A 278799-nucleotide genomic window follows, 5' to 3' on the forward strand; every position below is an offset into this window, starting at 1 on the left:
ACACTAAGTTTCGAGTTTTGTTTTTTGATAGCGGCGACAGCAAGAACGAGGTTGGCTTCTTTAGAATTTGAAGATATTATTTGTGGTTTGAGTAAAGTGGTTTGAAAGATGGAAGTGTGAATATCTGAGTGGAGTGTTCTGCTCACTGGTGGATTACGTTAAGCAAAAGCAAGGCCTGGTAGTTTGTGTGAGATTTGATTACGAAATACGACAGGGTGTAACAACAGTAAGAATAGCCCTTGGTAAGATGGCAAATTAGCTGTGATTAGAGGCTCAAGCCTCTAACAACATGGGATAATAAGGCAAACCCTTGTTATAGTGTCGTACCAAGCTACTGGTGTGTAACACTGATAATTACCAAACCTCCAAGTATCCCTCGGCTTGATGTCATAAAACATCTATGCACAGGGATGGTATTTCTTACCTCAATAATGTTTCCGTTCCATTCCTCAGGCCTTTGCAACTTTTTGCTGGCGAGACCCTTTTGAAAAGCCCAAAACTGGGGGTTGCTGAGCAGGCCATAGTTCGCCTGGCCATAATCACATCACCCTGAGAATAGCTGCAAAACGGCAAGACTGATACTGATAGCACTAAGGTGGGGAACTCAGTTCTCGCTGAGCCACTTGCAACTGTCAACCAACGCCCCCTCTCACTGCCAGTGTACAGAATTCTAGAGAACTATCATTGTAACTGAGACCCCAGCTCTATTCACAGACTCGCCTCTCTAAAGCCCCAGACTCCTCAGTCCTCAATGGCTGAGGAGAGGTGGGCTCTGTACCTGACTCAGTTCTGACCGGAGTCTGCGTTCAAGGAGTATCACACACTGGTCGAGACGCTAGAGTTTCTAGAAGAAACAACGGACCTGTCTGACAATTTGGTAGCCAGTGCCACCCTCGGTGAGATAGTACCACAGACTTGACCACTCTTGAGAGTCCGAGAAGCCTGCCTCTTTACTTCAAACTCCGGGCATCTCTATCTAAGATAGGGATGAAAGGTGTAACCTGGTTTTTAGCTACATTTTTGTATTCCAGGCTGAGCCTTGCTTGAACATAAATTAGCTGAACATCTGTCAAAACGCAACACCTCGCATGACGTCATAAAGCTACCAACTGATTATGCTGATGAGATCAAAACCTCAGTGATACAGCAGCAATGCAAATTTCATCTTAAGAACAGCCATCTTGAAAGCGTGTACGGGAAGACAAAACAGTGAGGGCCAGCAAGAATTCGATGGCAAGCCGATTACGAAGGTCGGCTCACTTCACTACACTGGTGCAAAAACGGCAGTTTAACCGAACAGAGAACTGGTCCTTCTCTTATAGACCCTCCTCCAGATTTGTCCTGCAAATGTGAAATCTTGGGTCGGGGCGCCTTCGAGTTGCTCGATGGCTTGAACATCCTAGACAAGTTTAAACACTCGTGGCACATCTCTTATAGTCAACCCATTTTGGCCTTCGGTGCTTGTATCGACCAGATACATGTAGAGCCGGCTCTCAGACTGTTCCTTTATTCTAGATAACGATCAATGCACCGCTATATCGACTGTCTTGTGGAGGGGAAGAATATGTCATGACATATTATCCAAAGTAACATCATCCGGAAAGGCCACAACAGGCTGGTATCGCGCTTTCACTCACATCAAGAGTCATTACATACAGCGTGGCCTGGGCAACATGGATTGAGAGCCATGCTAGATAGTGCAAGATGTCAACTCTGCATTAAGAGGAGAATTAAGAGAAGAATTACTCCCGATACAACTGCTGCCACTAGACACTGTCAGTCAACACAAGAACTTGAGCATCTGCATCTAGACATGGCTAGTGATTAGAGCTCTCGTCAAGTTGAGAATGCGGAATTGATTAATATATGAAAGTGCCTTGGCAGTAGCCATTGGCTCTAAGGTATCTGTTGTGACCTCGACTTAGTTAAGGGTTAAGTTCTAAGTGTTTTCGCAGCACCAAGTGCTTTGAAGAAATGATGCCACACAACATCGCGTATTCACCCGATGTTATCCCGAGTGGAGCTGGAATCTCCACAACAGTACCCACCTTTTCATCAAGCAGATATCTCTCAGAGACGCATCACATCATGAAAGACACGACACTTACACAGCTGCCAGCTAAATTATTTCTACCCACCTCACCAAGACATTGCTCATGGCATAGTTTGGCGTTAGACAACGTCTCAGCCACACAGCAGGAGTCCTCGAAATCCGGCATGTTGTGGAAAAATTGACTTTAGTCTGATTAACAACAGGTAATTTTCGGTAACCTGAGTCAGGGTTACCAGGATTGTTGTCCTTGATCAAGTTCGGCCATTCATTAGGGTTAGAATCAGACATAGAGGGCCATTTCCAAGGCCATTTGTTCGGTCTATACACTACTGTGAGGAATATATGAATCGGTTGAGATCCGCACTTTAATCAAGAGTTAGATAGAGTAAAAAAATGGCCAGAAACCACAGACCCCTCTTCTTCTTACTCTCAGGACACTCAGTACTTACAAGTTTGTTACGCTTCGTAATTCCTAATATAAAATACTGTCGCAAAGTCACTACATCTAACAGTAGATATTAGGAGGACGTACTGAATGTTCTAGAGGGAGGAATAAGCGATTATTGAAGTTGTTCTGTGTCTATCTGTTGCTTGCCTGAAGGGCAGATCTCAACCGATTTATATATTCCTCACTGTATTGTATAGACCGAACAAATGGCCTTGGAAGAAGGCCTTTTATGTCTGCTGTTAACCCTAATGTATGGGCGAACTAGATCAGGGTCAGCAATCCTGATAACCCTGACAGATTGGTGTGTGGGGCATTACATTTTCCAGGTGCGAATAGGAATTCTCTAGTTTTAAAGCCCACCTCGTTTTTATATCACCTATTTTTTTACTTTCTCGACACGATTAACAACCTACCTATCAAGACCGAAGCGTTGACTCAAGAGGATGTCACAAAGTTGATCAAGGGGATTTTCGAAACTCTCTAATCTAGCAAGTCCACATTCCCAACAGAGAACAGGAACTATGTGCAACCATCAGTACACCCAAGGAACTGTCACCTCAAAACTTTCCTTCATTGAATGGACTCAGCTGGGAAAAATGGGCGAGGTACGCTATTCGGGCTTTGAAAGGCAATAAAACTGCCTACTTGCTTAAAGGGATTAAAGGGAAAGAATTTGTCGACGCAATGGGCATAGTTAAAAGGCAAGAAGAAAGATCCATCGAAGAAGCGCAAGCGTGTGCTAGCATATGAGCCAGCATGGACGCAGAACCACGACAGAGAACAGGGGGGATAGGAACTGTCGCCAAATTCTGGCTTGCACTGAAAGATAAGTTCACCAGCTCTCCAAACTGCAGGCATTTGAACATGATGGACGACACCATAGAATAGATGAAATGGCAAGAGGGAGACGAAGCAGTCAGCAAATGGCATAACATTAGACACAAGCTGGCAGAGCTGCCAGAATACGAGTTCCTAGAAAAGGACCAGGCAACGACAAGTTTCCAAGCTAGAACTATCGTGAAGCTCTGGACTCGGTAGCCGCTATCCTGAATCGCCGACATCTTCGAAAGGTTTGGGCACAAACAGGGCGGCGAATGCAGGCTCAGGGAGGGCTTGGAGCAGAGAAATATTGCCACTAATAAAAGTCCTTAGGTAAGAAAATCACCGGCTACAGGATAAGTCGACAGTGGCACCACACATCACTTGACAGGTAATCTAACGAGAATTTGCAGCTACTAAAGAACAGACCCTGTGCTGGTGTATTGGGGAGGTCTTTGCTTGGTGACCCGGACATTGGGCCTGGCCAAAAACAATGTGAGAGGGTCAGAGGTCATCATAAATGTATATCATGTAGGCGGTTTAAATCGGAATCTGTGATCAGTACGACAACTGTGCCATATAGGACAGGAGGTTCTATCGTAGAAGCATAGGCCCTTCATCAAAAGAAGTGACAAAAGAACTAATCTCACTGAGAAGGATAGGCCCCAGAACTGGGGAAACTGAAATTACAACGGCACACAAGCCATGGTTCTGAAGCATAATTCACAACCCTAGGAACGTCGAGTGAAAGGGCATAGCTGAAAGGCTAATCACAACAATCAACGATTCAGTTCGTACGATACTAGTTGGTTCATCAATGCCCACTACGTTCTGGCCTTATGCTGCTACACACTCGGCATACGTTGCGTACAGAGCAAGCATTAAAGGCGCAAAATCGCCATTCGAATTATTTTCCAACATAGCCTCAGACAACATGCACATCCACAGATGGGGCTGCAAGGTAGTTTTCCACAACGTCTACAACAAGAACTCGAACGTCCGGCAAAGAAACGAACTGGAAACCCGTGGACGGGGGAGAATTCTACTGGCAATTGATGAGAATGCAACGGGGAGATAAACGCGCTGGGATATCACAAAGAACAAAGCTTTCGCCATGGTGTCATTACAATTCTTCCAAGGTATGCCTGGTGGTAATCTGCTAGAGTTGGACCAACCCAACAAAGATTTGTCAACACCCAAAAACCTCGTACAAGAAGAACATGCAAACCAAGACGACGATGAACTAACACTAAGACAAATAACGACTAATTCTGACAAAAAACCCAAGTCGATCACCAGGTATAAATGGTTTAGAGACACAGGACGACAACCTGACACTGGAACAAAACCTGGGGGATGGGCCAGAAAGAAGTCGCACTAATGGGACAATGCATGGCGATAAACGGACAAAACGAGGACAAAGAAACAGAAGAGGACGTGGAAGAAGAATCAGCAACTGGGAATGAGGACACTCTAGAAACAGCCGAACAAAGATAGCTGTGCCAGGCCCTAGCAAGCCCCAGGTCAACTAACTCGCAGAAGGACTCGCGAAAATTACTGACACCAAAGATATGGGGCGATTAAAGGCTTTCATAGGCATGGAAACCAACTATAGCAGAGACAAGGGAAGGATGTAGCTCAGCCAAAAGCAATGCCAGTCAGCACCGCGGTAGCAGTATAGTAAACACTGAAACCAAAACGCGCGGAAGAAAACGGCGTTGACAAGAAAATATACCAGTCGCCTGATGGGAACACTGATGTATCCAATCGTCATGGCCAGGCCGGACATAGCCTTTGCGACAGCAATGCCCTCACAACACAATTCAACCCCAGCTGAAAGACATTTAGATGGTGCTAAACAAGTGGCAAGGTATCTTGGAGATGCTGCCTGACCGGGCATTGAATTTAGCTTGCTGCGTCGTGGGGGAGTAGATGAAGCCTTGATAGGATATCCTGACGCCGACTACGCGAACTGCAAAGACAAGAGGTCGATATCTAGCATGGTATTCACACTAGCTAGTCCTGATACATGGTGACAGTCAAGCTGCGGTAAAGATTGCGAACAACCTAGAAGCCAGCGACTGGACGAAACACAATCGACATTCAGTCTCATGCTGTCAAGGACTAGATACAAGAAGGGAAAGTGAAACTTGGATACGTCGCAACAGAAAACATGCTGGCAGACGGAATCACCAAGCCACTAACCCTTGCCAAAATCAACAAGCCGAGGAGGCCGCGAACGAACATATGCCTACCTAGTGTTGACCCGACTAGAAGAAGATCCTCCATAATCTTGGTACACATATTATGTCAGAGATCCTCCCATACGGGATTGCCGCGCTCTCTTCCTTCACAGCCAAGTGCCTAGGTGAGGCAAATGCTGCTGCTAGTTGGCTAGTCAGTCAAGGGCGGTCAAGATGGCTGGAATTCATTCTTTTTATGAAAAGCAATGACGCTTGAGACCACCAGTAGCATGACACAGAGTTACTTCTCAGGGGGTCATTGCCATACCATACTTGATCTCAGGTTCTGAAAAAAGAAAAAGAGAAAAAGGGGAATCATGCATTCCCTCAAATAGTCATTGCGACCCTCCCCATTCCATCCTCTTCTTCTCTCAGGCCAACTATGGCAGGCATAGCTGTATTATGTGGCACACAGCGCGAATCGTGGTTAAGCTCCGTATTCCTACATGTGCTTAGACCAACCTACCCGATCACTATTCTAGGTTTTCATTGGCACCATGTACAAAGTCAAGGAGAGTCAGTGTAGGTAGATTGGTAGATGATAGTTTTCTGACACCCGACATGTAATTTTGCTTGAGTGAAGGGAGGTTTGAATACGAATGCATTACATAAACGTAAATAGTAAACTGGGCTATCTTGCTAGAACCACCGTAGGCCGAGACTTCTAGAGAGAAAAGAATGGCTTCATCAGTGCTGTTGTTACTCAGTTGTCAAATACGAACGAATTTCAGGTAGTTAATCGTAACGTCAATATATCGCAGTAGTGGAAACAAGTGTTTCTATAGACTTTCAGACTATGCTTTGCCGGGGACTTGCTCTGTATACTGTTATAGTGCTACATCAGCGGGTTTGGAAATGCACGAGAAGTGAGATACTAACTGGCATTTCGAACCATGCTGAGACGTGGAAATGCTTACCTTACTATCAGACCACGCCCCTTAATCCGAGCAGCTGCAAAATATGAAGCTCTGCTGTGCCATGGGATCTCCTACTGCTTAGATAAGTGTCTCGCTATCAAGTCTTCGACTTCACAGCTGAATGGCATAAGCGAGACTAATAGTATAAGGCGTAAAGCCTGAGCCTGCACTTTCTCGCGTTCGCAAAGATAGGGCTACATACGCTGGTCCTTTCTCGAGTGGGTGGATCATTCATGGGAAGGAATAGTTAATAAACTAAAGTTGCTAGAGTCGGGGAATAACTTTTTTTTTTCCCAAAGGGCTGGAGGATGGCCAAGAGTTGATCAAAGGCACTGACTGTCCAGGGTGCACTGATGATGGGAGAAGAGAGGATATTGGGTTTCCTGTATTCCTAGTAGCTTTGACTCTTCCTTGTTTATCAAGGAGGCAGTATGTGGACTTTAGGCTTGTAGGTGAGAACTCTCCCAGCCATAGAGGAAGCGGAGAGTCGGACACACTAGAGTCCTCTTTAACATTTGCTTTATAGCCAGATAGCATCGCAGTGGCCGACTATTGTCACTGCTGCTCATCAGGGCCTCAAACACGCCCTTAAGGATGGCACTTTTTTACTCCCATAGTATCTCTTGTCTTGTTTATTAGCCCCTCACAACTTTGTGTCAGCAACGTTCTTTTCATTTAGCGCGAGTCCCTCCTATTGCCACCCTCGCTTGTTTCGCGCTTCTATTTTCGGGGCTTTGTCTTTATTCAAGTTGCTGCCCCTACCGTGAAGGGTTGAATCCTAGAACATCCCGTCATAGTATCCAAGTGTTCCTACAGTAGACCACATCACCCGGCTTCATGATGACATTGGGCAATCAAGCAACCGAGAGCTTGATGCAACGACTTCTTGCTAAGTCATGTGTCGTGTTCACAAGTAGCATGCGTAGGAAAATAGAGAGGTATCATATTCAGGGGCTCCTCACTTTGGCCATCTTGTTATGGCAGCATCATAGATCAGCACGGCTTATCTTTCCTCCATTAAACCCAGGAGGTAATCCTGTGATGGGTCTTGGCTCATTGAATTGCCCTATATTACCTTTTGTTTTACAGGGTGTTGGTGTAACTAGCGTGGCCTAAGTCTGGCATACTCCACACAATACCCTCCGAAGTGAGTTAATTTAGCTTTTGCTCTCTTAATGGGGCAAATAGTGTTAATTAGTTGGCCTGATTCTTTCCATTCCGCCGGGCGGTCGAAACGGCCGAGGGCCATTCCTCTTGCAATAGCATTACACACAGTAACTCGAACAGACATTCCGTATTATGTAGCACGGTGTACTTGCTAGGTTACGTGCCTCCTAGGCATGCAACTGGTAGTTATCCTTCTACACTCTTGTTTAATGTGCTATGCTGCTCCTCGGCTGTGGCCTGGGAGAGGCCTAGAGTTTCTTTCCCTGGCGACCTCTTTCAGGACCACCTCTTCCAGCCTGTCATACTCTTCTATTCCTCTCCTAGTCTTGCTATCTCCCCCCCTCCCCAAGGTGCCGTCTGTACGTGCAGTACAAATAAAGGATAGCATTAAGCTGCATGTTTCCCTGTGTGATCATACATCTACGCGGATTTCTTTCATTTGCATAACCAAAAGTGGCAAGGAACAGGGCTGGCCCATCCTGATGAAAAAAAGTTTCTTGTTATAACGTAAGACGGAATGGAATAATTAGCCGCTGTATTCCGTTGTGCTCCTTGCAGCTTTTATTCAAGGTCCCCCTTGATTGCTGAAAAGTCGGGTCAACAGAGCTGGACTAACTGAATCCCTCTTGAGCAGCTCATAAACCGCGATATAGAATCATAATAGCCAAGCATTTTCACTGCTTCTGTCCAATCAAATAGCATTCATATGGACGCACTGGTAAATTGTTTAGGCGCTGTAGGAACAGCTTACATGTCCATGCGTATATTCAACTTCTGGAAGCCATGAACTCTAAATCAAGACTGAGTCAATTTCACCTTGACATGGCCATGTGCCTTGACGCTATGGCAGACGTTGCTATTCTCCATGTCAATTAGAGTGCTGTTGTGAGAGACGGAGAAGCTGACTCTCCCTTTGTAGACGACTCCTCGGTCTTTTATGCGGTCGAAACCTAGAGGGAACGCAGATAGTTGAGTTGGCTGAGAAGCGATTTACAACAGTATATAATGACTGCTACTCCCCGCTCAGAATTGGCGTTTGTCCCTTCATCTTCACACTCACATCAGCTTCCTTCATTCTGTATAGCTTGACATTCTGGTCATCCTCTTTCCATCTTTTAGTCACTCTACTCTCACCTCGAACTCGCCATCATTGCCACGAGCCTCCCGCTCCCTCCTTTCAAACTCATTTTTTCTCTTTCAAAACCCGTCGCCAAAGCACTTTAGCCATGCAGTTCTGGACAGCAAGCGTACTTCTCGCTTTCGCAGCGAATGCCGTCATGGCAGCTCCGTCGCCCGCAGTAGACTCGGACGACATGGACATGGGCGAGAATGGCTACTATAACTGCAACTGGTATTATGGCACTGATGTGTGCATGTGTACCAACGTGAGAGGCAATCGTGTCGTGGTTGACAAGGAATATTGCTCCTCTAGGAGCGACTAATCGTCGAAGAACTAGAATTCAAGAACAACCGCGATGCTCCCTGATTGAAGCTATCTGCCAATTGAGATGGCCAGACAGCTGCTATCAGCTCGACATTTGTTGTTTTCGACCAACATCTCGCATCAGGGGAATGCTGCGTTTCAGCTAATTCCCCCTCCAACCTAAACATAGCCCCCATCTACCTGGCAATGCCTTTAGCTTGTTCTAACTTGAATTATCCTGGAAATCCTACCAAAATGAGTACCCTTTAGTTACTTCAAACATAATAAATACAAAAAGAATCATCACATGCATCAAAGGCTCGTCACTAAATGTCAATTCTATTCAGAAAAAACTAGCTAAAGTGCATGATAAGCATGTGTCAGAACATGACTAAGCAGGAGTGCAGGAAATGGCACGTGACTGTAAGCCCAAGTATGTATATTCCATTTGACGAAGGAGAGAGCGAAAAATGAATGCAAGCAACTCTACAAGAGCGTACGTAGTTTACACTTTGTTCTCCTGAGTTTAGCTCTTCATTTCATCCATTGATCCTTCAACCATTAAATATGACATCCCCGAATACTAAGGCGAAAACGCTTCTTGCTTCTTGAGCCCTTCAAATAACCCATAACTAAGCCTTCGAAGCGCTGCAACCCTGGGCTACGTCGCGGCAAAAGGGCATTTAATCGCGTCGCCTATCCCGCCTTGAGGAATAACATCATTATTCGGTTTATTCCCGACCTAGATTCGGAAGGATTTCTCCCCCTGTCTGTGTGGTGCAAAAGAAATGCCTGAATAATTTCTTGGCCTGTGACGCGCCACTAGTTGGCACGTGTTTCGCTTCAAACTTTGTTGGCTAACAACTAGGCCTCAGGACAGGTTTCTTTCGCAAACATGACTACCAGAGAACCAAGTGCGAAGATACAATCATCGGTAGCTGGTTTATGCTTGCGGAGAACACAGTTGCGAAGTATGGCACCTGGTTAGATGACTTCTATAACGTCGGCAAGACTGGCTTTATGATGGGCGTAATTCAGGACAGAATGGCTGTCACGAGCATAGAAAGGCGTGGAAAGCCCATCATTCAAGCGATTAATGGAGATGGCTGAGCGATCCCGCCGTTCGTCATGGGTCAAAGACCTTGAGTAGGCGAACGGGATGCCAAGTCGGCACCGGAGAACTATAAGAACCCGACTGCAGAGAAGAGGGGTAATAACAGCAGAGAATGGAAATCAAATAATTGATTAGAGAGATGTGGATGCGCAGGTAGCGGCCGAGTCATCGAGAAGGGGTGGCCGGGGTAGGCCGGGGTGACCAGGGATTCAGCATTGAGGTGTCTGCGACAAGCCTGGTCGTAGTGCAAGAGCATGTCAGGTAGTAAGTAATTGAGACGATTGGGGAAGAGTGTGCCGAATAACTTAGGTTGGTTTAATAATTTGATGTATTTTGATTGCGATTGTTTCTTGAAGGTATAAAAAAGGTTGACACGTACTCGCCTGCAACGCATGCTTATCCTCTATGTTACCGTGAATTCGTATCACATCACAGGATATCTTATGCCGGCTCTATTACAGAATCAGTATGCTGGCCTACTTGAAATCTATGCCAGGGCCCAACACACCTTGATAGGCCTTTTCCTATCGTCCTCATTCACCCGATACTACTCAGCCCTTTTTCATTGCGTGCTTTAGGCAACACAAACAGGCCTGTGGGTAAGCAACAAAGCCTCCTACCAGATTCGCCTTGACCATTGTTGCCAACACTGGCCTCGTGTGTTTCAGTACTTTCTATCAAGTTACTATGATGGGAATCAAGATGAGCGTTGAACGAGTGATTGTTTTCGTTTCTCTACACCTATAAAGAGCCATATAGCCAGGGGCAACAATCTGGTATTCCTGACTCAGATTACCAATATGAATGCCTACAATGTCCGTTTGAGACGAGAAGCTCACCATCGACTATGTAAGCCTCACTTCGCTGTCATATATACCCATGCACGTTTTGATGTCTTGATGGTCCTGGTGAATTCACGAAAGCTGCAGTGTTGCCGCCTTGGAGCTTCTTTATGAATGTGGTTTCCTAAATAAAGATTGAGTTCCAGGGCTGCCGTGAGCTCAACTGCATGGCTCTGAAAAGAGAATTGCACTTCACCGGTTTGACAGGGCGGAGGAATTTCCAAGAGCAACAATCTACTCCGGGATCTGTCTGTGTGAGATATACTGCTGCATATCGGTCAAGGGGGATGATGAATAGATCACAAAGTTTGATCATGTAGAGTACTTAGCATTGTCTTTTGGGCTTACGAACACTTGAACACTGTTATAGACTTGCATGGACAAGTATTTATCAGCGTTGGCTAGCTTCAGCTACATAACCTATCTGGATAGCATTCCAAGGAATTCAGACCACGTTGGAAAATACAAGACCATTAGGCAGCTAGCCCCTGGGAGCAGCGGGAGGATGGCCAGGCAAGTAAAATAAAGGGCTAAGTTGCAAAGCTGAATGCATCCTGGGTGAATCACGATCTATATTGGCGAGCCATCCCCAAATGTGATGACGGGATCTTCATTCCGGCCGTACTAGCCATCTCTTTTGAGTATCGGGCTCTATTACTACCAAAGCACGTCACTAGGAGAGCACCCATATAGGTCTAGATCACTGCTACAGTTTTGGCGCTTGCAAGCCCCGCTACCATAACAGCAACAATCCCTATTAGTTATATAGACAACTAGTACAAATAATGCGCTTACTTGTGTGCCAAATAGTGTGGTTACACGATTAGAGGTGTTTTTATACTCAACATTACACAATGTAAAGGGAAGGCTATCAAACCCATGGGAGTGGAGAAGGAAGCAATGATCTGGGGATACGGCGATACGGCGATACAGCGATGCGACTATACGAATATCCGAAAGATTTTGTTAGGCCAAAAACATAAAGGATCATTAGAGACAAACAATTGCTCAATAACCACCGGCAGAGTTAGAGCCGAACATACCTTAAATTTGATAGACTCTTTGTTCTCTATTTTTCCTCTCCCAACCTTGGCCAAGACCTGTGTAACATCGGACACCAACCCAACGTCTTTTCCCCCATGGTGCAAGCGTTAACTTGATCAAATCACGGGGGCTGGTTGCTTTTCTCTGCCCTGAAAAACGGTGAATTTTAGAGCCCAAGAATATACTTGTAGAACAGCCTGTCTATACTGTCATCTATTCAAGTGCCATGCACGCATAGCACATAGAGCAGTATTCCACTAACTGGCACCCTGGCGATCCAAGTACGCAAGCAGAGCTAAACTATGTACATGTCATCTTCACGCTAGCAGTCGTAGCTTAATTCTGACCACAACTTTATGAGCGTTGTGGCGCCCCGAAATAACACTCTCTTCAAAACATATCACCACTATGCTTCCCATGCTTCCAAGCAGTTGATGGTAAATGTCACATGGGGGTTTTCTTCCAAGCAACGTTCCACAGGCTACGTATGGTATCCATGCTCGGTGAAGGGGAAGAAGATAAACAGAACAAGGCGGTTTACTATGGCAGTTCTGCACAAAACGCGCTGCAATTAGCTTTGTTTTTCATCAAGCATTCACGTACACGATAAGCATGCGCACCAAAAGAAATCAACACTCAAGACAGAAAGTGGCATAAAAACACAACAAAGCATCTAAACAATTGAAACTAAGTGCTATGTTCTTCTGCAGACATTGTAGAAACTATCTGACATGTTCTTGCATTATGACCAGTTCTGCCACATGTCCTACAGTGCCTTTCATTCACTAGCCCCGACCTTCCTCGACCACCACTTCTCGATAATTCCCCCTCTATCTGTGTGTTAATGTCCTTTTGATCAATCGCCTGCCTACCATCATCTACAGTCATTGTTCCTGTATTCTGTAGCCGCCTTCTTTTTGCTCTGCGCCGCTTGCTAAGGGTCTCGTTTGACTGTCGAAGCGTCTGGTTCTCAGACTTTAATAATGTCATTTGATGCATTATTGCCGTTGTTCCCTTGGAAAAATGACTTGAGCACCTCAATAATAGATGCTGGAAAGCTACCTTGATGCTGCCTGATTCGTCTTTCAAGGTATTCAGATTGAGAAGTGGCCTCAAGTACTGTCTTTGGTGTCTTGGGAACCCATGGGTCGGGAAGGCTGGCCTCCTCCTCGACTGGTGTTGGGGTCTGTAGCCGCACATCAAGCTTGGAAATGACACTTTCAGGATCTAAAGGAACAAGTCCAACTCCTCTAAATCCCCCCTTGATATTTCTTTCTGTCATAGTGGCTTGATGGGCAGCATAAAATGCTGCAAAGAAGTCAGTCTTGGAAACGTGGTTTATCAAACACCTGATCAGATGCTCGAATTCTAGACCATATTCCTTCTTGAGAGGTCCAAAGCATCCAATGTCAAGAGGCTGGAGTATATGAGATGAATGAGATGGCAGACAAAGTGTGATAATGTTGTTTTCCTTGCAGTGTTTCTCAAAGTCAACTGAGTGGTGGCTTTCATGACCGTCGAATATCAGAAGGCGATAGCGACCACTAGATCGCGCCTTTGTATGCTGATCAAAGTGCTTAAGCCACTCAAGGCCTGTCTCATTATCAGTCCAGCCGTTGTGGGTTGTCGCGATAGCCAAATCCCCTGGAAGGTTGCTTTCTTGGTACCAGCTGGCAAGGTGATATCGGCCTGCAACTACAATAAACGGCGCGATCGCCCAGCCTTTGGCATTGATCGCCTGAATGGCAGTAACCCATTCCCGGTTTCCAGGCTGCACTGATTTTGCCTTTCCACGTCTTTCTGCACCCGTGACAGCCATTCCACTCGCAATTAGGCCCATCATAAACCCAGCCTCATCAAAGTTGTAAATATCCACAGGAGTGATGCCATACTTGGCGATTGTGTCCTCCACAAGCCTGAACCAATCGCGAATAATAGTAGGATCTTCGCATTTAGCTTTTTGATAGTCGTATCTACGATTAAATCGCGTCTTGAGGTCTGGTTGTCGCTTGACGAAGTTGGAAGCCCAGCGCTTACCAACAGATGACGCGTCGTGGTCGGCGAGGAGTTTATTAGCCATTTCTTCAACACCACGAAGTCGCAGAGGAAGTCCTCGCGAATCCAGGTCAATAATGAACTGTACAATAGTCTCCTCTTCTAGATCAGATAGTTTTCGTGATTTGGGGATCCAGTCATGCCGAGACTGAATACCATTGTGCCGGCGACGTGACTTATGATAGCCCACTTCGTATATCTTTGCAGCCTGTCGGAGACTTAATTTTCGGTCATTTTGAAGGGCTTGAAGAGCAAGAAGAATATTACCCTCGTTATTTGGTGAGGGCATATTTAATGGTTGAGAATTGATTCATCATATAGAAGAAAGCAAAGTTGTTTGATTTTTGGTGCGCATGCTTATGCTGTAGGTTAACCTTTCTAATGCCCCTATCTCCGGGGAGCTAGGATAGACTTTCGTTCCTATAACAGCTCAAGATGTATGAATATTATCCAAATTTTAAGTGCAATGTGCTGTATATGGAGGCTGTTGACCGACGTGGCACCAAAGCAGAACAATAAGATACGTGCTCTTTGCCTTATCTTCAAGACTACCCAGGTAAAATTAGGCAGCTGGGTATCTTCCAGTGACACAAAGTAATATGAATGACTGTGAAAACGAAGGCAGGGGAAAGAATGAAGATTAAACAAGTTTAAAATTTCCGCTTTCTTCGATTTATCCGGCTCGGTCACTCGGTATGGTACAGGGCGCTTAGATGTACATCACGATGATGCTGTTCATCATCTCCTAATCCTTCATTGTCTTGAGTAACTTTGACCATCCATTGGCTTAGATGAAATGCGTGCCAATATGATTGAGGCTGACTATGGTACAGATCCTTATAATCCGAAGTACTGAAAGGGCCTATAGATGTCTGAAAGATGACGGCCGCTATTCGTGTTTGTCGGTAATCTAAGCCAGTGCTTACCGGACCGTTGACCCTGACTGAGTCCGGCGACATGCTCTCGATGACGGTTGTAACACAAAGTGATTCAGACAGCCACCAGCAGCAAATATGAAAAGAGGTGTCATTTTAATGACCTTTGTTCAGTCCGGGCACTTGGGTGAGGAGTGCCTCAATCGGTCGCAGTCCGCACCTCAATCAATAATCGGAGTGACAAGATGGAAGCAGAAACCGCAGATCACTCTTCTCCAACTTCCCCAAGTGAAGCACAGGTGTGGGGGACTAGAGAATGCGATGCAGGGTCTGAAGACATGGAAATGGTGGATTTGGGTTAGGACAAAAGTCATACACTGCGTATATCGCTACGGAGGGAGTCGAGGAACCAATACAAGTATTTTCGAGACAACTGGATACACCTATCCACACAACTCTCAGCATTCATCGCCATGGCACTCGGGATCAATAGAGAAATTGGCTGCAACTATTAATAAAGCCTCAGCTTTTCTTTGTCGGCAGGAAGCCTAGATTTCAACTACTTATCCAAAATCTAGCCACCATATTTGTGATCTTAGGCTTAATAGAACACCAAAAACGCAGAGACGGTATAGCGTGATCGCAAAAGGGGTTGCGGCGCAGCAGCAGACGTTGACAGCGTATGCCATGAGGATTGCTGGCCTGGAGAAGGAACTAGCTCGTCTGAAAAGGGGGGGGGGAAGAGGAAGGTTATACCTGATCCCAATAAGCTTTACGTGGCCCTAAGCAAATTTCTAGCGTCTGGAGAAGAAAACATACCATTAGATTAGATCTAAGAGGCTAGCAAAAAGAGCTACAATTCAACAGACAGAGCAATAGCAAACTTGAATTAGGCAAACTTCTATTTTTGCCGCATTCTCTGTAAGTGAAATAGCTGAGTTTTGGTGGTGGAATTTCTTTTTGCTTGACGCAAGGGTGGCGTTGTTCACAGTACATATTAGGAGGACGAACTGAATGTCCTGTGAAGAAGAGAAAGAAGGGAGAATGAGTGATTATTGATGTTGTGTTGTTCTATCTAAGTCTAGTCCGAGGAGCGGATCTCGGCCGGTTTATATATCCATCACTACCATGTTCTGGGTCGAGCGCTTGGGCCTTGGATGAAGACCCTTAATGTCTAATGCTAACCCTAACGTAAGGGCGAACTGGATCAGGATCAGGAATCTTGGTAACCGTGACTTAGGTTACTGACAGTTGTCGAAAGAGTGGTTGGTCATGGTAAGGAAAAAAAAAAACAAGGCCTGGTAGTTTGTGAAATTTGATCACCAAATACGACAGTCTAATATCATTAGCCTTTGGTCGGAGAGTAAATTAGGGGTATTTTGACAGTTGTGAACATAAGCTTAACCTTCTAAAAACATGGGAAAATAAAGCACACCCACCCTTGTTAAAGCTACTGGTGTGTGACGCTCATATGTGCACGTACTCCTCGGTTTAATGTCATTCTGACGACGGCTGGTCAATGCGGAGGAGGGGATTAAACATCGACGTACAGGGATGGTATTTCCCACACCAATAGTACTTCTGTTCTCATTCCCCAGTCCTTCACAACTTCATGTTGGCAATACACTTTTCATACTCTTTTCAAGCAACCCAAAACAGAGGGTCGCTGAGCAGGCCAGCGTTCACCTGACTATAATCGCCGTGCCCTGAAAATAGCTGCGAGACGGCTAGACTCGGTTCTCGCTGTAGCTGACTCAATTGTCACTGGAGTCTGCGTTTAAGGAGCACCACACGCTAGTCGAGATGCTAAAATGCCTAGAGGAAACAGCGGACCTGTCTGACAACTCGGCAGCTGGTGAGACCGTATCCACAGACTTAACCCTCTTGAGGATCTGCGAAGCCTGCTTCTTTGCTTCAAATGCCAGATAGGGACGAAAGATGTCTCTGTTTTTTAGCCACATTGCTGTACTCCAAGCTGAGCCCTCCTGGACCATAAGTTAGTTGGCTAAACATGTGTCAACCCATTTTGGCCGTCAGTGCTTGAATCAATCAGATTCATGTGGAGCCGGCTCTCGGATCGTTCCTTTATTCTAGAGGACGACCAACGGCTGTCTTGCGGAGGGGAAGAATATGTGACGACACATCATCCAAGGTAGCAGGGACTCGAGTATCCGTATCTTATCTAGACGTGGCTGGCGATTAGGGCTCTTGCCAAGTTGAAAATGCAGAACTGATTAATACACGAATGCGCAACCAGGGTACCTTAGCAGGAGCCAATGGCCCCAGGCGATCTGTTATAACGTATATTGTGTGGTTCGAGGTGTCTAAGGACTAAGTTCAAACATCTTCACACCATTGTGTGCCACGCATATGCATCACGTATTCACCCGATGTTATTCCGAGGGAAACTGTAATCTCCACAATAGTACCCACCTTTGTCAGTAACCTAAGTCAGGGTTACCAAGATTGCTGACCCTGATCCAGTTCCAGTTCGCCCAATCGTTAGGGTTAGTATCAGACATCAAAGGTCTTCTTCCAAGACACATGTGTTTGATCTAGAACATGGTAGTGATGGATATATAAGCCGGCTGAGATCCGCTCCTCGGACTAGACCTAGATAGATACCGACCAACTTCAACAATCACTTAATTCCTTCTTCCTCTTCTTCACAGGACACCCAGTACGTCCACCTAATATTCACTGTTAACCTTTTGATCAAGCAGATATTTCTCAGAGAGGCATCATAAAAGCCTCCTCACAGCTACTGGCTAGATTATTTCTGCCCACCTCACCACGAAAATGCATAAGGCATAATCCAGTGTCGATCAAGCATGAGAAAGGGGGTGTGCGTTGATAAAACGTCTCAGTCACACAGCAGGACTTCATGTAGCTAGCTTCCACAGCCAGTTCTAGAAATCCCGTGCATACTAAACTGGTGGCTGCTGTGAAGATTCTCCTCAAATCCGGAATAACTACGGCTGAACACCCAGCACACCACAGAGTGTATCGCTGGGACTGGAACTTGGACGTCTAATACTACACGAACCTTTTCACATGGGTTATATCAGAGATCTTCCCAAGCAGGATTACCACGCCCTTTTCCTTGACAAACAAGTGCTACGAATCCAAGGGGCTCTCATGGAGTATCGACGATTCTGCGAGTCTTCAACCACAGCTGCTGGCTGAATTACATGGAGCGAGTGTCTAATGCGCGCCACGCAACACCGCTATTTAGTCATGGTTATCAATACGTGGCAAATGCTACTGTGTTGAATAGTCTGTCAAGGGCGGCCAGGATGGCTAGAATTCATTATCTTGATGAAAAACGGGGATAGTTGATAGCACCAGTACGATCACGCACAGTAACTGAAGGAGCTTAATACAGGCCTCACATGCCATGTAGCGCAGTTTAGCTAGTAGGCACTTTTCAGCACACACGACTAGTCGCCATCTTTCTGTGGCCTTGATACTGCTTGTTTGCTTCGTGTTTAATGCATTGTGTTGCGTCACTACTAGAGCATTACCTCTCAGGGTGTCATTCCCATGAGACAAGCTACTACTTGATTTCAAATTCGAAAAAAAAGGAATAGGAAAAAAGAAAAAACGAGAGAAAGAGAGCAAGAGAAATCACGCGTTCGCTCAGACGGTAATGGCAAGTCTTCTTACTCTATTCTCTTCTTCTTTGAGATCAACTATAGCAGGTATAGCTATCATATGTGGCACGCAGAACGAACCAAGGTTAGGCTGTCTCTATGTGCGCTTGCACCAATCTACCTTACCACCCACTGTTATAGGGTTTTCCTGGCGTTCCATACAGAGTCGGGAAGTTGGGGGTGATGGGACCAGGATATTTCGGTAAATAATAGTTTTCCGACGCTCAGAGTGTAATCTTACTCAAGTGAAGGGCGGTTCAAATATGAATGCATTACATAAACGTAAATTGAAACCTGGGCTATCTTGCTAGAGCTATCAGGAGAAGTGTCTTCATTAGTGCTGTTGTCATTCAAGTGCATACATGTTTGCAAAAATGGGACGGGTCTTTGGCAGTTGATCGTACTATCAATATATCGCAGTGCTTGCGAGCAATCATAGACCCGATGTGGTAAAAACAAGTGTTTCTGTAGGGCTTAAGGCTGCGTAGTCTCACGAACTTGCTTTGTATACTGTTGTATTCCCACACCAGAAGGGTTAGAAATGCACAAGAAGCGAGATATCAGCCGACACGTAGACCTATGCCGAGATCTGAAAACGCTTATTATCAAACCACGACATGTAATCCAAGCAGCTGCACTGAAGCTCTGCTGTGGCATGGGAATTCTTGCTGTGTAGATAAATGTCTCACCGTCCAACTATATGTCTTCGTGGCTAATAGCATAAGGGACACAAACAATATAAGGCGTAGAGCTCACATTTGTCAAGTCGGCGAATCTCGGGCCCTACACACTAGTCCGTTTTTCTAATTTATCATTTACAGAAAGGAATAGTTGATACATACACTCAAGCTACTACCAGAGTTAGGAGGTATCTTGTTTTCCGAAAGGTTGGAGGATGGCCAAGAGTTGATCAAAGGCACTGTTCAGGGTGCACTGATAATGGCACAAGACAGGATATTTGGTTTCTTGTATTTCTAATGGGCCCAATTCTTCCTTTTATATGAAGAAGGCAGTATTTTGATGCCTCTCGCGAGGCCGATCTGCGGGCTTGAGGCGGATAGATAAGAGCTAAACGCGGTGTTGGACAGTTAAAGTCTGCTTACAGCTGCTATACAGCTATACAGAATCACAGTAGCCAACTCTTGTCACAATTTCTCATTAGTCAGATGGATGCAGAGATGCGCTGTCTAGATAGGCTCATATACGAAAACAGGGCATAGTACGGCAAACCCCTGTTGTCGTGAGCATTGTTGCCGGTGCATTACGCTCACAACTTACAAATCCTTCGAGTCACCCTAGGTTTAACGCCTTGATCGTCGTGACTAGCCAATATAGGTGGCTGCCAAACACGCATTTGTAAGGCTGGCTCTTTTTGCTTCTGTATAACCTACGCTCGTATTCTTCAACCCTTGACAGCTTTGCGTCGGCAATGCTCTTTTCACTTGGCCCACGTCCCTCGAGCTACTGCATCTGGCTCATGATGATTTCTTGTCGAGGCTATTACTATTTGGATGTTACCACTACCTGCCTATGGCAGTAAAGGGACCTAGCTCACACATTAATTAGTTAAGGCCTGAATCAGATCATCGCTTCCATTAGATATTGCCTACCATATTCCATGCATTTAACGGAAGATATATAGAAGGTTTTCAAGTCCTGCCGACCGAAGGCCTCAGAAGCCTATAGAAAGGCATCTGGGATGATATGAGGCAATCGCCAGTATCACGCAAAGAACCAAGAGCTTGATGCGACTCCTTGTCGAGTCCTGCGCCTTGTACACAAATAGCATGCTGAGGAAAACGGAGAAGCATCATATTCAGGGGCCCCTCACTTTGGCTCTCTTGTTACGGCAACATTACAAATCACCACGGCTCATGCTTCTTTCATCAAACTTAAACCCAAGAGGTGATCCTGAGCTCACTGGTAGGTCTCGGTTTATTGAACTGACCTCTATTCCCTTTTCCTTCATGGCCAAGCTTTATCGCACTCACGTCTCTTGGTGGTTTCATCCTGGCCATGTTGAGGATCTTCAGCCAGGCACATGGCATTGTTGCAGCTGGTGAGGCATGTGCCTAATGTACTCTACACAACCAACTGGGCCGTGAATTCATCTCGCTATTCCTAATCCAATGGGTCAGATACTGTTATTTGGTTGGCCTGCTCCTTTCATTTGCCAATGGCGGTCCAGATGACTGAGACCCATTCTTCCAGTAATAGCATTACACACAGTAACTTAAACAGACCTTCTGCACCATGTGATGCGGTGTGCCTGCAAGGTTACGTCTTCCAAACACGCGACTAATAGCTGTCTTTCCGCAATCTTACTTAATGTGTTATGCTACCCCTCAACTGTGGCCTAGGACAGGCCTAGAGGTTCTTCACCCCCCGTGACCTCTTTCAGGACCACCTCTGATAGCCCACTACAACCCTTCTAATCCTTTCCCATTCCTGCTATTTCCTACGGTATCGTTTTCCACGTGCAGTACAAATAAAGGGCAAGATTAAGCTGCATGTTGCTCTGTGCGATCATACACCTGTGCTGAGCTTTTTATGTGCATTACATAAAAGTCGCGAGTAAAAGGGCTAGCCCATTCCACCGAGTAATAGTTATCCAGTTATAAATGAAGATGGCTTTCGTTCATTGTGTTCCTCGTGGCTTTTGTTCAAGGTCCCCTTTGATTGGTAAAGCACAGCGTCACGAAGCTAGACAAACTAAAGCTCACGTTACTAGCTCTTAGATAGCTATATGGAATCATAGTGGCCGACCATGTTCCCTAGGATGAAGTTCATATAGATGAAGCAGTGAATTAGCTGAGCGCCGTAGGAAGACCTCCCATGTTTATGTGTCTGTTGAACTTCTGGAAGCCATAAACGCTAAATCAAGATCAAATACATTTCACCTTGGTATGGTAGTGTGCCTTGACATTATGGTAGTCATTGCTATCGTCCGTGGGAATTATAGTGCTGTTTTAACAGGTGGAAACCCTGATTCTCCTTTCACAGATGGCAGCTGATTCTGTTCGTGATTCGAAACCCATGGGAGATGCGGATAGCTCAATTAGCTAAGAAGCTAAGAAGCTACGAGAAATAGTATATAACGACTGCTACTCCCCGCTCAGAATTGGCGTTTGTCTCTTCATCTTCACACTCACATCCACTTCGTTCATTCTGTCTAGCTTGACATTCTAGTCATCTTCTTTCCATCTGCTAGTGACTCTACTTCCGTCTCGCACCCTCATCGTTGTCGTGAGCCGCCCGCTCCGTTCTTTTGAACTCATTTTCGCTCTTTCAATAGTCGCCACCAAAAGACTGCAGCCATGCAGTTCTGGACAGCAAGCGTACTTCTCGCTTTCGCAGCGAATGCCGTCATGACAGCTCCGTCGCCCATAGACTTGGACGAGATGGGCATGGACATGGGCGAGAATCCTGGCTACCATGGCTGCCATTGGATTGAAAGTGTTTGCTGCTGTTTTAACTCAAAAAACAAGCGCTGCGTGGTTGACAAAGACTTTTGCCGCGCTCTGGGCACGTAGTCGAAGAACTAGCATCTAAGAACATTCGCGATGCTTCCTAACTGAAGCTGGCTGTCATTAAAGAGATAGCTGGGCAAATGCCACAACGTCCACTTTTGCTGTTTTAGAACGATATCCCGCATCATGGGAACGCTACGTTTTGGCTCATCCCCCCCCCCCCTCCCCCTGAGCCTCAATACAGTCTCAATATAACAACTATGTTCGCCATAATGCCAAACAACTTTAAATACATGAGGTGACACCGATTCTGGTGCTGATTTCTAGCACAACACACCGCAAATAGCGGCTATGACCGATGTAGCACCATAGAAGAACAATAGAATGTCTGCTCTTCGCCTTACTTCCGAGACTCCCTAGCTTCCCTGACAAAGTGAAAACAGGCGACCAGGTACCTCCTAGCAACATGAAGTAGGATGACTAACTGGGTGAAGGAAATCAGAAGAACAGAAGATTGAACAAGTCAAAAGTTTTCGGACCCTCTCTTATTCCGATTAGCTAGTATGGAACAAGCCTGGATTGAAGTCGTAGCTTTGCTCCCTGACGATTATCTCCCACCTGCAAGTGAATACGAGTTTCGAGAGTCACTTTTGCATTATCGCCAACTCGCAATAGAATCTATTGCTATTTAATAATAAAGCTGTTTTTGCAAGTTAGATGTCTAATTGATCATAGTACTGTACTTGATTATTGTGATGTGTGAGCTGAGCTGTGCCTAAAGTGAAAGATTACGCAAGTCCCACGGGTCCCGTGTGATTTTAAAACCACAGGTACCCGTGGCCCTATTGGGCCCCTTTATTGACAGCTACAATTCTGCTAGCTCTATCTGAAGTATGGGCCAAGCTAATATCAAACATGTCACCTTTTTCAGCGGTCCAGTGATACAACTTACCACCAAGATCTAAGCGCGACCGCCGCCTACAGCCGCCGGCCTTAGTATCAAGCTACAAGGCACTGGAATGCAAGGGTGCAGCGACAATAAATAAGATGCTCGTATTTCTTATTCATCTGCAAATTTAAGCTCGTTCGTGCTACATCATTAGTCTGTCTATTTTTTGCTTCAAAGGTGATGAAAGCTACAGTCACAGGTATACGATACTGGATGAGGCATCATATGTAAGCTATATATATGAGAAATGCTAGATTCCCTTAAGAAGAACAGATCTGTTCATCTTTTTTGCAAACACGGATGTCAACCGATTGATAAACTTCTCACTATAGCGTCAAGACCGAGCGAACCGCCTTGGAAGAGGCCCTTTATATCTGATAATAACGCTAATGTTTGGCCGAACTTGGTTAGGGGCAGTCGAATAGTATGGTTACACAGATAGATGTGTTTTTATATTCAAGATGACAAAATGTAAAAGGACAGCTATCAATCCCACGACATGAGAGGGATAGAGTAGAGAGGGAAGCAATAATGGAGGAACACGACGATACGATGATACGACGGTACGACGGTACGACGATACGAATCTGCGAATATACGAATATACGAAAGGTTTTTAGAAGAGAAAAACATCCGAGGATCATTAAAGACAAACAATCCCTCAACAAGCAATCAGGCGAAGTTAGAATTAAACTTTAAGCTTTACGTAACACACGGATAGACACTCGGGAAAGAATGCGCACGCTGCAGACAGAATTCTATATAAAATTAAAACAAAATCATAAATTAATCGTTATCCTGTTTTCTAGTTATCATAACAGCAACTTTGACACGTTCTTGAGCTGTGGTCACCTGTACTGCATCTTCCCCATTAGCTTTCCCTCGCTGCTGCTGACCTTCCCCGCCCTCATCCTCATCTGCCCTCAGCATCTTCCCTGGTCAATATTATCCTTTCCCTCGCCTACAGTTATATTCCTCCCATTTCAGAGTCGGGTTCTATTGGCTCTGCGCCGCCTGCCCAGGATCTCACTTGCCCGTCGAAGGTCCTGAACCTCAGACTCTATTAAGGTCTTCTAATGCATTACTACTTTAGTTCCCTTGGTTAGTGATGTCAGGGCCTCAAGGATAGATGCAGGCGAGCTGCTTTTATGCCCATCCGCCTTTTGAGAGATTCAAACTAAGAGCTAGTTTCAAACACTATCTTCGGGGCCCTAGGAACACAAGGTTCAGGGAGGCCGGCCTCCTCCTCGATCAGTGTTAGAGTCCGTAGCTGCACATCAAACTTTGATATAACGCTTTCTCCATTCACTGGAGCAAGCTCAGCCCCTTGCGAACCCTCCCTCGATATTAATTTCTGGCATAGCTGCTTGGTGAGCAGCGTAAAAAGCCAGAAAGAAATCAGTCTTGGAAACGTGGGCTATTGAGCACCTGATTCAGCCATTAAACGATGAAGTATTGAATGCCCCCAAAGCTACATATCGCCGAGAACTGGATAATTTCGCTTCCCTGACTGATTCTGCTCCAATCAGATAACATCAAATTCATCAGAGCCTATGCCAAGGCCCGTGAAATGGGAATGACTAGGAAGAAGATACTCTATAGCTGGAGAGTTACTGGGAATGAGCCAATTTATCGAGCCAAAGCTCTATGGCATCCAGAAGTTCAAGAGAAAAGGCCGAATGACGGTCTGAAAAGGACTCCAGAGCAGGCACTAGATTTCGGGTAAGATGATACGCCAAAACCTAGCCGCCACATTCGTGATCTTAGGCTTGATTAAACACCAAAAACGCAGAGATGGTATAGCGTGATAGCCAAAGGGGTTGAGGCATAGCAGTAGACGTTGATGGCGTATGCTATGAGGATTGCTGGCCTGGACAAGGAACTGGCTCGCCTGGAAAAAGGGAAGAAGAGGAAGGCTATAATACCTAATCCCAATGAGCACTTCGTGACTCTAAGCAAAGCTCTAGCTTCTGGGGAAAGTCTTTCCGAAAAAGAAAGTGACAAGAAGCTTGTTGTGGTAAATGATAGCTCTTCGGAGAAGTCGGGTCAGGGTCGGAATCAAAGGCTGCTTCCGTTATTGAATTAGAGAGGAAAGCATACCACCTCGGCGCACCACTAGCGCCAGGAGACTAGCTAAAAGAGCTAAAATTCAAGAAAATGTCAATGGCAAGCTTGAATAAGGCAACGATTTGAAAATAACTTTTATTTTGGTCGAATTCAGTGCAAGTGAAATAGTTGAGTTTTGGTGGTGCAATTTCTTTTTGCTTGACGAAAGGGTTGTTAGTAACCTAAGTCGAGATTACCAGGATTGCTGACCCTGACCAAGTTTGGCCAAACGTTAGGGTTAGTATTAGACATAAAGGTGTACGTCGGCTTCAAGTATCTCCCATGACTTTTTGGGTCCGGCTTGACAGCTAGGGGGCTTTTCCGCCCACCGTTACCCGAAGGCGTCTCTGTTGGTTGTGGTTCCATGATTGGTTGCCTGGTGCTTTGGGTCGTGGTGTCCTGCCTATATAGTAGTCTAGTCTAAGAGGCCAACGGCTGTCTGTATACGGTGGTGTCCCGGCGGAGTACGTCGGTTTTGTCCTCTGTTTGAAGAAGCGGTTGCCACAGTTTTGGAAGTAGTCCGTTGCCGTTAGGAGAAAGTGCTCTCGGGAAATAAACCCTCCGCGCCCCCTCGACATCTCCTTCCGCTCCTGTCCTCGTTTTGTATCTCCTTCTCTCGACCTCCCCCTTCTCGTCCTCTTGACCCCCTCTCCTTCTGCTCTGCTCCCCTTCTCTCCAAAGGCCTGCTCCTCCCTCTTTTCCTTTTGTAACAGTGCTGTCGTGTGCATGTGCTCCCTGCATTTTTCATTTCTGCAGGAGGTATTTGAGGTTCCGGTGTAGGACACCAACTACGTACTTTGTTGCCTTCGTGTTTTTCAGCAGCTTGAATATGAAACTCTGGCTCCACGATCTCGGCAGGGCCTTGCACGCCCAACCAGTGACCTCACTCCTTTGGTTGTTTGCAGTGAATACACCCGCGTGGGCCTCTATGCTTGAAGAAGTCGTGGTACTGGTCGAAATCCCCATGTCCTGTCCTGTTCAGGCCCTTGTAGTTGGACACACGGAGAGGAGGGCCGCAAGGGATATCCGGGTTAGTTCCATGGCACCCCAGCTTTGCTTGCTGCTCTGCCACTTTGTTTCCCTCCAGGCCTACATGGCCTGGAACCCACAGCACTTGCACTCCTCTCCCTGGTCTCTCTTTCTTCCAGAGGCTCAGGATCCGTTTCGTGTTGTCAATGACGTCTTGAGATGTGCTGTTTTGTGTTTGCTGGTTGCGTAGACGGTCTACAACCCCTTGGTTGTCTAGACAGAGCCGGATTCCCTTGGCGTCTGCATGTGTAGTGGCCCGTTTCGCGACCTCATGGGCTCCGTGTGCTTCTGCGTCTGCCACCTCCACCTATTTGCCTAGAGCTATGTGTCCTGTTTCCAGGGTAGCTCCGTTTGAGGCGGTAACCCATCCTGCTCCCGTGTTTCAATTCGCGTCTTTCGAGCCATCAGAGTAGGCTATGAGCGTTCTCACAGGGCTATGTCCACTCCCTCTTTGTGCTTTTCTGCCTGTTTTTCTTTGCTAGGCCACTTCCGAGGGGACATGCTTGGCCCAGTGACTCTTGGCCTCAGTCTCGTATGTGTTTCCATTTTCACAGGAAGCATTTTCCGTAGCCTCACCGCAACTGGGTTGTACTGTGATCCTCGTAGAATGTGTTCTTTGCACAGTGTGTGCCAGCGGATGGCTTCCCTTGTTTTCTCGTCCTCCCACAGGAGTTCGATTGGTGGGGATCCTGCTGGGTGGTGTAAGCATGTGGTTGGTCGAGACACTATAGTGACGGATATATGAATCGGCTAACAGATGAAGATACAAGAGCTTCAAGGATTACATATTCCCTCGTGTTGTCCTTCCAGAACATTCAGTACGTACAGTTAACCACTCATAGTAAAGGTATATCTCCACTAACACCACGCTCTAACATATACTTGAGCTTGGATTGCGGTGTTTCCTTGGGCGTAACCAGACGCGAATATCCTTAACCGTAAGTTTAGTAGACATTTGGAGACTTATTGTCGGTGTTGAGAGCGTTATTTTGCCGTTCCCTTCATTTCTTTTGTTTTGTGCTTTGCGCTGTATTTATTTAGGGTTAATAAGTGTTGCGTGGCGCGGTATATATGTTAAGTGGCGTCTCATACGTGCCCCACTTATTCGAACCTATTGTGGCTGAGCACGTGACAGGGTTATCATGAATTCAGGATCACTATACAAAAGAAATAGTTCAAGGACATAGCATAGACTTTGTTATGGATTGTCTTTTGTTAAACTTGATTGTATTAAGGGAAGAGTTTTCTCTCACGAGCCACATCGTGCTATACATATCTACATAGTGTATTTACCCGATGTTGACCCGGATAGTGGCGGAATATCCACAACATTCCCCCAGATTCGGCACTATTCTGGGGTCTCATTTGTTATACCGTCCGGTACGGATCGGATATTTATGTCCGACCGAAAGGTTTTGAATTTCTGAGCGTTCAGTGGTTTAGTGAATCCGTCGGCAAGCATCTTTTCGGTTGACACATATTCCAGTTTTATCTTTCCTTCGCGAATCCATTCTTTGATTGCGTGGTATTGCACATCAATGTGCTTGGTTTTGGAGCTTGCTCCCAGGTTGTTTGCAATTTTCAGAGCAGCTTGGTTGTCGCCGAATACCAGTGTGCTATCTCGTAGGTTGATGGTTTGGGCTGATTTCTTCAAGATGCTTTCTGATTTCATCATTTCCAAGCACCATTTTACCAATCTGTGTATCCAAATTCCTTCTTTTGCACAGGGAGTGAAACCGACGTATTCTGCTTCCGTGGTGGATGTGGCGACACTCCGTTGCTTTTGGGATTTCCATTGAATCGGTCCACCAGCAAGCGTATATATCATGCCCGATACTGATTTTCTGTCCTTGGAATTTGCGTAGTCAGCGTCGGAGTATCCTACCAGGAGTTCATTCGTTCCCCCACGGCGTGACGAGTCGAATTCTATGCCGAGGGAAGCAGTGTCTCTGAGATATCTGGCTACTCGCTTTGCTGCTTCCAAATGCCTCTCTGCTGGATCCGTGATGTGCTGTGAAAGGGATGACGTGGCGAATGCAATGTCTGGCCTAGTCATCACACTTGGATACATCAGTGTACCTATGAGTGACTGATACAGTCCCTTGTCCGCCCCTTTTTCTTCAGGACGTCTTGGTTCCAATGTTTCCCATGAACTGATCGGGGCGGATATTGGTCGTGCCCTGCAAGCAGCCATGTCAAATTCCTCAGCCATTTTCTGGATATATCCAGTTTGGGTCAACCACAATTTTCTGTTCTTCTTGTCCCGGGAGACTTCCATGCCCAGGAAGGATGTCAGTTCCCCCATGTCTTTGATGTCAATTGTCCTGGAGAGTGCTTCTATGAATTTCCGTATCTTTGATTCATCTGGCCCTGCAATAGCGATGTCGTCAACGTATATCAGCACCATGATTCCCCCATTTGGGTCCGCCATGATACACTCGTCTTCTGTACTCGGTATAAGCCCTAGCTGAGATAAGCGTCTTACTATTTTGTTGCGCCATGTATATGATGCCTGTTTGAGGCCATACAGGGCTTTATTTAATCTCCAGACCATGCCTTTTTCTTGTAGTGGTGGAGGTGGAATGATGTGTACGGTTTCTTCCAGCTTGGCCTGTGCGAACGCGTTCGTGGCATCCACTTTTCGGCATTTCAGGTTAAGTTCGCATACAATGGCGAAGAAAGTTCTTGTTGTTGTCTGTTTTGGTGTTGGCGCGTAGGTCTCATGGTAATCAACCCCCCTTATCTGTTTAAATCCTTGTGCCACCAGTCTGGCTTTGAATTTCTCAGGTTGGTTGTCTCTGCTTGGTTTGATTTTGAACACAAATTTGGTGTTGACGGGCTTCATTCCCTTCTCGAACGGAACTCTTGTCCATGTGTTGAATTCACGTAGTGTTTTCAGTTCTGTATCGATCGCTTGTTTCCATTCCAATGCGTGTGTAGGGTGATTAATCGCCTCCTGGTAATTTCCTGGTTCGCGTTCAGCCATTTTCGTGACCATTGTTCTGATGCGTTTCGTTGTTGGATTTTCGTCATCTTCTTGATCATTTTGGATTTGGGTATAGGGTCGCTTCAATATGCCCTTGAGGTACAGGTCGTTCAGTGTCCTATTTATTCTTTCTTGAACTTTGTCTGGGGTGTCTTCATTTGTGATCTCCAGTTCCTGCTCTGGAATCATTTCGTCCGTTTTGTTGGTGTCGATATCCTCTCTCTGTGTTTCAAGTTGTGTATCTTCAACTGTCACTGTATCAGTTTCCTGGTCATCGATTTCCATGTCCATGTCATGGTCAACATTGTTGGCTTCATGGTTCATTTCCGGTTCGTTGTCATGAATTTGATTCTCAGGGCCCTCCTCTTCTTCATGTATTTCCTCAGCGGTTTCGGGTACGTAATTGTTCATCTCCTTTTCTTGGACGAGAATCTGATTCGTGTCCTGTACCGTGTTAGTGGTGTTTTCTGAGGTTGGCGCTTCCCTGTTTGTTTTGGTTGATCTGAGTATGGTTCCCCCTGCAATGTCTTCAAAGAACTTCAGAGATTCTGTGACACGGGGTTTCCTCTTCTCTATGTCCCAGCATGTGTATCTTCCACTGACGTTTTCATCTATCAGCAATAGAATTCCTTCCTTGCCACGAGCTTCCAGTTTGTTCCTTTGTTCCATTGCTGGATTTTTGTTGTAGGCATTGTGGAAGATTATCTTGCACCCCCATCTGTGGATGTGCATAGCGTTTGGGGCTATTGAGAAGAAGAGTTCGAAAGGGGATTTCGAGTTACTGATACTCGCTCTGTTTGCCATGTAGGCCGAGTGGATTGCAGCATATGGCCAGAATTTTGTGGGCATTTGCGAGTCCTCCAGCATCGTTCGGATGGAATCGTTCACTGTTCTGATGGCTCTCTCGGCTACGCCGTTCTGGCTGGAAGTTCCTGGAATGGTAAATTGCGCATCGGAACCATATTGACTTTGCCATTGAAGCGTCAATTTCTTTAGTTCTGCAGCATTATCAGTTCTGACGGCTTTTATGGTTTTTCCCATTTTTAGCTCTATCTTTTTCTTCCATTCGTTCAGTACGCTCGGTGCGTCTTTCCGGTTCTGTATTGGTATCGCCCATTTGTATTTGGTGGCATCGTCTACCACTATGATGTAATACTGGGCTTTGTTGATCCCTATGGGGTGATTTCCTGATATGTCCATGTGTATCAGGTCCAGAGGTTCTTGGGTCGTCAAGGTATGAGAATGACCATTTGTTTTGGTTATCTTGCCCTTCACACAAGTTTGGCAATGGAAATCGTCTGGTTTTGTGCCTATTGACCACAAGTGTTTGTCCGCTGATTGTTGATGAATCTTTTTCAGTTTGTGCTCACCTGCGTGACCGAACTTCACGTGGGCATCCTCGTATGATATCATCTTTACATTCGGTTCCATCGTTTCAGTGCACGGGATGGTGTATAGTCCGTCCTTGTCTACACAGATCGTTTTTCTGCGTCCCATTCTGATGAATGCATGGTATTCTCGTGCTACAACTTCCAGTCCTTTATGGCATAGCTTCTTTACTGACAAAAGGTTTTGATTTAGCCCTTCTACATGATAAACGTCTATGGTAACCCTGAATCCCCCAACATCAATCTTGGCAAGACCCATGATCCGGGTTTCCAGCCGAATTCCGCCCCAGAATACCGGTATGGGATTTATTTTTCGGTGGCTGTGGATTCTCGTTAGATCTCCTGTGAGGTGATGCGTGCTGCCACTGTCAATGATCCAGTGGTTGGGGGTTTTCTTACTCTGGTTATCCATGAAACTCATGTTGGCATTTATCTTCCTATTGTCCCATGATGCTTTGTTTCTGCAGACGTCTTCAGTGTGGCCGACTTTGTTGCAGAACTGGCATGTAGGCCTGGGCTGGTTCTTGTTCCCGTAGCGCGTTTTGGCGGGTTCCTTATTCGCGCCGGCTTTCCATGATTTGGGCATCATGGCAATGTCATCATCGATGTTCATCATCACCTCGTTCCAGGTTCCGGCGCCTTGTCTAACATTCTTTTCGAAAATCTTGGCAATGTGTGACGGCAGACGTGAAATCCAGAGGTCGATGATGATTCTGATGACAAAGTTGCCCATCGTTGTGTCGTTGGTGAGGGACTCGAGTCCGGGGATGTCTTCCATCTTGTCGCGGAGATTGAACCATTTCTTCGAGGCGGTATCGTCTTCTTGCCATTCCATATCCTGCTTTATATTGGAAAGTATTCCAAAATGTCTGCGGTGCGTGGAACCGTTGTACCTTTCCTTGAGTGATGTCCAACATTTTGTCACATTGTCCGAGTTCTCAACAACACCAAGGTCCCTTTCATGGAGGCCAGCACGAATTATCCCGAAGGCTTCGGCTATATCGGCCATTTTGTCATCCTCTGACTTTTCGAGCTCCATAGCATTGACAAATTCCTCCTCCTTGAGTCCTTTGAACAAGTATGTAACTCTTCTGGCCTTCAGATTTCTGATCGTTCCTCTTGACCATTTCTCCCAGTTAAGGTCGTTGAGTTTTGGAAAATTCAGGAACATGGTTTCCTTCGAACTATTGCTCGGAGTTGCTTGTATTTCCTGCCTTTTGTTGGAGTTCATCGACTCAACTAACGTTTTCAAGATGATACCGAGGTTCTCTTGGTCGATGTTATCCGTTGCGACGTTCTGGTTGGATGCCATCTTGAACGGTCTATGTGTATTTTTTTTTTTTTTGAAGAAACAAAGTAGGCAAGCAAGTGCTGTTGAGATTTGATTAGGGAGATTTCGATTTCGTTCCGTCTTGTTGAACAGTGTCTTGATTGATACTTTGTCGTGTGGCGGATTGTTCTATTATCAAATCTTTTATAGGAGGTGTTCTGCTAGTTGAAAAACACCGGGCTCATAACCTGTTATGGATTGTCTTTTGTTAAACTTGATTGTATTAAGGGAAGAGTTTTCTCTCACGAGCCACATCGTGCTATACATATCTACATAGTGTATTTACCCGATGTTGACCCGGATAGTGGCGGAATATCCACAACAGACTTAAACCCTTTAATAAACCAACTGATTCAACATTTAAGATCTATTCTACAATAAGGGCCTAACTGCGCATTTATTTAAGCTTGCGCTTATTCCTTCCTAGTCCCCTTGTACTTTGCTGGCCAGACGCATTCTTGATTTTCATGCTCTGGTTGACTGGTACTGGTAGCTAGAATGGGTGTCCTATAAAATTGGCATTTTCATGTCATGTAATGTACAACCCACCAGGCTTGCTGTCAGTGTGCTGCCTTGCGAGGCAGATTTCAATATTTGCCTTCTCCTCTTCCTTTTCCTTGAACTCCCTACTGTTTGTAGAAGTCATAAATCTTGGGCTGGTATGAAAACAAAAGTCCATCCTAGCTCGCCGGAGATAGCGGCAATAGAAAGGTTAACCTCGAGGCGAGCCCATGTTAGAAGGAATTCGTAGAATAAATAAGCTGCTGTGTTGGAAATGTAGAATAGATCTTAAATGTTGAATCAGTTGGTTTATTAAAGGGTTCAAGTCTATGCTACGTCCTGGAACTATTCCTTTTGTATTGTGGTGTCAATCATGTCACGTGATCAGCCACAATAGGTTTGGATAAGTGGGGCACGTATGGGACGCCACTTAACATATATACCGCGCCACGCAACAGGAAACTTAGCTACCTTGACTTGGCCAATGCTCAATGAAAGTTAAGGCCAATTGAAGTAACTTGCTGTCATCAGTATAAATGTGAATAAAAACGAATGATTGATTGTTGCAATTTTCCGTTCTATCGTTCTAGTATTTGATTGAAGAGCAGATCTCAACCGATTTATATATCCGTCGCTATAGTGTCTAGACCAAACACATGGGCCTTTGAAAACGGCCCTTCATGTCTGATGCTAACTGTAACTAGATCAGGGTCAGCAATCCTGGTAATCCTGACTTGACTGAGGTTACTGACAGCAGCCTGGCCCATACAACAGTGAGAGAAAAACTGCGTATGGCCAATATTTACACATGATGTATAACCTTAAGATGTGTGTGCTAACTTCCCATTTAACGCTGAGTAGCATTCGTACTAAAGCTGCTATCTGGAAATAAGAAACTATTACCAAAGTTCTTCATTCCTACCAGGATTGTCAGAGTTTTGCGTACCATGGTCCTGGGCACAACAGCGCTGGAAAGCTCCATCCTACATACAACGCCCAACCATGCTTTCATAGTTAGTGCTCAAATGGTGCACCATGATTGGCCATCCAAGGCAAAGAGAACTTGCAATGGCTCTGTTTCGAGACCTGAGTGATCGTGCTGTACGTATATGTGGAATAAATGCACACTAAATATCAGGTACTAACACACGGTTATTTCTGCCGTCTTGGCACAGGCAGAGGCCATCTATCCTTGCACAGTTGCGATAGTCGTGGCCATGCATCCCTGCGACGGCGTGAATTGCAGCAGTGGGGACGTTTCAGACCAGACGCACTTCCTACAGAAGTGTAGACTGAAATATCATCTATGAGATGCCGGCGTGGGGATGAACAAGAGTAGAGAAAAGCCAAATGTGAAGCCTAAAGAAAAGGGATCATATATTTTATGACTAGTCAGTGTACAAAACGAAGTCATTCGGTTTATTTCAAGCTCTGAAAAGGCTAAGAGCATTCGTTACGAACCAGCCAGTCATACCTCAACTATCTCAACATGGTAACCAAGTTATTAGTGGTACACATATGGGAACTATGTTCACTGTAATGCCAAAGCACATTAAATTAGAGACATGAGGTGATGCGGTATCCTATCTGGATTGCCGCGTGTGGGGGCCAAGACCGATGTAGCACCAAAGCAGAACAATAGAACGTGTGCGCTTAGTCTTATTTCCGGGACTTAGCTTCTCTATTAATGCAAATCAAGGCAGCTGGGGACCCTCAGGCGATAGGAAGTAGTATGACTAGAGAAATAAAAGCAGGGGAAAGGCAGAGGATTCAGGCAACTAATGTGGAAGAAATTCCGTCCCTTATCCTGACCAAGGTCTAGACTCTGAAAATGTGTAGGCCCCCTCTGTTCCTCTACCAAATTAGAAGTTTTCACTCACCTCGCTTTCTCCGGCTAGTTAGCCATCGGAGTTTAGGAGCTCACCGATGTTGACTTGACTACAAACCGTCTGAATAGTGCTGCTTTTGCAGACCAAGGACCTGCAAGGGCTCTATAGAGCTAAGCCACTGCAACAACAATGCGTACTTTTAGAGTCAGTCAGCCCTTCCTTGCCTCCACTCAGTCACTCAGTATGATGCAGTGTTTCGATGTTTATTGTAACAGTACTATTCATCATTTCCGGGCCATTTATAATGTCTTTCGTCACCAAGACCTTTCAGTAGCTTATATGGAATGCGTGCCAATATGATGAAGGCCACTGTAGTATGGATCCTTATGATCCAAAAGCACTATAAGGGCTACAGGCGAGTAAGAGATGGCGGCTGCTGTCAGTAATCTAAGCTAGTGCCTACCGCGTTGTTGTCTCCGACAAAGTCCGGCAAAGCGCACTGGGTGACTATTGCGGCGCAAAGTGATTGAGAAGGCTAGCAGTAGGATGACGTTTCTTCAGTCGGGCCATTTAGGTGACATCTGTGGCAGTCAATCGCACTATCAGTACTTCGCAAGGCTTGTGCATCATCATGGACCCTAATGTAGTAGAAAAAAGTGTTTCGCTAGGACTTGATGATGTGTGTTTCCAGGAACTTGCTTTGCTATGAATACTGTGACGTCGCCACATCAGAAGGCTTGAATATTCACAAGAAGCGAGATATCAACCGACATGGAGAGCCAAGCTGGGATGTGAAAATCCTCATTATCAAACTACGACATGTGATCCAAGCAGCTGCACTGAATCTCTGCTGTAGCATAGGGCCTCTTTCTGTGTAGATAAATGTCTCACTGTCAAGTATTTGTCTTCGTTGCCAATAGCATAAGGGAGACAAAAGAATACAAGGTTTAGAGCCCACACCATGTCAGGTCGCCGAAGTCCAGGCTTTACACACTAGTCATTTTTCCGATTTATCATTTACAGGAAGGAAGAGTTAATAGACTAAGGTTGTGGGAGTCAGGAGATATCATGTTATCCAAAAGGGCGGAATATGACCAAGAGTTGATCAAAGTCACTGTTCAGGGTGCACCGATGATGTTAGAAGACTATATATTTGGTTTCTTGTAACTATTCCCATTAGCTTCAACACTTTCTTGTTTATCAAGAAGACAATCTTTTTATGGCTACCACAAGGGCAGTCTACACACTTCAGGCTCATAAATAAGAACTATCCTGATCATGGATAAAGCACGGACTAGGGCAAACTAAAGTCCGCCTTAACAACTGCTACATGGCCACATAGAATGTAGATTGATGCAAAAGCCAGCTGCCTAGATAGCATTATGAATGGAAATAGAGTAAACTGCCAAACCCCTTGTTGTTCTGACCATTGCTTTATGTACTCACAGTTCAAAAGACTTCCAAGTAGTCCTAGGTTAAACACCTGTATAGTGGTTACTACTCAATGTAGGTGGATGTCAAACACGGATTTTAAATGATGGGTGTTTTGACTTCGATAATATCTACGCTGCTATTCTTCAACCCTTCGCAGCTTTCTGTCGGTAAAGCTCTTTTCATTTAGTCCAAGTGCCTCCTCTGACTACACTACCATCGCTTGCTTCGTGGGCGAGCTTCTATTTTTGAGACTTTGCCTTTATTCAAGTTGTAGCCCCTATACTGGAATGCTAGGACATTCAGTCATAATATCCTAGTGTCCCTACTCTATGGAATCATAATAGTCAACCATGTTTGCTAGAATGGCATTCGTATGGATGCAGCAGTGAATTGCCTGGGTGCCATAGGAAGAGCATCCATGGGTCTGGTGAGCTTTTGGAAGCCTTGAACTCTAAATCGAGATCGAATCCACCTCTCCGTAGCATGGCCATGTGCCGTGATACTATGGTGGACTTTGCTCTTCTCCACGAGGATTATAGAGCCGTTTTACGAAACAAACAACCTGATTCTCCTTTCGCGAATGGCAGCTTATTTCTTTCGCCGGCCGAAACCCAGCGAGGGCGCGAACATTTGAGTTGGCCGAGATAGCATTTACAATAGTATAAAACGACTGCTACTCCCTGCTGAAAATTGGCATTTGTCTCTTCATCTTCACAATCACATCAACTCCTCTCATTCTACTATATCTTGCCTGACTTTCTAGTCATCTTCTTTCTACTACCCAGTCATTCTATTCTCATCTCACACTCACTATCATTGCTGTGAGCCGCCCGCTCCCTCTTTACAAACTCATCTTCGCTCTTTCAATAGCCGCCGCCAAAGCACTCTAGCCATGCAGTTCTGGACAGCAACCGTACTTCTCGCTTTCGCAGCGAATGCCGTCATGGCAGCTCCGTCGCCCGTAGACTTGGACGACATGGGCATGGACACGAGCGAAGCTCATGACTACTATGACTGCTATTATATGGGAGAATATTGCACTTGTCTAAACGCAAACAAGAGACGTGTCACAGTCAACAGTGCTTGGTGCAGCTTTGCATAAGTAATCGTGGCATAGCTGGAGTCCAGGAACAACCCCGATGCTTCCTAAATGAAGCAGTCTGTCATTAAAGATAGTTGGGCAAATGCTGCGATGTTCATTTTTATTGTTTTACAGTGAGACATCACATCGCAAGAATGCTATGTTTTAGCTAGTTTCTTTCCAACCCTGAATAAATTCTCATAACACTTCACCAATCTTCAATCTTGCATTCCTGTCCATCTAAAACTACACCTGTTATCTAGGCTAAATGAGTAGTATGGAAATATGCCAGATAGTAGCAACCAAATCACAATACCAAAGAAAGCCAGGTTCCACAACTTCATACAGGATTGAGAAATAATCTGTGTATCGTGTATCATAGAGCCAGTTTCTCGGTCTACTTTATATTTGTGCAAAGACCAAGGGTAACGCTACTCCTTCTTTCCAGCATCCAATAATCCATGTAGACTGTTCTAGGCAAAAGTTGTCTCTCAAAGGTTAAGACTTGCCATAGCTTGCCATACTGTTGAATAGAGATTCACTACAAGCAGTTGCATACCACTCCAGATATTTCAGGCACAAACAATAGAATACTAACTCAGTTCAGATCGATCCAGAAAACAGTTGCAACTATCAATAAATCATCAGCTTTCCTTTGCCAGCAGCAAGCCTTGATTCCAAGTACTTACATAGCCACTGTGAGAGAAGGTGGCAAGGTGAATCAAGCCGAGTTCCCAGTTCCATGCAAGAATTTCAACGAGCAAACTAGTGCTCTGTGTATAGCGCCTGTGATGCACCTGGACCTTGATAGAACAATTGCCATTGTCTTGCAGCAAAGCCTTTCTTACACAATATGCAAATTATCTTTAGTTGTGTCTATGTACGCCTGGGGCGTTTCCAGTTGACTGCAACAACTTCATCCACCAGCTGTCCAGCCAGCCAGCCTCTAAGAAAGCATTTGAAATGCTGAAATACCAACTGTACATCTTCCAACACTCCATTAGGCACCCAGTATATCATGGTATTTAACCTTCGCCATTTCTATATAATCTACGAGCTAAAACATTTGATTGCTTGCACTGGGTGTTCAATTGAGGCAATCATTGCCATGCCCTCTGCTCAGGGACCAAGCAAAAGCATGGCCTTGTCTCATAGTTTGTGAGATTTGAATACGAAATACAACAGGGTGTAACAACAGTATGAATAGCCTGTGGGAAGAGAGTAAATGTAGAATAGATCTTATTATTTGAATCAGTTGATTTTATTAGAGGTTTTCCTTCTACACCACGTCCTTGAACTTAATTCCTTCTGTATTGTACTCATCAGGATTCATGATAGGTGTCAACCTTTTCATGGATCTTCAGCCACAAGAGGTATCAATAAGTGGGGCATGTTTGGGACGCCACTTAACCTGTTTAGTGCGCCACGCAACAGTAAATTAGCTGTGATTTGATTTGATTTGAATATATTTAACGTCTACTAATCACTAAGATCAAACGACGCAACGCCATTAAATTAGCTGTGAATATAAGCTTAAGCATAAAAAAGACGAGGAAATACAGCAAACCCTTGTTGTGTTGTAGTGAGTGCAGACAACCATCAGAGCACAACCAGGCAGACATACAGGTGTTAGGGTCGATTTTGCATGAAGAATCTTCTATTGAGTCTACCTGCAGAATTTCCTAGGGCTAATATGAGTTCTGTCGCCAGAACATTCGTATTCAATCTCGACACGACTGTATCCCAAATGACGAGAACTATCTGATATTATTCTTCAGTGGTCTTATAGTGCAATTATGATGATTCTATTAACTCTTCTTTTTGCTAACTAGCGATCAGTGCTAGCACAAACAGCAATTTACCAAGAAGCTCATTCATGTCAGTCACCTTCTCAGGGTTACCAGGATTGCTGACCCTGATCCAGTTCGCTCAGGTGTTAGGGTTAGTATCAGACATCAAGGGCCTTCTTCCAAGGCCCATGTGCTTGATCTAGAACATGGTAGAGATGGACATATAAACCGGCTGAGATCTGCTACTCGGTCTAGACTTAGATAGAGATAGAACACGTTCAATAGTCACTTATTCCTTCTTCCTTTTCTTCACAGGACATTTCAGTACGTCCTCCTAACATGTACTGTTAATTCTTGTCAGTAACCTAAGTCACGGTTACCAAGATTGTTGACCCTGATCCAGTTCACCCTTACGTTAGGGTTAGCGTCAGACATCAAGGGTCTTCATCCAAGGCTTAAGCGCTCGACCCAGAACTTGAACTTGAATATATTTAACGTCTTCGGGAATCACAGAGATCAAACGACGCCGGACTGGTTACCGGACAGAAATTAACCCTCTGCAAGGTTCACTATAGAGTTTTGGCGAGCGAAGCGCAATTGCTCCCAAGTTACCTTGTTGCTCGTTTCCACTCTCTCCCGACAGATCACCTTCTCCCACACCGTCCTCTCTCACGTCCCAATGCGGAACACCCTCCACTTAGGGTCTAGTTTCCCTGCCAGATATCTGCAGCTCTTGTCTCCTGTGAGGAGCTTTCGTACAAATCTCATGGACAGGTTCTTCTCATTGCCTAGACATTCCCATGGGTGGGTAAAGGTCTTGGCCTGATCGCACCCTGCGACTGGGCAGTGTAATTCTGCGTTCCTGTGGTTGAGCCGCACGTGGTACTCTTTGAAGTCGCCGTGTCCGGAGCGCGCTGCCAGGATCCGGGCAACTGTGCCTCTGTGTAGCCCCTTCATCCAGCCGATGTCGTATGGTCTCGGCCAGTTCAGCGCTCCGCCGAGGTGCTTGATCTTTGGGCAGTTTTCTTTCATCCAGTTTCGGAAGTCTGCTTTAAAGGCTTCATTCCTCCACCTTCTTGCTGCCGTTAGTGACATCGTGGCCTTTGGGACCAGAAGGTCTTCGCTCTTGCAACCCGCTTTGGCCAGCTGGTCGACTGCTTCATTGCCCGGGACTTCGCAGTGTCCTGGGACCCAGTGCACCTTACCCACCGGCTTTTCCAGGGCCAGGCTGTCTGATCCGCCTTGCCATCTTGCGAGGGTGCGGCGGATCTCGTCTATCGCAAGCTGCGAAGTGCCCGGTTTTTGCATCCTCCGGCCAATCCGCTTTACCACTCCCAAATTGTCGACACATAGGTTCAGGCCTTCTGCTTGTGAGGGGGCGACTTCAGCGGCCGCTCTGACTGCCTTTAGGGCAGCAATCGCTTCCGCATCCGCCACTTCTCTGTATCTGCCGCATGAGCCCTTGCCCTGTGCGAGTATTTTGCCCGGAAGTAGACAGCCCAGCCTGCTCCAGTGTCTCCATCACTGTTACGTGAGCCGTCTGAGTAGGCCCACATCATCTCTTGTGACTCCTTGCTGAGCAGGTCCAGGTGAGCCTTGGCTGCCTCTTCTTTGCTCAGTTTCTCTGCCAGCGACTCGGCTGGACCTTCCTGTTCTGGCCGGAGTTTCGTCGAGTTCCCTGATCGGGTGTGGTAACAGGGCCTTTGCCTCATCGATGCTCCCGTCAATCGTCGTCCAGTACAGAGGGTGGTCTGCATTGCATGTTGAAGCCCGTATCCCTCCTGTCCGCAGTATGTCCTGGCAAATGATTGCCATGTTCGGGAAAGCTGCGAATCTGTAGAGGCACTTCTTGCTTGTCGTTTTGAAGACAGGTACCGCGGCTCGCAAGCCTTCTCTGAGAACCTTCTCCAAAATGCCCATGCTGGTCTTGCTGGCTCTGGGGAACCGGGTGGTGGCCGCATACGTCATCTGTGGTAGCATGCATGCTCTCACTGCCTGCATTACTGAATTCGGGGGTGCACCTCTGTGGACTCTACTGATGCAGCGCAGCACGTTTGCTGTCTTGTGTGCCTTGGTCTCCAATTCTTGGCACTGCGTTTTGAAGTTGAGGCTGGTGTCCCAAATGACGCCGAGCCACTTCATTTCCTGCACTGGGCTCAGCGTTGTCCCGTTTGGGAGTCGAAGTCCTGTGTTCATGCTCGGGAGTTTGCGGCCGGTGTACAGATGCATGACTCCTGTCTTACTCCAGTCGATCCTCAGCTCATTTTCCCTACACCACTCCACCGCGTGTGTCATGTAGGTTTGCAGCGTGGTAATGTTGGTCTGGACTGATGGCGCTCGACCCAGAACATGGTAGCAATGGATATATAAACCGGCCGAGATCCGTCCCTGGGACTAGACTTAGATAGACACAGATAACATCAATAATCACTCATTCTCATTCTTTCTCTTCTTCACAGGACATTCAGTACGTCCTCCTAATATTTACTGTTAATTCTACTTCCGAGTCAACTAGACCATAAATATCGAGAGTATGTCTAGCTAGTTGAGGAGTAGGAGATTAGGAAGTGATAAGCGCATTGGTTGAATGAATGCATAGTTAGGTCCTTAGTAACTATAAATAAATACATAGGACAGCACGAAACAAAAGAAGAGAAGGGAGAGTGCAGAATGACCCAATTAGTAACGTCGGCAAGCTTCTAACTGTCTACCAAGATTGCTGATAAGGATGTATGTGTCTTGGTTACGCCCAAGACAAGTTGAAGTAGAAACTATAACGTACGAAGGAGAGAGATGATGGAATACAAGCAATTCTACAACACATTCTCCCTTTCCATTCATTTCGTTTGATTTGTGTAACTCCCTACTCTTTGTAGAAGTCATAAATCTTGGGCTTGGTATGAAAACAAAAGTCCATCCTAGCTCGCCGGGGATAGCGGCAATAGAAAGCTTATCCCCGAGGCGACCCCATGTTAGAAGGAATTCGAGAATAAATAAGCGGCTGTGGAAACTTAGCTACCTTGACTTGGCCAATGCTCAATGATAGTTAAGGCCAATTGCAGTAACTTACTGTCATCAGTATAAATGAGAATAAAAACGAATGATTGATTATTGCGATTTTCTTTTCTATCATTCTAGTATTTGATTGAAGGGCATATCTTTACTTTTTTATTTATCCATCACTATAGTGTCTAGACGAAACAGATGGGCCTTCGAAAAAGGCCCTTCATGTCTGATGCTAACTGTAACTAGATCAGGGTCAGCAATGCTGGTACTCCTGACTTGACTGAGGTTATTCACAGCAGCCTAGCCCATAAAAGAGTGACAGAAAACCGGCGTATGGCCTATATTTACACATGATGTATAACGTTAAGATGTGTGGGCTAACTTCCTATTTAACGCTTAGTACGGTTCATACTAAAGCTGCTATCTGGAAATAAGAAACCATTGCCAAGGTTCTTCACTCCTACCATGATGGTCGGAGTTTTGCATATCATGGCCCTGGGCACAACAGCGCTGGAAAGCTCCATCGTACATACAACGCCCAGTGATGCTTTCATCGTTAGTGCTCAAATACTGTACCATGATTGGCCATCCAAGGCCAAGAGGACTTGCAATGGCTCTGTTTCGATAACCGAGTGGTCTTGGTGTATTTATATGTCGAATAAATGCACACCCAATATCAGGTACTACCACACAATTATTTCTGCTATTTTGGCACAGGCAGAGGCCATCTCTCCTTGCACAGTTGCGATAGTCGTGGCTGGGCATCCCCACGACAGCGTGAACTGCAGTGGTCGGGACGTTTCGGACAAAAGGAACTTTCTACAGAAGTGAAGACTGAAATATCATCTATGAGATGCCAGCGTGGGGATGGAGAAGAGACGAGAAAAGGGATCATATATTTTATGGCAGCTACTACGTGGGCATCAGGTTTTTTCTACACGGGCATCGGGCTTATGTGGGCATCAAATTTACACATTCTGATTGGCTAGAAATGTGTCTGTTAGTGCATTCTATGCTCTGGAATTCTGCCAATGTACCTCTCTCCCCTGGCCAATTCTATGGCTGATACTTATACAAAGAAATGTAAAAAGGACAGGATACTCTTTGTGTTGAAGACTTCACTGATATATGATTTCTTTATCCTATGTTATTACTCTCAAGTACTATGATGTAGCTGCACATACTCAGGAAAACAACCTCATGACAGCCAGTAAAGTAAGGCAGAGAATGGCTGTATAGATGCTGAGGTCCCTGGGAGCTGGGGGATAATCCTCTCAGAATAGGAAGAAGGGGTGTAGCTGACATCTAGAGAAGGATAGATAAAGATACTGAAGAATAACAAGCTTTATATTTAATGGACAGAGAGGGAGATTGAATTGTATTTAGAGAATGAGAATCAAGTGGTTATATTTAGGTATAAAGGCAGCTCAAATAAATAGTATAGAGACAAAGGTTGTGAAATGGCCCTTCTAGAAGAAGAAATTCACAGCAACTGTAGTGTTGCTACTTGTGAAGAATCCTTGAGATTTGGCCCACTGTTAGTGCACATGCTTCACTGCCTTTATGGGCCTTGTACCTGTAAGCTAGAGCTAATCAGAGTGCATAAAGCCTGATGCCCACATAAGCCCGATGCCCGTGTAGAAAAAACCTGATGCCCACGTAGTAACTGCCTATTTTATGACCAGTCAGTGTACAAAACGAAGTCACTTGGTTTATCTCAAGCTCCAAAAAGGCGAAGAGTATTTGTAACAAATCAGGGCACGAGGTACATAAACCCCCCCATTTGGTACTCCGACTCCCCTTTTTGCTTACAAAACCCTTTTTAGCTTATATAAGCAAATCTTTGCCGTGACCCCCCCTTAGCAGCACTAGCAAGCAGACTACAGATACAGCAGATACACCAGTGATAGTAGATAAGGATGGAAGTAGACGCTGTATCAAACACTTCAAATGCTGTAAATGCTGTAAATGCAAACGATGTAGCAGAGGCGCTATAAATCAGTCAATTTCCAGACGATGTCCTTCCACCTGAAGGGACTTATGAGTCTAGCCAAGCTCTCTTTGCTGCTGTGAATGCCTGGGCAAAGCCTCGAGGCTATGTATTTATATCTGGAAGGTCTAACAAGCCCCTGAAAGCTTGTACCCGTTCGTTCACTTCTTCTCTTGGTCTATCATGTGTCCACACTCTTCAGCTACTTCAAGAGACAAACCAGAGTCTTTCCATTCAATATTTTCACTCCCATTGGCATCTCAAACGGAATCAACTTCAGAAAAATCCTATATTAGAGCCATTGAAGACCCCGACTTTCAGACAACCTACCCAGCCGGCCACAAGTACGAGGCGCGAGCCGTCTGCATTTGAGAATGTTGAGCCTATGAAAAGGAAAGATACAAGATGTAGCAAGTGTCATCAGGTTGGCCATATAATGACTTCGAAGGCATGTCCTCTTAGGTATTCTGAGCTACTAAATGTAGAATAGATCTTAAATGTTGAATCAGTTAGTTTATTAAAGGAGTTAAGTCTATGCTACGTCCTGGAACTATTCCTTATGTATTGTGGTGTCAACCATGTCACGTGATCAGCCACAATAGGTTCGGATAAGTGGGGCACGTATGGGACGCCACTTAACATATATACCGCGCCACGCAACACTAAATAAATAATTTCCACTGTATTGTTTGCTTCCATCTGCTGTATCTGTAGTCTACTTGCTAGTGCTGCTAAGGGGGGGTCACGGCAAAGATTTGCTTATATAAGCTAAAAAGGGTTTTGTAAGCAAAAAGGGGAGTCGGAGTACCAAATGGGGGGGTTTATGTACCTCGTGCCCAACAGGATAACTAAGTAAGTAGTGGTACACATATAGCAACTATGTTCACTGTAATGCCAAAGCACATTAAATTAGAGACATGAGGTGATACTATGACTAGAGAAATAAAAGCCGGGGAAAGGCAGAAGATTAAGCCAACTAATATGAAACAAATTCTGTCCGTTATCCTGACTAAGGTCTAGATTCTGAAAATCTGTATCCCCGCCCCTCCGTTCCTCTAACAAATTGGAATTTATTGGTCACCTTGCTTTCTCCGCCTAGTTAGCCATCAAAGCTTAGCGGCTCACTTATGTTGACTTGACTACAAACCGTCTGGATATATCAACTGACATGTAGACCTATGCTAGGATGTGAAACTTCACATTATCAAACCGTGACATGGGATCCCGGCAGATGCACTGAAGCTCCACTGTAGTACAGGGCCTCTTAATGGGTAGGTACATGTCTGACTGTCAAGTTTTTATCTTCATGGCCAATAGCATACGGGAGACAAGCAATATACGGCTAAGAGCCCACACCTCGTCAAGTCGCCCAAGCCCAGGCTTTATACACCAGTCACTTTTCTAATTTATCATTTACTGGAAGGAAGTGTTAATAGACTACTTGCAGGAGTTAGGAGAAATCTTGTTATCCGAAAGGCCGGAATATGACCAAGAGTTGATCACAGTCACTGTTCAGGGTGCACTGATGATGGCAGAAGACTAGATATTTGGTTTCCTCTATTGCCATTAGTTTTAACACTTCCTTGTTTATCAAGACAGTCTTTTTGTACATCTCACAAGTAAAGTCTACATACTTAATGCTAATCAATGGGAACTATCCCGGTCATGGAGAAAACACGGGCTTGGGCAAGCTAAAGTCCGCTTTAATAACTCCTACATGGCCACATTTAATGTAGATGGATGCAAAAGCCAGCCGTCTAGATAGGCTCATAAATGAAAATAGGGTAAAACACCAAACACCTTGTTGTTGTGAGCATTGTTTCTGGTTTATTGCACTTACAATTAACGAGAATTCCAAGTAATTCTAGGTTAAACATCTCTAACGTGGTGACTACTAAATGTAGCAGAGAGGCGTCGAGCACGGACTTTAAATCTTGACTCTTTTTACTTCCATATCTACGCTCTTATTCTTCCACCCTTCACAACTTTATGTCCGTAAAGCTCTTTTCATTCAGCCCAAGTCCCTCCTGTGACTACCCTCGCTTGCTCCGTGGGCTAGCTTTCATTTTTGAGACTTTGCCTTTATTCAAGTTGTAGACCGTATGCTTGAATGCTAGGACATTCAGTCATAATATCCTAGTGTCTCTACTATATGGAATCATAGTAGCCAACCATGTTTGCTAGAATGGAATTCATATGGATGCAGCGGTGAATTGCCTTGGCGCCATAGGAAGGCCATCCATGCGTCTGCTGAGCCTTTGGAAGCGTTGAACTCTAAATCAAGATCAAATCCACCTCACCGTAGCATGGCCATGTGCCTTGATACAATGGTGGGCTTTGCTCTTTCCTACGAGCATTATAGCAGTGTTTTGGGCAACAAACAACCCGAGTCTCTCTTCGCAAATGGCAGCTTATTTCTTTCACCAGTCGAAGCCCAGAGAGGCTGCGAATAGTTGAGTTGGCCGAGATGCCATTTACAATAGTATAAAACGACTGCCACTCCCTGCTACAAACTGGCGTTGGTCTTTTCATCTTCACACTCACGTCACCTTCCTCTATTCTCTATAGCTTGACATTCTAGTCATCCTCTTTCCATCATTTAGTCACACTCGACCCTCATCTCGCACTCACCATCATTGCTGTGAGCCGCCCACTCCCTCCTTACAAACTCATTTTCGCTCTTTCAATAGCCGCCGCCAAAGCACTCTAGCCATGCAGTTCTGGACAGCAACCGTACTTCTCGCCTTCGCAGCGAATGCCGTCATGGCAGCTCCGTCGCCTGTAGACTTGGACGACATGGACACGGACATGAGCGAAGGTTATGACTACCGTCACTGCTTTTATTCGGGAGGATCTTGCACTTGTCTCAACGCAGCCAACAAACGCGTGAAAGTTAACAGTGTTTGGTGCACCTTTGCATAACTAATCGCGGTAGAGCTGGAGTCCAGGAATAACTTCAATCGCTCATAAATGAAGCTGTCCGTCAATAAGGATAGCTAGGCAAATTCTGCAATGTCCATTTTTACTGTTTTAGAGTGAGATATCACATCGCGAGGATGCTATGTTTTAGGTAGTTTCTTTCCAAACCGACATAAATTCTTATAAAACTTCACTGATTTTCAATCTTGCATTGCTCTCCATCTGAAACTACATTTGTCATCTAGGCTAAACGAGTACCCGTCACTGCTAGTATGGAAATATGTCGGATAGTAGAACTTATATCACAATACCAAAGAAAGCCAGGTTACACAGATTCATATAGGATTGAGAAATAATCAGTGTATCGTGTATCATAGAGCCAGTGTCTTAGTGTACTTTATATTTGTGCAAAGACCAAGGGTAATGCTACCGCTTCTTTCCAGCGTCTAATAATTCATGTAGACTGTTCCAGGCAAAAGTTGTCTCTCAAAGTTTAAGACTTGCCACATCTTGCCATACTGTTAAATGGAGATTCACTATAAGTAGTTGCGTGCCACTACAGATATTTCATGTATAAACACTAGAATACTAACTTAGTTCAGATCGATCCAGAAAATAGTTGCAACTATCAATAAATCATCAGCTTTTCTTTGCCAGCAGCAAGCCTTGATTCCAAGTACTTGTGTAGCCACTGTGAAAGAGGGTGGCACGGTGAATCAAGCCGAGTTCCCAGTTCCATGCAAGAATTTCAAAGAGCAAACTAGTGCTCTGTGTATAGCGCCTGCGATGCACCTGGACGTTGATAGAACAATTGCCATTGTCTTGCAGCAGAGGCTCTCTTGCACAATACGCCAATTAACTTTAGTTATGTCTACGTACGCCTAGGGCCCTTCCAGTTGGCTCCACCAGCTGTCCAACTACCAAAAAAGCATTTGTAATGTTCAAAGACCAACTGTACATCTTCCAACACTAAATTAGGCACCCAGTATATCATGGTATCTAACCTTGGCCATTTTATATAATCTACGAGCCAAAACATTTGATTGCTTCGACTGAGTCTTCAATTGAGGCAATCAATACTATATCCTTCGCTCAGTGACCAAGCAACAGCATGGCCTTGTCTCATAGTTTGTGAGATTTGAATACAACATACAACAGGGTGTAACAACAGTATGAATAGCCTGTGGGAAGAGAGTAAATGTAGAATAGATCTTATTGTTTGAATCAGTTGATTTTATTAGAGGTTTTACTTCCACACCACGTCCTTGGACTTCATTCCTTGTGTATTGTACCATATATTCAAGTTCAAGTTCAAACTTGTGTATTGTACTCATGAGCATTCATGAGGATTCATGATAGCTGTCAACCTTATCATGGATGTTCAGCCACAAGAGGTGTGGGTCTTGGTTTTGAAGAAGTGGGGCATGCATGAGACGCCACTTGACATGTATATTGCGCCACGCAACAGCAAATTAGCTGTGAATATAACTAAGCTTAAGCATAAAGAACCGAGAAAATACAGCGCACAGGAGACGAAGAAGGGATGGGATATTGCTATTTGGATAGGCAATGGATGGATAAATCGGTTGTGATCGACTCTTCAGGCAGAAAACTGATAGATATAGAACAACTTCAATAATCACTTATTCCTCCCTTCAGGACATTCAGTACGTCCTCGTAATGTCTACTGTTAAAACCACTCTAAAAAATACAAGACAATTAGGCAGCTAATCCCTGGAAGTAGCAGGAGGATGGCCAGTCAAGTATAAGAAAGGACCAAGTTGCAAAACCAAATGCATCCTGGATCAATCATGATCTATATGAGCAAACCTGCTCAAATATGATGGTGGGGTCTTCATTCCGACGTTACTAGCTGTCTATCTTGTATCTGAGATTCTATTACTATTGAAGTACGTCATCGCGACAGCACTCACGTAGGTCTCGGATACAGCTACACTCTCTACACCACTATTCACACTCACAAGCCCTGTGACTATGACGCCAATAACCTCTACGAGTTATGAAGACAATTAGTAGAAATGATGCACTTACTGGCGTGTTAAATAGTGTGGTTACATAATTAGAGATATTTTTGTATTCAAGATGACAGAATATAAAGAGAGGGCTACCAAACCCATGAGAGTGGATAAGGAAGGAATGATCGAGGGATACAGCCATCTGAAGATACGACGATACGAATATACCAATATACGACAGGTTTTCCAACGCGAAACACATCAAGGATCATTGAAGATAGGCGGAGTTAGAATCAAACAATGGCTCAATAACCAGAAGTGGAGTTGCTAGTACCTGTGTGACATCGGACACCCTGACGTGAGTTCTTTTCCCCGTATGTTTTCTCTGCCCTGAAAAATATACGATCATTCCGCAGTCCACTCTATAGGCAAACGCAATAAACGACATATGATCAAGGTACTGACTTGTGCGTTTTTGTTTTTGCAAAGATATTCAGCTGAGATACAGGCCGGAACCATTGTTCTATGTTGATACCCCTCCTACACAATGTAAGAGTATATGATCAGCATATGCACTAAACAAATATGGCCACAAAAAATCAAACATTGCTTTCTTCTACTAGATCAATCAACTCTGAATCATCAAGTATGCCTCAGCATGGCAATGATGGTAATATACCTCTTACTCTTCAAACCCTTGAAAACGACCCAAAATTAGGTCACCCACAGGCTGCGATGAAATACGAAGTGGGCTAATATGAGTTCCGTCGCCAGAACATTGGTATTCAATCTCCACACGACTGTATCCCAAATGATGAGAACTATCTGATATTATTCTTTAGTGGTTTTATCGTGCGAGTCCGATGATTCTATTAACTCTTCCTTTTGCTAACTAGTGATCAGTGCCATCACAGTACGTATAAACACATTGGATAGAAACAGCAATTTACGAAGAAGCTCAGTGATGTCAGTAACCTACTCAGGGCTACCACGATTGCTGACCCTGATCCAGTTCGCCCAAGCGTTAGGGTCAGTATCAGATATCGAGGGCCTTCTTCTAAGGCGAAAGGACACGTAACTGTAAACCCAAGCAAATATATCTCATAGCCGAAGTACTCAATGGTTGACGAAGAAGAGAGATGATGGCATACAACCAATTCTGCAACACATTCTCCCTCTCCCTCCATTTCTTTTGTTTTGTGCTTTCCTCTGTATTTATTTATGGTCAATAAGGCACTCTTGATTTTCATGCTCTTGTTGACTGGTAGCTAGAATGGGTGTCCTATCAAATTGGCATTTTCATGTCATGTATTGTACAACTCACCGGGCTTGCTATCAGTGTGTTGCCTTGCGAGGCAGATTTCAACATTTGCCTTCTTTCTCTTCCTTTTCCTTTCACTCCCTACTGTTTGTAGAAGTCATAAATCTTGGGCTGGTATGGAACAAAAGTCCATCCTAGCTTGCCGGAGATAGTGGCAATAGAGAGCTTAACCTCGAGGCGACCCCATGTTAGAAGGAAGTCGTAGAATAAATAAGCTGCGGCATTGGAAACTTAGTTACCATGACTTGGCCAATGCTCGATGAAAGTTAAGGCCAATCGCAGTAACTTGCTGTAACAGTATAAATGTGAATAAAAAGAATGATTAATTGTTACCATTTTCTTTTCTATCGTTCTTGAATTTGATTGAAGAGCGGATCTCAAACGATTTATATATCTGTCACTATAGTGTCTAGACCAAACACATGGACCTTTGAAAACGGCCCTTCATGTCTGATGCTAACGGTAACTAGATCAAGGTCAGCAATGCTGGTAGTCCTGACTTGACTGAAGTTACTGACAGCAGCCTGGCCCATACAACAGTGAGAGAAAAACTGCGTATGGCCTATATTTACACATGATGTATAACCTTAAGATGTGTGTGCTAACTTCCCATTTAACGCTGAGTAGCATTCGTACCAAAGCTGCTATCTGGAAATAAGAAACCATTGCCAAGGTTCTTCACTCCGACCAGGATTGTCAGAGTTTTGCGTACTATGGCCCTGGGCACAACAGCGCTAGAAAGCTCCATCCTACATACAACGCCCAACCATGCTTTCATAGCTAGTGCTCAAATGGTGCACCATGATTGGCCATCCAAGGCAAAGCGAACTTGCAATAGCTCTGTTTCGAGACCTCAGTGATCGTGCTGTACGTATATGTGGAATAAATGCACACTAGATATCAGGTACTAACACACGGTTATTTCTGCCGTCTTGGCACAGGCAGAGGCCATCTATCCTTGCACAGTTGCGATAGTCGTGGCCCGCGACGGCGTGAATTGCAGCAGTGGGGACGTTTCAGACCAGACGCACTTCCTACAGAAGTGAAGACTGAAATATCATCCATAAGATGCCGGCGTTGGGATGGAGAAGAGTAGAGAAGAGCCAAATGTGAAGACTAAGGAAAAGGGATCATATATTTTATGACTAGTCAGTGTACAAAACGAAGTCATTCGGTTTATGTCAAGCTCCGAAAAGGCCAAGACTATTCGTAACAAATCAGCCAACTATATCTCAACTATCTCAACAGGGTAACTAAGTTAGTAGTGGTACAAATATGGGAACGATGTTCACTGAAATGCCAAAGCACATTAAGGTGATGCGGCATCCTATCTGGATTTCTAGAACAACGTGCCGCGTGTGGGGGCTAAGACCGATGTAGCACTAAAGGAGAACAATAGAACGTGTGCGCTTAGTCTTATTTCCGGGACGTAGCTTCTCTAGTAATGCAAAATAAGGTATCAGGGTACCCTCAGGCGATAGGAAGTAGTATGACTAGAGATATGAAAGCAGGGGAAAGGCAGAAGACCATGCCAAGTAATATGAAAGAAATTCTGTCCGTTATCCTAACTACAGTCTACATTCTAAAAGTCTGTACACCCCCCTTCCCCCCACCTCATCTCTATTCCTGTAACAAACTAGAAGCTTTTGCTCACCTCGCTTTCTCCGGCTAGTTAGCCATCGGAGTTTAGGGGCTCACCGATGTTGGCTTGACTACAGACCGTCTGGATAGTGCTTCTTTTGGAGACCAAGGACCTGCAAGGGCTCTATAGAGCTAAGCCACTGCAACAACAATGCGTACTCTTAGAGTCAGTTAGCCTTTCTTTGCCTCCACTTGGTCACTCGGTATGGTGCAGTGTTTTAATGTACATCGCAACGCAACAGTACTATTCATCATTTCCTGACCCTTTAATATCTTTCACAACTATGACCTTTCATTGACTTAGATGGAATGCTGTATCAATATGATCAAGGCCACTATGGTATGGATCCTTGCAATCTAAAAGCACTCCAAGGGGCTACAGGCCACTAAAAGATGGCAGCCGCTGTCAGTAATCTTAGCCAGAGACAAACAATATAAGGCTCTGAGCCCACACCTTGGCAAGTGGCCGAAGTCCGGCCTTTACACACTAGTCACTTTTCTAATTTATCATTTGCAGGAAGGGAGAGTTAATAGACTAGCTGCGGGAGTTAGGAGAAATCTTGTTATCCGAGAGGGCGGAATATGGCCAACAGTTGATCAAAGTCACTGTTCAGGGTGCCCTGATGACGGTAGAAGACTAGATATTTGGTTTCTCGTATTCCTATTAGCTTCAACACTCCCTTGTTTATCAAGAAGGCAGTCCTTTTATGGCTCTCACAAGGGCAGTCTACATACTTCAGGCTAATAAATGAGAACTATCCCGGTCATGGAGAAAACACGGGCTTGCGCAAGCTAAAGTCCGCTTTAATAACTGCTACATGGCCACATAGAATGTAGATGGATGCCAAAGCCAGCCGTCTGGATAGGCTCGTAGATGAAAATAGGGTAAAACACCAAACCCCTTGTTGTTGTGAGCATTGTTTCTGGTTTATTGCACTTACAATTAACGAGAGTTCCAAGTAATTCTAGGTTAAACATCTCTATCGTGGTTTCTACTATATGTAGTAGGTAGGCGTCGAACACGGACTTTAAATCTTGACTCTTTTTACTTCCATATCTACGCTCTTATTCTTCCACCCTTCACAACTTTATGTCCGTAAAGCTCTTTTCATTCAGCCCAAGTCCCTCCTGTGACTACCCTCGCTTGCTTCGTGGGCTAGCTTCTATTTTTGAGACTTTGCCTTCATTCAAGTTGTAGCCCCTTGCTGGAATGCTAGGACATTCAGTCATAATATCCTAGTGTCACTGCTGTGTACTACTTGGTCCAAATTTACCAAGATACATGACACCATATGGAGTAGCACACGCGATGTGCGATCAGTGCCCACAAGTGTCATTTCACAGCAGGGCAAAAGTCGGGATATGAGAGGTGGAGGGGCACAAAGGCAAGGCCAAGGAGACTTTCAGGCCCATGGTTCATGATTCTATTTTGGCGAGGCTATTATTATTTGGATGTCAGCATTACCTGCCTATGGCAGTAAAGGGAGCTAGCTCAGTCATTAATGGGTCAAGACCTTAATCGGACCATCGCTTCTATTGAATATTGATTCCAATATGCCATATATTGAATGGCAGATATATGGAAACGTCAAGTTTTACCGATCGAAGGCCGCGGAAGCCTAAAGAAAGGTATCCGGGATGATATTGGGCAATCACCAGTATCACGCAATCAGCCAAGAGCTTCACGCGACATCTTGCCAAGTCCTATACTTTGTTAGCAAATGGAATACCCAGGACAATCAAGAACAATCATATTTAGGCGCTCTTCACTTTGGCCATTCTGTCATGGCTACATCCCAAATTGACACAGCCCATCTTTCTTCCATCAACCTTACGCCCAGGAGGTGATCCTCAGCTTAGCGACAGGTCCCATTTCATTGAATTGCCTTATATCCCTTTCCCACCATGGCCAAGTTTCATCGCAGTCGCGTCTCTTGGTGCTATCATGGTGACCATGTTGTGGATCTTCAGTCACATGGCGTTGTAGCCAATGAGGCATGTGTCTGGCGTACTCCACACAACAAACTTGGCCGTGAATTGATCTAGCTCTTATTAACCAATAGGGGCAAATACTGTTAGATGGTTGGCCTGATCCTTTCAATTGCCAACAGTGGTCGAAATGACTGAGACCTATTCTTCTCGTAATAGTATTACACACAGTAACTTGAACATACCTCCTGCACTATGTAGCACGGTGTGCCTGCTAGGTTACATGCCTTCCCATAATGCTTCTGATAGCCATGTTAACACAATCTTATTTGATATTATGCTGCCCGTCGACTGTGGCCTCGGACGGGCCTAGTGTTTTCTCCCCTCTTGCGACCTCTTTCAGGACAATCTCTTCCAGCCTATTGTACTCCCTATTCTTCTCCCAGTCTAGCCATTCTGCCCCAGGGTGTCCATTTCATGTGTAGTACAAATAAAGGAAAAGATAAAACTGCATGTTGCTCTATGTGTTCATACACCTACCTATGCTGAGGTTTTATAAGCATTACATAAAAGTGGCAAGGAACAGGGCTAGCCTGCTCTAGTGAATAATGACTTTCTAGTTATAAAACAAGACGAAAGCTTTGGTTCATTGTGTTCCTTGTAGCTTTTCTAGAAGGTCCGCTAAGGTTGCTAAAGAACTAGAGTCGCAGAGTTGGACACACTAAAGCCAGCTTTGGTAGCTCTTGAATTGCTATATGGAATCATAGTAGCCAACCATGTTTGCTAGGATGGAATTCATATGGATGCAGCGGTGAATTGCCTGAGCGCCGTAGGAAGAGTGTCCATGGATTTGCTGAGCTTTTGGAAGCCTTGAACTCTAAATCAAGACCAAATCCACTTCACAGTAGCATGGCCATGTCGCCTTGATACTATGGTGGACTTTGCTCTTCTCGACGAGGATTATAGCGCCGTTTTGGGCAACAAACAACTTGAATCTCCTTTCGCGAATGGCAGCTTATACTTTTCGTCGGTCGAAACCCAGAGGGAACGCGAATAGTTGAGTTAGCCGAGAAGCCATTTACAATAGTATATAACGACTGCTTCCCGCTGAGAATTGGCGTTTGTCTCTTTATTTTCACACTCACATCCACTTCGTTCATCCTATCTGGCTTGACATTCTAGCCACTCTGTTCCCATCTTCCAGCCAATCCTTTCTCGTCTCCCACTCGTCATTATTGTCGTGAGCCGCCTGCTCCCTCCTTTTAAACTCCTTTTCAGTCTTTCAATAGTCATGCAGTTCTGGACAGCAACCGTACTTCTCGCTTTCGCAGCGAATGCCGTCATGGCAGCTCCGTCGCCCATAGACTTGGACGACATGGACATGGACATGGACGAGAATCCTGGCTACTATGACTGCCGCTGGTATTTTGACACTGGTGTGTGCCGTTGTCTCAACAAGAGAGGCAATCGTGTCGTGGTTAGTAGTGAATTATGCTCCGCTAAGAGTTGGTAATCGAAGAACTAGCATCCCACAACCGCAATACTTCCTAATTGAAGCTGTCTGTCAATAAGGATTGTCAATAAAGATAGCTGGGCACATGCTACAATGTCCACCTTTACTGTTTTAAAGCAATATGTCGCATCAGGGGAACGCTGTATGTCAGCTGGTTCCTCTCATAACCTTAATATAGTCCCATCTACTTTGCATGACCTTTAGCTTGTCGTTATCTTGTTCCAAGTGAAATTACTTCTGACATCCCAGCCAAATAGGTATCTACTACTTCAAAAATGAAAAATTCAAACAGTAGCATCAAACACTTGTCATTAAATCTCGGTTCTGCTGGCGGAGAGCTGGCTAGCATGGGGTGGTGCAGCGTCACGGGATAGTTTGCGCGTGCCATCTTGTAGAGTCGGCCTCCCTAGCCGACTTAAAACTTGTGCAAAGGCCTATCACACCGCGATAGGGCTTTTCTCATCGTGCAACCTCTGCTTCCTCAGTCATCCCATGTTGTTCAACATTTGCCATTACGTGCTTTAGACTACCTAAGCATGTTCGTGGATGAGCAATAAAGCATCCTCCTTGTTTCTCCTTGGCCATTTCTGCTAAGATAGCCTTCATATAATGTTTCCATACTGTCTATTAAGCTAATATGATGGGAATCAAGATCGGTGTTGAGATAGTAATCATTTTGTAATTTTCTATGCATACGAAAAGTCGAATAGTGAGGGGCAACATTCCTAGCCCCGACTCAGATTGTTAACACTAATGCTTGTTATGTACGGTTGAGACAAGAAGCTCACCACCATCGTTCTATGCCTCGATCTGCTGCCATATACACACATGCACATGTTGCTATCTCCATTGTAACAGCAAATTCGCGAAAGCTGCTATGCTGTCGCCTTGCAACCTACTAATGCATCTTAACAGTAGATATTAGGAGCACGTACTAAATGTCCTGTAAAGAAGAGGAAGAAGGAATAAGTGATTATTGAAGTTGTTCTATGTCTATCTAAGTCTAGTCCGAGGGACGGATCTCAGCCGGTTTATAGATCCGTCACTACCATGTTTTAGATCAAGCATTTGGGCCTTGGAAGAAGACGCTTGATGTCTGCTACTAACCCTAACGTTTCGGCCAACTAGATCAGGGTCAGCAATCATAGTAACCCTGACTTAGGTTACTGACACATCTAGTTTCTAAAACGAAGATCAAATTCCAGAACTGCCACGCCATAAGAAAGGCATGGTCCCAAAAAATAGAGTCACACTTACGACGATACTAGTACGCGAATATGCGAATATACGAAAGTTTCTTCGACACGAAAAGCTTCAAGGATGATCTACGACACACAAAATATGGTGTCAGCTTAGCTGATATCTAAAACTTTGTCGAGACTGACTTTATGATGAGTGTCATTGCAACTAGAATAGTTGTCACAGGCGTGGAAAGACACAGGAAGGCAAATTTAGTGCAACCTGGAAACCGAGAATGGGTTACAGTCATCCAGGCGACCAATGCTGAAGGCTGGGCAATCGCGCCATTTATCGTGGTTGCAGGCCAACATCATCTCGCCAGCTGGTATCGAGAAAGCAACCTCCCAGACGATTGGGCTATTGCGATGACCCACAATGGCTAGACTGATAATGAGACGGGTCTTGAGTGGCTCAGGGACTTTGACCAACATACCAAGGGCTGACCAACTGGTCACTATCGTCTTCTGACCCTCGATGGGTATAAAAGTCACCACTTAGTTGATTTTGAGAAATATTGTGACGATAACTGCATCGTTACACTGTGTATGCCGGCTCATTCGTCTCACCTGCTCCAGCCTCTTGATGTCTGGTGCTTTGGACCACTCAAAAAGGCATATGGCCGAGAAATCGAGCACTTGATCAGGTACTTGATAGCCCATGTTTCCAAGACTGAGTTCTTCTCAGCCTTTCGTGCCGCCCACGAAGTCGCCATGACAAAGAGTAATATAGATGAATGTCTTCGAGGGGCTGGACTTGTTCCCATGAACGCAGGAAATGTCATATCGAAGCTTGATGTCTAGCTGCGGACTCCAACACTGGCTACAGGGGAGACCAGCCTCCCTGACCCTTGGGTCTCAAAGACCTCAAAGACAGTGCTTGAGGCCAGTTCGCAATCTGGATACGTAGAAAAACGAGTGAGGCGGCATCAGAGTAGCTCTCCCTCATCAATCCCTGAGGCACTCGAGTCGTTTTCCAAGGCAATAACGCAGCAGAATGTCTTATTAAAGTCTGAGAACCAGATGCTTTGACAGTCAAATGAGACTCTTAGTAAGCGGCGTAGAGCAAAAGGACCGGGGTACGGAATGAAGGCAAGGTGACTGTAGGTGGGGGAACGGATCAAATTGATTAGAAAGACGTTAATTTTCAGGTGATAGCCAAACTATCGAGAAGTGGTAGTCAAGAGAAGTCGGGGGTGGCTAGGGAAAGGCGGTGTGAAACATGTGGTAAGACTGGTCATAACTCAAGGACATGTAAGATTGTTGTTAAGATATCTAGAGAAGAGAATAGCAATTAGTTCTAATTGGAAAGGTGCTTTATCGCTTTTTTATAAAAGAATCTATAATGTAGGTAGTAAAAAGTTGGGCGCTCGCTTGTGGTTTGCGTTACTCTTTTTTTTGTCTTTATTTTCTCTCCCAACAATTGCAAATACCTGTGTAACATTAGACATCTTGAACCGACTTCTTTCCCCCATAGTGCAAGGGCGAGCCTTACTTAAATCATGGGCGTTGGTTGTTTTCTCTGTCCTGAAAATGAAGTGAACATTCCGCAGTCTAATTCATACACAGGCGCCCTAGACGACACATGGTCAAGATAGCGGCTTGTGCGTTTTTCTTTGTAGAAAGATTGCGATTTCTAGGAAGAATGTTATGACTTTTGTTTCGCTGGCTATACATGTACGTTGATAGTAACCATGAAAAATCAACCAACTGTATCTCATCTATATCATCACTATGCCCAAGTCAGTCGTGGTTCGTGGTATACGTAGCAGCTGTGTTCATTGTATAGCCAAAGCAAATTAAATACATTAGTACATGGAATCTTAACCTGTTGCGTGGCGCACTAAACAGGTTAAGTGGTGTAGGTTTTAGGGTTCAGGGTCACATGACAATCGGACCCTGACCCCGCTCTGAGATAGACTTACGAAGCGCCAGCTTCGGAAGTCTGTCACAGAGTTTGCTTCCTTCTTCATCAAGCTTTTAGAATCAGAGAATCGACCTACATTTTATGATAGCTATTCATACGAGACTCACGTATTTATATGCATCAACGTGAGTGATTATAGCGCTTGTTTACTGTGGTCAATAGTCGCAGGGTTACAACTGCCGTATCATAGACGCAGGCGTAACACCCACAGTGGCGTCCCATACATGCCCCACTTATTCATACCTTTTGTGGCTGAAGATCCGTGATAGGGTTGACATCCTATCATGAATCCTCATGAGCAATATAAAAGGGGTGAAGTCCAAGGACGTAGTGTAGAAGTAATACCTTTAACTGATTCAACATTTAAGATCTATTCTACATAACCTGGTTTCCAATGCAATGCACCTCATACATAGCATGACTAATGTAGCACTAGAGCCGAAGAATACAATGGATGCTCTTTGACTAACAATGTAAGATTGCGACTGGGTACCTCCTAGCGACACAAAATAAGAAACGGAAACCAAGGGAAAGACGGAAGATTATGCCACATAAAGTTCGAGAAAAACTGGCTATTATCCTATTAAGTCCGACTTGTTTCCTTCGCACACACGCACGCCATAAACCCTCCGATTTTGTAACTTTGCAAGGCCCTCTACCACATGTCCCTGAGTTGATCGATACATCACTATGCATACCAGCAATTTCATATACGATCTAGCTTCTGAAAAAGTGTACCACCCCCCCCCTCCCACCACCGTGCCTACAACGAGTTAATTTTTTTTCGCTCGCCTCGTTTTCTCCTGCTAGTTAGACACCAGAGTGTGGGAGCTTACTAATGTTAACTTCACCACAAACCCTCCGGATAGTGCCATCTTTGGAGGCCAAGCATCTGCAAAGGCTCTATAAAGCTAATGCACTCTACGAACAATCTGTACTTTTAGAGTCAGTTAACCTTTCTTTGCCCCCATTCGGCCGCTCGGTGTGGTACAGAGTGCTTAGATGTACCTCAAAGCAGTGCTGTGCTATCCATCTTCTGATCCTTAATTGTCTTGAGTAACTTGACTATTCATTGGCATAGATGGAATGTATGCCGATATGATCGATGCCAGCTATGATGTGGATCCTTGTGATCCAAAAGTACTAGAAGGACCTATAGGTGTCTGAAAGACGCTGCCACTATTTGTTGAATAGACCTAACGCTGTTATTCTTTATTGACTCTATAAATCGCTAACTATTTTAACCTCAATTTCTAAATTACTTTTCCAGCTTTTCTAGCTTTTATACTTCTGTATATTTTCAGCCACAGTGGATAGGTCTGTGCACAATTGTCTCAGGGGTGCTTGTCAAAGCGCCACACAACAGTCACGTGCCTGAGGCAAGCTTGGAGCGCCACGCAACACTATTAGTATCTGTTGAGAAAACGTCCACGAGTGCTCCGGAGAAAGTTCGGGTAAATAGATAAGACTGGGTTCTTATCTGTGGAAAGGAGACGAAGATAAATGGAGAGAGGGGTAAACGATTTTTTACCTAACTTAATACATAAACTTTAAGGACCAATTTTTACAGTATCTATGTGTACGGATGTTTTATCACTAATCTGAGACGGGGTTAAGTTAGGCCGAGCGTTAGGGTTAGTATTAGACATAAAGCGTCTTGTCCAAGGTTAGAGTGTGAAGTATAAAAAGCGGTTGAGATTCGCTCCAGCTAAGAATCAGACAGACAAGCAATAACTACATATCATATCCCTTCTTCTTCCCAGTGTAAGGATATTTAGTACGTCCTACTAATTACTTAAAAGCCGACGTGTTTAAGGCCCCTGAGGTTAACTGCCTGTATGGTCATGATTCCATCAGGGCTAGGGTTGAGTAGGCGTATGTGAGGAGCACAATCCGAGTGGCTATAGTAATTGTACAAACTCCTTATGCCACATCCTGTTCTCCAAAGTCAGGAATATCGTTTCCACTTACAGAGGGGGCTGCGGACCGACGGACCAATTTCGAGGGGTCGGGTCAATGCTTTTACACCGAGCCAAGACAAGTATATGAGCACCTATGGGCCCTGAGTAGCTATGCAGCCTATGTCAGCCGGCATCGGTAACTAATATCAAGACATGGTCTCCGCTGCGAATCACCTATTCTTATGAAAACTAGATACCAGCCAGCTCTCTCTTCATACTCCCCGCCTTAATTTGTCTTCCGTTCTTATGTAATTTCCGAACCAGACTAAGCGTAGTTCAATGTGGTCTGGTGCGAAGTTTTAACGAACTGCCACCCAAAAAGCATTGCTACTTCGGATGCTTATGAACCCTCCATAGAGTCCCCTTTTCTTCTTCTTCTACTTGTTCCTTGTGAAAAGATTGATACTACCACCTGCACACTCACTCGGTATTTTATCTCGAAAGAATTGTGTCCATTCTATAGCCCGTTTCAACGAAATGACAGCCCCCTGAGCCATACTATTCATAAATGCGGAGTTTCTGCGATATGAGGAAAATAGATTGCATTACAGATTATTCAATTGTGGCATCCAGCGTGTTCCTCAAGCTGGGTTTAGAGCATACACACCGTCTGCTTTGCGACCACCGCTATTAGAGTCATGTAGCCTTGTAGTACAGATGAAAGTTCATGAGATCATGCTTGTTCCATAAATCCAATCAGACTCAAATTGAAATTCACGTGGAGGGCATCAAAAGGGCTTTGATAAGAGGTCTGTGAGTTTGTGGTGGCAGCCACCGACGATATTATGAACCGTCAAACCTTTGGATATCTGAGCTAAATACCAAGGTTATCGACTGCTATGATTCTGCTGGCTCTATCTGAAGAAGGCCAGCATCAAAATCACATATGTCCACTTTTCCAGGCTTCGATTAACCCAATCTACACATAACTATCTAAGCATGACCGCTGCCTTCAACCACCAGACTTCTTGGTACTTGCTAGCAGCTCCACAGCCTATTAAGCTGTAGGGCTTTGTGATATGAAGGTGCAGACAATTGACAAGATATCTCTATTTCTAATTTGTAGGCAAGTTTAAGCTTGTTCGTGCTACATCATGGGTCTGGCTGCCACCCAGCTCTCTGTTTGGCGTCCTCATGGGACTTGACCTTTTTAGCGGCACTCTGCATGTCTGCGGGTTTCGGGATGGCTCTCCCCGCCAACTCCGTAAGAGATGGAGTCTCCTTTCCGCTAGGTGTGGTGACTGTACCCCTGCGGGGGGGCCGGTAGGCACACGGGTCCCTGTGGCTTGAAAAATCACACGGGTACCCGTGGCGATTACGTGAGCTTTTCTCTTTTGGCATCTCTAATATGTGAGAACTTGACTTCCATCACCAGTACTCCTTCGGCTCCATTGTAAGTATTTGGACCACAGGGACAGCACTAACTAGAAACCACCAGCGCTTCATCTTTCTCCTGTGTTTGTGTTTGATTTTCATCTATTTCAATCTCACTCTCTGACAACTTCCATCTGAACATTATCTACCTGTTTGATCCCATCACAGCAAACATACAGTATGGAGAAGGCTGGAGCATTTCCATTCACACTGGCGTTTGAAACGAGATGACACACCCCAATTACTACTGGAGCCTCGTCAACGTTTTGAGCCACTTACTGCCAGATCAACCATACCACAATCTAGCACGAGATGAGAGCCTAGTGGATTCGAGGCAGTGGAGGCAATGGCACGGCAGAAAGCACCACTGAAGTGTAGTAGATGCCACGCCCTTGGTCATATTATGACTTCGAAAGCATGTCCTCAGAGATTTCAGGAGCTTATAGCGTCAGTCACAGCTACTGAACAATCCCAAGCCCCCCTTGAATCACAGGTAGTAGAACTGGTTTCGCAGACAATGGCGGCTACACCAGAGCAGCTTACCATTGGACAGGTTAGAGGAAGCACATATCAAGGCTCAAGCAGCACAGGAGATGGAGGGTAACCCTTTACAGGTGATAAAAGAGGTGTTGGTGAATTATGGGAGAAAATGGAGAAGGATATCGAATAATAGTATCAGATACAGTCCTGTATCGTAGTCAACTTGCAATAGAATTCATCACTATTTAATGATGGAGCTGTTTTTGTAACTTAAGGCGTCCAATTGATCACAGTACTGTACTTCATTATTATGATGTGTGAGCTATGCCAAAAGAGAAAAGCTTACGTAATCGCCACGGGTACCCGTGTGATTTTTCAAGCCACAGGGACCCGTGTGCCTACCAGGCCCCGTACCAAATGGGGGGGTTTATGTACCTCGTGCCATCAGGCTGACGCTCGAAAATAGGGTATAATACAACAAACCCTCCTTGTCGCGAGCATTTTTGCTGGTGTGTCACACTCATGATTAACAACACTTCCAAGTAATCCTGGGTTTAACGTCGCTATCGTGACGGCTGGTCAATCAACACGGGCATCACACAGACATTTTTAAGGATGGCTCTTTTTACCCCCATAATATCTCTGCTCTTGCGGTCCAGCCCTTCACAAATTCATGTCGGAAATTCCCTCTTTATTTAGCCCAAGTCCCTCCTTTTACTACCCTGCCTTGCTTCGTGGGCCAGCTCCTGTTTTTGAGACTTTACCATTATTCAAGTTGCTGCCCCTATGCTGAGCGGTTGTTGAGTCCAGGAGCATTGAGTTCTAATATCCTAGAGCTACTACAGTATACCACTTTAATCCAATTCATGATGATATAAGGCAATCGCTATTATTACGCAGGCAACCAAAAGCATGATGCGACTGGCCAGGTCATGTGTCCTGCTGACAATTAGAATTCAGTGAAAAATCACAAAGATCACGATCGGAGGCATCATGATCGGAGGCTTGTCACTTTGTCTATCTTGTTACGGCAACGTTAAAAGTCAGCACGGCTCATCTTTTCCCATTAAACCTAGGAGGTGATCCTGAGGCCTGCGATGGGTCTCAGTTGATTGAATTGCCCTATATTCCCTTCTCCTTCACAGGATGTTAGTGTAGCCATTCGGGAGTATGTGATTAGTAAACTTCATATAATAGACTGAGTGGTAAATTAGTTTATGCATTGTTAGTTAAATCGGGCAAGTACTGTTAGTTGATTAGCCTGATTCTTGCAATTTCCAAAGGCGGTCAAGATGGCCGAGATCCACTCTTCTTATCTTAGCATTACACACACAGTAACTTGAGCAGGCCTTCTGGACCATGTAGCCCGGAGTACCTAGCAGGTTACGTGCCGCCCAAACATACGACTAATAGTGATCTTTCTGCATTATTTTTTGATGTGCTATGCTGTCCCTTGGCTGTGTGGCCCAGGACATGACATCCCGAGCTAAAGCTTCCTTCCCTCGGCGGTTTCTTGCAGGACCACCTCTTCCAGTCCGTTAAAATCTTCTATTCTTTTCCCAGTCCTGCTATTCCTGTGATCACACACCTATGCTGGACTTTTATGTGCATTACATAGGAGCGGCAAGCATCAAGGCAAGCATCAGTGGATACCCGTTCTGGTCAATGACAGTTTGCCCGTTATAAAGCAAGACGGAATGTCCAGTTTTTTATGTTCCTTGTAGTTGCAATTTAAAGCCCGCCTTTGTTATTGAAGAGCCAGAGTTACGGAAGAAACACGGAATTGCATGAACTAAAGCTCACATTAGTGTCTCTTGAATAGCTATATGGGATCACAGTCGCCAACCATGTTCACTAGGATGCAATTCACATGGATGCAGCTGTGGGCTGTCTGGGCGTTGTAGGAAGAGCTTCTATGCCCATGTGTCTGTTAAACTTCTGCAAGCCTTGAACTCTAAATCAAGATCAAACCCACCTCACCGTAGCATGGCCATGTGCCTTGATACTACGGCGGACTTTGCTCTTCCCTACGAGGATTATAGCGCTGTTTTGGGCAACAAGCAACCCGATTCTCCCTTCGGGAATGGCAGCTTATTCTTTTCGCCGGCGGAAAGCCGGAGAGAGGGCGAATAGTCGAGTTGGCCGAGAAGCCATTTACAATAAGTATAAAACGACTGCTACTCCCGGCGGAAAATTGGCGTTTGTCTCTTCATCTTCACACTCACATCAGCTTTCTGCATCCTGTATAGCTTGACATTCTGGTCATCCTCTTTCCATCTTTTAGTCACTCTACCCTCATCTCGCACTCGCCATCATTGCTGTGAGCCGCCCGCTCCCTCCTTTCAAACTCATTTTCGCTCTTTCAATAGCCGCCGCCAAAGCCCTATAACCATGCAGTTCTGGACAGCAAGCGTACTTCTCGCCTTCGCAGCGAATGCCGTCATGGCAGCTCCGTCGCCCGTAGACTTGGACGACATGGGCATGGACATCAGCGAAGGTCATGACTACCGTGACTGCTATTATTTGGCAGAATATTGCACTTGCCTCAACTCAAACAACCGACGTGTCCAGGTTGACAGTGTTTGGTGCACCTTTGCATAAGTAATCGCGGCAGAGCTGTAGTCTGGGAACAACTGCGATGCTTCCTAAATGAAGCTGTCTGTCAATAAAGATAGCTGGGCAAATGCTGCAATGTCCATTTTTACTGTTTTAGAGTGAGATATCACATCGCGAGAATGCTATGTTTTAGCTAGTTTCTTTCTGAACCTAAATAAACCCTCATAAAACTTCACTGATCTTCAATCTTGCATTGCTCTCCATCTGAAACTACACCTGTCATCTAGGCTGAATAAGCACCCATCACTGCTGGTATGGAAATATGTGAGATAAAGTTAAAGAAACGCAGTCTGCGGTGCTATTCAGCCTGCTTTATTACCTTCGCAGACACACACACACACACACACACACACACACACCATTAACCCATTGACTTGGCAACTGGCCTTAAACTCTTTGCAAAGTCCTCTCCCGCATTTCTCTGAGTCGATATATCCTGCTCCCACGTCACCATGTCCACCAACAATCTCACATCACTAGCTCAGATGGTCGTCACACCTATGGTCTAGCTTCGGAAAACATGTAGCCCCTCCCTTCCGTCTCCGTTCGCGTAACCACTTAAAGGTTCTTGCTCGCTTCCTTCAGGTAGTCAGCTACCGGAGTTTAGGGGTCTGCCAATTTTAAATTCGCTACAAACCCCCGAATGGTGCTATCTTTGGAGACCAAGCAGCTGGAATGGCTCTCTATATAACTAAACCACTGTACGAACAATGCGCACTTGTAGAGTCGGTCAGTCTTTCTTTGTTTCCACTCGGTCACTGGGTATAGTACAGGGCACTTATACGTACATCGTATCGGTGGTATTCATCACTTCCTGATTTTTAATTGTCTTGAGTAACTTTGACTACTTATTGGCTTAGATGGAATGTATGCTACTATGATCGAGGCCAACTTTGATATGGATGGTTATGATCCAAAAGCACTAGAAGAGCCTATAGATGTCTGAAGGATGGTGGTCACTATTCGTATCTATGTATGTGTAGATGTTTATTATTTCAAGGCTCAACTCACCAATCCAGTTTCCTTTGGGTGAAGAATTAAAGCATGTTTGAACGTTCCAAGTACTCTGGTAAGCATAGCAAACTCTCGGTGCAGGATCTATCTACTTTAGAAAACAAACTTTGCCACAAGACCATTGGCCCTAGAGATTGTTTGTTTGTTTTCTAGACTTTATACTTACAGAATCCTGATAAACCATTTAGCTTTTCAGCCCATTTGAAGCCCCTTGGGTTAATTGTTTGTATACGATTCGGATCCCGTCAGGGCTAGGATTGGGAAGTCGTGTGTGAGTTGGGCAATCTGAGTGGCTATGATAATTGTAGGAAAGTTCCTAGGCCATATAGTGTTCTCCAAAATCAGAAATCCCGATCCCAGCTACAATGAAGGTTGTGGACCGGCGGACCAGTTTCGAGGGGGAAGGTCGAGCCGATGCTTTTTCACTTAGCCAAACCCAGTATATGGGCATTGATAGACTCCGAGTAGCCGGCCCTCCTATGCTGGCCTGCATCAATAACTAATACCAAGGCATGGTCTTAGCCCATTATTATCTATTCTCATGGAAACTAGACACCAGCCAACTCTCTGCTCATATTTCACGCCTCACCTCACCTTCAGTTATTATCTCATTTCCGATCTAGGCGACGGGTAATGCAATCAGGTCTAGTCCGAGGTTTTGGCGGACTTCCACTCGAAGAAAATTATTCCGTCTGACGCTTATACACACCCTCGATAGGGCCCCCTGCTTTCCCTTCTTCATTGTGAGATGATTCAATACCATCACTCACACACTTAGAATTTTACCTCAATGAGTGTGTACTATTAGGAACTCTGAATCGGAAATACCAATGTCTAGACAACAGTATTCAGCTTGATATCAGGCTTAGGGCTTTGCCATTTTGTTACATCAGGAATAGGATGAGACTTTGTCAATGGTTTAGTTACATGGGCTCTATTTCGGCAGTTAGTACCTGTGGTTAGCACTGTGCTTGAAGCATCTTTAGCATCCGGGAATAACAGTAACTATTAGGAGGACGTACTGAATGTCTTGTGAAGAAGAAGAAGAAGGAGAATGAGTGATTGTTCATTGTTGTTGTGTGTCTATCTAAGTCTAGTCCGAGGAGCGGATCTCAGCCGGCTTATATATCCATCACCATCATGTTCTAGATCAAGCACATGGGCCTTGGAAGAAGACTCTTGATGTCTGATACTGACCCTAACGTTTGGGCGAACTGGATCAGGGTCAGCAATCTTGGTAACCCTGACTTAGGTTACTGACAAGGAAGCTCAATGGCTAAGGTGCGCCAAGTTGTGACCTTGGTTAGATTTTTACCAAGGTCCAGAACGCATTTTTGATGAGGAACAAGAGGGTATATTGTGCAGGCCAGAGAATGATTGGAGGGGGAGGTGTGGATGAGGGCAAGTCCAGTTTGGTCGACCTGACACTGTATGTGGTACTAGCTACACAGATGAGGGACCCCCTAATGCTGATGTCAGAATTTGCCTGCAGCTTTCTGAGTGCACAACACCACACCGAATCAACCATCAAGAAAACCCACTTGGTGCTATGGATGGTGGCTCTGCCAGGATACCGGCAGTATTTCACAACTCCGAAAGAGCTGTTTCGACTCTATAGATCGTTCCGATGAAATTGCAGGCTCTGAGGTATGTTATGAGTTTATACAGACAAGTCCAATTTCTGCTATGCAACAGTCTAACTATGAGACGAGGGACTATTGTTAAATTATGCACTAAACAGTGATGTCTCAAAGCTTTACACGATATGATAGCTTCTGCCACCTCTAGTAAATCACGGCCTCCATTCATGGGCTTGCTCCAGGCTCTATCAGAGTTTCTGTGGTATGGAGAAAATAGCATTATGGATTGTTCAGAGGCCGCAGTGTGCCCAATGGGCATGAAACGAGTGTCGGTTCTGCATAAGGAATTTTCTCAGCAATTCATACATGAGGAGTCCGGTAGACTTTTCCATTGTCCTTGGCGTACACAATGTAGTTATGTGAGCCCTTATGGCCAATAAAGATCCCCTCTATTGCCCGAGGGGTGATCTTGGACAGGTGGAGGTTCGCTACCTCACTTTCAGGCAGGGTGACAAAGCATCTGATATCTAGCGTTTTCCAATGAGCAATTCCAGGTGAAGACAGAGGGTTTCGTCCTGTAAGCCTCGCCATCTCGGTATCCCATTTCTGGGTAGATGAAGTTTCTTGGTCTTGTGAGACGACAGTGTTGATTTTCTCGACGATTGTGGGTAGTGACAGATCCCAACAGTCCTCTAGGATGCCATCTGCCACTGCGATGCGAAGCTTGGTCAAGATCTCCTTGACTGCAGGCTCGACTATACTGTTTTGAGCTGGCATGTGTGGTGGCAAAGTGACTAGGTTGATTCCGTTTTGGGCTGCCCAGTTTTTGACCTTCTGGATATTTACGTCAGTGCCGTTGTCCAGGATGCGTTTGACTGGTTTGCAACCTGAGTGTTTGTCGGGTCACTCTGCTAGCCCTGAGCCGGCTAGCCTTTTCCTGGTTTTGCTTCTCCATTGTGTCAGTTTCTGCGTTGTCGGAGCAATCTGATGATGGAGATGAGGTTGCAGAAGGCGCCAAAATCGGGGTCTATTTTGAGGTTTGGGTTTGTGAATTGATCCGAGAGGCGGATCTGGTTAGCATGGCCTTCGTTTGTGAAATAGTATTTTGTGCATTTGTGCTGGGAAACGCGGGCTCGTAACCTGTGGGATAGATCTCCTGTTCAAAGTCGTCAATCTTTTACCAGTTTCGCCTATCCTGTATCCCTTCTAATACCCACACTTCATGTGGTTGAAGACCCACGAAAGAGCTGACACCCTGCCACAAAACCTCATAGGTGTTGGTATATAAAAGAAACAAGGCATAGGATGTAAGATAGATGAAACTTCCAGATGATTAACGTACATGTAACCCGAGCGTCGTAGTCAACCGAGCGCCGTAGTCAACCGAGCGCCGCAGTCAACCGAGCGCCGCACTTTTTCCTCCTACACCTAACTTTGCATTTGATCAATTGATTCTCAAAAATCTAAGATGTCAGCTACTACTATTGAAGCTAGAACCCTTCTTGCCCTTCAGGCCCTTCAAAATAACCCAAACCTAACCTAAGTATCCGATGCGCCGCAAGGACCTATAAAATTGATGAGCGTCGGCTACGTCGCCGCCAGCAAGACATCCAGTCTCAAAGCGATACCTTCAATAAATCGCGTCGACTATCTGATCTAGAGGTACAGATCCTTAAGAACTTTATTCTCGACCTAGATGCGCGAGGATTCCCCCCCCCCCCCCCGGCTTCATGGTGTTGAAGAAATGGCTGATCAATTGCTTGCTGACCGTGACGCGCCACCCGTCGGCACGCGCTGAGCTTCAAATTTCGTCAAACGACACCCAGACCTCAAGACGCGTTTTTTTCGGAAATACGACTACCAGAGAGCTAAGTGCGAAGATCCAACCATTATCCGCAATTGGTTTCAGCTTGTGGCGAACACAATCGCAAAGTATGGCATCCGATCAGATGATATCTATAACTTTGGCGAGACTGGTTTCCTTATGGGCATGATTGCAAGTGGAATAGTCGTCACAGGCTCAGAAAGGCGTTCAAAGCCAAAATCAGTGCAGCCTGGAAACCGGGAATGGATTACAGTAATCCAAGCGATTAATGCGGAAGGCTAGTCGATCCCGCCGTTTATCATCGGTGCGGGCCAATATCACCTCGCCAATTGGTACCGAGAAAGCGACCTCCCAGGCGATTGGGCTATTGCAACGACCCAAAATGGCTGGACCGATAACGAGACTGGTCTCGAGTGGCTCAAGCACTTTGACCGGCACACGACCAATCGATCAATTGGTTCCTATCGTCTCTTGATCCTCGATGGCCACGAAAGTCACCACTCCATCGAATTCGAGAGATATTGTGATGACAATAAGATCATCCGGCTTTGCATGCCACCTCATTCATCTCATCTACTTCAGCCCCTTGACGTTGTGTGCTTTAGTGTGCTAAAGAGGGCCTATGGGAAAGAAATAGAGCATTTGATCAGATGCTCTATTACACACGTTTCGAAGACCGAGTTCTTTCCAGCCTTTCACGCTGCATTTCAGGCCACCATGACAGAAGCAAATATCAAGGCACCATTCAAAGGGGCCGGGCTTGTTCTCCTTGACCCAAAAAGTGTGGTATCCAAGCTTGATATGCAGCTACGGACGCCAACGCCGGTCAAGGGGGTATCTGATCAATTGGCCTCTTGGGCTTCAAGGACCCCAAGGACCGTGCTTGAAGCCCAATCTCAGTCTGAATACCTTGAGAGACGGATCAGAAGGCACCAAAGTAGCTCTCCAGAGTCAATTCTTGAAGCCCTAAACTCTCTTGGGAAGGGCACAAAGGCAGCTATGCATCGGGTTGCCCTATTAGCTGCTGAAAACAAACACCTTCGGGACGCAAATGAGATACTTGGCCGGCGCCGGCGGGCAAAAAGAACTAGGCTACAGAATAGAGGGGTTAAGGCAGTAGAGGAAGGAAGGGAAGCGATTGATCAGATGAATATTGATGCGCAGTTAGTGGCTGAATCATCGCGGAGCAGTAGTCAAAGGAGGTCAGCACGACCGGGTATTCAGCGTTATGGTGTCTGCAGCCAACCTGGCCATAATTCAAGGACTTGTCAAGTAGTGATTGAGACATCTGGAGAAGAGTACAGTGAGTAGTTTTAATTGATTAAATGGGTTGCGGTGTTTTTATCGCGATTTTTATAAGAGAGGTTAAGAAAAGTGCGGCGCTCGGGTTACATGTACGTTAGCAATTTTGAACAAGAGATCTATTCCATATTATTTCCGCCTTGTTTCTTTTCGCTCGCCAGCTGGTGCCAGATGACAGCTACGTTAGGATTAGACTAAGGTCTGATATAGATAGCCCAATGGGTGGGCGGGGCTAGATTAGCTACATCTACGTTAATAAACCCAAGGTCACCCTCAACACATCTCAGATGTCTTCCCATACCCTTCGCTGACAAAACGAGCAGTCCATTTCCAAAAAGTCAAATAGTCCATCCCTCACCCATACATCATGTGGTTCCATACATTATATTGCTGGAAACCCAAAATGTTGTGGAGACTCCGACACTATCCGGGTCAACATCGGGTAAACAAACCCCTGATGTCGTTATGACACACACACGGCGCGTAAGTGCGGAGTTGGAAAGCTTAGTCTTGTAATAATTTTAATCAAGTCAAATAATATCACAACACGCAGCGTCCAATGCTCAAGTAAATGATTAAGGTGGAGTGGAGAGCTAACGGCCGGATGGTATAATCTCCTGTTCACAGAATTGGATAAGGTAATGAGTACAATGGACTCTATTTATAGACGCCTGACATCAGCTACTCTTTTCCTCTGAAATCTGCTTCAAACTACGATAAGTTCTCAATCGCACACCAAATCTTATTGCCTCAGGCACCAAGTAATTAAACCAATCACATAATGTTGCGTGGCGCACTATATATGTTAAGTGGCGTCCCATACATGCCCCACTTCTCCATAACCAAGACCCACACCTCTTGTGGCTGAACACCCTATCATGAATCCTCATGAATGAAGTCCAAGGACGGACGTCTCCTCCCCTCCCTCTGCCTCCTGCAGTGTCTCCTGCGGTGCATTTTTTGGTGATATTGGCTGTGTTATTTGCTGTGCTTCTGTCTTTCCTTTGTCTTTAATTGTCTCTATATCCCACTCATCCATCGTCGTGAGCCTATCCTTATACTGAGTTGGCGCTGTACTGAGACAGTTGTATGGCCTGCGTAGCTATATAGTAGCCTCCTTCTCGAGTGTTATACATAACATCATAAATTAACACCCATACCAGTCTCTATCCCAGCGCCTGATAATCCGTATAATCGTCATATACTGTCGTCCACCTCTGCTAACCATTGCATTTTACAGTCCTGTTACACATGCAGATACATAAAGTCAAGGCTCTACGATAATCTAGTTATTCTCGGGATCTTATCGCAATCTCGTGTTGCTTAAACTCAAGTTTTGTGCTACTCAATGGTGCACTCAATCCAAAAAAGCATATGCAGACAGATTCTAGATATCAGGGTTCTTACTGGCAGAGTTGCCAGGAGCTAGGCCAGCTGCACACAACAAGAAGAAATGATCCATCCATCAAATGGATACGCTGAACCAAGGTTCAAAAGAGGTCTCATCTGTAGCTTGCACAAGTGACAGTGGGTGATCTAAGCCCAAGCAGAAGTCTGATATTATCCTTCTACGCCTCCATAAAGATTTCAAGGCGTAGCCCCTTTTTATATGCTTCTAAAAGATAGTATGCTATCTAGACAATGGCGTAGCGCCAAGAGAACCTCCCAGCAGCGTAGACACGCCAACAAAGAACCAGCCGCTAATCGGGTTTTGGAGCGTAGATCGCGGCCGAATTACTGGGAAGTGTCAGTTATTGGGGGACGGCATAACCGAAGAAGGGGTGATACCTTGGGACAAGCTGCCCAGCTCGTTATAGCACAAGGCCATATCACCTAGCAGTTACAGGACTGAATAAGAAAGCCGTCACATGAATTCATAAACCAATCATTTCATGATACCTGGGTATAAAGTCCTATGTTGAAGCTAGAGAAAATCGCAACACAAGATCATCTAGTTTCCAGTGACCGCAAACGTGGCCTATCTGCACGTACACACATTCACGTAGCCAGGCAGAAAGTCGGGTTCATAACTATCGCGCTCCTTGTTATTGCTTTGGGTTCATGCTCTCGTCCTCGCAAAACTCGGCATCGTAGGGGTCTTTGCCTCAGGCGTTACCTGCTTTATTGCACAAACGCTCGAGACCGTCATGGATCAGGCCACCATACAGGATAAATTCGCAAGCGGCAACATGCCTAGAGTTTTAATGCCGAAATCTCTACAAAAATAAACAGTAAAAAAACGACGTCACTTTCATAGCAGACGTCAGTCATCGTCCATTCCCGAGTCCCTGTTCTATTGCAACCAAGATGCCAACATGGATACAGAGGACTTGAAGAAAGCCGTCTTGAGAAAGCCAACTATAGAGTGTGCCTATTTACTCGTCGAGGCTCTGCCATTAACCTACGAGTGATGATCAAGACAGCCAAGAGTACTAACTACCAACCGTGTTGATGGAGGCTTTCTAGAACCACCCCAGTTTGCCGCGCGCGCGCCGTTCCCAGATACGTAATGATTTCACAGTTGTGGCATCAAGTCAAAAGAATCCAGGATAACGTCAGATAAAAGCTCATGGGCTGCTTCGGCGTTTACTCACTATACGTTTCATGCTTGGGCTTTAAATTCTTTATTAACTCCATATTTAGCCCATTGTACCACCTGTGTCACCCCTGGTAATGGGGTTAATTCGATTTCTGCTTGTTTATTTGGCTGCTTATGTCCATGTTGCCTTATGTTTCCCTTACACAGCTGGTTTGTCAGTGTGTACTATCATGTATAGTAACATCACAGTAGCGCATTCTAGGGGAAATAGAATAGTTAACAGATATTTAAACTGGGATAAATAAGCTGACTTGTGTTTTCTATTCAGTCTTTCGTGAATAATGGACTGTCTGTATGGCGTCATGGCTTCTTGGATAGCTTCACTACAGCAGAACAGTGAGGAAGCCATTGAAGAAGCCATATAGGGTGGTCAACTTGATCAATAGGTTAGGTGAGATCCGCACTCCCTGCCACCCTTGACTAAGATACAACTGCCTCTACTTGCAGACAGGGCTGTCCCTACAATCTAGCCCCCACAGGATGGCCAGACAATCATATAGTAGCGGCATAGGCATGCCTAAATGACAGCATGCGGCAATACCAGTCATACGACAACAACAGGCCGGCTGGCTATTGCTGCACTTACCAGGGGACAAGAGCTGTTATTAGCATTAGAAACTAGGCAATTTGCAATAGCTTTTACTTAGCATAGTACCTTCAACTCGGAGAACAATACAGCATGGCATCCAATAGTGTAGTATTATCGTAAGCAAAGCGCCAAGAGTACTACTGTTTATCCAAGCATGCATATATGAAAATTATCAATCATCCCGCTGACTTCAAGGCCTTAACTTTGCGTCCGTGTCCTCGCAAATCTCGGGACTGATAGAAGCCTGTCAATTTCGACATTGCGTCTAGTGAAAATCCACCGCTCCTTCAAGGCTATTCCGGGTACCACGGTCGGGGGTTCCTCACAGCGGTCGGTATTCTCGTATGAGAAGATGTTGCATAGTATCTTCAGTATACTACAGATGTACAGATGGTGTAGTTGGCTGTCGATGCTTTGCTGGACTGTTTCTAGAGTGTCATCATTCACAGTTGCTGGGCCGTGTTCCGCGTCCTCTTGTGTTTCTTTTGCTTCTGTGCCCTCGTCTCGCCCGTTCATGCGTTGCCCCATTTGTGCGAAGTCTTCCCCGTCATCCATTTCCGGGTTTTGTGGTTGTTCGAATAGTACATGAACCTTTCCACATAAGTTATATCGGAGATTTTCCCAAGTGGGATCACCAAGCTCTTTTCCTTCACAACCAAGTGGTATCGTTGCTACAGTTCTGGGGGGCTCTCATGGTGGAGTATCGGCCATTTTGCGAGTCTTCAGCCACGGTCGCTGGCTAGGACCAAGAGTTGATCAAACGCACTGTTCAGGGTGCACTGATGGTGGCAGAAGACATGATACTTGGTTTCTTGTAATCCTGTTAGTTTTAACTCTTTCTTATTTACCAAGGAGGCAATCTTCTGGTGCAGTCTGTGGACTTCGGGCTAATAGATGAGAACTATCCAAGTCATGGAGGAACCACAGAGTCGGACAAGCCAAAGTCCACTTTAACAGCTGCTGTATAGCCACATAGCATTGCAATAGCCATCTATTGTCACTACTGCTTATTAGTTAGATGGAATGTAGATGGATGCAGAAGTAAGTCGTCTAGATAGGCTTATGCTCGAAAATAGGCTATTATACGACAAACCCTTGTTGTCACGAGGACTTTTGCTGGTGTATTGCACTCATAATTAACCAAACTTCCAAATAACCCCGAGTTTAACGTCTCTTTCGTGGCGACTGGTAAATGTAGATAGACCTCAAACACGAATATTTAAGAATGATTGACTCACCCCCCTAATGGTATCTCCTCTCTTGTTCTTCAGCCCTTCACAACTTGATTTCGGCAATGCTCTTTTCATTTAGCCCAAGTCCCTCCTGTTACTACCCTCACTTGCTTCGTGGGCTAGCTTCTATTTTTGAAACTTTGTCTTTATTCGGATTGTTGCCCCTATGGTGAAGGGCTTAATGCTGGAGCATTCAGTCATAATATTCTGGTGTTACCACAGTACACCACTTGACCAGAATTCATGATTCAGTGATGATATCAAGCAATCTCTAGCATCAGAGCTTGATGTGACCCTTGCCAAGTCCTGTCTCCTGTTGACAAATAGCATGCTAAGGAAAATCTAGGAGTACCATATCCAGGGGCTCCTCACTTCTTGGTCGTCTTGTTATGGCAGCATTACAAATCAGCATGGCTCATCTTTCCCCATTAAACCCAGGAGGTAATCCTGTGATGGGTCTCGGTTCATTGAATTGTCTTATATTCCCTTTCTCTTCACGGGGTGTTCATGTAGATAGTGGGGCGTGTGTCTAGTGTGCTTGACAGTAAACTCCGATGTGAATTCATTCAGCCATCATTCTTCAAACGGGACGAACACTGTTAATAGATTAGCCCGATTTTTGCAATTGTCAAAGGCCGTCAAGATGGCCAGGATCTATTCTTCTTCTAATAGCATTACACAGTAACTTGAACAGGCCTTCACCGTGTAGCATGGTGTTACCTGCTAGGTTAGGTGCCTTCCAAACATGTGACTAATAGCTATCTTTCTACGATCTTATTCGATGTGCTATGCTGCCTCTCAACTGTGGCCTAGGACGGGCCTAGAGTTTCCTCCCACCTAGTGACCTCTTGCGGAGCCACTTCTTCAAGCCCATTATACTCTTCTATTCGCTTCCCAGTCTTAGCACTCCTCTCTAAGATGTTGTTTGCATGTATAGTACAAATAAAGGGCAAGATTAAGCCGCATTCTCCTCTGTGTAATCATACACCTATGATGAGCCTTTTACATGCAACACATAAAAGTAGCAAAAGAAACTGCTACCCTATTCTAATGAATATCATTTTACCAGTTATAAAGTAAGACGGAATGTTTGGTTTCTTCTATTACTTGTAGTTGTTACTTAAGATCCCCCTGGATTACCAAGAAAAACTGGAGTTACGGACGAAGCACGGAGCTGGACAAACTAAAGCCTCCTTTAGTAGCTCTTGAATAGCTACAGCCAATCATTTCCACTAGGTCGGAATTCATATGGATGAAGCGGTGAGTCGTCTAGGCGCCGTAAGAAGAGCTTCTATGTCCATGTGTTTGTGGAGCTTCTGGAAGTCTTGAGCTCTAAATCAAGATCAAATCCATTTCACCTGGGCATTGTCATGTGCCTTGACACGATGGTGGACGTTGCTATTGTCCATGAGAGTTATAGTGCCGTTTTGAGGGACGGAAAAACTGATTCTCCTTTCACAGATGGCAGCTTATTCTTTTGTTCTATCGAAACACATGGGGGACGCCAATAGTTGAGTTACCTGAGAAGCTGCTTGCAATAGTATATAAGAACTGCCACTGCCCGCTGAGAATGGTCGTTAATCTCTTCATCTTCACACTCACATCATCTTCCTGCATTCGATTCAGCCTGATTTTCCAGTCATCTTCCTCCCATCGCCCAGTCATTGTACCTTCATCTTATCACTCAACATCATTGCCATTGCCGTGAGCCGCCCGCTCTTTCCTTCCTTTCAAACTCATTTACGCTTTTTCAATAACCGACGCCAAAGCACTATAGCCATGCAGTTCTGGACAGCAAGCATACTTCTCGCTTTCGCAGCGAATGCCGTCATGGCAGCTCCGTCGCCCATAGACTTGGATGACATGGACATGGACATGGACGAGAATGGCTACTATAACTGCCACTGGTATTATAACACTGATGTGTGCTGTTGTTTCAACGGGAGAGGCAATCGTGTCGTGGTTGACAAGAGTTTTTGCACCGCTAAGAGTGGGTAATCTTTGAAGAACTAGAATCTAAGAACAACTGTGATGCTTCCTAACTGAAGCTGTCTGTCAATTGAGATAGCTGGTCAGGTGCTATCAGCTTGACACTTGTTGTTTTAGGTCGATATCTTGCATCAAGGGAACGCCGCGTTCCTTTCAGCTAGTTCCTCTCCCAACCTAAATATATCGTCATCTAATTAGCACGACCTTTGACTCATCTTCATATTGTTCCAAGTGACATCGCCCCTGAGATCTCACCCAAATTAGTATCAATTATTTCAAAGATGGAAAATACAAAAAGTAGCATCAAATACTAGTCAGTAAATCACTAAGGAAGAGCTAGTTAGCATGGCAGAATAACCTATGGGTCCTATATTACAGAATCAGTGTCTTGGCCTACTTAAAACCTATGCCAAGGCCCAACACACCTATTGTCTCCTGGGCTTGCCAACGCTCAACCACTGTTACAGCCAGCTAAAAGCTCCTGAGAGCAGTGATAGGGTGGCCATCCGAGCAAAACAAAGGACTGAGTTGCAAAGCTGACTGCATTCTGCGTGAGCCACGATCTATATTAGCTAGCCCTGCTCAAATGTGACGATGGGACCTTTATTCCATACTAGGCTCCTATCATAAATCTCAGGCCCTATTACTAATAAAGTATATCACTACGAGAGCTGATATCCAAGTACTAATGAGCGTGAATGAGTCAAACCTATTCGCTGCTTGACGTCCATTAATCTTGGTCTTAAGGTCTGACTGGTGATTAATGAATCTGGCTACTTAGTTGTGCCCTAATTCAAGTTCATCACCTTGATGTCTTAGCAGGCCCATGATGCAAGCGCGAATCGAACTTTGGGATGGGACGTACCTCCAGAGACTCCTGACGAAGAATCCAGGAAGCCAGTTTTTCTTCTTTATTCTTGGATAACCGTTGACCAGACTGGATTTGCTCTTCCATGGCCGTCTGACCATTAAGTCTGTCGATTAGAGTCGTTAGAGACACTCCCTGTCGCTGAGAGGCCTGAGTGGGTGAAAAGCCATTACCGGTGACATCCAATATAGCCTCAGCCATGTCGTCTTCTGTATATTCCCAATGAGGCCGAGATGGAGGCATTCTGATGGTACTGTGAGAGACTGTCAATAATAATATTGGAAAAGAGTGGTGAGGAAATTGGGGATTGAAGTGGTAATATTTCCTTACTACTACCCATATATCGGGTCCCCAACTTAGCAGTTTGCGAATAGAATCAGGAATTTGAACCAATTTGATACTTGATAGAAGAAAACACCTTGCAATAATTTTCATTCTCGTCGAGATGTGTGTCAATGAAAGTGTTGAGTTTTAGTGGGCGATTTCTTTTCTTTTGCCTGACGAAAGGGTGGTGGATGGTACTTCCTTGCTACTACCTGCCCAACTCAACAATTTAAGCATAGAATTAGGAATCCTGATCAACTCTATAATTATCAGAGAAAACTACCTTAAATAATCTTCATTCTGACCGGGCTGTGTGTGCTAGGGTTTTGGTGGACGATTTTTTTTATTTTGCCTGACGACAAGGTGGTGTTGTCAAAGGGGTTGTGGTGCGTGGTACACGATATGATAGCTTTTGTCACCCCTAGTACATCGTGGTCTTCGTGCGTAGAGATCCCTCCAGGTTCTATTGGACTTTCTGTGATATGAGCAACATAGGATCATGAATTGTTCAACTGTGGCATCCAACATATTCCTAAAGCTGAACCTAGAGCAAGTACACCATCCGCTTTGCTACTACCAGTCGCGTATCTTTGTAGTGCAGAGGAAAGTTTATGAGAGTCCCACCCAAATCAAAATTTACTTTGATGGAACAAAAGCCCTGAAATATATTCTGTAGCATCCTGTGCTGCCCCCTAGCCTAGGAAACACCTAAGAGACTTGGATGGAAGGTTGATAGCATATTGCGAGGTCCATGACTCTGTGACGTCACAGTTACTAGTCTAGCATTCTAGAACAATGATATTATCATACATAAGTGGGGCAATTATCAAGTTTATTGACCGCTATAATTCTGCCGGCTCTATTCCAAGTAGGCCAGCATCTAAAATCCAACATCTGTCTATTTGTTGAGAAAACTTCCACGAAATCCCCGGATGAGGTTCGGGTAAATTGATAAGACATAATTCTTATCGGAAAAAGGGGGCTAATATATATGAAAAAAGGAGTAGCCATTTTTTCATCAAGATAGAAACATAATAATTAAGGACCAATTTCTACACTATTGACACAGTCTATACATGACGATCTAAGCGTGACCACTGCCTGCAACTGCCAGCCTTGTTGGTACTTACCAGCAGCTTCACAGCTCATAAAACTACAAGGCGCTGGAATGTAGATGTGCAGTGACAATCAATAAGATGTTTGTATTTCTACTTCATTGGCAAATTTAAGCTCCTTTGTGCTGTCTATTTTAGGCCTCAAAGGCGGTGAAAGATAGGTTCTTTCAGTCCTGTTCCTCCCGGTCCATCAGCTGGTGCCAGGTGACAGCTAGTCCAGCATTGGTTTAAGTTCCGATATATAGCCAGCCACCTCTACCCTCTTAATATACCCAATTTCACCCTTAACACATCTCAAGTCTTCCCATGCCCTTCGATGACAAGAAGAAAAGTCATTTTTCAACAAGTGAAATAGCCCACCTCTCACTCATACGCCATGTGCTTTCATGCGTTGTATTACTGGAAACCCAGAATGTCTAATGTTTCAGCAAATGGGTAAGGTGTGGAGGAGACGGTATAATATCATGATCACAGCATTGGATAAGGGAATGAGTCCAACAGACTCTATTTTTATATGCCAGACATTAGCTACTCTTTCTTCTTAAATCCGCTCCAACCTTCAGTGCCTAATTAGTATGAGCCGAAGGTGCTGTCGCGCTGTTCCAAAGAAATGACACGCAGCAGTGAGTTCGAGGTAGAGATAGCCTCAGTACCATGCACCACCACCCTTTCGACAACCCCACCCTTTCGTCAGGCAAAAAAAAAAATCGCCCACCAAAACTCAAGACTTTCATTCACACACATCTCAACAAGAATAAATATTATTTAAAGGTAGTTTCCTCTATCAAGTATTGAATTGATTGGAGTTCCTAATTCTATTCTCAAACTGCCAAGTTGGGGACCCGATATAGGTGGGTAGTAGCAAGGAAATATTACCACTCCAATCCCTAATTTCCTCGCCACTCCTTTCCAATACTATTCCTGATAGCTTCTCACAGAACCATCGGAATGCATTCATCTCGGCCTCGTTGGGAACATACAGAAGATGACATGGCTGAGGCTATATTGGATGTCACCGATAATGGCTTTTCACCCTCCCAGGCGTCTCAGCGACGGGGGGTGCCTCGAACCACCCTAATCGACAGACTTGACGGTCAGGCGGCTGTGAAAGAGCAAATATAGTCTAGTCAACGGTTATCCAAGAATCAGAAAGACAAACTGGTTATCTGGATCCTTAGCCAAGAGTCTCTGGGGTACGCTCCATCACACAATCACATTTTGGCTTGCGTTATGGGCCTGCTAAGACAACAAGGCGACCAACTGGAATTAGAACGCAACTGGGTAGCCAGATTCATTCATCGCTGCTCAGATCTCAAGACCAAGATTGATAGACGTCAGGAAGCCAATAGGTTTGACTCTTTCACGCCTAAAGCGGCTCACTGGTACTTCGATATCAGGCAGGGCTAGTATGGCTGGATTCGGCTTGAGAACACTATTAACGTTGATGAAGGAGGCATCATGATTGGTTATGGCAAGTATCTAACTCTATTTTCATTATAATTTTGAAATTTGACTAACTGGACTCTCTTTGTTAGGACTAGATAGCCTTGTGGTCGGAAGCGTGAACCTGAAGCAGAAGGCTTTTCTCAAGGGACCACAAACTCGAAATTGGACCTCATTCATCGAACCTATCACTGCTGATGGTCATGCCTTGACTCCTGGCATAATATTCAAAGGTCAAGAACTCCAGAGACAGTGGTTTCTTGATGAATTCAGGAAGATTGCTGACCGGTATTTCATAACTTCACCAAATGGGTGGACTGATGACCACATTGGAGTTGAATGGTGTTAAAGAGTCTATTTGCCACAAACCAAGCCCAACGACGAGTATGATTCCAGATTGATCATTCTAGATGGCCATGGGAGTCATGCAACGGTAATGTCTTTGTTTACCTGGCTATAGGCTGCTGCTAACTGATATAAGGATGAATGGATGGCTACATGCTTTTTGAATAATATATTCTGTTGCTACCTTCCAGCACATTGCTCCCATGGACTTCAGCCATTAGATAATGATGTGTTTAATGCCTCCAAAGCTTTATATCGCCAAGGACTGGAAAGGTTTGCTTCCCTGACTGATTCTACTTCAATGGACAAGGTCAATTTCATTAGAGCCTATGCCAAGGCTCGTGAAGTGGGAATGACTAAGAAGAATATACTCTCTGGCTGGAGAGTTACTGGGAATTGGCCAATTTCTCGAGCCAAAGCTCTGCGGCATCCAGAAATACAAGAGGATAGGCCGAATAACAGTTCGAAGACAACTCCAGAGCCAGCGACATATTTCGGGTCAGATGATACACCAAAATCTAGCCGCCACATTCGTGACATTGGGCTTAATAGAACACCAAAGACGCGGAGACAGTATAACGTGATAGCCAAAGGGTTTGAAGCGCAGCAGCAGACGTTGACAGCGTATACCATGAGGATTGCAGGTCTAGAGGAGCAACTGGCCTGTCTGAAAAGAGGGAAGAAGAGGAAGGCATTACCTAATCCCAATAGGCGTTTCATGACTCTAAGTGAAGCTCTAGTGGCTGAAGAAAGCCTTTCCCAAAAAGAAAGCGAAAAGAAGCTTGTTGTGGTGAATGACAGCTCATCAAAGGAGTCTGGGCCAGAATCAGAGGCTGCTTCAGTTGTTGAAGTTAGCGAGAAAAACATACCACCTCAGCGAACCACTCGGTCTGCAAAACGAGCCAAAAGACCTAAGGTTCAATAGATAAATCAATGGCAAACTCGAATGAGGTTAAAATTTACAAACAACTTTTATTTTGGCTTGATTCTGTGTAAATGAAATAGCTGAGTTTTGGTGGTGGAATTTTTTTTTTGCTTGACGAAAGGGTGGGGTTGTCGAAAGGGTGGTGGTGCATGGTAATAGTAACACATGCCGCCTAGGGTCCCTGTACCCTATTCACTATCTTCGCCATGCAAGGTGACTTTAACTCTTGAACCATTTAGTCTCAGCAATAATCTTCCACCCTGCATGTAGTTAGTTATGTCTTTCGATAGCTAGTAGCCCTTTGAAATATAATGCAGCAAGTCCAAGGCTAGCTAGTGTCTTAACAAACTTTCAGCTAGGTTCTTCTAGTAAGTAACTAACTACAATACGACTTTTCAACTATGCTGTTGAATAATGTGTGAGGCCTGGTTTGTATGTGTTAGCTCGAGCGCTAGAGTGCAAGAGCGGCATTATAAAGCATCTACAGATACAAAACTCGCCCAGCTACTTGTTTGAACGTAGCCGCAACCGACCACTTACCCCATACGTACGCGAGTCGGCGAGATTTTAGTTACGTTGCTCCTCCAAAGACATCATATGTAAGCCACGTACATGAGATATGCTAAATTCCCCTGCAGCTGTATAAACCGAGACATCTAGAAACCCCAGTCCAGACGTGATTACATCCTCTAAGCGCCCTGGCTATCCGTGTGATCTGTTTTTCAGCATGCTATCTTTTCTCCAAACTTTTGTAAGCTTTCTTCAGCATTCTCATGATGATCTCGCCCAATTCCAGTGGTTGTCTCAACAAAGAAGTGCTGCGGCAGATTACGCCGGGTAGGTCTTTTTTTCATGTTTTTTCATCCTGTTTCCTACTTTCATGGCAGTCTTACGGTGTAATCTTGTTTGATTTTCACAGCGATCTGTCTGACTTCTCTCTTGAGGGCATTGCAAAACCTTCTCTACGCCATGCACGAGTGAGCTTTCTGCCCCATTTGGCACACGGAAATCGACGATTACAATAGCCCCAACCGCTGCTGTAGCCTAGCCTCCAACCACAAGCCTAGCTGAGCTTCCTGTAATGAAGGTAGAAATTCGAATTTTAATTGGAAACCCTCTGTCTAGCTTACTACTGGCTAGTCTAAAGGCAGCATTGATTTGCGATTTTGGTGTGCGGTGAAGGTGTTAAATCGAGGAAAATTACAAGAACAGCAAGAAAAGATTAGAGCCTAGTCATCTTGGCTATAATGATCCAGCATCTTTGGTGCGATCACTACAGTATCTTTGATCCAATCGCTGTTCATAACATCACAATGGACATGTTCAAGGCCTCTTGGCTATGCCCTGTACCCTCTTACCCCAGCCAGTGTGGCGGGTATTTGACGCGGCACTATTAGCCCCAAGGACATATGGTGATCGTCACATGTACTCACTCAATTACAGTACTCATAGTCACATCTTATCGTCAACAGTTACTGCCTTAAAATCTCGCAATTGTATTCATACCACGTGTTTGATCTTATCAAGGGCCACTATGTTCTTTCCCCACTAACAACGAAAGGTCTAAGGCACAAGGTTTGAGGTGCAAGAGGCCAAGTTCTCAATGCACTTCATTCACGACTAGTTAGCAGGCGGGTCTTCTATTCAATCGGAAATCTCAGCTCACCATTCACTGAAAAGGCCTTAGCCATTTAAAAGTTGACGCCGGTAGAGACGCTGCCGCCAGTAGCATCGCCACCTTTGCCGCCGCCGACATGAGCGCCGGTGCCGCCAGTAACACTACCACCAGTTGCAGCACCAGTGGTGATGTCGCCGACGGTCTTGTTTCCAGAATTGCCCTGGTTGGTGGTTCCAGAGTTGCCCTGGTTCTGGTAGCTGGTACCAGAGTTGCCCTGGTTCTGGTTGGTGTTGGAGCCGGGAGTAGCAGTGTTGGAGTTCATGTTGGGCGGTTGGTTGGATGTTATAAAGTATAAAGAAGAGTGCTTGGTTTTGATTGATGAATGTCTGAGAAGTGCTTGTTGATGGTGTCGAGAGAAGACTAGAAACGACGGATTGAAGGCGGCGACCTGGGGCTTTTATACAGCAGCCAGGTAGAGATTGTCATTCAACAAGTCTGTATGTAGCATGCTGAGCAGCCTCCCTCTCGCCAACAAGTCTAGAACGCCTCTTCGACCCCAAGGCCGACTTTCTTTCTTGCTCTTCGCCCCGGCCCTCTCCACCCCTCTCTCCCTATTTCCTTTGCCCTCTTCTTCCCCCTCCCCTTCCGCATCGGTGGTGTTTGCGTCGACATGCAGGTTGTTTTAGACATGAAGTCGTCAGCAACTCACGCGACGCGCCTAATAGAGGTTGGAAAATGAAAATCACATATCCGTGGCCGATGTTAAGTCCTAATGCAAATATATATTGCCTGCAGGGCTATCAGCCTGCAGGATGCCGGGCGTCGAAAATGATGCCAAAATATGGTGACCTGACTTCGCGTTGTATTTCATCGTCATCTTATATACACATTCAGACACATGTCTCAACCCTGCCAGAATATCCAGCGCACACGTCTCAGACAAAAACTTTCGTGAATGGAGAAACCACTCATATTGGCCCCTCATAGATAGATATCGCAATGGGCCAGTCTAGAACATTTGCCAGTCACGCCACTGTTTTTTCTCGTTGCAGAGTTCTAAGAATCGGTGTGTCTAGACTGCAAAATGATTTACCCTTAATCACTGCATCGCCCGTGTACACTACCTTATCCCAACAGCACGCCGATTGTGATAGGCCAAGCGCGCTTTTTTCTCAATTCTACTCACAGCTATGAGTGCTGCAACGGAAGTTCAAGTGCAGGGGGGAATCAGAACCGGCGATGCCAGAGGGGGCAGTGCAACTGGCGGAGCTGGTGGCAGCGCAACCGGCGGTACTGGTGGCTCTGCTCAGGTGGTTACAAACGTCTTTGTGGAAAGCGGATATGATATTCACGAATTAGTCAATGCCTACAATTTTGCCAAGGTTGGTTTGCGAGGTCAATCGCTGCATAACTTACCGTACCTCCATCTTGCCGTGCTAACAACCAAGCGTAGATACGCGATGTTTCTAGTGATGACTATCTCCACGTCGATCTTGCTCCGTCGTATGGAGGCCTTTCAAAAGAGTCAATTAAGCTTCTCGACTCGAACCTGAAAGTAATGATTGCCGGAACTGTGCGCATGATCAAGAAGATACCGCCTAGCCAGCGAAAATGGAAGACCATCGAACAGGCATTTACGGAAAACAACCTTGTTGAGAGCTCAGGTGAGCCTGTGCATCGCAAGAACATGCTACTGAAGAAAGAGGTGCACGCGTTCAAGATGAGCGGAGCAGCAGACGTCGACATTGTCGAAGAGGCAAGCTACCTATAGGGCCAGTTCCAGGTCGAACCACATACTAACTAGTGCTTCTTGTAGGTCAAACTATGGTTTCACAATCTAGTCAACGACAGCGATGTTCTTGCTGCAACACCAATCTCCATCGAGGAGCTTGCTGAAATTGTCGCATGGTCTGGTGCCACGGTCACTGATATCGGAACTGCAATCTACAAGGCCGAAAAACACGAAAAGAAAATCATGGACATTGGCATCCTACGCTTTCCTGACAGCATACACCCGTATTTCAAGGTAGGCACCGCAGGTTTTAGGTTGGAAAACCTTTCGCAGAATTGTAATCTAATTTCGAGCAGGTGTACCATATTAGCCTTAAGGCATGGTCGTATTCCTCCCGTGTGGTAGCCGTACAGTCTGATAACAACGGCATTGAGGGTGGTATGTATCATGTTTTCCCCCCTAGGCACGTCTAGGTTGCTAACCTTTCCGTACATATAGAGTTCTACTCGCGCATCTTTAAACCACGGAAGGAAATCCTTGCCAAGATGAATCCAGAAGTGATACGGAAAGCAGTGTCCGAGGCCGAATCCATGTTTGATGATTAATTCTGCCTGTTACCGTGTGATGCCAATGGTCTACCATTTAGGCCCAATGTAGTCACCTCCTCTACAGTGTCTCACTAGAGACGCATTAATACATAGCACCACTTTTCACCATACCAATTGATGTGTAATCGATCTTTATGTCATCTCTTCGCTCTGCAGCTGTGTGCTCTTTCCACTCCTATTCTACCACCGGTCCAGCGGCTCGCCATACACATTCAGCCTGGCCGCCACAGGTCAACCAAAACACGCCATCTTCACGCTATCACCTAAAGCCACAAGCGCAGCTGAGAATGGAATAATAAGCCCTGTCTTCTACAGGCCAAGTGGTTTAGCTGCCTTCCCGACACGCCGGCAATAAGCATGTCAAACTCCATCTGCAGTTACCCTCTATCATTCAACTACTTCTGAGCGGTATATTCAGCTAGAGATAATGCCAAGTTCTGCGATAGTGTATCAAGCTGTATAGCAATGTAGGTGAGTGCCTACTGAATGCAGTGTAGTGCAGTATATTCCATGCCATGCCATACCACCACATCAGTATGTCTCTGTGTAACATAAAACGATACTTACAATACGATGTCCCCAGTAATCAAGCTCCTTGTTGAGGAGTTTCGAGTTCGGAGTTTATATTCTTTTATCTCCTAACTTACCCAATGCCGGCTACCTATACTGCCTAGATTATTAACAGCCCTACCCTAGGCCAACTAGTCCCCTGGGCAACCCACTCGCAGATGGTCTGCAAATCATGAGGTATTTGAGGCACTAGTAAGCTCACAAGCTTTTTAGTTGTTCCCAATCAGTCATGGAAATGATGTGGATCTACCACCGCGTTCATGGCCCCACGCCCGAGTCACGTTGCTAGGAGCTCTTCCCACACCGCGGTCAAGCAGTGATCTACTTGCATAAACAGCCAAACAACCAAGATCTATCTACCTGTTCAGCGTGGCCAAAGGTGACGGAGCTCAGCGCAAGTGAGTTAAATAATGTCTTCCAAACTCTTCCAAAGCAAAACATCAACTGAGACAAAACCTTACGTCATACTATCCTAGAAACAAATGGCAAGTCTATCAACTGCCCCTAGATAAAGTCGGCTTTCTAGTCGCAACAGACTTTCCCAACTCCAGGAAACCTGTCAGTAACCTAAGTCAGGGTTACCAAGATTGCTGACCCTGATCCAGTTCGCCCAAACGTTAGAGTTAGAATCAGACATCAAGGGTCTTCTTCCAAGGCCCAAGTGCTCGATCCAGAACATGGTAGTGATTGATGGATATATAAACCGGCCGAGATCCGTCCCTCGGACTAGACTTAGATAGACATAGAACAACTTCAATAATAACTTATTTCCTTCTTCCTCTTCTTCACGGGGCATTCAGTACGTCCTCCTAATATCTACTGTTAAAACCACTTTCTAAACACAGCAGAAACCAAAGCCACTCTTTGTTACTTGCTTCATTCAGCCAACAAGCTATGTGCTGCCACAATCACCAAACTGCCTGTCACAATTCTGCAACAACGTAGTGCTTTTCTAGGAGTAAACTCAAAGATCTTTTCTCCCATTGTCAAGGGGGTATTAGCCTGAGATCTAAGTCTGAATGAAATATGTGCACTTGAGTTTTATGTACTGTAAATGTCGTATATACACACGCACGTTTAGCACAGAACTTTCGGCAAAAGGTCTGCTCAAACCAGCACCCCTACCCCCGCAAAATGAGGCGCTAGGATCGTCGGTAAAGAATCGTGCCAAAGCCAAGCTGATCATAGCCGCCCGAGTTCGGGCCGTAGTCGCCACCACCACCCTCCGCCCCACCCCCTGCTGCAAGGACCTGCTCACGATACCTTTGAGTCCAGGAGGCATTGAGACCCTTAACACCTTCGTAGTGGCCAATAAGGAGCTCTGCAATGGGACGGTTACCACCACGACCATCCGCACCAATGACAGTGGCGCCACGGTACGGAGTGTATGGGACATCCTCGCCAACATTGTATTTTGAAACATACTCGGATCTGATTGACGCATGTTACTTTTAGCTAGAATTCCCAGTAGTGACGCAAAGTCAGGGCCAAATGTGTTTCTTACCCTGCAAGTATCCGGTTGTTCATCAAGCCGAAGAGGTCTTCGCCCTGGTTCCACGCTTGCTGGGCTAGAGTGCCTAACAGCGCGAAATTGAGTATAGAATGGCCTTGGTCACGGCCAGACTCCTGGCCCTGGCCTAACTCTTTGCCCGAGCCCTCTTCCGTGTGTATTTCCCAAATGGCATTGGGGAGGGCCTCCATGCCTGGGCCCTGCTTGAAGGTATCGTAAGCCATCTGGATGGCCGTGTCGTTATCGGTCAGGACACCAATGGCATGCATGCTGCAGAGGTTGGCAAGGCCCCACTAGATTAGACGTCTATTAGCTTTCTTCTTCTTTTCTCTTCCTTTTTCCATCTTTTCTTCCGTGGATAAAATGACAGTACCCAGCACCATCATCAACTTACATTGGCCCAGTAGTGCTCTACGCTCTTGCCGTTGTGGTTTCTGACAAAATCTTCGTTCATTGGAAGAAAAACATCTTGCATCATGGTAATAGTAGCCTCAAGGCCTTTCCATCCACTATAGTCGCGCAAAACCTCGGCTGCGTTAGCCATCTGGTAGCCCTGCAGACCAGCCACAAGGAACTTGTCACTGCTCCCAGTGATGACCTTTAGCTCTGACGCCCAAGCATCGAGTGTCCGAGCAGCCGCATCGCCAAATGCCGCGTCTCCCGTCAATTTCCAGTAGACAGAGTTGACATACGCCGAGTGGGCGTCGCGAAATAACACCGGATAGTTCTGGGGATTGCACCAAGAGGCGCCACGACAGACCGTCTCAGCCGCAGCTGGCTGATAGTCCTTGTTGGCTCGCTTCTCCAGCTTCTTCCAGCCCGAAAGTTGGGGCTCGGCACCACTGCTGATGTAGCCCTTGATGCGCTCAAAATCCTCGTTAGAGTGTAGGAGGCCAGGGTGGGTCACAGCAGAAGCAAAATAGGGAATGAATAGGGTGAATAGCACAGCCGAGGCTGTGTTAATGATGAGCATAATGAGCGGCACGCTGCACGGCAGCTGGTAGCGAAAGCAGATCAAAAGAACGTAGGCAAAAACAAGATAAGACACAACAAGACGGGGAAATCTCCGAGTTAGAGACAAAAGGATTTAAGGGCAACCGTATATCTTTATTCCGCCAGTCTCCTGGAAGCCAGAAAGCCTCCTGGGACAGCATAGCCGTATCAGTTCTACACAGTTGCAGTTGAAACAGGGCAGCGTTTCAAGTTGGTTGTATTCGTGGGTTAATGAACCAGGGCCAAGTGGGCTCCTCTCCAAAGTTCCTCAAACTAGGGTTTAGTTGTCTTCGTTGCACAAGGGCTCTCCTATGTGTTTCTAAATACAGCTCACCTGACATGAACTCAGATCACTTGCTCGGACCCAAACCAGTTTCTTTTGGTCTTCGAAAGTGTTCGAGGCGCCTTTTCCTTATAATGTTTCGAGGGCCTGTGAGTGCTTGGCAAGAGCCTCGCAGACAAGCACATAGAGAAAATTGTAAGCTGGTCTTAGAAACACCACCAAGACTAGCAGTATACGACATTGGGGGACTTTAATACATTACATACGTCCATTCAGGAGCACCGCCAGGAAGAAGACCCCGAAGTGTATCAAGTTTATTGCAGTCGCTTTTTATGCATGGCCTGTTGGCGTGGTTGCAATATTTAATCGCTGGATATTGTCCGAAGGAGGGGAGCCTATGATTTGTATGAGCGGTTAACATAGTAAGTACACAATAGACACATTAGATAGATGCATACGTGCATTTTACCTCCTTATACTGACGCTATACATAGGGCTATTTCCTCACTTATCCCCTATAATCTCTGTTTTCTCGCCCCCCCTTACCGCCCTATGTGTCTGTTCCTTACGCCTCGCTTCATTAGGTCTTTATTCCGTCTAGGGTCCTCTTCTATTTGTCAATGAAATCCACAATATCTCGCCTATATTGACTACTTCTACGAACCCATGTCTCTTGGCACGTCTCTGGTCTGATCCGTGCATAGTTCCGTAGACTTCCTACACTGAATACTAGGGTTACCAGAGGGTTATTAGCTTGTCCCCCTAATCCTAGGTACCAAACTTCCTGATGTTTTAGCGACTAAACACCTGATTATTGTTTTTCTTTTCTTTTTTTTACCTTTCCCACGATGACCGGTAGTTCTAAAATCTGGAGAACTCACTGACTAACACCCTGATTAAGATTTGTGCTCCTAGAGATCGGTCTTACTTTACTTCAACGTCAGATATTGAAAAGAAAATACATGTAGAATATCACAACTTGCACATAGCTTTGTGGTGTTGGACTACCCGTTGCCAAGACCTTTTTTGACGTGCTTTGACCCTTTAATATTACGCCCCCACAGGTCACCCCCAGTCAAACCTGTTAACTATCACACAACCTGAGAAGTCTTGGCAAGACTAGTAGCGAACAAAGTGTCCATCATGGAGGTGGAAGGGAGCAAGGAGCCTTCTAGTATTGACTTCGACCCTAGCTTTGGCCTTTGATAAGGCTTCTGTAACCACCAAGCTCGTACGGAAGAGTCCTGATGTGAAGCCAAGGGCAAACCTGTGGATTAGTCCCAGGCGGGAAGGTGGCTCAAACGCCAAAGCTGCGGCTGAGCAAAACGATTAACCCACCATAAGAAATGTCAAGCAGCAGCCCCGAACAGAAACAGGAGGGAGAAAATAAGCATAGTATGATAAGCCCTACTCATTGATGCACTGGTTCTATGATTTACGTGAAGCAGAAGGCGATCCCTTGGATCGACTGAGAGTTTCTTGGGCAGAGCTAAGTTCTCTTCCCCTGTTTCATGGCGAATCCGTTCTCAAACATTATGGTTTGAACGGATGAACTTTCCCACATATCAGGACGGACTGAGGATGAGATGTGCAAACGGAAATTCGGCCCAACAAGGCTCGACTCGACGGCGATCTAGGCCACTAAGAATAATCACAAACTAAAATCCATAGGCAAGAACAGACGAATACGACTACATGGTGCTCCTCTTACTTTGCTGCCCTAGTCGCTGAGCAGGCCTAAGGAGGGAGGGGAGGGGTCTTTGTTGTCACTAACAAAAGAAAACCTTCTTAGCTTTCCATCTCATCCCATCCCATCAAACAAGTACATACCCCATGGACACAGACAAATGGCGGCTTTAGGGGCCCCCACCAACAACAGGACCACCCCCTCCCCCCTCCCCCCTCCACCCTCACCCCTCCCCCCTCACACCTCGCGCCTCACCCCTCGCCCCTAAGCAAGCTAGTAGAAGTTCGGCCAATTTCGTATGCTATGGCCGTTCGATGTTTGGGAAACTTGAAGCTCACACTGCGCAAGTTTCTCCGTGGCCGGCGTCATGGATCAGAAGAATAGCTGGATATGGGCCTTGGCCCTTGAGGGTAGAAGGGACCATGTTATCCGTCGATTTCTTAGTCTTCCCACCTTGGGACGAATCTTATAAGATGGCTGCCGATTCTCGTCCAAACTTCTTTCTTCCTTCCCTTTCTCTCTCATCATCAACTCATTCTGTTCATTGTCCTTTGATCACTCACTCACTTTTTTCCTTCCCTTCTCTTTCTTTCACCCCTCGAGCTCTGGTAGCCATTCGTTTTTATTACCACTAGTACAATCATTAAACCCGTATTCACCTAGTCTTTCACTATCTACACTTTGTTTATTTCCTTCTTTACACGTTTTTTCCAGGCTTTTTCCCTTCTAACCCACCCCTCTTTATATAACCTTTCTTTTTTTATTTTATATAATCCCACTCTTTCACAATGCACTCCCGCGTTTTCGTCTCTCTTCTGGCTGGTGCCGCTGCCTCCATGGCCGCTAACATCCCTGCCAACTACGGCGCTGTTGCTGCCCGCCAAGTCGCGGACTGCCCTGCTCCTGGCTCCGATGAGCAGCCGACTACTCCTTCTGTCAACCCCATGGGAACATACCCTACTGGTAGCTACCCTGCTGGTGGCATCCCTAGCACTATGCGCACTCGCACTCGCTACGGCGGCTACGCTACTCCTACTCCCACTCCCAGCTCTGGCGGCTCTGTTGAGGCTGAGTCCACTGATGAGAAGGAGACTGACGAGAAGGAGTCTGACGAGAAGGACGATGGTGAGACTGACGACTATGCTGCTAGCAGCACTAGTGAGGCCGCTGCTTATTCTGCCAAGCCTACCAGCACCAAGAAGGCCAAGACCACCAAGGCCAAGAAGGTCAAGACCACTTCTGGTGCTGCTCCCCTAGGCACTGGCACTGGCTCTGACTCCAGCTCTCAGCCTGACTCCAGCTCTCAGCCTGACTCCAGCTCTCAGCCTGACTCCAGCTCTCAGCCTGACTCCAGCTCTCAGCCTGACTCCAGCTCTCAGCCTGACTCCAAGTCCAGCTCTGATTACGGTTCCGGCTACACCTACGGCTCTGACTCAGGCTACTATGCCACCGGTACTAACCCCGACCTTCCTGCCTCCACTGGCTCTGGCGGCTCAGGTGGCTCTGGCGGCTCTGGCTCTGGCGGTTCGACCTACTCTGGCGATGGCACCATTATCGGCTACGGCGCGGGCACCACTGGTGGTGGCTCTGGCGCCGGCACCACTGTCACCAGCTGTGCTGAACTGACTACTGCTGCGGGAGCTGGTGGTGTTGTCCGCGTCAGCGGTAGCCTCAAGGGCTGTGGTATCATCAAGGTGGCCTCTGATACCTCCATCATTGGTGTTGGTGCTGACTCTGGATGCGAGGAGACTGGCTTTGTTGTCAAGGGCGTCAAAAACGTTATCATCCAAAACCTGAACCTGCACAACCCTCCCGAGGCCAAGGACATTATCGCTGTTGACAAGGCTACTCAGGTTTGGATCGATCACATTGCCTTCTCCTCCATGGGCACCAACACCGGTAACAAGGACTTCTACGATGGTCTGCTGGACATTACCCACGCTGCTGACATGGTGACTGTCTCGTACAACAGCTTCAAGAACCACTACAAGGCTTCGCTGGTTGGTCACTCTGACAGCAACACTGGCGAGGACACTGGCTTCCTGCACGTCACCTACCACAACAACTACTGGAACAACATTGGCTCTCGCTGCCCCTCAATCCGCTTCGGTACTGCCCATATCTTCAACAACTGCTACGAGGACATTGTCACCTCCGGTGTCAACTCTCGCATGGGCGCCCAGGTTCTGGTTGAGGGCAACGAGTTCATCAACGTTGAGAAGGCTATCATGACCAACCTGGACTCTTCCGAGGCTGGTTTCGCCATTGACAAGGACAACTCTTTCAACAACGCCCCCATTGACATCACTCAGACCTGCGACTACAAGCCCCCCTACCAGTACACTGCTGCTCCTGGTGCAGGCATTTGTGCTAGCGTCAAGGCGTCTGTTGGTCCTACTGCTTCTCTGTAAATTTGAGAGCACATAGCCGGACATGAAATATGGTGTTGCTGATTAGATATAGAGAGAGAGTGTGCAAGGACAATGAACAACTGGATAGACTGCTTGTCTGTCTATCTTGAGGATCCCTTTGTGTACGGAAAGACGAGCGACATCGGTGCTTTTCGGTTTTAATTAGTACATATTTCTTCTTCTTGGGAAAGAAGCGCTTGCTATGCGAGCCTTTTTCTCAATTCTCTTTTTTTCTTCGATTCTTAATACATGGACAGATTGATTCTTCAAACTTTTTTTTTTGCCTAAATACCAAGTGACGTAGATGAGTATATTGAAAGTGTTTTTACTTATAACCCAACACCAACTTGAATTATAGCTCTGCTTGATTGTTTTATCTTATGCAATATCTTGGCCATCCCATTGTCTGTCTTGACACTCTTCGTTATGGTAATTGCGACCTATAATACCACTTACACGGCTTACGTTACACAACACATCAACCATGGCGGTGTAACCGTGTTTCTCACTACCAATAACCCTAAGGACGTATTGCGTGGCGACAGCTACATGCGCCGTCCCCCGTAGTCTTTTCGGGGCCCAATTAGACATCCAAGTTGCAAAAACAGCTCTTTTATTAAATAGCAATAGGTTCTATTGTGAGTTGGCGATGATGAAAAAGTGACTCTCGAAACTCATATTCACTTGCAGGTGGGAGATAATCGTTAGGGAACAAAGCTACGACTTCAATCCAGGCTTGTTCCATTATTGCGTTACCTACTTCTCCATGGTTAAAGAGCGTTATTGCTGCGATTTTACGCGTCGTGGTGGCGATTAATGGTGCCGAAAGTGGAAGTTTACGCAAGTCCCGCGGGTCCCGTGTGATTTTAAAACCACGGGTACCTGTGGCCCAATTGGGCCCCGAAAAGACTACGGGGGACGGCACATGTAGCTGTCGCCATATTGCATGCCTCTTTGACCAAGAGAAGAGGAAAATGAGAGGAACTATGAGAATATAGGTCCAGCAATTCCATTGAGTTTTCTTCCGGTTCTATCTTTTTCCCTCGCCCCCAAGTTTCATTACCCCTTTTCTTAAATGGTGACCTTTCTGATAGGAACGATGTTCTTATCGGTTTATCCGGACATCAACCAGAGTTCTCTCGAGGGTCTGCTTCCAACCAAATTAGTGGCCAAAGCTCGACAGAAACGAAAGGCCGCCTCTAGCCGGGGAAAATCCAGCCCCTACTCCAGTTATTCGTAGTCTACAGTCCCAGGTCTAGCCTCTTCTTATTCCCAAAGAAGCTTCTTCTACGAAAGGAACCAATATTGCTGGTCTTGGCGTGTCTCATTACGCCCCCTTTGTCCCGTCTCTTTCTAGAAAATAGCGTCTTCATCCCATGTTTCGCCCTTCCCCTTGCCTCTACAGCCGTGACTAAGCCAGATCCACAGTCCAGCCGCTGCTACATTTTGCAGGGCTTTGAATGCGCTAGCACTTTAGGTTAGCGTAACAGGGAATTGTTCCGGGCTGGAAATGGAGGCAAGGGTATTGGGCTTCTCACTATACAAAGGGGCTTTCGCTTATGTCTCATGTCTCAATGCTTGCACAATTATGTAAGTAGAGTGAAAGAAAAGGCCAAAAGCAAAAGTGTGTGTATATTCAATAGAATAAAGGGGAAAAAGCAAGAAAAAGAAAGAACAAAAGACAAAAGAAAGACAAAAGCAAGGCGCTATCGTGTTTCAGAATCAGCAGAGGGCTACTTTTTTCTTTGTTGTTTATTACAAACGAAGATGAAAGCCCAATATTGTCTGTTCTTTCATTTATCCATGTGCTTTCTCGCCTAACGTCGCCATGCTTGCATGCTAGTCCCAAGCTGCCAACTAGCAGCAAAGAAGTTCATGATATCTTCCCTAACCATGGTAGCTTGCCAGATGGCCCAGACATATTAGATAAACAAACACAAGATAGCCAGAATCACCCAGTTAACCCACGACCGTTAAGTCACAGACAGGAGCCAACTTTAATGCCCCACGTAACCGGCACAAGGGATGAACGTTCCTTTTAGGACTGGGCACAATCAAGAACAGGCGGAGGAATACTTGGAAGAGAGACACGCACACAGGAATAATAAAAGAAAGAGCAACAGAGCCAAGGCAAAAGTAAAACACCTTTCGAGCTACTGCTTCAACCCCAACCCTACCGCTCTTTGACGCAGTTAGGCTTCCTACAATTTCTACAGGCTACAAGAGTTGTGTCGGCGAGACGGTGTAACTTCTTGGCGTCACAAGTTGCAGGCAGAGGCGCTAGCGGACTAACGGACTAATTTTCACCACTTGACAGGAGATCACGGCATACAAAGATACGGTGAGGAGCTGCAACAGCATAGGAAAAAAGGGGAAATTCACTTTTTATCAAACCTGCCAAGCCTTCGAAGAAACAGGCCCTCCCCATCCCACAGCCTGTACATCCCTGTTTAGACTCCAAGCGAAGACGCGAAGTGGGGTGTGAATGGAACAAGCATTGGCCTGGGCACATAAGAAGGCAATAAAGCGAGAAGCGATGTGAGGGGGGATCAAGTCTTGAAATGCTTATTGGCTGTAGACAAGGCGTCTCGCTATGCAGACGTGTGTACGTGCGTGTTTAGAGTGTTAGATTGATGGCCGGAAGAGTGGGAGTAGACGAAGGAGGAGATGCAGCCAAGGTCTGAGCTCCAGACACATCCGCTGATCTGTACGGTTGGGATTTAAGTTTGTTCTTTTCTTAGGCGCTGTTGATTGCAGTTTTTAGAAGCACGTCAAACACTAAAGGCCACTGCAGCTGTAGATCTTATGAATTACTTAGAGAGCTATTGTGGAAGAGAGGACAGGCTATTGTAGCAGAGCGATAGTCATAGCTAAAGGTGCCGCTAAAAAAAAACGGATGGTTGACATGGCATAGAATATGGTGCGTTATTATACCTCTCACCCAGCCTTTTGCCAGACAACCCACGAACCCTTCTTTCATCCCGCTAAATATAACGCCAATCTTAACATTATTGGATTCTGCTCCTCCTCTCTCTTTGTATCAGGACTACAGGATAAAGCCTCACTAGCCCTGATTCAGACATGCCATGCCTAACGGGGTATGTGATACCCGATGCTTAGCAAAACTAGCCTTCTTGTATTTTATTTTTTCCCTTTCTTTCCCTTGATATCTGCCTTTAGCGAGACGCCAGTCTGTTGGCCTTAATAAGTCAACAAAACTTGACACAAACGAAGTGGGTCGTACGGGGAAAAGGAGTTGAGAGATATCGGACGAAGGTTATGAAATGAACAAGACCATCGCCAGGGATCAACGGCCAAGGGAGAAGAAGGCAAGGAGAAGTAAGGACAGAAGAGGGGAGCAAGAGGAAGAGACGTAGAGAAGGAAGGGAGGGAGGGACAAGGACACCAGAAGCAAGCACAAGGAGACAAAGAAGGGGAAAGGAGAAAGAAAGGGAAAGGCGGGAACAGGATTGGTACATTGGATGCAAAACAACAAGACGGCGAATGCACCTGAAGCTGCAGGGGGGGGTGGGCTCCGTTAGCTGTATCATATTGGAAGCCTGAACCAGCCAAGGAAGAGCCAAGTTCAACCCAAGTCCCCAGACCAAGTGCACCCGCCGCAAAGGGTTGCCAAGCTTCCCACGGCAGCAGCAGCAAAGAGAGCTAAGGGACCCATTTTGTCGCCTCCTCCTCTTTCTATAAAGGTGGCCGTCCTCCTCACCTTGGATGCTTTCTGGTTTATTCCTTTCTATCTCCATCGGCTCGACGTCGCGTTATCACTTCACTCTCTTTTCATAAGCTCTTTTACCACTTTGGCTGGTCCGTTCTCTATTCTTAGAATTTGATATTCTTACTCACTCTCTCTTACAAACTTGTATCTTTCTTTTTTTTTTGTTGACAAATACCTTTTTTTGTTACATTCCAACTGTGATCGCTTCTTCTTCAAGCCCTCTTTATTTTATTCTTCTATCTTCAAAATGTACTTCACCAAGTCCTCTATATTGTCTGCCATTTCCATGGCCTCGGCTGTCTCAGCTCACACCACCCTTTTCTCTGCCTGGGTTAACGGTGTTGACCAGGGCGATGGCCGCAACGTCTACATCCGTTCTCCCACCAACAACAACCCCGTTAAGGACCTGACTTCTCCTGACCTGGTCTGCAATGTCAACGGTGGCAAGGCTGTTGCTGAGTTCGTCTCTGCTGCCGCTGGTGACAAGATCACCTTTGAGTGGTACCACGACAACCGTGGCGATGACATTCTCGCTGCTTCGCACAAGGGTCCTCTTATTACTTACATTGCCGAGTACACCGAGACTAACGGTGCCTCTGGCATCTGGTCTAAGATTGCTGAGGACGGATATGATGGTAGCCAGTGGGCCACTGATGCTCTGATCGCTGCCAAGGGCAAGTACGACTTCACCATCCCCGCCACCCTGAAGCCCGGCAAGTACATCATCCGCCAGGAAATCATTGGCCTGCACGAGGGTGAGGTTGCCTACAGCTCGAACCCTGCTCGTGGTGCTCAGTTCTACCCCACTTGCGTGCAGTTTGACATCACCGGCACTGGCAGCGCCGTGCCTGACACCAACTTTGACTTCAACACTGGCTACACTTACAGTGATGCCGGTATTGTGTTCAACGTCTACGGCACTGTCACCAGCTACCCCATTCCTGGTCCCGCTCTGTGGTCCGGTGCTGGTGGCTCTTCCACCACCCCCTCCACTCCTACTTCTTCTACCCCCGAGGAGGGAACTACCCCCGCTCCCACTGGCTCTGCTTCTAGCACTCCTACCTACGGCAACCCTGCCCAGACTCCCTCCTCCGCCAGCACCCCCTCTGTCCAGAACCCCTCGGTTCAGACCCCCTCTGTCCAGAACCCCTCGGTTCAGACCCCCTCTGTCCAGAACCCCTCGGTTCAGACCCCCTCTGTCCAGACCCCTTCGGTCCAGACTCCCTCCGTTAACCCTCCTGCTTCCAACACCTCGGCTTCCTCGCCCGCTGGAACTTCCAAGGCTCCGTGCTACCGCCGCCGTTCCCGTGCTGCTCGCCGCGCTGCTCTGGCCCGCGAGAACAGCGTCTAAATGCTAGCCTTGACTGGGACTTGGCGCATTTTATTCCCTTTATTTTTCTTGTCTCTTACTTTATAAATTCTTTTTCCTTCTTCAGTGGTAGGACGTTGTGTCCTGGCAGATAGCTAATACACATGATTGCTAGCGACGGACTTGGGACCTATGATTCTAGGTTCTTCTTCTTTTAATAGCAATGCTTATGGAATACCAAAAATTTAAATTTTCGTGAATTATAATAAGTGATTGTGAAAGAGTGATTTATGTCAAAGTAATTGATGAAACTTCAACTCATGTATGGATTGTAGATGCACGTGGTGCTACTTAATCGTAGATATACTTTACACATTTCATGTAGTGTCACTATTGTACATGGTCACAATTGCGATGTTACATTGCCACATTGCCACGCCATTGTATCATTTTCTGCCGTGGTTCTGATATTCCATTAGTTATGCTTCTTGGTCTCACTTCTTCCCAGTCTCTGTGTTACTGTCATTGCTTCCCCCCACTATCTCAAGCCTGCCGAAGTAGTCACCCTCGTCAACTTCGCCCGCATGTGCTATTGGCCACACATAGTCTAGTCCTACGTATGCTCCCATAGCCACTACGAACCCCAGTGGCCATGACATATAGTACAAGTGTGACCAGCCCCATAGCTCTTTCTCGGGGGCCACTATCTTGCTGACAAACCCTGGTAACAGTGCCCAAGTCCCCATGATCCATGCGGCACTGGCCCGCCAGTTGACACCGCCGGTGTACCAGTAGATACTTCGCGGTGATATTTCATATAGGCTTGATAGCTTGAGCCGCCTGCCCCTAATTATATAGTAGTCTGCCATAATGACGCCTGTCATTGAGCCTAAAAACACGCCGTACGCGCCCATAATGACGAGGAATTTGCTAGCCCCATTGAGCAGTTTCCACGGCTGAATTAGGAACGCGACAGCCGCTGTAAGATATGCCCCCCTGCGGAGATTGAAGTAGCGCGGCAGCAAGCCCGACAGGTCCATACCATTAGACAGGGCGTTGCCAGCGACAGCAATGCCAAGCTGTGCTAGAATAAACGCAGTGCTAGCCGTTGCAACACCTGCACGAGACGCTAGGGAATTCCTGTAATGCATTTGAACAGCATCCAAAAAACGGAAAGGCTCCCAGAGCAGCGTACCGCGATGCTCGGGGAACAGCTCAACAGCGCACGACGTGCACACAATGCCGATAAACGCCACCACGATCGTGTTCAGAGGAACAAAGACGAGTTGACTAACTAGCTGATCACGTGGCCGCCGAGCAAAGCGAGTGTAGTCAGACTGGCTAAAGATGTGCGCTGAGATGCCGCCGATATTGGTGCACACGCCAAAGACAAGCATCCACGCGAGCCGGGAACCCTCGGCTGGGACAATCCCTATGACGCGAACATCGCGCACAAGTGGACCGGCTGAGCCGGTAGTGTATATCGACCAGGATACTAGAGCAAAGACAGTCGGGATGACAGTGATGGCAGCAACGGTAAATGGCGTCTTGTATTTTTCAGGCTTAATCCAGATTAGTGGCAGACACATTGCAGAAAAGGCTACAAAGCCAACTAAATCAGCCACCGTCATTGTCCCTCCCGCCAAAGGGGCATTGAACCCGCCAAAAGTGGGCCAGATCGCCGTGAGCAAGGTTCGCACGCATTGTCCACCCCAGTACACCTGCGTTGAGTACCACACAAAGCTTAGCATCACGCGTTGTATTAGGGGCACCAGGGCACCATGGATGCCCCATGGGGACCGTTGGAGGATAGGAAAACCAATGTTCCACTTGGCGCCGGGAGCGCCTGACAGAACGCAGATGAGGCCGACAATCATGTGGCCGATGATCACAGTCGCCATGGCTTGTTGGACGTTGAGGCCCAGCGAGATCAGCGACGATCCGGTAGTCCAACCACCAATGTTGAAGGATCCTGTGACAATCCACAGGCCAATGAAGTGCCACGGCCCGTACGTGCGGCGCGATGGCGGCAATGGCCGAGTATCTTCATTCATGGCCCACGATGTAAGGAGGCCATTGCCGGGCGGTATTTCTAGGCTTTTGAGGGCATTTCGGGCTAGATTGCGGATGCGACGAGAGCGGGATGGTAAACGGGGTGTTCGGGGCGTCAAAAGCGGGGTGTATTCAGTGTCTTGAGCCGTAGTTATTGAGAGTGACTGGGAAGAGCCTGCAGTTGCTTGCACAGAAGACCTGGATGTGTTGTGATAAGCCGACATTGTTACCAGCAAGTTGTATTTGGTAAGGTTGTGAGGCTGCTTGTACGTGAAGTTGCGGCCTCGATGGGTATTTCTTAAAGGGTTTAGAAAGTGCCATCTGTTTGAAGCTTTTACTGCTAAACAAAACCACCATCTATCATTCCATTTCTTATCTCAAGCATCAACGTACAAAGCTGAGGCTTATCGCACAAGTGCGCCAAAGGATTTTTTGGGATGCAGATGGCACCCGTGCCCTTGTGTGGGGGGGAATGGGGGGAAGTGATACCACTTCCTGCCCTGGCTGCACACATACTGGGCTTTTGTATACATATATATCTACACAGAGATAAGAAATATCTTGACATCGTTTCCCTTTGAGTGGGCGGGAGGACCATGTTGACGTCATCTAACCCTAGCCCTAGGGTTTTTGGATCGAAATTTTTGACTCTGGCCTTGTTCTCAACTCTTCCTCTGTTGCACAATCACGAGACAGTAATAGGAAAGGATAATTAAATGTCGCCTCAGAGGGGAGAAAAGAAAGTCTGCTCGCCGCCGCTACAGCCTCTCCCTATTTCACAACGTAAAACAACAAGACATTAATCTGTTACAAAATTCCAGAATATGGGTCACTGTCGTACAGGCTTGGACTCGATAATACCGACAAATCTTTGTGGCAACTACCTATACAAATCACTTGTGCTTTATCTTGGTATGTAAGTCAAGAAGAAAAGAAGAATAACCAGGACAAGAATTGGAAAGGCAATTCAAAAACAAGACAGCTAACTACGTCTCATCGTTGGCATATTTTACGCTGGCTTCCCAGCCCAGCTGCACTGGTGCACAGCCCACATTGTGAAACTGTAGCGTTGTTCCAGGATTTTCCTTCTTCAGGGATTAGAGTGAATATTTTATTACACACATGCTAATTAAATAAAAACATATTGACACACAAGTCAAAATGCACATCGTTTGATTGGAAGAACAGTAAAATCTTCGCTAGTTGTTTATTATAGCTAGTAGTATATACAAGAATATGCGGTCAATCATCTACACCATTGATTGTAGCACTCTTCCGCCTGATAATGACACATCCTGTGTATCTGTCTATTTCTCATGCTGACGGCTTCTCAAGGAAAAAGCCCTCTTCCATTACCCGTTTGCTTAAACGCGGGCAGCCTGAGCAGCACGGCGAGCACGGCGGCGGCGAGAACAGGTGGAGGGAGCCTTGCTGTTTGTCGAGGGTGAAGAGGACTGTGTGCTGCTGGGCTTGGCGTACTCGTCGGCAGTGGGAGTAGTAGGGGTTGCGTCGTTACCAACAGGGTTTGAGGAGGAGACGGGGCTCTTAGGAGCAGCGGCGCTGGAAGTGGGCTTGGTGGAGGAGCCAGTACCAACGGGAGCGTTTGATGGAGTGGTTCCAGTGGGGTAGGGGGCAGAAGAGCTGGGAGTGCCAGGAGATCCGGAGCCAGAGCTGCCAGAGCCGTCATCACCGTTGCAGTTACCGTCGCTGGTCTGACCGTTCAGGTTGACGGTGTGGTCAATGCAAGCGCCGGGCCAGGTGACGGGGCCAGGAGCCTCATACGAAGTGGGAGCAGGGTAGTAAAGGTTGATCAGAATACCAGGCTCGTTGCCAGTGTAAACACCAGGAATCTTGGTGACGGGAGCAGGAGAGCCGGTTCCAGAGCCAGTAACGGTTAGCTGGGCACAGCCAATGTAGAACTGAGCACCACCAGCACTGCCGGCACCGTGTAGGGCAATGTGCTCGGCACGGAACAGGTAGTCGCCAGCGGGGAGATCGGTGGGCAGGGTGAAGGTGAAGTTCTTAGCACCGCCACCGTTGAAGGTAGCCCATTGCAGACCCTCGGCAGTGATGGAGCTAGTGGTCAACTCGTAGACCTTGAACCAGTCACCGTCGCCCTTGTAGGTGGCAGCAGTGCTACCTTCGGGAGCCTTGGACATCCACAGGGAAAGAGGACCGGGGTGACCCAGCTCACTGTTGACGTTGAAGCCGAGCTCATCGCCGGGAGCAACAGTCTTGGTCTGAGTCTTGGCCATGATAGCAGCGTCGAGACCACCGGCATTGCAAATCATGTCGGGGGAGGTGACATCAGTGATGGGGGAGTTGGCGTTGGTGGTTTGACGGACAAACTCGTAAGGCTGACTAACCTCGCCGTTGACGATCAGGCAGTCGAAGTTGTAGTGGGCCAGGGTCGAGGGCAGAGAAGCCACAACGGCCATAAGAGTAGCAGCAGAGAAATGCATCTTGAGTGATGAGGGAGAGAGAAGAAAGTCAAAAGGGAGGAAAGAGGCGTTAAGAAAAGAAGGGTTCAAAAAAAAAAAAGAAAGAACTGGTAGTAGAAAAGAAAGGTATTGAGTAACGAGAGTTTATCACGGCTAGCGCGATGTACTGAATGAGTGTGGAAGAAGAAGAAAACAAACAAAAAAAAAAAAGGCAGGCCCAGGCTGCAAGAAGAAAGAGAGTGTTTGGTAGGAAGAGAGGTGAGAATGAGAGACGAGACTGGAGAGAAGAGGAGAAAGAAACAATGGATGACGGCAGACGAGCAGCTCTTATAAGTCTGTGGGAGAGGAGTAAAGGCACAGCTGGGCCATGGCCCTGGGTCTGGTGTTTAGCTGGCTCGGAAGCCTTCATCTCAAGTTTGGGCACAAAACCGCAGCAATTGGTGGAATATGCGTCCTGTCCCTGTCCCTGGTCCTGGTCCTGTCCCTGGTCCCATCCTTATTCCTGACATTCTTGTTCCATGTTCATACAGGATCTCATGCGTTACGAGGTACAAGAAACAAGTCAGGTGGATTTAACAAAAGAAGGAAAATAAACGCCGAGTGGATAGCAGCAGCACTAGTAGCGGCAGAATATTAGGATGGTATGGCCAGTAGTCTACAGTCTGTGACGTCTCGCCTGGCCAAATAAGCCTGAAACTCGGGCTAATGTGATGACAAGGGTGAGTGATAATGAGGGAGCGGAAGAAAAACCAACAGGCTGAGTCAAGTTAGTCAGTTTAACATGTCCCAAGAGATTAGACGGAGTTCATAGGAGAAGGGGCTAGAAAGGGGGGGGGGGGGGGGGGGGGAAGAAGCAAAGAAAAATCCCTTAGGGCGGTGGCACAACCGGCACATCACAGCAGCACACAGCATAGAGCATAGAGCAATTCTCTTTCTCTACACTCTTGGATTGTCTTTTGTCTTAACTAATCTAATGTTATGGTTAACTCTAACCAGCAGTTTTCTCTTTGCCCTTCTCTTTCCTCTTCGCCCCCATAATTGACGCAGCCCGAACTCATAGCGCATCCTATTTCTGGACCTTGTCTGAACTTCTGATCGGGGCTTCTCTTATTGAGCCTTGGCATACAGGCCGTCCATGTTCGAAACGCGCACTCAACCCTCGGCCAAGGCCCTCTTAGAAACTTGACAGGTCTCCAGAGTTGATCATCCAGACAACAAAGCTGCTATTTATTGCAGCGGATATACCGGTTGGCTTACTACTCTCTTGGCCTGTGTGAAGTATCCTCTCACATGTTTTTTTTATTCTTTTATTCTCATGAGCAAATCAATGGATGATCAGCCCAGTTTGTCAATTCGGCAGAATCAACACAGCTATTCTATGCTCTGTGCTCTGTGCCCTGAACTTGAACTTGAATATATCCAACGTCTACGGGAATCACAGAGATCAAACGACGCGCTCTGTGCCCTGTGCTGTAGTTCTTAGCTTATAACATCAAATAACATTACAAGGACAAGTTCCCGTTGGGTTTAGCGACCACAACCCTTTGGAACAGGCGCAGGGGCCGTAGGTAGTGCGGGAAAAAGAGGAGGCAGTCCAAAGCCTGGGCCTGGCCAAGGTCCACCTTCGGCCTTGCTACTTGTCCCCCTATCCCAAAGGGACTGCACCTCCTCAGCGACTTTCTGCGAGTCTAAGGCTCTATCTGCGGAGAAAATCTTATGCTGTGCTGTCACTCAGGAAGTTACGGAGATTTACCCGTAAACTAGTGAAGAGGAAAAAAAGTAAATAAAGCCTGCGGCCTAGGGGTCCGTGTCAGGTAGACGCTTCCTTCACTAGGGTGGGGATAACATGGCGGCTTTCTTGCGGCTTTCTCTTCTATCTGAGAACGGGGCGGCTCAACTCCAGCTCTCCAGCACTGAAACCAAGTTGCTGAAACTTTCCAAACACAAGCTGTAGCAAGACGACGCCTGGCTCGCCAAGCTTGGCCGCGGCAGACCCTGTTTGATTTTCTTCTATCCATCCCCCTGCAGCTTATCTCTATCCACGTGATCCTCTAATTAACCATCAATATAATGAGAGTAAATCGGTCAACTTATTGCTGCTGTGTTAGGAACAATCAGTGAGTTTCAAAAGAGGTCCAAGAGCAGAACACAAACAAAATATGAAAGTTCAGACGGGGCTAGGTCTCAAGTCGGAGTCTTAGAGCATAACCCTACGTGATACTAGGCTGTGGATGGTGTAGCTGTCGCATACTATCTACCATGATCCAACATACAATAAATATGCCCCCAACATTGTCCTCAGATCTGCGTTTTTCTCCCATAGTCACAACCCGCCTACGCAACGGAAACACCACTCTGGCAAGCCAGCCGATCATTTACGAATGAGTTCTTAGGCTACCGTATTTATAGAAATCAGGGCAAATCGTGTATTAAAAATATCGTATTAAACTATCATCGTCGAACACCACTACTAGATTAAGACAATGATTTTCTAAAGCCTAGCCACGAGCACCTTACCACAAAGATAGATAAGAGACACATAAAGGAATGTTGACAAATTAGGCACAAGTTACTAGCCCAAATAAAACAATAATCTGGAAAAGAAATAAGGAATGACTGTGGTAAGGTAGAAAAAGAAAAAGAACAAAGAAATAACGCAACGGGGCTTTTGTGTGCAAAGGGTAAGAAGTAGGGGATAGACGAGGTCAAGGAGCACAGCATGCTCTCCCTTTAATTAACAATCCCCTATCTCATGATTGCGCAAGAAGGCTTATCCTTATTACAGGAGAGCGGCAACTAGTAGAGGCAGAGCCATAGCAATGATGCTAGACTTGATTGATACACCGCCGGCCGTAGCAACGATTGAGGGGCCGGTAGTAGCAGCGGCTGTAGTGATAACGGCAGGCGAAGATCCAGCAGGGACCGGAGTATTGGCGGCAGGCACCGAAGGTGTGTTGCCGGCGGGAGGAGGAACAGCGCCAGGGGTGGTGGCCTCAACGGGAGGGACAGCAACGGGAGTGGTCTCAGCAGGAGGGACAGCAACGGGAGTGGTCTCAGCAGGAGGGACAGCAACAGGAGGGACCACAACAGGGGGCACAACGGGGGGCACGGCGCCAGGAGTAGAGACAACCACAGTGCTGAAGGTGCTCTCATGAGGAGGAGAAGGAGGGGAGGGAGGAGAAGGGGGAGAAGGAGGAGAGGGAGGAGAAGGAGGAGAGGGAGGAGAGGGAGGAGAGGGAGGAGAGGGAGGAGAGGGAGGAGAGGGAGGAGAAGGAGGAGAGGGGGGAGAAGGAGGTGCAATGCTGGTAGGCTTGACGGGGGGCTTAACATAGGTAGGAATGGTGCCGTTGTGGGTAGGAACAACGATAGTAACAGAGCCAACGGGGGGAGGAGGGGGGACCTCAGGCGTAGGGACCTCGGGCGTAGGGACCTCAGGAGGGCAGACTGTAGTTTTGATGGGGATGATCTCAGTGGTCACAGTCTTAGAGTGGGCAGGGCAGTCCTTGACCTCAGGAGGGCAGGCAGTCTTGGTGTAGACATGCGTACTGTAGATGGTCGAGGTGATAAGCTTGGTGGTGTTAGCCGGGGGAGCCCAGGTGGTGGGCTTGGGGCCCCAGGTGGTAGGTGTGATGGTCTCAGTGACAGGGCAGACGGTGGTGTAGAGGGGGATGGTGCTAGTCACAACAACAGTGCTCTCAGCAGGGCAGTGCTGGACCTCAGGGCCGCACGAAGTTATAGTGTGGACCTCAGTGTTGCAGACAGTCGACGTGGTGGTGTAGACAGTGATGTAAGGAGGAAGGGAGGTGGGCCAGCCGCCCGAAGGAGACGAAGGGGCGACCGGGACAGAAGGGGTCGTGATGGCCGACAGTGTCGGGGGATGGTAGGGCAGCGAAGTGGTGGGCACAGGCGCGGTGGGGGTTGCGCAATGGCAGGCGGAGCTGACTGCAGCAACATCACAGACGTGAGCCAAAGCCTCAGGGACAACAGGAGTGGAATTGTATGAAGGCTTCAGGAAGTCGCCGCAAGCCAAACCAGCACCGGCAACGGCCTCAGAGCAGGCGTCAGGGGCCTGGAGACAGAAGTTAGTATATTCCTCAGGGTTAGGGTCCAGCTTATACGAGCTGAGGTCAGCAACTTACACAGTGACCAGCCATAACGTTGGCAGCACCAACGGCCAGGCCCAGCATAACATTGCGTAGGATAGTCATTGTATAAAGACAGGGTGGGGTCGTCGCACAGGAACAAAGAAAAAGAATTAAGATAATCCAAGACTCTGGAGGTAAGAACGGAAGAGAAGTAAGTATTAAGCAAACGGGTATCCAAATCCAAGCAAAAAAGCTGAAGCGAATGACTGAGGAAGAGTTGTAAGGGGCTCTGGGATGAAGAACAGAAGAGCAGAGAAGAGTGAGGAGGGGTTGGCGCCGGAGGTGTTATATAGAAAATCCCGGCTGCCTACACTGCTATACGAATGGAACTTTCAAGTCTGGTTACATTTAGTCAAAGTGATCTTTTGCCTCGTCCGGTCTTTCCTGTCTTCTGATCCTTTCTCTATCCGCTGTAGATCTTGACTAGCACGCTGGATGCATGCGCCAGTCTATCCTTGGTCCTGCCTGGCCTTCGGGGCTAAAGTCGGGGGTAGACAAGATGAGGTGTGGGGGTTGGGTGTGAACACATCCGACAAACAGCCCACACTCCGGAAAAGAGTCTCTCGAGGCAGTTGACTTGACCGAGTGGGTATGAGTGGGTGTACTTGAGATTGCCTGACTGACTTACAAGTTTCTTTTTCTTCTGGCCCTTGCCCGTATCGAGTATCGAGAGTCAAAGGCTACTTGAGGAAGCTTCTAGTATGCAGGTACGTATCTCACTTTTTCCGGGAGCCATAGGCTTCCCTTGATAACTGCACACGGGCAGGGCAAGACAGAGAAGGCGAGCAGCTGTCAGCAGAGCTGGGTAGAGACAGAAACAAAAACAGAAGCAGAGACACAAGCAGAGACACAGCAAGGGAGCCTATTTGCTGAGCGGTTTATGGTAAGCCTGTGTTGGCTTTTCTCAATCCCTTTAGCTTAGCTGCTGTGGTGCCCATATCTTTGTGTCCGTATCTACCTGTCTGTATATGCTAGTGGGCTCGGCCTAACTCCTTGAGCGTCAAACTTTTGGCCCTTTTAATCACTGGTGCATCCTTCCGCCGCTATGTCACCCATCACTGCCTCTCCGTCCTCACGTCTTTACGAGCTTGCGGGCCTCTATTCTATTTCTGTCTATAGCCGCGTTCTATACCTTGAATAACCATGTAGTAATGTAGTAGGGTTGATGACATCAGTAGGAAAGACGCCAGCCAGCGGCAGATTCAACATGCGAATTTGCAAGTAGCATGTCAATGTTCATGATTATGTTGCACAATCATGAATTTCTACATGTCATATCTGATAGTGCTTCTGTTTGCGCACATTAGAGTGTTGGGATGTGTAATATGGAAATCTTGATAGCCTCTAAGCCACCCTTGGGCTGTTTAGTCGTAGGCAAATGGCAAAAAAGAGAATGACGGGAAGGAGAAGAAGAAAGAGAAGAAAAAAAAAGAAAAAAAGAAAAAGGTACCGCAACAAAACGACGGACTGCAAACGGCGCCCAAGGCCTCTCTTGGTTCCTGGATCCTCTCATGGCTCATTCATAAACTTAGTCCGGTCTTTCTGCTCACTAAAATGCAGAGTTTTAGTTTGCCCCGTCCAGCAAAAGGTTCGAGTCGTTCATCTGTCCCTATTATTGATGATATTCAGGCAATTGACCGGCCCGTTCCCTAGCCTAGCCATTTGCTATTAGCGTTAGGCTAGCATACCTTCTCTCTGCTGAATTTTGTTTATCCCCCCCCATCTTTACCCATGCTCTTGGCTAGCTCTTTGCGCCTTGAGGACGCCATGGTCACCCAGTGGCAAGGAACTAAAGTTAGCAAACTGGACTTAGGCCAGATGGCGGTTCTTGTTGTGGTTAATCTTCAAGCTTGAAAGTTTATCTATCAACTAGCTAAAGGAGGGGGGGATCTTTGCGAATTATCCGGCCTTCTGGGCTGACCCTGTTCTTTGTTGGGCGTCCCTGTGGATGCAAGAACTACATCGATACCTTGCTTCCTCCCCCTCCTCTCCATTCTGACTGGTGACCTGCCGCTACACTACTGCATTTCTTTTGAGGTCCGTCGCCTACGGAAATCCCACCCTACGGCCTTTAGCATTCCTCTTCCCGCCTAAATCCCAAGAGGATTCTGTTCTCGAATACGGCAGCTGTCGAGCCGAGGCGAGATATTTTGGCCTTCAAGTGGTTTCTTGTTCGCGGCCAAAGCAGGCTCCCTTGACCGAAGCCAGAAGGAAGAGGGGGCAAGGGGCAAGGGGACGGGCCAGCCAAAGGTCAGTAGTGTGTTGGTGGTGTTGTTAGTGGTGTTAGTGGTGTTGGTGGTGTTGGTGTTGTGTTGGTGTAGCATTGGTCCAATATCAACACACTATTGGTGCATGTCGTAGTGACAGTAATGTGCCTGGTATCCGGTCGCCTGACTTGAACAGCAGGAAAATTAGGATGTTCACACCACACAGGCTATACCGTAGCATCCCCAGCTGCCTTGCTTCAACCTCGTATTCCCAATCTCTAGCAATGAAGCACATTATCTCTGTCTCCCTGTGTCCCTATTTTTTGCGGGCCAATCAGCGGACTGGCATGCGGGAATACGGGATCTGACGCATCGGAAGATTCTGACATGGCAAACGAGGAGTAGGAAGAAAAAAAAAGGATTAAAATAATGATAAAAAGTTTGCATTTACTGCGCTATAGGCAGGGCCGCAACGAGAAGCGAACATGTAAGAACTAGAAAGTTTTCGGGCAAGCTCACGTTGCATTAGAAATAGGGTGCAGCTTAGGGTCTAGTTGCATGATGGGAATGAAGACACTGACTGCTAATAACACCACTAGCCACTAGTATACGAGGACGAGGATAAAGTACAGAGAGCAGGCCCGGCGTAGCCCTCGAGATGCTGCGCTTGCTCGCTCTTTTACAAACTTGTCTTACTTCTAAAAATATGTTTTTGCCCTCAGGCAAATACAAGCACAGCTAGCAACTTTACAAGCGCTTATCGCAAATGTAACCTTGAAGAGTTTGCAGACGGCGCAGAGACAGAGCAGAAACGCAATAAACCCTCATAACAAACCCTACACTAGCATCTATGCCCTAACCCTACCACGCTTGTAGTTGGCATCACGTGAACGGATGGCTAGCATAACCCTAGTGACCACCAGCAAGCCCTAGAGGACCCTAACAAACCCTATAGACCATACTCCGCTACCCCAACCCGGTGCTTAGTCATGGGATAGGGGCTTCCTTCAGCCCGAAATTTGTGCTCTTGGAGCTCAGGCGCAAGTCATCTGACCTGACCCCCAGTGACAAATAGACAAGTTGGAGACGCTGGGAATCAGTGCTTGTCTTTCTTTGTTACTGCACAAGGCAGCGCTACTGTGGGCTTCTGTGCTGTACACGCATGCTTGCTTCTGATGGAATCAAAGCTGCCAAATGTTAGCTTTGCATACATACATGCTATGCGCTCACTCACAACGTAGCTCACATGAAACTTCATCCTCATTATGTATGAGAACTCACCCCAATTCTCAGCCCATTTCATACGGCCATGAGTTGAGCGGGGTTTTTTCTTCCCATTCCTTGCATCTCTGCATCGCTTGATTTATTGTTTCATTTTTACCTTCCCCAGCCCTTCTCCTACCTTTTGGCTTCTCTCGCATGGAGTTTTATCTCGTCTCGTCTCACCACTAATACTCAAAGCCAGCCGGCCCTTTGTTGAACTAGAAGCTTTAAGGCTTACCCGACTCATTAGTGAGAGATAAAAAAAAGTTAAGGCTAGATTAGACCAGAGCGCCGGGACGCAACACACACACACACACACACACACACACACACACACACACACACACGCACACATAAAACATACAGCATACGGAACACGGAACACGGAACACGGAACACGGAACGCAAAACACAGAACTCAGAACGCAGAACACAGAATACGGAAGATAGAACATAAGAACAAGTGCAAGAACAAGAACAAGAACAAGAGCTACACCACTCCGCTAGTCAGCAGCCTCGCTCCCTTGTTGTGCATTTCCCTTTTCTTCGCCATACCCTGCAGCCACAATCCACTATTCTGCCTCCCAACCTTCCTCCCCCATCGTCATGGCTGGCTTCCAGTTCATAGTTACAGACAATCGCGGCCAGACGCGCCGCGATGACCGCCGCACTATCCGCAGCCAATGCATGAAGGGCAAGAATAAGAAGCACAAACCCCATGATGCCTCTGATTCTGCTTTGGGAGGAGTCGACCTCGAGGCTGTAGCTGGAGCCCAGATCCAGGCCCCTGAAAACCCTGCTATCGCTCCCCAGCCCAAACCCAAGTCCCGCTGCAAGCCCAAGCTGAGGGCACGGACCGGCCGTCGCCGCGTTGTGTCCCGTAAGATATCTCCAATACCAGCATCTGCTGCACTCTCAACTTCCTCTGTCTCTGCTTCTGCCTCCACCTCCGCCTCCGCCTCTGCCTCCGTCACTCAGCCCTCCCACTCTAGTCCATCGTCCGTCATCTTCTACGCTTCATCCCCCTCACGATCACGTGCCTTTTCTCCGCGTAGCTTCTCCCCACGTCGCTCGCCGTCGCGCTCGTTTCTCTCACGCGGCTCTTTCTCTCGTAATCTGCCTTACCGGTACTCGCCTTTCAACGGCCTGCCGCCCGTCAACGCCACCTCGCCCACAGATACTGACTCTTCGGCTGGCTCCGACACGGCTCTTGCTATCCGCACTCGCACGGCCCTGTCCCCCAGCAGTCCTACTAGCCTGACAGATCGCGAATACACGGCCTATTGGGCCCACTCGCCACAGCTTGAGGCTGCTGTCATTGCAGCTGTCTCAGCACAAGCCCCTAAGGGCGCCCTGGGCCAGGATGTGCAGCTAGCCCAGTTTGCCGACATGTTAGATGCAGCAGGCCACGAGACGATCCACACATGTAAGTCATGGTCTCTCCTTGTCACACGTTGTCACACTACCTATGTGTCTGTATCTTGCCGTGGTCTTACTCCGTGCTAACTCAACTCCCCTAGTCTTCTCTGTTGCTCATCAAATTGTCTACCCTGCCAGCATTTTTGTCGACTTTTCCCCTAGTAATAACGTCTGGTTTAGCTGGCTTTTCGAGGATGCTGCCTACCTCCACGCCTCGCTTGCCCTTATGATTGGCGTCCGCAATGTGCTCAACGGCCGCCCACATGGCCGAAATGTTGTCACACATGTGACCAAGTCTCTACGGGCCCTGCATGCCCGTATCGCTCACGATAGCGCCACTGGAGACAGCCTGTCGACTAGCAACTCTTCGGTGGCCGTGGTGCTGTCTTTGATTGTGGTAGCCGACATGTTGCAGGACGACCAAAGCGCAAAATCACATTTTGACGGGCTTCGGCGCATGGTCAGCCTGCGTGGCGGGCTGGACGACTTCTTGGAAAATGCCAAGATGCATATTAAGATTAGCCGGTGGGTGCTGCCCGCTTGATTGTAAGCTCTACACATTAACCTAAACATACCGGCTAACCCATCCCTCCCCCTCTCTAGATTTGACCTCAACTTTGCTCTCGACCACGGCTCTCGCTCACAGTTTACGTCAAACCCTGTCTCATTCGCCAGCATGACCCCCCGTCCGCTTCTCCCCTCGTCGCCTCTTATATTCAACCCGTCGCCGCTTTTCCCTACTAGTGATCGACCCCCTTCGGCTTCCATCGGCATAACTGATGGCCGCCTGACTACTGTCTTCGAGGACATGTTCCTGTTATCTACGCGCGTTAATCTTGTGCATGACTCACTTGCGCCCAAGCTCACAGATGGCGAGTTCCAGCAGTATCTTAGCTCCGTGCAGTACCGCTTGCTGCAGCTTGACAGCAACACGCTTTGCACGCATGACGAGTGCCTTCGCCTGTGTCTGCTTGCTGTACTGGCCACCACCTACCCGCTACCCAATACGCGGCTGCGCTATCCGTATCTTGCACGCAATCTACGCATTACACTCGACGCTATTTTGCCCGTTTCAGCATCGCCTGAGGCTATGGCCGCAGAACTGCGTGCTGATGTTGACCGCCGTGAGCTCCTACTTTGGGCGCTACTGATTGGTGCGTTGGCAGTATTTGACGTGGATGGTCGCACATGGATGCATGCACTATGGCGCAGCCTCGAACCTCCCCGGGAGTGGGACCGGATGCGTTTTATCCTCGAGCGTTTTGTGTGGTTCCGCCCGCTCCATGATGACGTGGGCCGTAAGTGTTTTGACGGTCTATGGGCGGCTTCTGATGCTCTGGATAGCTTCAGTTATACTTACCAGTACTACGACGACATTCGGCCGAGCATTGAGACAGACGGCTATGAGGTGGTGGGCTGATTGCGTCATCAGGGTCAGCCAGTGTTAGTGTCAGCCAGCGTCATTTTGTATTGCAACCATTTAGTGGGGATACTGGCTGGTGCAGTGGGTACCCGCAACTCAACCCCACTTGAGGGTTAGTCTGTCTTGCCTTCTCTCCTTCTCTTTCTCTTGGCCTCGGTCTCAGTATCAGCCTCAGTTCCGTCCCGCTGTCTCTTCTCCCGAGGTACAGGAGCCGCTCTACAATGTCAAGTCCAGCTGATCTTGCCTCTCTTCCCGGTCTGACGCCGCCACCGGCCGGCCGCACAGAGCTGTTCAAATCTGTGTTGCCAACAATCCTCTCGAGCATCGGTGCTGTAGCTTCTATATTAGCCAATGCGCACCATGTTGCTCTTGCTGGCGGCACTAACACGTTTGGCGATGACCAGCTCAATGTCGATGTTGCAGCAGAGAAGGCAATTCGCTCGGCACTTGCCGCTTGCCGGTCCGTGGTGACGGTGTCGAGCGAAGAAGACCCAGTTGAACGTGCTCAGACGCCCTTTCCGGCGGATGCTCCGGCAGACGAGCAGTACACTATCGCCTTTGACCCACTCGATGGCTCATCCATTATTGCACCCAACTGGACTGTGGGTGCTATCTTTGGCATCTGGGATGGCGCGACTGCTGTGGGTGTCGATCCGTCGACTAGGCAAATTGCTTCCGTCCTCGGCGTGTTTGGCCCCCGCACCACTGCCGTAGTCGCCGTGCGCATTCCTGGACTTGCGCCCATCTGCTTTGACGTAGGCTTGACAGGTATCTCGTCGACTCTCTCATGCCCGCCGGTCATCGAGCTGCTCCGGCCATCTATCACGCTGCTGTCCCCTCCTTTCAAGACGCGCTACTTTTCGCCGGCTAATCTGCGTTGTGCTGCCGAGTCGCCAGCCTATGCAGCCCTCATCAACCACTACATCTCGTCGGCCTACACACTACGCTATGCTGGCGGTCTGGTTCCTGACGTGGTTCATATTCTTGTCAAGGGACACGGCGTGTATATCAACCCTGTGACACCTGGTACAAAGGCGAAGCTGCGGGCTCTGTACGAGCTGTTCCCTATGGCGTTGATACTTGAGTGTGCGGGTGGAAAGGCCGTGGATGCCAAGACTGGCCGTCGCATTCTTGAAACCCCAGCTGTTGGATGTGGCGACAAAGGCTCATTTCTATTTGGGACTGCTGAAGAGGTGGATTTTGCAGTTGCTAAGCTATTAGAGTAGAGACATGGAAAGGGGGAGGGGAGAGGGCTATGCAATGTATGAGGATATGAAGATATGGCGTGTATATATAACGGGGAAATTTACAAAGGCCAATTTATTATATATATATATATGTAGCAACGGCAACACACATCACGCATCACACGTAACCTCGACATTCTTAGTCTGGCGTGGGTTAATAACCCTACAGAATAGTGACGTAAACTAACTAGTGTATCTTGGCCATAGGGGTAGTACATCATGCGTGTGTAGGGATACTAGTGTCTGGCCTTTTGAATAACCTAGCCATCGTGTCCCAATCTGCGACACTTTTTGTCTCGCCTTTTTTTCTTTTCTTTTTATCAACTACCTTACCGCTGCTGCCTTGCTCTTTAGTTGTCTTGCTCTTCTATTCTGTCCATCTGTTGACAATTAATGTCTAGCCATCTAGCAGACAGTCTCCTATGCACAGCACAACTATCCCGCCATTATAATTCGTAGTTATTACAACGTCTAGCCGGCCACCCCGCTACGCCTTGTAGGCTCCCAGATCTCTTCCTAATGGCTTTGATCCCTAGCGATGGCATCTGATGTAGATCCGGTTGATCAGGAGCCCCGAGAGACCCATGATGTGGCTACTAAGCGACTGTTTATACCGAAAGATGGCGACTTAATGCAGCCTAGGTAAGCTCTAACTCTCCCTTGAGACCCACGCAACACCTTCTCTCTAACAAGCCAGCAACCAACATCAGCCGCTGGTGGTTTGCCTCCTCGGCCTTCCCCATGATCGCTGGCACTCTCGGGCCTGTGGCTTCTGCCTTTTCCATTCTCGCCCTCTCTAGGCCGTGGCGCCAGCACCGGCCTCCTGGGACTTCCATTGATGGGGCGCCGTTCATTGGAGATCCTGTGTGGCTGATAGCTATCAATGCTGTCCAGCTGAGCATGGCGCTGACATCTAATGTCTTTCTCTTGCTAAACATGGCACGTCGTGTGCGCTTTGTGGTGGCACAACCGGTGACAATTGTTGGGTGGTTCGCTTCATCATTTTGCCTAGTTGGCCTGAGTGCCACGGCGAGCGGGCCGCTTCTGGATGCAACGGATTATCCTGCCGATGAAATCATGTGGAGCCAAGCCTTCTACTACGGCATCTTCGCTGCGGTGCTTTATTTCTTGGTGGCGGCATTGATGTGCATCACGGTGCATGGGGCGGCTACAAATCACTACCCAAAGGACTTCAATCTCACTGCAAGCCAGCGCACCCTGATGCTACAGTCGATTCTGATCTTATTATACCTTCTTTTAGGCGCCCTAATGTTTAGTCAGTTCGAGGATTGGTCTTACCTTGACGGTGTCTATTGGGCTACCGTAACATTGTTCACTATCGGCTTTGGCGATTTCATCCCGACACGCAGCGTGGCGCGGGGACTGCTGATTCCTTATGCACTTGTCGGTATTATCAGTCTGGGTCTGGTCATCGGCAGTATCCGTAGTCTAGTGCTGGAGCGAGGCCAGAGCCGAATTGATTCCCGAGCGCTTGAGAAGAAGCGCCGCCGCATGCTGCAGACACTTATCAAAAATGGACAGGATGAGATTCTCAAGCCTATTACTGAGTCTGAGCTAGGGCTATATCCCACCGATAGCCCTGCAACGACAAATGCGGAGCCAGTACCAGCAAAACAGACGCCTGCCGCAGGGCATGTGCTGTCTACTGCGCCCATTACCGAGTTGCAGCGCCGCAAAGCTGAGTTTGACCTCATGCGCTCGATTCAAGAACAGGCCTCAGCACAGCACAGGTGGATGGGTATGGCAACCTCGTTCTCACTATGGCTGATCCTATGGCTCGTTGGAGCCAAGATTTTCCAAGAAACCGAGCATGCCTCTCAGAACTGGACATACTTTGACGGCTTCTATTTCACCTTCGTCACGCTAACTACCATCGGCTACGGCGACCGCACGCCCAAGTCCAACGCAGGCAAGGCCTTTTTTGTGTTCTGGTGTCTGATGGCCCTCCCCACGATGACCATCATGATTTCCAACGCCAGCGACACTGTCGTCCGTGTTGTGCGTGATGTGACTATCAGCGTTGGCAATATTACTATTCTTCCCGGAGAGCGTAGCTTTCGTGCTGAGATCAAGTGGTTTGTCAGCCGTGCTACTTTTGGCGCTTTGTGGAGCGATTGCTACGATCAGACATACCTTTACGACCAGGACTGCGACAACAGCCCTATCGGAGGTTACACTGATTGCAAGCTTCCCGTACCACCCCACAGGACTCTAGACGCCGAACACGCCATTCTACAGCAGGCTACAAGTGACTCGGGCGCCCAAACACATGCGCATCTTCGGCCACGAAGTGTAGTTGCTGCTAGTATGCGCAACTCGTTCTCAACTCTGCGACACCCTACCACCCCGCTCCCGCGCGGCAAATACTTGCACTTTATCCTGTCATCGGAGATTGCCAGCGTTGCCCAACACATACAGGCCAAGCGCGAAAAGCACTACACATACGAAGAGTGGACTTGGTACCTGAAGCTACTAGGCGAAGATGAAAGCGACCCACGCACGCACGCCGTCGCTCGCAAAAATGCACCGGTCATCAAAGAAGCTCTAGGTGGCAACCAGGCTGTGAAGAAAGAGCACGATGGCCACGGGCACGGCTCTTCATCCGGCCGGCGACGGCGGCGCAGACACAGAAAGCGCCGCAATGACGACGATATGCCGCCCGAAGACTGGTCAGGCTGGAGCTGGATCGGTATTAATAGCCCACTGCTATCAAACAAGAGTGAGAGTCAGTGGATCCTAGAAAATCTGACTGAGCGGCTGCGGCGGGAGCTCTACCAGGAACTAGTCCAGAGAGAGGAATAAAGCCAATTAATTAGTCGGTTAGCTTCTTGGCTTGGCTAGTCATAGAACTGGCAGTTGTCGTAAGCTTCATGCCGATATCACCATGTAAGATGTGAGGGGGAAGGGCAAAAAGCAATTGCAATTTTGTGTATTTTTTTGGTGATTATGTCGTCCGAGTGTTTGCTTCTCTCTTAGCCTCCCTAGTGAACTGTTTAGCTTGGGGTCTTCTCTACCAATTTTCTGTGCCTACTCTCTTATTCTCTTCATCACTTCTACATGCTCGCCTATTTCTCACCTCAGTTACAGCCAAACTTTCAAGGCAATTCGGTCTGTGCGAGGCCAGTCGTAGTATTACTTGGTACCAGTAAATCTCCGACGTTTCCTAATACGGACGGATGTTCCCCAGTCGCAGGCCCGAAGTAAGCTCGCCTTATCTCTTCCTTTATATTCTCTCATCCTCTCCTAGGCCAATTGCACTTCTTTTTGTTTCGAAATCTTCCGTTTCTGCTACCACTTTGTTTGTACTTTCCTTCATACGCTGTGAACTGCAATCTACCCTCGTCAACAAAGATCTATCTAGTCTCCATTCCTATTCAAGTTATAAACAAAATGCCTACTATCCACGTCTCCCACACCGTCCCCGTCAACCCCCCCGGTGTTTCACCGGTTCTGAGCCACGAACAGATCTGGAAGGCCATGAGCATCAAGGTGACATCCCCCTCGCTCTTTGTCCCCGCCATCACTAAATGCGTCGTGCACTCCTCCGAGCCAGGCCTAGTCCGGCGCACAGTAACGCTCAAGACGGACCACGGCGAAAGCGAAATAGACGAAGATTGTCGCCTTTTTGAGCCGACCAAGATAGTCTTTTCACGCCCAGACGGATCGTCGGTGATAAACCTACTAAGTCCCGGTTCGGACGGACAACTTTACATGGTCTACATTTTCGAGCTGCTCGAGACAGCAACAGAGGGCACTGCAGAGTTTGAAACAAAGCGAGCCATGCATCAAAAAGTAAGTCAATGCCAGGGCAAGGCGAAGAAGCGGAGATGACCCCAGAGTATAACACCAAATAGCAGAGGAAAATTAAAAAGGGGAGAATACGAGGAAGAGATAGAGGAAAACTCAGCAAGTTAAAATCATTCTACTAACGCTTCATTCTACGCTTCTCTTTTCAGCTCGCTCAGCTCGCTGTCGAAAAAAGCGTACAGGGCGCGCGCGACCTTGTCATCAAGGGCAACCTCGACAGTGCTTTCTCTTGAGAAACGCGGAGGCGGCGAAGGCGAAGTCTGAGCAACAAACATGTTTTGCATGAGAAAAAGAACGGATACTATAAGCCGGTGCTAAGATAGGGTGATGTTGCAATGTGGTGGGTAGAAGGAAAAGGAAGAAACATTGTTGCTGCTGTTCCTAGTTGTGGATGTTGCTTGTATTGAGAGACCAGAGGCAGACAAAAATACAGAAAAAGTAAAAAAAATAAAAATAAAAAAAAGGGAAAAAAGGGAAAAAAACTAAGAAGGGGCAAAGAACATTTGCGATCGGCACCCGATGCTTCTATCATGCCATTCTAAATATTGAAACACTTTACACATATAGCACTATTCTTACAAACCTCCTTCACCCATTATGTTACCTCTTTTTTTTCCTCTCACTGAGAACAACAAGCCTAGCATCATCTTGGTCTTGCTCTGTCCTGCCTGGCCTGTCACAGCCCTTGTTCTTGTTGTCCAGATCTAGGATCTATGATGCAGCCCTTGGCAAGACGTGCCTGGGCGACGACGATCTTACCCAACTCGAGGCATTTTCTTGCGTATCTATTCACCACACCATAGCACAGAAAGTTTCTAAAAAAAATAAAAAATAAAACAGAAGAGAAATACGGCAATAGGACTGAATTGGCGATCGGCCCAGCAGTCAAGCAGATCAACTCTACATTCGAACTATCATCTATAACGAAGGGCGGCACACAAACAAACCCCGTTGCCGGTAGACCAGCGGGGGAGAAGACAAGGGCTAGGGAAGAGCTTCATCTTCATGCAGTGGCGCCTTCCATCTTCAACTTGGTGAAACACTTCAACACAGAAGAGAAAAAAAGGTTTACTAGTGCAACCAGCTCACAACACCGCTGCTATCCTCTGGCCGCTAGTAGAAACGACAGTAATAACACAGCACTGACTTCCTCACAACTATGCCGTCGTAGAAAGGCAGTCCGTTTACTTCTATATTATATTAAAATCCTAGATAGGCAGTTGCTCCTACATTGGCAATTTAAAGCGGCAACTACCAAGCCAGTTGCTCCTACATTGGCAATTTAAAGCGGCAACTACCAAGCCAGTTCTTCCACAAACTCGAGACTCGGAGTGTTCTCAAGACTCGAGATCCTTTGGTCGGGATCCTAGCGATTGTTGAGATCCTTTTCTCGACTTAAAAACCACACGTTAGGGTTAGACAACACAGGGTTGAAGCATCCCCCTTCCAAAAAGTTCTTTACCCTTATTTTCTCCGTGTTTTATCCTCTTCTTTTTTTTCCCCGAGCCTGTCTTGTTCCTTGATTTCTGTAACTTAAAGACCCTTGCTATTATATTTTATTGACTCCTTTTCGATATTTGCTGGGTCTTGCTTGCTGCCAGTTGGAAGGGGGAGGGCCTGAGCCAAGGCATGATACTAAAAAAAGATAACCTTTTTGTTCTTTCTGTTGCGGGAGAGCGGACATACAGACGAGTTGAGAAGTTGATTGTCAGAAGAGTGTCTTGGAATACGTATAAGAGAAAAGTGGCTTGACGGGAGGAGAGAGAGACAAGGATGAAGGGGCTCTTTTCCATGTTATTTTACCTGAATTTGCTTGAACTCACGCCTACTTTTGACTTGCCGTTGTCTCCCCACCACCCCCCTAGCACAGAGAATGCTTGCTTCAATATACCTAGTCAGGATGGTCATTCTTATTTAGGCCACTTTTTCCTACAAAGTTCTTTTGTTGACGTTATAAATTCTATGCTTGAATGGACCCTGGTTCAAGTGTTTGAACAACAATAAGAATAGTAACAACAACAGGCTAACTCCATTTTGCTCTCCAGACTTGTTCTCGCTATCCTCCTCCCCCTCCTTCTGCTTCTTCCTTTTCTTTCCCCTTACTCCTAACTCTTTCCCGCCGCTTCTTTCTCGCCTTTCTCACTTTTCGATTCTGTCTGTAATAGAATTACACAATTACTTCCTCCTCACCACTAAGCAGCCTACAATCTCTCACTATGTCAGAAGCAAGAGCTCCTAAGCCTCCGTTGCTCAAGCCTCGTTTCTATCTCCATGTCGATTTCGGCATTGATTGGATCCAAAAAGAGGCGGCCACCACCGCCTCTTCAAGCTCAAGCCATCAATATGAGCCCAGCCAACCGCCGTCCAAATCGAAGGCCCACTCCTTTTTCACATCACGAGCCCGCAAAAATCGCAAGCCCGAGCTCCTTCAACGCCGGACTCGTTCTCTGGACGAAATGTATCCTGACCCGCCAGGCCAGCCGGCATCATTAGACCTGAGCACGAACGCCCAACCAGCCATTTTTCCTTATCCTGTTCTACCACTGACGCCTGGTGACTTGAATGCTCGGGATCCTCTAACGGGCTACTATGCCCCGGATGAGTCTGCCACGTCAGGGGGGCTCGTCGAGCCCATGGGCTCGCAACAGTGGGAGGAAGGGTTGAATGCCCAGTATTACCAGCCGCAGCATCAGCAGCAACAACCCCAGCACCAACAGCGCTCTGCCTCCTCCTCTAGATCTCCTCGCCACTTGCCTGCCACTTCCCGAGACTACTCCCGCATCGACTCCGTTGCCGACCTTTGCTACCCGTCTAATCTTGTGCCAGGGAACCAGCCTCAAAACATTCACCTGACCCCAGACCCTTTTCAAGAGCTCTTTCTTTCCTCAGCCCTGCCTCCTTCCCCACTAGGACTGATGGCTGAAGGCCGCCAGAAGTCACCAAGCCATCTCCTCCCAGCCCAAAGACCGCCACCTCCCATGGACAAGAAACTGCCAGCACTACCGCCAATCAAGAGCCACGGCCACAATGACAGCCGGGGCAACGACCATAGTTGCCATGAACGCTATATCAGCGCCTTAATATCGCCTCTCTCGGAGTACATACCTAGCCCGATATCGCCCTGTGGCTCTGGATGTGCTGGATCCCGCCTGGGCTCGGCCTGCTCGTCGCCTGCAATTTCGCCACTGATGCAGCCGGCCATGCTGGCTCATGGCAACGACAACACGGGGTCTCTTCCGTCTTTGGCGCCTTCTATTCCTCCTATTTCTACTATGCCTACTGCATCTGTGACAGATTATCTCTCCTTCAAACCCGGCGCGCAGCCACATTTGCAAATCCGCCCAGTTCGATCAAATACGTACCCCGAAGACAAAAGCCTTACTGCCATGGCCGCTCTCGATGAGCAGCAAAGCCCGACGATGCCAGTGGCGTCCAATGCAGCTGAGATGATGGCACTGAGCTCGGCCATGATGACGGTTGACAGCGGCTTTGAGGACAAGCGATGGAACTGGAGTGCGGGCCCATGAGAGAGAGGCCGAGGGCTGTTACATGGACCTCGATATGCAGGGCTACTGTGTTATATCGTGGCTCTTGTAGTACTGTGTGCTCTCACTGCGCCTACATCTCTCACGCGGCTCTTGTGATGCGCATGCTGCCGCCCTGATGCTCCCCACCCCTATCCCTATGTCCACTTTATCTGTGCACACTTTCTATTCTGCCGTTTTCATTTTTCACGATACCCTTTCCCGTAATCTATTCCCGACTCCTGCCTGTTCTGCTTCTAGCGTCTTTTTGCTTTTGTTTTCTTTTGTCATCTGCCGTTTCTTCATGTGTCTCTATTTACTTTCTTTTCACAGCTTTTGCAAAGCTGTCTGGCCTCTTGTACATAAAACTTTTCTATTGTCTTCATTAAGACTCGGTACAATACAACGTGCGTAATTCCGTGTGTTTTTTTTTCCCTTGTTGTCTCCTTTGCCTTCTCGTATTGGGGGCCCTTGTTTGCAGGTCTGTGTTGTTTCTTTTCTTAGACATGATGAAATCCAACCCAACTTTAAAGAAATTGGCCATGTAGGTACTTGATAGGGCAACTGATGTGTTGGGATGTTATTATTGGGAACAAGACAGGAACAAGGATGCTATGGATGGGGGATAGGCATGGTAGGGGTTGTGCCTGTGGCCTGCCTTGTGTAAGTCGAGAGGGGTAAAGAGGAACAACGGCTGGGATCTGAGCTTAACCAAACAACTTTGCTGCGCAAAACATAAATACTAACTGACGTTGCAGTAAAACACTCTCCCCATGTTCGTGGGCAAGATTAGTGCTGCTGGGCTTGCTGGGCTAGATTAAGCACCGCCATATTAATAAGCCATGGGGTGCTTGGTGCCTGCCGTGCCCACACTTTGCGCGTTTCCAAAAAGCCGGGGAGCCAAGGCCCAATAGGGACATAGGTCCGTGAGGATTATGTTACTGTTGATAGCTAGTAGAAAACGTCGTGTGTCTCTTGGCCATCTTTGGGTGGGGGCGGCTACTCGCTTTCAGATAGCTATTCCCCTTCTGAGGAATGTGGGAGTAAGCATCATGAAACGCTTCATTTATCATTATTAATACGACTGAGGAACGCTTGACTAGGAACGGGAAGACGGCTAGGAACGGGAAAACTTCCTGTACACACTGTGGCGATAAAATGTATTAAATAGGCCAACTAACCGATGTTTGTGTAGAGACAGGAAAGGGTCTGTGGCTGGCATGGATGGCTGCATTGGTGGCTCAGAGATTTTTCAGAGCGATTCTTGATCAAGAGAGAGTTCTCAAGCTAGGGAGACTATATGGAGGACCACGATTCAGCGGCTTTCCGAGGCAAAGTTCAGGCAAACCATGCGGACTAGAACAAGCTTTCCCTTTCCTGAATAGTACCAAGAAGCTCTACGCGGAACACTCGAGGTTCTTGATGGCCCGGCGTTACTTTTCAACCAAGTACTGGGCTTAACTTGGCCATCATATTGGTCCTTCAAAGGCAACAATACCTTTTTCAGAATAATGATACAAGAAGCGCACCAACAATATAGAGACATCTTTGTATATCCTGTAACTGGACTGGCTTAATAAATGCTACTATCTGTTGTATCGGAGCTTACGCTTTCTATTTCCGCATATTATCTCCGACCTTCTGAAGTGGAAGCCCTCATAATTACTGGTCCACTGACCCCTCCCCCACCACTTTGACACATGTCTGGATTATCCTCGTGCAGGCTTTTCTTGGCAGGTCTGCTATCATCCTCACCTCTATTCTCCTGTAGGGTCCTGTTGAGGTAGTTATTCATATTGCCATTAAATTTGTGGTTGCTTGCATCGCCGCTGCTATCTCCATTTTGGTGCCCCAGGTTGTCATTACTGTTCTCGAGTAGGAGAAGGGTTAAAAATGTCTACTAGATGACGACGAATCAACATAGTTTGTCTAGATTTGGCACCATGGCATATTTCTTTTGCGCACGCCTTTGTGCCAGGTCCGTCCTTAGATATCGCTGTCTCCATAATCCGCATCCTCAACTGGCTTGCTTGTGCCCAACACTACAAGCATTTGAGAAATAGCATGGAGCCCTGTGTTCAGCGGCTGTCCTATAGAGATGCGGCAAAGATATACAAAAGCTATGCTACTTTGAATGTGGCTCAACTGATTGTAAGCCTTTAGCCCTCGGAAAGAAATAAAAGACTGGCGCCTGTTGTCCTCTTGCTAGAAAATGCTCACCTGTAAGAGGGAACTTGGAAGGAATGCTATGGTAGCCACACTTGTTGTGCTGAATCGAGCTGTGAGCTGATTTGATAATTTAGAGGAGTTGGGGAGCCCATAATAGATGTTTGTTATGTATGGAGTTGGAATCTAAGTCTTGGGAGTTTCAATGGAAGGCCGTCCTATAACAAACGAAAACACTCCTCAAAGCCACAGTGGCCACCATATGACCACCTATTCGTCATTGATTGCAGTCCACGAATTGCCACAATGTTGAGAAATGAGAGATCACTGCCAAACTCACTAGATATATTGTTTAACGCTCATTAATGGGGTGAAGGAGATTGGGAAAGTTCTGCTATCGGGAGGGGGGGGGACTTTCCAGGAGACTCACTGTAATAAGCGTAGTCTTTCCTCCACCTGCAAAGGCTTGTTCTATTGCTGGCATTTCTGGTGTGTTCAAAGCGGCATACATGGTGATTTTACATGTACATACATACGTGGAGGGAACTATCGCCATACCTGGCTGGAATTCGCCCAAGAGTGTTGCATTTAGCATTCCGAGCTTGCTGCCTTTTGGTGTCCTTGTTTAATTACAGATTAGACCCTACATTCAAATAGGCAGCACATGCACAGCTCTCCATTCTCGAGAATTTCCATTTTAGCCAGTGGTCTTTCTTTGAATTAAGACCCGAAATTATCTATCTTTGAAGCTAGATTATAGGCAGAAAGTGTGGTAGTTTTGATGAGGAATGAATGATTATGATCTTTGCTCTACCTGTGAAGGATGCCGAAATACATGGCGATGTCCCTGCCGCGTTTCGGGTCCAGGAACGTTCATAGACGTTATGCTTTTGAAGTCAACCAACATCTGGGCTTGCACCTCCCATCTTTGCACGCATCAAGTTTCCAGTTTACCAACAAGAAGCAAATACAACGTGAAGAAGACCGCTCTCAGGGGAATCGAAAGACCCAGCGACCTTGTCACTTGAATATTAAAGAAGCCATCAAGAACTGACGACACTCTAGACTGACGGACTTAGGTAGCAATCACTGTGTATACAAGTAGACGGCAAGGCTTTCTCTCCACTGGCTATTCTTGTTAGCAGCACGCTCGACGTGAGTATAATCAAAAGACCGGCGTCTCCTTTTCATAGACAGCCAAAGAAGCCATATATCTCCCATTTATCCTAAGGAACTCACCAGCACCCATCAGTACTGATGACGCAAATCTTGCTAATAGCACTTACTGAGTCTGCATGGCTAAAAAGAGTCGTACTGTCAAACGCTGTCTAGTATCCAAGATATAGAAGATATCTAAGGCCGGTCGGAAAAGATGCTGTGACGTTTACAACGCACCTCGGTGTGTTTCCCCTAATATTGCCAAACAGAACAACAGAGAATAGTTAATCTGAATTCTACATCTTTAGTGGATAAAATGATGCTATGATTGAGCGATAGATCCAACAAGGTATGAGAGGAACAAATTTTGATGCTGGTCTTGGTCTCGATAGTAATATTGGCTTGAAGATGATGTGGTCTGGTGTAGGGCTATCTGACTTATCCCATCAGCTACCCAGGTATCAGAATGGTCTTTCCCCAATGTGTCCCTCAGAACAAGCTGCCATTTCTTTTTTAATACTCTTTGTTGGTTCCGATTCGGTCATTTAGGACATCCAGCTCCAGGGCCGTTGTTGTCTAGTTGGCTAACGTTGGTTCGGCCCTCATAGAGCTGTAATCAAACTATAAATAGTATATTTTGATAGTGCGAGTTGCTTCCAATAGCGGCCCCACAGCGGACATGATCCCCACTGTATCGGCGGCCGGGCCAACGGAGCCCTCGTCCCTTTCTGTTTGATTATATAATAATTGCGAATGTGGGTCGTGATACATGCCGCCTTAATTCCAAGGCACTGATGTTGGTGTTAAGCCAGGCAATATAATTATCACGCTCTAAAGACATGGTATGATACCGTTTCTGTACAACGGTAAACCCATAATCAAGCCGACATGCACATTACGGTTGGTTCGGCCCAAGAATCTGTTGAAGAGTTTGAATGGGCGATACTTTTGAGCCGTGTACTGATGACCGAATCTGGCTGAATCTCTCCGATTCGGTTTGTGCATCCACAGCCTCTTAGCCGGTCATCTGCCATGCCTTGAGGTCTTGATTTGATTTGAATATATTTAACGTCTACTGGCATTGAGGTCTTGATCATGGACTGCACTTATAAACTGGGCAAGTGTAGAATGAAATTGCCTGATATCTCTGATATTAGGCTGAATTCACCAACAACGTTATCTTTGTACCACAGCAGCATCAATAGTTGAAGCTATTCATGCATTCTGAAGGCGAAATCTACACACACTGGCCAAAAGTTATTCGGAGGCTGGTATCCCCATCACAGAGACCGTATCCAATTAGACTATACCCACCCAACTATACTTCCAGGCGCCCCTTCTGATTTGAATCAGTAATTATTATATACGTAGTGCCGAAAAAGGCCCTCATCAACCACTCCTGAAAATCAACAAGCAATCAGAGCAGCCTCGAGAGAACGCCGTATTGCCACATTGTAATGACACCTCCTGTTAAAATTTCACCACCACTTGATAGAAAGGGCTCTCTAATAAATACCTTCTATACACTGTTATCTACAAGGCTCCCTCCCCTACGCCCCTCTATCTAAATACCTCTTGCGCTTTTGATACAAATGCATGTAATAAGGTTAAGCTCATCGCTGCTAATACTAGACAGGAACAAGGTGCTTTTAGGTCGGCGGCATAGACGCACTAGATGTCGAAATATCAAGAATAATAGAAGATCCAGACCACGGCCTGCATAGACACAAGCCCTATGGGCAGTACAAGTATTAGATAATAATCCTATCCGAGGGGGGGCCCCATAGGTGCACACTACAGGAGACAATACCTAATAGTCGTATTTTGCTTGATGGGTTTTTATATTTATTCATTTATCGAAGGAGACAAGGGCAATTTGGCCAGACCAATAATATTATGTTTTCTAGACCCACCAACTCTAGACTGAGAGGAGAGGTGCTGGCTGTACAGCAAAGCTTCATACACGGTGGTTCAAGTAACTTTCCTTGCTGACTCACCCATAACCGATAAGATAAGAGATAGCACAAGATACACTTAGTGCCACCCTCACGATGAGGGCAGTTGCTATCTATGTGATGACTATGAAAAAAAAAATCAAGGATAAGAATAAGAAAATCTCCTGTAAACTCCGTCCCTCCCTCTTCACCCCATCAGCACTACAAACCTCAAGCCATTAATAGTCAATCGCCACATACACCGTCTTCGTCGCCGCCATCACCGTCGTCATCTCGACTTCTTACTTCGTAAATTCAGCTTACATCATCCCTGCTTCATGCATTGTCTCCACTCTCTTCAGCCATTGACTCCAAGGAGGAGGGGAAATTCCTCACCAATCTTCATGACTCGACTCTAGGGTTGTAATAGGGTTGTAATGGCCTCATCTCCTCTTCAGATCAACTTTTCCACCTTGTGATTCAGAGCCCCTCCAAAAGAATTCCGTCTTTTTACTTGCTGCTCGTTTTTACCGTCTTGTGCTTCCATTTCAGGCCTTTAAACATTTCAATCCGTTCGGGTCCCGCCTATAATCAAGACACAAAACTTCTCCCAGGCCAAGAGCTTCTCATTCCCTTTGCCAAAACCTAACCCAAACCACCCAACGCCTAATCCAAAGCAACGCCTTAAATCGTCTTAGCTTCTTCAATATTGCCTCCTCACTTGTCTGCTGGCTCCGGCTTTGAAACCCCCCCCCCCCTTCTTCTTTCTTCCCTTTTTTGAGGTTTGTCAACTCCAAGTTCGTCTTCGTACAAATCCCGCAAAATTTTGACTTTAATTATCAGCAGCTAGAGGCGTTGCCCTTTATTCTTTTTATTCTCTCTCTGCTCTCCTTTTGGCTTGCTTTTGCATTCTTGGTTAAATCCCCTCTCCCCAAATTTGACATCAAATCTCGGAAGCTTGGACTCCAGACTAATCTGTCTGTTCTTGTCCTGCGCCTCTTTTCCCTTCTCTCAGTTTCCTTTTCGCTTTCTCTTCGCCCCCTTGGCCTTGCGTCTCCGCTCCGTGTCCCCTTCTTAGTGTTCTTTTTTATTTTTATTTTTACTTTTATTTTCCCTTTCGTTGAGCTTGTTGTCATTCACCTATATCAAATAATTGGCCTGCCCAAACGACCCGAAACCCACTCGAACTTCGAAAAAGAAAATACGTCGTATGCTGTCTGTCTTTCTCGCCCGACAATCCATAACTCACACCCAACTCTCACGTGCTCTCCGCAACTGCCGGCACCGCTGATTACTCTTCCCCCGAAACCCTAATAATGCCCGTGGGCAAAACCACAGATCGCACCCCCCGTTCCGGATCGTCGGCCTCTGCCAACGCATCTGCCAAGGGTGAGAAATCCAATTCTTCCTCAGCCTCGTCACCCATGCCAGCTGCTGGGCATCGCAATATCTCAAACTCCAACATGACTGCTAGCAATAGCCGAGGAGGAGGAAATAGCGGAAATGGCCACTCTGTGGCAGAAAGCGGTCAGTCCGGAACTAATAACCGTGGCGACGGGCCGCGCAGTCCTCCCAGTATGTAGCCAGCCAGCCAGATAGCCAGCTAGCTAGTGAGCCGGCTAGTTAGCTGGCTAGCTATCATCCAGAAGAAGCCCAGGAAGAAGATCCTTTCCTCACACAAAGGAAGAACTCCAAGAGTCCTATCAGCTAACAACCTTACGTCATCTCTCTCTTCACTTTTTTGCAGACACCTCTCATGTTCCGTGCAAGTTCTTTCGCCAAGGTGCTTGCCAGGCCGGGAATGCTTGCCCCTTTAGTCACGATATTGGAGCCGCTGCCGAGAATGTTTGCAAGTACTTTGCTAAGGTAAGAAAGAAAAGAATGAAGGAAGAAAGACTGCAAGCTAAGCAAATGGGAAACCATGTTGTCTCACAAAAGGAAGAGGGATCCAATTCTGCACATAAAACACATAAGCAACAAACGTTAAAACATGACATCTGTACACACAAACGGCCAACTAACCCATGTGTCTCTCTTCAATTTATAGGGAAACTGTAAATTCGGCCCCAAGTGCGCAAACATCCACGTACTGCCTGATGGTAGACGAGTCAACTATGGCAAACATGGCCTGACCCTTGGTAATCCTGCTCTGGCTATTGGCCGTCAGCACCACAACCCGACTGCATACAATCAGACAAGCACTGTTAGCGCCTTGACCTTTAGTCTTAATGGCGAGTTTAACAACCCAGATTTCTCCTATGAGGACTCTTCCTCTAACCAGCAGGGAGGAGCTGGAACTCCGGTCCAACAGACCCCGAACGTAAACACCGAAATCCCTGCTATTGATGTTCCCTACCCGACAGATGCTTTTAGCTCCCCACGCGAAGAGCCTGGCTCTGCACGTTTTGGGCTCGGCCTGTCGCCCATTGGAACCGGGTTCAATGTCCTCGATGCTCCTCTCCCCGCCTCCTTTGACTCTACTGGAGTCAGTAATGCTGCCCTCTTTCCTTCGGGTCCCTGGCCTGCTTCTGTGCCGTCAAAGTTTGGAATGGAGTCTCCGCTCCCCAGCTACGCATCTCCAGACCCTCGTGGCTCCGAGGCTCTGAAAATGCTGCATACCAGTGCTTTCGGCGGCGACAAGTACCTCTCGACATCTAATGTGATGATCGGTGGCAGCCCATCGGCTAATCTACTGGCTGTAGGCGAAGAACAGTTTGGAAGACGTACCTTGCACATGCACTCCGGCCGCTTTACTAAGCCTAAGGCACTGAGTTCTAGTGTTCCCAAGGGGCCTGTCACGGTTGATCGCGACTGGGATCCTGAATTCGCCTTCTTAGAGGAGGACTACGTGCCACAAAATCTGCAGGATCTCTTGACACCGGCCGAAAAGGCCCGCCGAGGCTCCTTAAGAGCCACCGATGCCGAAGAGCCAATTGGACTTTCGGGTAGCTACAAATACGGAAGCCCCATCTTGAGCGCCAGCCCTAGCCGTTGGGGGCTTCCTTTCCAGCGGCAGAAGGAGGAGGAGGAGGCTGCTGCTGCGGCTGCTGCGGCCCGTGCCAGCAGGGTGTCTGCATTTGGTGTGGTGGGGTCGCCCCTGCGAAACTCTAGCTTGGCATCTGATATGCGGACATCTGCCTTGAGCGCTGGTTTGGCTTCTAGCATGGGAGGTAAGCCCCTCAGCGGAAGCTTTACGAACAGCTTCAGCGGCGGTGGCGACGGATTCTCGATGCTCTCGCACCAGCTGAGACAGACAAGACTGAATGATGACACATCAAGATTGTCCGGTTCTCCGCTGGGCTCTAGTAGTTTTTCAGGCCTGCCTAGCCTTTCTGTTCCTTCCGCCCCGTCTGGGATTTCGGGTCTCATAGGTTTGACTGGCTCTCCGGGTCCATCCGGCCTGAAGGAACGTCACATCAACATCCCCACTGCCACAACACCGACGACGCGGCTCACGACAACAATTGATGAAGAGGACCCTTCCATGTTGTTTGATATGGAAGAGCATGAACACGATCACCAAAATCCGGCCGCCCATAAGAATGAAGGAAACAACGGCATTAATAACGAACACGCAGCGGCACTAGATGGCAAAAATGAGGAAAAGAATATTGCCGGAGCTGGGGTTCCAAAGCCAGCGACCACGACTGCAGGATTTAGTTACTCGGCAGCTCTCAAGTCAAAGGCAGCACCAGCTGTGCCTGTTGTGGTGAAGAAGTCTGCGGCGCCTAGCTCGTGAAGAAGATGCAAACCTGGATAGGTGGAGCAGAACAGAGCAACCTGTCAGGGCTCCTCTGCATCTATCCGTATCTCCTTTCCCCTTCTGCACATACACACACTCACAAAAGTGCAAACACTAGACCCCCTTCTCTCTCCCACGTATTGTTGCCTATTATCTGGGCTACCAAAAACAGGGCCGCTACCAAATCAATGCCCTCATATACAACCAACCAACCTTGCACCTGCCCAGAGTTCTTTTCCCTTTTCTTTCCCCCCCCCCCCCCCCCCCAAAAAAAAAATTACCAAAAGCTTGACGGAAAAAAAAAGAAGATCATTCAGCATTCAATTGTTATAAATATGTTAGCTGCGGATTTGTTTTTGTGCTGTTCCTTCCTTTCTATACTTGATTTTTACTTGTCCTAGACATTTCTTTCTTTAATTTTATTCATATAGGTGATTTTGAGACGCAACATAAAAAGACAAAGAACGGTGATAGTGTCAAGGATATCAACCATCGACACACACTAATAGAAAGATAAGCCACATAGTGAAAAAAAAAAATTCATGAATGAAAATATCAGAAATATTCTATAAAAAGGGCAAAGGAAATAATAAATAATAAATCACCCAAAAACTTGAACCCAAAGTATAATAAAACGAGAAACACGCAAACAACTCGTTGCTAAAAAGTAATAATAAGAAAAGACTCAGAGGAACTCACGCTTCATGCAAGCAACACTTTCTCTTTCTCCTCCCCTTTTTCTCTCGAGCTGCAACAACAATAATAAGAGCACCAGCGGCAGCCACCTGCCTTTAGAACACCCACGACACGTACTTGGCATAGAACTTGGCCATGCCAGTCGGGGGGTTAGCAGCCTCGTATGCCTCCTGCTGAGCCAGGAACTCCTCCTCTTCCTTGTCAATGATGTCCTTGCCGGTGTAGAAGTCAATCTGGTCGGAAGGAATGAACTTGCTCTTGGTGTACCAGCGGTGGCCGAAGAAACCAATAATGTAGATGGGAATACCAATGTAGCCGGTGATGAAGTTGATCTTATCAAATCCACCAATGAAGGCCGTGAAGTTCTTGGTAATGGCCACGACAATGCACAGGAACAGGGCGATGTACGAACCCCAGAGTCCAAATGGCGCCACATACGGCATTTGGTCGTCCGTGAGACCCTGGGCGACACGGCCCTTGACAAAGTAAATGTGGGTGATCAGGATCGAGATCCAGGTCAGTAGACCAAAGATGGTCACCAGGTTGACCAAGTAGTTAAAGATCTTCTTGGAGTCGTCGCTGACGTTCATGAAGGCCAAGCAAGCAATGAACGCACTGAGACCCAGCGCGTAGATTGGCACACCCGACTTGTCAGTACGCTTGAAGATAGCAGGGGCGTTTCCGTCCGAGGCCAGAGCATACAGCGTACGAGAGGCAATGTACAGATCCGAGTTGGAGGCTGAGAAGACAAACACCAGAATGCAGGCGTTGATGATGTCGGGCAGCACGTCAATGCCAGCCAGCTTGATAGCCACGACAAAAGGCGAGGCAGCAGCCGAGGACGACGACTTGTTGGCGAAGGCCAGCTCGGGCGAGTTGTAGGGGACCAGGCAGCCAATCAGCAGCACAGACAGGATGTAGAACACCACAATACGCCAGAAGGTCAGGCGAATGGCGCGGGGGATAGTGCGGCGGGGGTTTTGCGCCTCACCAACAGTCACACCGACCAGCTCAGTGCCAAGGTAGGCGAACACAGCGTTAATCATGGTAGACCAAAAGGCAACGAAGCGACCAGTGTTGCCGGGGATGTTCTTGTAAGTGGCAAAGGCACCCGGGTCATCCCAGTAGCGGAAGCCCTTGCGGTCGTGGTCAGGTCCACCGCCGAGCATAAGGATGAAGGACATCATGATCAGTGAGAGAATGGTGATAACCTTGAAGGAAGACAGCCAGAACTCGAATTCACCGAAGAAGCGGATACCAAAGTAGTTGATGCAGACAATGACCACGAGGAAGATAGCGATGAAGACACCAGGGTTGACCTTATCACGGTCGACCCAGTACTGGATAACTAAGGACGCAGCAGTCAACTGGTTGGGAGTGACGATGATGTATCTATAAGCAACTTGGTTAGCGAGGATGCTTCTTGGTAGTGCGAGGGCTTTTTTTTTCTTGTCTTGGCTTGGCTTGGCTCTTGTGCTTCTTTCTCTTGGAGGGAAAGGGCTACCCAAGAGAAAAAGCTTATTCGGTTGTCAATGCATAACCTTAATTGAAGGGATGTACCCCCAACAAGAAGACAGAGCACCAAAAAAGGAAAGAAAAAAGGCAACAACCGAATCAAGATGTCCCCTCTTTGGGATGAGAAGACTAAAAAAAAAAAATCAAGACGGGAAACTACCCGGTTTTCTGCATCTCAGGCCCTAAACCCAGGACGGCAAGGAAGCCAGCAGGCAACTGCCGAAAGAGATGACAAAAAAAAAAAAGGAAAAAGAAAAAAGAAAAAAGAATACTCACTTGAACCAGTAGCACCAACCAAGAGCAAAACCAAGAGACGGATGACAGAAACGAGACGCATAACCAGTGAAACCAGCAGACATGGGTAGCCAAGCGGCCATTTCACCCAGGCCGCACATGACAGTGTAGACCAACACACCCATCATCGAGTATGAGATGAAGATAGAACCGGGGCCAGCGGTAGCCAGCGAACGACCGGTTCCGATAATCAGACCCGTTCCAACGGCACCACCGATGGCAATCATAGTAATGTGGCGGGCCTTCAGGCCACGCTCCAGTTTAGTGTCATCGCTAGTCTCGAGACCACGGATGTTGGAGGTCTGCGTCTTTTCGCCGCTGATGGACGGCGCTTGCGCCGCGGAGGTGTGAATTTCACCCATGATAATCTGTAGTTATGTTTTGTCTTGCTTGTTTGGTGAAATAAAGAAGACAAGAAGAAGAAAAACGGGACGTCAGGAGTGTGGATGACCTGAAGAGAGTTTAAGTAAATTCTCTCCCAGCAAATAAAAGAAAAGGAATTAAAGAAGAAAAGAATAAAAAAAGAAGGAAGCCAGACTCCAAGGTTTTTCTACCAGGCCCAAGAAAAGAGAGAGGAAGAGAAGGGATGTTGAAGAACAACCACGAGAAAGGGATGAAGCAATAAAGAATAATCAAGCAAGACACAATAATGCTGAGCCCGGGGAACGGGTGTCTCTTTATAGGCGGGCTTCGTCGCCCTCATCGTCTCTACCTTGTCTAATTGCTTAGCCCTTGTTTTTAGTCTCGTTTGCCCGGATCTGTCTATCTCTGGGCTTGTTGTGGCCTGGTGTAGTGCCAAGACCGTGCAGCTACAGATATGGACTGGGTCTTTGACCAATCTAAGATTGTCTCCCATGCCAGCACAAGGCTCCGCCCGCTGTTCCTCTTGCTCCATGGATGGAGATGGGGTGGGCTCTTTTACTGGCGCTGTTTCCTGCCCTCTCTACCTTCTCTGCTGGCTACAGTTACGGTCTTCTCTTTTTCTGGTGGCTCTTGCCTTTTTTTTCTTGAAATCCCCCTTCGCACATCCTTTATTCAACTCTCCACATGTGCAAGCAAGGCCCGGGGTAAACGTATCATTTTCTTTTCTTGCGCACCCAGCTTTGGGGCTTGTCTGCCTGTGTTGCTTCCTGATATCCTTTTTGGAGACGATGGGATCTTTGCTATTCTCTTTGCCTGCCGAATTTTCTCCATGCAAGTATGCAGTACTCTGTTACATAATGATGGCAAAAAGACATGAAGCAAATAAAGGAATAAAATAAACAAAACGAAAATCATGGCCGAACGGAGGCAATATGGAAGCATACGAACTTCTCTTCACCATTAAGCAGTATGCATATCACACACCACAAGCCAGCTTCGCCCCCAGGCCCCTTCCTCTCGTTCTCTCTCTCTCTCTCTCTCTCTCTCTCTCTCACTCACTCTACGTTTCTTTTCGTTCTCTTCCTTGCCTTCCAGGCCCCTTCTTGATCTTCTTCTCTCAAGTAATACCCCAAAGTAAAAAAATAAGCAGCCTTCTAGATAATGTCAAAGTCTCGCTTCTACGGGACTTAATCCTAGCGCTTGAGTCAAAAAGCTCACAAAGCTCTTACACACCAGCAAATACAGATAGATAGGATAGCCCACAAGAAAAAATAAAATAACAAAATATAATAAAAAGAGCAGGCAACAACAGCCCAGAGATAAGAGACCGCCATTGACGTGGATTTTCTGGCGTGTGCACTGATAGGATAGGCCAACTTTTGCAAAACGAAGAAAGCAAGGACAGGGCTAGCCAAGGATGGAGCAAGTGCTCGTACCCTGGCCATCTTGACTTATCATGTCTGAGGGGCGGCCCTGTGAGAAAAGTGGGAAGGACGAATGAGAAGAGTAAGAATGCCTTGCTAGCGAACCCAAAGGGGCAAGAAGAATCGTCGCAAACATCATGCTTTGTTGTGTGGCCCTCTACGTGGCCAGCATCTTTTTTTTATTTTTTTAGCCATATCGATTATCTTCTTTATCATAGACTATTTTCCTTTATACAATACATAATATGCCTCTGCGAAAGGCAAAACAAGCCGGTCGGTCGCCTTATGAGTGCTATTGCAAAATTAGGGTTTAATATTTTCTTTTTATCTATTTTCTAGAAAGCCGGCATAAAAGCAACAAAGAGGAAGGTTATAGAACACGCTTGTCCATACAACGCTATAGACAAACTAGTGCTAGTGCTCTAGATGGGAAAGGAGAAGCGTTATCGCCGTCGTGTCTATTAGCTCTTTCCCTTCTTGTATGCCAAGTACACTAAAAAAGATCGCCTTTTGAAGTTCTATGAAGCAGTTGCCCTAAGTATGTGTTAGGATTTAGTCTTGGTTTCGAGTCTTGTGGTACTTGCCCTAATCTAATCTAACATCCATCTTAACCATCCCTTTCTCCTCTCTCACATCATTATCGCCTACTCAAATGTCTTTAGCATCCAAGAATGCCTTGGACAAACAAAAAAAAATGGCTGTGACTGAATATACGGTATGCAAAAAGGTACTTTTACTCCTGCAACAACCATGCAATGCAACGAGAAAAGTACATGCTCTATGCTACGCATGCAAGTTCGGGGATGTTTCAAAAACAAAAAAAAAAAAAACAAAAAAAGGGAAGATAAAGGAATATAAAGTTTCCCTCTTCAGGTACGGTACTCGTCCTTGTCCATAAGCCTTGTCCTTGTCCACCACTACCAAGACTTGCTAACAAAGACAAGAGCGGCTTCCTGCCTGTCTCGACAAGGGAGCCTGCCATCCATTTTTATTGATACAGGGCTTTTTTAGCCCGCGCCCGTAACGGCTAATCGCAGAATGCCGGCGGATGAGGGAAAGCCCCCACCCATGCTGATAACGATACGATATACAGCAATACTATAATACCAGTTAGCAGACGAACCAGGAAGCTAGGAAAACCACAGCATAATATCATACCGTACATGTTATTTAAATACTGGGGAATTTCTTCAGGACTCCTCTTGGTTTGCTTCAGCTTTATTGCCGCTGCAAAAAAAAAAAGAAAAAAAAAAAAAAAAAAGAACCAGGACTTGATGAGGAAAGAAGCCCCCATAGTGCTATATTTCATGTGTATGTATGTATATACGTAGTATCTATATGTCTCTTTCTGCAGCCACCGCCGCAGCACACGACTTAACTGCTACTCTGTATCTATACTCCCCTCCCCTTTCTCTCCACCTTCATTTTCTCATCCGCTCTATCTTCTCTCTATTCAACATCGTACTAATATCCAATCACATTCACGCTTTTAGCCTAAATATTTCTAGTCACAGCCAAGAGCGTCCAACACACAAAGTCCGAACACAAGCTTGATGTCGCCATCCTCACATTTCTCTTTGCCCCGCCTTCTAGTAACTCCACACTTTCCTTCCCCCCCCTCCTCATATTCTATCCTGTTCTACACATGCAGCTCTTCCTCTTCCCCCGCCCTCCCCTCCCTTCCCCTCCTTATTATCCTCTTGTTCCAAGTAGCCACCATGATTTGCGTGCTTTTCAGCAAGCCCGACCTATAACACCCCTCATCTCATCCATTGTTGCCAAGCCCCAGCCAGTTGCCCCCATCTTTACAGGCTTTGCCTGTTGTTTGTATGTGCTACTTTTTCTTAATTACTTTTTTTGCAGCTTAAAACTGGGTGACATCACCAGGGTTTTTTTGTTCGTTTTTGCCGTTTATCCGCCAAACATGTCTCTAGTTGCTGCACTCCTATTTGCCTTGTTTCCATTTACATGTCTGGATGGCTGGAGCTGCAGGTTGCAAGACAATATCCAAAACCAAGCAATGTTCAAACCAATGATCTGTAGTACTTTGACCTTTTACCCTATTTAATAACCCTACCACTAGACACCATATCAGGGCCTAATCTGCCTGATAGCCGGCTCCGGATCTGCTAGATAGTTAAATTCCCGTTGCGCTAATCAAGGTTGCACGTATATGTTAGCCTGCAAGCTTATTCTAGTCTAGTCCCCCCTCCCCTGTGAACAGACTGACTTGATCATAGAAACCACAACATGAAAGTCGTCGTCATGTCTTTGTTCTCAGGTAACTAAGGATTTCTATTTTGCCAAGACAATAGGGGTTTATTTTCAATATTGGTCGACTTTATCCCGCTATCTAATCAGGTCATTTTTCTTTTTCCACTCAAGACAGTTTTAGAATGCATAAATGTTAAAGTAAGCTGGTCGTTCTGACGATTCTAGTTTCCCGCGGCATCATGGATTCAACACCTCCAAGTTCATGGGCGCTTCCTTGTTTCTCCTTCTCCTTCTCCTCCACCCTCTATTATTATTTTCTGCCTCGTGCTCTCTCTTCTGTGCTGCGTTTTTCATGTCAACGTCAGTATCGCACAGCACGGCACAGCAGCACAGCTCAGCTTCGCTTGAATTAATAGTACCGTATTTTTTTAAGACGCGGGCCTGTGCAGCCCCTGTTCATAGATAAGATCTGGTGGGCCCTGCAGTGACGTCGTTGGTGGTTGTGTTGCCAGCAAAAATTGGCTTTTTGCGACCCCCATCTCTCGATAATACGTTCATTTTTTCTTCATTTTTTTTTTCGCAAGGCTTGATGGGCTGCCCTCACGGGCCAGCTCAACAACGTGGTGGTTTGTTTGTTTACTGGCCTCGGCTCTGTTGTTCTTTATAATAGCATGTGCATCCAGACTTTGTTATCAGCGCGAAACAAAGCTTTTGACTGTGCTTATATGTCCTTTCTATAGTCGAAAGGACTTCTTATTTACTCGGTGCACGTTATGTGTGTGGTTAATGAGTGCATCGACTAATGTTAAATGAAGCTGTTATCTGTTATCGCCTACCACATGTATGCTTACATACATATGTGGACATAACAACATATATCGCAGATAAGGAACAGTATGAGCTATGCACTTGCTTAGTTGGCCTCCATTTTCATTGCTTGCTGTTCTTGTTCTTGATGATATCGAGTCCTGCTAACAAGTTCTGGGGCAGTTACGCAGAATGAATGCATGCCAAATCCTATTTTTGTCACTGCCTTCCTTCTTTTGCTCGTTATTGCTTTGCTGTACTTTATCCATAATGTACTTGTCACTTTTCGAGTCTCCTAGTTCCTTCCTCTTCCTATAGATCGGGGTCTTTTTTTTTCCGCCTTTTTTGCTTTTTTATTCCCTCTTGTCAAGGTCTCGCTAGCCAAAGGAACGCTCCAGGAACACCCCAAGGATTTATAATGCCCGCTAGTCTGTAATCGAGTCGGAGATTGCGCTTCCACCCCTGGTCAGGCAACGTCGCTCTTGTTTCTCACTCTGCTCTTTATCTTCTCCCTCCGTTGTTCTGTCTCGTGTCTTTCCTGTATTGCTTCCTTTTTGTTGTCTCTATTTGGCCAATGCTTATTAGGACCCCCTTGCCCCACAAAAGATAACCAAAGAAAACAACCGACCTGCCTTGTGGTTTTGGCCCCGTCGCTGTTGTCTTATTTTGTCAAGCCTTTGTCATGGTATGGTGTCACTAGGCGTAGCCCTACACATGTTTGTGTTTCGACTCTCGGGCGAGAAATTTTCATACTCATCTTCTTTGCTGACCATATTCTCATGATGCTCGTTGAATATTGGGATTAGACCCTATCTGCGTGAATAAATATTTTGTACAATGTTCCTTCATTGCCTAGTTTGAGTAGAGCTAATGGATTCCTCCAGATATACTTGTAGTATTATGGTATTTTTTCGTCTCCACGGAACTACCCAGCAACTCCGCAATTCTCGTAGGCTCGTTATTCCAAGCTTGTTCTTTTTTTCCATGCATCCAACTATCTCCTGATACTTCGATTCTGCCGTACTCGTACTCTATGTAGTACCTGTAGCCACATGACGCATGCGATGCAGTGCATACATCAACCCTCTCCATCCAGATACCTACCCCCCAGTTCATGCAATGCACGGCGAAAACATCTCCAAAGGTCTAGTTCCAGTTCCAGCCCAATCTTGAAGTGGCCCTCGCCTCTTCCCCCCCCCACTTCCCCTCCAACTACGATCCTTAACAATGGCAGAATATTGTATTCTATATATTCCCCATATTGAACGATTGGCAAGGCGTGGGAGAACGCTGATTTACTGCCTTATCTTGACCGTCAACGACGTTAAGAGCACTGGCCTTAGACCGGTCAGGCCTGCCAGGTCCGCCTGCACCACCTTGGGCTGTGGGCTGTAGGGGAAAATAGAAGAAATAGAAGAATAGAAGCATGTCGCGCGGGCTTTGTTTCCTGCCGTTGCTTAGTTCGTCTGCTGTTATCCATTGATATTGATTACTTGCTTGATTCCCTTGCTAGTTATTTCTGGTCCAAGCTATACCCACCAATTCCCTTTCTCCCCTTTATGCCTTTAGGCCTTTTTTTTTTTCTTTTGAACGACCAAGTCCCTTCCCACTTCCTGCTCTTATTCTCATTTTTATGGCCGCTTCTATTCTTCTACTGGCGTCTAGCTTGGCCGTAAACTTGCTGATGTTGCTGGCCCTTGCGTCCTTCTGTGCGTGTTCTTTGCCAAATGTTTGCCTGTTCTCAGCTTTCTAAGATCTCCTCGTGCCCCGTCCATCAATGGTCCAAGCCTTCTGTTATTGGCCCAAGCCACTGTTCTTCCCTTTCCATTGCCTCTCCATTCCTGGCTTTCTTGCTCCCCTCGGTGTTTGTTGTCTCCCATCTAAACTTGGGGCCGACCGTCTCTTTTTTCCCCTTCTCTCTCGTATGTCCCCCTCATCCCTTGACTTCCCTCCATTCCTCCTTTCGCCCAGGGTGCAGACAAGCCCGTCCCTATGGGGTACTATAGTATCTATCATACCCGCGGAGAACTAGCCAGTAACAAGAGGTTCCCCAGACTTTAGTTTAGACTCACAGATTGTTGGATGGCAGATCTACACCTGTACTTGTAGATTTACTAAGGCTTTCTTTTTGTCGTTGTCTCTTCCTATTCGGTGGAGTTATCGGAAGTGAGAAGAGAAACCAATAGGTCAAATCTTTAGTCATGGTATTGGCGTCGATGCATTTTTCTCTCCACCTAAAAACTATTGAACTTGGTCCCTCCTCCACCGCTATCGGACTTCAAGTTAAAGGAGAACAAAAAAAAGGAAAAGAGCCTTGTTTTTCCCGACTTAGGGCAAGTCCGGCTGGCCTCGGCATTATTGTTGGATCTAGCTTACTAAATGGGAGGGCCATCGTCAAGCCCGAAAGAGCCGAAAATAAAGGTCAAGAAACAACACTAGTGACGCTAAACTTATAGGGTTAGCTTATGTAGGTTGAAGTTGCTAGGGTTGATATATAACAGGGTTACACGAATAGTCACTTGCTTTTGGGGTTGTACAAAAACAGTTCTGGCGGGGCTTAGTCATATGAGACCTGATTTTTGGACCTCAATCGGTGATTGGATCCAGATACGATGCCATCGACAACGGAGCGAGCAAGCCTCAACAAAAAGAAAAACCAGGGAAAAATAGTGGAAAAAAATCACATCATATTTGCAGACAGTACACAAGCAATGACCTGGATCAAACGATATTGTACAAAGTGGTTGGGGTGAGGGGGGGTGTTGCTAGAGATATGAGAAAGGAAGAGAATTTTGGTGAGGCGATATGATGAAGGGAACAAAAGAGAAGATGAGGACCATGACAAAAACAAATAAAAAAGAAACAAGACCACTGCCGCCACAGGGCGGATCATAGAGAAAAGCATAAGGGGAGGACATTATGACATAGCGTGGTGTTTAGTTAGTCCGATAATCGCTATCGATGTCACTGGATGGGTGAGAGCCTAGCTTATTTATTTGGCATCGGGGTGCTGGACAATGTAGTCGACAGCCTTGTCAACTGAGCCAGGGAAATGAGTAATGCAGTTAGCATATGCCAGGCCAGATTGAGCTGGATTAGAGTCTGAAGCTGTTAAAGACTACTTACCGGAGTGAATGCTGTCGGCCTCCTTGTCGGGGATCTCAATGCTGAACTCCTACAATGGGTTAGTCTAAATCGCTAAGAATGAAGATACGCCTTGATGGCAAAATAGATGATGCTCACCTCCTCGATAGCCATAACAACCTCAACGGTATCTAAGCTGTCCAGGCCCAGGTCGTTGGCGAAATGGGCAGTAGGCTTAATCTACGTGAGGGAGATGGAGGGTTAGCTTTCGTCTCTTGGTCTGAATAGCCACAGCTCAAGACCGAAGCTGGGATAAGGCCAAGGTCAAGAGTGGATCAACACCAAATTTAAACCTAGGACCTGTTGTATAATAGCGGTTTAACATACATGCTCAGGGTTGGAGACCTGAAGATACAAAAAAGTTAGCACTTGTATATCAACCTCGCGAAAAAAAAACGAAAAAACAAAACGCACCTTGTCAAAGCCCTGCAGAAGTGACATAATACGACCCTCGACCTCCTCCTTTCCCAGGCCAGCAGCAGCTGAGTAGCTACGGATAGCAATAGGAGCCACACGAACGGGGGTAGCCAGAAGCGCCCGGGGAGCAACAGCAATGGCGGGGCGCACAGCAACGCGGGAAGCGGCGAAAAGAGCGGAACGGAACATTTTCGTTGTCTTTGGGATTCGCAAGGAAGAGAGCAAGAAGAGTAGGGCCGGACAGTAGCGGAAGAAGGAAGACTCTGAGTTCGGGTCTTGGTCTGGAAGGAGGCCCGGGGCCGAGGTGATGAGTATCAGCAATTATTCTATCAATTGGGATAAGAGCGCGATGGGAGAGAGAAAGGCAACGCCTGTGATGATGCTGAATATGACCCCAAAAAACCACAGCGGTGGATTTAAAGCCAATGCTAGTTGTTGTGTTGGTATATAGTCTAGGCCAACCCCTCTTTATAGCATCACAGACAGAGCTCCAAGCTGGCCTTCCAGTCCCGTCCCAAGCATAACATTGTGAGCAGCAAAATAAGGCTAGACAGACGAAGAGAAAAAAGGCACAGAATCACTCACAACTTGGAAGTTAGGGACGTTCAAATGAAGCAATTCAAAGCGTCACAAGAGCAAAACATACATAAATTCGAGAATTTTGCGGAAGGAATTTTTCCTTCTTTTTTATCCGTTTTGATGAAGTGAAGCGAAGGGCTAAAGAGAGCATCCCCATTGGGTGGCCTTGCGAGATAGATCACGTGACTTTGCGGCTTTGTCAGCAGCGAGAACAACTATATCTAACATCTAAGAGATGTACGATAAGTACCTAGACGAACACACATCTATGTAGTAAAACATACAAGATAAGAAAGCAACTCTAGAACGCAATTCTCACCGCATTTTGCCTCCTTTTGCTTTTCCGCTCTGCTTCTCAGAGCTAGGATAGCTTTATGTCATCTCCCTCTCTCTCACTTCTAAGAACGTCCTAAGCTGAGTAAAATACTATATTTATTTTCAACATACAACGATAATTTCGAGGGCCTACGTCTCAGTGCAATCTTCTAGTGGCTCCGTTTGTAGTGTTTATTTCTCTGTAGTAACTGACCCAAATTAAAATTGGATCTTTGCTGTGGGCATATTGACCAGACAGGGTGAATGACGAAGCATGGATGGACAGAGAAGCACACATATCGCTAATCAACCAGCCAATCGTATTCTCCGTCTTTCTTTCTCCCTCTCCGTCCTGTTAATTTTGCGAGCATACCACTGCTTCTTACGCTCAGCGATACGGGGCATCTGCGCGGATGGCCGCCGCCAGCTCCGGCTCCCACTTGTCGCCATTGGCCAATAGCTTTTCCTTGTTATACAGCAGCTCCTCACGTGTCTCCGTAGCATACTCGGCATTAGGGCCCTCAACAATTGCATCTACCGGGCATGACTCTTGGCAGAAACCACAGTAGATACACTTGGTCATGTCGATATCGTAGCGTGTGGTGCGACGTGAACCGTCAGCCCGCTCCTCAGCCTCGATCGTGATGGCCTGAGCCGGGCATGCTGCCTCGCATAGTTTGCAGGCAATGCAGCGTTCCTCGCCTGTAGGGTAGCGGCGCAGTGCGTGCTCACCGCGGAAGCGGGGAGAGATAGGGCCCTTCTCGAATGGATAATAAATTGTGTACCTATAAACAGAAAGGACAGAGCCGGGTTAGCCTGACTGACGTATCGGAAGATAAAATGTAAAATCTAGTGAGAGGACTTACGGCGGCCGGAAAAACTGCTCCATCAGAATGTACATGCCGCGTGCCATTTCCGTCAACAAAAAGAACTTTCCCATCTTGTCCAGCGTCGACGTCGGGTCCTGATCCCATGTGCGCTTCGGCTTTATGCGGAAACGCGAGATGGGTGTACCTGCTGGTGTAGCATAGGTCCGTAAGCTAGTCATGGCAGCCGTGACGGAGGTTGCAGCAGTGACTGGGACATAGGTGCTGATAGGCAGACCCGAGCGCGCCGATAGGCCACGGGCAGTACCCAGGACAGTTTGTCTAGCAAGCATGTCGGTTATGCAGCTGTTGTACGCAGTTGTCGGGGAGGCAATTGGGCCTTCGGTTTGACGAGGTGGCCTCTATATACGGGCTCTTCTTTTATGACCGGAACAATGCACGTTGCAGCGGAGAAGTCAGAGAGGGGCCCTGAGGAAATTAACTCTCAGGCCTATCTTTTTGTCAAGCAAATGTGCCAAGTCACTCGGGAAATGTCGTGAAATAAAGACAGGAGGCTGCAGAGCAGATAGCACAGTAAGAAATTGGTGTCAATTGATTCGCGTTTGGAATTGAAACGGCTGTGGGCGTCTGACTTTGGCCAGGCTCGGGTTTGATTCCCCAGGTTTTCGTGATGGAAGCTACATCGACTAATTACCCAGCCGAAAGAATAGCGGGACGCTGATTGGTTGGGCAGGCGAGGACAATGTGATCACGTGAAAATACAAAATTTTGTCTCTGTGTATAACCCTACCTAACCCCCACTGTTTTATTCATGATAGCTTGCTTGTCAAGTTGATGTTGTGCGGCATTATCATTATTACACACTGCACGATAAAGTAGAGTTGACCTAAATTGTGGCACGCGCTTCCGATTGCGTGCCTGCTACTTTAATCCCACGTTTGCTCTCGTGCCTTCTGCAACCTGCAGTTTGTACGCATGTACGTCGTAAACTTTACCCTCCATAGACTTTGTAGCATCCATCAGTGTGTGATCTCCCACGATCTCCACCAGATTCCCACGTTGGCCGCTACCACCAAGTCAACCATGTCCTTACCGCCTTCAAAAATAATCAGCTTTCCCATTTTTGCATGGTCGCCATGGCGCCCGCCACCAGCCTTTTCCTTGCCTAGCCAGTTTGGCGTTTCCTTGGCGATGGGAAAATGACTGCGGTTCTCGCCTGGCGGCGTGCCAAATAGACTCATCCCAGGAAGATTGAAGCGGAGTTCGCTAACTGGGATCTCACGAAATCGCTTCTTCTCTTCCTTTTCGGGACTGCCAAAACCAGAGGCCATAGAGTTGCGCGAATGTGAATGTGAGCGGGAACGCGCTCGACTTTGCTGGATAGGCACGGCATGGTAGCATACAAGACTTGTGCCGGCCTTGCCCGTGCGAAAGAAGCACCGGGTATCCCAGGGCGTCATAAAAGTATAACCATCCTTTTTAAGCCCTGGGCCAGCAGTGAGATTAACGCTAGTGTCTTCGTCGCTGCTAGAGTTACGGGAGTATCCGTGACTATGCCCGTTACAGCTGCTTTCACTCTTTTTGCCACGCGAGTGCTGCAGTAAGCGTTTGGCCCAGCTCTTCTCGTAGCTCATATCAACGTCGCGAACAAGCATGGGCAGGTTGGTGCGGTCGGCGCGCTGATGGAACACCTGACTGGGGGTGTCGGCAAAGGGTGTATAGCCTGGGTTATCTAGAATGATGCGCAGTGGCGGGATAGTGGTTGTGGTAGAAGCACCGAGGCTCTTACGACGAATTTCCTTGGTTGTAGGGGCCAAAGGCGCAGATACCAGGTGTGCCACCGGCCACGTCTGTGAGGTTGAGTGATGCCACCGCACGAGGCGTAGCGACATTCCCATGGGCTGTGGAAGCGTCACAGTGCCGTTGATATTAGTGTTGATAGCTGGCAGCATGGAGTTACGTGGTGAGACAGAAGGCGACGGGGTATTTCGTGGGGTGGGATACCCATGCGCAGAAAGGTAGACATTGGATGATGAGGGGCAGCCGCTGGACTTGGGGCGCGCTGAGGAAATATGAAGGCGGGCAGAGGATCGAAGCGGCGGACTTTCAGACTGTAGTAGAGGCGGCGAGCTAGGCATACTGTTGCGGGACGACCCGCCAGTACAAATTTGAGATGGAGTGTTGCTGGCGGCGCCACGTCGACGGGCACCAGCTTCCATGATCTCCCTTAAATACGGGCTCACGGGCGGACGGGCGTCGGTTTCAAGATCAGGTTTCTTGGTGGCAAGAGGGCTATCTAGGGCGGAGAGTGCTGATAGCCGGCGCGTCTCTAGATCAGGCGGGACAGGTTTCCGCCTGATACCTGTGACGATGGGTGGTGGCGGAAGCTGGTTAGGAGACGGAGCCGTAGCTATGACGGAGTTCCAGGATGGTGCTGGTGACTTGGGGACATGGCCGGCAGACTGAGAAGTTTGGCGAAAGATGGGGTGTTCCTGTAGCGGGGGTGGTGGTAGGAAGTCGGATTTCGCAGGTGAGTCTTTGGGGTCTTGGGTGCTGGATGGCCGTGTGCTTGCTGGTGAGTCGACATCTATGGGAGAGGTGGCAGCAAGGAATGGTTCTGTCGGATCTAGTTGCTGTACAAAGTACAGTGAGTTTTCCACATCTGTGCGGGTGACGCTGTTGTGACCGGGCTTGAGGTTGGAAAGGATGATGTCTGTAAGGAGATGTGTTAGTGTTGATGGGTAGCGGTGTTACGAGAGACAGGAGGAAGGAGCCGGACAAGCAAAAACTCACTGTTAGAGCCAGCAACACGGGCGATGTACAAAACTAGCGGATATAGCGACTCGTTTGGTTGTTCAGGCCCCTGCTTGAGGGCGGTCTCTAGTAAAATCGGCGGGTTCTGGGCTGTTTCGTGGAAGGGGAGGATAGAGCGGGTGACGACTGCTCCATTAACGACTTCAGCGCCAGGAAATATCTTCATACGGCGTTCATCGAATGGGTCTGGGGGAGACATTGCGAGGGACAAGGGTGAAGCAAAGGGGAAAGAGGGGTGGAGATGGAGAATATGGGATGAGGCCGAGGGGATGAGATGGGAGTAAGAAGATGGGACGAGAATGAGAATGAAAGCAAGAGATGGAAGGGCTAAAGAGTACGTATGTAAGTCCAAGTCCAGGGAGCTATAAAAGGAGAAGGAGAAGCTGCATGGCACGAGAAGGGGATACCAAAGAGAGACAAAGGCTTTATTCTGTGGTATTCTGATATGGTTGGTTTCCCTTTTTTTTCTTGTCTCTATTTTAGCTATACAGCTGTTGAAGAAGAAAAAGCTGCCGCCTACTAGAGGCTATAGCGGCGAGGGCCCTACCCAAGCAACAGGGAAACCAAGCTTAAAGCTCAAGTGACTGGCGATCAACGTGGCGCAGCTCTGGGGGCTTAATGCTAGATTAGATGCCTAAGTGTAATAGAGGGCTGAGAGGCTGAAAGAGAGACAATTGTGCCTACAACGTGGAGAAGAAGAAGTAGAAGAAAGAAGAACAAGAAGAACAAGGAGAAGAACAAGAGGAGAGAAAGAACAAGAATAAACAAAAAGACGTGCATTTATATGCACGTTGATGGCGTGGCATTGTCTCGTCCTTTTGTTCTTTTTTGTTTCTTGGGTAGTGCTTCTTCTGTCTTCCATCTTTAGGCCTTTAATATTACGGATTTTCCCTTTGTTTAGGCGCCCTACCCTGCTCACCTGTTTCCATCTGCGTCTACATAGCTTTAGAGGTGCATAAGATGTGAAATTTGAAGCCACCAGGGCAAACAAGATGGGAGTGGCAGCTACTAAGGAGTTGAGCTTTGGTGTGGCAAGCGAACGGAACAGATTAGAGACGGGACGGGACGACAACGAAGAATTGTCGATAAAGAGGGATGCCAACGCAAAAGTCAAAACAACACAGACCAACTTTAGGCTACTAGGGCGGAGAGTGTTTTTTATCTTATTTGACTATTTGACTATTTGACTATTTTACTATTTTACTATTTTACTATTTTACTATTCTATTATTCTATTTGTTGTTTTTCTCTTTTCTTCATTCCTTAGCTATTCTCGTCTGTATTACTACGACAACCCGGGTACCTGCATCCTCAGAACAAGGCACAAAACAAACAAATGCTAAGGAATAGGAAAAAATGGAAACCACTTCATTTTGTCTTCTGTGCTTCTCACTTTCGTCTCTTGATTTCTTACCTGTTTTACGCTGACACTACATGACGTTCTCGCAAAGCAACGTTCAAGTACCTAGATATTCGCTGTCTCGTGCATTCTCCACTTTTTATCATATCCTTATCTAACCCTTACCATATCATACTCTCCTCCGTTTTCGGCTTTTGTGGGTCCCTCAGCAACGGGACGTATTGTGTCCCACTTTAAATATGAACGATACTGGCCTTGACGACGTCAAAGCAGCAATAGTGATGACTTGACTGCAATTGGGTGACTATAACTAGGAGTTCGTGTTCCTAGTATATCTAGTCTCTTTTTCTCGGCCACCTCTAGCCTAGCAGCTCTGCGTGTAGCTCTCCTCTCTCACAATGTCTACTAGTGGCGCTGCCCCTACGGCTCCTGTCGCCGACCAAAAGAAACGCCCCAGTGCTCTTCGCTCTGTTCTTGCTGGAGCTACAGCCGGAGCTATTGAAATCTGTGAGTTGAAAATGTTTATATTGCACTGTATCACAGCGCATTTAATTCTAATGCTAACCGCATCTCTTGACGCCGCTCTAGCTATTACGTACCCCGCCGAATGTACGTGACCCTGCTACTTTTCTGCCTTGCTGCTCTGCTCTCTGCTTTTTTTACCCTTACGCTCGCCGGTCACTGACCCTTATTCCGCCGCAAATATGTAGTCGCCAAGACTCGAACCCAGCTCAATAGACGTCTAGCAGATGGACAAAAGCTGCCGTGGCCTCCGTTTGGTGCCCAGTGGTATGCTGGCTGCACGACATTGATCATTGGCAATAGCGCTAAGGCAGGAATTCGTACGTCTCCTATGCTTCCGCCGTATTGGTTAATCGTCGGGGCTTTTAGTTTGTGCTAATGATATATTGCCCACTAGGATTCGTCGCCTTTGACCAGTTCAAGAGCTTATTGGCAGATGAGAATGGCAAGCTGAGTGGACCACGCACTGTGATTGCAGGCTTCGGAGCTGGCGTTACCGAGTCGCTGTTGGCAGTGACACCAACGGAAAGCATCAAGACAACGCTGTAAGTGACCCCGCGATCGAGTGCTCTAACCTTTTCTTTCCGCCCATCTTGTGATCCAGCTGTTACACCTCATCCTTTGTGTATCGGTTGATAACCGTAACACTAGCCCTCTCGCTAACATATAAACTCCTGCCTTTTAGTATTGATGACCGCAAACGTGCACAGCCGCGTATGAGTGGTTTTCTCAGCGCCGTGCCGATCATTGCCCGTGAGCGCGGTATCCGCGGTTTCTTTGCCGGCTTTGTGCCTACAACCGCTCGCCAGGCCGCTAACAGTGCTGTCCGCTTCACAGCCTACACCTCTCTCAAGCAGCTGGCCGAGTCGTACACGGCACCCGGCGAGAAACTCGGCGCTGTCGGCACGTTTGCCATGGGCGGTCTGGCAGGCTTGATTACGGTGTTCGCGACGCAGCCCCTGGACACCATCAAAACAAGGATGCAGAGCATTGAGGCTAAGGCCATGTACGGCAACTCAATACGTTGTGCCACATTAATCTTCAAGCATGAGGGTCTATTAACGTTTTGGAGCGGTGCCATGCCGCGATTGGCACGGCTAGTGATGAGCGGAGGTATTGTTTTTACAATGTACGAGAAGGCAATGGATCTGATGAACAAAATCGATCCTGAGATGAAGTATCTGTAGAGATATGTATAAAAAAAAGGCGAGAAGAAAGGGAGGGTGGGCACTACGAATAAAGACAATAGAAGGGAGAGTGTGTGCGTTTGGCCGCAATTTTTTGTGTCTCTATGTGTGTGTCTGTACTGTACAAATTATGTTACAAATCATGCAAACTGCCAACTAGCTAAGAAATATCCCCTTTGTTAAGCTTTCTTTTCTTGTCTCATCATTTTCTCATCTTTTTGTGTCCGTTTCTCCTACTGCAGTCGGAAAGCACCTGACCATCGCGTCAGAAAACGCGTAAACCAGCTGCGTGTTGGCACTTCTTCAACCTCCCTTAGTAGATCTGCATAGTACGTCGGCTGGCTCCGGGGCTCCAGGATGCGGCCGACCAGAGGGTAGCGGGTGCGATAGCGGTCCTCTAGAAGAGAGTATAGGGCATTAACCTGCTTCATTTCGGCAGCCTCGTCGACTTGGCTGCTAGACTGAAGCCGCTTTTGAATGCCACGCAGCATGACATCTTGGAATTGGCACTCAGGCCGAAGCACGTCTTTAGGCCAAAGACCTAGGGCACGATTGTAGTGACGCACAGCACGCTGGGGGAAGTCAATGTTAGTAAGATGAGTAGTTTTAGGAGGGCAGTCTTGCATTTAGAAAACCATACAGGCTGCACTCACGCTTGTTGGTGCTGCCATAGCGACTTCAACTGAGAAGTGTTGTCTTTAGTTTGAGTAGAGGGTTAATTGCTGTCGTTGATGTCATCAGTGCAGAAAAAAAAAGCGACATATGAATGACTAATCAGCGCAAGCTATAAAATCACGTGACAAAATAGGCTGCCTTTATCTTGTCAAATCTTCCCCTTCAGCTCTAGGATCCCCTGCTTAATACTCCCTCTCCATCCGTCCCCCCCCCCCCAAGTGTTTGCCCCTGTAATTCCTGGTGGCTTTGCATGCCTCTTTGCCTTCTCTGACTTGACTAGTTGCTTCATTCACTTCTTGCTTTGTCATTCTCGAACTTGACACTCGAGATGTTTTGAAAGTTGCCGCTGGGGTACATTGACTATTGTACCTTTTTGAACCTGCAAAAATTAATTTCTTTTTGTTCCTCCTTTTCTCTGTTACTTTTGATTCTTTAGCGTGTGTCTGTCTATTCGCTCTTTTAACCTTATTGCTTTCGGCTTCTACTTTGCTTGAGTTTCTGCCTGCGACTTCATCCTTGATTAAACTGACGGCGCACGCAGTTTGTTTGCCGCCCTTTTTATGTTATGGCGCCCCAACAATACCAGCCAGTGAGTAGCTTGCTGTCTCCCGTCTCACTCTTCTCTTTTCCTCTGCTAACCATCAGCATCTGTCTCCAGGTTCTCGCCCGCGACGACGAAATCACGCACTCTACACCTACGCGCCTTCCCTCGCGCCGCTCTACCACATGTCCCTCACCTCCGCCTTCGTTCCACTCAAGGCCATCATCCCCCGAACGTAGCCATGCTGTTGATCCGGATCTTGCCGATGCATTTGGAGGCGACAGTGACAGTGATTCTGACAGTGCCGACGAAGCCGATGATCGCCAGCGCCTAGTCCGCCGTGCCCCGACGACAACGTCTATTTCAGCTCTAGACGACGATGGAGATGACGGGCCTGTAAATAGCGGGCCACAGACTTCTATACCTGAGACCCTTTCAGCTTCAGCAGCTAGGGCACAACCATCAGTGGCGACGTTGGCTCGGGCTGGCAGGCGGGTGTATGGTGGTGGGATGGCATCAGATGGCGTATTTTCTAATTTAGCAGCAAAACCCGACATGGGCGAGGAAAAGGAAGAAATGCCGCCGGTAGGTCACCTTGCTTCACCCTTTCACCCATGGCAAAGTCACATTAGTTCTTTCTATGGGTAAAGGAGAGCCACAACTATATGCTATGTAGAATGCACTTCCTCCCTCACTCTCCTTTCTAACAAACCCTACTTTACAGACCTACGAACAAGCCGCTGCTGATCAAGCCCCACCCTACTGGGAAACCACTATTATCGCTCCCGGCTATAACGGTGATAACGAAGTCTATATCGATGGCATGCCCGTAGGCAATATCTTTGGCTTCCTCTGGAACGCGATGGTCTCATGGTCGTTCCAGATTGTCGGCTTCCTTCTCACCTACCTGCTTCACTCTACTCATGCCGCCAAAAACGGCTCCCGCGCGGGCCTCGGCGTGACCCTTATACAGTACGGCTTCTCCATGAAAGCTGCCGCAATTCCACCCACCCCCGAGGACGGAAACAGTGGCAATTCCGAATTCCCCACACCACCCGACCCGAATGCACATAACTTCAACCCCAGCGACATCAGTAGTAGCAGCAGTGGCTGGAGCGACCTGACGGGCACCGAGTGGTTCGCTTACATTCTTATGGTGGGTGGCTGGTTCATGCTGGTGCGCAGCGTAGTGGAGTTTCTGCAGGCACGGAGACATGAGAGCCTTGTGCTGCAAAGCCCAGAAAGAGGGCTGTCGGTTCCGGTAGTGGCAACAGGCGAGACGCCAGATCGTGTGGTCTAGGGCGTCCCCCCCTTTCTTTTTTTTTTTCCTTGAGCATGTTTTCCGCGTTCTTTCTTTTCTTGTATGTTGTCTTTCCGGCTCCGTTTCCCTTTGTTCCTTTTCTTCTGCTGCAGACGAGCATTCATGCATAGGCATAGTATTACAGCTCTCTTTTTTTATATCTTGGACCCTGGCCATTCACCCGTCTCTTTTCTTTTTCTCTGTATTATTTCTATGCTTCTCTTTTCTCCATTCATTCCTAGCATACAATAACTCCCGTTTTATTGCCGTTTCTTGTTATTTCTTTCACCCCATCTTTCCAATACTATCTCTATGATTCTTGTTTGCACTATATCTTGAATGAATGGCATGGTACGTACTGTGCATCTTGTTAACTAACCCTAACCCAATTGCCCGTCACCAATGTTGCTCTTGTTGGCTTGTCGTAAAGTGGAGAATCTGACGAAGCTCTCTAGCTTCAGAGGAACCCCTCACACAATGAGCATCTAAGCTTTCCTAAAACAACAACGAAGATTCAATTCAATGGGTTATTTGTTTGTGAAGTCACTTCTTCAATACAATTCTCGCCAGTGTAGTTACTTTTATTGGTACTTAGCGTCGTCGTCAGGTGTCTCTTATCTCATCCCTTCTAGTCAGGACACTCGCAAATACACTACCATGGCATGGCGCAGCTCGGGAAGCTCAAATAAAGAACTCGTTGAAAACATGCAGCGCAACGAGTTAATCACCGATCATCGAATCGTTAACGTGTTGCTACAGGTACAAACACCTATGTAGTCTCAAAAAGCTGGAACTGTTTGTCCTCTGGATCAAGTTTCCACTAACACGCTACCTCGTACCATCATTAGGTCGATCGTGCCCACTACGCGCCTAGAGAACCCTACAGCGATTCGCCACAGACACTCTCGCATGGAGCTACAATCTCTGCGCCACACATGCATGCTATGGCACTTATGCACTTACTCCCATACGCCAGCGCTACGGATATACGCCCGGCCCCGCGTGTGCTAGACATCGGCTCAGGTTCCGGATATCTCACGCATGCGCTAGCGCTATTAGCAGGGGACAAAGGACGTGTAGTTGGCGTAGAGCATGTTGAGGCATTGCGGGCATTGGGGGAGACAAATATGTGCAAGAGCACAGAGGGACAGGAAATGGTGAAAAATGGAAGGGTGGTGTTTGTGAAAGGAGATGGACGTAGGGGATGGAAAGAGGAAGACAGCAGGGATGTGGGCGTAGGCGAAGAAAACAAATGGGACGCGATTCATGTCGGCGCATGTGCGGAGAAGTTACATGAAGAGCTGGTTGAACAACTTCGCGCGCCAGGTCGGTGAGTGCAGACTAGAAGATGGGACAGGCTTTGACGCGCAGTTTTGTGTCTATGCACATGGCTAACACTTCCCCATTAGGCTATTCATCCCAATTGACGACAGCGACGGTAGCGGCTCGCAGAGCGTATGGACCATTACTAAGAACGCCGATGGAAGCATCACCAGCAAACGACTCTTCGGAGTACGCTATGTTAAGCTGGCTGATGCCAAGACACAGATTGGTTAAATAGGACTTGAGGGCCAAAAGAAAAGGGAAAAGCTTGGGGGTATAGAAAGTCTCTGGCCCCCATGCGAGCCAAGTTTTTAGCCAACCAGCGCAGAGAGAATGATGTTAAGTCATGCTTTAGCTGACGGGAAAGGGGAAAAGAGTAACAATTAATACAAGTAGCTGATATTTACATTTATTAATCTATTGTTTGAATAGAACCCCGGAGAAAAATCCAGAAAAAAAGTCTGCCGCTTCAAATTCATGCAACACAGGAAAACAGTAAACAAAACCACCAAAAACCTTACTGGCCGGCGACTAACACGGCCCCTGCGGCTTTGCCGACTGTTGGTAATGGAATGGATACTATTGGCTATGAGAGACACAGACCCGTTTTTATTGCAACTACAAGTTGTTGCGCAGGGAGTAAAGGTTACGCTTTAATGGAGCTTAGGCTGGAGCACAGAGAGACTGGACATGGTTTCAGGGACGGGGCCGGGACAGGTGTGGTACAGCAGATTTCTGGCCAGAGCGTATATAAAAGACTTGATGTCGCAAGAGTGAGCTTGCTTAGAAGTTGTTGTCCTCTTTTGTTGGTGCTTCTGTGCTACTTGCTAGGCGCTTCTCATAAAATATTCTTGTCTTCGTTACACAAACTTCTAGACTTACAAACCAACCAATTTTAACTAGATTTCTTTCATTTATTCTACTCTCAACCATTATTGTTTTCTCACCTACATACTCACTCATACTTTCCCCCATCTTGGTGTTCACGATGCCCTCTGAACATACACCCCTTTTAGGCTCTCCCGCCGTCCCCACCCACGGCGATGTCGAGAGTGGTGCCTATGTTGCCCCCCCGGTGCTGGCGCGGACATCTTCCTCGCTGCTTTCGTCATCAGAAACCAGCACGCTTAATTCAAGCGGCTCATCCTCCTCTTCCTCAGGCAACAACGACGTGCTGCGAGATATCATCATCGGCTTTAGTGATGGACTTACCGTGCCCTTTTCTCTGACAGCTGGCCTTTCATCCCTAGGAAGCACTAAGCTGGTCATAATGGGTGGCCTTGCTGAGCTCTTTAGTGGCATGATTTCCATGGGCCTTGGTGCATATCTGGCTGCCAGCACGGAGCACGACCACTACGTGTCCGAGGAGCGACGCGAGTACTGGGAGGTGCAGCACAAACCGGGGGAGGAGCGTGAGGAGATTTTCGACATTCTAGGCAGCTATGGTGTTAGCCGGGAGGCAGCAACATCAGTAGTAGAGGCCCTATGCAAGGACCATCATGCTTGGGTGCGCTTTATGATGGACTACGAGCTGAAGATGGAGCGACCAAACACCAGCCGAGCATGGATCTCGGGGCTGACAATGGGCCTAAGCTACTTTATCGGCGGACTAATCCCTATGTTGCCGTACTTTTTTATGGCTGTAGCACATCATGCGCTATGGGTGTCTGTCGGAATCACGATGGTAGTGCTGCTAGTGTTTGGCTACGTGAAAAACGTTATGACCCTAGGCTCGGCCCGTGCCGGTGCTTATGGCGCAGTGCAAACGCTAGCAATCGGCATGGCAGCTGCTGGGGCCAGCTATGTAATTGTTAGGTTTTTAGACTATGGCGGCGATGGAAAGACAGGCACCCCGAATATGAGCATGTGGTAGGCTAGACAGGAGCCGGGTGACAGGGAAGGGGGACAAGACTGAGAACTCACGAGGCCGCTGCAGTGCCGAGATGATGATGGCGTATGGCGTTTTCTTTTGTTTTGGTCTTTTTTTTTCAATTTCGTCCTGTTTTTTTTCATGTTGATCGCGACCAAGCTTCAGATACCTTTTTAGCAGTTTTGTCTTTCGTTAGTTTCTTCAATGACGTCCTGATTTTCGCTGTCTCAACCCTAGTACTGTGCTGACCCTAGTATACAACTAAATCACGTGGTACGAAACAATGTCATATGGCCTTGCTTGATGTAGCTATCGAACTAGCAAACACAATAGCTAGTGCGCTAATAATGACTTGCTAGTCCTTGTTTCCATCACTAAACTTCCGTTAGAGTAGAGTCGCTTTTTATTTTTTATTTTTTACTTTTTAGCTTTTTTATTTCATCTTCTTTACACTTTCTTTCGCAGCGGATTCCCTCCCCCAAAGCTTCCAACATAGACCAAAAGTCTCTATCCACCAAACACCAAAGCTCCCCCCCCACGATTTTTTCTATGAGGCTTGCTTCTTACCAAGATACAACGCCAGCCATAGCTCATCTTAGTTAAGCTTTTCTTTTCTTGCTTACTGCGCCGTGAATTGCGCATGTTCCTACGTTTTGTGAGTTTGGATGAATGGCTAGATCTTGCCTTGCGCAATGCGCGTCGTTATTAGGCTGATGTGGTCGATTGTTCACTAGAAAGTGGGAGGCGCTCTCGTCTTGGAGAAACAGCCACCAGGTTTGCGGCTGCTGTAACTAACTCGCACAACTTCTAGGCCGCCCTTCTTGTCCCCTCGTCACTGGCCTTGAGAATCGCGCGTCGCATAATTCTAACTGAAACTACTTTCGAAATCACCCCGACTTAACGGTCAGGCCGCGCCGACACCAGCAGCGACTTCACATTATCTCTTCCACTTGCAACATGACTAAAACAGTTCCTCTGGGTCATCGACTTCGGTATCCCATCACAGTCCGCAAGCTACTCAAGCGGGCCGGCGACGAGATCAAGAAGCGTCAGGTCCTGTTCCAATACACATATACAACAACAAAGGAGTCTGGTGACATTGTGCGCGATGCCGTCATCACAAAGCACACGGCTTATGCCGAATGGGAGAGTCCCGTTGATGGCCGTCTCAAGCATTGGCGCATCCGCGAGGGCGCCGTGTTGAGTCGCGACCAGCCCGCCTTTGAAATTGACGAGCAGTGCGGCCATGAAGTGCAGTTTGGCGGCTTATGTGCCATCTGCGGCAAGGACCTGACGGAAATGGACTTTTCTCAAGAGCGTGCCGACACCGAACGCGCGACAATCTCCATGATTCACGACCAGAATTCGCTCAAAGTCAGCGCTGATCTTGCACAACAGGAGGAGAAGCGCATGCAGGAGCGATTACTACAGCAGCGCAAACTGGTGCTGGTGGTGGATTTGGACCAGACCATTATTCACGCCTGCATCGACCCTACGGTTGGCGAATGGTACAACGACGCGTCCAACCCAAACCATGAAAGTCTGCGTGATATAGGTTGCTTCCAGCTTGACGATGCCACAAGCAGCAAGAACCTGTCTGGTTGTTGGTACTACATCAAAAAAAGACCTGGGCTTGACGGATTCCTGCAGCGCATGTCACAGCTGTTCGAAATGCACGTGTACACCATGGGAACTAGACCATATGCCATCTCGGTGGCAAACGTCGTCGATCCCGACAAGAAACTGTTTAGCAATCGTGTCATCAGTCGAGATGAAGCAGGTAGCGTACAAAAGGAGCTACAGCGACTGTTTCCGCATAGTACTGATATGGTGGTCATCATTGATGATCGATCTGATGTGTGGCCAAACGACCGCGAGAATCTAATTCGCGTAGTGCCGTTTGACTTTTTCAAGGGCATTGGCGACATTAACTCGAGCTTCCTGCCGGCAAGGACGGACATTCTACCAGGGGCCAGTACAGCTGACGCTTCGTCTTCCTTAGCCTCCCCCCCTACTGCAAGCAGCTCCCCTACAACGGCCACCATCCCTACGGCCGCTGCAGAACAGGAAAAGGAGCTCACAAAACAAATCCAAGACCGGCCACTAGCGCACATGCAAGAGGACCTGGAAAAAGAAGAATCGAAGCATGATGCCACGCCGGACGCCACACAACCAAAAATGGACCTCGATACCACGGCCAATTCAACTAACACTACCACGCCCGAAACTAAGGTCGATCTTGGGGCCGCAGCAGCAGCTGCAGTCGCAGCCGTAGCTGCGGCCCCCACCGACTCGGTTGATGCCATGGCTACTCCTCACTCCGAAGCCCGCCAACACGTGCTCCGTGACGACGACACCGAACTTGTCTACATAGAACGCCATTTAACGGCTGTGCACGAGAAATTCTACAAAGCCTACGATGAGCAAGTTTGTAGGAATAGCGCATTTGGCGATAAGTCTAGTTTGGACTCTGTTCCTGACGTCGGCCAGCTGCTCAAAACTGAGAAGAGCCAAGTGCTGCGAGGCACGTCCATTGTCCTTTCGGGCTTGGTTCACATGAATGTTAACGTGCATCAGACTGAGCTTGGCATGCAGCTGCAAAGCTTTGGTGCCTTGGTGCACACCAAAATCTCAGACAAAGTTACCCATCTAGTTATCAACCCTGCACGCACACGGACCCAGAAACTGCGCCAGGCCTGTCGCATACCTCGTATACAGATTGTTAGCCCGGACTGGCTCACCGCGTGCTTCAGTCGCTGGGAACACGTCGATGAATACCCCTACTTAATAGACGTGAACCCGGCTGATAGAACATCGCAGAATGATGTTGATGCCCCTGCAGCAGCCAGCACCGAGGGAGATATCGCTATGGTTGACCCTTCAGCACCTGAAGGCGATGCTGAAGAGGAGAATGATGTTTCGGGAGCCAGCAGTGAGGACGAGGCAGAGGGAGGTGAGGCGGGGTCTGCAGTTGAGGAGGAAGAAAAACAGGCCCTGGACGACCTCAAAGGCTTTGACTGGGGCGCAGCGGATGACGAGTTGGAGGACTTCCTTAACTCGGATGACGATGAAGATGACGAAAATAGGGAAGGCGACGCTCAAGAAGATGGCGAAGACTATGAAAACGATGACACGCGAATGAACGAGAGCAAAAATACTGGCAACGGCAACAGAACGTCCGAATCTATAGCTCCGCCTCTGTCTCCGCTTTCGCTCAAGCGCAAAGTGGCCGAAGAAGATGCCGAGAACGGGTCTTCATCCCATGGTGCCTGGCCTGACGATGCGGCCCCTTCCGACGCATCGCAGCTGCCCTCAACACCGGCGGTTGAACACCCAATGTTCAAGCGCCTACGTCTTGGCGCTCCTCGCAAGAGTAGTACGTTACGAAATGTGACATCGTCTGATGGACGGCATTTAGGTGTGGCGAACGAAGGGGATAGCCCGGCAAGTGGGCGATCGGGCTCAGTTGATCCGGCAGCAAGTATCACAACGCAGGATCTGGAAGATGACCTGGATGCGGCATTGGCAGCGGAACTAGAGGCAGGGCTGGCGGATGAAATGGGTAGATGAAGGGGGAGGAGAGGATTGGGAGGGCAGGGAAATGTAGAAGCGGGGGCTTTGGGAATTATACTTGGGTAGTTGATATGATGGTATGACGGCAAGCATCGGGAGAACAGAAGCAATACGAATGAACATCAATTCGAGCATGAGCATGAGTACGGAAGAGAGAGGGCGATAGCAACAGAGTAGGGGAGGGGAGGAGGCGGTATGGTATTCTTCTTGTACCTGGTCTGCGGCGAAGCATTGGTAGACGAGCCCAAGACTGCATTTACTTTGAACGGAATGAGAGAAAAAAGGAAAAAGATCGAGTGGTAGAGGCCAAGGAAACCAACCGTGCTACAGGGACTTTGCTCTCTGCGACATCAGACGAGTAGTAATGCTGAGATTGGGAGGCTAGAAGAGACTGGACAAATGTCTGAATGACTCGTCTCGCACATTAGTCAAAGGGGAAAGCAATAAGACGCTTGGACCAGAAGCTTATTTGCAAGTGCTGCTGGCGCTTGTGCAACAGCCCAGAGGCCTGGCAGATGAGTTTTGCCACTTTTCGGCTGTAGCTGCTGCTTGCTCTTCTGCCGGGGGATTCTCTGCGTTTGTGACACAGCAACGAACGAGCCCGGGGAGATCGGCGGGTGGGACGCGGGACAGGAAGAGCAGGAAGACAGGCAAGAGAGCAGAAGCTAGGCCCTAGTGGGCTCGCTGGGCGACTATGCAGGATGGGCTAAAGCTAAGGCTGGTAGGATCGAATGGCGTCATTGAGGGGGGGAGCGGATGGATGGTATGATTAGGGAAGTTCGAAGTCCTTGTAGGCGGTGGGCTCTTAGTCCTCTTTTGCTTACTTCGACTTTACTGCTTGCATGCTTGCTCCTTGCCCTCCTCATCCTCTTCCCCTAAAGGACCGCTGAATTGTTCCATTTATGGCTGCTGCTTTGTCTATGGCCGTATTGCGGGAAACAAGAAGGGCGAAGAGGTGGAGGAGGCGGAGGACGCGGAGGAGGAGGAGTGTAGCTGGCCTTGTCCTACCAGTGTGTTTTCTTATTTGTTGTTTTGCTTCCGCCCTTGACTAAGGCAGCTAGCATTAGACAAGCGCAGCCCAAAATGGTGAGATACAGCACGCAAGAGACACCAAATGCGCTAGAATTGCGAGATTGGGCGTGAAGACATGGGGGAATCAACTGGCCATGGGAAGACACTGGCCGACGGGTGATGTCTGCTACTCTGGCGGCTGGCTGCTGCCACGTCCCCCCGCCTATTGATTGCCCCTGAGGCTTTAGGCTTGGCTTCCTTGAACAAAGCCACCGTCTTTACTGCTCCAAATCACATCATTTTTTGTGCATGTTTATGTGGTGGAGCTTGCGATTATTAAGCATGCTAGGACGGGGTGGCATATGGACAAAAAGTGCGCTCGAAACGGCATGCGACCTGTGCCGAAGTAAATCGTAATCGTCCCCACGGATGGTGTGCTTGGGAGTGATGGAGAGGGGGATTACTGGACAGTATGCTACATGCAGCACGGGGGCTTGATTTTAGTGTATGCCATGCTACTTCTAGTACCGGCTCTGGTGTTGGCCTTGCATTGGACGCGCAAGGAGTTTTCCTTTTTTCTTCTTTCTTTTATAATTGTGCTTTATTTGTTTTTATTTTCTATTTTTCTACTCTTTTCCCTTCTCTCCCTATTGGCCTTGCCATTTGCTGCTTCCTTTTCCCCTCTATCTACTTGTTGTCTTACACACATTCTGACCGTCCGTTCTTACAGCTCGGCTCTTCCTTGCCGGGCCCGATGACAACAAACCAAGTAGACAGAACCCAAAAAGGGATCATAGAGAGTATATAAAATAAACTAATTTAACGCTTGTTCCTCCTTCACCCCCTCGCTCTAAAAGACCAAAGTCGTGTCCGAGTTGTAGAGATATAATAACCCCACTGAGTATTGCAGAGAGCTTGGCCTCAACACTGTTCTCGCTCTGCTCTCTCGTTCCTGGCTTGTTTCTCGCCTTGCCCTAGCCCGGCGTCTGACATTCGCTACGCTCCATGCGGGATTTTGAACCTGTGCTCTGACAGCCCTCAAGACTCGCATAGTCTGCCAGACTGCTAGTAGCTGATTCGGTATCCCATCAACTACGCTGTATCTGGCTTCGTCTCTTGCCCGCTGTCTATAGATAGACATATATCTGCTGTCTCTACGTGTCTGATCCATATCGTCATGTGGGATCCCTACGCCTCGACTACCCAGCCCACTCCGTACGACCCGGCCCTCGCTGCCTCCGATCTTTTCTCATCACTCGCCCAACCAGACCCTGGAGCCGTGGCTAGTAGTGGTGGTGGCACTGAAGGCCCTGGAATTCCAGCTCTGGTACAGACACTTGCAAATGCGCACCAGAACCCACACACACACTCCAATTCACATCCGCATTCACATTCGCACACGCACGCCCCATCGCCAATACATGACTACACTGCTGCGCACACACATGCGACGCCCCCGCTTAGTAGCTTCTCGCCTGGAGACTCTACCACCACGGGCTTGGGGGTAGCTTCTACGCCTTCTAGTAGCACAAACACTGGCGGGCCATCGTCGTCCTCTATCGGCGGCGAACGGCTCACAGCGGAGGAAAAGCGGCTGCGCAACAACTCAGCCAGTGCGCGGTTTCGCGTCAAAAAGAAAATGCAGGAAAAGCAACTGGTGCAACACACCATGGAATCGGCGGAAAAGCTCACCCAGTTGCAAGGAAAGGCACAGGAGCTGGAGCGTGAGAACAAGTGGCTGAAGAATTTGGTGTTAGAAAAAAGTAAGAAAACGCGTCCAGAGGGGGGAGGATAGCGAAGACGGGGAGGAGAGAGGGGAAGGACGAGGGAAGGGGGGAGTATAAGGGAAACAAGTGGAGGAAAGGGCGAAGGCGATGTTTGGACACAATGTGGAGGCCCGCTGACGTAGTTCTGCCCTTCATATCGCGATGGGTATTCATACGGAACATCCTCTGTTGTGTCGGGCTATCGGCACTTTTTTGATTTTCTTCTCCGCTTTGGATGCTATACTCTAGGAGCTTGGCGATTAATACACTGTGGTTCTGGTATTGTCTGGATGTTGTAGATTGGGCTCTAACCTTGACACAAGATGTATATTTGCCTCTTTTCACCCATATTCGTACAACGTTTGCATGCATGCTACCGGCTATCGTACACTCATCCGCTAACCCTGTTTTGTCTCGTACGTCACATATCTACGTCTAGTATCGCCGCTGGCCCGCCTCCTGGTCTGCTTCTTCCTGTGCTGCCTTGACAGCGCTCTCAATCAAGCCATACGTTTTCATGAGTGCCTTTCTTGCCTGGACATCGAATGCGGGCATGCCTAGAACCGGCTCGGCGAAATTGTTGGCGGCATCCTTGACGTCCGCTATTTGTGAAGCCACTTCGTCGACCGCCCGTAGTGTACCAGCGCTGTAGGCCAGTCCATCGTCGCGCATGCGTGATAGGAGGTCTATAATATCCGGGATGCTCCCATTTAGCGCCCACGACACGCGCAGGAGTTCGTCATACAGTGGTGTTGATGCGCCAAGCACGTAGGCCGCCAAGCCTAGCTGCTTTAGTCGCGGTAGGATGGCGAGAGCTAGCGGCGATGGGCGTGCAAAATCGTAGGCAAGCCGCTGGGCAGCAGTGAGGATGTGTTGGGGGAAAATGGGCCCATGGACCTCAAGGGCCGCAGTATCGGGTGTTGGCGGGGTTTTGTCCGATAGGTCTGGGGCAATGCCAAGCTTCTGGACGAGCGAAAACACCTCCTTTTCCAGGACTGTCCAGACTTGCTTGTCAGACCTACAGGCTTCAAAGAGCGCCTTGACGCGCTGCACCTCAGCCACGCGCTGGGTGTCAAGGGCAGCTAACCGCTCCTTCTCGGCATCTGTAAGCTCGGCTTCCGGTACATCGTCATCACGTGCGCGATTCTCCTCGAGGAAGCTGCCCTCAACGGCGCGGCGTAGCGACGGTGGGTACATCTGCAGGATTTCCTCGCGGCTCCACGGATTGCGGTGGCGACGCTGGGGGGACTTTTTAAAGAGCGAGGACACCTTGGTTTGTTTGGCCGTAGCAAGCGAATCAAATATTTCACCGAACACGCGTTTCTCTGTCGGTGTGATGGTTGAAACGGCGCGTTCAGGGAGGATGCTATCTAGCGCAGAGAAAGTTTCGGCGGGAGATTCGATGGGGGAGTCGGCAGGAGCTTCGGCGGGGACTTCGGCGAGGACATTTGAAGGGGTGTCAGCAGGAGCAGTGGTAGGAGTAGCGGTGGAGTTGCTGCTGGACTTGGAAAATAAACTCTCCGTCTGGTGCTGTGATAGCTTGTCGATGATATCATCACGGCGGGCTGCTGAGGAAGAGAAAGACCGAGAGAGGGTTGAATAAGGGGTCTGTGCGAAGATACGGCCTCCCAAAGCAGCCCGGAACGGAAGTCTGAGAGCCCGAGACATAGTAGATGGAGAGGAGCAGTGCGTAGATCTGGGGCCCAGTAGAACACGACGACAAGTTGGCCTTCTTCAAGAGGGGTGAGTGACATGACGTTAGTGGTGTAAAAAATAAAATGTGCAAGGGTATGTGCTTATCTTATCGGAAAATATGGGGCTTTTGATGAACGCGATAATATGTGTGCTGTAAGCACTTAACGCGCTTCTCATGATCCAAGGACAGCGAGAACCAGGGCTGTTATGGAAACGCGTGGAGCCTCTTGGGGTTTGTTTTTGTTTGCGATCATTCAAATTTCGTGAAGATTTCTATAGCGTGCAGAGTGCAATCATTAAAACGAAAATCGCAGCATAGTTGCACTACGGGCCACCGAATATCAACCGGGCACATACATATACACACAAACACAAAATATAGTCCCCATCATGGCACCTAAAGATCCGCCAATGAGCGCCTTTGAGCGTCGTCGTCTCGAGAACATGGCTGCCAACACTGCCATACTCAAGGACATTTCAATCACCGCCAAGAAAGTAGCCCCAGCCAAGCCAAAGGCCGGGCCCGCGCCAGCTACCCGCTCCAAATCTACTCGAAAGCGCCCACGGTCCGAAACCACATCGTCTCCGGCCCCGACGTCAGGTTCGGCAAGCGCGCCAGCACTAGCGCCGGCCCGCGTTACGCGGCAGAGCTCCCGGCTGGCTGGAATCAACGCCGACGACATTCCGGGCCAGGCCGTGCTTGCTGCACAGCTGGACGCTTCAGCAGACGCTTCGCGGGCTAAGCGATTGCGTGTAAGCGGCGATCTAAAGTTGGACTCATTGGTTGTGGATGGTAAGAAGTGGAGTAGCAGCAGTGCTGTGGGGCTTCGCGACCTGGTCCGTGGGGCGCGGCCGGGGGTACGGACTTTCACGGCCGAGGATGTTGCGGAAACAACAGACGAGGGCCTGAAGAAGCTGAGAGAGGAACTGGGGCGCATGGAGCTTTATGAGACTTGGGCTCCGGGAGGTAGGTGTTTCTTGTTATACCGTCGCCGCGTCTACCGAGGAATAGCCTTGATGGCAGCCTCAACGACGCTCTTGATATCTATTGTTCATTTTTTATAACCCCTCTCCCCATGTCTTTTGCCTGCTAACAAAAGCCCCCCCCCTCCGCTTTCCCCTGCCCTGTAGACATCAAAATAACGCCTCAGCGTGTCTACGCTCTCGGCTTTCACCCTACTGAAGACAAGCCGCTGGTCTTTGCCGGCGACAAGGAGGGAGCTCTGGGTGTATTTGATGCCTCACAAGAGCCCATCAAGGCCGAGGTCGACGAGGACGACGAAGATGCCGAGGAAACCTACGAAAGCCCATCGATTCTTGCCTTCAAGACACACACACGCACCATTTCGGCCTTCGCGTTTTCGCCGTTTGACAGCAACTCGGTTTTTTCGGCGTCCTACGATAGCAGCATTCGTAAGGTAGATCTCTCACAAGGCCTCTCGGTTGAAGTCTACTCGCCAGCCCAGACCGACATCGACATGCCTATATCCGCCCTGGAAATTATGCCGTCGGATCCTACCGTGCTGCTATTCTCGACGCTATCCGGGTCGGTGTGTCGAGCCGACACGCGCAAGCCAGGAATAGTTGACGAATGGACGCTGAGCGACCAGAAAATCGGCGGATTCTCTGTGCACCCACTGCAGCCACACCTACTCGCAACCGCCTCACTTGACCGGACGATGAAGATCTGGGATCTGAGGAAGATGGCAGCAGTCGAGGAAGAAGACGATAGCAGTCACAGCGGTGAAATCCCTGCCCTACTCGGCTCTCACTCATCGCGGCTCTCGGTGTCCCACGCAGCCTGGAGTGCTGGAGGCCATATTGCTACATCGTCATACGATGACACGATCAAGATTTACGACTTCTCGCAGTCTTGCGGTGCATGGAAGCCGGGAGCAGCGCTCTCCACCGAAGCATTGGAGCCCACACACATCATCCGACACAACAACCAGACGGGACGCTGGGTCACAATCCTTAAGCCGCAGTGGCAGCGGACGCCACGCGATGGCATCCAGAAGATGGTGGTCGGCAACATGAACCGCTTTGTGGACGTCTTTGCCGCAGACGGAAGCCAGTTGGCCCAGCTGGACGGCGAGGGTATCTCGGCGGTGCCAGCAGTGGCCCAATTTCACCCGACTTTGAATTGGGTAGCGGGCGGGACGGCAAGTGGAAAGCTATGTTTGTGGCAAAGCGGGGGCGGGGAAAAGGAGGAGAGAGAAGAAGAGAGAGAGACTGAGACCAAGACTGAAGACGAGTAGGAATAGAGTAGAGAAGGGCGTATTTGGCTGTGGAGGGGATGCTAAACGCCACATCCAAGTTTGTGGCAGAGAGACGTCGCTGCGCTCTCATCTCGAGAAGCAAGAACTGTTGTACTACACATCTTGTGCCTGCCGCTAGTGGCCCCGTTGAAACCTTCCTAGAGATACAAAGCAATTTGTGCACGCTGAGCTTTTTCACGTGCATGTCGCCGTACAGGGCTGACTGGCTGTTCATTTTATTTTGACTTGAGCCTTTGAATGGGTGTATTCTGGCTGTTTTGCGGCTCTTTGCCTCATCTTTTTTTAGTAGCAGCCTCAAGACATGTCTTGTTGTTGTCCAGCCATCCTGTCCCAGAACAACAAGGCCTACCCTGTCCTGTGCTCGGAGCTCCTTTGTCTGGTGTGTGGGTTTGCTCTTTGCTCTGCCCCCGCAGCCGTTATTTGAGATTTGGTTAGAACGCCCTATGGCTCTACAGGCCTGGCAGCTGCCATGCGTCCGGCACCTGTCCGACACTTGCACACAGCTACTTGGCACCTGGTCATTATCTGCGCCACCTTTGCATATCGCTAGATATGACCTCCTCCATACAACTAACTACGTTGTTATCACATGCAGTTCAACCAACCACCAACAAACCAAATCCCATCCGCGGCTTGCCTTTCCCTGTTTCCAGGCTTCTTCCCAGTCATTTCCTTCTTTTATCCCCTTTGCTCTGCCTTCGATCTGCGTCTTTTCTCTACAACCCCTGCTGGAGCCGATCCCGCCCGCAGGCTTTGTGGGCTCTGATTGGGCTATAGTCTACTGGTTCTGGGTGGCTTTGCCTGGGGCTTGTCTCTTGTCTGTTGTCTTGCTGGTCACATCCTTGCCTTGGCTGTGCCTACTATCGATAACTCCCAAGAACAGCTGCCTAGTTAGCGCTGGCTGTTCTCGCTGCTATCGTTAGACAAGCCTGTTCCTTGTACTATACATATACATGCTTCTACTTGTGTTGTATTGTGCTGCAAGCAACGCAAGACTTGCTTGGCCCAGGGCTGGCTTGACTTGACTGTACCGTTGTCTCCGCTATCATTATCACGCTGCTTTTGCTTTGCCTACTTCGTCTCGCCCTACGTACGTTACCGTGAAAAGTGACACTCTTGCACCTACTGGCCTTATTTTCTTCTTTTCTCATCCAAGGCCTTACAAACGCGTGTTATCGAACAGTCAAATTCTCCTGTCCTTTTCCGACGAACCCATCCCGTCACGACGTCACCGCCTATCAGCCACCCGTCTGGAATCCTCCTTCACTATAACGCATTCCCGCCTTTTTAGTGTTTCTATTTCTGTTGCGGTCTTGTGTGTTCCTTTGCTCTGCTCTTTGATTTTTTTTCGGATTTTTATCTTACTGTCTTTTTTATTCGTTTATTTTCAGACCTTGGACTTTCCTGATACTATACATTACTCGTCTCTTCTCCCTCTTCTCTCTCTCCCCCTCTATTTCCGGCATTTACACTAATTCATAATGTCTTCTTCCCTTGTCGCCATACCGCCTTCAGACGACCCGCCTCCCTCTGCTTCTGCCTCGGCCTCAACTCACCCTTCCTCCCGCAAGCCCGCTGCCCTTTCTCGCCAACGTCCCGAAAGCATGGGCCCCTCAACTATCCCCGAACTGCCTGACAGGCTGAAGGAGGCCGACGACTCGGACGAGGAAGATGTCGTCGCCGCCAACAGAGGCATGGTCAACATGAACCAGTCGCTGTTTGGCCTTCTCGCCGCTGCCGGTTCCAATGTCGATTTTAACCAGCGCTTCCAAGACCATAGCAGCGACGATGATGACAACGACGTCAATAGCCCTGAACCTTCCCGCCCTCTGCCCAAGCCAAAGCGGGCCGTCGCTGTCGGTCGCGACTATGACGATGCCGATAACCGCCACCATCGCTCAAAACTTGCGTCCCATCGCCGCCGCATTAGCGAGAGCCGCCTCCTCAAGTCCTTTGCAAACTTGCCGCATTTTAGAAAATCTAGAACTTCTAAATCGTCATCGCTGCAAGCTGGCGACGGCGAGTCTCATAGCCATTCGCGCAGCCATTCCCGCTCCCACTCCCACTCTCACGCCCGGTCGCCTTCCTTATCAGCAGCGCCCCCCCTTTTCGGCCACCGTGACTCAGACTCCTCGCTTGCCGAAGTCGATGTCGATGCTAATGACGCCGCTCTCGCCCCCGTCATGAGCCGGATAATCGACGGCCAGGCCGAAATGGCCGCTCGTCCCAGTTTCGACCTCGACGGCATCATGCGAGACCAGCTGGCTGCGTCAACAACGACCCTCAAGCCTTCAACTGGCGTCATCCGCGAAGGCGCCACCTCAGCCTCGACGTCAACACTGGCGCAAAAGCTCAAGGCCATTTTCGAGTTCGACGAACCTGAAGATGTGATCCGAGGTGAGTGGAGTTCACTGACGTCATAGGCCCCATTAGCTGTTGAACAAGCCACTGTTTTGACTAACTGCAAATTTTGAGAGGGGCTTACCAGAGTACCCATGTTGGTTGTTACAGAGCGTGTTGCTTCAAGGCTTCATGTACATAACATCGCGGCACATTTGTTTCTACGCATATCTGCCTAAGAAGACGGTGGGTTTGGCAGTGTTTCTTTTACTCATATTTTCCACCTTATTCTTTTCACCTTTTCTTTCCTTTTTCCTTTTTCACCCCTTTTCATTTGCCCCTCCGCTAACTCTCTTTTCATCTTCCCAGGACAAAGTCGTCAAGGCTGGCTTCCTCGGAAAAGCCGGCCGCCGCAGCCCCAAGTACAATCGCTACCATTTCCGCCTCAAAGGCGACCAGCTCACCTATCATGAAGCCTCCACGGACCTCTATTTCCAGACCGGCCAGATTGACCTCCGCTACGGCATGTCCGCCATGATAGTCGACAAGGACAAGGAAGGGACACACTTCAACCTAGTCACCCACGAGCGAACCTACCACTTTAGGGCTGACAGCCCTGCTAGTGCCCGTGACTGGGTGCGCGGCTTGCAACGCGTCATCTTCCGCTCGCACAACGACGGCGATAGCGTCAAGATATCGCTCCCCATTGAGAACGTCATTGACGTCGAAGACACGCAGATGCTAGATTTTGCCGAGACTATCAAGATCCGTGTCATTGACAATGACGATACCTTTGCAATCGACGAGTACTTCTTCTCCTTCTTCAGCAACAGCCAGGAAGCTATGGCCTTGCTGAAGCTGTTTTGCGAAAAGGCCCAGGGAAGCAAAAACAAGGAAAGGCTGCTACAAAAGCCCCATTCCGCCTCTGCCTCCGCCTCCGCCTCCGCTTCGGCTTGTCATTCAGCCTCTGTTTCGCTGCCCGTATCAGGCTCACATACGCCAGACCCTGACGGCTCTCAAGCCCGCACCCATGCACAGGCAAACAACCTCTGCGTTCGCACGGCAAAGCTACCCGAGACTGTTAAAGCCACTCTCTCGCCCATGTCGCCTCACGCAACACATACACACAGCCCTAGCCCTCGTGCCAGCATCGACGGCCATCGGCCTAGTTTCGACACATTCCGTCCGTTTGGACGGCGCAGCATGGACCGCCAGAGTATTGCAACTCTTGATGCACCTACAAGAAGAAGCTTCAGCCAATCACGACGCTCAATTAGCGGTCAGAGAGTCTCAGACAAGTCCTTAAGCTCGGGTCTCTCGGGATCTGGGTTTACCGATATGAAGAATTCCATGACGGAGTCATACGCGCAGTCAGGCTCAGTGGATGATTACAGCATGGCAATGATATCGTCAATAGAGGATCACTCAGTCACAGGAAGCCAGATCTTGCATGGCAGCGATGTGTTCAGGACTTCCCAGACGACAAAAACCCCTCCTCTGGATGTTCCGGAGCAGAAAGACGGTCCAGCTGTCGGGACTATAGGACGCAAGGAGCCTAGAAGCGCCAAAAATGGCGATGAAGAGGATCTTGAGTCTCAAGGCCAGACACTACAGGGTATTGCCAAAATGGGCGCCTTGCCGCTGCAGCGCGCTGGAGCCTGGGCCGGTTATCTCAACCGAACTAGCCGCAAGATGAGCTCTCTGCTAGCCACAGAGTCCATGGGCTATGTTGAGAAGGTCTCGGGCATGTGGAAGGGTGGTCGCAAGCACTACCACTCCACAGTCAACACTAAGCGAGACAAGGATGACCCGGCTGACGGAACACAGGAATTAGATGAGGACAAGATTGGCTCGTCTAATGAACGCTTCCGCAGCCATTTTGGCCTACCCGAGTCCGAGTCACTTAAAGCAACGTACTTTTGCTACATTATGCGCGTGCTACCGTTGTATGGAAAGATCTATCTCAGCGACCGCATGTTCTGCTTCCGCAGTTTGTTGCCCGGCACACGAACCAAGTTAATTCTCCCACTCAAGGACATTGAGACGGCTGATAAGGAGAAGGGCTTTCGTTTCGGATATTCCGGACTGGTTTTAGTGATTCGCGGCCACGAGGAGCTATTTTTTGAGTTCGGCCAGGCCGAAGTCCGGGACGATTGCCATAATATGGTCGAGGGGTTCTTGGAGGCATCTAGACTGTTGCGCTCGTCAGGCTTTGCTAGTGAGGGCGAAGATGAAAAGGAGCTCGCGCGCAATGCGCTCGCCGAGCACGACGCCCTACAGGCCGAAAGACTGCTCAAGGAAAAGCTGGCGGAGACAGCTAAGCTAGGCGACTCTATGCCGGTACTCTTTGATGATACTAAGCCATCTATGATCAACTTGAAGCCCACCGCGCCGCTACGCATCACATGCCTGACGATTGGCTCGCGCGGCGATGTGCAGCCGTACATTGCTCTGTGCAAGGGACTCTTGGCCGAAGGCCACAAGCCTAAAATCGTTACGCATGCCGAGTTTGGCGACTGGGTGCAAAGCCACGGCATTGCTTTTGCGCCTATCACGGGCGACCCAGCTGAGCTGATGCGCTTGTGTATTGACAACGGTATGTTTACATGGACGTTCCTACGTGAGGCCACGACTATGTTCCGTGGCTGGCTAGACGACCTGTTTCTCACAGCCTGGAAGGGCTGCCAGGACTCTGATGTTCTGATCGAGTCACCCAGCGCCATGGCCGGCATCCACATCGCCGAAGCCCTGGGCATCCCTTACTTTCGGGCGTTTACCATGCCATGGACCCGCACACGTGCCTATCCCCATGCCTTTGCCGTGCCAGAGCATAAAATGGGCGGTGCCTATAACTACATGACCTATGTGATGTTCGATAATCTTTTTTGGAAAGCAATTGCTCACCAGGTTAATCGCTGGCGCAACACGGTGCTCAAACTGCCTAGCACAACGTTAGAGAAGCTCCAGCCCAACAAGGTGCCGTTCCTATACAATTTCTCGCCCAGCGTGGTGGCGCCCCCACTCGACTACAGTGACTGGATCCGGGTATCGGGCTACTGGTTCCTGAACGAGGGGAGTGGCGAGGACTGGAAACCGCCGGCTGATCTGCAGGCCTTTATCGACAAGGCACGAGCTGACAAAAAAAAGCTGGTCTATGTAGGCTTCGGCAGCATCCTAGTCAACGACCCAGGCAAAATGACCCAAGAGGTCATCGATGCCGTACTTAACTCGGACGTGCGCTGCATTCTCTCCAAAGGCTGGTCAGAGCGCCAGACAAGCAGCCAGACAAGCAGCGGGAAATCAGCGGCCCCTAAGGCTCCTGAACCGACAATCCCCGACGAAATCTTCGTCATCAAGTCAGCGCCGCATGACTGGCTCTTTGCCCAGATTGACGCAGCCGCCCACCATGGCGGATCCGGAACTACGGGTGCCTCACTGCGTGCAGGCATCCCGACAATCATCCGGCCGTTCTTTGGCGACCAATTTTTCTTTGGAACACGCGTGCAGGATATCGGTGTTGGCATCTGCCTCAAGAAATGGGGAGCAAACTCGTTTGGACGCGCCCTTTGGACGGCCACACACAATGAGCGCATGATCCGCAAAGCCCGCAAATTAGGCGAGAGCATTCGTGCAGAGAACGGCGTGGCCACGGCCATCCAGAGCCTCTACCGCGATCTAGAGTATGCACGCAGCCTGATCCAGAGAAAGACGGGAGGAAAGGATGGTGGCGGTGAGACTGAAGAGGCTGAGGCCGAGGAGTGGACGTTTATCGGCGGAGACGAGCCAGATCCCGAGGTGGTGACCCAGCGGCTGTCGGAAATGTAGCCGACACGACATAGGACTAGACCATTCCTTATCATATTTAGGGTTAGGGCTGGGTGGCATTGACCTCGAGCCGGTAGCGTGAGTGGTTTGAGCGTTGTATAAACACACTAGTTGGAAAAGTCACCCACTGACCGACAAGCCGTAGAACATAGGAGCAAATAACTAAAAAAAATTAAAGGAGACCTCGGATTTGAACCCGCTCTCTGACAAAAACAACCCATACCAGTACTCGCACCTGAATTTGGCTGTGTACGACCTTCAGTCTCCTATCTGCTCAGCTCACGTTACTTGGCTCTATTTCTCTTATTGCTGTCATGTCTTCAGACTTTTGGGCAGGTTACATCTCTGGTGCTGTAGGCATTATTATTGGGAATCCGTTGGACATTCTAAAGGTGCAACTGCAGGCGGGGAAAGGGGCAACTAAATCTTTGCTGCCTCCCAGTCCCCCGACTGTCTCTCCTGCGCAGAAAACACCTGCACAAGCTCTCAGGAGTCTGGCTACAGGCACAGCTGCCCCAATTCTGGGCTACGGCGCACTCAATGCTCTACTCTTTGTAGTATACAATCGCAGCGAGAAGGCGTTGACAGATCTCTGCTCGTCATTCGAGCCTGACAGCCGGCCCCCCGGTCCTGAATCACCCAAAAACCTTTATATCACCTGGCTTGCCGGTGCTTTGGGTGGGCTTGCTACTTGGTCCGTCAGCACACCGACTGAGTTAATCAAGTGCCGCGTGCAACTTGCTCCACCCTCGACGCCTGTCTCAAGCCTTGCCATGTGTCGCGCTGTGTTTCGCTCTGCAGGCCTTCGTGGACTTTTTGCGGGCGGCGGAGTCACAGCACTGCGCGACTCTGTCGGCTATGGGTTCTATTTCTGGGCGTATGAGCTAGCCCAGCGATATGCGAGGGGGCATAGTCATGGAACAGCTCAGGCAACAGCCGAGGGGTACAGCGAAGCAGTACGGGCATTGCTCTGTGGGGGTGTCGCGGGAGTTGCGACATGGGCAAGCATTTTCCCGCTAGATGTGATAAAGACACGAGTCCAAGCTCACCCACAGCTATTCACCCCCAAACCTGTGTCTGTATCTGTATCGGCCGAGACCCAGCAGTTGCAACCACAGCGACAACGACAGCCCTACGGACGAAACACTGAGATCAGTGCGCTGCAAGCTGCACGTCAAGCATACGCACATGGTGGCATGCGGGTGTTTTTCCGCGGACTTGGAGTGTGCAGTGTTCGTGCATTTGTGGTAAATGCAGTACAGTGGACCATATACGAATGGGTGCTGCGGGAGATCTAGGCGGCGTGTGGTGTGGGGGTAGCTAGGGCTAGAGGTGTAGAGAACATGTGACCTAGGATATAACAATGGTGACGTTGGTTTTGGAATTTTGTTTATGGAGGCAGTCTGTTTTGTTCTGTTCTCTTTTTATTTTACTTTGCTTTCTGTTTTCTCCTTGTTTCTCGGTGTATTTATTCACGGTATATCACACAACATGTCCTCGCTGCTCGACTCTATCGCTATTGTTCTCGCCTCCCCCGCCCAGCGTCATGCTGCCTGGTCTCTTAATAGTGCTCACTGGCGGGGCCCGCTTACTTCTCAAGCCTTCATTGACCGTGAAGCCCAGCTCAGCCAAAGTGCGCTGGCCTCTGGAGACGGAGGGCTGTATTTCGTAGCCGTGCCCAAGGATTCGGTTGAAGGGAAAGGTGGACATGCAGACGCAAATGTAGAGCCGGTAGTCTATGCTAGCTGCAAGGCTCTACGCAAGCGCGTGCTGGTCCGTCGCCCGGGATGTGCAGTCGAAGAAACTACTGCATACGGAATCGGTAGCGTATACACTCGCCCGGACATGCGGGGTCGTGGGCTAGCACGATATATGCTGCAAGCTGTACAGCGGGAGCTTGACATCCGTGGCGCCGTACTCTCAGTTCTCTACAGCGATATCGGCCGTAAATTTTATGCGGACCTGGGATGGGTCGCAATGCCAGCTCGAACGGCTGTAATGCCTATCTCTAAGCCGCCGGCGGGGGAGCCAGAAGGTGTGACGTGGCTATCGGACGAGGATCTACAGCGTGTCACGGCCCAAGACACAAAACAGCTGCACGACAGTCTTGCCACAGATGCCTCCTCCCCAACGGCGCAGATCGCCTTTCTGCCAGACTTTGCCCAGCTGGACTGGAGTCTGCAACGCTCTCAAATCACGGCCCAGGCTCTCCCTACTTCAGTGTCACAGACGACGGCTGTCCTTCGTCGACGCGGCGCACAGACGTCCAGTGGCACCTCGTGGGTCTGGTGGGATCATCGTCTGCACGACGGCCAGCTAAAGATCCTGCGTCTAGCTGTGGACGGCGCCGACGCCACCGCGCGGGAAACTTTGTTGCGTGCTGCGCATCATGAGGCGGCTGCATGGGGCTTAAGCGAGGTAGTGGTCTGGGACCCGCGCGGCGCGGAGTTCTCAGAAGTTATAGATCGAGACTTGGGTGTTCCATGCTTGCGTTGGCAGAATGGCGAGGAGAAGGACATTGAGTGGGTATGCAATGAGTACTATGCATGGGTGTAATGCTGCAATATATATATCTGGGTATGAAAATGTTGATTTACACACATGTGTGTACAAAAGACTTCGTAGTTACGTACGGTACAACGGAAACCTGTTTGTTTGTTCAAGTAAGTGCTCTTGAATTCCTGTGTATTGTCCCACGTATGGCTACTTTATGTAGTGAGAGAACCTGCCTGCCTGTACCTCTTGCCTTTGAACTCCGTCTACAACGTCAAAATCACATCACTTAATACCTTACGTCATCAGCGCAATGTCCCGCAGCTCCTCCTGCACTAAATGGCCAACCTTCATCGGTCTATACTCTAGCACCTCACGATCCGCTGCTAGGTCTCTTGCGCGCTGCTGACATGTGGACAATGGCGTAAGGTCGATGTCGCTGCCAAGGTGGTAGAAGAAGGTCGATGAGATGCGAATCAGCGGCCTTGTAGGGCTCATTGCCTTGCGTCTTGCCACTGCCGCTAGCGTTGCGCTGTTGACAACCACCTCGTGAAAGCCTGCCTTAATTAGCCCGCCAGTTAAGTGCTCAATTTGCTTGCCGGCTTGCACCAGCAGATGGTTGCCTGGGGGGATGGCCACGGCAATGCGGCGGCCCGTGTTGCGCGCCCAGATGTTCAGGCCCGGATAGCGTGAGCGGCCGTGGATAGTCAGAAAGTTTAGGTCGGTGTGAAACCCAGCAAGGATAGTGTCCTTAGCACCATATTTGACCAGGTCTGAAGCCGTGGGGGCTAGTAGATGTGGGCCATAACGCGCACGTTCCACAAAGGCATCTTTATCTAGGCCAAGCCCGAGGGCTGTCATTTGGGCGACTCCCTCGACGGCCTCCTTCATTGCAGCACCCCACTGCTCCATTGCAGGCTCCCAACGATCTGCTACCGCGGCATGGTCGGGCCGCACATTTTCTAGGTTTAGTACGGGAAAGAGCGACGACACATCAGGTGGCGGGTTTGTGCCCATGCGCCAGAAGAAACGACACTTGGGGTCTGGGTTGTGGGCCGAGATATCCAGTGGCCGCTCGTCGGGGTGTAGATGCGCAATAACCTCGCGGCACGGCGCATGGACAGCACATTTGGGTCTTTCTGTGTTTTCCAGTGTTACGCCGACCTGATAGGCCAGTTCGGGGCGGGCATCGCGTGTGAGTTCTGCGGGCGGCAGGGCAAAATAGTCTTCCATCAAGTCGAGAAAGGAGATATTGTCAGCTTCAGATACACGCGAGTCGTGCACGATGAGAGCGCCATAGGCAATCAGTGCGTCGGCAGCTTTGCGGCATTCAGCCTGCACATGGGGTGAGGTGAGGGGATGGGACCGGAAGAGGTCGAGGTCGATGATGGGGAGGTCCATCGTTAGGGGGGAGGGGGAGACGGCCGTGAGTAGGAGGATTTGCAGAGATGAGGAAAAGGAAAGGACAGCTACCGTGAAACTGGCGTTAGAAGAGGTCAAAAGAAAGTGGTGAATTCTAATAGCCAACTTCAAGGCTCACGAGTTGGCGCTGCAAAAAAAGGAAGGCATTCCCGGTTTATGTACACTTGCCCCCGGCCAATCAGGCAGCTCTCTTTTTGTGCTCTTCCTGCCAGATCCTTTGCCCCACCTTCTTTTTTCATTTTATCTAGCCCCTGACAATAAAGATACAATAAGCCTAGAGGATGAAAGGAGTAAGTAGCAAAAATAATAGAGTGCGTTTTTCCCCGGATTCTGGAAAGCCCGGCAGCCCCACTCCCCGTACCGCCGGGGTCCGCCGGGGGAAAGGAGGTAGCTAGGAAGCAAAACAGACAACATGTACTGCGCTGGCACCGGAATGGCAGAGAAGTTTGATTCAAATATTAACTTGGCTCGCATGCGCTCCCTTCATTTATATGTTTAGATATTCACACCTGCTAGATCCCCTCTCCTCTTGCCTTCATCACGTGATCGGTGCCACTTTGTACCGCACCTTCCCTCCTTGGCGTCCTACATACTCACAGGTGCTCGTTAATGTCAAGATGCCATCGACCTATTCTGCCGCCTTGTCTAAAAAGGTATCCAGCTTAGCCATAGGCAGGCTTAGAAACTTTTGCTTGTTACGCCATTCCTGTTGACTCTCTGCAAAGCCGACAGCATCACGTGGCAGTGGTGGCGCATCGGTGATCTTAGTCACAAGGTAGGCGGCGCTTGCTTCGGCAATGCCGTACATCAGCACCCCGACTAACGGCACGCGCACCAGCACCCAGAAACCCAAGCCAAAGCCAAAAAGTATGCCTTCGCGCGCGCGAAACCACTTGCGCTTCTGGCGCGCATCAAAACGCAGGCGCGCAAAGTATGGCTCGAGTAACTCCCGTACTAGGCTGCGCGACCCATAATACGTTTGCAAAAAGACAACACCCCACGACCGCGGCAATACTAGCCCGATGGCAAACAGAGCGGTGGCTGGGCCAAGCCCCACAGCCTTGCGGAAGGTGTGGAAACTTAGAGCCGGGAGCACGAATCGACCAACCACGGGCAGGAAGGAAGCAGCGTATATGGCGAGGCCGAGAGCAGCTTTTCGCGCGTGACGGACCAGAGTTTGTGTAAAGGAATCAGCAGTGCGCGTGTTGTGGGTGCGCGAGTCGCGCGTTGGGTATTGCTTTAGGTTCGGGTAGTACATGGGGCGCAGGTGTGAAGGGTCGTCATGCTGGTGCATTCTAACGTAAGTAGTGTCCACCCAGCGAAGAGAGTCCATGAATCTAAGAGAGAAGGCAAAATGAATAACTAAGTAGTCAGTGTGTGTAAACATACCCATGAGTGGAGGAAGTGCAGAGAATAGGATGGAACTCACAGGTTATCTAGCGTTGGGGTGATAAAGCGCATCAATGACATAACCAAAAATGGTACCTGTAGGACCGATTTCTGAATGAAGTCCAGGCCATTGGTGATCCAGTCGTCCCAGGAAACAGTATCCAACGATATGAACCAGGAAACGAACCACAGCATGATGCGAATGCCATACGACTAGTGGGAGGGAGTCAGTATAAACGAGTGCATGGGAATAGTTGCAAGCAGGGCCTACCCACCGGAATCAAGACAATAATATGAATAGCCACGCCGACAGCGACAGCGATAGCAGCCTGCTTATAATGCTGATTATTGAAGATTGCGGGGTTCTGCATGGCCCGGTTTGCTAGCAGGGGATTAGCCATTTTGTCTCCTTCCTCAGCTCCCCCATTCATCCCTCCTATTCCATAAAAGTTAGCCAACTTACCACCAACTAGGGCCACCTGTGCGCCGCGAATAAAAGCGTTCAGATCAAAGTTTGATGCATCAAATTTTGCCTTGAGTTTGTCCTTGTCTAAATGTCCTTGGCCGTCTGTGACATCCAGCTGGCGCTTGAGCTTGGCCTTGTCAAGGAAGGGGGTATCAGCCATGGCGGGCAGGGTGATAAAAGGCTGAAGTGTCTCGGGGTATGTACAGATAAGATATAATCATATGAAGCTGTTTGTTTATTTGCACAATCTACAGCTTGTAGAGATCAGGACAGAGAGAAGCAGAGCTCAAGATATGTCAGATAATTATAAGTTCATCTTTCTCAAAGCCACAGACCCGCTTTAAAACAGACGAGCGGCCCGCTTTTATGCTAGTACAGAAGTAGCAAGCAAGCACCTACATAACTATAGCTTGTTAGGAATGACGCAACCAAGGAAGAGAGACGGATACAAGCCAGCGCCACAGCCAAAAACAACAGCCACATTTATGAGACTGCAGCGCCATACAGACACATTAAGCGTGACACAGCATACAGTGGAAGCAACTAAGATTATAAATATAGGGCTAACTATGACTATGAAGATAAACAGGAGCATGCGATCCGCACGAACCTGGCAAAGAGTGGATGGCGCATTAATAAAGGCGTCAAGTGGGGGTATAAAGCACACTGAATTGTGTGATGCAAATAGGCAAAGAGGTATAAAAAAGACAGAGACGAAGCCAAAGTTAGCCGGGGCCAAAAAAGGGAAGGCCGGGAAAATGGAAGGGAAGCAAGTCTATGCAAATAAAGGGAGAAACGAGGAGAGAAAGAAATAGAAAGAAGAATGTACAAGAGAAGGGAAGAAAAGAAAAATAGAGAAGCCAAAAAATACATCAGGAGATCCAAGAAAGGAAAAGAAAAGGCAGCCAAGAATCCCAAGCTGCAGTGATACTACAGGCGGCCCTTTGACAGCTGGCTTAATGTCTAGTCCTGCTGCTTTGCCTGTAGTTACTTATATGGCAAGTCCGTTTTCGGGGCGAGTAGCAGAGCTGTGAGATGACAAACCGCCGGACTGAGAGACGGGTTGAGAGGCAGACGTGGACGCAGATCTGTATGTAGGCGTTGTCCCCTCTGCACCATCAGTAGTCAGCCAGGTCTCCGTCGAGTCCATCTCAGCACTAGGCAGCTGATACCGGCGCCTAAGTTCTTCCACAAGACGCCCTACAGGATACTCGCTATCTGGATTGTTATGAAGGGCACATGGCGACATTTTCACGGGCAAAACCCAGTCTAAAATGCTGTAGCCCATGACCTGCTGCCAATTGCGTTTCCAGCCAAGATCCCAGGGGTTTTCTCTAGGCTCGGCTCTAAGTATGGCAAAGGTACGGGTACCTCTGTTTGGTGCATTTGGCGGTTCCGCAGACTGAATCGCCATGGGGAATAGATCACGGGCAACGTCCAAAGGGTAGGTCTTAGTCCTATATTTAGGGCTCAGTTCAGGGTTGTCGCCGGGGCCAGGAGTTGGAAGCTTGGAGGGGTCTATAAGGACAGCAAGATGGAAGCTCATACCGCGTTTCATCATGTCAATGTTAGTCTGGTTCATGAGGACATAGCGCAGAGACGTGCAGGCCATGAGAAAGCAAAAAATGCCAAAAAAGCCAGAAACAGCAATACAAGCGATAGAGACGGCATCAGAACCCTCATTGCGGTCTAGGCGGAGAGCGACGCCGTAGGCATTACAGGAGAGGACAGAAGCGCAAAAGGCGGCACAGTAAATGTTGAATTGCGTGAAGAATTTGAAGGATGTTTCGGACACAACACCACCAACCCACGGGCAAAAATGGTCCATCTTGTACACGCAGCGGCCGAGATCCGAGGAATGATGGGCACGATCCGGTTTTCTTTGGCGACACTCAGAGCACCAGCGTGGAAGGCCATCGCTTTCGCACACAAAGACTGACTTGGTGTAGAACCATTCTGGTTCGGCAAAACGCTGCTCATTCTCATCTTCACGATGCTCCACTTCAACGGCAGCAGTAGGAGGGTGAAGACGACCATTGCTTCGGCACAACACGCGGGGCTTTTTTTCTGTCTGAACAGCGGAAGGGTCGTTCTCGTCATCACGAGCAGCAAGCAGCGGCACAATGGCAGGGTTTGTTTTGACAATATAAAAAGTGCGTAGATAGCAACAGGCGGCCAAGAAAAGGAACAGGAACAGGAGGACGAGCAAAACAATGGCAGGGGCATTTTTATGGCGTTTGCGAATTATATAATTAACTACGCGCAGATGGAGAAAAAGGCCTGGTGTTAGCATGTCAATGACAACTAGGACGACAATAAATTCACTCACTGCAGTTATGGAAAACAGCGGCATATATCCCAAAGCCTACAAGGCCAGCGATTACCAAAGGCACAAGTCGCGTCATCCATTTTGCCTGACAGCGCGCGCGAGAGAGGCTATTGTCACTTTCAGGCTTCATGGTCAAATAATCGGCATTCTGAAGCAGTTTGTAGTTTTGAGTAACAATCATGAACCAGTGGCGGGGAGAGGCGAAGAAACAGAGGATAAAATGCCAGGGAAATGCGATAGTAGAGGAACGCAAGCGACAAGGCTGAAAAGCCAAGCACAAAGAACACGGCTAAATCGAGGCTGTGGCCAAGGTGAGGCTCAGTTTAGGCCACGAGGCTGGCAAAAAAAACCCAGAAAAGAAAGAAGGTAGAAGCGGCACAGACGGAAGGCGCGCGTGGTGAGAAAGACGGAAGACTTGGGAAAGAGTGACGCAAAAAACAGGAAGGAACGTTATGATGTTATAATGCGTTATCAGTCGATTACATAATACAACAATAATTTTCACAAGGAATAGAAGCAAACTGCCAACAACAAACAGGCCGTAAAACGGAAAGAAGGTGAAAAGAAGGAAAGAATCAACAAGAAAATAAACGAGAACTTGACGAGTGATTGGCAGCAAGGCAGGTGCCATGCGAAGTGGTTTCGAGCAAGAGCAGGGCAGGCAAGGCAAGAGTGAAGAGCACGAAAGGGGCGAAAGAGCGATCGAGAAGGAAAGAGTAGTGGATATCACGTGGACGACGAGATAAAATACAAAGTACAAGCTGCCATATATGGCATAGTACTGACAAGAAGGCGGCAAGGCACAAAGCTAGGAGCAAAAAAGAGTAGCGGGAGCGAAGCAGAATGAGAAATGCAAAAAACGACTAGAGAAACAAAAGCAAGATAAACAGACCAGCGCGTGAAGGAAGAACAAAAAAGGGTCTTGTTAATTTGGATTTGTTTTCTCGTCTCATTTAAGCCCCTGTCAGCCATGGAATTTGCCGGTTCGCTTAACACCTGAATATGTAAGGAAATGGGATAAAAGGATGAGAACCAAACCATGGTAATGCAAACTCAACGTGACATGTCACGTGATATATATATGGGCTACGGCAGACAGACCGAAGTGATACGGGAACGACAGACAGGCATGGCTTGTTACTTTATAATACATTATGTTATGTTTAAGCCACCAACAGGCATCTAGACAAGCTAATTGCCTCCCCAGTGCCTTATGCATGCGTTTGAACACCCCATTTCCAGCAAGCTACATATCTACACGATGTCAGAGTCACTACCACATGCCTACGATTGACCTCTACCAGCTGTTCTAGGCATGCTAGCCTCTATCCCCGCCATGACGTTACCAGGCCAGAATCATCCCGAGAGGGTCTAGCTTCTACGCTTGTATCCCTAGCTATAAACGGCACTAAATCGCGACATCGACTTGATATAATAATAATAATACTCTTTCCTTCCTAACCTACCCCTCCTCATCCACACCTATGACAGTTTGGCCAGACCCAACCCCAACCTAACACGCTATGTAATAATAATAGTAATAGTAATAATAATAATACCCAACCACTTTGCTCTCTTCACCCAAATGTCCCCATTTCATTGTTTCTATACTCATCTCCCAGTGTCACTATTCTCTTGCTGCATCTCTTCCCTCATACCCGCCCCGGCCAATCCCCTAGATCGATCCCAGGGCTTTCCGTGCCTCACATGCCTGCAGCATTAATGCCTCTTGGGACAGCGGCGGTGGCCGTGCACCAACATGCAGCAGGACTGATGGAGGAGCATTCAACGCTGCACGGGCAACACCAGCGGGAGATGCGACTACGGAGCCAGCAGGCGAAGGCGAAGGTGATGCTGCAATTACACCTGACCCTGGTTCCTGTAGGAGGAACGGGGTGCGCGGCTGCTGTCGTGGTCTTTCAGGTACAGTATGGAAGATTGACGCTGGTGCCGGTGCCGACGCCGATATAAGGGGCGATGGCGATGGTGGTGTGGAAACGTCGGATGATAGTAGAGGAGGGGGGCGGTTAAGCATAGCCATTCTAACAGACGAAAAAGTAGCTGACGGGTGTGACGACGGCATAACTCCTGTGGGAGCTACCGGTGATGTCAAGGAGGCAGATACAGCTAGTTTTGCAGAGACACCAGCACCCATCTGCCAATCGTGGCCATTCAAATCTGACGCAGTAGCATGACGGTCATCAATAGAACCATCATCAGCTATTGTCGGCTCCGAAACGCTGAGCCAATCCTGTTTCGCGCTCTGCCAGCGCATACGCGATTTTGCGCTAGGGCCTGTCGGTAGAGACCGCTTTCTCTGTACACGCGAGCTCGCAGCCTCCGCGGCGCGCTTAGAGGCCTCTTCGTTGGCTTTAGCCTCAGCAGCAAGGCTTTTGGGATTACGTGCGACGACCTTCCATTTCTTATTGACGGCAATTTCGCCGTTGGGTAGGCGCTTGATGCGGGACCTCTGAGGAGCGCGTTTGCGGATTGTTGCGGAGGCGGTTAGACCGATATCTTTTTCGCTGCGCGGCTTTTCCTTCACAGGCGCATCAGAAGTAGTCGAAGCTACGACTTCGGCCATGGCCTTAGTTGCCGTCTTCGCTGTGTTTTTAGTGTTTGTAGCACGACTCGGATTTGGCTTGCCCTGGATCGGGGTGTCAGGCACAGTGTAGCTATCATTGATGTCGACCTGATAAGGGTCCACCGTTTCGGCTTTCTCTGTGTCCTTGGGCTTGTCATGAACAACTAAGTACTGGGCTGTAGGCTTTGATTCAGCGATCCTATGAGAAGGTGTTTCATCTGCAAATTGAGCCGCAATTTCCTCAAGGTCAGACAAATCAACATCACTAAGTGAAGAAATGGAATCGCTATCAGATATTTCAACATCGGCCAAAGCAGGTCGAGACTCTTCAGACGATTCCGGGTTTTCAGGCTTTAGCGTCCCGGAACTACTATTGGAGACAACCGACGAAACATCGCTATCGGATTGCACATATTGCAAACGAGACATTATTCGTTTCTTCGAAGGCTGTCGACGAGTCACTTTCCTAGAAATTTTCCCCGGCTGGCCAGAGGCAGAAGCGGAATGACGTCCTGATCGTCGTGTAGTGCTCGATGAAGTCAATGGAGGAGGACGTGTCCTTTTTCGGGCAGGCTTTGGCTCGTCGTCGGTTTCGGCGCTACGTTTTCGTTTGGCGGCTGAAGATGATGCTGTCACTGGTGTCGACTTTACAAAGCCGGAGGCTCTACCGCGACGAGCAGTCGAAGCCATAACTGTAGCTGCGGCTACAGCCGAAGTAGAGCCCCTGTTCTTAGCAGCGACTCCACGCACCAAAGCTGGTTTCTTCGACGCGGCAGTACCAAGAATAATCTTGCGGGACTTTCTAGTCGTCGCAGCAACAGCGCGCTTCGTGTCTTCTGCAGCTGCTGCCTTTTGAGCTGCTGCCTTTTGGTTCTTAGCTTCCTTTTGCTGTGGAGCTTCCTTAGATGTCAACCATCCTCGGCAATTGTCGGCGCCACACAAACACTTTTGCATGTTTTTGCTGGAAAACGGATCAAACTTGTAGTCATAGGTCAACTCATCGCCCGTCATAATCGGATCGTCACCGGCAAAGAGAGCCATGCGGGGCTGGCCATGCACCACCCACTTGACCATGCGGCAGTTGGGCTTGCAGGAATGGTTCACAAAACGCGCAATACTACCGGTAGTAGCATCTAGAATCATGTTTTGGTCAAACGACATAAGATAGAAGCACTCGTTGTCCTTGTACTTTTCTTCCATACGGCGTTGACACTCTTCCTCAGTGATGATTTCGCCCGTGTACTCGACAATGATTTGGTTAGCTTCAAAGCACCGGTTAGCGCGCACTCCATAGCCACGGTTTTCAGTCTTGATGACCTCAACACCCATAGAGTACTTGTTGCCTTGAGCCTTGCGCTCGGCAAGGGTCTGGAAGGCACGATTGGTGCAATGGGCCTTGCCGATATTGCAGTTTTCCTTGTCGCATTCATAAAGCATGATTCTGTTTTGGCATGATTCACCACAGCCATCGTCAGGAGTGCAGACACATTTCGACTGCCATTCTTCGCCGTGTGTGTTTCTCCAGTAGTCTTTGGAGTCGCCAATGAAGCGGTCTAGAGCAGGAATCAAAGGGGCGAGTTAGTCAATAGAAAAAAAATAAAGCGAAAGAAAAGGGGACCAGGGAGCAACTCACTCTTCGCCATTTTGCGCCAGTCTCCGGGCTTCGACTGTCCCGGCGGCAAGGGATTAAATACATCATATGGAAGTTTGAAGTCGCGACCCTTGAGCAATAGTCGCAAGCCATTAAAAATAGGCGACGGCAACAGCTTGTTATCGCGGTCTGAACTCTTAGGCGCCAACTCGTCATGTCGCGCCACCTCTCGCCGCTCCTCAGCGGTCAAAGATCGCAAGATGTCGTTTACCGTGAACCTTTGACCGGCATAAAGGCCATGTTCCATGTAGTGCTTAACCGGTTTCTTCTTGGGAACAGGGGGCAGTTGCTCGACATCTTGGGTTCTCTCTTTCTCGCTGCGGTCGTCAGCGGGCGTAGCGTCTTTTCGTAATCGTGAGGTGAAGGAAGAATGGAAGGAAGATAGCGACGCGGCGTCTGCTGGAGAAGCGGCTTTAGATGAATTTTGGGCGTATGAAAAAACAGCGGAAGATACGCTTGCTGCTGCTGCCTTAGCATTCCGCCCACTAGATCTTGAGGGAAGCGTCATCATCTTTCCATTACTCCAGACGGTATGCAGAACCGGCTTAGAGTCGATATGAGCAAATTCGTCAGTATCACGCAGGCGCTTGAGTTCACGCGTCAAGCCTCTCGTCTTTGGGGCGAGATCGACAAGGTTGGCAGTGGGGTTTCGAGGAAGAGGCTCGGAGATAACGGCGCGTTTATTTTGCAGGGCAGAGACGGGCTCGCTGCGACGCCGTCTAGTCATGATGGCATGGGCCGATGAAGATGAGGGCGTGGAGGCGGCGGCAGTAGTGTGAATAGAAGGGGTAGAGGACGAAGCACGGGTAGATTTTTGTTGAACCGAGACCGACTTTTTGAAGGAGTTGAGCCTGGGGATGGTAGAGGCGGCCCCTTCAGAAGATTCCCGTTGTGATAGCGGTGCCTTTATAGACGCTGGCTTTTGTTGTGCTGGTGTTAGGGTAGTGTCTACTGGTGCTTGTTGCTGGGAATCGACCACATCTTGCACTGACGAAGCGGCAACCGCCGTCTGCTGTGACGCTAGCTTGGCAACAGCACTCTTGCGACGAATACGACCACTAACGATGTCGCCCTTGGCGGCTCTTTTGCCATGGACATCAGTCCCGCTCAGCTTACACAGGTTATAAACAGCAGAAGCACGAGCAGCCCTACGAGGGCGCTCAATACCAGGCTTACTTCTAGCAAGACGATCCTTGCGCAACTTTGAGGATACGGGAGTCGCAACAGCATCAGAAGCAGAAATCCCTAGCGCTGCTGGAGACAAGGGGTTATTTGAAGCGGCAGCTGTAGCAAAAGCAGAGATTCTGGACTTCCTATTGGGTTTAGGCCTGTCAGGCATCTCTGTGTCACATAACGAGTCCTCCACAGTGGCATCAACACCATGCCCGCTGAAATCATCGTCATGGGCTGTGGTCACGAGCAAAGACGAAGGCTCGTCGTCGAGAAGCGCGACGGGTTCACTGGGAGGGGTTATTGTAGCAATAGCGGCGACGGCAGCCACGGATGTAGCTGTCGGAGTAGTGGCAGTCGTAGTAGCAGCGGTTGTGGTTGCCGACGGGGTTGAGACGTGGTTTGCGGCAGCGAAGTCGCGTTTTTTTCTAGGCGAAAAAGAGGAAGAGAGGGAAGTAGGAATGTCGACGGGTGATTCTATCTGCATGTCGATATCGGAATATCGGTTGGAGCGGGAGTGATGGTGATCGAGATAAGGATCAGACAAGCTCGTAGGAGGCGTTGAAGGATGCAGGTCGCGGGTCTTGACAATACCAGACATGTGGTGACGGCTTCGTTGTTGCTGTTCTTGTTCTTGGTGGTGGTGCATATCACCAGCGATGCTGGTGGGTGGAGACTCAATTGAGGCCGGGGCAGGAACAACAACAAGATTATTTTCCGAGGAGGGAAGAGGGCGACGAGCCGACGACGACATTTTGTCGCGAGGGGCCTCAGGTGTAGTAGAGGACGACGATGCGAGGTGAGATATTTGAGGCTTTGGAGTTGTTTTTGGTGTTTGTGGTTGTGTTGGTGCAGGAGAGGAAGAAGAAAGCCGCGCCGTCCTGGTCATCAAGCGACGGACGTGCTCCATAATCACCCGTCACGCGTCTTGGGTCTTTAACTTTGGGTCCTTTTTTGGGGGTGTTGTTTTTCCTCTCCGTGTAGGAGAGCAGCAGGTGGCAGTTATAGGATTTAAACAAGGAAAGAACAAGAAAAGAAAGAGGCAGCAATAAAAAGAATGGAAAGAAAAAGAAAAGAAAAAAATGGGAATTAAATGCTTTGTTTTTGAGTTTCCTTTGTTCTTGTAGATTGTGTGAAGAAAAATAAGAAACCTAGGCTGGCTGTTGTAGTGTTATGACTTGTTTGCCGTATTTTTTTTTCTTCGTCTCTATAAAAGGGGCAAAACAACAGTGAGAGACAATGAAAGAAGCAGAAAAGGAAAAGAGAGACGCAATATAAGTAGAGCAAGCCGGGAAACCCCAGTTAATAGAAGCGAAGGAGAGGAAGAGAGAGAAGAAAAGACAAAAAAAAGTAAAGGAAGAAGGAAGGCTATGGTAACAGGCTCAGGAAGAAACAAACAAATCGAAGAATGAAAATGGAGTTGTTGAGGAAAAGCATCAGGCGGAAGAAGATAGAAAAAGAATAAGAGACAGCTCGATCGCACAAAGCAGGTAGAGCATGAGTAAAAAGCAGGACAGAAATGGGGGAACACAAGGGTTACGGTTAGTAGGACCGGGGTTAGCTCGTGCTTTGAGAACAGTACTAGAAGTTGTTGACGCTGGGCTTGGCTTGCTCATGATGAGATGAATTGGGATGGAGAAGTGCGCAAATAATCAAAAAGAAACAAGCAAGCGCTTTCCATCTGTTGGGTTGTTTTTTGGGCTATCGTCTCGGCTGTTGACGCTCAACGCAGAATGTCGTTGTAACTACGTAACTATAGTAGTTGGACATACATGTATGAGGGAGAACAGCAGAGATTCTTCTAAATCACCGCATGCAAAACACCGACATGTACGCAGCTTAGGCAGGGCCGATATGATTCTGTAGGCCAAAAGGGCAGCAGAGCAGACAGAGAAGGGGAAATATGGCCGACGGGTTTCTGATCTGTTTCTGTCCCTCTCTGGCTATGGCTTGATTTAGGTCTTAGGTTATGTTGAGCCAGAAAGGCGGCGGTTTTTTGTCTTTTCCCATTGACGAAAAAAAAAACTCTGGCCTTTCTGTGTCTATCTCGGCCTCCCCCGTCTTCTTTCTCTCTTACTCCCCTTGGAACTTGAGGCCTCTTCCTCCTCCAAAAAACGCAACGCAGCCCCCTTTCTCTCTTGACCGCCTACCACCTACTTGACTTGATTTTGCCTTCTGTCTCTTTGCCCTCCGCCCTCCTGTTCCTTGGGCCGTCATCTACCCTTCTAACCCTGATTGTCTGATCCCGTGACATTGGATGTTTGTATTTGTGATTTGTACTTGTACTGATGGCTTCTGTGCCTATGTGTACAAGTATAGAAGCCTGCTGAAATGTGCGGTGCTACATAGGTATCGCTCTCCTTTTGTTTACCGAGAAATACGCTCGCATTTTCCTTCTCACAGTTACTGGACTTTCGTGTTGGATATAACTATATTTTTTTTTAGAAAAAATAGCCATTTGCCTTTGCTCATGATTCATCTTCTCTCTCTCCCCTCAAAAAGGGCATCCTTCTTCTACCTAGTAAAACTAAACTCAACGGCGTTGAAGGGTATTAACAGTACTCAAGAAAAAAGGAAAAAAAACAGAAAGACATACGCAGGAAACAAAAGAAGAAGAAACGAGGGGCCAAGAACAACAACAGCAGGAACAGCCATGGCAACTGGACTCATAGCAGGAAGGACCAAAAACAGCTTGGAGGAAAAGAAGGATGGGTAGGAAGATGGATTGACTGACTGGCAAATAGGCAGGCAATAAATAAATATGAACATCATCAATCTAGGCCGAGTGTGTCGCATGACACTAACAAGTTTGATGCTGCTACATGTGTACTTGCTTTTTCTTCCTCCATTCTGAGTCTTTTTACCTAATAGCTTAAGATCAAGACCAATTCACTAGCCAGCCGCCAGCTTACTTAGCCGAGACAGGAGAAAACCGGCAGAAAAGGCTCGCCTACGAGGACTTTTCAGTAACCTGTTTGTCCTCTTGCTTGGGCACAGTGATGGCAGCAGTAGCTTCGGTAGTTGCAGCATCAGTGGTAGTAGCTGCAACATCAGGAGTCTTAGGGGGTGTAGTAGCCACGTTGGTAGTGGCAGCGGCAGTGGCAGCCTCACCAGCGGTAGTCTCGGGTTCGCTTGCAGCAACGGCGACCACAGGCTCAGTCTCGGCTGGAGCAGGAGAAGCAGCGGCCGGGGCTTCAGGCTCTGCGTCGACCTCCGGCGCCTCGGCTAGCTTGACTGTAAATCCAGTAGTAACCGAAGGACCTGAACCACCGTACTCCTCAGGCAGGTTGATGCCCTTGACCTCGGCAGCAAGGCTGGTGCCTGAAGACATGGGGTGGAACTTACGGACGGTGGCAGGTGAAACGATGCGCTTGACAATGGAGAAGACAAAACCCTGAAAAACAGCAAGTACCAGAAAGAAGGTTAGCAGAAGAAACAGAGTCGCAAATAAGACATTAAAACTTCATAACAACTCACCATGATGCTAGGCACATTGACGAAGTACTTGTGGAACAGTAGCTCCGGGTATGCTGTCGACAAAACCTTGATAGTCTCGGCTGTAGCAGCTTTGGTATCAGCGTCCATTCTAAGGAACGAGACGCCCTTGTAGTCATGAACCTGGATCATCTGGTATGGGTCTTCACCACCAGCTGGGATGATTTCAGTGGCCTGGTCAATCTTGAGCTGGCGGACACTGAGCTCCATGAAGGCCGAGCGCCAAGTGATGAACTCGTCAACATTGCCGAAAGTTGCCTTCTTGTCCTTTACAGCACCGTAAATGTTCCATGCAATCACCTGCTCCTTGCCCCCAGGCGCTTCGTGCACAGTCACATAACCTAGATCCTTGAACTTTTCCTCGAAAATCTTGGACTCTAGCTGGTGGATAGGGTTGACCTCATGGCGCCACTTGAGTGCTTCAATCAGTTGCGCCTCTGCCTTTTCGACATTGTCGTCGTTGGCACGCAAGTACTTTTGCAAAACAATGGTAGCAGGAATAGACTCCTTCTTCAGATCGATGCCCCACATCTCGGCATACTGGGCCTGGGCGATGATGGATGGCAGGGCCTTAGCTAGTAGCTCCAGAGGAGTAGCAGGCTTTTCATCAGCCACGGGGGGCTCTGTGGTGGATGTGGGAGGCTCGGCTTCGGACGTAGAAGCCGGGGTCGAAGTAGTAGCCTCGGCGGTCTGTTTGGTAGCAACAGCCGCGGAAGTCTCAGCGGCGGTAGTAGCGGGGGTTTCAGCGGTGGCAGCAACAGCTACCTTGGAGACATCGGTAGCAGTGGTATCGGGAGTGGCATCAGCTTTTTCCGTTGTCGCCGCCTCGGCAGCCTCTGCAGTGCCAGAAATAACGGGCGCCTCTTCCTCTGTCTTCGGCTTCTTGTCGTCGTCGTTGTCGTCGGTCTTGGGACCAGCGGCAGCGGAAGCAGCAGTAGCGTCAGCCTTGTCAGCAACAGCTTCAGTCTCGATCTTAGTCTCAGCCTTGGCTTCAATATCAGCCAACTCAGCCTTATCATCAGCAGTGGTAGTAGCAGTGGTAGCAGCAGTAGGCTGCTGCGCCTCTGTCTCCTTGGTCACAGAAGCACCACCCGCATCAGAGGCAGTCACGAAGGACACTTCCTCCTCAGCGGTAGCGGAAGTAGCAGCTGCAGCGGCAACAGGCTTGGATTCGGTCGAAATAGCAGCCATGGTGGATGAAGGAAGGGAAGAAGAAGAGCCGGAATGTCGTTGTTTTGGTTTCCGTCGAGAAGCTGATAAGAGCTGAAACAAAGAAAAAAAAAGAACTCTTCTCAAGTTTAACTGTAAAAGAAAAAAAAAATAGAGTCTAATAGAGACAACACACACGCAGAAGAACAGGCCTGGCTAAGATGATTTTTTCAGTGGAAGGGGAAAAGAATAAAATGGGAGTACAAAGATCACGAAAAAGAAGAGAAGAAGATTTTTCTCTTTTGCTACAGATGGAAACGGAGAGAAGATAGGAGAAAGAAACTTGGTGAGGCAGTAGAGAAGAAAAGAAGAAAAGGTAAGAACAAACAGAACAGCTTTTTGAGAGCAGGAGCTAGAAATTGGGGGGTTACAAACAGCAAGGAAGGAAGGCGCAGAAACTGCAAAAACGATGTAATAATGTAAACAACTTGTTGATGACACCTTCTATTTTCTCAAAAGGGCAGGAGCCTTCTCTTTCCCTATAAAAAGCTAGTCTCCCCCTTCCAGCCCATCCTTTCGTCGACCTCCTCTATTTCATAATAGCAGTCAACTATTCGGCTACAGGTAGCTTCGCGGATCACTTAAAACCCCAACAAACAACTTATAACCAATGCAATATTCTCACCTAGAAGTCTAGAGTAAAAAAAAAGACAACGGCATCTAGAACGGCAGGATGCAGGTACTTGCCTTGCCTTATCTTCTTGTCTTCCTTTTCCTCCTTCCTTTTTTCTTGAAAAGAAATAATTGCCGTGGCAACCACTAAATCAAATGCAACTGCAACTCTGCTAGGGGACACAATAAAAGAAGGAAAAAAAAGCTATCAGTTTAGAAGTTCAATAAATGGAAGTTACAGCAATTAAACCAGAGCAAAAAAAGGCACTTGCCGCTTCAACACTTCTTTCTAATTATACACAGTAGCAAGGAAAAAAACCGAAGAATATCTAAGCTCAACATACATAGGCTTTGCCGAGCCCAGGCTTACAAGTACAAGCACAAGCGATGCCCAAGCTCCCTAACCCTTGTTTCTATGTCATGAAGAGCTATTAACCCTGGTGCTCGCTAGTTGGGATGTCTAAATTTGTTGTTTCACCTTGACAAGGGCGTTTCCTTAATTGATGACCTTGCCATTGTCGTCTTTGCTTCTTTTGATTTCAATCTAATCTATCGTGGTTCTTTTACTCGTCTTTTTTCTTCACATAAAAAGTCACTACATCAAAAGATTCCCCAAGTGTCTAGTTAGACATCTTCGCCAACAAAGAAAGTTTCCCTACTCCATAGCCTGCCTTTGCCCCTGTTCTACCCTTCTTCATCCTAATGCTTCCAGTAGAATTCCTTTCACTACCCTCATCTCTTCCTGTGCTACACTCTCTAGATCAACATGTTCAAAGTCCGCCGCTGCTTCGCCCAATCTATTCGGAAAATAGCTCCAGAAATGGCCCCAGTAATGGCAGCTGTCTGTCATGTGCTCTGAGCAATATGGCCTGTCAGATCGAGGGTGGACAGAAGAAGAATAGGGCCTAGTACCCCAGGGCGTGTTTTTGCAGCCAAGAGTTTGTTCGCGAACTACTTGGATATACCACTGTGCAACGGTACTGTGGTTAGCGCTAGTTACACAAAAACCGACGGTTTTGCAAGGCGAGATAGCTGCCGACTAGATCGCTGCTTGGTTTATCTCCGTCTTACTCACCTCTACCAGATCGTCTGGAGTTCGTGGCTTGATTAAAAGCCCGTACTGGTGGCGCCACTCATGGGCATTAGGTGGCATATCATACTCGCGTGACTGGCTTGCGCTCAGCCCCACAATCTCCGCAATGTTTGCCTTCATGAACGGGGTGAATCCAGGACATGTCAAAATTGTGTCAATTACGCGCCGAAGCAGAGTCGTCGTTAGTCGCGCGGGATAACAGTGGCTCTGGATGCGGTCTTGAAGCAAGTCAAGCAGCTGAAACGCAAGCTTAAATAGGTTGAACCTCTCGCTAATGCTAATAAGGTGAGTGTGTCGCCATGGGTATTTTCGAAGCGTGCTAATGAGATATTCGAATGCACGTTCAGGACAGTCACGAGAGAAAGGGGACTAAAAACCGTAGGGAGTTAGTAGATGTGCTACTGAAAAAGAACTCAAAAAAAGAGAGGAAGCGAGGTTTCAACCCGCACATACCTTGAGAGGATGTTCCACATGCCTAACTGCCATCGTCATCTCCTCCTCGCTAATAAACCCTCGAAATCCCCTATGCATGAACGCCGCTGACCCTCTTGGCGTTTTTGGTATCGGACAAAGACCCTCCCACTCTATACCACCTGCTGTTGGGAACATCTTGTGCATCAGCTCTTTCTGCGACGACCTCGAGACGATGATAGCACGATCGCCGATCTTTATGGGCCTGTTAGAGCGCTGGCCTTCTTTGTAACGCTCACAAACAGCAGTGAGGTCGTCTTCGTATTCCAGCTCAACGAAAACCTCCATGGTCTTTCCCGTGTTGCGGCACATGGTAATATGGATGGGCTCGTGGTTATCAGAGATGCGGTGATGGTGTCCCAAAAAAATTGCAATTTGATTGCGGGAGACGTTGAAGGGGATCTACAAGAAAAAGGACCAGATGAGCCTGTCGGTTCAGTAGCACCCCTTTTACATGTTTAAAGCAAACCTACATTTGTCAACTTGACTACAGGCAAGTTGGCTGGCTCTGGGGTTGCTGTAGACACTGTAGTGAAGGGGAAGAATCTGGGATGTAGTGCCATTTTACTACTTGGTTTTCCAAACTGCAGTAGTTCTAGCAAGAGCGGTGATGGACGAGGAGTGCTGTGGCTGGGTAGTGCAAGCAAATATGGGACTGAGATCGGAGTTTCCAGTTGGGCACCTAGGACTACTACTGGCTATTGATTTGATTAATACACTATCTGCGGTCCTTATTGGTAGTTGGTACTTACCCCATCAAGGTGACGTTCATTTCTAAGGAGTTGGTTCTTGTTATCTCCAGGCGTAGGGCTTTCCTGCAACAGAACTGACTGGTTGTCTATTTCATTGATTCGCAAGTTTACATCTTCAGTTGGACACATACCGCAGCCAGTTAGATCACCTGAGCTCCTTGACAAAGTTGGCGATACATCTCTGGCGGAACATCTGTTGGACATTGATGATGATGACGCTAGAGAGGGCGAGGAAGAAGATTCTTGGAGAGTTTTCGGTTGGCTGTAGTCTTCCGGAGTGAAAGAACTGACTGACTGGAGATCCCAGGAGAAGTGGTCGACCTCCTGTGTCTCAATATGATGATATAGCTTTGGCAATTGCGGCGGTGACGGTGAAGGCGGCCATGGCCGTGAATGTGGTAAAATGGGAAAATTTCGAGAAATAGGCTGAAAATCGTAGCTTGGTTAGCTGAAGCTGTGAGAATTTCCCTCGCATTACATACAGGTTGAAGTATGACGTCACAGATGGCTGATTCAATCTGGCTTGACAGAGTCGCAGATTGGGCAAAGTCCAGATGCCCAAGAAGCGGATTTTGGGTGGTCCCGCCACTGGGTATCTTAGATGTCATGCTTGCGGTGGTGATAGTCGGTCTCGTCAAGGGTGTATATCCTGTGCGGCATATATTTGAGCATATACATGTTGCTGGAAAAGAAAGCGAACTGGGAGGCTAGTCGACACTGCAGTCAAATACCAACAGCTCCGTTCCATTCCTTCGTCAACGACACACGCTGAGTCAGCATAGCAGCCTCCATGAGACCGAAAGGAAATGATAGCAACGGAGATCCTTCCATCCAAAAAGTTGGCTAGAATATGGGTGTAGTCACTGGGCTTACCGGGAAGCCATGCCGTACACAAACATGCAGTTGTTTTGTGTATGTGAGGGGGCTTGCATGTTGTATGGGTATGTAACAGACAAAGGGCAAACAAGGTATACAAAAGAATGAAATGACTTTTCACCGGCGTTCACAGACACGCTCATGATGAGATGAAAATGTTTTTTGCACTTTTTTGCGCGGTACTTGAGGCATCAAGAAGAAAGATATGAATAAGGATGATGATAAATATAGGGGCACCGTAGCGATAGCAAATAAAGGAAATTACCATTGCTGTTTGTGCTTTTTGTACCTGTGTACCAAGGAAGGGGATGTTCCTGCAGTTTCAGGGACCCTAGATAGGAAAGTTAAGGGAAACACAGTCTTGTTGACTAGCCGTCTTGGCCAACTTACCCGTGGTTACACGGGAGCTTAGTTCCACGCACGTGACCTGTAAGGCAACCCGTTCTATTTTACTTCACTCACTCACTACGCGTCGAATTACGGTCAAAGCTGAATTTTTTTTCGAAAACCCTAGTTGCACATCACCAGGGTTATATGGCCTGTGTTTTGCAGGTCGTTACACAGACGATCTCTTTCAGTTCCATTTTCGAGACCAAGGTCTAGGAAATGGATCTAGCCAAGAATTTCTCCAAGTAGTGGGTGTTAATGGATATTAGTTTTTAAAACCGAAGGGGATATTTAAGCAGCAGATATCGAAAACGAGAAATATACATGTAGTAAAGAATATGCAACAAAAGAAAAAAAAAGGGCGTGGTGTAGGTGTAGCCTACACCAAAAATAAAAATGCATACAAAAGACGGTTAGGCCATGCTAGCCTACATCCTTAGCACTCCTCCCCCATACATCTACTGCTTGGTATCTAGATTTTCCTTCTCAATGTACACCGGCGGGGGGGCTGCATTACGCAGGAGACTGGAAGTCTCCTTGGAAGCAGCGTGAGAAGGGCTGGAGAGCAAGACGGCGTGGTGGTCGGCCTGTGCGTTTTCATTGGAGTCCAGAACTGGAATAGAAGTGTTCTTGCGCCTAGACATGTATGAAGTGAAATAGCTGTTAAAACATAGTGTTAGTTGTGTACATCATAGAGACATGTGGAGAAGAAATCTTACCTAGCAGCAAGTCGCATAGTGAAGACGAAGCCAATAGAAGAAAAGAATGCGTTGATGATAAACAGGGCAAATGGTGGACGTGGGCCATGGCCATGGTGGTGACCATGACCATGATGGTGATGGTGATGGCCGTGATGATGTGGGGGTGGTCCATGTGGCGGGGGCGGAGGTGGGGGCGGCACATCTCCATCATTGTCATCAGGCCCATCTTCACCAGCATTCTCCGGCCGAACACCATGGCCATGGTGGTGGCCATGGTGGAAATCGCCAGGGGGACGCATACCAATACCAGGTTCACCAGGAGGGCCGTGGTGCATGTGCGGACCGGGACTATCAACATCGAATGCCTCGTACCCAGTGTCGGGGGGGCCGCCTGCAGAAAATGGACTAAAGGCTCGGAAGAAGTCGGCGACGCGGCAACGCAGCTCATCACACTCGCCAGGTGGCGGGGGGCGGTGGTGATGTCCATGGTGGTGCATATGACGGTGAGGGCCGTGAGAGTGCTCATGATCATGGTCATGTTCGTGGTGGTTATCTTCATCCTTGGGCGTTGGCGGAGCGTCAGAAAGGAAAATCAGCGAGCCGCTCTTGGCACCGTCAAAGGCGAACTGGGCATACATTGGCGGCTCAACTTGTTTGTCGTCCAGTTTGGATAAACGCAAGGTAAATACTGTGACCGGGTGGTTCTCTGCACCTAAGACAGCACGGGCAGCCTCGATTTCAATTTCCGACGACTTCTTGGCACACGGGCCGTCATCATCACCATCACCTGCGGCATTGGTAGCTGAAGCTGTACATAGGCCGTCCAGCATGGGTGAAATGGTTTTGCGGATGGGGGCAGCAGAGCCCACATGACTGTCATCAAAACTAACGACGATGCCCTGATCGCCAACATTTAACTGGGCGGCGTGGTAAGCATTCCGCGAGCCAGAGATGCCAAGGTCAACGGCAGAAAGACTGATGGGACCAGTGATACTGATGTGCGAATCAGAGAGGGATTTGCCGGGGGTCGACGTGGCGGTAGGGTCAGGAATAAGAGTTAGATCAATACCGATATGGTGCACGGCTGAGGGCAGAGCAGAAGCAGCCTGCACGCCAAAAGCGGCAGTGACAGCCAGAGCGAGGGCCGGCGTCATGATTGAGATCGAGGCTTGCAGGCAGTAAACGCAATGGCGGCAAAAGAAAGATCTAAGTAAAAAAAAGGACAAGGCCGACAAGTATTCGAGCAGCTTCTCTCTGGAAGAGAGAGATGGGAAACAATCGAGAGGCGAAATGGCACCAAAATGAGGCTGCGAAATATGAACAGAGGGAAGAAAAAGGAAGAAGAAAGAAGACAGACGGGAAACCAAGAAACTCGATAAAGGCGATCAAGACCGGGTTCAAATAGGGCTGTTGTTGTTGGTTACATCAATAAATTCAATAAAATGAATCCCAAAAAAAGAGAAGAAAAAAACTAAAACCTCTAGGAAGGAGGGACAAAGGCGCAAGGGCAAGAACCAAAAAGGAGCCAAGCCCAAATAAGGATGACGACAGCTCGCCAAAAAGGGAAACTGCCCATCAGCATATGGAGGGGGTTTTGCTTGAGTCTCGAATATCACATCATTCTCTTTATTTCTCTTCCAGCATTTCGCCTCTTATATTTGCCTTGATTACGCAAGTTCCTGAGTCGCACAAAACAAGAAGAGCAGACCAGCACGAAACCAACTCCCCGCGTCAACAGGCCTTCGTAACCCGAGGCCATCTCCATCTATCCATGCAAAGGAAGGAAGAGTCCCAAAGAAGGAGGCAATGCAGAAATTCAGTGTAACAGAGTAGCAGCAGTGACAAGTGAACGAGCGACGTAGCGCAAAAAAAAACAAAGAGGGCATAGGTAGTAGTAGAGTACAATGGCAGGTACGAAAATTAGGGGATAGACAAGAGGGGGAAGAGAACACAAGACAGCACATGATGACAACGAGTAACTCGTGGCTAGAACATTCTTTGATGCTTACGACTTGCTTGACATCTCGTTGCTTCGTGTGTTTTTTTCATCGTCTAATCGATTTTCCTCTGTTTCCCTCTCCTCAGGCACATTATGCGCCCTTCCCCATGGTCCTAGGAACTATGCACTCTGCGTGTTTGTGTTCTCAAAGGAGGTGATCGCTGTTACTGAGGCAAGACACACGGCAAGGCAACAACTCTATTAACAGAACAGGCCAAACTTGTCTTGCTGCAAAATATTTAGTGGTTGTCGAGTCGCTGCAGCCAGGGGTAAACATGCAAGCAAAGGAGCAAGTATGTATGAGATTGTACAGTACACACACACATCCTGGGTACTACTGCCTACACGTGCGCGACCAAGTATATTCTTTTATTGGCCCAAAAGAGAAAGAAGAGCAAGAAAAGACAGAAAAGACAGAAAAAAAAGAAAGCTCCTCACTACGTACTAGCACGCACATGCTCGCAACTTAGTCTGTTCCCTATATCTTCCCTTCTGAGCCACGTATTTTTTTGACGGTGAAAATGAACCACCAACAAACAATTACGTCCTAATTAGGGAAGCTTGATGACGACGACAAGCTTCGTAACGCATGTCTTTCGTCTCCTACTTTGCGCTTCCTTCAGATCCTTCGTTCCTCGATCCTTTTTTCTTTCTCTTTCTCTCTTCTCTCTTTCCATGTGTATCTCTACCTCTATCTCTATCTCGCTATCTCTATCTCTCTATCTCTATCTCTGCCTTTACCTACTCGGCTCTTTTCTATCGGTTCTCTGTTCCAAAATATTATTTTGTTATTTTCTACTGCCGCTGTTCTTTCCCTTCGCTTGTCCCCCCCCCCCCTGTCCCCGTAGCATATCTAACTCGGTGCTCAATAAAAATATCAAGTTAAAATAGGGGGAAAAAGGCTTTTCAATTAGTCAGGCAGAGGGCCAAGTGAGGAAAATCAAAATCAATTATCCATAATTCACAAGGCCCTTAAAAGAGTATCATCGTTGGGGAAGTTTTCTCCTCTCACCCTCACTGATACAAACATCGTGAAACCAACTTGATCTAGGTACACCCTCACTATCACTGTTGACATTAGGTCGGCGTCATGGAATTCGTGTTCTTTGCCGCGCCCCCATTTGTCGGCTGATGACATAATGCGGGTTTGTATTCGCCGCAGCATACAGCTCGGCAATTTTCCCCAAGGAGTCCTCAAGTTCTCCCACAGTTCGTCCTAGGTTACGTCTTTTAACTTGGTCTCGCCACAAACCAGCATCCCGCTGCACTGTTGTCTATGGGCTTGGCCTTTGCCTGAGAGGTAGCGATCCTGCTCCTAGCCCTATTTTTGCCCATGACCTTGCTCTCAAATAACCTTTCCTTCGCTTTCACAAGTTCGCGACAGGTACAACAATCCAGAAATCCAGCAGAAATGTCCATCAAACCTGCAAAGAGACCCTCTTCCCTGTCCTGGGAACTTGCTAGGGTATTGTGAATGATATCCACAGCACTCTTTATGACATGGTTGGGGGCGGAATCAATAGCGGCGTGTGCAACAGTGGAGGTCTTGCTCCTAGCATTGAGAGCCATAAAAGTATTCCCATCTAGGCTGACGAAAAGGCGGATCTCATAACTGCCACATCAAGGGTTTCTAGGAGCATTACGTCGGGCTCCTAGCAGTAGATGGCCAGCAGGAAGTAATGATGGAAGTGGTATAGAGGCTAGAGCACAAGCCAAAGTAGACTCCGGAGAATGGCAGCCTACACTAGTCCGAATAGTGGGTTCCGGAACTGTGGGCTAAGGGGCGGCTCAAAGAGAGTCTCGGCTTCGTGTAGAATGCGATTTGCTGTCCCGCCAACTCGCATTGTCTGTCCGTCTCATGGGCGATCACGTGTGGGGGCCATGATTTTGTTTTTATATCCCATTTAATTTGAAAGGCGTGAGACCCTACTTGGCAAATATCAGCGTTCGCAGACAACGTTTTCCTTTTGGATAAAAGCAATCCTCATGGACCCATAAGAACCCTTCGTCCGGGTCCGAAAAGAGGTGCTGTGGCATGCAGAAATCGCTTTTATCTTGGGCCAGTATTTGGTAGACTTTTTTGGCCACCATATCTAGGGTGATGCCGCCTAGTTCCTTCGTCCACGCTGGCCCCCAGGCCGCTTGGCAGATGGCTTCTTCTACCCATTGTTCTTAGCGTTGGCGTGCACACAAGTTGCGGCATATCACAGGGGCCGAAGATGAGCTAGAAGTAGGGACTCTCTGCTTCTCGAAGTCTCAGGGCGTGGAAGACAGGACTTAGATTGGTGCGCAGGGCCATGGCACAATATTGCAGCTGTAAAGCCCGTTGCTCCATGGGGAGATACAGGCCTTGTTTCAAGAGCGGCGTCATATAGCTGAGGTTGTTGGGGCTCGCCAATAGCAGGCCGCGTTCTCTCTGAGCATCCAGGAGTCAATTGGACTCTTCAAATTTGAGGTGCGCGATGCTTCGAAAGTAACTGATGTATTCCAAACTTGCGGGCCTTGGAATTGCCCTGATACAGTCTATACAGTCATCTATAGCGTGGAGCTTGCTATCCTGACGGTCGGCAGGCAGAATAATTTCCTAAAAACTGGCGCCAAAGTTGACGCCACCTTTGTTTTCATCTTTCGTAAGAATAACACAACTAGACTTGGATTTCAAGACGTCGTGGCGAGCTGTATCTCGGATACCCCATTCTTCCCAGATTTCGCCATGTTTATTGTGTCGCTCTTCCTGGTCATGGGCCCAAGCTTCCCTGTGAAAAAGCCCTTCTTCTGAGTCGGCAGCAACGTTGTTCATAGAGTATTTATGCATGGTAACTACACGTTCGTACTCGCTTTCTTCGTCAGCCTCGGCTTCAATCTCGGCAGGGGTTTTGACTGGCTAAAAGATACCCGCCAGGCGAAAAGAAAAAGGCGGTTCATTTGGCCATCGAGTAATTCGGAATTTCTAGCAAGACTTTGTATGCAGCGACGAAGTTGATCTTGAAAATAATGGCCATGATCCCTGAAGCATTGCTTTCCACACCTTTTAGTATGCCTTGCCTCATAGGCCGGCCAGAAGCACCACTTTCACGATCACTGACGGCAGCCCATTCGCTAACAGTCTGCTCAGAAATGGCGGTGATTCAACTGCCCTTGGCAGGCTTTCCATTCAATAAGTGTATCAGGCAGCGGGTAATGGGGGGAGGGGGTGGTTGTGAAAGACATCGTTTTCTACGACTTTGTAATGCTTGACCCCCCAGTGCGCAGGTGGTTGGAGTGTGAGGTGACATTTTTGAGGGAAAAGTAACCAAGAGGAAGGGAGTGCTGTCAAGAGATGGCAGTGAGGTTGTGATAATCGGGTGAGGAGCAACAGGAATTTGAAAAATACAAAGATTAGGAAGGAAGCTTCTAGAACCTTGGAAATTTCACAGTACCTTTTTTTCTTTTTCAAGGGGCTTAGTAGTTAGTTACCCTACCTTGTCTTGGAAAGGGTAATTGCCCATTCGCCAGTATCAACAAATGGAATCTTACGGTTTTGGTATACATAACTATAGGATTATCAAATACAATACTGCCTAGCTGAAAGGCACGACATAATGTTGAAAGCGAGACAAAAGCGCAACGATGAATACATAAGAATAAGAGCACAGAGCCTCAATGGTTTATTCACCTGTCCCAAAACATCGGGACACATCTAAACTAATACTCGTCTATTCTATACTGAATCGCCTTTTCGTTTCTTCTCCCCTCACGGTCCATATTATTATAACACATTATGAGTCAAGCATCAAATTATTGCATCAGACTGCGTGCACTTATTCGTGGTAGTGGTGGTGGCTGCGGGTGACGGTCAGCAGGGTAGTGGAGCTTCCAGAGTCCGCGGTGCCGGTAGGGAGAATGCTGGAAGCGGTCACATTGTGCTGGGGGAAGAGAGGAGTTCCCGTGGCACAAGGGGCAGTGCTGTTAACAAAGCGGTTGGAGCGGCGGTTAACCACAGCACCAGTAGGAGCAGCATAGCCAGTCTCGGTGGCGTAGGCAGCCTTGGTAGCATAGCCAACAGTGGCGACAGGCTCGACAGAGGTGGTGTTGGTGTAAGGAGTGGCAGAGCTAGAGCCACTGCAACTAGTGGAAGAAGTGCTGTTGACGGAGGCACTCTTAGTGCTCTCAGACAGCTGAGTGGCCTTATGGAGCTGATAGTGGTGAACACTGGTGGAGTTGAGGGAAGAGCAGCTGGTGCTACTAACGCCAGTACCGACAGCCGTGCTAGCATATCCAGCAGCAGCAGTTCCATGGCCAACGGCGAGGCCTGAGGCAGAGGAGGCAGCAACAGCCAGAGAAGCGATAACACCGGTGGCCTTCATCTATAGAGGCGAAGATGGAAAAGTTGAGTGTTAGAACAGGGAATTAAAAGGGATAGGAGCAAATAGATAGATAGGAGGCTAGTCAGGTGGGAGAAGACACGGAGTGTGTCCATGTATGGATAGGACAACGTACCGTTAATGATTGATTCGTTAGTTTAATGGCTAATAATTGCTGAAGATGCAAGAAAGAAGAAACAAGTCGACTGTTTGTGGATGTTGAGGTAAAATAAGAAGAGTGAAGATGGGTGGAATGAAGAGGGAAGAAAAGAGAATCCGGGACAGGGCAGTCGACTCGTGTTTATTTATACCGGGATAGCACCACTATTTCGGCGAAGAGGCGGCAGTTACCCGGAACTAGTAGCCAGCCCAAAAACGGGAAGTTCCCATAAGCAAGGTAGCTGTTGCGGGGTCATAGTTCCTACCTTAACCCTCTCGTAGCTACCGTGTTCAGAATCTCTCAATAAGTAACTTCAGCTGCTAGTGCCCAGATGCCCAACGTTAATGTGCTAACATAAACTATCATTTCCAATATTCAATAAATGCTGACAGATATTTCAAAATCCGTTCTAGTGCACAGAGACTTGTCAATGTCAAGTTGTAAGTGCATGTTAAAAAAACGGGGCACGGCTTATAACGATGCCGCATAAAGCCCTACTCTATGGACTAAGCGCTAAGTTATCAAAGTTTTACCATGTCACTACCAAGCTTATTTCCATCCATGGAGGGGTACCTGCATTTTCTTTCCAGAAGATCCTGCTTGTTTGCCTTGTGCGACTTGCTTTGCCGGTTTAATCCACGTCAATCTCAGGTAGAACCATGCGAACCCTTTTCTCCTCAATATCAGCAGCCCACAACGCAGCTCCAACTAGTTGTTGTTCATTGAATGTCAGTAATCATGTTGATAGTACATGGCCAAAACTCGCAGTGGTGAATGTACGTATGTTGGCGTGTTGATTATACGGCAACAATGAGGAAGTTGCACATTTCAACCTTGGCCGAAAGGGCAAAGACTCATAGGACGCGTTTGCTATAGTGTCTCAAAGTGGCAAGAGAGGATCTGCAAACTTTGCAAGCTCTGTAAGCCTCGCAATCTCTGTTTGTTGACAACAGATAACACAAGCGCTCTTTGCATGACAGGCTGAAAAAAAAAAAGAGGCAAGTATAAGAAAGAGGCTTGGGGGTACGTACCGGTAGTTGTATAGCGGAACATAATAGAGGCAAATGGGATAATTGATAGTAAATTATCAACAAGCGCAAACCTAAAAACACAATAATTAGTATAGGTCAGCCAGACGTTGCATCCACAGTCAGCACCACCGCCGCAGGTACTTTTTGTTGTGCGTGTTCTCCCATTAGAATCCACTTACATTGCGTAAGAACCACTGTTGGCTCTTACAAAGGCGTTGGTGTACTTATCACGCCATCCCTTGAGTTGGAAGTACTGTTAAGCTTGGTGTTAGCCAAATAGGCGGCTATTTGATGCTCGTCATGTGATTTCGCCATCAAAGCCAGCAAGAAATGGATGGTATGGAGCCCAAACCATTACACTAAAATCTGAGCTTGGCACCCAATAAAACTTACCCGGTCATGGCACTCACCCCCACCGGTACGGGCTATGCCTTGTGTGTTAGTAAAAAGCCAAAGTCCCAAGAGAAAGAAAATAGCCTAGAATTTTCAAACTGACTTGCCTTGCATGATAACTGAGATACCAGGTCCAGCGACGGGGATCATGTTGAGAGGAATATACACCAGTTTACGGAATGCCGCATCTAGACTAAAAGCCCTGAGCGGCCATTTCCATACAGCGCCCATGCGATCCAGAACATTCTGTCCGTCGCCACGCAGAGCAGGTTTTACCTGACGACCCGCGTTGACGAGATCCATGTGGCCCTGGAGCACAAGTGTGGCGTCAAAAACATCGACTAGTGACATTGGGAGGATGTAGGTCATAGCAATGCTATGAATGATTGTGGCGCTGAGTGCCAAAGTTGAGATAGTAGCTGAGATCATAGCAAGTGGGCCCGTGAGAAAGAATGCCACCGCCATAGTCGGCACCCAAACAACACTGAAGGTAAAAGCCAAGACCACACTGGAAACTAGCATCAACGAAGGCAAATTTCGTACGAAAGGACTCCAAAGCGACTTATGGAAAGCAAAGTAGATAACGCCCTTAGGTAACGTAGTTTAGATTAGCAATGTGGGAGGAAAGATAAGAAGACAAAAACAGGATGGCAAGAAAAACATTCACCTTCAGAGGATATAGCCAGGACCCTGACTCTTTACTCTGTTGTATGGCGCCAACTGTCGAATTGACGTCGTCCTTGCTACAGGTATAAAAACGGTTTATCAGCGAAACGCCTCTTCTCTCAGGCACTTTTTTACTTGAGCTTGGCTTACACGATTTGAGTGATCCGTGTAGATGCTCCATTGACCATCCGCCGCCGAAATCCGGGCTTTTTGTTCTCTGGTGCATCAGAGTTCAAATTGGGCGGTACAGGCTGCGGAGCCGAAGAGACGTCAGTGGCACTCATTGTGAGTGGGACGAAGAACAACTATGAGATAGTTTGTAATATTAATGCATGCAGACGGGGCTGCGGACACGAAAAAAAAATGATCGATGATTATAATTGGTGATGCGGCGAAAATTTAGAAATGACAAATCTGTTTGATCAAATTGATGTCAAGGTAAGGTTAGTAGCACTCAGCTTAAAAAGTTCATTCTCTCGAAAGTTGGTGATAGCTAGTTATGTATGTCAGATCCCCACAATTCTGGCCAAAACAAGTAACTACGAACATACCACGCCACCGCAAGCGTTCAAGATATGCATTTAAGGGAAGTTACTATGTAGAGAGGATCTTAGCGTGTAAACAACGCACGTAAGGGAAGGCAAAAAAAAAGTGAGGGAGGGTGTGGCGAAAGAGGGTAGAAACGTAACATCGGTTTTTTGTGGAAACACCAAAAAGCGAGCCCGGCGGAGGGTCGTCGCCGGATGTGCCCCCACTCGGAGTCGAACCGAGGACCTTGTCATTACGAGTGACACGCGCTACCACTGCGCTATAAGGGCTGCTTAGAAAGTGTGCCGCGATGATTATGCCCACATAACCATATTTATACTCGGAGAGCTATTTAGGGCCCACTTTTCTTTTTTTTTTTTTTTTGCTTTTTTGTTTCTGACGACTACAGATGGAAGACGAGGAACAAGCTTGCTTGGGAGCATACGAGCTTCTCTCGCCCAAAACCTGTGGTCAGCCCTGCAGAGGGTTAATTCTGTCCGGTAACCAATCCGGCGTCGTTTGATCTTAGTGATTCCCGTAGACGTTAAATATATTCAACTCAACTCAACTCAACTAGGGCCCACTTTACCGATAACAGAACACAGTATCAGCTTTGCAGGGCCAAGGAGATAGAGGAGAGCCCAGTTACGTCTCGAATACGAAGGATAGTGGAAAGATCAAAAAGAATGCTGCCCACTCGGGACTGGTGTCTCCACTGAAGCCTCTTCAGCGTCTCCCGATAGAAGAGTCTCACCAAGATGGAGCTGAGCCACATCCTCGCTGCCAGAAGTAGCGATGTAGGCTTCGACAAATACCACTAGGGGTAGGGATATAACTGTCCACTTGAATGTAAAGCATGCAACCAATCAAAAGAACGAACTGGTGGGCATACAGGGCACTGTCGAGACCATGGAGCCAAAAGTTTGCGGAGAAGCCCCTTAAACATGAAAGCGACATGCCATGTCGCCAACTTGCTATACTGCAACCTGAGGTTCATCTATGACAAACAACAGCTAGAGTCTAGGCTGAGCCGTCCGGCCACCACGGAGGAAACCTTCCAAGACACGCGGTGAGAGAGGTCACTCCCACCACGAACTACAGGGGAGCGTTCGCGACACAGGCGGCCCAGGATGGCGCAGCCGATTTTAGGATTGGATGAACAACAACGAGGAAGAGGGTGGTGAGGACGGGGATGGATGAGAAAGAGAGGAAAGAAAGAGGGCATGGGGTGAGGGCTTTTTCGCAGGATCGGAAGGAGATGTTAAGGAGTGCTCCGTGAGAAGGTGCCGAGGAAGCTCTACTCCCGACCACCAGCAAATGAAGATACACGATGTGGCAGCACCTATGCATACGGAAGGACAAAGCGGCTGTATTCCTCCAGGTCTACCCCCCTTGTAGAAAGCCGGTGGCCTGCTAGACTAGCTTGCATGCAGCCGTCATAGGCCAAAAACAACTGGTATACAGAAAATAACACCATAAAAATAGCAAATGCGGAACACCAATAGCCAATACTCAGAAGACCAGCAATGTGCCGTGCCCGCTCAGCCGAGCCGACTGTGACGTTCCTCAAAGTTCGCGACCAACGAAAGTAGTGAGCGCCTGCATAATTTCATAACTAACACCTGCGGCTGCTAAATAGTAATCTAGTGCGATTACAACGACAATACAAAAGCTTGGGGTTGTTTCTCGTGATGGAACAGCATCTCCTCAGTGGCGGTGAGGCTACTTAAAGTGCTTCCAACTCAAATCCAAACACACGCCCGACTTGGGCCAAAACTTAGAGGGCCAACCATGCTGCCCCGAATGTGGCACAACAAGAGGAAGCAAAGGGACTTAAAAGCACCTTAAATAGGACTGTCCTGGAGGCTAGACGTGGCTCTGGGGGAATGAATAGGAGTAGCAGATTTAGGAATGTATAAGCATCACAGCATGCTACATCACACATGGACACCAAGGAAATTTATCTCTACATAGACAACTAAGGCATAGAGAATCGACTGCAAAATCCAACCACATAGCATTCCTTTGGTCAAGAAAACGCAATCAGAGAAATAACACCGAGAATGAAGGAGAGGTAGGCCAGAAGAAGAGAGTGCTCCAGGGAAGGCAAAAAAATAGCAGGCTCAGAAGGAGGGGACTTCCCAACAACCAGCCTCAAGGTAAAACTGCAGCAAACTCTTCGCCGAGTAGGAGTTATAGCCAATGTACTCGGCCGGGGCCTCTACCTATACTGATGTCCGTTAGTTTCTTGGGCTAGATTAGTTCGTATTCACGGCGTCACAAGCCAAAAGCATCAAGTAACCAATCATCGGCATCATCTAGCGGAAACCCCATCTGTCTACAAGCCCAGGTCATTAAATACCACGGAAGACCCTTAGAGTCAATGCACACCTACACCTACTGACTGATTAGTGTTGGAAGAAGAGATGATCCAAGCCATCCCTGTTCCCAATCAGTCCAGAATACCATCGTTATAGTTCTGCAGAAAAACGGTAGTAGGCAGATATTAAATAGAATGAATAAATAAACAAGGCAAATAGACAGTTTTATTTTTAGTAGGCGGATTCGAAATATTCAAGTCCAATTCAGGCAATTTTTATAATAGCTCTAACGTCACCAGCATCAGCTTCAATCGCACACTATGCAAGAGACAAAGAGCAAAAGTCGACATCTGAAAGAACAAGAAAGACCGCCACAATCACCCAATTGGAATATACGTCGGCATCAATTTTCGGTTGTGCCCAGCTACACACTCTCTCACCTGTAAACTGTCTCTGTCCTTTTTTATATCCTACGCAGTTTCCTCAACTGGCACAACGACATTCGACTTCTTCTCGTCCTGTTTTCCAGTAGCAGTCAAGGCAGCATCATCAGGGCGCTCGCCACGGGGCTTCTTTTGCTTCTTCTCCTTTTTGACCTTGACTGGAACTACAGGCTCGGGGTACGCGGCAGCAGCAATCTCCTGCCACTTAGCATCAGCCGCAAACTCAGCACGAATTGAGTCTGTCAGCTTAGTCAAGCCCTCCTCAACAATACGCTTAGCTAGTTGTGGCGTCAATGAGTCCTCGGCATAGGCGGCAGCCAGATCAGCAAAGTTGGTAAAGACGGTCGGCTCGGTGGCATCCTTGAGAGTAACGGAAACGGACCCGACGCCATTCTCAGACTGGAGCTGAGAGTAAGGGAAAATAACATGCTCGATAAACGAGAGCACGCCATTACCATCAGTCTCACGCGGCGCACAGACAGCCTTAGAGATTTTCTTCTTAATGGATGCAGAATCCTCAAGCAGGTCAATCTTGCTCTTGGGATCAGACGAGCTCATCTTGCCGCCCGACAGGCCAGGCACCATAGGGTTCATCAAATGGCAACGATTCTTAAATCCAAGCTTGGGCATAGCATCGTGTGAGAGGCCAAATATTTTGCGCTGATCAAGACCACCAAACTCAGCGTCAACCTTGAGGTATTCTTCATCCAACAGTTGCATCAACGGGTACAGACCATCGGCCATACACGGTTCGCCCATGACCTTTACAATCTCACTTGAGGCGCGCAGCGCGTCATGCACTGAAACCTTCTTGCTTAAGCGCAGCAGATCACGCATGTACTCGGGTGTCAGCTGGTATGAGCTGCCACGTACAAACTCCAGGCGTGACAAATCAACACCAACGGAAGACAGTAACGAGCGGATAATGCGCTCGTAGTACTGAGCACGGTTTTCAAGCACGCCCTCGGGCGCCTTGTCGGCATCGAGGAAGGCATGCAGATCTGCTAGTAGGACCTTGACAGTGCACCCAGCCTGCAAGAATTGAGCTACCTTGATAGCCGGCACAAGGTATGCAGCATGAGGACGGCCGGTAGTCGCAGTGCCCCAGTAGATACTGATATCACGCTCGGGGAGGATCTTTTTTATGATGTCACCACTGATGACCTCCTGTAGGTTGGAGGTGATCAGGGCGTATTTCTCGTCGGCGGTGAGTGTGCGCTTGGACATGAGGACGGACTAGTGTAGAGGATATTAGGGATATATGGCGGAGGCTGTTGTTAATTTTCGAGGGTCAAAATTGATGTTCGACGTCAGTGAATTGAGGCTACCAGCTTGTTGTTTGTATAGATCTTTTTCTCCACTGATGTCAAATTGAACCCTGTGGATAAGGCTGATGGACTTCGAATGACTCAACTCTTTGTGTCATTAACGCAAGAAAAAAGGGCGGGGGGGGGGGGGGGGCAACAGTGCGACTAGTTTATGACGAGTACTCAACACTGTACCTCCTACCACCAGGTACAGACTCCCCCATTTGGTACCGGCACTCCTGTAGTGATGCATAGTTTCAGCCACACTGTGGCACAGCCACGTGACCGACCCACATCACATATTTATACCTAGTCCTAGAATTCTCTGTAGATAGATTAAAATGAATATATTCTCTATGCAAAATCACCACAACAGGTTATGAGCCCTTAACTCGATCGATTCAGATACCCTCCATTCCTAGATTTACCATCCGCTCTACACAATAGCGACAATGCACAAGTACAATTTTCAAACCTCACACGATTTTCAAATTTTGAGTTAAAACCAACCCAACCACCATGGCCAACAAGACTCTTGCACCTGGCATCTCTGTCCACCCGGCTACACTCGCTACCTCTCGAACATGGCTTCAGAATAAGGAAGAATCAGTTGACCCCACAGCAGTCAGGAACTGGATCCTGGACTTGGAACTTCCGACCATCGACGAGGTTCCGTACAGCAAGTGGTGCAAGAAATTCCAGGATGCCATCATCATCACGAAAACGTCGGCTTTGTTTGATGAAGCTAAGTTGGAAGATCAGACAACCCAGATTCTTGTATCTCGGAACACCTGGCGCAAAGAGCTGAGTCGATGCGCGCCGTTGCGGTCGGCTGCGGAAGACGCTCCGTTTCCCGACATTCTGCGCTCGATACACAAGAGGTGCAAGGATTCGGAAGTTGCTACCACTGCTGTTGCCTACCTGGAAGTGAACTCTCAGAGGTTGACCAGTCTCAACGATTTAGGGAAGTTCATTTCCTACCTTCGGCCCCGCGTACCTCTATGCGAAATCAAGATACCGAGCTTCTCTGATTCTTTAGCTATATTTGTATACTCCCAGTTGGTTGAGTTCGACAGGGCTGTGGCAGAGAAGGTACTTGAGTGCGGTACGTCGGATGAAATTTTTACCGAGTTGACTGAACTGGAATCCAAGCTCGTGTCGTCTGAGTCAAAGCAAAAGTGCGGCTACTGTGGCAAAAATGGTCATGTGGAGAAAGTGTGCAGGCAGAAGAAACGGGCTGGGAAGAAGGACTCTGAGAAAACGAAAGGGAATGACAAGCCAACTCCGAAGGTTAACTCGCTTCGATACACTGGGGAGATTCTTATAGACTCCGGTGCAGATACGTCAGTCCTACCAAACAGAGAACAATTTTCCACCTACTTCCCTTCAACTTCCTTTGCAGAGGCCCTGGGTGGCACAAACGTGAAATGTTTGGGCCAAGGCACCTTTGAATTCCCTGATGACCAGGGAGCTCTTATCAAAATTGAAAATGTTATACACGTTCCTGGTGCTCAACCCCTCGTGTCTGAAGGACAACTTGAACGGCTTGGATACAGGTGGAATGTCCATCCCGATGACACCAATTTTTTGGACAACCGTCGGGGCTCCACCTTATCAACGCTCTGGAGGGGACTCAGGAAATGGTACAATGTACTTCCCAAGGTTTCAGCCTTGAAGGCCACGACAGACTGGCATCATGTGTTCGCACATATTAACAACCACTACGTTCAACGTACCCTCGCACAACACGGATTGAAAGCGGTACTAGACAGCGAGAAATGTCAATCTTGCATCAAGGCGAAGATCACACACAGCCCGACGTCCTCGACAGGGTTACGTCGATCGAATCAAGCCCTTGAGTACTTACATCTAGATCTGGTTGGAGGTCAGAATTCCCTACCACCCGCAACATCCTCGACCGACTTCCCACTTGCCAATCAGTTTTTGCTGGTAGTAGATGAACACTCCTTGTACAGGTGGGCGTTTCCTGTTCACAGCAAGAAGGACGTGTCGATACTGATAGAGACACTCCTTGACCAACTCAAGAATCAGATGGGTCGTTATCCAAAAACATTACACTCTGATGATGCCTCTGAGTTTAAGAGCAGTCAATGTCTTCTACTAGCTGAACGGCGCGGCATTACATGGAGTCGAAGTGCAGGCTACGCACACGAACAAAACGGTATCGTTGAAAGAAGCGTTCGCACTGTCTGTGAGTCACTCTGCGCGACTCACGAAAGCGCAAGCCTCCCCAGCAGGCTTTGGCCAGAAACACTGCAGGGCATCCTATACATTCTGAACAGGACAGCCAACTCAGTGGCCAAAACCTCTCCATACCAGGTGCTTTACGGCAAACTTCCGGATATCAGCCACCTTCATCCTATCGGTTGCCGTGCATTCTGGCCGATAGAAGTGAAAAAGAGGGATAAGATTCAACCGAAGGCCACATCTGGCATACTTCTCGGTTTCCATTCCTCAAACTCCTACTATGTCCTGGAAGATGGACCCAACAAGCGTGTCATCTCGCGACGTGACGTTACGTTTATAGATAGTGAGTTTCCCCTAAAGTCGCAAGTTATGGCTCTGAAAAGTCGGATGGAATTTCCCGTCGCCCAGGCGCTCTCCGGTCCTGAGAAGGATAAGTGGCTGGAAGCCATGCACAAAGAAGTACAGACCCTCGAGTCGTTTGACTCATGGGAAGTAGTTCCAGCGCATTCAGCTCCACGTCGACCGATGAACAGCAAATGGGTTCTTCAAAAGAAAGAAGATGGGTCATTCAAAGCTAGATGGTGTGCCTGCGGCTACGACGAAGAGATACACACAGATATAAGCGCTGAAGTCTTGAATGGCGTATCGCTCAGGATGATGTTAGCCCTAGCCGCCTCGCGTGATCTGGTGTGTCATCACATAGACGTCAAGTCGGCATTCCTCAACGCAGAATTGGACAACCCAGAGTACATAAAACCACCTGCGCACATGGGCTTCCCTAAGGACCACGTACTCAAGCTGAAGAAAGCTGTATATGGTCTAAGGTCTGCACCCAAGCGCTGGCAGGAGACGCTGAACAAACGTCTTGTGGACATTGGCTTTACACCATTGAAGAATGACAAGACGATATTCTTCAACGGTACAACTTGGATTGCGGTATATGTCGACGACATGCTCGTTATGTCCAAAGAAGTCAGTGATACACTTGACGCAATCTCCAGTTTGTCTAACACCCTCCAACTACGTGATCTCGGTCCAGTGTCCTCCTTTCTCGGGATTAAGGTGGAACATTTGCCTACAGCATTAGGCATTAGCCAGAAGCCAAAGATCGAGAAGTTGGTTGAGAAGATGAATCTCTCTCAGTGCAGAGGAGCATCGTTACCGATCAGCGACGACAATCTCATCGATCAGGAATCTGAGCCACTCTCGGAAAGCGAACACGAACGGTATCGAAGTATTGTTGGGTCCCTGCTCCACATTTCACTTTTTTCGCGACCAGACATATCATACACGGTGATGAGGCTTTCATCAAGGACACACAATCCCACGACCTCGTGTCTCCAGGCACTTAAACACTGCTTGAGATACTTACACAGGTCGAAGGATTATTCACTTGTGTTCCGCAAGAATCCCGACCATGATATTCAGGCGTCTACGGACAGCAGCTGGGGTAACAATGTTTCCCCACACGCTATTTCAGGCAACGTATTCACGATAAACGGGTCAGCGATTATGTGGAGGGCGCGCAAGCAGACCCTTACAGCGCAGAGTACCTGCGAGGCTGAGTATGTCGCTGCAGCTGGACTGGCAACTACGGCCACATGGCTAAAGCCGCTTTTTGAAGAGGTGTTTCAAATCGAGGAGGAGGCGCCGATTGATACGCAGATGGACAACCAAAGCGCCTTGGCGGTTGCCAACGGCTCGAAAGTATCCACGCGTAACAGGCATTTCCTCATCAAGCAGACATCTCTGAGAGAGGCGATACAAGCAGGTGTGATCAAAGTCACATATACTCCCACTGACCAAATGATTGCGGACGGGCTGACAAAGGCGTTGCCCAAGGCAAAATTTGAGGAATTCTTGTGTCGATTAGGCATGAGAAAGGGGGAGTGTAGTGATGCATAGTTTCAGCCACACTGTGGCACAGCCACGTGACCGACCCACATCACATATTTATACCTAGTCCTAGAATTCTCTGTAGATAGATTAAAATGAATATATTCTCTATGCAAAATCACCACAACAACTCCCTTTTTGCTTACTAAGCAGTTTATTAGCCTACCTAAGCAAGTCCTCAGCAGGGAAAGAACTGCAGATACACCAGATACACTACACTACATACACCAGATACACCAGATACACCAGTGATAGCAGATAAAGATGGAAGAAAACGCTGTATCAGACGCTTCAAATGCTGTAAATTCAAACGACGTAGCAGAGGAGCTACAAATCAGTCAATTTCCAGACGATGTCCTTCCGCCTGAGGGGACTTACGAGTCTCGCCAAGCTCTCATTGCTGCTGCGAATGCCTGGGCAAAGCCTCGAGGCTATGCATTTATAACTAGAAGGTCTAAAAAGACTGCAACCAGCCGGACAAAAGTTGTTGTTGCTTGCGATCGAACTCGAAAGCTACGAGACCCTTTAGCTATACGAAAACGCCGAACTTCAAGTCGAGCAACTGGCTGCAAGTTTTCAGTATTAGCTAAAGAATCACCAGATAGGAATTCCTGGACTCTAGTTCACCGGCCAGGCAGTGAATACGCCCAGCATAATCATCCGCCAAGTGAAGACCCATCTGGACACCCCACACATCGCGCTCTCCGAAAGGAGGATATATCTACGATTTCGGGTCTAGTAGCAGCTGGAGTTCCGCCTAGAAATATCTGGACGTATATCTTTAATACGTCGGATACGCTCGCAACGACACAGGACATTCGAAACCAAATTGCAATTGCGAAACGAGATTTACGCCAAAAGGAGGGCAGCATACAAGCCTCATCGACCAACTCAGCAAAGAAGGCTTCAGGTGCGAGGTCCAGGTTAATTCGGAAACCCATTTGACAACTCTTTTCTTTGCACATCCCGATTCCATAGCATATCTACAAAAAACCCCAGATGTCTTGTTACTTGATTGCACATACAAGACAAATCAGTATGCTATGCCACTCCTGGATATGATTAGATTAGATTCCTCCCAAAAATGGTTTTGCATCGCATTTGCATTCCTCTCCGGAGAGATGGGGGATGATTATTTATGGGCATTACAACACCTCAAGTCTCTATACCAACAAGAGCTTCCTTCTGTTGTTCTTACGGATCGATGTCAGGCAATCATGAATGCTGTTCCAGTATATTTCCCTTCTGCTGCTGCCTTGCTTTGCCTTTGGCATGCTAATAAGGCAGTTGTCCAACACTGCCAACCAGCTTTTGGGCTCAAGCGCAATGAGTCACCCGACAGTCCAGAGACCAAAGCATGGGAGAGGTTTTATGGATGCTGGCACTCCATAATCGCATCGCCAGACGAAGAAACGTATAAGACTCGTGTTGAAGACTTTCGGTGTCAGTACGCCTCACAATACCTTCAAGAGGTTGGGTATGTCTTGACATACTGGCTCAACCCACGCAAGGAACGGCTTGTAAAAGCATGGGTGGACAAGTACTTGCATGTTGGTAATACCGCTACTTCAAGGGTTGAAGGAATTCACTGGCTGATCAAATCACACTTGGGAACCTCAAGATTTGATCTTTTTGATGCTTATCAAGCTATTAAGCATGCAATCTTAGCACAGATTAAAGAGCTTCACCAAATACAAGCCTCACAGCAAATACGTATGCCTCTAGATATCTCTGGGACAAGATTCGAAGCTGTTCGTGGCTGGGTTTCACATCAGGCTTAACGCAAAGTCCGAGAGCAGCGGCAGCTTTTTGGAAAGCCCCTGAAAGCTTGTACCCGTTCGTTCACTTCTTCTCTTGGTTTACCATGTGTCCACACTCTTCAGCTACTCCAAGAGACAAATCAGGATCTTCCCCTTCAATATTTATACTCTCATTGGCATCTCAAACGGAATCAACTTCAGCAAAAGCCTATATTAGAGCCATTGAAGACCCCGACTTTCAGACAACCTACTCAGCCGGCCACAGGTACGAGGCGCGAGCCGTCTGGATTTGAGAATGTTGAACCTACGAAAAGGAAAGCTCCAAGATGTAGCAACTGTCATCAGGTTGGCCATGCAATGACTTCGAAGGCATGCCCTTTTAGGCATTCTGATCTATTGAATAAATAATTTTCCCTGTATTGTTTGCCTCCATCTGCTGTATCTGTAGTCTGCTTGCTAGTGCTGCTAAGGGCTCACAGCAAAGCAATTACTACGTGGGCATCACATCTTATGCACTCTGATCAGCTAGAAATATTTCTGTTCATGCATTCCATGCTCTAGAATTCTGCCAATGTACCTCTCTCACTGGCAATTCTATGGCTGATCCTTGCACAAAGGTAAATAGAAAGGAAGGGATATTCATTGTGCTGAAGACTTCATTCATAATGCTGAAATATGATTTCTTAAGTCTATGTTACTATGATGCCAGCTGACATCTAGAGGAGGATAGATAAAGATACAGAAGAACGACAAGTCTTACATCTAATAAGTAGAGAGAGAGATTGCATTTAGTTAGAGAATGAGAATCAAGTGATTGGACTTGAATGGAAAGACAGTTAAAATAAACAGTATAGAGACAAGGGGTGTGAAATAGCCCTTCCAGAAGAAGAAATTCACAGCAGTTGTGTAAAGAATCCTTGATATTTGGCCCACTGTTAGTGCACATGCTTCACTGTCTTTGTGGGGCTTGTACCTGTGGGCTAAAGCCAATCAGAGTGTGTAAAATGTGATGCCCACATAAGACTGATGTCCATGTAGAAAAAACCTGATGCCCACGTAGTAACTGCCTTGCCGAGGAAAGGGGGGAGCGCGTGTAGGCGTCTCCACAACAAGGGAGGGGGCGCATAAAAGAATTGGGGGCGCGCATGTAGGCGGCGCCCCCAGCAAAGTTTTGCTTAGGTAACCAAAAAGGGCGCGAATACCAAATGGGCAGCTACTACGTGGGCATCAGGTTTTTTCTACACAGGCATCAGGCTTATGTGGGCATCAGGCTTTATGCACTCTGATTGGCTCTAGCTTACAGGTACAAGGCCCATAAAGGCGGTGAAGCATGTGCACTAACAGTGGGCCAAATCTCAAGGATTCTTTACAAGTAGCAACACTACATTTGCTGTGAATTTCTTCTTCTGGAAGGGCCATTTCACAGCCTTTGTCTCTATACTATTTATTTGAGCTGCCTTTATGTTCAAACATAACCACTTGATTCTCATTCTCTAAATACAATGCAATCTCCCTCTCTGTCCATTAGATCTAAAGCTTGTTATTCTTCAGTATATTTATCTATCCTTCTCTAGATGTCAGCTACACCCCTTCTTCCTATTCTGAGAGGATTATCCCCCAGCTCCCAGGTGACCTCAGCCTCTATACAGCCATTCTCTGCCTTACTCTACTGGCTGTCATGAGGTTGTTTTCCTGAGTAGGTGCAGCTACATCATAGTACTTAAGAGTAATAACATAGGATAAAGAAATCATATATCAGTGAAGTCTTCAACACAAAGAGTATCCTGTCCTTTTTACATTTCTTTGTATAAGTATCAGCCATAGAATTGGCCAGGGGAGAGAGGTACATTGGCAGAATTCCAGAGCATAGAATTCACTAACAGACACATTTCTAGCCAATCAGAGTGCGTAAATTGATGCCCACATAAGCCCGATGCCCATGTAGAAAAAACATGATGCCCACGTAGTAGCTGCCTACCAAATGCACCTCTTGCTGTTTTGACCCCTTAACCAGCGATGCAAATACAGGAGATGAAGCAAGCAGATACACCAACACCAAATACACCAAATACACCAAATACACCAAATACACCAAATACACCAAATACACCAGATACACCAGATACACCAGATACACCAGATACGCCAGATAGAGATGGAGGCAGGCGCTTTAGCAGACACTTTAAATGCTGTAAATGCAAACAACACAGCAGACGACGTAGCAGACAACGCAGAGGCCCTACAAATCAGTCAATTTCCGGACGATGTCCTTCCGCCTGAAGGGACTTACGAGTCTCGCGAAGCTCTCTTTGCTGCTGCGAATGCCTGGGCAAAACCTCGAGGTTATGCATTCACAACTGGAAAGTCTAAAAAGACTAAAAATGGCCGGACAAAAGTTGTTGTTGCTTGCGATCGAACTCGAAGGCCGCCAAACCCTTTAGCTACGCGAAAACGCCGAACTTCAAGTCGAGTAACTAGCTGCAACTTTTCAGTATTAGCCAAAGAATCGGCACATGATGGTAGCTGGACTCTAGTTCACCGGCCAGGCAGTGAATACGCCCAGCATAATCATCCGCCAAGTGAAGACCCATCTGCACATCCCGCACATCGCGCTCTCCAAAAGAAGGACTTAACTATGATTTCGGACTTAGTAGCAGCTGGAGTTGCCCCTCGAAGCATCAGGACGTATCTCTATAATACGACGGATACGCTTGCAACACCAAAAGACATTCAAAACCAAATTGCAACTGCGAAACGAGATTTATGCCAAAAGGATAGCAGCATACAAGCCTCATCAACCAACTCAGCAAAGAAGGCTTCAGGTGCGAGGTCCAGGTCAATTCGGAAACCCATTTAACAACTCTTTTCTTTCACATCCCGATTCCATAGCATATCTACAAGAAAACCCGGATGCCTTGTTACTTGATTGTACATACAAGACAAATCAGTATGCTATGCCGCTTCTCGATATGATTGGAGTCGATTCCTCCCAAAAATGGTTTTGCATCGCATTCGCATTCCTTTCAGGAGAGACGGGGGATGATTGTTTATGGGCATTACAACACCTCAAGTCTCTATACCAACAAGAGCTTCCTTCTGTTGTTTTTACGGATCGATGTCAGGCAATCATGAATGCTGTTCCAGTATATTTCCCTTCTGCTGCTGCCTTGCTTTGCCTTTGGCATGCTAATAAGGCAGTTGTCCAACACTGCCAACCAGCTTTTGGGCTCAAGCGCAATGAGTCACCCGACAGTCCAGAGACCAAAGCATGGGAGAGGTTTTATGGATGCTGGCACTCCATAATCGCATCGCCAGACGAAGAAACGTATAAGACTTGTGTTGAAGACTTTCGGTGTCAGTACGCCTCACAATACCCTCAAGAGGTTGGGTATGTCTTGACATACTGGCTCAACCCACACAAGGGACGGCTTGTAAAAGCATGGGTGGACAAGTACTTGCATTTTGGTAATACCGCTACTTCAAGGGTTGAAGGAATCCACTGGCTGATCAAATCACACTTGTGAACGTCAAGATTTGATCTTTTCGATGCTTGGAAAGCTATTAAGCAAAGCCCCTAAAAGCTTGCACCTGGTCTTTCACTTCTTCTCTTGGTCTACCGTGTGTCCACACTCTTCAGCTACTCCAAGAGACAAGCCAGAATCTTTCCCTTGAGTATTTCCATCCTCATTTGCATCTAAAACGAAATCAACTTCAGCAACAGCCTATATTAGAGGCATGGAAGTGCCCAACTTTCAAAATACCTACTCAGCCGGCCACAAGTACGAAGCGTGAGCCGTCTAGATTTGAGAAAGTTGAGCCTACGAAAAGGAAAGCTTCGAAATTTAGCATGTGTCATCACGTTAGCCATATAATGACTTCGAAGGCATACCCTCTTAGGTTTTCAGAGCTATTAAATATATAATTTTCACTGCATTGTTTGACTCCATCTGCTGTATCTGCTGTATCTGCTGTATCTGCTGTATCTGCTGTATCTACATCGCTAGTAAGGGCTCAAAACACTGCTGAGATACACTAAAAAATTGATTATGTTAGCCAAAAAACAGGGGGGGGAGCGAAAATAGAAATGGGGGAGCGGATGTAGGCGTCGCCGTAAGCTAGTGACTTGATTAGGTAATCCAAAAAACAAGGGAGCGCATATAGGATGTCATCAAGATTGATTTTGGATGGTTTTTTACAAGTATTTTGTCTATGGGCCTTTTTCTTAAATTTTTGAGCATCATACTAAGACGTTTACTTAAAACCATAAAATCGATCAGCATGGTCAATCAAGGTTGCTGCCCTATTATCCTAGGGTCTATTTACAGCGCTCTATTCCATTAAGGTTTTCTATCCCATATGTCAGACCAACCACAATCAAGGTTGCGTTGACCATCAAATACACCATTCTTGCCAAGGTCTCATAATCAAGACAGCATTTAAAAAAGACATGAGCAATTAGATTAGTAGAAAAAGGAGAGGGCTTCCCCAATATATACACTCTTCTCTTAATTGACTTCCCTACTTGCCATTCAGCGAGCCCCAGCTGAAAGACAATCAAGTTCCGGACTCTGTGGTGGGGAAGAGCAGAAGCAAAGCCAGCCAGCAGAAGCTGACCTGTAGATACTAGTTAGCGGCAGGGTTCTTCGGCCATCTGGATGGGATAGATTTGCGACGAGCCCCTCATGTACCCACTGGTACTTACTGCCACATCGGCGGTCTTGCTTACCTCCGGCCATTTCGCCAACGACGAATTTGTATGCATGTATCTTTATCGTGAGGCTTTATCCCCCCCCCCCCTATGAGACTTCCAGGCCGGGGCCAGCCTATGGCGTCTTCGTTATTTCCCGAGCACGTCATTCGGAATCTAGGCAAGCCAGTTCCCATTTTTTTCCCTGGTAGCCATTAGTTAGGAAAAGAAAAATCCCTAGCTTAGAATAAGGCTATGTCTCAAGGGGGAAGACGTTGACAAGACCACAAGTATCTTTTTGTGCATGTCCTTTACAAAAGATACAATCAAGACAGGTGCACTAGAAGTGTTAAGTAGAAAGCTGTAGGATTTCTGTGGCGGAAAGTGGAAATATGTCTAAGGCCTTCCTAAACGGGCGACAGAACGGGACTTCCGCATAGGTAATGATCAGTTTTATCGAGAAGTCCTAAGTCCTAGAAAAACGAGGCGACTTTTTGTGATCATCAAGTTGGGGTTTTTCACGGGAGAAGAAAAGAAACTAGGGAGCATGCAATACAATCAAGGCGCCTTATGGCTTACAGCTCTTGCTGTATTTGGTGTGGTGTCCTACCTTTTATCGTCTGCAGTTCGCCCCGGTGCTATGTACGGAGAGAAAAAAAATAGGAAGGAAATCCAACAGTGAAAAATCCGACCGGAAACTACTTCGTCGTCGGCAATCTTGCTTGGCTCTTGCCTTTCTCCTCATTCCTATACGAGGTAATTGGCCGATTGGTGTGGCGTGCAACTGCATCAACTGCATCAACAACGGAACTTATTGTCCTTTGCTTTTTGTCTTTGCTTCTTGCTCTGTTAGATTTAGATCAAAAACTCTGGGTCTGGCAGATTTAAAATTGCCTGAAGCAAGCAAGCCAAAGGAAGCTATGGGCACCCAGATATGCTCTGTGCTATGAGATAGACTCATACTATGTATACAATACGCATGGGCACTTACTCTCTGTACAAGCACCCGTCAAACATATGAGCTCATTCTTTTTATTTCCTCATATATAATAGTTCTTGTTCTTTAGCTGCTCTAGAATACCAATCTATCTATCTAGTTTTCGCTGTATTTCCCCCAGGACTCAGTTACGTGCTTTCTGCTTTCTCTCTTGTGTCACTTGTTATTAGCTAGCACTCCCTAGATGGGCTGGCCTCTCGTCTAACGGACTTCCGGTTGCATAACACACGGTCAATAAAATGACTGAGACTCTGTAACTTTGTAGAGAACCCCCCAGGTCAAACCCCCATCACGCCAGCTCCTAGCCCGCCACTTCCCTCGCCTTCCCCTCCCTTAGTTCAACGCTAAGTTGTGCATATAAGCTACGGAGTCCCAGGCTTGTGCTGGGGTGGAGGGTGTTGAATTCCTGGTCGTTCTTCGTTCCTCTTATAAACCAAGCTTCTCGAGCCCCGTGGGATATAGAAATAGCGAGTTTAGTCTTCTTTCTTCCTCCTCTTTCTCTCTCTTTTGTTGCATCTTTTTTCGTCCCTTTCCATAGTCCAACCGACTTCCTCCCTCTCCCCATACCAACATCCAACATCCAACATCACAATGGCTACTCCTGCTCCTCACGGCGGCATTCTCAAGGACCTTTTTGCCCGCGATGCCCCCCGCCATGACAGCCTCGCTGCCGAAGCTGAGACGCTCCCGGCGCTGGTGTTGTCAGAGCGTCACCTGTGCGATCTGGAACTGATCATGAACGGTGGCTTTTCTCCCCTTGAGGGTGAGTTTGTACATAGACCTTAGCATGCCGAGTCTCTAACTAACGCTTGAATTTGATGGACAGGTTTCATGACCGAAGCCGACTTCAACGGGTAAGTCCTAGCTCATCTCAACGCTACCATCAACGGACAAACAGATATCTCCCCCAATGATTGGCTCATGCTTGGACGAATGCTAACCTCGCCGTCTACCCCATAGAGTTGTCGCAGAAAACCGCCTTGCCAGCGGTGTTCTTTTCTCTATGCCCATTACCCTTGATGCCAACAAGGAAACTATTGAGTCTCTCGGCATCAAAGCCGGCTCTCGTATCGTGCTGCGCGACTTTCGCGACGATGCCAACCTGGCTATTATGACCGTAGACGATATCTATAAGCCTGATAAGTAAGTCTCCCATTCTCGCTCGCTCGCTCGCCAACCCTTTTTTTTTTTTTTTGCTTTGCGTCATCGGCGTTGCAATCGTAGGTCTTGCGCCATATCTTAGATTGTAATCCTACGATGGCATCATCAAGCAACTAAATTAGGAAGGAATCCAACCCTACTTCTGTTTACTAATCGGTCCATTAGGGTCAATGAAGCTATTAAGGTTTTTGGCAGTGACGACGACACTCATCCTGGTGTGAAGCACCTTTTCGATGTTTCCCAGGAATTCTACGTAGGTGGCAAGGTCGAGGCCATCAACCGTCCCGCCCACTATGACTTTTTGGATCTGCGCTGTATGTATACGTTTATTCTCCTAGCCCGACCTATGTCTCGTGCTAACTTTGTTGCTTCTCTCTCACCTGATAGACACCCCCGCCGAGCTACGCTCACACTTTGAGAAGCTTGGCTGGCAACGTGTGGTGGCATTCCAGACGCGAAACCCAATGCACCGTGCTCATCGTGAGCTGACTGTTCGCGCCGCACGCTCGCAGCAGGCCAACGTGCTGATCCATCCGGTTGTTGGTTTGACCAAGCCCGGCGATATCGACCACTTTACACGAGTCCGTGTATACAAAGCTCTACTACCCCGGTACCCCAACGGCATGGCCACTCTGGCTCTGCTTCCCCTGGCAATGCGCATGGGAGGGCCCCGTGAGGCCATTTGGCACGCCATTATTCGCAAGAACCATGGTTGCACACACTTCATTGTCGGCCGTGACCACGCCGGCCCTGGTAAGAACAAGAACGGCAAGGACCACTACGGCCCGTACGATGCCCAGGAAGCCGTCAAACAATACGCTGAGGAGCTGGGCATTCAGATGGTCGAGTTCCAGGCTATGATCTATCTTCCTGATTCGGACGAGTACAAGCCTGTCGACCAGATTGCCGAGGGCACCCGCACTGCCAACATCTCGGGCACAGAGCTGCGCAACCGCCTCCGCACCGGGAAGGAAATCCCAGAGTGGTTCTCATACCCCGAAGTCGTCAAGGTTCTACGCGAGGAAAACCCGCTACCTTCAGCAAAGGGCTTCACTATTCTGCTCTCTGGCTACCAAAACTCCGGCAAGGACTCTATTGCCCGTGCCCTGCAGGTAACACTCATGCAGGGTGGTGGCCGTCCAGTTTCCATGTTGCTTGGTGATACAGTGCGCCACGAGCTGTCGGCCGAGCTAGGCTTTAGCCGCGAGGACCGCGACAAGAACATTTCACGCATCGCATTCGTAGCGTCGGAGCTAAGCAAGGCTGGTGCTGCTGTTATCGCGACGCCCATTGCACCATTTGATGAGGCACGCGAGCAGGCACGCCAGCAGGTTGAAAAGAATGGTGGCCTGTTCTTCCTAGTACATGTGGCCACGCCGCTGGAGTACTGCGAAAAGACAGATCGCCGTGGTATCTACAAGCGGGCGCGCGCTGGCGAGATCAAGGGCTTTACCGGTGTTGACGACCCATATGAGGTCCCCAAGAAGGCTGACCTGGTGGTGGACTGTTCCAAGCAAACGACGCGGGCTGTCGTACACCAGATCATCCTGATGCTGGAAAGCCGTGGCCTTCTAGACCGTGTATAGAAAAGGAGCTACGTGGTATATCGGACAGGATGTCTCAAAAAGCAACAAGACAAATAGTTTTTTTACGTTACAAATTAATGCAGCATGATACCAGTTTGCGGAACTATCCGAGATAGTGCAATGACAGTCGGCAATAGAGGACAATCTCAATAAGTGATGGCCAGCGTAGGGGCAAGTGCTACTACTATGCCGTTTTGTATCGCCATGCAATGGGTGAAGAAGCATCGAGGGCAGCAATCATGGCATGGTTTATGGAGATGTTTTGTGGAAGGACGAGATACGAGATTATTGCAGCCCGAAATAAAATAACAATATTGTTTCAGCCAGACGTTTTAGTGCGAGTGGTTGAGTATACGGGACGACAAGAAGAGGTTGTGCAAAATTTTGTGCATATTTGCACAACTAAATATACACATCAGGTATGCACAGCTTGTCACACTGTTCACACGTAGCTCGTACATAGTTATCCATATCCACATCTCAGCCCCGTCTTTATCATATTTTCGTAGATTTTAATTGGCTCTCCTATCCCCCCCCCCCCCGCAAGTAACATACAGCAATAAACAGCACAAGGTACAAAAATACAAAGACCTTATGCACTAACCAACCTCCCCTCATGACAAGGGCCTTAGGCAGCGCCGTTCGTAAACATACAATGTATTATTAGGACAAGTACGTATACAATGTGTACGATATATGTACACGTACCGCATGTGTAGAGTCCTAGATACTTGTTCTCCTCATCTTCCCTTGCTTTCTATACCATACCAACGATGCCGTGCCATGTCGTGCTGTGCTACTATAACGAGACTATAGACGGCCGGATGACCCGCCCGACCAATGGAAGGGAACATGAAATCAAAAAAAAAAAAAAAAAAAAAAAAAAAAAACGAGTTTGCTGCATCAGAAAGCGGAATGGGCGGTGGGTGAGCACGTGGTGCCGTTGATATAGCATCAGTACATGTAGTATTTTATCCAAGTCCAAGTACATAGTACACCACCACACGTACATTTACATGGGTAGAGAAAACTTTGTCTTGGTTGAGCAGCCCTTGCCTTGTCTCTAGGGATGAAAGGGATTGGCCAGCATAAGGATTTTTGGTTGGGCAGCGAGACAGAAAATGGCAAGGCAAAGATGGAGTTGGACCGGCAGAGTGTCATGGCGGCTACTAGAATTGAACAGAGTAGAGTGGGGAAACGTAACCGGAGACCATGATGATGAGGTACATATGTTTTACGGCCTTAAATATATACAAGCCTGCAGCATAATTTTTCTATGGAGATTGAATAATAGAAGCGCAGATGACACTAACCTCAGGATTCGCTACTTGCTTGCTCTCCCACTTAAATGCTTAGAGGAGCTGCTCAGACAGCAAAAAGGCATGACCTATTGAGATGGTCAACGTTACCACTAAACTAGACTCTTTCAACTCGTAGTACAAGTATGTCGCACTGTCGTAGAATAATTAGGAAGCTATGGATGGATATACCACGCCATGGAAGCTGCTTGATAAAGTAATCGCTTTTGATGCATACACATCTAGTGCCATTGCTGTAGCGGCCTCGTACATGGATAAATGAGGAGTGGAGCGATATCATAAACCCTAGACCCTTATTCACGTGAACTATTTTTCCTGTCAAGAAGCCTAGATTCTTTAGCGGCCTTCAGTTTTAGCAATAACCTTAGGATCAAGACAAAACCCTGACAATATGACCTCGTTGTTGCCCATTATTCGAGACATAAAGGATAGAATTCGCACAAAAAGAAACAAAAGCCCTAATTCGAGTTATGTGGGATATCATGAACCCGTAGAGGAAAGAAGACCTTAGAATTCTGCGACACAAAAGCCCCTATGCGCCTTTGTCTCCCCTCAAAGTTGTTAGGAAAGGACCCCTTGGCATGTGTAAAAACCAGTAATAAAAGATGTCTTGTTCTTGTCTGCCTATTTTGCTTTAGTGCGAAGTCAAGTTAGGCTCTAATTTCCATCACCGCTTCTTTTTAGTTAGGTAGGCCACTTGTTCTGTCTTGTCCTTTTCCTTTTCCCTTGCTCTTTCTTGTTCTCCTTGGCTTGTCTGCCTGTCTGCGCCGTACCGTGTATCGCATGGTACACATCTTTGCCTGTAATTTTTGTGCACATGCAGTATACACTGTATAGTGTGCACTGCAGCTTGCGGCTTGCAGACAAACCATGCCACTGCAATCTCTAGCTTTGTTCCTATTGCCATAGTCTCGTCGCTTGTCGACGCTACTTACATTGATTTGGCCAGCCAAACGCTTCCATCTATCTTGGACGACCAAGACCAAGACCAAGACAAAGCCATAAACCATAGGACCAGCATATATGTTTTTTGCGCCTTAGGAAGTCCCGGCCAACACACACACATGACTATATAGACCTAACAAGGTTGACGGACGACTTGACGTGTGCCCTTGTTGGTGTGATTCCTTGTTTTCTCTCGTTTGCTAAGCCATTCATTCGCTCTCTGCTTGTCCTTGGCTCTGCTCAACTCTAGCTATTCAATCATTTTTCTAGCACTCAACTTTCATTCTTGCTCTAATATACTTTCGTCTCTCTATTCCCGCCTATTGTCTGCACCAAAAGTCCAGGTCCTGTTCTGATCCCATCCTGATCCTTGCGCTTCTTCTTCCCCTCCTGCATGCATGCATGCTTTGTTTGTTTGCTGGCAGCTTTTCTCTTTTTCTTCTTTTTTTTTCCCACTTCCTCCATTTTCTTCACCTTCCCTTTCGTTCTCCTCTTTTAACATTGGTTGTTATGATAATTTTCTTCTCAGCTTCTCTCTATAGCTGGTTCTGAAGTTGTCATTTCTTGCTAGCCTTGGTTTGGGCTACCATATTTTATTTTATTTATTTTTCCCATCCTATTTCGCTTTCCTAATTCTTTCACAGCTTCTTTCATCTTTCTTTGCATTGTTCGTTGCTTAACCCTTTTTTTTTTCCTATCAGACTGCTCATCATATATTGCTTTGCTTGACTAGTTCCCTCCTCTCTTGGAGTAACTTGCCAAGTCCCAAGACTTTTACGAAAAAAAAAACACAAGTTATCATCAACCTCCCTTTGACTTTGTCGCCCAGCCTTTGACGACTCATCCTCCCTCAAGCTTGCTTACCTTGTTGTATCTGATATTCAGCAAAGACACAGTACCCCTTTGGAGTTATAGCTTAGTGCTCCTTGGATAGCTATCTATCCATCCATTCTACTACGGCAGCTTTAACCCTCTCAAACCCAATCTACATCTTGGACGGAAGGAAAAAAAACTAAATAAGCAAGTCACAAATTTCCTGCGACCGCGCTGCTTCTATCCCCTCTACTTCCTTTTCTCCATTGTAAGCCACCAAACGGAACGTGAACCGCCTCGACTTCGTTTCAAAGACGACACCGCCGCCGCCTGAATAGTTCAATATCACGTCTGCTCTAATTTTCTCTTTACTTACCTTTGGCTACTTTCTACGCATCGTATGATCTTACCGCCCGCAAAACAAACGTCGCCATGTCATCCAAAAGTGAAGTAGTTGATGGTGCTGCTACCGCCGTTGATACCGATACTGATATCACTGCCACGTCACCAAAACCTAAAGATGAAAAGCGAGAATCCTCGCGGGATAAGGACAAGGAAAAAGAAAAGTCCAAACGATCTCGTCCAGATATGGAACGCAGCAAGTCGCACCGGGAACGGGATTCTAAAAAGGATCGTGACAGAGAAAGAGACCGCCGCTCTCCGAAATCTACCACCTCCTCGTTCATTTTTTCTTCTTCCTCTAAACTCCGCCCTACTGACAGCGAAACCAGCCGCTCGTCTGTTCGCCGCGCCCACAGCCACCACCAACACAGATCCAAGACGGAGGAAAAGTCAGCAGTCAGTGAGATGAAGTCTGACATCAGCAGATTCCTAGGGCTCAGTCTTGGCGGTGGCTCCGACCGTGGCTCTATCCCCTTCAGTAAAAGCCACAACAAGGAATCCTCTGGAAGTCGCGAAGAAGGGTCATCTTCTCAAGCTCGTAAGAGCAGTGGGAGTGGTGTCCCAGGGGCCATTAAAGCTAATGGCGACCCTTTGACTCCTGATGCTACTGATCTGGGATCTTCATCTACACGCAAAAAGCGCAGCAGCCACCACCGTTCTAAATCGGCCGACTCTGTCCCAGGCGGCCGTCGTTCCTCCACAAAATCACACGGCGATGGTCGTCCGCCTAGCCCCCCTGAAACTGACGTGACGTCCCCTAAGCCATCTTCGTCTCTGCGTCCATCACGCAGTCATCGAATTGCCAGTAGTGAAGCCGATACCATTACTGATGATCGCCCCAAGTCTCGTGTGTCTGAGCTTTCGCGGGCCGAGTCTAAGTTAAGTCGACGCAGAAGCTCTGGCTCTTCTAGACTATCCTCACATTCGACCGCTGTTCCCAGAGGATCGAGCTCTCGTGACACGTTACGAGTCAAAGAATCTGACCGCCTTTCTCGTTCCGGGTCCAAAAGTAGCAAGCTAAGCACTTCCCATAGTGTCAGCCGCCGCCGCAGTGTCAGCGGCAGTAAGAAAAAGTCTGAGTATGAAGACCGTCACCATCGCCACAGTGGTAGCCGCCGTACTTCGTCGCCTGAAAGCGCTCAAGACTCGTCACCAAAGACGCCAACCCAACCCCAAATTTCAGGCTTTGTTGGAAGCCAAATCGTCGAAGGTGAGAAGAGTCCCGCGCCCAGAACAAAACCACAATCATCCCAATGGTCACCAGTTGCATTGTCAGACACCAGCTCCCCAAGTGTCGCATTGTCCCCAACTATACGGGGTGCTGGCTTGACCACAGGATCGCCTCCTGTTATTGTGTCCGCCCCTTTCCCTGATCCTCACACTGATACTACACAACTGTCCCGTTCATTGTCACTGCAATCACATCCCTTATCACCAACCCCCCCGGGCTTTAATGCTTCTGCCCCTCCACCGCCACCCATGCTGAGTATCCAAGAAATTCCTCGAGTCGATTATTTGATGCAACACGGCGGTCTGCCGCATGCCGTATCTAAGCAATTCCTTTCGGTTCTATCTCAAAACCGTGTCAAACGAACTGCTAAGAATGTCCCTGCGCTGACGGGCGCCGAGTCTTTTTTCACGCCATTTTTTAATCTCCTCGACCAATATAACGCCGTTATTGCTAAGCACGGTTCAATTGCTGTGGCTACAGGCCACCGCTCTGTGGCGCGCAGATTGTTGGACCGCCTGGAGCATGTATTCTCCCGTGAATTGCCTTCTGAGGGGTGTTCCTGTGTTGTGTGCGAGCGGTCAGAAGCTCCACATTGCGGATTGAACTGGGGTGAAGTGCTGGAGCAAGTTAGTGGTCGGGGCGATCTACCATCATGGCCGCCCTTTGACATGGGATCTCTGGGTATCAAGGCTGTGGGCAGTCATATTGACCCTACTGCGCCCCCGCGACCTTCATCTCCCATAAACCTGGACCCTGATCTTAACGAAGAGTTCCGTGAGCACTACTTGCGGCAGACACAGAAAGTGCGGCAGTCTGTGGATCGATGGATGACCAAGTGTGCCGATGCACCAGCACCTCCACCTACAGATGTAGACGACGAGACGCTTACCTTCGCAATCCTGACCAACCTGAGCTCTGAAGACAAGCCTTACTTTAATGCTTTACTTACAGGCTCCAAGGAGCTGCAGCCAGCTCTTAGAGCCCCTACGCCTCTGCGTAAGAATCGTACAGAATTCGTAGTTAACATTGGTACTGCGTTGCAACGTCTCTACAACTTGACTACTCCGCCTCGTGATGCGGAAACCGCGCTGTACCTCCTCAAGCACCATGAGACACATGACCTGCTGACGACAATTGCGGCCATCAACTCATCAGAGTGGGAGATTCTCACATCGGGCCGCTTTGATGGGTTCTTGTGGTCTGGGGCTGATAACGGTGATTTGTCTCCTGGGGAGTTTCCAATAAGCCCGGACCGTGCCGATGGTGCCAACTCACGAATGAGCATTGGCGGGTCTCGGTCAGTCACGCCTTCGCAACGTCCATACTCGCGGTCGGCAACTGCCACGCCTGCTTCGTTTGTGTCGAATAGCACGGCTGGCGGCACCAACAAACACGCTGTATCAGTAGACGAGGAGGCTGAAATCGCTGCCCTCAACGAGCTTGAGCTGGAGATCTTCAATGGCATGGAGGCTTTGGAGAACGCGTTTGAGACATTGCATTTGCACGCTCAAACCGTCCGGAACTCTCTTCGACAACGGTCAGCTGGACTAACTCAGTCTCTAAAATCACGTAAGCGCCCTGAAGTGCTTTTGGGATCGGGCAATAGCCTTGCATCCAATTATGAGCGGCCAGCCTGGGCCCAGGGCACAGAAGGAGAGGACAGCGATGATGACTGGGCCGATGATTGTGACATGATTGCGCCAGATGATTCAGCTAGCAATGTGGCAAGCAACCGGCGACACCAGCACAAGCGACGACAGGAAAGACGGACACCAGCTCCGATTGAGGAAGAGGACGAAGATTACTAAAAGGGGTTGGCATCTTTTTTCACCTTCTCCTGCTATCTTCCTTTCCCTAATCTACGTGGATCTACCAACGAGACCATGGCCACCTGTGATGCCAAAATCCAACCACTCGACCCTCTCCTATTCTTTTCTGCTTCTTATTTGTCCTTTTTTTCCTATTTTATATTTGACGAAGTCATGATTTGATTTGTTTTGCTTTGTTTTGCTTTGATTTTAGTTGGTTTGATTTTTGCTGTTCTCTAGATAGCACTTCGCTACTCTAGAGGTGAGGGGGTAGAAAGAGAAGACCGGGCGAGAGAGGAAAGAAAAATGACCTCCCTCCCCTCCCAAAAAAAGCGCGTTGGTTGTTCGGGTGGTCACTGCTATTGCTTTTTAGCAAGTAGCAAAGGCAGCGCGACATCATTTTGGCATAATTGAGGCAGTATATTCTTTGCATCCTTGATATTTGTTTACGCTATTAGTTATGGTCGTCACCGCCATCATTATGTGATAGTGAATGCCGTTAATGTGTGAGTACAAGAGGAGGCATTCATTGAATGCTACATAGTTGTTGATTGCAGATAGGGGTCAATGCAGTTATAAACATATCTATAATGGTACAGTAATGGATGGATAAGGGAAGGCTTTAGGACTCGATACAGATTGATTTAGATTGTTGAGGCCCAATGGAATGGAACTAAGGAGAAAGGTAGCCGGCCTTGAATGCCATGGAGCCGGTTCTCACGGGACTTGTGTTATATAAATGATGTGAAAGATGGGTAGAAATAAGACAAGACGAATTTCACACACACTTGCTCCAACTTGTCCACCTTCATATTTTTCATCCCGCTCTTCCCTATCTCCATCCTCTTTGCCCAACCATCTGATGGCCTTGACGAGCTCACCAATGATATTATAATACTGGATGGTTTAATCCTTAATTATTCCTGGGAAGACGATTGACTGGCGTACGGAGGATAATGCTTCATAACGCCCGAGTCACTCACTTCTTTGAAACTCTGGAACTTCCAGCGCATATTTCAACTGATCAAATTTGCAAGCGCGGCCTGGCCTGTCTTTATTCTAATTGTTGTATTGCGGCTTTCCTTACGCCATAGTGGCCTTTTGATTGTTAGCATAGGACTCCTATTTTATCGACAGTTCCTCCTTGATCATACTCAGCATATATCTATCTATATGTGGACTTGCGAGAACGACTACCGGTCGTGACCATGGACATAGATGCAGGTACATACTGCTTGGTGGCTAGCTATACTTTTTCGGATTTGTTTGCTGTGCCACTCCTAGGAACAGAGGTTGACTAAAAAGAAATTTGGCTTTCGTGATCATCCAAAGTTGGAAGGCCCAGTGTATCACTTTCACTTACTGTGACATCAGCTCTTATTTATAGATCTATCTCTTTTTTATTGATAATCTCCATGTCAGACTTTGCACGAAGACATCTCGCTAGAGACCATGAGTAGCAGTATGGAGACAGCAAATGCTGCAAGACCACAGAGCAGTAGTTCAAGAATACCAGGAAAAGGTGACGGCAGCAAGTGGGTGAGGAGAGAAAAGCTATTGAGTAACACTCAAACTCTGCATAGAAAAGGGCCTGTGCAAGAACGAATTGAAGAGCACGGAATCATAGTATTGACTTCAATAAAAATCATTAGCTTGGTTGATAGGGAGGGTTGTTGCGCATGTCATGAAGGTGATAGATAGTCTTGCCTTTGGTTGCACGAAATAGATGGGAGCCGATATTGAAACGTTGAATAGGACTTACAAGGGCAAAGTAGCAGGCTCCTGCTACACAGCGCCTCCATGGGCTCTAAAATTGTGTCCTTACATTAGTCTAGCTCAAGAGAAGTATTATTGCCGTCGTTCAGCTGTGTGAATATATTAACCACCAGCGGTTACGTAATCTCCATTGTGAAATTCCACAAGAGCATTAAGCCATTCAGCGTAGAAAGACTAAGCCTAGTTGTAGAGAAACTCCTCCATATTGCTGCCTGAAATTAGAACTTCAAGGGTATCCGTTGATAAACAACCCTAGTACAACCCTACCCCTGTCTTGTACTATGCTTTGTACTGCCCCCTCCTCCTAGCCCCTATGGCTTTATTATTATTGTTTTATTTCCCCTCTCAATAGACAGTGCTTAGAGGCTAGAGCTAATGCTTGGGCGAGAGAAGAGCGCCTAGACGGAAATATCAAAGCTGAAGTAAAGCGTCCCCTCCTCTCTCCTCCAAAAGCCAAGCGAAGCATAGGCTATTGAAGTTCTTTGTGTCCTATTCCTTTTTTATAAGAAAAAAATCTTGGTAAAGAAGAAGCCAAGGCTAGAGAGTAGGCTGTTCTTTTATATCTGATTACTCAGCCTTTCTCAACTGCCATAGCTATCTTCTCTCTGCTTGGTCCTCTGTTACCCTTACTGTGATTCTATTAACCCACATCCCGTTTTATCTATCTCAAACAACACATACACACATACACACATACACACACACACACGCACGCACGCACGCACACACGCACACATGGCCAACGACGAGCACGACGGCGCTTCGGTGCAGGAGCAGCTGATTGAAGCATGCCGACGGAACAATACGGAGCTGCTGGAAGAGCTGCTGGAAGCAGCGGGTAGCGACGAAGAGATCTCGCGCTTGCTAAATACCACGACGACGGTGATGGGGGACTATCTATACCATGTGGCTGCGGCTCAGGGTCACTGTGCGTTCTTTTTCTCTCTCTTTCCACTGGCACCGCCACTAGAACATCATACCCGATATATCGATATTGATCCATATACTAACATCTCAAACTCTTCTTTCATAGATGACATTATCGACATGCTTCTCGACCAGCCCGCCTTCGAATGTGACCCGGTTAACCGAGCAGGCAATACCCCGCTGCACACCGCAATCCAATGGCTCAACAGCGAACCGGCAGCACAGAGGCCCTTTGGCAATGCACTGATTAAGATGATGCTGGAGGCTGGAAGCAACTGGCGTTTGCGCACTAAAGCTGGGCTCGCGGCTGAACAGCTGGTTGACCCGTCAAACTCTGAATTGCGTGAGATTATTCGCGAGCATGAGTACGCTGAGATGAACCAGGGTGACTTTGTTGATGTGGATAGCGGTGCGACAGCGGCGGAGACCAAGGTGGAGACAGAAAGTAGGAATGTCTCAAATGGCCACAGCGTCAAGCCGCCGCCTGTGCCGGGCAAGGCAGCACCATCGCTGCCTATGGAGGGCGGCGATGACGGCGAGTTTAGTGGTAGTGATGAGGAGGAACGTGCCGAGTGGCTGCGTAGAAAGGGACGCCGGTAGCACAGAGGGAGAAACAGGCTTGCTAAGTCTTGGTGCTGTCGACTTAGTGTCGGCCGTGTATCTATCATAGAGATTTTGTTCCAGTCGCTTGTCTCTTGCTGTATGTTGTTTATTTATTTCTTCGGCTTTCTTTTCTGACTATATTAGAGTGACAAATAGTGGCTGGCTGGCCTTGCATATAAGATAGAGAGAAGAGGGCAAGACTCGCTGATAAAAGTGCACTAGCAAAAAACATCTACAAAAACACGCAAAGAGGGCAAACACTTAAAGTCGAGAAATAAAAGGAAATATAGGGCCAAATATATCACGAAAACAGACACAGGATAACTTAGCAAGCAGACATAAGTAACGAGAAGATAAAAGGAACAAGAAACAGGAAAAGAAAACGCCCAAAAATAGACAAAGATGCAACATCGTGCTAGCCACAAAAGGGGACAAGCCAAATAAGACGAAGGACAAGGAGCTAGGCAAGACGGAGAGAGGAAGGTGTGTCAGTCCATCTAGTCCGAGTCCAGTCCAGTCTGGGAAGGTATAGGAGAAGGGAGGTACGGTTCTGAGAGAGCATATAGGTATGATGAGAATGCAACACAATGCAACGCAACACAACTGCTTTGGGGCTAGAATTAGCCATGAAAAGCCGGCCATAGACAACCATTGTCACCCATGAATCAGGGATCGTAAAACAGGCACACAAGTCGAAGAAAATAACAAAAAGATTCCTCAAAGTTGACTTGACCTGGCTTCGTCTCACTCCCGATTCTCTGTCACTCTTCACCATACTCTTCCCTCCTGTCCTTTATACTTCCTGCCCCATTTACCGGAAACGAGCGCGGCAGCGACCCATGACCTCGCCTTGGCAAACAAGTTCCGCACTAAACTCAGAGCCATCTAGGGTCAGGTAAATATCAAAGTACACGCGGTAAAACGTGCCCTGTGGCGTGTCCATGCGCTCAAAGTCCTTTTCGAGGTTCTTGCGTGACAAGTCGGACGTGAGAGTGACGAGTTCCTTAATGCCTATACAGAAAGAGAGAAGAGATGAAAAAAAGGTTAGCAACAAACGAAAAGGATGTAGAGCAAAAGCAAGAACTGGACTAGGCACTCACGGGGATCCTTTGTGTATTCCGGGCACACATCTTCATCACACGCATAAAGCACGTCTTCGTACATCAATGTGGCTCCTGGAGCCACCTGTCGGAAAAACGACACCTTGACCGGCTCGCCGATCTTGACTTTTTGACCCTTCTGTACAAAGATCTGTCGTGTGAATTTGCAACGATCCTTACCATCAAGCGATGGCACACGGTACGCTTCTGGATGATAGCCCTCTTTGAATGGCTGCAATGTGGCCATTAAGTAGTGGCGACGTGCCACACGGTGTGTAATAACACGCTCGCTTAGGCCGGCTGTCACAGCGCCCTTGACAATAGCTGCCACTGAGTCCATTGGCCGCACCACCTTACTTTGGAACTGAGGTGGTACGTGCAACTTGATCTGTTGGAACAGGTACTCGGACGCACCAAAACCACCAACCACTAGAATGTTTTGTAGCGGCCGGTTTTGAGCTTGGATAGCAATGATTTGGTTGCGCACTAGCTCCAGAATGCGGTTAACTACAGGTTCGAAGCACTGCAGAATCTCCTCGTTGGTAAATGTCATGTAACCCTCCTCGATACCAGCCTCGGGGAACTCAGCTTCAATACCGACGTCAACGGCCCACTTTTGGCCGTTGTTGCGGAAATCAGCCTTAATACGATTTTCAAAGTCCATGATGCACTTGGCGTACACACGACCGGCCGTCTTGCTGCCATCAGGCAACTTCATCTTGCGGATCTTGGTACGGAGGATGTTACTAAAGTTACGGTTCAGCGCTGTGGAGCCGCACGAGTCTCCGGAACCAGCGGTGCATTCGGCCACGGTAAAGGGATTCTCATCCTCAACTTCATAGGCAATCAAATCGACAGTGCCACCACCGCAATCGACAATAAGCACAGCGTCATTGACCTTAAGATTGAGAAGGCCGGCTTTAGAGCAGAAGAGCGCGGCAGCTTCAGGCTCAGACACGAGCGTCAGCCGGTTATCGTTTTCGTCGCGGAGGAAGCCGGCCTGGATGGCAGCAAGACGGGTGGCAGCCTTTCCGGCGTCGTTCCAGATGGCAGGCACAGTCAGATAGTAGCGGATATTGCGTTCCTCACGGTTAAACACCTCACCCAGCGTCTTTTGTAGGGCGGCCCGCATAGCTTGACGCAACTTGAAGAGGTAGTCGGCAGCAACATCGATTTCGGACTTGCCAGGAGGCAGAGGGGGCAAGTTAATGGGATCAATGTAAGTGTTGCCACTGAGCATGAGCTGCAGCTTAAACCACTCGACCTTTTGCACGCCAGGCTTGGGGTACCCAGTAGGAGCAAGAGCATCAGCAATATCGGGACCCCAGCCAACAACCTTTTGATACTGATCGTAGTAAAGGACGGTTGGAATCTGAGGACGAGGGGAAATAGCAAGTCAAGTCAGCATATGCTAGAGGGGAGCAAGGGGAAAAAAACAAGAAACACGGGTACTCATACCTTTTGTTTGGTGTATGATCCCGCTCCAGGCCATTCAGTGATGATGTCCTCCTTAGCTTCGTTATTGGTAGCAAAGGCAAAGGCAACGCCTGAGAAAGTAGTGCCCTATGGGAGTGGGGGGGTAGGGTATATTAGCTGAGGAAAACAAAAAAAGTAAAAAGGACAACTTGGAGACTAGACAAGAGAAGAGAAAAATTGAGGAAAGAGGGGGCTCAAGGGGAAAATACGAGGCAGGTAGCAGAAGCCTTACAAAATCAATACCAACAATCAGCTGAGCCTTAGTCCGGTTGTTACCCTCGACCTCAGCATGGCTGCCTACAGGACGATAGCCACCCATGGTCGGAGGACCACCCATAGGGGGAGGTCCTCCGGCCTGCTGATAGCCACCACCAGCACCGGGATAAGCTGGAGGGCCATTAGCTCCCATGGGGTTCATGTTGGGTGGATAGCCAGCTACAGGAGCGCCGGTGTTGATGGGGGCAGGACCGCCGGTCATCTGGGAGGGCGGCAAGCGACCGGCGGGACCGGGAAGCGGGCTATTGCGGCCTATTTGGGGCTGCGGCTGCCCCTGCGGGGGCGGGCCGTTGCCATACTGCGAGGGATAGCTCTGGCGCTGCATGACAGTTGTTTGATTGGGAGGCGGGCCGCCAAGCAGAATATGATTGTGGGCTTGGACTTGACCTTGGGCTTGGGGGTGGATTTGAGTATGGGTATTATTAAGATTTGGCGAGGGTGAGCGGTTGTCGTGGAGCAGTTGCAACTGATGTTGTTGGGTCGCTGGAATCTGCGGCAGTGAGAAACGTCCTTGGGTGACAGAAGGGACCGTTGACGTAGCCGGAGGGCCGCCAACTAGCGGGGGTGTTGAGATGGCAGCTGTAGAGAGTGCTGACGGTGAGGCAGCGGCAGTAGTGGTGGCAATAACGGAAGGTGCGGTGGCTGCAGCAGGTGGATAGCCGGAGGTATTAGCGGCAACAAGGCTGGGATTATTAGCCGGCGATGAGGAGGAATGAGTAGCAGGCGGCAGTGATTGGTTTTTTGTCTGTTGTGACAGGACAGTTGAAGACGTTGGAGGCGGAGGATGAGGAAGGAGACCGGCAGGTGAAGCAGAAGAGGGAGGGGTTTGTGACGAATTAGGCGTGGAAGGAGGCTGGAAGGTAGCTGCAGATTTACGTTTCCCAAAGCCAAACGTAGATTTGAACCGGAGACTCATGAGAAACAAAAAGAAGGGGAAGAGAAAAAAAGAAAAGAAAAGAGAAGAAAGAAGGAGTGAGTAGGGGGACAAGAGGGAAAAAAAAAAAAAAAGATTAAAAAAGAGTAGATTAAAAAGAGGAGAAATAACAGTAAAAATGTACCAAAATGATGACCAAAATTGATAGAAAGAGTAACGACATGAAAAATACGGAAAGAAGCAAATTATGGTTGGGATTAGAAGGGATAAAAGGGAGATAGAGGGAGCGTCCCTTGTAAACAGGGCAACAGTACTCTGTAAACGAAAGCCACCCTCTGAAGTTAGGGGCTATCTTGCCTGAATACCTTCTAAAGCTGGAAGTAGCACCTTTTAAAAGAGGGGGGCACGCCCTGAAATGAAGAAGCAAACAAGGACAACAAAGCGGGGCAACATCCTTTTTGAGTCTTACCGCCCTGTCCTTTTGCTAATAACAGATGCCTAAAACGCAATAGCAAATTTCCAAGCACTGGCTTTTGTTATTTCTACCTGACAAAAAATAGCAGCCCATCATTGATAACACCAATATTCTTGAAAGGTTGGTCTAAAAAAACGAGCTCTACTCTTTCTTTCATTATTCCAGTATACTTTTTTGCATTCCGTCGAAACATTCTATGGCATAAATAAAACAAACTCGAAACTGCGGCACGGAAAAATAACAAGAATAATAACAAAATGGCCTCCGAAATTATCACTCTCACCCGTTTCAAAGACGGCCTCTTTTTGGGGTCCCACAGTCGGGCAACTCTCGATTGCCTGGCTAAAACACCTAACCCGAAATTAACCATTAGGCAGCTGTCATCAGCTGTCAAAAGGCTCTTGCAAAACCCTATTAAGACCCTAGACATTCGTGACACTATGGTTTCACAAAATTTGGACAGCCGGTTACACGATGGTTCTATCACGTGACCGTATAGCATCACGTGCACATGTTGGCTTCCTGGTCTTGCCAACTTCTTCACGACCTCTCCACCCTTCAAGTGACAGCTGTCACCTACTACCCCAAACTCCAACTTTTGCTTTCATCATTTCCTTCTTCTGTTTCTCCCTAACCCCCCGAAAAGCTTTGATTGAAAGCAAACTGAGCCTCACCTCCTTGACCAACAGGAACATTCATCGTCCCTGACCTATTCTTCTTTACTTCCCTCAAAGAAAAACCTAAAAGAGTTTGCGTTTCCCCAGATGGAATAGAAAAGCACCCCATAGGAATATATGGCGATCAATGGAACAGTGGTCTTTGCCTTGGGCCAAACCCAACTTAACAGGAGGATTTGTGGGGGGAGGGGTGGGGAAGCGCGAAGGAAGCTATGGAGAGGCGGAGCAAAGAAGAAGTGACTGTGTATTATGCGCAGGAAACGTAGAAGAGGTTGGGAATGTGAACAAGGGTATACATTGTAGAAGGGAACTTGATGGTCTACATGAAGTCCCCAGTATACAGTCCAGATGACGGCAGAGGCCTGTTAAAAACGTAAGACAGAAGACCCACTAATATGATATGCAAGCTCACTTGCCGGCTCGCCCGACCTCGAGAAAACAGAGAGAAATGCTTCAAAACAAGTTCATTTCACTCTCGTCGGTCACCCCCTCTAGCTAGGGTCGCCCCCATATCCGAGACCCGCTCACATGTCCAGCGCGCAGAGCCTCTGTTTTCTCTTCTTTCCGGGAAAAGAGAGGAAAAAAGCGCCGCATGTGTTATGCTAAGCTAGTAACAGGGAAGCAGTGTCAGAGAGCGACCCTGGCGGCCCTACGCAACCTGGGGACGGACAATAAGAAACAACAAAAAACAGAGTGTGCTTTTTGTAGTTGGCTTCCTTACACTGTATTTGGCCGAGCTTTTCTGGGGTATCATGTATTGGGTTGAGGAAGTCTGGGGATGCGTTGTATAGTAGAAGGAAGAGAAGGAAGTAGATACGGAATTGAGATTGGAAGTAGCATTGAAAGGAGCTGTCAAGCCGTTAAAATAGTGAAAGCGATAAAAATAAACAGGCAAAAAATTCAATAGACATCAAGAGGAGAAACTTGCTTATTTGAGCCTCATATTTGTCTTGTCATCTTATTCTAGCATAAAAGAGCCGCAAGGCAGGTACACCTACGGCCGTGGCATAAAAAGGTCTTTGGAATAAGCAATAGGAGCTGTTGATCTACACATACACCTTTGAGTGTCTTCTCTCGTCAGATCAGACGGCTAAAAACCCACAAAATGGCCAATAATAACACGTGATGCCAAAAATCCGGGGATTCTTGATTGCTGGGTGAGTTCTATAATGGAACTGGAAAACGTCATAGAAGCTTGTCGCGGTATAAAATAGGAAATAATAGCCAATTCAAAAATAATAAAGAGCCGAGATTTTCTCGTTTTGGAAACAGCGCATTTTTGGGGCCCCCACAAATAACATGGTAAATAGGTAACCATCCTTGAAAGTGGGGCCATGTCAATATTCCGGCGAGATACTCGGTGTCTTTATATGGAAGCTAGACGAACATCAAAGATCTGTCAAGGGTAATGAGAAAGAGAAGTATGAATGACACAAAAGGGGAGGGGATCAGCAAGAAAAGAAAGAAACGGGATTGGCGAAATAATGATGCTGCTGCGACGATTGTTGACGACACCTTTCCATTTTGCTCTAGGATTTAAGGGTTACTAGGGTTATCTAAATGGGTTAGATCACAGTGGCTGGCAGGTTAAGATAAAGTGCACAAAACGAGACATTGAAATATCTTTTTTTTCTATTTGTTTTGGTAAGCATATTATCCAGTGCTCTTTTTATTGGGAATCCTCAAACCTCTGAACCTAATTGTTTTAGATGGCCGCTCCTAAACCACAACATGTCTTGCGCAAAGGTACTGAGCAAGATCGAGGTAGCATTTGCAACAAGATAGACTCGGGCGTAGACACGGGCATGAGTGGGGAGATTGGGGTGAAATCGCCCGTGACCCCGACGTCAAGCTCAAGACCCGGCCTCAAACACAAAAATAACCCATTTCCAGTTCCTCCCGGCGGCTTCTCGGTACTGCTTTTGGCATTATCTGTGGTTACTTTACTGCTATCTGTGGTAAGCATTGATTTATCTTCTTCCCCCTTCCTATTTGGCTTGAAAGCTAGCAGAGCGTTGAAGAAAGAGCAACGAGGTAGCAAGTAATAAGTAATACTTGGTACTGTGAAGGCAAAGTGCCTGCCGTATCTGTTGTTTATCATTATCAGTCTCTTCATTTGGCGACGAAAGGGCAGTTGCTGTTTTTTTTTTTCTTTTTGAAAAATAAAATGGCAGAAGCGCTAATTTAATAACCCCTCTTTCGAGAGGAAGAAGAGTTTTCGCTTCTTGCCGTCTGTACATATGTGTGCGTTTTTTTATCCAGCTATCACCATCACCAACTCATCACCATTAGATTAGGGCTTGATGTTTCTTCAATCTGGGCTTTGGGCTCCCGCGCCCAAAGATCCCGGGTCAAGCCTGTCATGTTCTAAATATTGAACCCCTGCTTTTCGTCATTGTTCTATTTTCCCCGCATAATCCAGAAAAAAGACAATGACTAGCCAGTCTACATGCCTCGCCTTGCTCGCTTCCTATTTTCTCTCTCCAGATTCTGATGCCTCCAGATTCTCGCTTCCCGCATTTGTGTGTTCTAAAAGACAAGAAGGGGTCGCTTCACTTCGCCTCTTCTCTGCCCTTGAGGTCTTTGGGGGAGACAGGAGCAGATGTGTCTTTTTTTATTACTTGAGATATGTTGCTTTGTTGTCTCTTTTGGATTCCATCAAAGGCCAAGGCGCCACCCTCAGTCACAACAAAAAAAGCCGCGGCAGCATTGGCTCTGGGAAGGGGCAGAGAAAGAGGTGTATGTGCATGTGTTCCTCCGTCGCAGCCGCCACCCCGCCTCGTCCGTCATCATAATGGGCTTTACCGGGGTGATATTTGCGTCGATAAATCTGCACAATACCCATTTTCTCCATTTGCCGCACGGGGTCCCTAGGAGACTGGGCAGAGACCAGGGCTAGGTCAACCACAGTGATGCGTCAACACCTAGCTCGCCATCAAGGCGAATATTGTTCTAGTGTGTTTTGCTTTGCTTGTCTTTGCTTGTCTTTGCTTTGCTAACGCTAACAATGAGCTTCCCAGCTTTGCTGTCAGGACTTGAACATGATTTGATTTGATGTTGTCTACGTGGTCTTGGTTTTGGTTTGTCTGGGCCATAGGATCCCAAGATGGTCCCGACTTGAAATCCTTGTATTCTCCAGTCAAGCTTTGTTGCCAATCGGCCCTGTTTTCGATGGGTGAACAACACCACTTTTTTCTTTCTCGTCTGTGGTTATCTGGTGATGCAAGGCACTACTGGTTGTAATTACAGGGCACCATGACACTATGGGTAGCTCACTTGACTGGCTTGCACTGCATGACAGACGCTCACCCCACCCCCCCTTGCCCCTTGTCTCCTCTTCTCCCCCATCTTTTTTTCTTTTTTTTCTATTGCGGGACATGGCCTTGGCTCTACTTCCAATCTCGGAGCCGTCGTTGTCGTCCTTCGTTCTCTTCGCTGCCATATGCTCCATCTAGCCAGCCTCGCCTGACTATTGCTTTAGTGCTCGCACGCTGGCTCGGCGATTGTATATGTGGGAACTGTTATTTTACTCTCTTTTGTTTTTATTTCAGTTTTATCGTTATTTTATTGCCGTTCTTTTTTTTTACTACTTCCGTAGTTGATCAAAAACGGCCGGCTCTGTTTGCGCTTGGAAATCAGTAGCGCTTCAAAGTTGAAGCTAAGCAAAGCTCAAGCTTTACCTAGACAAGCAGAAGTAAGCTACTCCGAGCCCATATATTATATATTGCACACAAGCCCTTCTTGGAGTTCCGCTTTCTTTCCTCTCTTTTGTTTTTCTTCCTATCGTTTTTCTTATCCTTTCTAGCTTGCTCTGTGTTTGCCAATTCTACCCACCTACCTTGGTTTTATTGTCTTTCTCTATTATCACGTACTGGATATATAAGTGCACCCTTTTCACTCTATATATACATCTTTCTCTTCATCTTCTTCATCTTTTTTTTTCCTTTACGCTACGGACTCTTTTCTTCTTTGACTGTCTCCACTAGTTTCATCCCTCAGCAGTCAATCTCCCTTTCTCTCCTGCTAACTCTGCGCTCCACATCTTTTTGCTGCTCCGCTCTTCATCCAGCTTCTTCTCTCGGTCGTCCTCAAATCGTATGCCAAGCTGCATCTAGCATCGGTTGCCCATATATTAGGCTCACTGTCCCTCTTCAAGCCCCTGACGCTTTTATCTTCTTCTTTTCCTTCGTTTCCTTCCTCTCTTTGCTCTCTGCATCCTTCGTGCTATAGTCTTCTAGACAAGCCTTCCTATTCTTCTGCTGTTTCCGTCTGCCGGAATACCTACGACGATTTTGCTGCTGCTGCAACCTATTTTTCTGCTCCTCTTCCCACATCTACCCGATTGCACACAATGTCTCTGGAAGCCGCCACTACCAAGATCGTGGACCAGTTTGAGGTCTCAGACGAGAGCCTAAACAGTTCGGTGAAGGAATTCCTGCAGCAGATGGGTAAGTTCAAGTCTAAGCCTGCCTCATATGTTTCATTTAGCCTGTAGCTAACCCAAAGACAAATTCACCTTGAAATTTACAGAGGATGGTTTGGCATCTGATAACACGAGCCTTGCTCAGATTCCTACCTACGTTACAGGTGTTCCCGATGGTTCGGAAAAGGTGTGCTTCACCTGTCTGTTTCTCTTGCTTCGCCACGATTCTAACCTTAAGAATTTACTGTTCAGGGCCTTTACCTAGCTGTCGACCTTGGCGGCACTAACTTCCGTGTTTGCTCAATCCAGCTTAACGGCGATAGTACTTTCAACCTGACCTTTAACAAGGTCGCCATTCCCAAAGAACTCATGGTTGCCAAGACCGCCCGCGAACTCTTCTCTTTCCTCGCCAAGCAGATCGACATTTTCCTCAAGGAACACCATGCCGACCACTTTACAAGCAAGGATCGAACTCGCCATGGCTTCTTCGGAGACTCGGAGCAAAAGGTCTTCCAGCTCGGGTTCACTTTCTCCTTCCCTGTCCAGCAGCTCAGCGTTAACAGCGGCAAGCTCATCCGATGGACCAAGGGCTTTGACATTCCCGATGCCATTGGCAAGGATGTCTGCGCTCTGCTGCAGAACGAGATTGACCGTCTAGACCTTCCTGTCAACGTTGCCGCTCTGGTTAATGACACTGTTGGCACTCTCATGGCCCGTGCCTACACCTCAGTTGGCAAGGCCAAGTGCATTCTTGGCGGTATCTTCGGCACCGGTACTAACGGGGCTTACCTTGAGAAGCTTTCCAACATTAAGAAGCCTATTGTTGGCGAATACAGCAAGTCTACCGGTGAAATGGTCGTCAACACTGAGTGGGGCTCCTTTGACAACCAGCTCAACGTGCTTCCCCAGACCCCGTGGGATGAGACTCTTGACAAGATGTCGGTCAACCCCGGCAGCCAACTATTCGAGAAGCGCGTCTCTGGCATGTTCCTTGGTGAGATTGTGCGTCTAACGGTGCTGGACCTGCTTAAGGACCCTGAAGTGCATTTCTTCCAAGATACCAATAGCAGCGCCAACGACTGGAAATCGACCACCTCGATTGGTTCTCACTCAGGCTTCTTTTCGCAGTGGGGCGTCGATAGCTCTATCATGAGCGTGGCTGCTGCCGATAACACCCCTGAACTGTCAACGCTACGTCAGTCGCTCGAGGGTAACCTGGAGGTTTACACGCCTTCACTTGAGGATGCACACGTGTTCAAAGCCATTGCGCATGCTGTTGGCCGCCGTGCTGCACGTCTTTCTGCCGTGGCTATTGCGGCTATTGCCATCAAGTCTGGCAAGCTGGATGACCCCAACGAGGAGATTGTTGACATTGGTGTCGACGGTAGTCTAGTAGAGCACTACCCCTTCTTCCGCGACATGATCTTTGAGGCTCTGCGTAGCATCGAAGGCATTGGCGCCAAGGGTGCTGAGAAGATCCGCATTGGCATTGCTAAGGACGGCTCGGGCGTTGGCGCCGCCTTGATCGCGCTGGTTGCGGCTAAAGCACACCGCCGTAACAGCTTGGCACCGCCAGCCATCCGATGTGGGTCTCACTAAATTTTGTTTTCTTTTTTCTTTCTTGTCATCCGTGTGTATTGTTTTACTAACTTATCCCCCGTTTCCTTTTTTCTTTCTTCTGTGTATAGTGACCAATGACTATCGCTCCAACCAAATTATTACTGCTGCCAGCGTGCTAGGCGTTGCGGCGCTGGCAGGCTACTACCTCTCCAAGTTCTGGAGAAGCAACTAGACGGTGACCGGAGGCTATTGGCTCTATTCTAGGACGCGATTTTGTGCTAGTATGAAGAGATGGAGAGAGGGTAGGGAGGAGCCGCGTCTATTATTTGGCTCTGTCCCGCCCGTTCTTTGCCATCTCTTTCCATACTGGTTTTGTCCTGTGTATTCCAACTCTTGTTTTAGGGTATTTTCTTTTGGTGTCTTGTTTCAGGATGACATACAAACAAAATGGCGTTTTCCTGTTTTTGTCATTGTTTCTCTCTGGTTCTCTTTCTTTTGTCATCTTGGTCGATTTAGTCACTTTTTTGATCTTCGGGAGTTTTTATTTTTCATCTTTCATATTTCGCTTGATTACCGACAGAGTTAATAGCGATGGTTTCTGTTCCGTTCTCTTGCTTGTTTGCGTGTTGGTTTTCCGTCATCTCATATACGTACGTATCTCTGAATTTGCTATCTTGCTAAACGTGGGAGCGGAATGGCAATGTTTGATTGAGAGTTTGGCGCTTGTTTTTATTATTATTTAAAGTCATCTAAAGCTTAGTCTAGGCGTGTATACTTGCATGATTGTGAACTATTCCTATCTTTGTTCCTAACTTTTCATTAGTATGTCGGTACTGGATACGATCGATCCCGCTTCTTGCGACTCCCTGCTGTCGTCTTCGTCTGCGTTGTAGCCTTCACTGAGCCTACAGCCATATCTTCGGGCAAATCATTCCATGATGTCGGCGGTGCTGCGTTTTGAAAAGACATTCCACGCGGTGGGCCTGGTGGAGGTGGCACCTGTGATGCAGGAGAGGGGGAAACTGCAGCATGAGGCGGCCCAAACTCGCTCTTTGTCTCGTCTGCGGCTGCAGATACGGATGAAAGCGATGTAACTGAAGACGCAGTTGCAGGCGATGCATCAAAAGGCATCAACTTTACAGCAGCCGCTGCCAGCGGCCCTGCTATACTGCTCGCACATGACATGTCTTTTTTCTCCTCCGTTGTTGATACAGCCTCACGGCTGACGACCCATGCACTAGCAGGATCCAGTTTTTGGTAGTACCCTTCAATGGGCGTGTCCGATCGGCGGAAACCCCGACGCGCATACCAAGCTAGTGCATCCTCACTAGCTGTCCAGACATGGGCATCGACTACCTTCACGCCATCGGTCGTTGCCGCTCGCGTGACAGCGTCTAGTGCCATAGTCATTAGGCCTAGACCACGGTATGGAGAGAGCAGGCACAGAGCTTGAAGATACAGCGCGGACTCTGGGCCGTCATGACCCGGGCGAGACTCGACACGACACACAATTACACCGACAATGGTAGGTGGGCGTGCTGGGGATACGGGGTCGGTCCACGTAATGACACGGGAGTGGCGGGATGCATGGGCACCAGTAGATATAGGCTTGAAGAAGCTGTCGGCATAGTAGACAGCAAGCATTAGTGACAGCACGCGACGCACTGCTGGGATATCTGCAGCTGTAATTGGACGTAGCACAGCATTGGGATGAATGTTCAACGGGGCGGCTGGAGGGCTAGCCGGGCGGGAAGAGTAGGGAGAAATGGATGTTGACGGGATCGTGGACGAGGATAGAGGTGATGCGTATTTAGATTGCGGAGGCGGTGGAGGTGCCGGGGTAGCTTTCTGAGAAGTGCGCAAGGGTTGTTGCGACACGGCCGTGGTCGTGGTCGAGGGGGATACGGCGGACTTAAACCAGGAAGTAATGCTGGCTTGGGACATGGTGGAAGGAGTGAGTGAGTTGGTAGCTAAGAATGAGTAGAGAATGATAGTGAGAATATGGAGCGAAGAATAAATACAAGTAGACAAGTAGCAGGATAATGCTATGGGGAAGAAATTAGGAGAACGACAACTTGGTTGTTTGTTTTGAAGGAGGAAGAGAAGATAGAAGTTGAGTGTTATCCCTAAGGCTGGTCTTTTCCGGTGGTCGTAAATACAGCGGAGTCCACTGTATTTACAGGCGATGGATTTCTCCTTAATTTCTCAGGAACTGAAAACGTCTGAATGACTGGTTTCAGCCAAGCTGGCATTGGCGGTGAGCTAACTACAGTAGCAGGGGCGGTGTCATAGGGGCTAATATTCTGCCGGCAGAACGCGGCCAGGAGGGAGAAGGAAGGGTTTGAGACTCAAGGGCCTAGGAGCACGAGAGTGCATGAGTGCAGGACAGCAACAACATTAAAAGAGTTAGAATCAAGAGTCCTAAGATACTAGAAGATCTTGTAGAGAGAAGAAGGGAGGCAAAGACCTGCCAAAATTATGTATTTTCTCTTCGTCTCTGACTAGTATCCCCACAGCTTTTTCCCTTATTTCAATGGCTTGCGAGGTTGTTGGGGCTTGGTACGGCAGCCAATCAACGTGTAGAGTTATAAAAACGCCGATTAACGTGAATATATTGGAGATTCTTAGCTTCCAAGATTACAAAATCATGACGCCTAAGAAGAATAAACTTTGCAGTGAAAAATAGCAATTTCGGTAGTGTATTCTACAATTTTTTTAACCTTTTTTTTTCGATTTTCTGCGATTATTTCAGCACCTCTCTTGCGCTCACCTTAGTGGCTTGCATATTCGTGGATATCTTCCTTTATGCTAACCTAATTTACTACTTACTTATTTAATCCTTCCTTTTTCTCATTCGCATCATCAATTCATTCATCCCATCATCTAACAAATATTGCCGCCCCTGCATCCAACCCGCCTGTGTATTTGTCCCGCCACTATGCCCGGTCATGCGGCTATTCTTTATCCGTCGGCAAATGCGCCCGACCTGGAAGTGCTAGTAAGTCTACGCATAGCCCGAAAATTCATTTCAACTTACTCCCCGACGCGCAGTATCACGGCTAACATCGCCTCTGTCAGGCCACCGAAATCCTCGACGATGCCCTCTATAATATCCTCCATGACCTTGTCATGAAGACTCACCGCGATGAGAAAATGGCCCGTGCCGTCACTGCTGCTATTCGCGTTGAAAAACAGGCCGCTGATGCCACTGATGGCTCGCTCGATATCCACCCCGAAGTGCGCACTGAAACTGATGCCGCTGTTTATGAAGAAGGCCGCGTTACGCTCAAGGGAAACCCTCTTAAAACTATCAAAGAAACTGTATGTCCCAAGTGCCATCTACCTCGATTACATCATCCCGTCGATGGCAAGGGCGCGCAGAAGCCTGACCCTAGTGTCATTTACTGCAAGCGCATGCCCTTCATCGATAAGCCTAACCACGACATATACGGCCAAACTTGGGTGCCGTTGGGGCCTGGTCGTGGCAAGAAGAAGAAGGACATGGAAAAGCGAATCGATATTCCCGCCGACCAAAAGCCTGCGAACCTGCTGTCATACCCGTCTGCCACATGTAGCAAGTGCAAGCGTTGCATCTTGGTCACCCGTCTCAACAACCATATGGGTTCATGCATCGGCAATAGCGGTCGTGTGGCTGGTCGTGCCGCTGCGCAGAAGATTAGTAGTGCCAACGCTAGCGGAGCGAATAGCCAACACGAGCCGACACCACCGTTGAGTCGTCGCGGGACGCCTGTGCCACCGCCATCTAGCGGCACGGCCACAGCCACAACTGACTCGACCTCTTCACGTAAACGCGACTTAGCGCAGATGAACGCTGCCTCGGTCGCAGTGGCTGTAGTAGATAGGGACTCGGACGCACATGCTGATTCAGATCCTCTACCTGAACCGGGCCCCAAGAAGAAGAAGATGAAGGTCACAGCCGTGCCAACGCCCAAGATCAAGATTAAGGCTAAGTCTATGACCCCTGTACCGATTCCCAATACTGGAACTACTGCTACGACTACAACTGCAGCCACGGCTAGTTCCACCATGTTCTCCACCACTTCATCAGCCGCAACAACGAAGAAGGAGAAAGACCGTGACGAGAAGCAACGTCGGACTGTGTCCGAAAGCCCAATTATACCTCCCAAAGCGCTTTCGCCTTCTAAGGGTGCAGCAGCCATGAATCTCAAGAAGCAGAAGACCAAGGCACCATCGCCGTTAAAGAAGATGACAAAGGTGAAGCCCCCGGCGCCACCTGGGACGGGTGGCGGTGTGGGGGCGGGCGGAAAGAAGGCGCGGGCGCTAGATAAGTCGGGGTTAGCATCATCGCCGGCACGGTAAGAGTTGTGTCCGAGCTTTTGAGTATGTGGGTCGTGGGTCTGCTTTGGCTACCTGTTTGTCTATCTCTCTGTCCATATCTGTCTTTTCTTTGTACGGCTTTGTCTTTGTCCTGTTATTGTTCCACATCCTGCGGTGAATTCCCGGTGGCGTTTCTCGATTTTTCATCCCTCATTCTTGCTTCATTTCTCATAAATATAGTGCTGGCGCTGGTGCAAACTCGGATTCAATTCAATTTTCTTTTTGTCTCTAACCCAACTGTAGTCCTTAGTAATTCTTCTCCTCCTCCTCTTCCCCAATTAAAGCCCGTATGATCCGAACCTCCTCCACCGGCCTATCCTCTAACCCAGTCTTCACCAGCCCCATCCGTCGCACTACCGCCATCCCGCTACGCACTCTGCCAAAAATCGAGTGCAGACCATCTAGCCAAGGGGTTGGGGCCAAGGTGATAAAGAACTGCGATCCGTTTGAATTTGGCCCCGCATTAGCCATGCTCACCACACCTGCCCCGGTGTGCTTCAGCCCCGGCGCAATCTCATCGTCGAATTTACCGCCCCACATGCTTTCACCCCCCCGTCCCGTCCCAGTCGGGTCACCAGTCTGAATCATGAAGTCAGCAATGATACGGTGGATCAGTACATTGTTGTAATACCCGCGCTGAGCGAGCGTGCGGAAGTTCTCGCAGGTCTTGGGAGCGTGTCGAGTGTAGAGCTCGATGACAATGGGACCCTATGGGGGGTGTTAGCTCAATATATGGGTAGGATAGTGCTAAACATAAGGCGCTTAAGGTTGGGAATTGGGCGTACCATAGAGGTCTCGAGTGTCACTACTGATGTCATGCTGGCCAAATAGGTATGTATGGCTACTAATTGCTTGTAAAATGCTTGCGTCGTCGTAGTTAAGGGGTTCAGAAAGGACAAGGCTGATAAATTACATTATATATTTATGTGGGGCCATAAAATAGTGTATACACAGAGCAGAGAGCTCTCTTCAGCCTTGTCATTGGACATGCTTCTCCACTATCAACGGCTTGTGCAACATTTGTTACAGCTTAGCTGCTGATCTCAGGCACAAGTTTGAGGTCTTGCTAAGGATTTCCATTATACACCTCGATTATTGAAGCCTGAACCTGCTGCTTCTAGGCTTGTTGTTACTCATAAAATCCACCACTTTTCTTAAGAACATCATCGATGCCGTCCTCTTCCGAAATCGCTGGCATCGTCGACCTGCTTATCCAGCTAGTTGGTGGTGCCTCCCTATGCATATATATTGGGGCACATTCATCTCTTGCACGTCCGCCATCAGCTTCACCGCATAGCCCCACCCGATCATCAGCATCGGGCTCCGAGTCTGATAGCGATGACGACGACGCTGACGAATATGATCCCGCTCTTCAAGCTGGCCTTGATGCCAGCGATGCAGTGCTACTCCCTATTCTCTCTGCTCTCGTACTATATGGCATGTACTGTCTGCTCAAGTATCTCGATGATCCAACACTTCTCAGCCGTATTGTACGTGGATACATTTGCATTGTCTCGCTAGTTTCAGTAACGGCTACGTTGAGTCAGGCATTGATTCTAGCTACATCACTCATTTTCCCACGCATCTGGCGGGCGCGGGATGGGACACTGTATGAGGTCTGCCCAGAAAAGAGCGGCCATATCCGGTTGATGCAGAGCGGCCCCGGAGGGTCTGTGTATCGCGGCGTAGTGGGGCCACTACCATTTGGAATATGTGGAGAGGCGATAGGTAGTCAGGGTCAGGCACTCAGCGAGGGCATACTCGTCCAGTATCTCTGGGCTCTTCGTGACGTGCTAACTCAAAAGTGGCGACTTAGCATTATTGTCACACGCGGGCTGCCGATGCGCGAGCGGGTGACGCTGCGGATTCAGCACATTGCCGGGCTAGTGCTGGCGGTGGCAACGGTAGCAGGGTATCATTTCACAAACTCTGTGAGCCTATCGAATCTAATTGCGGTGTGCCTGTGTCACATGACATTTTCGATTTTGTCGCCAACGACTTTCGTGACCGGGTCGCTGGTTTTAATGGGCCTGTTTGTATATGATATAGTCATGGTGTTTTACACGTGAGTTTCCAACTTCATGTTTCTGTGATATGTTTTTATCCTTGGCCTTGGCTAACCCTTTCCACGACAGTCCTTTAATGATCACAGTAGCCACAAAGCTTGATGCCCCTATCAAGCTCGTTGCTTCCACTGCAGGTCGTAAGGGCAGCATGCTAGGACTAGGCGATATCGTGGTGCCAGGAATCGTCATGGCAATGGCACTACGATTTGATTTGTGGCGACACTACGCAAAGAAAATAAAGTATGAGACTGTTGAGCTAAAGACTACCACCGCTTCGCCTTCCACCGAGGAATTAGCTGATCCTAGTATCGTTCTCACAAGCCAACAGCGCACTATGGCCACTAAGGCGCGGTATATCAGCGTAGCGAACAAATGGGGCGACTGGCTCTGGACTCTTCCATCAATCTTTGGACGCTCGTCTAGCTCCGCCATGGCCCCGCTCCCACTCAGTCTTTCCGGCACGCAATTTTCCAAGACGTATTTCGCAGCATCCATGATAGGCTATGTTGCAGGGCTGCTAGCAGCAATGGGCTGCATGCTGGTGTTTAAACATGGACAGCCAGCACTGTTATATCTAGTACCAGCGGTCCTAGGAGCAGTGTGGGGTACGGGCACACTACGGGGCGAGATTGGTCTAATGCTGAAATATACTGAAGACGGCAGTCTAGATACCAAGGAGAGGATCGTGGAAGTCGATGCCGATGGACGCCCTGTTCAGAGCGAGGAGGAAAGGAAGCGCAATGAGGAAAAGAAAAAGGAACACGACATGAAAACTCGGACTCGGAAGCCTGGGAAGGATATTCTTGTCTTCAAAATAACGCAGGTGGCGATCAAGACAAAGAGAAAATAGGAAACGATGATACAATTGACTACGCAACATATAGGCCACTTGTAAGTTTATGCTTCAGTAGCTGCTCACAATCACGTTCTGCTATCATTGCAATGAGAACCAATGTTTCTAAATGTTTATTATTATCGCATTAAAGTGCGAGACCTCGCATTAGTGAGTACCCGGCACTACCTAGACTGCTAAGCAGACCCGCTGCATACCAACTAGCGTCCGGACACTCAGTCCCTTGCACCACGAAAAGGTTCAAGATCTCATCTACGCTGCATGCGCAGCAAGGCAAGGGGCCCTCCGCATGGTTTCTTGCATTTGCCCCAGGTCGGTCTTGCGGCTCCGCGGAGCTGAAGATACTATTAGTGAACAGCAAATCCTCCATGTTTCAACGGGTTGTCCAACAGTCGGCGTTAAGATGGACGATATTGCAAACGAAGAATTGCAATTTCAAAAAAAAAAAAAACCGCGATGGCTTGAGAAGGAAAGAAGAAGAATTAAAAGAGATGGTTGAAAAGGAAGGTGTTCAAAAAGGGCTGACGAACCCTGAAAGATGTACAGGATGAAAACAGTTAAAAGGGGCCAAGTGGCAAAAGAAGAAGAAAGGTTTGAAACTAGAGCAAAGCAGTTCAGGTAACGTTCAAGGAGAAGATTGTCATGGAACCAAATGGCGAAGCTCTCTTCACCCTAAAGGCGGGCGGAAAACGAAGTGTGGAAAAAAAAAGGTTTAAAAAAGCTGAATAGCAGCGAAAAGATAAGACTTTTGAGCGCCAAAATAGGTCGTACAAAAGAGAAATTAAAAATAAAAAATTAGTGAGGAAATGGGAATGAAGAAAGTAAAGGAAATGAAAATGATAGGAAATCAACTGGTTGCTGGTATAAATCTTCGAAGGTATGTTATATGTACTGAGAGGACCACTAGATAAAAAGCGCCTCAGAACAGTGCACAAAAAGAGACAAGGATAGACTCAAAAGGAAAGAGTGAGAATATCATGGCTGTAAGAATAAAATACAACAAAAAATATAAACGAGAGAATATCTGCTGCTCTGCCTCAACGCCCGTTGTCAAGGAGTGAGGACGACCGTGGCGGGTGGAGAAAGCCGGCGATAATGACGGTCCACAAACCGATAGCGGTAGGGGACAGGAGGACAGCCGACCCGGGCGTAGAAGAGAAAGGTAAATTGACGAAGTGTAAAGTGAAAAAAAAAAGTAGAGAGGGAAGTAAGAGACAGAAGAAGGGAAATCAGCAGAGAGCAGATGCAGAGAAGAGTCAGTGGGAAGAATCCAGGCGGGGATAACCAGAGGTTCTTATACACGAGGCAGAGCTATAGGAAGGAGGGGTTGTACATGTCCTAGGGTGGACAGTGACTTGGCGAGTACAAAGCCGGGGGGACAAGGGCTAGCACTAGAGATACAGAAACAGAACCTTGTCACACTGGGGTAGTGGATGTGATCAAAGACAAGCCAACAATGAGGCTGCAAACGGCAGGGAATGCAGTGTGGCATTCCGCTTTGGCACGAAGAGGACCTTTTGCCTTTTAATCTTCTCTTATTTCTCTGTTTTTCCCTTGTCCTTCTTGCTGTCTGTCCCTCAGCCCGTACCTAACGGACGCAGCCTAACCCAAGCATAGTTGTGTTTTCAAGGTTTGAAGTACCTTTCAAGTAAACAAACTAGTACCCTTGCTTGTATTGCCTTGTCCTTCCTTTACTTACCTCTTGTCCGCCAATATTTTGTGGGACTGCTCTTTTTTTTTTCTCTCTTTCCCCATTCCTCGCTCTCTCCTTCCTTCGACTTCACCACTGAATTTATCCGGAACGTTGACAAAATACCGACGAATGGGAAGGGAAAGAATGCTGAAGAATAGGAAGGAACTTGGATGAATTCCAGCCACAATATTTTTCACCGGTTAGCTTTTTTCTCTCTTCCTTTCTCTCTCTCTCTCTCTCTCTTGTTTGTGCCTTCCTTTGCTCCTAGTCCTCATTTTTGGGCAACACAGGTTATTGCATTTGCATGACTGGACTGGATTTGGATTGGCTGATGGCTTGGTGCCTCCCTTGTTCTGGCCCATCTGTACCCGAAGATAGGTTTTCCGGTATATTACGCAGCAGCAGATGGAGCGACATCCCACCACTTGCTAATGTATGCATGAAAGTACACACTTACCTCCAGCACAAACAGCCTACGGCCCGGCTAGCACCACTACTATGACCCGTGGCCAGCGAATGACATCAACGGAGAGAGGAAGGAAGACGAGATAGCATAATCCCCACTTAAATCTCTTTATTATCTCACTCTTCTCGCTCCTCTCATTCGCCGTCTGCACGTGCCTATGTCACGTTGTCTTATTACGCTGGGGTGCGTTTGGTTTTGTGGCCTTGTTGGTTGGCTGATGCAAGAGTTTGATCGCGGCTTGATTGTCATGCTTTGTCGCTTTACCTCAGCTTAACTATACTTTACTTTATCTCCTCCCTACACTCTGGTTGTGCCCCACTGGGCTTTACTGGCTGCCTTGTGAGGCAAAAAGCTCAAACAGAAAGGAAAAGTGGGGACATTGGCTAGTCTTTGTCGATGACGCACACAGAACGATACGAGACGGCATGACACGAGACAAAGACAGATCATGCCAGCAGGCCACACACCATGCTAAGGACGATGATGAGACGACTGGATAGAATATATGGTAATGCTATAAGATGCCACGGCGGCTCATCAAACAAACTGCAACAGCAACAATACTCTCTTTCGACAATGATAAGCTTCAGTTTTCTTGCTTGTGTAAACATGCAAAACTTCATACACTAAAACAAATGTACTACATCTAACATGCCTGTGCTCATAGACTATGGCCAAACTGCAAACAAACATACAGGTAGACGATCAAGGTCAAATCTAACCTAGCCCAACGCCAAAAATGCAAAACCTGACTAGATCAAGTGCAACCACGAAAAAAAACAGGTCCAAAGTTACGCTAGACCCTAAAAGGCTATCTGCTAGACCCTAAGCATCAATAACCTGTCTTTTCACCTTCTCTTTTGCTGGTTGTACCTTCCTTCCTTCTGCGCTCCTTACCCAAAGCCTTCAGCCCCACTTACGCTAGTCCGCTTGCTGTCCAAATCATCTCCGCTTTTCTCTTATCACATCTCCATGTCCCCGCCCAACTCGACCTAACCTGACTCTTTGCTGTCCTTTGTGTCACACTAAGTGGAGCCTCCTGCTCTAACAAGACCCGGGCTTTTTGACGATAACGAACTTGCGACCCATCGGCCTCGGCTTGTATTTGCCTATTTTTGAGTGACTGTTGTCCATCTTGCCTCGAGGTCTTTTTTAGCCTTTGCTTTGTCCTTTTGCTGCTGCCTCAGGTTTTATGTGTCGGTCTCTATTGGGGTCTCCGCTGTGCTCTTGCTTTCACCTTGTTGTTTGCAGAGACTCTGGTGAGGTCCGTATTTTTCTGTCACTGCTGGTCTTTTTCCACTAGCTTCGCTGTATTTCTGTCACAGTATATCGCCTATTTATACTAGGCAATTGTCTCTTCCACTCTTGTTTGCCTCGTTTTCTCTCCCCCCTTTCCTTTTCCCTTGCCTCTGATTTGTGCTTGTGTCTTGATCTTAACATTGTTGGCCTTTGGCTCCTACCATTTCCTATATTCCCCTTCTTGACACTGCCAACCACGCGGGCCGAGATCTTTATTTCCACTTACTATCCAAAGTCTGCGTCTGTCTGACTCCTGGTTCTGGTCTTGTATTTCAGCCTTGCTGTCTCTTGGGCTGCCCTTGTGTATTGGAACCTCTTCTCCCCTCTTCGCGCCCCTCCTATTGTTTTTCCCTTTTCTTTCATCCTTGCCTCTTCTGACCCTCCCCTGTCCTTCATCTTACTATGGCCGTTGCCGCAAACAATCTATCATCACCTAAGGCTACTGTCGTCCAATGGGTTGTCGACACCCGCAAGTTATGGCCCAGTGCTGTGCAAACTAGCGATTTGCTGCATGCTGTAAGTATCACATGATTTGCTTGCCTTTTGACTCCTTGTCTGTATGTTTCGTCTATCCTCTCTTAACGCCTTCTCTGATATCCCCCATTATTTCTTTACTAGGCCAAACTCCCCCTCTCCCTCTTGACATACGCCGAGAGACAAAAGGCCCTTGGCTTTGTCTTCGCCAAAGATGCAAAACTCAGTCTTGTCTCAAGCCTTCTCAAGCGCCTGCTGATCTCGCGCTATGCAAATGTGCCATGGTCCGAAGCTCACGCTCAACCTGACTCCCACCAGAAGCCCGTGTATCGCTGTACTGCCACCAACTCAGAGCCAGTAGCCTTCAATATCAGTCATCAGGATGGTCTTGTTGTGCTTGCCGCTGTCTGTGGATACCCACGCGCCACTGAAAATGACCCACTTGCTGGCATTGTCGAGGTCGGCGTCGACATTGTTAGCACTAGCGAGCGCCGCTCACGTGATCTCGCCGGCCTTGCTGCCTCTGATGCCTGGGATAGTCATGTTGACGTCTATGCTGAGATATTTGCGCCTGCCGAACTGCGTTACCTCAAGAGTCTGTGCACGCCACCGCATATCGCACCTGCTAGCAGCCAGGAAGCTGATTTCCGTCTGCGTTACTTCTACGCATTGTGGTGTCTACGCGAGGCTTATGTTAAGATGGATGGCCAAGCGCTGACGGCACCGTGGATTACTGCCCTGGAATTTCGCAGCTTCCACCCGCCTGTACCAGGCACGGGTGTCGTTGATGGTTTTAACGTTTGTCTGCATGGGGTGCCAGTGCACGATGCCCGCATTGAGCTACGCAGCTTAGGAGAGGATTACATGGTTGCGACAGCCATCCGGACTCCGGCCCGACCACATGCAGCTGCTGGGTTTGCCCTGGGGCCATACCTGATGATCGACCTGGAGGCAGAACTTCGAGCCGTTGTTGGGGCCGGGCTGTAAGAAGATGAGATTAAGAGGGACAAAGGCGTTTAGAGGGGGCCCTTTTCTACAAGAGCTTACCTAGTGTATCATTAGTAATGATTTTATGACCTAATTTAATTGTATATAATACTATCAATGAACTGTAGATCTTGTCATGGTATTTACTTTTACTGTAAACTTTGTCATGCACTCCTGTGGCGCTGCGCCCCATAGAGGCTATCCGAACTGTGGCGCAGCAGCTAAGAAAACAGTTGACAGAAGGTAGGGGAAACGCCTAAGCTTCTGTGAGATTGTTGGTTATTACCCTCCCTGTTTTTGGGAACATATTAATAGTTTTTCTTCCCCTGTTGAGGATCGATAGGTTCGTGTTTGAGTGTGCTAGCAGCGGAACAACGATTCTTGAAGACAACGAAAAAAGGGAGCTTGGTTAGGTTTATCTTTGGTTTTTTTTTCTCTTCGTCTTCACGTTTATCTCCTGCATGTGTATGTGTATGTTTTTTTTTTTTACTTTTTTACTTTTCTACTTTTCTACTTTTTTCTTTCTCTCTCCTCTTCTATCCTTCCATATGTTGTAGCTCTTTCCTTTCTCGTGTGTCTGTGTTCCCCCCTTCAACATCTTTTAATCTTAGCAACAACCACCTGTTCTTCTGGTATCCTGCCGTTTTCATTTCTTCCTCATTTCTCCTCCACGTTTTTTTTTTCGCGCCTTCCTTCCTTATCTTCGACCACATATTGCAATAAAATACGGACCACGATTGCGACAACTCGGTTTCTTTACATCAACAAACTGCTCCCTTTAAAACAACTAGCCAGTCTCAACAATCTGCGCTTGATCTTGTCGCGTCTCTGCACCCGCCAGTCTCAACATCGATCTAAGCCTCAGCCATAACCATGGCTGTCACCTCCGTCCAAGACCGAACCAGCGAGTTCCGCCAAGTCCTTGCACAGGCTCAACGTCGCCAAACGAACAACAAACCTAGTGCCCAACGCCAATCACTTCTTACCGATGCCCAAAAACGCGCCGCGAGCCCACATGACCCCTCATATGCATCGGGTAATAGCCCGCACCAGCGCAAGACCGACTTTGCCCGCAAAGCCGCCACTATTGGGCGTGGCATTGCTGCTACTATGGCTAAGCTTGAGAAATTAGCACAGCTGGCCAAGCGCCGGACACTCTTCGATGATCGTCCAGTTGAGGTTAACGAGTTGACCTTTATTATCAAGCAGGACTTGTCGGCACTCAACCGCGATATCTCGGCGCTACAAGCCCTCAGTAAAGCGCAACATCCTCGGGGGTCAACGGCATCGGGTGTTGATCAGGAGGGTGAACACAACCGTAACGTAGCTATCCTACTACAGCAACGATTGACGGATGTTGGTGCCAATTTCCAGGGCGTGCTGGAGGCGCGTACACGCAATATTGCAGCAAGCAAGTCGCGAACCGAGAATTTTATTAGCTCCGTATCTGCTGCCACACAGCATCACCCCGGCGCACCCCCGCCAGCTGCTGGAGCCGCCGGTGTTTCGCCGCTCTATGGAACTCCTAGTCGTGCATCTCCCGTCCCCGGGTTTGCCCTCGGCATGGGTGGTGGAGTTGAAGCGGCAGACACTCTTTCACTCAACCCAATGGTCAGCGACCAACAACTGCTCGTCATGGAAGAGGGCACACAGGCTGACGGCAGCTCTTACATCAACCAACGCTCCGACGCTATCCTTAACATTGAGCAGACCATCAGCGAGCTGGGCGGTATCTTTGGCCAGCTGGCGCAAATGGTACAGGAACAAGGCAACATGATTGAGCGTATCGATGCTAATACGGAGGACATCGTGGATAACGTGGAGGGCGCACAACGTGAGCTGATGAAGTACTGGTCACGCGTGTCAAGCAACCGTTGGCTCTTGGCCAAGATGTTTGGTAAGTTTCCCTGTTACAATGCGGCACACAAAACACCCCAAGACGCCAAACCAACTCCAGATCACCCACTATATCTTTCCTGTCATTTCGCTAACCCATTAACTGCAGGTGTTTTAATGATATTCTTTCTACTCTGGGTGCTAATTGCAGGTTAAGATAGATTGACACTTGTCGTCTGGCTTGTCTCATTCTCCTTGGTCTTCTTCCCGTTTCTACTCTTGTATAGTAACCCTACCCCCATTTTGTTTTCCTTCCTTCGTCATTTAGATAGCACACCTGTGGCTAGACTCGGCTTCCTTTTTGTTTTCTACCCGGTTTGCTTCTTATTCTATTTTACTTGTTGCATGGGCGGTTCTTAACAGCACTTGGTCATTTCCGTTCTTTGCGTGCTCTGGTTTCCGTTTCGTTACTACTTCTCATCTTATTCACTCGGATCTGTTGTCTTGGTGTTAATTTATCCAACATGCTCTTCTGGAAAGAGTTATTGCCATATATCTATCCACCTTCTCCGCCCCATCTTCCACACTAATATCCTAAGCCTTGACCATGTTTGTCATAACGCCAATCTCTCAAACAGAGTTGATGATCTCCTTGGCCATAACATCCTCCAACCACGGCAAGACAACTTTGTTGGCGGCCGGGTAGCCCATGTGGATGGCGTCTGTGATCAGACGAGCTTCCTTGGGTGAGCCGTACTCGAAGAGCATGGTGGCATCCTCAATGGGTACGAGGCCATCCTTAGTACCCTATAGTTTGCGGTCAGTAAGTTGTCAAGATAGGAATTGCTATATTTGCAGGCAAGTGAAAGCTTACGTTGACAAGAAGCAAGCGGGTCGACTCTTTGTGTAAAATGCCAGTTTCTAAGAGCGAGAATCTTTTCTGAACGTTATTCACGTACTCCTCAACCGAGCTGAATCCATGCTTACGAACCATAGCAGGGGATAGCCTATGACACAATCGTTGTTGATTAGCCATTTATCCAACACTACGAAGGGAAAAAGGATGGGCTTACTTAAACGGATACTCGTGGTCGTCAGCCTTGCTCAGCCATTCGGGGTCGTAGAAGTAGTGGCATCCAGCTCCCTGGGCCACAACTCCAATCAGCTGGTCTTTGTGGGTATGGGCAATGCGGATGGCGTAGTACCCACCAGCACTACCGCCCCACACCATGACCTTGGACATATCGAAGCGGCCATCAGCTTTCATCCAAGCCAGCAGACTAGTCCACAGGCGGTCAGGGCTGTCGGGGTCGGCAGAATCAGCAGGGCAATCACCAGTGCCAGGAACCTCGACGACAACTGAGGCCCAGCCACGGTCTAGGAACCTATCACAACGGACTGAGTTATCGCAGCGGTAGCCATCCAGGCCTGTCATGAGGATGATGGTGGGGGCCGGCTGAGTAGCGGCATTAGTCGGGGTGCGAACATAGGCAGGAATCTCCTTCCAGTCATTGCCAGCGGCGTATACATGAGGGATCATTAGGTCCTGGACAGGACATTTCCATCTGGAGCCTGCCTTGAGGAAGATGGATTTCTGCATCTCAAAGATCTTGAGCTTTACAGGGCAGCTGGGCTCGGGATAGGCTGCAAAGTACGGGAGACGAGCAACCCGTAGCACAGCCGAGGCACGAAGCCACAGCTTGTTGGCGGCAGCAGGATCAGTCTCCAGCAAAGCCTCGGCCTCGCGGTCGAGACGCTCGGCAGTGGGAACGAAGGCCAGGGAGTACTCGGCAGAATAGCCATCGTTGATGTTGTTCTGTAGACATGAGCAAGGTCAAATTAGTGGGTGGCAATTACAAGCGGGTGGCTGGATAGCTAGTCAATTATTTATCATGTTTTCTGGTGAACATACCTCGATCAGATGCTGGAAGATAGGCTCGAAGTCCTCATATTTACCTTCCTGGAAAGGGTACACGGATCGTTGGCACTGTAGAGAAGATCATTGTTAGTCAGACAGATAAGAGGGGAAAGTGTAGAGGGGGGGGGGGGAGGAAGAAAGGAACTTACCACAAGCTTCCACTTGGTCTCCCACAAAGCTTTCATGCCTTCGTGGTGAGGAGCAGTCTCCTCAAAGGCGTCCTTGCCCATCATCCAGTTCTTCATTGTGGTTGAGTGAGGGGAGTACTTGATAAATGAAAATATATACCTGTATATATATTGTATATGAAGGCAAGATGTTGAGCGAAGTATCTTGATAGACGAGTTGGGAAAAGAAACTCCTGGATGAAACGTGGGGAGGTTCTGGCTTTATATATGCAGAAGCCCCGAGTGAAGAAGATATGAATCCCAGATGTCGCCAACATGCTCGGAACGAGCATATGCGCCAAGCCGAGAACGAAGACTCACACAGCTAGGTAGGCAAACACTCCGCTTAGATGATGCTGTGAGCAATGGACTAATCCTTGTCTAGATGTTGGCCGCCCCCGGCTAACGTCATTGAGAAACGCAGATAAGAAGACGATGGAATTCTACTTGGACATTTATTCGTCTACCCCCATCTACAAGGGCTCTTTTAGAGACAGATAACTCCAAAAAGAGAAAACGATTTCTAGTGAAAACCCTGTATCCTATCCTATAGATAGAGGCGGACAAATAACCACTACGACAAGTTTTGGCAAATACAGGGTTAAAAGTTATCTCTTTACCCCCTCCCCCCATACTGGCTACTGCATAGTCATAACAAGTAAGTACTAGGTGAGAAAACGGAGCTTCAAATCTACTGCAGTACGAAAAAAAAGGCCGGGTCTAGAAGTCCGGCTCCTCTATCTGTTCAGCTCCGGGAGGACTCGGAGGACTGGAAGTAAGATGCACGTAATAAGTCACCGATCTTCGCATATAACAGCCAAGATAAGGCCGAAAGAAACAATGGAGGGGGCGTTATATCTTTTTTGCCTTTCGTCCTTTCATCCGCCCTGATGCGCCAGGCCACCAAGTGCTGCCGGCATGCGTTGGGTACCAAACCAAGAAAGTAACCTCGATATCATGACTCGGGACATAGCATATGATTGGCCCATTTGGTCATGGCTCGCAATCATTTTGTCTCACTACCACACCAAAAATTATTTCATGACTCGCAATCACAGTACACTGCCTCATTTGGCCACAAACAGAACGTGTCAGCAAGCTAGCTAGGAAAAAGAATTAAAAAAAAGAAACTATACATCGCCGACTCTTACGACTACTCTAATCACACGCTGTCTAGCGAACGCCAGCTGCTGGCGCTGGTTTTGGTTCGTACTAATTTGGACAAGAGTGACCCGGCTTCGCTGGCGACGGACGGGGCTGTTTCTAGAACGTGCAAAGTTCCCTTTGCTAAGAACGCTACGGGAGGGGGTGAACGGAGGAAAAGAGCATGAATGTTAGTGCCAGCAAACGTAACAAAGCGTTATCAGGCCGTATTATTCATCGCCATAAGTGGTATCAAAAGCTTGCGAAAACTTACTGTGATTGCAATGAGGCAATGCGCAAACGCGTTAAGGTCGAACGAAATTCGTCAAGCATTTTCGAGCTATTCTTATTCTCCATGCGACTTCGCTCGTGTCAGCGTCAGCCATGTCGTTCTACAACTAACTTGTATCTTCTTCTAGGAGGAACGACCGGGGGTTGATCTTTCGTACCGGAGATTATCAGCGTAAAATCAAAGTTGAGCACAAGAAATAAAAGTGGATAGCGCCGCAAGACCGGCGCGGAGAGTTCGGCGGACGTTATAATTAAACGGGGAAGGTACGGACGGGGCTTGCCGCTATGTTGGGTATATCGGATCTGGGATAATGGGTGGAAAGAGGCTAAAGAAAAGAGGGATGTCAGGGGCTTTAATAAAACCCCGCACTCTCTAATTCTTATATATATAAAAGGGTGGAAGCTACGCTGAAAAGCGTAGAAAAGTCTCCGGTCAATGGGGAGACCGCCCGTTCTTCAAGCTATCCGTTCTCTGGCTCTGGTGTTATCTGACACAGCATTACCTAGCCTAGCATATCTGTTCGCTACTACCATGCCCTTCCGTCCCGCTGCAGCACCTCTCGCCTCTACAACTTCTTTGTCTAATCCAATGGGTGCTTCCAGCAAGCTTATTTCTGAGGCTAGGTTCTAGATTGCAGAGACTCTTAGTTATGGTATCTCTTGCGAATTTACCTGCGTGCTTTCAACGTTGTGGATCCTTTTTTCCGCCTCTCCTATAGTGGTACTGCCGTAAGCACATGAAACAGGGCGTTGGTGTTTGAGGGGATGTACCAGACCAGCGAGAGATCATCTATGGCAGCTTGGTGATGGATATATTAAACCTAGACTTGTAGGGTTTCGACTATGATTAACTAGAATCTATGTCAATAAAGCGTTCCCAATTTAAATCTATTGTAAATTGTCCAGCTATTCACTGGTGAAACATGTTCGCTGGCGCGCCGTGCCCATTTGCAGAGGGGTTCTTTTTACCTATGTTCAGCTAGCTCTAAGCTTGCCATTGTCCGTATCTGGTTGAGCCTATAAAAACATACCATTGTTTAGCATACGTAAGACAGGAGTGAGACACAACTTGCACTAGTTTCCTTCAGGTAAACGCAACGGACAGAGATTTTTTTGAACAAGTATGCTGCTTTATATGCGGTGGGTTATTTGTGGCTGTATTCGCCTAGCTCTAATCACAAGACCTGCACGACTTTGTATGCAGCCATCTGTAGCAGATGTCCGGTGGCGGAGGCGGGAGAGGGAGAGGGTCAGCAGCTATGTGTAACTGTAGATGTCTGTGTATATGGATATACTGTGTTCTGTCCTTTTGTCCTTGGATAGTTTTATTCCCTTTGTAGCTGTTTTGGTGGGTATGGAAAAGGAGGCGGCTTCTTTAGTCTCGCTTCCAGCTAGCTCGCTTCGTTTCGTATCAGGTGGGATTTCCACGGCAGAGACCGGCCATATAAAGCCGGGGCTCAACTCATGCGTTCATACTACACCCACAAACTTGACCTCGTAAAAGGTTGGCAACTACAATTGATAATGTAATGTCTTTGCAATTGCTTGCTGGCTGTCTCTCCTTACTGCGACTTGGTCTTGTCCTCATAGTAGTGAGCCATCTCAAGGCCAGCTCTGCGGAACCCACACTTGATGTAGAAACCCTCATTGGCCTCGCTGCAGTCTAGGATGCTCTTGTAGCACCCAACCTTGGCAGCGACGAAGTCAAGGGCCTGGATAATACGTAGGCCTAGCTTTTTACCCTGCTGGTCCTTAGCAACAGCAATGTCTTCAATATGGCCAACAAGGCCGAGATTGTGAATGCTGAAGAGAAAAGGGAATGTTAGCAAGCTGTCCGACAACAAATACGCGGCTAAAATATGCAATCGAGGGGTAGTACGCGAGCATTGGAATGGAAGTGTATAGGGGAATGGAGGACAATAGCCAAGCAAGTGACTGACAGGAATACCTAATCCTAGCCCGTCCATCCCGCCCAACCCTCAATGACAACTTACAACTTGCGTTCAACAATCAACGCACCAGTGCCAACAATCTTGCCAGTAGCCGTGTCCTCAATAGCAAGAACATAATAACCATCCTGCTTGGCCATCCATTCAAAGCGCTCGTGGAAGGCAGTCTCCGTAATATCACCGACCGTTGTCAGGACGCGGAGACAGTCCAGAAATCCAGTTGCATAATCAGATGCCCGTAGAGACCGGGCAATGTAGCCCTCGGGAAGCTGGGCTGCGACCTCGGGGGAGATAAGGTCGGCAGAGAAGAGCTCGGTAGTAGACATGGTAGCGGAAAGGAGCGGGGTCGAGACACGTATAGGACTTTGAACGAATGGGACCTATAGATGGACGGACGTGCAGGGCGGCCGAAGACGACTAAGAATTGAAGACAATGCGCAAAACAGCGATTGAGGATAAAAAGAACAACTGGAAAGAATAATGCACAAATAAGAGGTCGTCAAGGTATAATATATGAAGACAGTAAAGGGGAAAGCGAGTCAAACCCTACTGAGAGATACAAACGTAAAGGTACAAAGGTACAAGCCACGATGCCACAACCCTAGCTGCAGCGAAAGGGAAGGAGGGAGCTGGAGGAATTTTGGTAGCTCCACCCGGCAAACAAGACTATAATGGCCGTATTAGATAGAGACTTGTTCTCTATTGTAGGCGTAGGGTACGGAGTGACTTGTATTAGCCAGAGTAGGATAGGAAGGCAAATAATACATAGATATTTAACAACCGGAACAGAGGACGAGGTCTTGTGGGGAGGTTGGTCACGGAACAAACATGGAAAGATAAACAAGAAAAGGGACAGCACCAAGTCGAAAGAAAAGGCATTGAACGTGAACTTAAACTTGGATTTATTTAATGTCTACGGACTGGCGATAAATGAAAAAAAAGCACCATAGCTATAGCCATACGTACCTCCAGCAAAATAGCAGACTAAAAAAAGAACAAAAAAAGCAAGAACGAGAGTGGCCGAGTTCCCTTCATAGGGAACTACCTAAAGGGAAGGAACATTCGCCTAAACCTAGGGATAACCCCCAAATATTAGGGCAAGCAATCAAGACGACGACGGCCACAAACAATAAATATTTAATAGAATAATAATAGCCTCTTTTTTTTCCGTCATGATAGCATAAAATCATTTCATCATCTTGATCTTGTCGAATCGGTCGATCAGTTCGTCAACCCAACCTCTACAAATAACCAAACATCAAAACAACAAAGCCCAACAATATGCAAATTAAAACACATCCCTTCACGGCCAATCGTCATCCCACTTTTGCTAGTTCAACAATTATGCAGGTCTTCGGGGTCATTAACCCTATACACTTGCTTTTGCTTGACTCTGCCTAATCCTAGGGTGATCTGGACCAACGCCTTCACATGTCAACCCAATGACTAGTGGCTCGTTTCGATCGTGGCCTGTCGGATAAAGCCTCCCGCCCAGCCTCATACAAATCGCCTTTTCGCTCGTCTCCTTCTCTGTCCCTCCTGTCTCTGCAGATCATTCTCTATTTTTTTGTGCGTTTAGCTAATCTTGGGCTTTGCTTTACCATATATGTAGTTTATATCTTGTTCGAGAACCTGTTTACATGTGCTAAATACATTCTTGCATCAATACGCATGCGTGCATGCATGCATACGCGCAATGCACGCTCACAGTTCCCAAGGCTAGTTGGGTGGATCTGGGTCCTAGCAACAGTCAGAAGCTCAAGTCCCAAGTCCGATATGCGTTTGCATTCATTCAGACTTTGCCTTCTCTTTCTCTCTCCATTTCAAGTTATCCTCGGCTTCAGAGGCTCTATTCTCTTTTTTCTCCCTTATTTTGTCTTACCTAGTTGTTCACTTTTTTTTTTTCTTATGCCAGCAGCCCTTCCCTTATTTTGAGCCATCATCTTTTGTCCTTGGCCTTGCCCCTTCACCGACTTCTCAATCTTTTCAACGAGGTTCATCCTCTACAGGCTCCACTGTCAACCCCAACCATATTTTTTTATTGTTGTTTCCCAGCCTTCTTAATCAGATTGAAGAGGGCCATAAGCAAACAACTTATCATCTATGGTCACAAGTTTATTGTCGCTTCCTCGACCGCTGGCATTGACATCCGCAAAATCTTATTCAACATGTCTTCCGCCATGCAAAAAAATCAGGCCAATGCCGCTTCATTGCTTCCTGTTCCACACGGCCCCACTTTGCTCCCGGGCCCTTTGGCCTTTGCCGTAACTGCCATGACTCAGACCACAGGCACCTTGATTCGGGCAAGCTCAAAAGTCACTACTTGGAGCATGGATGTCGCTCGTACCACAACTGTGTCCAGTCTTGGGGTGGGCATGTCCATCCTTGAAACGGCCATGTACCTTGCTGGTCGAGATGTCCAGCAAATAGCAGGTCTTCCGCTGGCCGTGGGACATGTCGAGCCCGTTGTAGAAGCGAGTCTGGATGCTTTGTATAGAGGAATGACCTGCTTGGTGTTTCTTGTGGCTGCAAGCTTCAGATTATCTTCTACCATGGTCGAGACAACTTCGCATAGCACTCTAGTCTTCCTGACTGTGCTTAACCAGTTCTTCGGTTCAACGGACTCTTCCAGGGCCATGGCTAGTATCATTGCCTTGATCCGTAGAGAATTTCGAAACCCTGCTACTGGAATTCAGGGGGAAACTGTTGGAGTTAAGGACTTGCTGATCTCCATGGCCGCCTTTGCCTACCTGCAAAACGCGTGTCTGCGTTTGACTGAGGAAGGCGACCATGTTAACGAGATTGACGAAATGATATGGGATGTTGTTGTGCTTGATGATGGCGTGCGCATCGATATCCATGATATTCACGATATTAGTTTGTATGGAAGTCACAAGGGGAAATATGAAAACCGAACTAGACAAGCACGGAATATTGGCACCAGCCCTGGTGCCTCCTCATCTTTTCTGAGTGCTGTGGATCATATTCCCATGACTACACAAAGTCATGTTGAAGATGCCGAGGCCGCATTACACAAACAAATTACAGCCCAGCTGCCTGCTAATGCCAAGGTGCTTGTGTCTACCAACACTGTTACAACCAAAACGATTACTGTTGACATTCCCACAAGCACAACCCCAAACTTTCAGTTAACTCCCCCCCCAGGCGCAGTCATTGTTCGACAACAGTCCATGTCAGGCCCTGGTTCCCACATGCATCGCATTGTATATCGCATTCAACGGAGTGAGGCAAGCAGTGCAGCAACAGAAAAGATCATGGACGATGCACTGGATAACGCTGTTGCTACCGACTTCGGAAGCATGGAAAATGAGTTTGAACCATCCTTTCTGCCACAAGCACCGTCAGCAATGCACACTTCTCCTCCACTTGTAAGGCCAATGATGGAGGTCCTTAGTCGGCCATCAACAGCTGCCGACTCAGTTTCCACCTTTGTTCCATCACCACCTCAGACTACAGCGGACTTGAATGTTATTAGCCCTGATATCTTCAGCCCTAGCGCAACACCGACTAAAAATTTGCCATTGGGATTTTCTCCCGTTGCTTCTTCGCCGTCCACATCTTCTACAATGGGTTCTACTACAAATCTTCCTGGATTTCTAGGTGCTGAATCCCCGTTTTCTGGCTCTCATCCCACAGCCCCAGATGTTTTAGAGCCAGATCCTAAGTCTCCGTCAAAGATGTCAGCCAATCCCCCCCGCCAAAAACCTTTTCTTCGGTCCAGTCGTTACTCTGTAGACTCTCTGAGAGACCGTAGTAAACAGGAGACTAAGCGCAGGGACCCCGAGACGTTCACAAGACCGACAACGAGCAGCAGTAACAAACAGAAATCTCCATCAGCTTGGAAGTTCCCGGAAAAGCGCAACAGTTTCAAAAACGCACTGAAGTTAGGGTCTGCCTCTAGCATCTCTTCGCTCTGGAACAGAGACTCTAGTGATCATTATACAAAAATAGGTCACAAGAAAGCGTCCAAGTCTTCGGCTTTACAAAAGGACCAATATTTGGCAAACTTGCCCTCAGGTGGTGATAACAACAAGAACCCGTCTACTATGAGAGGCGATAAAGCAATTGAAAGGGATGTAGTCGTTTCAACCTCCAAGTGTCCTGCTTCCACTACTGCTCCTCAAGGAAGCCCCTGCTCTCCCACCGATGAAGCTGGGAATCGGAAATATCCTAGCGTACCAGACGGACCTCCTCCCCCTATGCCAAGGGATAATAATAATAACAATGGCAAGGGCTGTGGCAAGGCGAATGCCGCCGCACTTACTATCCGACCTCGCCAAGACGTAGCTAGGATCTCTTCACGGAGCAGAAACTACTCTACAATGCGGTCATTATCTCCGTCACCTTCACCCTCGCCGTCACTGTCGCCCTCGCCCATGACTCCTCGGGCTCACCAGAAGTCTAGGTCTTTGGGTAGCCGTCATGGTCTATCAATGGGGGGAAACATTAGCTCCATACATAGACATCCCCAGGTTTTTAACTCAGACATCTATAGCCTTGAGACAACCAATGATTCCGAGTCTTCTCTAGTGTTTTCCTCCCTATCATCATATCACCAGCGCAGTGCCTATAATACTGAGGCTCTCAAGTCTCTCCGTAGGACAGGCATGATTGAGACTACTTTCCCGCGGTTCCACATTCTGCGCAACATCACGAGATACATTCTGTTTTCGTCGGCTTCATACGGATCGCATTTCCTCCGCTATCTTGGTCTTTCGCCTGAAGAAAGACCAAGGTTTGAGCCAGCAGCCCACAAGACTCATCGAGACGTTCGTGCCTTTGCCCAGCACACTAACATTCCACCTGAAAGTGTTATCCTAGCCTCCTTTGTTGATGCTGAGGGAGGGTCCAACTCTGAGGGAAATGTGGGCACTGGATCAAGTGTGCCTCTAGTGCACTATATTGCGCTAGATCACGAGTCCAAGGCTGTAGTTTTAGCCTGTCGAGGTACTCTTGGGTTTGAGGATGTTCTCACAGACTTGACATGTGAATACGACGAAATGCAGTGGCGTAGTCAGAAATTCCAAGTGCATAAGGGTATTCACGCATCAGCTCGCCGCTTGCTGTATGGCGAAGATGGCAAAGTTCTAGCAACTCTGAAGGCGACACTAGATGAGTTCCCTGACTACGGGCTTGTATTAACTGGCCACTCTTTAGGTGGAGCTGTAACAGCACTGCTAGGCGTGATGCTGGCAGAGCCCAACCCTGACCCACGTACACTTGGGTTTGTCACAGCCTCAAAGACCAAAACGCGCGATGAGCATGCTCATCTGCGGCCTCCATCTGGCCGTTCCATCCATGTGTATGCCTATGGCGCGCCAAGCACGATGTGCCGCCGGATGCAAAAGGCCACACGTGGATTGATAACGTCAGTAGTTCATGGTAATGATGTCGTGCCGTATCTGTCACTGGGCGTACTCCATGATTTCCAGGCTCTCTCCGCCGCTTTCAAGAGCGAGGGAAGCTCCGCACGCGCTGCGTTAAACAAGTATGTGACAGAACAACTGCAGAACGAGTTCCTGCGGCGCTGGTACGGTTCTTCGGCTGAAGGGCTAAGTGGAACACAGGATACCTTAGTGACGAATGGTGACCGGCCACAGTGGGCCATCTCGTTACTACAGACTCTTCGGGGATCGATGAAGAGTGAAAAGCTTCTCCCACCAGGGGAGGTATTTCAAGTCGAATGTACAAGCGTTTTGCGGCGGAACTATGTGGGCCAGCGATCGACCGTCCAAGGCTTTCTAGGGTCACCTGCCAAACGCATTGTACTACGCTATGTGCGAGACGTTCCAGCGCGGTTCAAGGAAATTCGCTTCCGACCAAGCATGCTGATGGATCATAGTCCGAGCCGCTACGAGGAAAGCTTGAACCGACTTAGGGTGGGGGTAGAGCAGGTCTGGATGTAGATGGTGGAGGTGAAAGAAGTCAATAACGGTGATGGCGGCGATGCCAGTGATTATGATGATGGCGGTGACGACGGCAATGGCGGTGACTACCATCAAGTAGGCCGTGTGAAGCTCTTACTTCCTTTCCGTATAGTAGTCAGCTCTTCGTTCAAACATTTTTATTTTAGATACAGTCCCTGCCCTATATTAGCCCCATTTCAGCTTTAGAAATCTTGGATACCTGTCTCCCCCCCTCTACTATTTACTGCGCTTGGTTCTTCATCATCAAACCACGCCTCCTCAGCATCCCGTTGCACTAGTTCATCTAACGTCTCGTCATCATCAACTAGTGTATAATTGAAATCCACGTCATACCCTGCGACAAAGCGATCAAGCAAGAAGTCATGCCAAAGCTGGAGTGCCTGGGTCTGAAAGGAAGCAGCGTTTGTTCCTGGGACGTAAGGCTGTTGCCGGGTAGGGTTGGAGAAGATATCGACGTCATGGTCTAAAGACCACTGTGTAGTAGACCAGAATTTGCTTTGGGGGTGAGAGCAGGAGCCCACATCTGGTGTATTTATTTTCACATCTGATTCTGCATCTGCGTCTATGGAGGGATCTTTAGCATCACACAGACTTGCAAGTTTTGCTTCTGAGCGCACGAAATGGCCCTCCAGAGTTCGTGCATACCCCTTTGCCTTGCCATCCGCTTCGCGTTGGGCAGGAGAGAGATGCCGACGGACTAATGAATCATAGAGAATGGGATCTAAATCGGGTACGATTAGCAATAGCATTCTTGGCCCGAGACTTGTGACAATAAGGCAAGACAAAAAGCGAAGAGTAGAGCGGATAGAAAGTGCAGGATATAGAAGCATAGGCAACCTTGATTTAGTGTAATGGGTTAAAATGGATACGCACTGCTGAGCTCGTGCTCGCTATTATGAAGATATTTCGTGTGAAGTTCGACGTACCGCCGCCTCCGGTTTTGTACCTGGATCAGCCTAGCTGATGAGGCCGAGCGCGGTCGAGGCCGAGGTCTGCTAGACCTTGTGATAGCTCCGGCAGAATTGGTATTTGGCTTGGGCTGCACCGGAAGTTTAGTCAACATGTCGAACAGACAATTAGAAATTCAAGGACATAGCTCGAAAAGACAAACAATGTCGGAACGACGTTAAAGAAGCTGTGACGTCAAGTCCATTTCTATTAGGGTGTGATAGGGTTTATTAGACTTTGTACTGCTGTAGTATGATAAGCCTGTTGTGTCCACTAAGTTTCTGCCCAGCTTGACCGCCTTCTATTCTCAATTATAGAGTAACGCGGCAGGAGATAGACTCCTTAAAGAAGTTATGGGTTTAACATGTCGACATGTTGATTGCTCTCCTGCGTTAAACATAGGCCAACTTGAACAGGAGCTCAAGTGAAGGAGGTCTCCAGAAGGTGAAGGCATAGATAGCTACACGAAGGCGACGGAAAGAAAATAGTTAGATTAATAGCTGAGGGTGAATGCTCTGAAGACAGCAAAAGGCTGTCTGTTTGTGCGCACTATCAGCCAACATGTAGATTTAGCTCATCTAATCAACGTTGATGTTGTTAACGAACAGGAAACTTCCTCTCAGAAACCGGTTAAACGAATCTTAGGGCTCGGTGATTTATTTAGGGTTAACGTCTCGACTTGAGGGACAGCTTTGTGATGGATATTTATGCTCAAACACTTACTGGCTGGTCTACTTTAGCCTCTAGATAGCTGGCCTCACCTCTCAATTTATTTTTTCTTTTTGCCCTTTCGTCGTGCTTTTGTTGAATCTGAGTCCAAACTCAGAGGCCAAAACAAAGCCCCACCTAGGAAATCCAATGTCCATGCTCTCGCATCCGCCCCCTCCCCCATATTATCATTATTATTATTAGCATCCACCTCTTGCTACAACAAGGTTATTGTTCAGGATCTGAATTTCGGTCCTAACAAAGCAGAGTCGAAAAAAGAGACAGGACGACTTGCAACTAGGCTACAGAAGGACATACATACGCCCATACATGTGTACATCCACATGTGCATATATGCACATAACATATGTACTATTCCGCGCCATACCATTTGCCATACATGGTACGGAGATATTAGCTTTTTAGCAAATCCGACCTGCATGGCATTATCAAAAGGGCAATATAAACCAACAGTCTCAATCTCGGCATTGCTCTTTTCTTTTTTCCTTTTCTTTTTCTAGGATGCTTTTCTTCTTTACTTTGTTTCTTCTTTATGGCCGCCCTGCCTTTTCCTGCTTAGTCCTGTCCGTCTATCTGTTCTCTTGCTCATTTTCCCTGGTGCTGTTTATTTCTCTTTCCCGCCTTCCACCTAGCGCTTTCCCGCACATACGGCTACGGGCTCCTCCTTGTCTGTGCCTATTAGACAAGCCAGGACTTCTGTCGTTTCTTCCTCCTGGCTTCTCTTTTTGCCCCCATTCTTGTTGAACAATGGCCCGCCGCTTTTTGACCCGCTTCCGCAGCTGGACATCCACTACTTCAAGCAAGAGCACCGGCGAGCCCGACTCGACCGAGTCATTGCCTGCATCTCCTGGTGTCGATGCTGCAGTTGCTAGTAGCCAAGCCAGCCGGAGCTCAGTGCTATCAACGCGGTCGCGACGAGATAGCCTACGGCCAAGTTGGGGTAGTCAGAGACAGAAGCTGCAGCCGCAGCCGCAGCCGCAGTCACAGGCGCAGCCGCTTAGAAAAGGCCAGGAAACGGAGAACGTGTGGGGGTCACAGCCACAGCCACAGCAACAGCAACAACCACACCTACAGATACAAACACAAACACAAACACAAACACAAACACAAACACAGACACAGGCACAGACTCGGTCCCGCCCACACTCCCAGCCCCAGCCTTCCTCAGGAAGCCATTATCACGGGACTGTCCCATTGCCTGCGAGTTCAGGGAGCGGATGGTTGCCGACTACAGGAGGGACTCTGGAGACAGTGGTTTCCATCATACCTACAACAGTAGCTTCTGGTAATAATCGCCTTTTTCACTCGTTCTCCATTCATTTCTAGCTGTTCCTTGCCTAGTTGCTGTTCTCATTGTCTTGACTGTTTTTGTCCATCCTTTTTATTTTGGCAAACTCTTGCTCCCTTATTTTTTACGCATGGCTGCTTAAAAATATCTGACTAATCAACATCAACAATCACAGCTACAACTACAACTACAACTTGTCACCGGTCGCATGCCAGCAGCAGCAGAAGCAACAACGACTTGGTTGACCAGGCTGGAGTGGACGCAGGTAGAAACGAGTAAGTTTTGTTTTCTTTAGCAGTTTGTTATGTATTTACGCAGAACCTTGCTCCTTGCTCCCATTCTCCATTCCTCCCACCCACCACCATGTCTTCTCTTTCTCTCTCTCCCCCCTCTTCCCCCTCGCTCTTTATTCCCCTCCTCTTCTCCTTTGCTCTTTGTTTGTGCTTATCCCCACCCCCCCCTCCTTCTTCCCCATCCCCCTTCTGGTGTTTGCTACTGCTACTGCTACTGCAACTTAGCGTTCATTCCAGGCCATTCCGACAAATCAAATGCATCGAGGCTTTATCACCAGACCAGAGCAAAGCACGGGAGCAGTATCGACACCATCAGAAGCCAATGCCCACGTCGCTTCTATCCTGCCCAATAAGATGCTGTGAATTTTTGGGTCTGTTGACAGCGAGTAGAACAAGGTCGATTTTTGTCCCCTGATTTCCTGATTTTTTGTTGAACTGTGTTGATATTTTTTGTCTTTTTTTTGTTTTTTTCTTCCTTTTTTCTCTTTCTCCTCCAATTACTTGGCCTTGACCCGCTAATAAAAAGCCCAACTAGAGCCTCTCAATCTCACGAGACGCTATCACCCCGACCCCAGAAAATAGGCGGCGGAAAGAACGTAGATTCAACAGGTTTACCTGACTCCAAACCCAAACCCGAACCCGAACCCGATTATACATCGACCATCCACTCAAACGACGTGAGGAGCCCCACGTCATCGTCTCCCAACTCGGCCGAAGCTGTTACTCCCGCTGCTGGCACCGCTAGCACTATTGCTACTATTACTGCTCCTGCTGGGAGTAGTGGCATTAACAAACCGCAGGAGTTGTCTTTTTCTCCAGCCTCATCTCCATCTTCAACCTCGGCCCCAGCCCCAGCCCCAGCCTCAGCCTTATTGCCCCTCCCCAACTCCCCGTCCGCGCCAATTTATTCACACGTAATCACCAAAACCCCCGTTAACGCTAAAGCCTCTCCTCCGTCTCCGTCTCCGCCTCCGGCCCCGATCCAAGACCCGGCTTACGTACACCGAGAACTCTTGGCCCCGCCAACAGCTAAGAAACACCTCTATTACACAACACCCCCAGCCTCTGTGCAGCCATCTGCACCTACTGTGCAGCACCAGAACATTTTGCACCAGCAGTCCTACCTGGCGTCATCATCATCTTCTTCACAAGAAGTTGTAGTGGCATCAGAATCTGCCACTGCCTCAGCATCTCAGCAACCATCCGCAGAATCAGGTGGTTCGTACCACAGTCACTGCAAGAATAACAATAATCACCAAGACCAAGACCAAGACCAAGATTACGACACCCACGATAACGATAGCCACCCCCCCCTCCAACCTCATATCTCTTTGTCTTCTGTAATGCATCCTCCGCACTCGCATCATCTTACTTCTCAAACCATGGGGCCTTCTCACGCAGTCCATAAAGTCTGGGTGAAAAAGGCCGAATCCACAGCAACCCAAGTCGTCGTTCGCGAGGATGACCTCGTTGACTCCGTCCGCGATGTCATTCTGCGCAAGTTTGCCAACTCCCTTGGCCGTCGCTTTGACTCGGCTGATATCACGCTCTGTTTACACGAGCGCAAGACCAACAAGGTGCGAATGCTTGGCCCTGAAGAGCCCCTATGGGATGTCATCCAGGCCGCCTACCCCAATGGCCAGCTTGTCAACGAGGCCCTTGTCATTGGCGATATTTCACATCGTATGAATAGAGCTTCCCCCCGCTATCTTCAACGACCGAATGAAGACTCAGACGGATACTTTCCTCCGGCCCACTCCGGCCCTATAATACCGCCAGGGAGCCCTCCTGTGCATGGTGCCTCGCCCAATGGCTCTACTTCGCGCCGTTGGGGTAAGCCACGAGATGATCAGCGTATGCGTCGTCACATGCAATCTACAAATAGTTTACCACAGCAGGGTATTGAAGCAGTCCCGCCAATGCCTCCTGCAGCCCCTCCTGCTACCCAGGCATTGGGTAAAATCTCTTCTCCCTCTGATGACCCCACGGGTACAGCTACCCCAAACCCCATTCGTCCCAGATCTTCTATTTCTAAACCGCCTGCTACCCCTCCCGCTTCTCACCCTTCAAAGGCCACTGCAGGTGATATCCCCACATCTACTGATTCTACTACTACTGACTTAGGATCTATCCCCCCATTGGCAAACCCTCCAACCATCATTACCACTACAGCTCCTAGTACTTCACCTGGCACATCTCCGCCATCTACCTCCTCTGATTCCGCTGATGCAAATGCCTCTACAACCTCAACAACCGCCCTAGGAAGTTCTGGGAGTAACACAAAGGATTCTGGAGCTTCTAAGATTCCTATTGCAAAGTCTAATCTCAAAGCCAAGTCTGATTCATTGACAGACAGCCAAACATCGGCAAATGGTGTTGGTGGAAATTTGGCCAACAGTAAGTGTTTCCAGTGTTTTTGCGTGACGCTGTAGTTCCCATGATTAATCCCTAACATCCTCCACTCTTATCTCTATTTAGATTTGGTTGGTGTTAAACCCATCACGGCAAGCCCTACTACTACAAATCAGCCAGACTCAGAATCCAAGATAACACCCTCAGCAAGCCAGGCTGCCCGCAAAGGAGGCTCAAAACGAGACCGAGCTGAGCCAGCACAAGCCGTCCCGCCGCCCAACCTTTCCATCCCGCTTTCCATCCCGCCTATCCGCGTGCTTATCGTCGAGGACAACCCCATCAACATGCGGTTGATCCACACCTTTCTAAGCCGTCTTAATGTCCGCCGTGAAAAGGCTACTACTGGCGAAGAGGCTGTGCAGAAATGGCGTGAGGGCGGCTACCATCTGATTCTTATGGATATCCAACTGCCCATCATGAACGGCCTCGAGGCTACACAGGAAATTCGCCGTTTGGAACGTATCAACAAGATCACCAAACACGGTATTGACTTTGGCGGGGGCAATCATAAACTCACTGAAGAGCCACGAGATCCTGGCGATATCCTTGAGAATCCTGAGATGCACAAGGGACAAGTCATCATTGTTGCGCTTACGGCAAGCTCACTTCCAAGCGACAGACGGCGAGCCCTAGCAGCTGGTTGCAACGACTTCTTAACAAAGGTATACATAGCTCTCTGCTCACTCAAACTATTGTGTTACCCTTTGTTTTACTAACACCTGTGTTCATTTTAGCCCGTCAATCTCCCCTATCTACAAAAGAAAATTCTTGAATGGGGCTGCATGCAAGCCCTTATCGACTTTGACAATTGGGCGAACTGGAAGAACATGGCCATTGTTGAGGAGGAACGCGAGCGTGTTAGTTCTGAGAAGGCACGCGCGGCACCGAAATCACGCAAGAAGAAGAAAGAGCTGGCACCGTCAGCGGACTAGCTAAAAGCCTCTGTTAGATTTCTTATATTTTGTGTTACTTGCCTTGAAAACAGCTACTGCTGCTGTTGTTGGCACCTCTCATGTCTTTATGAACTTGTATTATGTCTTGTTTTTACCTACCATTTCCGTCACCATGTATTTAAAAAGATGTCTTTCTTCCCTTTTTCTATCCCTCTGTGGGCCTGGAGCCAATGTACTTCGCCTAAATATACATAAGCCTATTAGATACATTGGCCACTTTACCTCTATACAATATCCTGTAGTACGGGCTACGTTAGCTCTTCATGTAACTATTACCAATAAAGCTTGGTTAATACGGCTATTTTAGCTACTGCAAACAAGGGTGCATCTTTCAAAGCAAACAAGCACACTCCTAACGGCACCAGCCATTTATTGTATTATAACATAGCTTAAATCACCTCCATAGACCTCTCGTTTCTCTGTTCATACGGCTAGTACTACAATACCACCTATACAAATGATTGAGACGATGAGTTGAGCTCTTGAATTGGCAGTGTTTGAATGGTCTATTATATCTCAGCTAGTTAGTCTTTATATGGCTAAACCCTTCGAGATATCGTAGCATATAATGCTTTGAGAAGATATCTGTAGATTCCCCATGCATTCACCACAACTATTGTCCAACATTTTCCCGTATTATGTACAATCCGAGAGAATTGAGCCTAGACCAGCCTCAAGGAATACTAAGAGTCTAGAATAAGCGAATAATGACTACCATAGCCCGGATATTCGGTTGGGTTAAGTCAGGGCGTATATTGCGCTCTAGCTCTTGCAGAGTTGTCGTTTGGTATGCACGATACGATTTCACATGTTTTTTTTGCCTGGCGATAGGAGTGTTGCCACTCCAGCGGATGAAATCCCTTTATGCGTCATCCCAGAGTTTGCAAAGCTAGTTATTATTGATCTCTCTATAACAGATAACTTATGATGTACTAAATTAACAGAGGCGGGCCAGCTTAATTAAATAGTTTATCATGATGAACAGTCCCTTGTCACTTCAGTGCCTCATGTCCCACACTGACTTTCACATGTAATACATATCCGAAAGCCCTTCTCCCACATCAAGTCACATACGTAGTACATTTAGTGGACCCCGGTTACACGTAAAAACTTACGTAATCAGAGATAGGCCCATTTATAACCCCACCAGGGAGTCCAATATTTATGTCACGTGCTAGATGACTAATACAACCAACTCCATCCTTCCCAAGACTCGCAAGTTTTTCACCTCCGGCAACCTATATCAGCCCCAGCAAACCACCAAACCTTCTGCTTCCCTTTCTTTCTTTCTTTTTCCTTTTTTTCTTCTTCCCAGCTTTGCCCCGAAAGCTCCGCTGTTCCCCACCAGCGTTTCTACGGAGGCTTGATTGCCTGCGCAAGATCGGGGCGGCTTTGACTGATCACAATATCGAGGCTATTCCTCTCTCCCATTTTCTTGCCAACATTCAAATGTCGGTTAGACTGGGTACTACCGCCCTACGGGCTACAGCCCAGGCTTCTGTGCAGACATCTCCCATGCACAGAAGTAGCACTATCACGCGCCACCTTTCAACATCCTCTTCATGCGCAGGCCGTCTGGACCCGATGCTGCGCGAACGTGGACTACGTACACTCGGCCGCCAGGACATGAAGCGCTTTTTAGACCGGCTAGATTCTCGGTGGCGTGAGCGTCAGAGCAATGGTGGTGATCGCTCGTCCGGCTTTTACCTCGGCCCACATACTGATCAGCCATTTCCCCTCAACCCCCAATTCCGGAGCCAGCCGGTGCTGAGTGAGCCAGCGCGCGAGTGGATTTGGCGCCGAGTAGCGCAAAAAGGCGAGGCTTTGAAGATTGTCTCGGCCGATATGGGTGTCGATATTAGGCGAGTGGCTGCTGTAGTCCGGTTGAAAGAGGTTGAGAAGCGATGGCTGCAAAATGTGAGTTTTATCCTATAAAAAATTACCCCTTTTCTCCCCTCTATCCTCCGCTATTTGCCATCCCTAGTTCATCACCGCTTCAATGATGAGATGCAAAAAAATTCGATTAGTCTTTAAGACGTAACACATGGTTACAAAAGTCATTGCAAACCCCTGAAAGAAGCACCCTTCCTTTATAAACACTCCTATCATTATACATGCACTCCCAGTTTTTTTTTCATATTCCCCTGCTGTGCTAACACTAAGACTGCTTCTTCAGGGCAAAAAGCTTGCTACGCCATACAGCGAGGCCATCATGTCCATGCTCCCGCAGACCCAGTACTTCATCCCGAATAATAAAGACCCACAAACAGCACCCCATGAGCCCCATGAGCCCATCAATGAAATCCACACACACGGCCACACTCTACAGCAACTCTTCTGGCCCGTTGCTGAATCCCGTGCCTTCACGCGTGAAGACGCTGCCTCGGCTTTCAGTCCTATCATGCTGACACCTGAGCGCCGCTCACCCCACACAGAGCTAATTGATGCTGAAAAGGCAGTGATCTCGAATGAGATGTCACGCGCTGAGGCTATGGATATGTGGCGTCAGAGGGCGGAGAAAAATCAAGCGGACCTGAATCGTCGTATGGAGGAGAAGCTAAAGACCGACCGGGCGTGTGTCACGAGCGTCCATACAGACCGCTTTGAGTTCCGCTTTAAGGACTTTGATTCTGAGAATGTTGGCAAGTTAGGCCGGAAGAGAGATGCTATAGGTCACAAGTATGGCGTGCCCAACTACGACCGCAAGAGAGGCGCTGTCAAGATTCCTACTAGCGTTCCTTGAAATACAGGCCAACAGTTCGGGAATCTTTTTGTATTGATCATTGGTGTTCCGTTATAGATTGATCCAAAGACTAGCCTTGGCTGATTCCCTCGTTTCCCTTTTTTGGGCATGTTTTCTTACTGTACCACTACGTGTATATTATATTATTATGCATATTTTATGGTTTACCCCAAAACTATTAGCCACTTGCTTTGTTGTTTTATCTTCCCCCTCTTTTTCTTTTCGCTTACAAAGGTGTCAGTGACACGTGTAGTACTAGGCGATACATTGTCACAACGGTAGGAGAGGAGCCTGCATTACGTTATGAGCTGTCTTGTAGAGTATGAAATTATGTGCATACTTTGATTTTGAGTGTCTTCCTTGGAATAGGAGGGTAGAAGACTGCGTGATGAGAGAAGCCGCTAGATTCCAGTGATGCTCGTGTTTTATGTCGTGTCACATGCGGATGACGTTATTCGTCCTTATTTTTCCGTATTCTCCGATGGTAACCAGGCGGCGGCTGAGCTCCAAGCCTTGATTTATCAAACCTTCATTGGTATAAGCAGGCCAAATCACATCGATCAAATCGGATCAAGCTTTCGAGCCCTGTCCAGCGAATCGCGAGCGTCTCTCGCGGTTGATGGCCTTGTAGATCAAAACCGCAATTGCGTCAACTGTCCACAGCGCCAAGCCCACCATATCAAGATAAACAGACCAGCGGAGGCGGACATAATCAGGACCAGGCTTCCTCGGCTCGGGGCCAAGGTAGCCTTGAGCAAATCGGGCGGTTAGGACTAGCCAGAGGATTACCAAGACTGAGTCCCAGGCTACCTCAAGATTACTCCGGGGAACATGAGGAATAAGATAGATCAGAGCGGTGAGACAAGACAGGCCAGCGACAACCTCAGCGAAAACCTGATGGAGTGTAGGGATAGTTGTCAGAAGCAGCGTCGCGCAGTGGCTAAAGGTTACCCATCCTAGAGAGGCTTGTGTAGTGGGTGTGGCCAATTGGCATTAACTCACCTATTCGATGCCTGGTAGCGCCTGTCTAGCAGCCATAGCCGAGCTGATGTCAATAGCATAGACCCCAGCCACAATTACAGCAGACGCAAACAACATTAGTCGCAGAATGACAAACGACGTTGATCCACAACGCATAATAGCGAGGCGGCATGTGCCCTGACGAAACATTGTGGCAGGAAGCGGTTTTAAAGCCTGAAAACAATACAGGTCAAGGCGGGACAAGTATAAAGGATGAGATAGAGGTGGAAGGTCAAAATGAATAGTAGACGGTAATATGGAACTGTGAGAAGAAGAGAGAAGGCCAATTAGTTATGCCCTTTTATGCATCTAGCCGTGAATAGAACAAGCAAGCAGTTGACCTTGAAGCGAAGTTCTTCTCGTGGGCAATAGTATCACAAGCAATAAATAGGTCAAAGCTGGAGGCTGTCTGATGGCAAAAGGCGTGGCGTAA

At 47.9% G+C, this 278799-nt stretch overlaps 62 protein-coding genes across 62 annotated transcripts; 31 read left to right on the forward strand and 31 right to left on the reverse strand.

Annotated features, from left to right (window-relative positions):
* Positions 1–8873: 8873 nt before the first annotated feature.
* On the forward strand, positions 8874–9133 carry HOO65_060643 (uncharacterized protein; the record flags this gene model as incomplete). The annotated part of the gene is made up of 2 exons (XM_071004103.1): positions 8874–9032; positions 9080–9133. The coding sequence occupies 2 exons, from the start codon at positions 8874–8876 to the stop codon at positions 9131–9133; spliced, it is 213 nt and encodes a 70-aa protein (XP_070857993.1).
* Positions 9134–13040: 3907 nt separating this feature from the next.
* HOO65_060644 (uncharacterized protein) lies at positions 13041–14414 on the reverse strand (the record flags this gene model as incomplete). The annotated part of the gene is made up of 1 exon (XM_071001182.1): positions 13041–14414. One exon carries the CDS (start codon positions 14412–14414, stop codon positions 13041–13043), a length of 1374 nt encoding a protein of 457 aa, XP_070857994.1.
* A 13141-nt stretch (positions 14415–27555) lies between these two features.
* On the reverse strand, positions 27556–31893 carry HOO65_060645 (Retrovirus-related Pol polyprotein from transposon TNT 1-94; the record flags this gene model as incomplete). Its single annotated transcript, XM_071003617.1, has 4 exons — positions 27556–30503; positions 30564–30662; positions 30981–31765; positions 31826–31893. The coding sequence occupies 4 exons, from the start codon at positions 31891–31893 to the stop codon at positions 27556–27558; spliced, it is 3900 nt and encodes a 1299-aa protein (XP_070857995.1).
* A 7322-nt stretch (positions 31894–39215) lies between these two features.
* On the reverse strand, positions 39216–40775 carry HOO65_060646 (putative double-stranded RNA/RNA-DNA hybrid binding protein; the record flags this gene model as incomplete). The annotated part of the gene is made up of 3 exons (XM_071003857.1): positions 39216–40050; positions 40101–40372; positions 40422–40775. The coding sequence occupies 3 exons, from the start codon at positions 40773–40775 to the stop codon at positions 39216–39218; spliced, it is 1461 nt and encodes a 486-aa protein (XP_070857996.1).
* Positions 40776–67388: 26613 nt separating this feature from the next.
* On the reverse strand, positions 67389–67805 carry HOO65_060647 (Retrovirus-related Pol polyprotein from transposon TNT 1-94; the record flags this gene model as incomplete). The annotated part of the gene is made up of 1 exon (XM_071001183.1): positions 67389–67805. The coding sequence occupies one exon, from the start codon at positions 67803–67805 to the stop codon at positions 67389–67391; it is 417 nt and encodes a 138-aa protein (XP_070857997.1).
* Positions 67806–83275: 15470 nt separating this feature from the next.
* Positions 83276–83524, reverse strand: HOO65_060648 (uncharacterized protein; the record flags this gene model as incomplete). The annotated part of the gene is made up of 1 exon (XM_071001184.1): positions 83276–83524. One exon carries the CDS (start codon positions 83522–83524, stop codon positions 83276–83278), a length of 249 nt encoding a protein of 82 aa, XP_070857998.1.
* An 868-nt stretch (positions 83525–84392) lies between these two features.
* Positions 84393–85539, forward strand: HOO65_060649 (uncharacterized protein; the record flags this gene model as incomplete). The annotated part of the gene is made up of 5 exons (XM_071003958.1): positions 84393–84584; positions 84656–84907; positions 85019–85228; positions 85291–85372; positions 85433–85539. The coding sequence occupies 5 exons, from the start codon at positions 84393–84395 to the stop codon at positions 85537–85539; spliced, it is 843 nt and encodes a 280-aa protein (XP_070857999.1).
* Positions 85540–87254: 1715 nt separating this feature from the next.
* Positions 87255–88595, reverse strand: HOO65_060650 (Alginate lyase; the record flags this gene model as incomplete). The annotated part of the gene is made up of 3 exons (XM_071003908.1): positions 87255–87543; positions 87617–87915; positions 88017–88595. 3 exons carry the CDS (start codon positions 88593–88595, stop codon positions 87255–87257), a joined length of 1167 nt encoding a protein of 388 aa, XP_070858000.1.
* A 2778-nt stretch (positions 88596–91373) lies between these two features.
* On the forward strand, positions 91374–92996 carry HOO65_060651 (putative pectate lyase A; the record flags this gene model as incomplete). Its single annotated transcript, XM_071001185.1, has 1 exon — positions 91374–92996. One exon carries the CDS (start codon positions 91374–91376, stop codon positions 92994–92996), a length of 1623 nt encoding a protein of 540 aa, XP_070858001.1.
* A 3977-nt stretch (positions 92997–96973) lies between these two features.
* Positions 96974–98077, forward strand: HOO65_060652 (Endo-beta-1,4-glucanase D; the record flags this gene model as incomplete). The annotated part of the gene is made up of 1 exon (XM_071001186.1): positions 96974–98077. The coding sequence occupies one exon, from the start codon at positions 96974–96976 to the stop codon at positions 98075–98077; it is 1104 nt and encodes a 367-aa protein (XP_070858002.1).
* Positions 98078–98529: 452 nt separating this feature from the next.
* On the reverse strand, positions 98530–100311 carry HOO65_060653 (Uracil permease; the record flags this gene model as incomplete). Its single annotated transcript, XM_071001187.1, has 1 exon — positions 98530–100311. One exon carries the CDS (start codon positions 100309–100311, stop codon positions 98530–98532), a length of 1782 nt encoding a protein of 593 aa, XP_070858003.1.
* Positions 100312–101451: 1140 nt separating this feature from the next.
* On the reverse strand, positions 101452–102549 carry HOO65_060654 (putative cellulose-growth-specific protein; the record flags this gene model as incomplete). The annotated part of the gene is made up of 1 exon (XM_071001188.1): positions 101452–102549. The coding sequence occupies one exon, from the start codon at positions 102547–102549 to the stop codon at positions 101452–101454; it is 1098 nt and encodes a 365-aa protein (XP_070858004.1).
* A 2758-nt stretch (positions 102550–105307) lies between these two features.
* On the reverse strand, positions 105308–106736 carry HOO65_060655 (uncharacterized protein; the record flags this gene model as incomplete). Its single annotated transcript, XM_071003889.1, has 2 exons — positions 105308–106597; positions 106668–106736. The coding sequence occupies 2 exons, from the start codon at positions 106734–106736 to the stop codon at positions 105308–105310; spliced, it is 1359 nt and encodes a 452-aa protein (XP_070858005.1).
* A 4013-nt stretch (positions 106737–110749) lies between these two features.
* On the forward strand, positions 110750–112982 carry HOO65_060656 (uncharacterized protein; the record flags this gene model as incomplete). The annotated part of the gene is made up of 3 exons (XM_071003731.1): positions 110750–111569; positions 111664–112087; positions 112166–112982. 3 exons carry the CDS (start codon positions 110750–110752, stop codon positions 112980–112982), a joined length of 2061 nt encoding a protein of 686 aa, XP_070858006.1.
* Positions 112983–113206: 224 nt separating this feature from the next.
* On the forward strand, positions 113207–114211 carry HOO65_060657 (uncharacterized protein; the record flags this gene model as incomplete). The annotated part of the gene is made up of 1 exon (XM_071001189.1): positions 113207–114211. One exon carries the CDS (start codon positions 113207–113209, stop codon positions 114209–114211), a length of 1005 nt encoding a protein of 334 aa, XP_070858007.1.
* Positions 114212–114973: 762 nt separating this feature from the next.
* On the forward strand, positions 114974–117055 carry HOO65_060658 (Outward-rectifier potassium channel TOK1; the record flags this gene model as incomplete). Its single annotated transcript, XM_071001190.1, has 1 exon — positions 114974–117055. One exon carries the CDS (start codon positions 114974–114976, stop codon positions 117053–117055), a length of 2082 nt encoding a protein of 693 aa, XP_070858008.1.
* Positions 117056–117643: 588 nt separating this feature from the next.
* HOO65_060659 (uncharacterized protein) lies at positions 117644–118293 on the forward strand (the record flags this gene model as incomplete). The annotated part of the gene is made up of 2 exons (XM_071004070.1): positions 117644–118045; positions 118210–118293. 2 exons carry the CDS (start codon positions 117644–117646, stop codon positions 118291–118293), a joined length of 486 nt encoding a protein of 161 aa, XP_070858009.1.
* Positions 118294–120276: 1983 nt separating this feature from the next.
* Positions 120277–121587, forward strand: HOO65_060660 (uncharacterized protein; the record flags this gene model as incomplete). The annotated part of the gene is made up of 1 exon (XM_071001191.1): positions 120277–121587. One exon carries the CDS (start codon positions 120277–120279, stop codon positions 121585–121587), a length of 1311 nt encoding a protein of 436 aa, XP_070858010.1.
* Positions 121588–128158: 6571 nt separating this feature from the next.
* Positions 128159–130581, forward strand: HOO65_060661 (Protein cps3; the record flags this gene model as incomplete). The annotated part of the gene is made up of 4 exons (XM_071003709.1): positions 128159–128417; positions 128489–128539; positions 128590–128708; positions 128890–130581. 4 exons carry the CDS (start codon positions 128159–128161, stop codon positions 130579–130581), a joined length of 2121 nt encoding a protein of 706 aa, XP_070858011.1.
* Positions 130582–131375: 794 nt separating this feature from the next.
* Positions 131376–133451, reverse strand: HOO65_060662 (Dicarboxylic amino acid permease; the record flags this gene model as incomplete). The annotated part of the gene is made up of 2 exons (XM_071003761.1): positions 131376–132672; positions 133072–133451. The coding sequence occupies 2 exons, from the start codon at positions 133449–133451 to the stop codon at positions 131376–131378; spliced, it is 1677 nt and encodes a 558-aa protein (XP_070858012.1).
* A 7438-nt stretch (positions 133452–140889) lies between these two features.
* On the reverse strand, positions 140890–141647 carry HOO65_060663 (acyl carrier protein; the record flags this gene model as incomplete). The annotated part of the gene is made up of 5 exons (XM_071004047.1): positions 140890–140936; positions 141024–141072; positions 141141–141221; positions 141369–141386; positions 141456–141647. The coding sequence occupies 5 exons, from the start codon at positions 141645–141647 to the stop codon at positions 140890–140892; spliced, it is 387 nt and encodes a 128-aa protein (XP_070858013.1).
* Positions 141648–142740: 1093 nt separating this feature from the next.
* Positions 142741–143511, reverse strand: HOO65_060664 (NADH-quinone oxidoreductase; the record flags this gene model as incomplete). Its single annotated transcript, XM_071004041.1, has 2 exons — positions 142741–143137; positions 143219–143511. The coding sequence occupies 2 exons, from the start codon at positions 143509–143511 to the stop codon at positions 142741–142743; spliced, it is 690 nt and encodes a 229-aa protein (XP_070858014.1).
* Positions 143512–144198: 687 nt separating this feature from the next.
* Positions 144199–146192, reverse strand: HOO65_060665 (uncharacterized protein; the record flags this gene model as incomplete). The annotated part of the gene is made up of 2 exons (XM_071003779.1): positions 144199–145892; positions 145973–146192. 2 exons carry the CDS (start codon positions 146190–146192, stop codon positions 144199–144201), a joined length of 1914 nt encoding a protein of 637 aa, XP_070858015.1.
* Positions 146193–147751: 1559 nt separating this feature from the next.
* Positions 147752–149062, forward strand: HOO65_060666 (putative mitochondrial carrier C19G12.05; the record flags this gene model as incomplete). Its single annotated transcript, XM_071003912.1, has 5 exons — positions 147752–147860; positions 147942–147962; positions 148064–148195; positions 148273–148420; positions 148561–149062. 5 exons carry the CDS (start codon positions 147752–147754, stop codon positions 149060–149062), a joined length of 912 nt encoding a protein of 303 aa, XP_070858016.1.
* A 233-nt stretch (positions 149063–149295) lies between these two features.
* HOO65_060667 (Cytochrome B pre-mRNA-processing protein 6) lies at positions 149296–149733 on the reverse strand (the record flags this gene model as incomplete). The annotated part of the gene is made up of 2 exons (XM_071004094.1): positions 149296–149634; positions 149716–149733. 2 exons carry the CDS (start codon positions 149731–149733, stop codon positions 149296–149298), a joined length of 357 nt encoding a protein of 118 aa, XP_070858017.1.
* Positions 149734–150302: 569 nt separating this feature from the next.
* On the forward strand, positions 150303–151578 carry HOO65_060668 (Metal homeostatis protein BSD2; the record flags this gene model as incomplete). The annotated part of the gene is made up of 2 exons (XM_071003924.1): positions 150303–150863; positions 150955–151578. The coding sequence occupies 2 exons, from the start codon at positions 150303–150305 to the stop codon at positions 151576–151578; spliced, it is 1185 nt and encodes a 394-aa protein (XP_070858018.1).
* A 2311-nt stretch (positions 151579–153889) lies between these two features.
* On the forward strand, positions 153890–154774 carry HOO65_060669 (Vacuolar iron transporter 1.1; the record flags this gene model as incomplete). Its single annotated transcript, XM_071001192.1, has 1 exon — positions 153890–154774. The coding sequence occupies one exon, from the start codon at positions 153890–153892 to the stop codon at positions 154772–154774; it is 885 nt and encodes a 294-aa protein (XP_070858019.1).
* Positions 154775–155728: 954 nt separating this feature from the next.
* Positions 155729–158341, forward strand: HOO65_060670 (RNA polymerase II subunit A C-terminal domain phosphatase; the record flags this gene model as incomplete). Its single annotated transcript, XM_071001193.1, has 1 exon — positions 155729–158341. One exon carries the CDS (start codon positions 155729–155731, stop codon positions 158339–158341), a length of 2613 nt encoding a protein of 870 aa, XP_070858020.1.
* Positions 158342–160532: 2191 nt separating this feature from the next.
* Positions 160533–161150, forward strand: HOO65_060671 (putative regulatory protein cys-3 protein; the record flags this gene model as incomplete). Its single annotated transcript, XM_071001194.1, has 1 exon — positions 160533–161150. One exon carries the CDS (start codon positions 160533–160535, stop codon positions 161148–161150), a length of 618 nt encoding a protein of 205 aa, XP_070858021.1.
* Positions 161151–161556: 406 nt separating this feature from the next.
* HOO65_060672 (uncharacterized protein) lies at positions 161557–162789 on the reverse strand (the record flags this gene model as incomplete). The annotated part of the gene is made up of 1 exon (XM_071001195.1): positions 161557–162789. One exon carries the CDS (start codon positions 162787–162789, stop codon positions 161557–161559), a length of 1233 nt encoding a protein of 410 aa, XP_070858022.1.
* A 417-nt stretch (positions 162790–163206) lies between these two features.
* On the forward strand, positions 163207–165074 carry HOO65_060673 (WD repeat-containing protein; the record flags this gene model as incomplete). The annotated part of the gene is made up of 2 exons (XM_071003793.1): positions 163207–163783; positions 163948–165074. The coding sequence occupies 2 exons, from the start codon at positions 163207–163209 to the stop codon at positions 165072–165074; spliced, it is 1704 nt and encodes a 567-aa protein (XP_070858023.1).
* Positions 165075–166576: 1502 nt separating this feature from the next.
* HOO65_060674 (Sterol 3-beta-glucosyltransferase) lies at positions 166577–172558 on the forward strand (the record flags this gene model as incomplete). Its single annotated transcript, XM_071003585.1, has 3 exons — positions 166577–167492; positions 167812–171247; positions 171523–172558. The coding sequence occupies 3 exons, from the start codon at positions 166577–166579 to the stop codon at positions 172556–172558; spliced, it is 5388 nt and encodes a 1795-aa protein (XP_070858024.1).
* A 193-nt stretch (positions 172559–172751) lies between these two features.
* On the forward strand, positions 172752–173816 carry HOO65_060675 (Lysine acetyltransferase; the record flags this gene model as incomplete). The annotated part of the gene is made up of 1 exon (XM_071001196.1): positions 172752–173816. The coding sequence occupies one exon, from the start codon at positions 172752–172754 to the stop codon at positions 173814–173816; it is 1065 nt and encodes a 354-aa protein (XP_070858025.1).
* A 234-nt stretch (positions 173817–174050) lies between these two features.
* On the reverse strand, positions 174051–175154 carry HOO65_060676 (isopenicillin n synthase and related dioxygenase; the record flags this gene model as incomplete). Its single annotated transcript, XM_071001197.1, has 1 exon — positions 174051–175154. One exon carries the CDS (start codon positions 175152–175154, stop codon positions 174051–174053), a length of 1104 nt encoding a protein of 367 aa, XP_070858026.1.
* A 649-nt stretch (positions 175155–175803) lies between these two features.
* On the reverse strand, positions 175804–177190 carry HOO65_060677 (transmembrane protein UsgS; the record flags this gene model as incomplete). The annotated part of the gene is made up of 5 exons (XM_071003898.1): positions 175804–176512; positions 176565–176611; positions 176661–176777; positions 176840–176946; positions 177028–177190. The coding sequence occupies 5 exons, from the start codon at positions 177188–177190 to the stop codon at positions 175804–175806; spliced, it is 1143 nt and encodes a 380-aa protein (XP_070858027.1).
* Positions 177191–178021: 831 nt separating this feature from the next.
* On the reverse strand, positions 178022–179323 carry HOO65_060678 (Palmitoyltransferase PFA5; the record flags this gene model as incomplete). The annotated part of the gene is made up of 1 exon (XM_071001198.1): positions 178022–179323. One exon carries the CDS (start codon positions 179321–179323, stop codon positions 178022–178024), a length of 1302 nt encoding a protein of 433 aa, XP_070858028.1.
* A 1711-nt stretch (positions 179324–181034) lies between these two features.
* HOO65_060679 (Histone-lysine N-methyltransferase ASH1L) lies at positions 181035–185518 on the reverse strand (the record flags this gene model as incomplete). Its single annotated transcript, XM_071003614.1, has 2 exons — positions 181035–183496; positions 183577–185518. The coding sequence occupies 2 exons, from the start codon at positions 185516–185518 to the stop codon at positions 181035–181037; spliced, it is 4404 nt and encodes a 1467-aa protein (XP_070858029.1).
* A 2196-nt stretch (positions 185519–187714) lies between these two features.
* Positions 187715–189450, reverse strand: HOO65_060680 (Phosphatidylinositol transfer protein sfh5; the record flags this gene model as incomplete). The annotated part of the gene is made up of 2 exons (XM_071003820.1): positions 187715–188158; positions 188242–189450. 2 exons carry the CDS (start codon positions 189448–189450, stop codon positions 187715–187717), a joined length of 1653 nt encoding a protein of 550 aa, XP_070858030.1.
* A 1669-nt stretch (positions 189451–191119) lies between these two features.
* Positions 191120–193328, reverse strand: HOO65_060681 (uncharacterized protein; the record flags this gene model as incomplete). The annotated part of the gene is made up of 7 exons (XM_071003737.1): positions 191120–191542; positions 191627–192046; positions 192118–192342; positions 192397–192482; positions 192528–192822; positions 192879–193026; positions 193270–193328. 7 exons carry the CDS (start codon positions 193326–193328, stop codon positions 191120–191122), a joined length of 1656 nt encoding a protein of 551 aa, XP_070858031.1.
* A 789-nt stretch (positions 193329–194117) lies between these two features.
* HOO65_060682 (uncharacterized protein) lies at positions 194118–195514 on the reverse strand (the record flags this gene model as incomplete). The annotated part of the gene is made up of 2 exons (XM_071003894.1): positions 194118–194319; positions 194379–195514. 2 exons carry the CDS (start codon positions 195512–195514, stop codon positions 194118–194120), a joined length of 1338 nt encoding a protein of 445 aa, XP_070858032.1.
* Positions 195515–200159: 4645 nt separating this feature from the next.
* HOO65_060683 (uncharacterized protein) lies at positions 200160–200705 on the reverse strand (the record flags this gene model as incomplete). The annotated part of the gene is made up of 1 exon (XM_071001199.1): positions 200160–200705. The coding sequence occupies one exon, from the start codon at positions 200703–200705 to the stop codon at positions 200160–200162; it is 546 nt and encodes a 181-aa protein (XP_070858033.1).
* Positions 200706–202379: 1674 nt separating this feature from the next.
* HOO65_060684 (uncharacterized protein) lies at positions 202380–203236 on the reverse strand (the record flags this gene model as incomplete). Its single annotated transcript, XM_071004023.1, has 2 exons — positions 202380–202794; positions 203103–203236. The coding sequence occupies 2 exons, from the start codon at positions 203234–203236 to the stop codon at positions 202380–202382; spliced, it is 549 nt and encodes a 182-aa protein (XP_070858034.1).
* A 3035-nt stretch (positions 203237–206271) lies between these two features.
* On the reverse strand, positions 206272–207471 carry HOO65_060685 (Tyrosine--tRNA ligase, cytoplasmic; the record flags this gene model as incomplete). The annotated part of the gene is made up of 1 exon (XM_071001200.1): positions 206272–207471. One exon carries the CDS (start codon positions 207469–207471, stop codon positions 206272–206274), a length of 1200 nt encoding a protein of 399 aa, XP_070858035.1.
* Positions 207472–208070: 599 nt separating this feature from the next.
* On the forward strand, positions 208071–211664 carry HOO65_060686 (Retrovirus-related Pol polyprotein from transposon TNT 1-94; the record flags this gene model as incomplete). The annotated part of the gene is made up of 1 exon (XM_071001201.1): positions 208071–211664. One exon carries the CDS (start codon positions 208071–208073, stop codon positions 211662–211664), a length of 3594 nt encoding a protein of 1197 aa, XP_070858036.1.
* A 255-nt stretch (positions 211665–211919) lies between these two features.
* On the forward strand, positions 211920–213436 carry HOO65_060687 (mutator-like element transposase; the record flags this gene model as incomplete). The annotated part of the gene is made up of 2 exons (XM_071003868.1): positions 211920–212565; positions 212655–213436. The coding sequence occupies 2 exons, from the start codon at positions 211920–211922 to the stop codon at positions 213434–213436; spliced, it is 1428 nt and encodes a 475-aa protein (XP_070858037.1).
* A 2134-nt stretch (positions 213437–215570) lies between these two features.
* HOO65_060688 (PKS-NRPS hybrid synthetase) lies at positions 215571–216272 on the forward strand (the record flags this gene model as incomplete). The annotated part of the gene is made up of 1 exon (XM_071001202.1): positions 215571–216272. The coding sequence occupies one exon, from the start codon at positions 215571–215573 to the stop codon at positions 216270–216272; it is 702 nt and encodes a 233-aa protein (XP_070858038.1).
* Positions 216273–219690: 3418 nt separating this feature from the next.
* On the forward strand, positions 219691–221846 carry HOO65_060689 (Sulfate adenylyltransferase; the record flags this gene model as incomplete). The annotated part of the gene is made up of 5 exons (XM_071003744.1): positions 219691–219862; positions 219926–219953; positions 220060–220242; positions 220426–220574; positions 220648–221846. 5 exons carry the CDS (start codon positions 219691–219693, stop codon positions 221844–221846), a joined length of 1731 nt encoding a protein of 576 aa, XP_070858039.1.
* Positions 221847–225355: 3509 nt separating this feature from the next.
* Positions 225356–228364, forward strand: HOO65_060690 (uncharacterized protein; the record flags this gene model as incomplete). Its single annotated transcript, XM_071001203.1, has 1 exon — positions 225356–228364. The coding sequence occupies one exon, from the start codon at positions 225356–225358 to the stop codon at positions 228362–228364; it is 3009 nt and encodes a 1002-aa protein (XP_070858040.1).
* Positions 228365–230875: 2511 nt separating this feature from the next.
* HOO65_060691 (Ankyrin repeat-containing protein) lies at positions 230876–231667 on the forward strand (the record flags this gene model as incomplete). The annotated part of the gene is made up of 1 exon (XM_071001204.1): positions 230876–231667. One exon carries the CDS (start codon positions 230876–230878, stop codon positions 231665–231667), a length of 792 nt encoding a protein of 263 aa, XP_070858041.1.
* Positions 231668–232481: 814 nt separating this feature from the next.
* Positions 232482–235438, reverse strand: HOO65_060692 (Heat shock 70 kDa protein 12A; the record flags this gene model as incomplete). Its single annotated transcript, XM_071003666.1, has 4 exons — positions 232482–232681; positions 232771–234142; positions 234229–234333; positions 234479–235438. The coding sequence occupies 4 exons, from the start codon at positions 235436–235438 to the stop codon at positions 232482–232484; spliced, it is 2637 nt and encodes an 878-aa protein (XP_070858042.1).
* Positions 235439–240899: 5461 nt separating this feature from the next.
* Positions 240900–242570, forward strand: HOO65_060693 (Glucokinase; the record flags this gene model as incomplete). The annotated part of the gene is made up of 3 exons (XM_071003834.1): positions 240900–240996; positions 241079–241158; positions 241224–242570. 3 exons carry the CDS (start codon positions 240900–240902, stop codon positions 242568–242570), a joined length of 1524 nt encoding a protein of 507 aa, XP_070858043.1.
* A 780-nt stretch (positions 242571–243350) lies between these two features.
* Positions 243351–244475, reverse strand: HOO65_060694 (N-alpha-acetyltransferase 50; the record flags this gene model as incomplete). Its single annotated transcript, XM_071001205.1, has 1 exon — positions 243351–244475. The coding sequence occupies one exon, from the start codon at positions 244473–244475 to the stop codon at positions 243351–243353; it is 1125 nt and encodes a 374-aa protein (XP_070858044.1).
* A 994-nt stretch (positions 244476–245469) lies between these two features.
* On the forward strand, positions 245470–246872 carry HOO65_060695 (uncharacterized protein; the record flags this gene model as incomplete). Its single annotated transcript, XM_071003893.1, has 2 exons — positions 245470–245529; positions 245610–246872. 2 exons carry the CDS (start codon positions 245470–245472, stop codon positions 246870–246872), a joined length of 1323 nt encoding a protein of 440 aa, XP_070858045.1.
* A 264-nt stretch (positions 246873–247136) lies between these two features.
* Positions 247137–247708, reverse strand: HOO65_060696 (Peptidyl-prolyl cis-trans isomerase-like 1; the record flags this gene model as incomplete). The annotated part of the gene is made up of 2 exons (XM_071004078.1): positions 247137–247598; positions 247676–247708. The coding sequence occupies 2 exons, from the start codon at positions 247706–247708 to the stop codon at positions 247137–247139; spliced, it is 495 nt and encodes a 164-aa protein (XP_070858046.1).
* Positions 247709–248059: 351 nt separating this feature from the next.
* On the forward strand, positions 248060–249806 carry HOO65_060697 (signal peptide peptidase; the record flags this gene model as incomplete). Its single annotated transcript, XM_071003815.1, has 3 exons — positions 248060–248380; positions 248438–248559; positions 249026–249806. 3 exons carry the CDS (start codon positions 248060–248062, stop codon positions 249804–249806), a joined length of 1224 nt encoding a protein of 407 aa, XP_070858047.1.
* Positions 249807–253669: 3863 nt separating this feature from the next.
* Positions 253670–254728, forward strand: HOO65_060698 (L-aminoadipate-semialdehyde dehydrogenase-phosphopantetheinyl transferase; the record flags this gene model as incomplete). Its single annotated transcript, XM_071003980.1, has 2 exons — positions 253670–253783; positions 253886–254728. The coding sequence occupies 2 exons, from the start codon at positions 253670–253672 to the stop codon at positions 254726–254728; spliced, it is 957 nt and encodes a 318-aa protein (XP_070858048.1).
* An 873-nt stretch (positions 254729–255601) lies between these two features.
* HOO65_060699 (Integral membrane protein sed5) lies at positions 255602–256780 on the forward strand (the record flags this gene model as incomplete). The annotated part of the gene is made up of 2 exons (XM_071003945.1): positions 255602–256625; positions 256776–256780. The coding sequence occupies 2 exons, from the start codon at positions 255602–255604 to the stop codon at positions 256778–256780; spliced, it is 1029 nt and encodes a 342-aa protein (XP_070858049.1).
* Positions 256781–257194: 414 nt separating this feature from the next.
* Positions 257195–258727, reverse strand: HOO65_060700 (Heptaketide hydrolyase ayg1; the record flags this gene model as incomplete). Its single annotated transcript, XM_071003864.1, has 5 exons — positions 257195–257371; positions 257439–257571; positions 257638–258380; positions 258477–258551; positions 258632–258727. The coding sequence occupies 5 exons, from the start codon at positions 258725–258727 to the stop codon at positions 257195–257197; spliced, it is 1224 nt and encodes a 407-aa protein (XP_070858050.1).
* A 2918-nt stretch (positions 258728–261645) lies between these two features.
* On the reverse strand, positions 261646–262358 carry HOO65_060701 (Glucosamine 6-phosphate N-acetyltransferase; the record flags this gene model as incomplete). Its single annotated transcript, XM_071004058.1, has 2 exons — positions 261646–261913; positions 262078–262358. The coding sequence occupies 2 exons, from the start codon at positions 262356–262358 to the stop codon at positions 261646–261648; spliced, it is 549 nt and encodes a 182-aa protein (XP_070858051.1).
* Positions 262359–264200: 1842 nt separating this feature from the next.
* HOO65_060702 (Sn1-specific diacylglycerol lipase beta) lies at positions 264201–267959 on the forward strand (the record flags this gene model as incomplete). The annotated part of the gene is made up of 1 exon (XM_071001206.1): positions 264201–267959. The coding sequence occupies one exon, from the start codon at positions 264201–264203 to the stop codon at positions 267957–267959; it is 3759 nt and encodes a 1252-aa protein (XP_070858052.1).
* An 8093-nt stretch (positions 267960–276052) lies between these two features.
* On the forward strand, positions 276053–277346 carry HOO65_060703 (mitochondrial 37S ribosomal protein mS45; the record flags this gene model as incomplete). The annotated part of the gene is made up of 2 exons (XM_071003919.1): positions 276053–276520; positions 276780–277346. 2 exons carry the CDS (start codon positions 276053–276055, stop codon positions 277344–277346), a joined length of 1035 nt encoding a protein of 344 aa, XP_070858053.1.
* A 570-nt stretch (positions 277347–277916) lies between these two features.
* HOO65_060704 (uncharacterized protein) lies at positions 277917–278483 on the reverse strand (the record flags this gene model as incomplete). The annotated part of the gene is made up of 3 exons (XM_071004080.1): positions 277917–278302; positions 278349–278373; positions 278427–278483. 3 exons carry the CDS (start codon positions 278481–278483, stop codon positions 277917–277919), a joined length of 468 nt encoding a protein of 155 aa, XP_070858054.1.
* Positions 278484–278799: the final 316 nt, after the last annotated feature.

The sequence above is a fragment of the Ceratocystis lukuohia genome (genome assembly GCF_044167205.1).
Source record: "Ceratocystis lukuohia strain C4212 chromosome Unknown Supercontig6_pilon, whole genome shotgun sequence".
Lineage (NCBI taxonomy): Eukaryota > Fungi > Ascomycota > Sordariomycetes > Microascales > Ceratocystidaceae > Ceratocystis > Ceratocystis lukuohia.